Genomic DNA, 288,358 nt, shown 5'->3' with positions numbered 1-288,358 from the left:
CAAAAGTGTTTAACAAGGGGGGCAAGACCCGCTCACCATGCTGCAAGCCTTTGGATTTACCGGCGAGTATTGCGGCATGAGGTGAGAAAGGGAGTCGAGCGAGGTCAATACCTCTTCTTGGCAGGGTCCGGACACTGCGCATATTGAACAATGTGGGGACACATGAAGGAGTCTGTGAGTGCACCAGTTCTTGCTGGCAAACCGTACTTACCTTTTAACACCATGCTGGAGTGTGCAGCGTTTTGTAACATCACTGGAACAACACAGATACTGCGCTGCACACTTGAGGAGTGTTATGGGATTTGTAGTGTGGTTTGCAGGCACGTGACTCGTATGCAAATCGTACTTACCTTTTAACACCATGCTGGAGTGTGCAGCGTTTTGTAACATCACTGGAACAACACAGATACTGCGCTGTACACTTGAGGTGCATTATGGGATTTGTAGTGTGGTTTGCAGGCACGTGACTCGTATGGTATTTAAATCACCTGGGACATTGCACAAGTGATGCTGCACCTTTGATAAAGACAGTTTGTCGAAACGCATCAGGGCCATCACGTCTCTTTCTGTCTACGCTATCAACAATAAATGCTGTTTTTCCGGACCCGGGCTGTGGCATATCTTTCCTTTGTATTGAAAATTAACGGGAAGTGCTGTCTCCCGCAGCCACGGCCGCCCTGCAGGGTTGGGGGCCCCCGACGACAGCGGTTGCTCAAAAGTGTTTAACAAGGGGGGCATGATCTGCTCACCATGCCGCAAGCCTTTGTATTTACCGGCGAGTATTGCGGCACGAGGTGAGAAAGGGAGTCAAGCGAGGTCAGTAACTCTTCTTGGCAGGGTCCGGACACTGCGCATATTGAACAATGTGGGGACACATGAAGGAGTCTGTGGGTGCACCAGCTCTTGCTGGCAAACCGTACTTACCTTTTAACACCATGCTGGAGTGTGCAGCATTTGGTAACATCACTGGAACAACACAGATACTGCGCTGTACACTTGAAGTGCATTATGGGATTTGTAGTGTGGTTTGCAGGCACGTGATTCGTATGGTATTTAAATCACCTGGGACATTGCATAAGTGATGCTGCACCTTTGATAAAAACAGTTTGTCGAAACGCGTCAGGGCCATCACGTTTCTTTCTGTCTGCGCTATCAACAATAAATGCTGTTTTTCCGGACCCGGGCTGTGGCACATCTTTCCTTTGTATTGCAAATTATTGGGAAGTGCTGTCTCCCGCAGCCACGGCCGCCTTGCAGGGTTGGGGGCCCCCGACGACAGCGGTTGCTCAAAAGTGTTTAACAAGGGGGCATGACCCGCTCACCATGCCGCAAGCCTTTGGATTTACCGGCGAGTATTGCAGCACGAGTTGAGAAAGGGAGTCGAGCGAGGTCAATACCTCTTCTTGGCAGGGTCAGGACACTGCGCATATTGAACAATGTGGGGACATATGAAGAAGTCTGTGAGTGCACCAGTTCTTGCTGGCAAACCGTACTTACCTTTTAACACCATGCTGGAGTGTGCAGCGTTTTGTAACATCACTGTAACAACACAGATACTGCGCTGCACACTTGAGGTGCATTATGGGATTTGTAGTGTGGTTTGCAGGCACGTGACTCGTATGGTATTTAAATCACCTGGGATATTGCACAAGTGATGCTGCACCTTTGATAAAGACAGTTTGTCGAAACGCGTCAGGGCCATCACGTCTCTTTCTGTCTGCGCTATCAACAATAAATGCTGTTTTTCCGGACCCGGGCTGTGGCACATCTTTCCTTTGTATTGCAAATTAATGGGAAGTGCTTTCTCCCGCAGCCACAGCCGCCCTGCAGGGTTGGGGGCCCCCGACGACAGCGGTTGCTCAAAAGTGTTTAACAAGGGGGGCATATTTTAGGTTTAACTGTGGGTCCGCGGGTGTTCAGATTGTGTGGGAGGCCTTTAAGTCCTTCCTGAGGGGTATAGTAACCTCACTTACGATTAAGAGAAACAGGGATAAAAGGAAAGCAGAAGCAGACTCTCTTATTAAAATTAAGTTGAAAGAACAACAATTTCAACTCGCTTCCCTAAAGCAACATCCTAACTCCGATGTAATATTAAACGAGTTAAATTCTTTAAAGGCAGAATATCAGGCCCAGCTCGATAAAGCCATTAAGGAGAGATGGGATGCGAGCAGATTACGTATTTTGTTTTACGGGGAGAAGTGTGGTCTTCTCCTGGCTTGGAAGGCCAGAATAGATAGAGCTAAGAATCAAATTGTGAGTTTAATCATACAAGACACAGGGATTTTGACTTACAACAATGGTGATATATTAAAGGAAGTCCAAAAATACATGTCTAGGATGTATGCAGAGCGAGGGGATTTTTCCCCTGAAAAAGCTGAAATGTGGCTTAATCAACTAGTCCTACCACATCTCACAGAAGCAGATAGGGTTTTTTTAAGCTCACCAATCAAAGAGGGAGAAGTATATAACCAACTAAAGAGCATGGCAAAAAGTAAAGCAGCGGGACCTGACGGCCTCCCGGTAGAAGTATATCAAATTAATCCAGAATCAATCGTACCGATCCTTACAATCTTATTTAATAAAATACATCTCTCAGGTGAGGCTGTGCCACAAACATGGTCTGAAGCAACAGTGACTCTAATATTAAAACCCAGTAAGGACCCTCAGACCGTAGAATCTTATCGGCCAATCTCGCTGTTGAATACTGACTATAAAATGTTCGCAGGAGTATTGGCAGCGAGATTGGCTAAGGTTATTAAATCAGTGGTTCACAGCGATCAAAGAGGCTTCATGCCGGGTAGGCAGTTGAACGAGCTTACATTTCAGGCTATTGCTGCCATAGATGTTGCGACTAATGAAAAGTCTCCCCTGACCATTGTGGCCATTGATGCCGCAAAGGCTTTCGACCAAGTTAGTTGGTCCTATCTTTGGGAAACATTAGCCGCATTTGGTATGCCATTGAATTTTATAGCCTCGATTCGATCCCTATACTCCAGTCCCAAAGCTAAAATCTTAGTAAATGGTCTGCTTACCGATTGGGTACACATATTTCGTGGCACCAGACAGGGATGTCCCCTTTCTCCCCTTTTGTTTAATTTATACATTGAGCCTTTTGTTATTAAGTTGAGAGCAGATTCTGCTTTCAAACCTTTTAAGATTGCGAGTTTGGAGCTGAAGTTCGCTCTCTACGCTGACGATCTCTTAATGTTTACTCTAAATCCAGAAGAGGCTGTCCCTAGACTTTTTGCGTGGGCAGAAGACTTTGGGGCAATCTCTGGTTATAAAATAAATAGAGAAAAGACCGAGCTTCTGCAGTGGAACCCGGTTAAGGAGTATCCGGCTGTTAAACCTAAGATGAGATACCTGGGAATCCATTTAGTTCAAGATATAAATCAGACATCCAAAATAAATTTTGATAGAGTTTATAAGGAAATTTGTCATCGCCTACAACGCTGGTCTGGTCTCTCGCTTAACATATTCTGCAGAGTGAACCTCATAAAAATGTTTATTTTACAGAAAATCACCTTTTTATTTAATTCTATCCCGTTAACTTTCAATCCGAAAGACATGGCTAAATTACAGGGGAAAATAGGTTCATTTATATGGAACACCAAGTCTCCGAGAATATCATGGAAAAAATTAACGAAGAAATTAAAAATTGGGGGTCTTGCCCTCCCAGATCTACTCATCTATTGTCATTTGTTCCAACTAAAAAACTTTAGACGAATGGCTGATAAGGCAGATACTACTGTTTTAGGCTCTCTATTTCAGGCATTGTTACATAATCTACCCCAGGGTCAGGAATACTTTCTGTTTAAATTCGGAGATCCCAGGTTTTATAAAAAAGTCAGACTAAAGATCCTAATAGCTGCCCAAAAAAATTGGGTTTTTTTCATGAAAAAGTTGGGAATTCCCTATTATGCTCCTCAGGCCCCGATTTGGGACTCCCCAGGGACTCCCGAGTGTTTAAAGGATCAGCTAGCTCGCCCCTTGAGGTCGGCCGGTATAACACACTGGGGAGATCTTTTAAAGGATACGCAGCTTATGGATTGGGATTCTCTCTGTATATTGACTGGGGGTACACTCACCAGGTTTAAATATTATCAATTATCGGGTTGGTGGGCAGCCCTTGCGCTGTCGTCCTGTTCATCTAATCCAAAGTTTGATTTAGTAAATAGGAAACGGACCTGGAAAAGAGAGTTGGCATTTTGGTATTGGGCCATGATGGGAGAAGAAGAAGTACCGGAGGCCGAACTCTTAAAAATATGGGGTGAGCAGATTGACTTAGATCATAACAATCTTCAGGAGCTGTGGGTGGATTCCTTTACAATGCTACATACTGTGGTTAAGCCAGCTACACTCAAAAGGAATCATCTGTTTACCCTGTATAGAGTATATATCTCACCTAAGAAACTAGTAAGAATTACCAATCTAGAACATCGATGCCCTCGTTGTAGGTTCCCCGCCGCTGATGACATACATATGTTTGTGGATTGTCCATTTCTGGCGCGTTATTGGGCTAGAATAGGCAAATTTATTGCGGCAGTATTAAATATACAATTTACTATCACTCCAAGGATAATTTTGTTTGGGTTAGCTAAGGAATATCGACTTGGTGCCATGGACTCCAAATTTATCTTTTGTGTAATGTTGTTAGCTAGGCGAGAAATATGTAGGGCGTAGACAAATGAGAAGGCACCTACTTTTTCAGACTGTTTGAAACATATCATCTTTACTTGTGAGTCCGATATTGCTTGTGATCCCTCAAGTGATGTAAAGGTATGGGCAGCTTTAATGGCCTGGCGGAACAGATGAAGGTATTCCGATGATTTCACCTGGGCACTGTTGGGGCTCAAACTCTAACATCATCAAGGGGCCTCTCAGTGAGAGAAGGTTGGAGTGGACAGAGCAAACAGTAAAATGCTAGTGGGGTTAGACCCTTCTCTTTCTCCCCCTGGGTCTTAACATCGGAACCGTATCATACTTATTGGGGGTAGAGGGGAAGGGGCTCCCCATCTAGATTGCCCTTCCCATCTGGTGGCATATGAGGAATAAAAAAAAAAAAAAAAAAAAAAACCAAAAAAAAAACAAGGGGGGCATGCCCCTCACCATGCCGCAAGCCTTTGGATTTACCGGCGAGTATTGCGGCACAAGGTGAGAAAGGGAGTCGAGCGAGGTCAATACCTCTTCTTGGCAGGGTCTGGACACTGCACATATTGAACAATGTGGGGACACATGAAGGAGTCCGTGAGTGCATCAGTTCTTGCTGGCAAACCGTACTTACCTTTTAACACCATGCTGGAGTGTGCAGCGTTTTGTAACATCACTGGAACAACACAGATACTGCGCTGCACACTTGAGGTGCATTATGGGATTTGTAGTGTGGTTTGCAGGCAAGTGACTCGTATGGTATTTAAATCACCTGGGAGAGTGCACAAGTGATGCTGCACCTTTGATAATGACAGTTTGTCAAAACGCTTCAGGGCCATCACGTCTCTTTCTGTCTGCGCTATCAACAATAAATGCTGTTTGTCCGGACCCGGGCTGTGGCACATCTTTCCTTTGTATTGTAAATTAACGGGAAGTGCTGTCTCCCGCAGCCGAGGCCGCCCTGCAGGGTTGGGGGCCCCCAAGGACAGCGGTTGCTCAAAAGTGTTTAACAAGGGGGGCATGACCCGCTCACCATGCCGCAAGCCTTTGGATTTACCGGCAAATATTGCGGCCCGAGGTGAGAAAGGGAGTCGAGCGAGGTCAATACCTCTTCTTGGCAGGGTCCGGACACTGCACATATTGAACAAAGTGGGGACACATGAAGGAGTCTGTGAGTGCACCAGTTCTTGCTGGCAAACCGTACTTACCTTTTAACACCATGCTGGAGTGCGCAGCGTTTTGTAACATCACTGGAACAACACAGATACTGCGCTGCACACTTGAGGTGCATTATGGGATTTGTAGTGTGGTTTGCAGGCAGGTGACTCGTATGGTATTTAAATCACCTGGGACATTGCACAAGTGATGCTGCACCTTTGATAAAGACAGTTTGTCGAAACGCGTCAGGGCCATCACGTCTCTTACTGTCTGCGCTATCAACAATAAATGCTGTTTTTCCGGACCCGGGCTGTGGCACATCCTTCTTTTGTATTGCAAATTAACGGGAAGTGCTGTCTCCCGCAGCCACAGCCGCCCTGCAGAGTTGGGGGCCCCCGACGACAGCGGTTGCTCAAAAGTGTTTAACAAGGGGGCATGACCCCCTCACCATGCCGTAAACCTTTGGATTTACCGGCGAGTATTGCGGCACAAGGTGAGAAAGGGAGTCGAGCGAGGTCAATACATCTTCTTGGCAGGATCTGGACACTGCGCATATTGAACAATGTGGGGACACATGAAGGAGTCCGTGAGTGCATCAGTTCTTGCTGGCAAACCGTACTTACCTTATAACACCATGCTGGAGTGTGCAGCGTTTTGCAACATCACTGGAACAACACAGATACTGCGCTGCACACTTGAGATGCATTATGGGATTTGTAGTGTGGTTTGCAGGCACGTGACTCGTATGGTATTTAAATCACCTGGGACATTGCACAAGTGATGCTGCACCTTTGATAAAGACAGTTTGTCGAAACGCGTCAGGGCCATCACGTCTCTTTCTGTCTGCGCTATCAACAATAAATGCTGTTTTTCCGGACCCGGGCTGTGGCACATCTTTCCTTTGTATTGCAAATTAACGGGAAGTGCTGTCTCCCGCAACCACGGCTGCCCTGCAGGGTTGGGGGCCCCCGATGACAGCGGTTGCTCAAAAGTGTTTAACAAGGGGGGGCATGACCCGCTCACCATGCCGCTAGCCTTTGGATTTACCGGCGAGTATTGCGGCACGAGGAGAGAAAGGGAGTCGAGCGAGGTCAATACCACTTCTTGGCAGGGTCCGGACACTGCACATATTGAACAATGTGGGGACACATGAAGGAGTCTGTGAGTGCACCAGTTCTTGCTGGCAAACCGTACTTACCTTTTAACACCATGCGGGAGTGTGCAGCATTTTGTAACATCACTGGAACAACACAGATACGGCGCTGCACACTTGAGGTGCATTATGGGATTTGTAGTGTGGTTTGCAGGCATGTGACTTGTATGGTATTTAAATCACCTGGGACATTGCACAAGTGATGCTGCACCTTTGATAAAGACAGTTTGTCAAAACGCGTCAGTACCATCACATCTCTTTCTCTCTGCGCTATCAACAAAAAATGCTGTTTTTCCAGACCCGGGCTGTGGCACATCTTTCTTTTGTATTGCAAATTAACGGGAAGTGCTGTCTCCCGCAGCCACAGCCGCCCTGCAGGGTTGGGGGCCCCCGACGACAGCGGTTGCTCAAAAGTGTTTAACAAGGGGGGCATGACCCCCTCAGCATGCCGCAAGCCTTTGGATTTACCGGCGAGTATTGATGCACAAGGTGAGAAAGGGAGTCGAGCGAGGTCAATACCTCTTCTTGGCAGGGTCTGGACAATGCGCATATTGAACAATATGGGTACACATTAAGGAGTCCGTGAGTGCATCAGTTCTTGCTGGCAAACCGTACTTACCTTTGAACACCATGCTGGAGTTAGCAGCGTTTTGTAACATCACTGGAACAACACAGATACTGCGCTGCACACTTGAGGTGCATTATGGGATTTGTAGTGTGGTTTGCAGGCACGTGACTCATATGGTATTTAAATCACCTGGGACATTGCACAAGTGATGCTGCACCTTTGATAAAGACAGTTTGTCGAAACGCGTCAGGGCCATCACGTCTCTTTCTGTCTGCGCTATCAACAATAAATGTTGTTTTTCCGGACCCGGGCTGTGGCACATCTTTCCTTTGTATTGCAAATTAACGGGAAGTGCTGTCTCCCGCAGCCACGGCTGCCCTGCAGGGTTGGGGGTCCCCGATGACAGCGGTTGCTCAAAAGTGTTTAACAAGGGGGGGCATGACCCGCTCACCATGCCGCAAGCCTTTGGATTTACCGGCGAGTATTGCGGCACGAGGAGAGAAAGGGAGTCGAGCGACGTCAATACCTCTTCTTGGCAGGGTCCGGACACTGCACATATTGAACAATGTGGGGACACATGAAGGAGTCTGTGAGTGCACCAGTTCTTGCTGGCAAACCGTACTCACCTTTTAACACCATGCGGGAGTGTGCAGCATTTTGTAACATCACTGGAACAACACAGATACGGCGCTGCACACTTGAGGTGCATTATGGGATTTGTAGTGTGGTTTGCAGGCAGGTGACTCGTATGGTATTTAAATAACCTGGGACATTGCACAAGTGATGCTGCACCTTTGATAAAGACAGTTTGTCGAAACGCGTCAGGGCCATCACGTCTCTTACTGTCTGCGCTATCAACAATAAATGCTGTTTTTCCGGACCCGGGCTGTGGCACATCCTTCTTTTGTATTGCAAATTAACGGGAAGTGCTGTCTCCCGCAGCCACGGCCGCCCTGCAGGGTTGGGGGCCCTCGACGACAGCGGTTGCTCAAAAGTGTTTAACAAGGGGGCATGACCCGCTCACCACGCCGCAAGCCTTTGTATTTACCGGCGAGTATTGCGGCACGAGGTGAGAAAGGGAGTCGAGCGAGGTCAATACCTCTTCTTGGCAGGGTCCGGACACTGCACATATTGAACAAAGTGGGGACACATGAAGGAGTCTGTGAGTGCACCAGTTCTTGCTGGCAAACCGTACTTACCTTTTAACACCATGCTGGAGTGTGCAGCGTTTTGTAACATCACTGGAACAACACAGATACTGCGCTGCACACTTGAGGTGCATTATGGTATTTGTAGTGTGGTTTGCAGGCACGTGACTCGTATGGTATTAAAATCACCTGGGACATTGCACAAGTGATGCTGCACCTTTGATAAAGACAGTTTGTCGAAACGCGTCAGGGCCATCACGTCTCTTACTGTCTGCGCTATCAAAAATAAATGCTGTGTTTCCGCACCCGGGCTGTGGCACATCTTTCTTTTGTATTGCAAATTAACGGGAAGTGCTGTCTCCGGCAGCCACAGCCGCCCTGCAGGGTTGGGGGCCCCCGACGACAGCGGTTGCTCAAAAGTGTTTAACAAGGGGGGCATGACCCCCTCAGCATGCCGCAAGCCTTTGGATTTACCGGCGAGTATTGCTGCACAAGGTGAGAAAGGGAGTCGAGCGAGGTCAATACCTCTTCTTGGCAGGGTCTGGACAATGCGCATATTGAACAATATGGGTACACATTAAGGAGTCCGTGAGTGCATCAGTTCTTGCTGGCAAACCGTACTTACCTTTGAACACCATGCTGGAGTTAGCAGCGTTTTGTAACATCACTGGAACAACACAGATACTGCGCTGCACACTTGAGGTGCATTATGGGATTTGTAGTGTGGTTTGCAGGCACGTGACTCATATGGTATTTAAATCACCTGGGACATTGCACAAGTGATGCTGCACCTTTGATAAAGACAGTTTGTCGAAACGCGTCAGGGCCATCACGTCTCTTTCTGTCTGCGCTATCAACAATAAATGTTGTTTTTCCGGACCCGGGCTGTGGCACATCTTTCCTTTGTATTGCAAATTAACGGGAAGTGCTGTCTCCCGCAGCCACGGCTGCCCTGCAGGGTTGGGGGTCCCCGATGACAGCGGTTGCTCAAAAGTGTTTAACAAGGGGGGGCATGACCCGCTCACCATGCCGCAAGCCTTTGGATTTACCGGCGAGTATTGCGGCACGAGGAGAGAAAGGGAGTCGAGCGACGTCAATACCTCTTCTTGGCAGGGTCCGGACACTGCACATATTGAACAATGTGGGGACACATGAAGGAGTCTGTGAGTGCACCAGTTCTTGCTGGCAAACCGTACTCACCTTTTAACACCATGCGGGAGTGTGCAGCATTTTGTAACATCACTGGAACAACACAGATACGGCGCTGCACACTTGAGGTGCATTATGGGATTTGTAGTGTGGTTTGCAGGCACGTGACTCGTATGGTATTTAAATCACCTGGGACATTGCACAAGTGATGCTGCACCTTTGATAAAGACAGTTTGTCAAAACGCGTCAGTACCATCATGTCTCTTTCTGTCTGCGCTATCAACAATAAATGCTGTTTTTCCGGACCCGGGCTGTGGCACATCTTTCTTTTGTATTGCAAATTAACGGGAAGTGCTGTCTCCCGCAGCCACGGCCGCCCTGCAGGGTTGGGGGCCCTCGACGACAGCGGTTGCTCAAAAGTGTTTAACAAGGGGGCATGACCCGCTCACCATGCCGCAAGCCTTTGGATTTACCGGCGAGTATTGCAGCACGAGTTGAGAAAGGGAGTCGAGCGAGGTCAATACCTCTTCTTGGCAGGGTCAGGACACTGCGCATATTGAACAATGTGGGGACATATGAAGGAGTCTGTGAGTGCCCCAGTTCTTGCTGGCAAACCGTACTTACCTTTTAACACCATGCTGGAGTGTGCAGCGTTTTGTAACATCACTGTAACAACACAGATACTGCGCTACACACTTGAGGTGCATTATGGGATTTGTAGTGTGGTTTGCAGGCACGTGACTCGTATGGTATTTAAATCACCTGGGACATTGCACAAGTTTTGCTCACCTTTGATAAAGACAGTTTGTCAAAACGCGTCAGGGCCATCACGTCTCTTTCTGTCTGCCCTATCAACAATAAATGCTGTTTTTCCGGACCCGGGCTGTGGCACATATTTCCTTTGTATTGAAAATTAACGGGAAGTGCTGTCTCCCGCAGCCACGGCCGCCCTGCGGGTTAGGGGCCCCCGACAACAGCGGTTGCTCAAAAGTGATTAACAAGGGGGGCATGATCCGCTCACCATGCCGCAAGCCTTTGTATTTACCGGCGAGCATTGCGGCACGAGGTGAGAAAGGGAGTCGAGCGAGGTCAATACCTATTCTTGGCAGGGTCCGGACACTGCACATATTGAACAAAGTGGGGACACATGAAGGAGTCTGTGAGTGCACCAGTTCTTGCTGGCAAACCGTACTTACCTTTTAACACCATGCTGGAGTGTGCAGCGTTTTGTAACATCACTGGAACAACACAGATACTGCGCTGCACACTTGAGGTGCATTATGGGATTTGAAGTGTGGTTTGCTGGCACGTGACTCGTATGGTATTAAAATCACCTGGGACATTGCACAAGTGATGCTGCACCTTTGATAAAGACAGTTTGTCGAAACGCGTCAGGGCCATCACGTCTCTTACTGTCTGCTCTATCAACAATAAATGCTGTTTTTCCGGACCCGGGCTGTGGCACATCTTTCTTTTGTATTGCAAATTAACGGGAAGTGCTGTCTCCCCCAGCCACAGCCGCCCTGCAGGGTTGGGGGCCCCCGACGACAGCGGTTGCTCAAAAGTGTTTAACAATGGGGGCATGACCCCCTCACCATGCCGCAAGCCTCTGGATTTACCAGCGAGTATTGCGGCACAAGGTGAGAAAGGGAGTCGAGCGAGGTCAATACCTCTTCTTGGCAGGGTCCGGACACTGCACATATTGAACAATGTGGGGACACATGAAGGAGTCTGTGAGTGCACCAGTTCTTGCTGGCAAACCGTAGTTACCTTTTAACACCATGCGGGAATTTGCAGCGTTTTGTAACATCACTGGAACAACACAGATACTGCACTGCACACTAGAGGTGCATTATGGGATTTGTAGTGTGGTTTGCAGGCACGTGACTCTTATGGTATTTAAATCACCTGGGACATTACACAAGTGATGCTGCACGTTTGATAAAGACAGTTTCTCAAAACGCGTCAGGACCATCACGTCTCTTTCTGTCTGCGCTATCAACAATAAATGCTGTCTTTCCGGACCCGGGCTGTGGCACATCTTTCTTTTGTATTGCAAATTAACGGGAAGGGCTGTCTCCCACAGCCACGGCCGCCATGCAGGGTTGGGGGCCCCCGACGACAGCGGTTGCTCAAAAGTGTTTAACAAGGGGGCATGACCCGCTCACCATGCCGCAAGCCTTTGGATTTACCGGCGAGTATTGCAGCACGAGTTGAGAAAGGGAGTCGAGCGAGGTCAATACCTCTTCTTGGCAGGGTCAGGACACTGCGCATATTGAACAATGTGGGGACATATGAAGGAGTCTGTGAGTGCACCAGTTCTTGCTGGCAAACCGTACTTACCTTTTAACACCATGCTGGAGTGTGCAGCGTTTTGTAACATCACTGTAACAACACAGATACTGCGCTGCACACTTGAGGTGCATTATGGGATTTGTAGTGTGGTTTGCAGGCACATGACTCATATGGTATTTAAATCACCTGGGACATTGCACAAGTTTTGCTCACCTTTGATAAAGACAGTTTGTCGAAACGCGTCAGGGCAATCACGTCTCTTTCTGTCTGCCCTATCAACAATAAATGCTGTTTTTCCGGACCCGGGCTGTGGCACATATTTCCTTTGTATTGAAAATTAACGGGAAGTGCTGTCTCCCGCAGCCACGGCCGCCCTGCAGAGTTGGGGGCCCCCGACGACAGCGGTTGCTCAAAAGTGTTTAACAAGGGAGGCATGATCCGCTCACCAAGCCGCAAGCCTTTGTATTTCCCGGCGAGTATTGCGGCACGAGGTGAGAAAGGGAGTCGAGCGAGGTCAATACCTCTTCTTGGCAGGGTCCAGACACTGCGCATATTGAACAATTTGGGGACACATGAAGGAGTCTGTGAGTGCACCAGCTCTTGCTGGCAAACCGTACTTACCTTTTAACACCATGCTGGAGTGTGTAGCATTTTATAACATCACTGGAACAACACAGATACTGCGCTGCAAACTCGAGGTGCATTATGGGATTTGTAGTGTGGTTTGCAGGCACGTGACTCGTATGGTATTTAAATCACCTGGGACATTGCACAAGTGATGCTGCACCTTTGATAAAGACAGTTTGTCGAAACGCGTCAGGGCCATCACGTCTCTTTCTGTCTGCCCTATCAACAATAAATGCTGTTTTTCCGGACCCGGGCTGTGGCACATCTTTCTTTTGTATTGCAAATTAACGGGAAGTGCTGTCTCCCACAGCCACGGCCGCCATGCAGGGTTGGGGGCCCCCGACGACAGCGGTTGCTCAAAAGTGTTTAACAAGGGGGCATGACCCGCTCACCATGCCGCAAGCCTTTGGATTTACCGGCGAGTATTGCAGCACGAGTTGAGAAAGGGAGTCGAGCGAGGTCAATACCTCTTCTTGGCAGGGTCAGGACACTGCGCATATTGAACAATGTGGGGACATATGAAGGAGTCTGTGAGTGCACCAGTTCTTGCTGGCAAACCGTACTTACCTTTTAACACCATGCTGGAGTGTGCAGCGTTTTGTAACATCACTGTAACAACACAGATACTGCGCTGCACACTTGAGGTGCATTATGGGATTTGTAGCGTGGTTTGCAGGCACGTGACTCGTATGGTATTTGAATCACCTGGGACATTGCACAAGTTTTGCTCACCTTTGATAAAGACAGTTTGTCGAAACGCGTCAGGGCCATCACGTCTCTTTCTGTCTGCCCTATTAACAATAAATGCTGTTTTTCCGGACCCGGGCTGTGGCACATATTTCATTTGTATTGAAAATTAACGGGAAGTGCTGTCTCCCGCAGCCACGGCCGCCCTGCAGGGTTGGGGGCCCCCGCTGACAGCGGTTGCTCAAAAGTGTTTAACAAGGGGGGCATGATCCGCTCACCATGCCGCAAGCCTTTGTATTTACCGGCGAGTATTGCGGCACGAGGTGAGAAAGGGAGTCGAGCGAGGTCAATACCTCTTCTTGGCAGGGTCCGGACACTGCACATATTGAACAAAGTGGTGACACATGAAGGAGTCTGTGAGTGCACCAGTTCTTGCTGGCAAACCGTACTTACCTTTTAACACCATGCTGGAGTGTGCAGCGTTTTGTAACATCACTGGAACAACACAGATACTGCGCTGCACACTTGAGGTGCATTATGGGATTTGTAGTGTGGTTTGCAGGCACGTGACTCGTATGGTATTAAAATCACCTGGGACATTGCACAAGTGATGCTGCACCTTTGATAAAGACAGTTTGTCGAAACGCGTCAGGGCCATCACGTCTCTTACTGTCTGCGCTATCAACAATAAATGTTGTTTTTCCGGACCCGGGCTGTGTCACAACTTTCTTTTGTATTGCAAATTAATGGGAAGTGCTGTCTCCCGCAGCCACAGCCGCCCTGCAGGGTTGGGGGCCCCCGACGACAGCGGTTGCTCAAAAGTGTTTAACAAGGGGGGCATGACCCCCTCACCATGCCTCAATCCTTTGGATTTACCGGCGAGTATTGCGGCACAAGGTGAGAAAGGAAGTCGAACGAGGTCAATACCTCTTCTTGGCAGGGTCTGGACACTGCGAATATTGAACAATGTGGAGACACATGAAGGAGTCCGTGAGTGCATCAGTTCTTGCTGGCAAACCGTACTTACCTTTTAACACCATGCGGGAGTGTGCAGCGTTTTGTAACATCACTGGAACAACACAGATACTGCGCTGCACACTTGAGGTGTATTATGGGATTTGTAGTGTGGTTTGCAGGCACGTGACTCGTATGGTATTTAAATCACCTGGGACATTGCACAAGTGATGCTGCACTTTTGATAAAGACAGTTTGTCGAAACGCGTCAGGGCCATCACGTCTCTTTCTGTCTGCGCTATCAACAATAAATGCTGTTTTTCCGGACCCGGGCTGTGGCACATCTTTCCTTTGTATTGCAAAATAACGGGAAGTGCTATCTCCCGCAGCCACGGCCGCCCTGCAGGGTTGGGGGCCCCCGATGACAGCGGTTGCTCAAAAGTGTTAAACAAGGGGGGCATGACCCGCTCACCATGCCGCAAGCCTTTGGATTTACCGGCGAGTATTGCAGCACGAGGTGAGAAAGGGAGTCGAGCGAGGTCAATACCTCTTCTTGGCAGGGTCAGGACACTGCGCATATTGAACAATGTGGGGACATATGAAGGAGTCTGTGAGTGCACCAGTTCTTGCTGGCAAACCGTACTTACCTTTTAACACCATGCTGGGGTGTGCAGCATTTTGTAACATCACTGGAACAACACAGATACTGCGCTGGACACTCGAGGTGCATTATGGGATTTGTAGTGTGGTTTGCAGGCACGTGACTCATATGGTATTTAAATCACCTGGGACATTGCACAAGTGATGCTGCACCTTTGATAAAGACAGTTTGTCGAAACGCGTCAGGGCCATCACGTCTCTTTCTATCTGCGCTATCAAAAATGAATGCTGTTTTTCCAGACCCGGGCTGTGGCACATCTTTCCTTTGTATTGCAAATTAACGGGAAGTGCTGTCTCCCGCAGCCACGGCCGCCTTGCAGGGTTGGGGGCCCCCGACGACAGCGGTTGCTCAAAAGTGTTTAACAAGGAGGCATGACCCGCTCACCATGCCGCAATCCTTTGGATTTACCGGCGAGTATTGCAGCACAAGTTGAGAAAGGGAGTCGAGCAAGGTCAACACCTCTTCTTGGCAGGGTCAGGACACTGCGCATATTGAACAATGTGGGGACATATGAAGAAGTTTGTGAGTGCACCAGTTCTTGCTGGCAAACCGTACTTACCTTTTAACACCATGCTGGAGTGTGCAGCATTTTGTAACATCACTGTAACAACACAGATACTGCGCTGCACACTTGAGGCGCATTATGGGATTTGTAGTGTGGTTTGCAAGCACGTGACTCGTATGGTATTTAAATCACCTGGGACATTGCACAAGTCATGCTGCACCTTTGATAAAGACAGTTTGTCGAAACGCGTCAGGGCCATCACGTCTCTTTCTGTCTGCGCTATCAACAATAAATGCTGTTTTTCCGGACCCGGGCTGTGGCACATCTTTCCTTTGTATTGCAAATTAATGGGAAGTGCTTTCTCCCGCAGCCACGGCCGCCCTGCAGGCTTGGGGGCCCTGACAAAAGCGGATACTCAAAAGTGTTTAACAAGGGGGGCAAGACCCGCTCACCATGCTGCAAGCCTTTGGATTTACCGGCGAGTATTGCGGCACAAGGTGAGAAAGGAAGTCGAACGAGGTCAATACCTCTTCTTGGCAGGGTCTGGACACTGCGAATATTGAACAATGTGGAGACACATGAAGGAGTCCGTGAGTGCATCAGTTCTTGCTGGCAAACCGTACTTACCTTTTAACACCATGCGGGAGTGTGCAGCGTTTTGTAACATCACTGGAACAACACAGATACTGCGCTGCACACTTGAGGTGTATTATGGGATTTGTAGTGTGGTTTGCAGGCACGTGACTCGTATGGTATTTAAATCACCTGGGACATTGCACAAGTGATGCTGCACTTTTGATAAAGACAGTTTGTCGAAACGCGTCAGGGCCATCACGTCTCTTTCTGTCTGCGCTATCAACAATAAATGCTGTTTTTCCGGACCCGGGCTGTGGCACATCTTTCCTTTGTATTGCAAAATAACGGGAAGTGCTATCTCCCGCAGCCACGGCCGCCCTGCAGGGTTGGGGGCCCCCGATGACAGCGGTTGCTCAAAAGTGTTAAACAAGGGGGGCATGACCCGCTCACCATGCCGCAAGCCTTTGGATTTACCGGCGAGTATTGCAGCACGAGGTGAGAAAGGGAGTCGAGCGAGGTCAATACCTCTTCTTGGCAGGGTCAGGACACTGCGCATATTGAACAATGTGGGGACATATGAAGGAGTCTGTGAGTGCACCAGTTCTTGCTGGCAAACCGTACTTACCTTTTAACACCATGCTGGGGTGTGCAGCATTTTGTAACATCACTGGAACAACACAGATACTGCGCTGGACACTCGAGGTGCATTATGGGATTTGTAGTGTGGTTTGCAGGCACGTGACTCATATGGTATTTAAATCACCTGGGACATTGCACAAGTGATGCTGCACCTTTGATAAAGACAGTTTGTCGAAACGCGTCAGGGCCATCACGTCTCTTTCTATCTGCGCTATCAAAAATGAATGCTGTTTTTCCAGACCCGGGCTGTGGCACATCTTTCCTTTGTATTGCAAATTAACGGGAAGTGCTGTCTCCCGCAGCCACGGCCGCCTTGCAGGGTTGGGGGCCCCCGACGACAGCGGTTGCTCAAAAGTGTTTAACAAGGAGGCATGACCCGCTCACCATGCCGCAATCCTTTGGATTTACCGGCGAGTATTGCAGCACAAGTTGAGAAAGGGAGTCGAGCAAGGTCAACACCTCTTCTTGGCAGGGTCAGGACACTGCGCATATTGAACAATGTGGGGACATATGAAGAAGTTTGTGAGTGCACCAGTTCTTGCTGGCAAACCGTACTTACCTTTTAACACCATGCTGGAGTGTGCAGCATTTTGTAACATCACTGTAACAACACAGATACTGCGCTGCACACTTGAGGCGCATTATGGGATTTGTAGTGTGGTTTGCAAGCACGTGACTCGTATGGTATTTAAATCACCTGGGACATTGCACAAGTCATGCTGCACCTTTGATAAAGACAGTTTGTCGAAACGCGTCAGGGCCATCACGTCTCTTTCTGTCTGCGCTATCAACAATAAATGCTGTTTTTCCGGACCCGGGCTGTGGCACATCTTTCCTTTGTATTGCAAATTAATGGGAAGTGCTTTCTCCCGCAGCCACGGCCGCCCTGCAGGCTTGGGGGCCCTGACAAAAGCGGATACTCAAAAGTGTTTAACAAGGGGGGCAAGACCCGCTCACCATGCTGCAAGCCTTTGGATTTACCGGCGAGTATTGCGGCATGAGGTGAGAAAGGGAGTCGAGCGAGGTCAATACCTCTTCTTGGCAGGGTCCGGACACTGCGCATATTGAACAATGTGGGGACACATGAAGGAGTCTGTGAGTGCACCAGTTCTTGCTGGCAAACCGTACTTACCTTTTAACACCATGCTGGAGTGTGCAGCGTTTTGTAACATCACTGGAACAACACAGATACTGCGCTGCACACTTGAGGAGTGTTATGGGATTTGTAGTGTGGTTTGCAGGCACGTGACTCGTATGCAAATCGTACTTACCTTTTAACACCATGCTGGAGTGTGCAGCGTTTTGTAACATCACTGGAACAACACAGATACTGCGCTGTACACTTGAGGTGCATTATGGGATTTGTAGTGTGGTTTGCAGGCACGTGACTCGTATGGTATTTAAATCACCTGGGACATTGCACAAGTGATGCTGCACCTTTGATAAAGACAGTTTGTCGAAACGCATCAGGGCCATCACGTCTCTTTCTGTCTACGCTATCAACAATAAATGCTGTTTTTCCGGACCCGGGCTGTGGCATATCTTTCCTTTGTATTGAAAATTAACGGGAAGTGCTGTCTCCCGCAGCCACGGCCGCCCTGCAGGGTTGGGGGCCCCCGACGACAGCGGTTGCTCAAAAGTGTTTAACAAGGGGGGCATGATCTGCTCACCATGCCGCAAGCCTTTGTATTTACCGGCGAGTATTGCGGCACGAGGTGAGAAAGGGAGTCAAGCGAGGTCAGTAACTCTTCTTGGCAGGGTCCGGACACTGCGCATATTGAACAATGTGGGGACACATGAAGGAGTCTGTGGGTGCACCAGCTCTTGCTGGCAAACCGTACTTACCTTTTAACACCATGCTGGAGTGTGCAGCATTTTGTAACATCACTGGAACAACACAGATACTGCGCTGTACACTTGAAGTGCATTATGGGATTTGTAGTGTGGTTTGCAGGCACGTGATTCGTATGGTATTTAAATCACCTGGGACATTGCACAAGTGATGCTGCACCTTTGATAAAAACAGTTTGTCGAAACGCGTCAGGGCCATCACGTTTCTTTCTGTCTGCGCTATCAACAATAAATGCTGTTTTTCCGGACCCGGGCTGTGGCACATCTTTCCTTTGTATTGCAAATTATTGGGAAGTGCTGTCTCCCGCAGCCACGGCCGCCTTGCAGGGTTGGGGGACCCCGACGACAGCGGTTGCTCAAAAGTGTTTAACAAGGGGGCATGACCCGCTCACCATGCCGCAAGCCTTTGGATTTACCGGCGAGTATTGCAGCACGAGTTGAGAAAGGGAGTCGAGCGAGGTCAATACCTCTTCTTGGCAGGGTCAGGACACTGCGCATATTGAACAATGTGGGGACATATGAAGAAGTCTGTGAGTGCACCAGTTCTTGCTGGCAAACCGTACTTACCTTTTAACACCATGCTGGAGTGTGCAGCGTTTTGTAACATCACTGTAACAACACAGATACTGCGCTGCACACTTGAGGTGCATTATGGGATTTGTAGTGTGGTTTGCAGGCACGTGACTCGTATGGTATTTAAATCACCTGGGACATTGCACAAGTGATGCTGCACCTTTGATAAAGACAGTTTGTCGAAACGCGTCAGGGCCATCACGTCTCTTTCTGTCTGCGCTATCAACAATAAATGCTGTTTTTCCGGACCCGGGCTGTGGCACATCTTTCCTTTGTATTGCAAATTATTGGGAAGTGCTGTCTCCCGCAGCCACGGCCGCCTTGCAGGGTTGGGGGCCCCCGACGACAGCGGTTGCTCAAAAGTGTTTAACAAGGGGGCATGACCCGCTCACCATGCCGCAAGCCTTTGGATTTACCGGCGAGTATTGCAGCACGAGTTGAGAAAGGGAGTCGAGCGAGGTCAATACCTCTTCTTGGCAGGGTCAGGACACTGCGCATATTGAACAATGTGGGGACATATGAAGAAGTCTGTGAGTGCACCAGTTCTTGCTGGCAAACCGTACTTACCTTTTAACACCATGCTGGAGTGTGCAGCGTTTTGTAACATCACTGTAACAACACAGATACTGCGCTGCACACTTGAGGTGCATTATGGGATTTGTAGTGTGGTTTGCAGGCACGTGACTCGTATGGTATTTAAATCACCTGGGACATTGCACAAGTGATGCTGCACCTTTGATAAAGACAGTTTGTCGAAACGCGTCAGGGCCATCACGTCTCTTTCTGTCTGCGCTATCAACAATAAATGCTGTTTTTCCGGACCCGGGCTGTGGCACATCTTTCCTTTGTATTGCAAATTAATGGGAAGTGCTTTCTCCCGCAGCCACAGCCGCCCTGCAGGGTTGGGGGCCCCCGACGACAGCGGTTGCTCAAAAGTGTTTAACAAGGGGGGCATATTTTAGGTTTAACTGTGGGTCCGCGGGTGTTCAGATTGTGTGGGAGGCCTTTAAGTCCTTCCTGAGGGGTATAGTAACCTCACTTACGATTAAGAGAAACAGGGATAAAAGGAAAGCAGAAGCAGACTCTCTTATTAAAATTAAGTTGAAAGAACAACAATTTCAACTCGCTTCCCTAAAGCAACATCCTAACTCCGATGTAATATTAAACGAGTTAAATTCTTTAAAGGCAGAATATCAGGCCCAGCTCGATAAAGCCATTAAGGAGAGATGGGATGCGAGCAGATTACGTATTTTGTTTTACGGGGAGAAGTGTGGTCTTCTCCTGGCTTGGAAGGCCAGAATAGATAGAGCTAAGAATCAAATTGTGAGTTTAATCATACAAGACACAGGGATTTTGACTTACAACAATGGTGATATATTAAAGGAAGTCCAAAAATACATGTCTAGGATGTATGCAGAGCGAGGGGATTTTTCCCCTGAAAAAGCTGAAATGTGGCTTAATCAACTAGTCCTACCACATCTCACAGAAGCAGATAGGGTTTTTTTAAGCTCACCAATCAAAGAGGGAGAAGTATATAACCAACTAAAGAGCATGGCAAAAAGTAAAGCAGCGGGACCTGACGGCCTCCCGGTAGAAGTATATCAAATTAATCCAGAATCAATCGTACCGATCCTTACAATCTTATTTAATAAAATACATCTCTCAGGTGAGGCTGTGCCACAAACATGGTCTGAAGCAACAGTGACTCTAATATTAAAACCCAGTAAGGACCCTCAGACCGTAGAATCTTATCGGCCAATCTCGCTGTTGAATACTGACTATAAAATGTTCGCAGGAGTATTGGCAGCGAGATTGGCTAAGGTTATTAAATCAGTGGTTCACAGCGATCAAAGAGGCTTCATGCCGGGTAGGCAGTTGAACGAGCTTACATTTCAGGCTATTGCTGCCATAGATGTTGCGACTAATGAAAAGTCTCCCCTGACCATTGTGGCCATTGATGCCGCAAAGGCTTTCGACCAAGTTAGTTGGTCCTATCTTTGGGAAACATTAGCCGCATTTGGTATGCCATTGAATTTTATAGCCTCGATTCGATCCCTATACTCCAGTCCCAAAGCTAGAATCTTAGTAAATGGTCTGCTTACCGATTGGGTACACATATTTCGTGGCACCAGACAGGGATGTCCCCTTTCTCCCCTTTTGTTTAATTTATACATTGAGCCTTTTGTTATTAAGTTGAGAGCAGATTCTGCTTTCAAACCTTTTAAGATTGCGAGTTTGGAGCTGAAGTTCGCTCTCTACGCTGACGATCTCTTAATGTTTACTCTAAATCCAGAAGAGGCTGTCCCTAGACTTTTTGCGTGGGCAGAAGACTTTGGGGCAATCTCTGGTTATAAAATAAATAGAGAAAAGACCGAGCTTCTGCAGTGGAACCCGGTTAAGGAGTATCCGGCTGTTAAACCTAAGATGAGATACCTGGGAATCCATTTAGTTCAAGATATAAATCAGACATCCAAAATAAATTTTGATAGAGTTTATAAGGAAATTTGTCATCGCCTACAACGCTGGTCTGGTCTCTCGCTTAACATATTCTGCAGAGTGAACCTCATAAAAATGTTTATTTTACAGAAAATCACCTTTTTATTTAATTCTATCCCGTTAACTTTCAATCCGAAAGACATGGCTAAATTACAGGGGAAAATAGGTTCATTTATATGGAACACCAAGTCTCCGAGAATATCATGGAAAAAATTGACGAAGAAATTAAAAATTGGGGGTCTTGCCCTCCCAGATCTACTCATCTATTGTCATTTGTTCCAACTAAAAAACTTTAGACGAATGGCTGATAAGGCAGATACTACTGTTTTAGGCTCTCTATTTCAGGCATTGTTACATAATCTACCCCAGGGTCAGGAATACTTTCTGTTTAAATTCGGAGATCCCAGGTTTTATAAAAAAGTCAGACTAAAGATCCTAATAGCTGCCCAAAAAAATTGGGTTTTTTTCATGAAAAAGTTGGGAATTCCCTATTATGCTCCTCAGGCCCCGATTTGGGACTCCCCAGGGACTCCCGAGTGTTTAAAGGATCAGCTAGCTCGCCCCTTGAGGTCGGCCGGTATAACACACTGGGGAGATCTTTTAAAGGATACGCAGCTTATGGATTGGGATTCTCTCTGTATATTGACTGGGGGTACACTCACCAGGTTTAAATATTATCAATTATCGGGTTGGTGGGCAGCCCTTGCGCTGTCGTCCTGTTCATCTAATCCAAAGTTTGATTTAGTAAATAGGAAACGGACCTGGAAAAGAGAGTTGGCATTTTGGTATTGGGCCATGATGGGAGAAGAAGAAGTACCGGAGGCCGAACTCTTAAAAATATGGGGTGAGCAGATTGACTTAGATCATAACAATCTTCAGGAGCTGTGGGTGGATTCCTTTACAATGCTACATACTGTGGTTAAGCCAGCTACACTCAAAAGGAATCATCTGTTTACCCTGTATAGAGTATATATCTCACCTAAGAAACTAGTAAGAATTACCAATCTAGAACATCGATGCCCTCGTTGTAGGTTCCCCGCCGCTGATGACATACATATGTTTGTGGATTGTCCATTTCTGGCGCGTTATTGGGCTAGAATAGGCAAATTTATTGCGGCAGTATTAAATATACAATTTACTATCACTCCAAGGATAATTTTGTTTGGGTTAGCTAAGGAATATCGACTTGGTGCCATGGACTCCAAATTTATCTTTTGTGTAATGTTGTTAGCTAGGCGAGAAATATGTAGGGCGTAGACAAATGAGAAGGCACCTACTTTTTCAGACTGTTTGAAACATATCATCTTTACTTGTGAGTCCGATATTGCTTGTGATCCCTCAAGTGATGTAAAGGTATGGGCAGCTTTAATGGCCTGGCGGAACAGATGAAGGTATTCCGATGATTTCACCTGGGCACTGTTGGGGCTCAAACTCTAACATCATCAAGGGGCCTCTCAGTGAGAGAAGGTTGGAGTGGACAGAGCAAACAGTAAAATGCTAGTGGGGTTAGACCCTTCTCTTTCTCCCCCTGGGTCTTAACATCGGAACCGTATCATACTTATTGGGGGTAGAGGGGAAGGGGCTCCCCATCTAGATTGCCCTTCCCATCTGGTGGCATATGAGGAATAAAAAAAAACAACAAAAAAAACCAAAAAAAAACCAAGGGGGGCATGCCCCTCACCATGCCGCAAGCCTTTGGATTTACCGGCGAGTATTGCGGCACAAGGTGAGAAAGGGAGTCGAGCGAGGTCAATACCTCTTCTTGGCAGGGTCTGGACACTGCACATATTGAACAATGTGGGGACACATGAAGGAGTCCGTGAGTGCATCAGTTCTTGCTGGCAAACCGTACTTACCTTTTAACACCATGCTGGAGTGTGCAGCGTTTTGTAACATCACTGGAACAACACAGATACTGCGCTGCACACTTGAGGTGCATTATGGGATTTGTAGTGTGGTTTGCAGGCACGTGACTCGTATGGTATTTAAATCACCTGGGAGAGTGCACAAGTGATGCTGCACCTTTGATAATGACAGTTTGTCAAAACGCTTCAGGGCCATCACGTCTCTTTCTGTCTGCGCTATCAACAATAAATGCTGTTTGTCCGGACCCGGGCTGTGGCACATCTTTCCTTTGTATTGTAAATTAACGGGAAGTGCTGTCTCCCGCAGCCGAGGCCGCCCTGCAGGGTTGGGGGCCCCCAAGGACAGCGGTTGCTCAAAAGTGTTTAACAAGGGGGGCATGACCCGCTCACCATGCCGCAAGCCTTTGGGTTTACCGGCGAGTATTGCGGCACGAAGTGAGAAAGGGAGTCAAGCGAGGTCAATACCTCTTCTTGGCAGGGTCCGGACACTGCGCATATTGAACAATGTGGGGACACATGAAGGAGTCTGTGAGTGCACCAGTTCTAGCTGGCAAACCGCACTTACCTTTTAACACCATGCTGGAGTGTGCAGCGTTTTGTAACGTCACTGGAACAACACAGATACTGCGCTGCACACTTGAGGTGCATTACGGGATTTGTAGTGTGGTTTGCAGGCACGTGACTCGTATGGTATTTAAATCACCTGGGACATTGCACAAGTGATGCTGCACCTTTGATAAAGACAGTTTGTCTAAACGCGTCAGGGCCATCACGTCTCTTTCTGTCTGCGCTATCAACAATAAATGCTGTTTTTCCGGACCCGGGCTGTGGCACATCTTTCCTTTGTATTGCAAATTAACGGGAAGTGCTGTCTCCCGCAGCCACGGCTGCCCTGCAGGTTGGGGGCCCCCGACGACAGCGGTTGCTCAAAAGTGTTTAACAAGGGGGGCATGACCCGCTCACCATGCCGCAAGCCTTTGGATTTACCGGCGAGTATTGCAGCACGAGGTGAGAGAGGGAGTCGAGCGAGGTCAATACTTCTTCTTGGCAGGGTCCAGACACTGCGCATATTGAACAATGTGGTGACATATGAAGGAGTCTGTGAGTGCACCAGTTTTTGCTGGCAAACCGTTTTTACCTTTTAACACCATGCTGGGGTGTGCAGCGTTTTGTAACATCACTGGAACAACACAGATACTGCGCTGCACACTTGAGGTGCATTATGGGATTTGTAGTGTGGTTTGCAGGCACGTGACTCGTATGGTATTTAAATCACCTGGGACATTGCACAAGTGATGCTGCACCTTTGATAAAGACGGTTTGTCGAAATGCGTCAGGGCCATCACGTCTCTTTCTGTGTGCCCTATCAACAATCAATGCTGTTTTTCCGGACCCGGGCTGTGGCACATCTTTCCTTTGTATTGCAAATTAACGGGAAGTGCTGTCTCCCGCAGCCACGGCCGCCCTGCAGGGTTGGGGGCCCCTGACGACAGCGGTTGCTCAAAAGTGTTTAACAAGGGGGCATGACCCGCTCACCATGCTGTAAGCCTTTGGATTTACCGGCGAGTATTGCAGCACGAGGTGAGAAAGGGAATCGAGCGAGGTCAATACCTCTTCTTGGCAGGGTCCGGACACTGCGCATATTGAACAATGTGGGGACATATGAAGGAGTCTGTGAGTGCACCAGTTCTTGCTGGCAAACCGTTCTTACCTTTTAACACCATGCTGGAATGTGTAGCGTTTTGTAACATCACTGGAACAACACAGATACTGCGCTGCACACTTGAGGTGCATTATGGGATTTGTAGTGTGGTTTGCAGGCACGTGACTCGTATGGTATTTAAATCACCTGGGACATTGCACAAGTTTTGCTGCACCTTTGATAAAGACAGTTTGTCGAAACGCGTCAGGGCCATCACGTCTCTTTCTGTCTGCCCTATCAACAATAAATGCTGTTTTTCCAGACCAGGGCTGTGGCACATCTTTCCTTTGTATTGAAAATTAACGGGAAGTGCTGTCTCCCGCAGCCACTGCCGCCCTGCAGGGTTGGGGGCCCCCGAAGACAGCGGTTGCTCAAAAGTGTTTAACAAAGGGTGCATGACCCGCTCACCATGCCGCAAGCCTTTGGATTTAACGGCGAGTATTGCGGCACGAGGTGAGAAAGGGAGTCGAACGAGGTCAATACCTCTTCTTGGCAGGGTCCGGACACTGCGCATATTGAACAATGTTAGGACATATGAAGGAGTATGTGAGTGCACCAGTTCTTGTTGGCAAACCGTTCTTACCTTTTAACACCATGCTGGGGTGTGCAGCGTTTTGTAACATCACTGGAACAACACAGATACTGCGCTGCACACGTGAGGTGCATTATGGGATTTGTAGTGTGGTTTGCAGGCACGTGACTCGTATGGTATTTAAATCACCTGGGACATTGCACAAGTTTTGCTGCACCTTTGATAAAGACAGTTTGTCGAAACGCGTCAGGGCCATCACGTCTCTTTCTGTCTGCCCTATCAACAATAAATGCTGTTTTTCCAGACCAGGGCTGTGGCACATCTTTCCTTTGTATTGCAAATTAACGGGAAGTGCTGTCTCCCGCAGCCACGGCCGCCCTGCAGGGTTGGGGCCTCTGACGACAGCGGTTGCTCAAAAGTGTTTAACAACGGTGACATGACCCGCTCACCAAGCCGCAAGCCTTTGGATTTACCGGCGAGAATTGCGGCACGAGGTGAGAAAGGGAGACGAGCGAGGTCAATACCTCTTCTTGGCAGGGTCCGGACACTGCGCATATTGAACAATGTGGGGACACATGAAGGAGTCTGTGAGTGCACCAGTTCTTGCTGGCAAACCGTACTTACCTTTTAACACCATGCTGGAGTGGGCAGCGTTTTGTAACATCACTGGAACAACACAGATACTGCGCTGCACACTTGAGGTGCATTATGGGATTTGTAGTGTGGTTTGCAGGCACGTGACTCGTATGGTATTTAAATCACCTGGGACATTGCACAAGTGATGCTGCACCTTTGATAAAGACAGTTTGTCGAAATGCGTCAGGGCCATCACGTCTCTTTCTGTGTGCCCTATCAACAATCAATGCTGTTTTTCCGGACCCGGGCTGTGGCACATCTTTCCTTTGTATTGCAAATTAACGGGAAGTGCTGTCTCCCGCAGCCACGGCCGCCCTGCAGGGTTGGGGGCCCCTGACGACAGCGGTTGCTCAAAAGTGTTTAACAAGGGGGCATGTCCCGCTCACCATGCCGCAAGCCTTTGGATTTACCGGCGAGTATTGCAGCACGAGGTGAGAAAGGGAATCGAGCGAGGTCAATACCTCTTCTTGGCAGGGTCCGGACACTGCGCATATTGAACAATGTGGGGACATATGAAGGAGTCTGTGAGTGCACCAGTTCTTGCTGGCAAACCGTTCTTACCTTTTAACACCATGCTGGAGTGTGTAGCGTTTTGTAACATCACTGGAACAACACAGATACTGCGCTGCACACTTGAGGTGCATTATGGGATTTGTAGTGTGGTTTGCAGGCACGTGACTTGTATGGTATTTAAATCACCTGGGACATTGCACAAGTTTTGCTGCACCTTTGATAAAGACAGTTTGTCAAAACGCGTCAGGGCCATCACGTCTCTTTCTGTCTGCCCTATCAACAATAAATGCTGTTTTTCCAGACCAGGGCTGTGGCACATCTTTCCTTTGTATTGAAAATTAACGGGAAGTGCTGTCTCTCGCAGCCACGGCAGCCCTGCAGGGTTGGGTGCCCCCGCCGACAGTGGTTGCTCAAAACTGTTTAACAAGGGGGGCATGATCCGCTCACCATGCCGCAAGGCTTTGTATTTACCAGCGAGTATTGCGGCACAAGGTGAGAAAGGGAGTCGAGCGAGGTTAATACCTCTTCTTCGCAGGGTCTGAACACTGCACATATTGAACAATGTGGGGACATATGAAGGAGTCTGTGAGTGCACCAGTTCTTGCTGGCAAACCGTTCTTACCTTTTAACACCATGCTGGGGTGTGCAGCGTTTTTTAACATCACTGGAACAACACAGATACTGCGCTGCACACTTGAGGTGCATTATGGGATTTGTAGTGTGGTTTGCAGGCACGTGACTCGTATGGTATTTAAATCACCTGGGACATTGCACAAGTGATGCTGCACCTTTGATAAAGACAGTTTGTCTAAACGCGTCAGGGCCATCACGTCTCTTTCTGTCTGCGCTATCAACAATAAATGCTGTTTTTCCAGACCCGGGCTGTGGCACATCTTTCCTTTGTATTGCAAATTAACGGGAAGTGCTGTCTCCCGCAGCCACGGCCGCCCTGCAGGGTTGGGGGCCCCCGACGACAGCGGTTGCTCAAAAGTGTTTAACAAGGGGTGCATGACCCGCTCACCATGCCGCAAGCCTTTGGATTTACCGGCGAGTATTGCGGCACGAGGTGAGAAAGGGAGTCGAGCGAGGTCAATACCTCTTCTTGGCAGGGTCCGGACAATGCGCATATTGAACAATGTTGGGACATATGAAGGAGTATGTGAGTGCACCAGTTCTTGCTGGCAAACCGTTCTTACCTTTTAACACCATGCTGGGGTGTGCAGCGTTTTGTAACATCACTGGAACAACACAGATACTGCGCTGCACACGTGAGGTGCATTATGGGATTTGTAGTGTGGTTTGCAGGCACATGACTCGTATGGTATTTAAATCACCTGGGACATTGCACAAGTGATGCTGCACCTTTGATAAAGACAGTTTGTAGAAACGCGTCAGGGCCATCAGGTTTCTTTCTGTCTGCGCTATCAACAATAAATGCTGTTTTTCCGGACCCGGGCAGTGGCACATCTTTCCTTTGTATTGCAAATGAATGGGAAGTGCTGTCTCCCGCAGCCACGGCCGCCCTGCAGGGTTGGGGGCCCCTGACGACAGCGGTTGCTCAAAAGTGTTTAACAAGGGGGGCATGATCCGCTCACCATGCCGCAAGCCTTTGTATTTACCGGCGAGTATTGCGGCACAAGGTGAGAAAGGGAGTCGAGCGAGGTTAATACCTCTTCTTCGCAGGGTCCGGACACTGCACATATTGAACAATGTTGGGACATATGAAGGAGTCTCTGAGTGCACCAGTTCTTGCTGGCAAACCGTTCTTACCTTTTAACACCATGCTGGGGTGTGCAGCGTTTTGTAACATCACTGGAACAACACAGATACTGCGCTGCACACTTGAGGTGCATTATGGGATTTGTAGTGTGGTTTGCAGGCACGTGACTCGTATGGTATTTAAATCACCTGGGACATTGCACAAGTGATGCTGCACCTTTGATAAAAACAGTTTGTCGAAACGCGTCAGGGCCATCACGTCTCTTTCTGTCTGCGCTATCAACAATAAATGCTGTTTTTCCGGACCCGGGCTGTGGCACATCTTTCCCTTGTATTGCAAATTAACAGGAAGTGCTGTCTCCCACAGCCACGGCCGCCCTGCAGGGTTGGGGCCTCTGACGACAGCGGTTGCTCAAAAGTGTTTAACAAGGGTGGCATGACCTGCTCACCAAGCCGCAAGCCTTTGGATTTACCGGCGAGAATTGCGGCACGAGGTGAGAAAGGGAGGCGAGCGAGGTCAATTCCTCTTCTTGGCAGGGTCCGGACACTGTGCATATTGAACAATGTGGGGACACATGAAGGAGTCTGTGAGTGCACCAGTTCTTGCTGGCAAACCGTACTTACCTTTTAACACCATGCTGGAGTGGGCAGCGTTTTGTAACATCACTGGAACAACACAGATACTGCACTGCACACTTGAGGTGCATTATGGGATTTGTAGTGTGGTTTGCAGGCACGTGACTCGTATGGTATTTAAATCACCTGGGACATTGCACAAGTGATGCTGCACCTTTGATAAAGACAGTTTGTCGAAATGCATCAGGGCCATCACGTCTCTTTCTGTGTGCCCTATCAACAATCAATGCTGTTTTTCCGGACCCGGGCTGTGGCACATCTTTCCTTTGTATTGCAAATTAACGGGAAGTGCTGTCTCCCGCAGCCACGGCCGCCCTGCAGGGTTGGGGGCCCCTGACGACAGCGGTTGCTCAAAAGTGTTTAACAAGGGGGCATGACCCGCTCACCATGCCGCAAGCCTTTGGATTTACCGGCGAGTATTGCAGCACGAGGTGAGAAAGGGAATCGAGCGAGGTCAATACCTCTTCTTGGCAGGGTCCGGACACTGCGCATATTGAACAATGTGGGGACATATGAAGGAGTCTGTGAGTGCACCAGTTCTTGCTGGCAAACCGTTCTTACCTTTTAACACCATGCTGGAGTGTGTAGCGTTTTGTAACATCACTGGAACAACACAGATACTGCGCTGCACACTTGAGGTGCATTATGGGATTTGTAGTGTGGTTTGCAGGCACGTGACTTGTATGGTATTTAAATCACCTGGGACATTGCACAAGTGATGCTGCACCTTTGATAAAGACAGTTTGTCGAAATGCGTCAGGGCCATCACGTCTCTTTCTGTGTGCCCTATCAACAATCAATGCTGTTTTTCCGGACCCGGGCTGTGGCACATCTTTCCTTTGTATTGCAAATTAACGGGAAGTGCTGTCTCCCGCAGCCACGGCCGCCCTGCAGGGTTGGGGGCCCCTGACGACAGCGGTTGCTCAAAAGTGTTTAACAAGGGGGCATGACCCGCTCACCATGCCGCAAGCCTTTGGATTTACCGGCGAGTATTGCAGCACGAGGTGAGAAAGGGAATCGAGCGAGGTCAATACCTCTTCTTGGCAGGGTCCGGACACTGCGCATATTGAACAATGTGGGGACATATGAAGGAGTCTGTGAGTGCACCAGTTCTTGCTGGCAAACCGTTCTTACCTTTTAACACCATGCTGGAGTGTGTAGCGTTTTGTAACATCACTGGAACAACACAGATACTGCGCTGCACACTTGAGGTGCATTATGGGATTTGTAGTGTGGTTTGCAGGCACGTGACTTGTATGGTATTTAAATCACCTGGGACATTGCACAAGTGATGCTGCACCTTTGATAAAGACAGTTTGTCTAAACGCGTCAGGGCCATCACGTCTCTTTCTGTCTGCGCTATCAACAATAAATGCTGTTTTTCCAGACCCGGGCTGTGACACATCTTTCCTTTGTATTGCAAATTAACGGGAAGTGCTGTCTCCCGCAGCCACGGCCGCCCTGCAGGGTTGGGGGCCCCCGACGACAGCGGTTGCTCAAAAGTGTTTAACAAGGGGTGCATGACCCGCTCACCATGCCGCAAGCCTTTGGATATACCGGCGAGTATTGCGGCACGAGGTGAGAAAGGGAGTCGAGCGAGGTCAATACCTCTTCTTGGCAGGGTCCGGACAATGCGCATATTGAACAATGATGGGACATATGAAGGAGTATGTGAGTGCACCAGTTCTTGCTGGCAAACCGTTCTTACCTTTTAACACCATGCTGGGGTGTGCAGCGTTTTGTAACATCACTGGAACAACACAGATACTGCGCTGCACACGTGAGGTGCATTATGGGATTTGTAGTGTGGTTTGCAGGCACATGACTCGTATGGTATTTAAATCACCTGGGACATTGCACAAGTGATGCTGCACCTTTGATAAAGACAGTTTGTCGAAATGCGTCAGGGCCATCACGTCTCTTTCTGTGTGCCCTATCAACAATCAATGCTGTTTTTCCGGACCCGGGCTGTGGCACATCTTTCCTTTGTATTGCAAATTAACGGGAAGTGCTGTCTCCCGCAGCCACGGCCGCCCTGCAGGGTTGGGGGCCCCTGACGACAGCGGTTGCTCAAAAGTGTTTAACAAGGGGGCATGACCCGCTCACCATGCCGCAAGCCTTTAGATTTACCGGCGAGTATTGCAGCACGAGGTGAGAAAGGGAATCGAGCGAGGTCAATACCTCTTCTTGGCAGGGTCCGGACACTGCGCATATTGAACAATGTGGGGACATATGAAGGAGTCTGTGAGTGCACCAGTTATTGCTGGCAAACCGTTCTTACCTTTTAACACCATGCTGGAGTGTGTAGCGTTTTGTAACATCACTGGAACAACACAGATACTGCGCTGCACACTTGAGGTGCATTATGGGATTTGTAGTGTGGTTTGCAGGCACGTGACTTGTATGGTATTTAAATCACCTGGGACATTGCACAAGTTTTGCTGCACCTTTGATAAAGACAGTTTGTCGAAACACGTCAGGGCCATCACGTCTCTTTCTGTCTGCCCTATCAACAATAAATGCTGTTTTTCCAGACCAGGGCTGTGGCACATCTTTCCTTTGTATTGAAAATTAACGGGAAGTGCTGTCTCTCGCAGCCACGGCAGCCCTGCAGGGTTGGGGGCCCCCGCCGACAGTGGTTGCTCAAAAGTGTTTAACAAGGGGGGCATGATCCGCTCACCATGCCGCAAGCCTTTGTATTTACCAGCGAGTATTGCGGCACAAGGTGAGAAAGGGAGTCGAGCGAGGTTAATACCTCTTCTTCGCAGGGTCCGAACACTGCACATATTGAACAATGTGGGGACATATGAAGGAGTCTGTGAGTGCACCAGTTCTTGCTGGCAAACCGTTCTTACCTTTTAACACCATGCTGGGGTGTGCAGCGTTTTTTAACATCACTGGAACAACACAGATACTGCGCTGCACACTTGAGGTGCATTATGGGATTTGTAGTGTGGTTTGCAGGCACGTGACTCGTATGGTATTTAAATCACCTGGGACATTGCACAAGTGATGCTGCACCTTTGATAAAGACAGTTTGTCTAAACGCGTCAGGGCCATCACGTCTCTTTCTGTCTGCGCTATCAACAATAAATGCTGTTTTTCCAGACCCGGGCTGTGGCACATCTTTCCTTTGTATTGCAAATTAACGGGAAGTGCTGTCTCCCGCAGCCACGGCCGCCCTGCAGGGTTGGGGGCCCCCGACGACAGCGGTTGCTCAAAAGTGTTTAACAAGGGGTGCATGACCCGCTCACCATGCCGCAAGCCTTTGGATTTACCGGCGAGTATTGCGGCACGAGGTGAGAAAGGGAGTCGAGCGAGGTGAATACCTCTTCTTGGCAGGGTCCGGACAATGCGCATATTGAACAATGTTGGGACATATGAAGGAGTATGTGAGTGCACCAGTTCTTGCTGGCAAACCGTTCTTACCTTTTAACACCATGCTGGGGTGTGCAGCGTTTTGTAACATCACTGGAACAACACAGATACTGCGCTGCACACGTGAGGTGCATTATGGGATTTGTAGTGTGGTTTGCAGGCACATGACTCGTATGGTATTTAAATCACCTGGGACATTGCACAAGTGATGCTGCACCTTTGATAAAGACAGTTTGTCGAAACGCGTCAGATCCATCAGGTTTCTTTCTGTCTGCGCTATCAACAATAAATGCTGTTTTTCCGGACCCGGGCAGTGGCACATCTTTCCTTTGTATTGCAAATGAATGGGAAGTGCTGTCTCCCGCAGCCACGGCTGCCCTGCAGGGTTGGGGGCCCCTGACGACAGCGGTTGCTCAAAAGTGTTTAACAAAGGGGCATGACCCGCTCACCATGCCGCAAGCCTTTGGATTTACCAGCGAGTATTGCAGCACGAGGTGAGAAAGGGAATCGAGCGAGGTCAATACCTCTTCTTGGCAGGGTTCGGACACAGCGCATATTGAACAATGTGGGGACATATGAAGGAGTCTGTGAGTGCACCAGTTCTTTCTGGCAAACCGTACTTACCTTTTAACACCATGCTGGAGTGTGCAGCATTTTGTAACATCACTGTAACAACACAGATACTGCGCTGCACACTTGAGGTGCATTATGGGATTTGTAGTGTGGTTTGCAGGCACGTGATTCGTATGGTATTTAAATCACCTGGGACATTGCACAAGTGATGCTGCACCTTTGATAAAGACAGTTTGTCGAAACGCGTCAGGGCCATCACGTCTCTTTCTGTCTGCGCTATCAACAATAAATGCTGTTTATCCGGACCCGGGCTGTGGCACATCTTTCCTTTGTATTGCAAATTAATGGGAAGTGCTTTCTCCTGCAGCCACGGCCGCCCTGCAGGCTTGGGGGCCCCCGACGAAAGCGGATACTCAAAAGTGTTTAACAAGGGGGGCATGACCCGCTCACCACGCTGCAAGCCTTTGGATTTACCGGCGAGTATTGCGGCACGAGGTGAGAAAGGGAGTCGAGCGAGGTCAATACCTCTTCTTCGCAGGGTCCGGACACTGCGCATATTGAACAATGTGGGGACACATGAAGAAGTCTGTGATTGCACCAGTTCTTGCTGGCAAACCGTACTTACCTTTTAACACCATGCTGGAGTGTGCAGCATTTTGTAACATCACTGGAACAACACAGATACTGTGCTGTACACTTGAGGTGCATTATGGGATTTGTAGTGTGGTTTGCAGGCACGTGATTCGTATGGTATTTAAATCACCTGGGACATTGCACAAGTGATGCTGCACATTTGATAAAAACAGTTTGTCGAAACGCGTCAGGGCCATCACGTCTCTTTCTGTCTGCGCTATCAACAATAAATGCTGTTTTTCCGGACCCGGGCTGTGGCACATCTTTCCTTTGTATTGCAAATTAACGGGAAGTGCTGTCTCCCGCAGCCACGGCTGCCCTGCAGGGTTGGGGCCTCTGACGACAGCGGTTGCTCAAAAGTGTTTAACAAGGGGTGCATGACCCGCTCACCATGCCGCAAGCCTTTGGATATACCGGCGAGTATTGCGGCACGAGGTGAGAAAGGGAGTCGAGCGAGGTCAATACCTCTTCTTGGCAGGGTCCGGACAATGCGCATATTGAACAATGTTGGGACATATGAAGGAGTATGTGAGTGCACCAGTTCTTGCTGGCAAACCGTTCTTACCTTTTAACACCATGCTGGGGTGTGCAGCGTTTTGTAACATCACTGGAACAACACAGATACTGCGCTGCACACGTGAGGTGCATTATGGGATTTGTAGTGTGGTTTGCAGGCACATGACTCGTATGGTATTTAAATCACCTGGGACATTGCACAAGTGATGCTGCACCTTTGATAAAGACAGTTTGTCGAAATGCGTCAGGGCCATCACGTCTCTTTCTGTGTGCCCTATCAACAATCAATGCTGTTTTTCCGGACCCGGGCTGTGGCACATCTTTCCTTTGTATTGCAAATTAACGGGAAGTGCTGTCTCCCGCAGCCACGGCCGCCCTGCAGGGTTGGGGGCCCCTGACGACAGCGGTTGCTCAAAAGTGTTTAACAAGGGGGCATGACCCGCTCACCATGCCGCAAGCCTTTGGATTTACCGGCGAGTATTGCAGCACGAGGTGAGAAAGGGAATCGAGCGAGGTCAATACCTCTTCTTGGCAGGGTCCGGACACTGCGCATATTGAACAATGTGGGGACATATGAAGGAGTCTGTGAGTGCACCAGTTATTGCTGGCAAACCGTTCTTACCTTTTAACACCATGCTGGAGTGTGTAGCGTTTTGTAACATCACTGGAACAACACAGATACTGCGCTGCACACTTGAGGTGCATTATGGGATTTGTAGTGTGGTTTGCAGGCACGTGACTTGTATGGTATTTAAATCACCTGGGACATTGCACAAGTTTTGCTGCACCTTTGATAAAGACAGTTTGTCGAAACACGTCAGGGCCATCACGTCTCTTTCTGTCTGCCCTATCAACAATAAATGCTGTTTTTCCAGACCAGGGCTGTGGCACATCTTTCCTTTGTATTGAAAATTAACGGGAAGTGCTGTCTCTCGCAGCCACGGCAGCCCTGCAGGGTTGGGGGCCCCCGCCGACAGTGGTTGCTCAAAAGTGTTTAACAAGGGGGGCATGATCCGCTCACCATGCCGCAAGCCTTTGTATTTACCGGCGAGTATTGCGGCACAAGGTGAGACAGGGAGTCGAGCGAATACCTCTTCTTCGCAGGGTCCGGACACTGCACATATTGAACAATGTGGGGACATATGAAGGAGTCTGTGAGTGCACCAGTTCTTGCTGGCAAACCGTTCTTACCTTTTAACACCATGCTGGGGTGTGCAGCGTTTTTTAACATCACTTGAACAACACAGATACTGCGCTGCACACTTGAGGTGCATTATGGGATTTGTAGTGTGGTTTGCAGGCACGTGACTCGTATGGTATTTAAATCACCTGGGACAATGCACAAGTGATGCTGCACCTTTGATAAAGACAGTTTGTCTAAACGCGTCAGGGCCATCACGTCTCTTTCTGTCTGCGCTATCAACAATAAATGCTGTTTTTCCACACACGGGCTGTGGCACATCTTTCCTTTGTATTGCAAATTAACGGGAAGTGCTGTCTCCCGCAGCCACGGCCGCCCTGCAGGGTTGGGGGCCCCGACGACAGCGGTTGCTCAAAAGTGTTTAACAAGGGGTGCATGACCCGCTCACCATGCCGCAAGCCTTTGGATTTACCGGCGAGTATTGCGGCACGAGGTGAGAAAGGGAGTCGAGCGAGGTCAATACCTCTTCTTGGCAGGGTCCGGACAATGCGCATATTGAACAATGTTGGGACATATGAAGGAGTATGTGAGTGCACCAGTTCTTGCTGGCAAACCGTTCTTACCTTTTAACACCATGCTGGGGTGTGCAGCGTTTTGTAACATCACTGGAACAACACAGATACTGCGCTGCACACGTGAGGTGCATTATGGGATTTGTAGTGTGGTTTGCAGGCACATGACTCGTATGGTATTTAAATCACCTGGGACATTGCACAAGTGATGCTGCACCTTTGATAAAGACAGTTTGTCGAAACGCGTCAGGGCCATCACGTCTCTTTCTGTGTGCCCTATCAACAATAAATGCTGTTTTTCCGGACCCGGGCAGTGGCACATCTTTCCTTTGTATTGCAAATGAATGGGAAGTGCTGTCTCCCGCAGCCACGGCCGCCCTGCAGGGTTGGGGGCCCCTGACGACAGCGGTTGCTCAAAAGTGTTTAACAAGGGGGCATGACCCGCTCACCATGCCGCAAGCCTTTGGATTTACCAGCGAGTATTGCAGCACGAGGTGAGAAAGGGAATCGAGCGAGGTCAATACCTCTTCTTGGCAGGGTCCGGACACAGCGCATATTGAACAATGTGGGGACATATGAAGGAGTCTGTGAGTGCACCAGTTCTTGCTGGCAAACCGTACTCACCTTTTAACACCATGCTGGAGTGTGCAGCATTTTGTAACATCACTGTAACAACACAGATACTGCGCTGCACACTTGAGGTGCATTATGGGATTTGTAGTGTGGTTTGCAGGCACGTGATTCGTATGGTATTTAAATCACCTGGAACATTGCACAAGTGATGCTGCACCTTTGATAAAGACAGTTTGTCGAAACGCATCAGGGCCATCACGTCTCTTTCTGTCTGCGCTATCAACAATAAATGCTGTTTATCCGGACCCGGGCTGTGGCACATCTTTCCTTTGTATTGCAAATTAATGGGAAGTGCTTTCTCCTGCAGCCACGGCCGCCCTGCAGGCTAGGGGGCCCCCGACGAAAGCGGATACTCAAAAGTGTTTAACAAGGGGGGCATGACCCGCTCACCATGCTGCAAGCCTTTGGATTTACCGGCGAGTATTGCGGCACGAGGTGAGAAAGGGAGTCGAGCGAGGTCAATACCTCTTCTTCGCAGGGTCCGGACACTGCGCATATTGAACAATGTGGGGACACATGAAGGAGTCTGTGATTGCACCAGTTCTTGCTGGCAAACCGTACTTACCTTTTAACACCATGCTGGAGTGTGCAGCATTTTGTAACATCACTGGAACAACACAGATACTGCGCTGTACACTTGAGGTGCATTATGGGATTTGTAGTGTGGTTTGCAGGCACGTGATTCGTATGGTATTTAAATCACCTGGGACATTGCACAAGTGATGCTGCACATTTGATAAAAACAGTTTGTCGAAACGCGTCAGGGCCATCACGTCTATTTCTGTCTGCGCTATCAACAATAAATGCTGTTTTTCCGGACCCGGGCTGTGGCACATCTTTCCTTTGTATTGCAAATTAACAGGAAGTGCTGTCTCCCGCAGCCACGGCTGCCCTGCAGGGTTGGGGCCTCTGACGACAGCGGTTGCTCAAAAGTGTTTAACAAGGGTGGCATGACCCGCTCACCAAGCCGCAAGCCTTTGGATTTACCGGCGAGAATTGCGGCACAAGGTGAGAAAGGGAGACGAGCGAGGTCAATACCTCTTCTTGGCAGGGACCGGACACTGCGCATATTGAACAATGTGGGGACACATGAAGGAGTCTGTGAGTGCACCAGTTCTTGCTGGCAAACCGTACTTACCTTTTAACACCATGCTGGAGTGTGCAGCGTTTTGTAACTTCACTGTAACAACACAGATACTGCGCTGCACACTTGAGGTGCATTATGGGATTTGTAGTGTGGTTTGCAGGTACGTGACTTGTATGGTATTTAAATCACCTGGGACATTGCACAAGTTTTGCTGCACCTTTGATAAAGACAGTTTGTCAAAACGCGTCAGGGCCATCACGTCTCTTTCTGTCTGCGCAGCCACGGCCGCCTTGCAGGGTTGGGGGCCCCCGACGACAGCGGTTGCTCAAAAGTGTTTAACAAGGGGGGCATGACCCGCTCACCATGCCGCAAGCCTTTGTATTTACCTGCGAGTATTGCGGCACGGGGTGAGAAAGGGAGTCGAGCGAGGTCAATACCTCTTCTTGGCAGGGTCCGGACACTGCGCATATTGAACAATGTGGGGACTCATGAAGGAGTCTGTGAGTGCACCAGCTCTTCCTGGCAAACCATACTTACCTTTTAACACCATGCTGGAGTGTGTAGCATTTTGTAACATCACTGGAACAACACAGATACTGTGCTGCACACTTGAGGTGCATTATGGGATTTGTAGTGTGGTTTGCAGGCACGTGACTTGTATGGTATTTAAATCACCTGGGACATTGCACAAGTTTTGCTGCACCTTTGATAAAGATAGTTTGTCGAAACGCGTCAGGGCCATCACGTCTCTTTCTGTCTGCCCTATCAACAATAAATGCTGTTTTTCCAGACCAGGGCTGTGGCACATCTTTCCTTTGTATTGAAAATTAACGGGAAGTGCTGTCTCTCGCAGCCACGGCAGCCGTGCAGGGTTGGGGGCCCCTGCCGACAGTGGTTGCTCAAAAGTGTTTAACAAGGGGGGCATGATCCGCTCACCATGCCGCAAGCCTTTGTATTTACCGGCGAGTATTGCGGCACAAGGTGAGAAAGGGAGTCGAGCGAGGTTAATACCTCTTCTTCGCAGGGTCCGGACACTGCACATATTGAACAATGTGGGGACATATGAAGGAGTCTGTGAGTGCACCAGTTCTTGCTGGCAAACCGTTCTTACCTTTTAACACCATGCTGGGGTGTGCAGCGTTTTTTAACATCACTGGAACAACACAGATACTGCGCTGCACACTTGAGGTGCATTATGGGATTTGTAGTGTGGTTTGCAGGCATGTGACTCGTATGGTATTTAAATCACCTGGGACATTGCACAAGTGATGCTGCACCTTTGATAAAGACAGTTTGTCTAAACGCGTCAGGGCCATCACGTCTCTTTCTGCCTGCGCTATCAACAATAAATGCTGTTTTTCCAGACCCGGGCTGTGGCACATCTTTCCTTTGTATTGCAAATTAACGGGAAGTGCTGTCTCCCGCAGCCACGGCCGCCCTGCAGGGTTGGGGGCCCCCGACGACAGCGGTTGCTCAAAAGTGTTTAACAAGGGGTGCATGACCCGCTCACCATGCCGCAAGCCTTTGGATTTACCGGCGAGTATTGCGGCACGAGGTGAGAAAGGGAGTCGAGCGAGGTCAATACCTCTTCTTGGCAGGGTCCGGACAATGCGCATATTGAACAATGTTGGGACATATGAAGGAGTATGTGAGTGCACCAGTTCTTGCTGGCAAACCGTTCTTACCTATTAACACCATGCTGGGGTGTGCAGCGTTTTGTAACATCACTGGAACAACACTGATACTGCGCTGCACACGTGAGGTGCATTATGGGATTTGTAGTGTGGTTTGCAGGCACATGACTCGTATGGTATTTAAATCACCTGGGACATTGCACAAGTGATGCTGCACCTTTGATAAAGACAGTTTGTCGAAACGCGCCAGGGCCATCACGTCTCTTTCTGTGTGCCCTATCAACAATAAATGCTGTTTTTCCGGACCCGGGCAGTGGCACATCTTTCCTTTGTATTGCAAATGAATGGGAAGTGCTGTCTCCCGCAGCCACGGCCGCCCTGCAGGGTTGGGGGCCCCTGACGACAGCGGTTGCTCAAAAGTGTTTAACAAGGGGGCATGACCCGCTCACCATGCCGCAAGCCTTTGGATTTACCAGCGAGTATTGCAGCACGAGGTGAGAAAGGGAATCGAGCGAGGTCAATACCTCTTCTTGGCAGGGTCCGGACACAGCGCATATTGAACAATGTGAGGACATATGAAGGAGTCTGTGAGTGCACCAGTTCTTGCTGGCAAACCGTACTTACCTTTTAACACCATGCTGGAGTGTGCAGCATTTTGTAACATCACTGTAACAACACAGATACTGCGCTGCACACTTGAGGTGCATTATGGGATTTGTAGTGTGGTTTGCAGGCACGTGATTCGTATGGTATTTAAATCACCTGGGACATTGCACAAGTGATGCTGCACCTTTGATAAAGACAGTTTGTCGAAACGCGTCAGGGCCATCACGTCTCTTTCTGTCTGCGCTATCAACAATAAATGCTGTTTATCCGGACCCGGGCTGTGGCACATCTTTCCTTTGTATTGCAAATTAATGGGAAGTGCTTTCTCCTGCAGCCACGGCCGCCCTGCAGGCTAGGGGGCCCCCGACGAAAGCGGATACTCAAAAGTGTTTAACAAGGGGGGCATGACCCGCTCACCATGCTGCAAGCCTTTGGATTTACCGGCGAGTATTGCGGCACGAGGTGAGAAAGGGAGTCGAGCGAGGTCAATACCTCTTCTTCGCAGGGTCCGGACACTGCGCACATTGAACAATGTGGGGACACATGAAGGAGTCTGTGAGTGCACCAGTTCTTGCTGGCAAACCGTACTTACCTTTTAACACCATGCTGGAGTGTGCAGCATTTTGTAACATCACTGGAACAACACAGATACTGCGCTGTACACTTGAGGTGCATTATGGGATTTGAAGTGTGGTTTGCAGGCACGTGATTCGTATGGTATTTAAATCACCTGGGACATTGCACAAGTGATGCTGCACATTTGATAAAAACAGTTTGTCGAAACGCGTCAGGGCCATCACGTCTCTTTCTGTCTGCGCTATCAACAATAAATGCTGTTTTTCCGGACCCGGGATGTGGCACATCTTTCCTTTGTATTGCAAATTAACCGGAAGTGCTGTCTCCCGCAGCCACGGCCGCCCTGCAGGGTTGGGGCCTCTGACGACAGCGGTTGCTCAAAAGTGTTTAACAAGGGTGGCATGACCCGCTCACCAAGCCGCAAGCCTTTGGATTTACCGGCGAGAATTGCGGCACGAGATGAGAAAGGGAGACGAGTGAGGTCAATACCTCTTCTTGGCAGGGTCCGGACACTGCGCATATTGAACAATGTGGGGACACATGAAGGAGTCTGTGAGTGCACCAGTTCTTGCTGGCAAACCGTACTTACCTTTTAACACCATGCTGGAGTGTGCAGCGTTTTGTAACATCACTGTAACAACACAGATACTGCGCTGCACACTTGAGGTGCATTATGGGATTTGTAGTGTGGTTTGCAGGCACGTGACTTGTATGGTATTTAAATCACCTGGGACATTGCACAAGTTTTGCTGCACCTTTGATAAAGACAGTTTGTCGAAATGCGTCAGGGCCATCACGTCTCTTTCTGTCTGCCCTATCCACAATAAATGCTGTTTTTCCGGACCCGGGCTGTGGCACATCTTTCCTTTGTATTGAAAATTAACGGGAAGTGCTGTCTCCCGCAGCCACGGCCGCCCTGCAGGGTTGGGGGCCCCCGACGACAGCGGTTGCTCAAAAGTGTTTAACAAGGGGGGCATGACCCGCTCACCATGCCGCAAGCCTTTGTATTTACCGGCGAGTATTGCGGCACGGGGTGAGAAAGGGAGTCGAGCGAGGTCAATACCTCTTCTTGGCAGGGTCCGGACACTGTGCTATTGAACAATGTGGGGACACATGAAGGAGTCTGTGAGTGCACCCGCTCTTGCTAGCAAACCGTACTTACCTTTTAACACCAGGTTGGAGTGTGTAGCGTTTTGTAACATCACTGGAACAACACAGATACTGCGCTGCACACGTGAGGTGCATTATGGGATTTGTAGTGTGGTTTGCAGGCACATGACTCGTATGGTATTTAAATCACCTGGGACATTGCACAAGTGATGCTGCACCTTTGATAAAGACAGTTTGTCGAAACGCGTCAGGGCCATCAGGTTTCTTTCTGTCTGCGCTATCAACAATAAATGCTGTTTTTCCGGACCCGGGCAGTGGCACATCTTTCCTTTGTATTGCAAATGAATGGGAAGTGCTGTCTCCCGCAGCCACGGCTGCCCTGCAGGGTTGGGGGCCCCTGACGACAGCGGTTGCTCAAAAGTGTTTAACAAGGGGGCATGACCCGCTCACCATGCCGCAAGCCTTTGGATTTACCAGCGAGTATTGCAGCACGAGGTGAGAAAGGGAATCGAGCGAGGTCAATACCTCTTCTTGGCAGGGTTCGGACACAGCGCATATTGAACAATGTGGGGACATATGAAGGAGTCTGTGAGTGCACCAGTTCTTTCTGGCAAACCGTACTTACCTTTTAACACCATGCTGGAGTGTGCAGCATTTTTTAACATCACTGTAACAACACAGATACTGCGCTGCACACTTGAGGTGCATTATGGGATTTGTAGTGTGGTTTGCAGGCACGTGATTCGTATGGTATTTAAATCACCTGGGACATTGCACAAGTGATGCTGCACCTTTGATAAAGACAGTTTGTCGAAACGCGTCAGGGCCATCACGTCTCTTTCTGTCTGCGCTATCAACAATAAATGCTGTTTATCCGGACCCCGGCTGTGGCACATCTTTCCTTTGTATTGCAAATTAATGGGAAGTGCTTTCTCCTGCAGCCACGGCCGCCCTGCAGGCTTGGGGGCCCCCGACGAAAGCGGATACTCAAAAGTGTTTAACAAGGGGGGCATGACCCGCTCACCACGCTGCAAGCCTTTGGATTTACCGGCGAGTATTGCGGCACGAGGTGAGAAAGGGAGTCGAGCGAGGTCAATACCTCTTCTTCGCAGGGTCCGGACACTGCGCATATTGAACAATGTGGGGACACATGAAGAAGTCAGTGATTGCACCAGTTCTTGCTGGCAAACCGTACTTACCTTTTAACACCATGCTGGAGTGTGCAGCATTTTGTAACATCACTGGAACAACACAGATACTGTGCTGTACACTTGAGGTGCATTATGGGATTTGTAGTGTGGTTTGCAGGCACGTGAATCGTATGGTATTTAAATCACCTGGGACATTGCACAAGTGATGCTGCACATTTGATAAAAACAGTTTGTCGAAATGCGTCAGGGCCATCACGTCTCTTTCTGTCTGCGCTATCAACAATAAATGCTGTTTTTCCAGACCCGGGCTGTGGCACATCTTTCCTTTGTATTGCAAATTAACGGGAAGTGCTGTCTCCCGCAGCCACGGCTGCCCTGCAGGGTTGGGGCCTCTGACGACAGCGGTTGCTCAAAAGTGTTTAACAAGGGTGGCATGACCCGCTCACCAAACCGCAAGCCTTTGGATTTACCGGCGAGAATTGCGGCACGAGGTGAGAAAGGGAGACGAGCGAGGTCAATACCTCTTCTTGGCAGGGTCCGGACACTGCGCATAGTGAACAATGTTAGGACATATGAAGGAGTATGTGAGTGCACCAGTTCTTGTTGGCAAACCGTTCTTACCTTTTAACACCATTCTGGGGTGTGCAGCGTTTTGTAACATCACTGGAACAACACAGATACTGCGCTGCACACGTGAGGTGCATTATGGGATTTGTAGTGTGGTTTGCAGGCACGTGACTCGTATGGTATTTAAATCACCTGGGACATTGCACAAGTGATGCTGCACCTTTGATAAAAACAGTTTGTCGAAACGCGTCAGGGCCATCACGTCTCTTTCTGTCTGCGCTATCAACAATAAATGCTGTTTTTCCGGACCCGGGCTGTGGCACATCTTTCCCTTGTATTGCAAATTAACGGGAAGTGCTGTCTCCCACAGCCACGGCCGCCCTGCAGGGTTGGGGCCTCTGACGACAGCGGTTGCTCAAAAGTGTTTAACAAGGGGGTGCATAACCCGCTCACCAAGCCGCAAGCCTTTGGATTTACCGGCGAGAATTGCGGCACGAGGTGAGAAAGGGAGACGAGCGAGGTCAATACCTCTTCTTGGCAGGGTCCGGACACTGCGCATATTGAACAATGTGGGGACACATGAAGGAGTCTGTGAGTGCACCAGTTCTTGCTGGCAAACCGTACTTACCTTTTAACACCATGCTGGAGTGTGCAGCGTTTTGTAACATCACTGGAACAACACAGATACTGCGCTGCACACTTGAGGTGCATTATGGGATTTGTAGTGTGGTTTGCAGGCACGTGACTCGTATGGTATTTAAATCACCTGGGACATTGCACAAGTGATGCTGCACCTTTGATAAAGACAGTTTGTCGAAATGCGTCAGGGCCATCACGTCTCTTTCTGTGTGCCCTATCAACAATCAATGCTGTTTTTCCGGACCCGGGCTGTGGCACATCTTTCCTTTGTATTGCAAATTAACGGGAGGTGCTGTCTCCCGCAGCCACGGCCGCCCTGCAGGGTTGGGGGCCCCTGACGACAGCGGTTGCTCAAAAGTGTTTAACAAGGGGGCATGACCCGCTCAGCATGCCGCAAGCCTTTGGATTTACCGGCGAGTATTGCAGCACGAGGTGAGAAAGGGAATCGAGCGAGGTCAATACCTCTTCTTGGCAGGGTCCGGACACTGCGCATATTGAACAATGTGGGGACATATGAAGGACTCTGTGAGTGCACCAGTTCTTGCTGGCAAACCGTTCTTACCTTTTAACACCATGCTGGAGTGTGTAGCGTTTTGTAACATCACTGGAACAACACAGATACTGCGCTGCACACTTGAGGTGCATTATGGGATTTGTAGTGTGGTTTGCAGGCACGTGACTTGTATGGTATTTAAATCACCTGGGACATTGCACAAGTTTTGCTGCACCTTTGATAAAGACAGTTTGTCGAAACGCGTCAGGGCCATCACGTCTCTTTCTGTCTGCCCTATCAACAATAAATGCTGTTTTTCCAGACCAGGGCTGTGGCACATCTTTCCTTTGTATTGAAAATTAACGGGAAGTGCTGTCTCTCGCAGCCACGGCAGCCCTGCAGGGTTGGGGGCCCCCGCCGACAGTGGTTGCTCAAAAGTGTTTAACAAGGGGGGCATGATCCGCTCACCATGCCGCAAGCCTTTGTATTTACCGGCGAGTATTGCGGCACAAGGTGAGACAGGGAGTCGAGCGAGGTTAATACCTCTTCTTCGCAGGGTCCGGACACTGCACATATTGAACAATGTGGGGACATATGAAGGAGTCTGTGAGTGCACCAGTTCTTGCTGGCAAACCGTTCTTACCTTTTAACACCATGCTGGGGTGTGCAGCGTTTTTTAACATCACTTGAACAACACAGATACTGCGCTGCACACTTGAGGTGCATTATGGGATTTGTAGTGTGGTTTGCAGGCACGTGACTCGTATGGTATTTAAATCACCTGGGACAATGCACAAGTGATGCTGCACCTTTGATAAAGACAGTTTGTCTAAACGCGTCAGGGCCATCACGTCTCTTTCTGTCTGCGCTATCAACAATAAATGCTGTTTTTCCACACCCGGGCTGTGGCACATCTTTCCTTTGTATTGCAAATTAACGGGAAGTGCTGTCTCCCGCAGCCACGGCCGCCCTGCAGGGTTGGGGGCCCCCGACGACAGCGGTTGCTCAAAAGTGTTTAACAAGGGGTGCATGACCCGCTCACCATGCCGCAAGCCTTTGGATTTACCGGCGAGTATTGCGGCACGAGGTGAGAAAGGGAGTCGAGCGAGGTCAATACCTCTTCTTGGCAGGGTCCGGACAATGCGCATATTGAACAATGTGGGGACATATGAAGGAGTATGTGAGTGCACCAGTTCTTGCTGGCAAACCGTTCTTACCTTTTAACACCATGCTGGGGTGTGCAGCGTTTTGTAACATCACTGGAACAACACAGATACTGCGCTGCACACGTGAGGTGCATTATGGGATTTTTAGTGTGGTTTGCAGGCACATGACTCGTATGGTATTTAAATCACCTGGGACATTGCACAAGTGATGCTGCACCTTTGATAAAGACAGTTTGTCGAAACGCGTCAGGGCCATCACGTCTCTTTCTGTGTGCCCTATCAACAATAAATGCTGTTTTTCCGGACCCGGGCAGTGGCACATCTTTCCTTTGTATTGCAAATGAATGGGAAGTGCTGTCTCCCGCAGCCACGGCCGCCCTGCAGGGTTGGGGGCCCCTGACGACAGCGGTTGCTCAAAAGTGTTTAACAAGGGGGCATGACCCGCTCACCATGCCGCAAGCCTTTGGATTTACCAGCGAGTATTGCAGCACGAGGTGAGAAAGGGAATCGAGCGAGGTCAATACCTCTTCTTGGCAGGGTCCGGACACAGCGCATATTGAACAATGTGGGGACATATGAAGGAGTCTGTGAGTGCACCAGTTCTTGCTGGCAAACCGTACTCACCTTTTAACACCATGCTGGAGTGTGCAGCATTTTGTAACATCACTGTAACAACACAGATACTGCGCTGCACACTTGAGGTGCATTATGGGATTTGTAGTGTGGTTTGCAGGCACGTGATTCGTATGGTATTTAAATCACCTGGGACATTGCACAAGTGATGCTGCACCTTTGATAAAGACAGTTTGTCGAAACGCATCAGGGCCATCACGTCTCTTTCTGTCTGCGCTATCAACAATAAATGCTGTTTATCCGGACCCGGGCTGTGGCACATCTTTCCTTTGTATTGCAAATTAATGGGAAGTGCTTTCTCCTGCAGCCACGGCCGCCCTGCAGGCTAGGGGGCCCCCGACGAAAGCGGATACTCAAAAGTGTTTAACAAGGGGGGCATGACCCGCTCACCATGCTGCAAGCCTTTGGATTTACCGGCGAGTATTGCGGCACGAGGTGAGAAAGGGAGTTGAGCGAGGTCAATACCTCTTCTTCGCAGGGTCCGGACACTGCGCATATTGAACAATGTGGGGACACATGAAGGAGTCTGTGATTGCACCAGTTCTTGCTGGCAAACCGTACTTACCTTTTAACACCATGCTGGAGTGTGCAGCATTTTGTAACATCACTGGAACAACACAGATACTGCGCTGTACACTTGAGGTGCATTATGGGATTTGTAGTGTGGTTTGCAGGCACGTGATTCGTATGGTATTTAAATCACCTGGGACATTGCACAAGTGATGCTGCACATTTGATAAAAACAGTTTGTTGAAACGCGTCAGGGCCATCACGTCTATTTCTGTCTGCGCTATCAACAATAAATGCTGTTTTTCCGGACCCGGGCTGTGGCACATCTTTCCTTTGTATTGCAAATTAACGGGAAGTGCTGTCTCCCGCAGCCACGGCTGCCCTGCAGGGTTGGGGCCTCTGACGACAGCGCTTGCTCAAAAGTGTTTAACAAGGGTGGCATGACCCGCTCACCAAGCCGCAAGCCTTTGGATTTACCGGCGAGAATTGCGGCACAAGGTGAGAAAGGGAGATGAGCGAGGTCAATACCTCTTCTTGGCAGGGACCGGACACTGCGCATATTGAACAATGTGGGGACACATGAAGGAGTCTGTGAGTGCACCAGTTCTTGCTGGCAAACCGTACTTACCTTTTAACACCATGCTGGAGTGTGCAGCGTTTTGTAACTTCACTGTAACAACACAGATACTGCGCTGCACACTTGAGGTGCATTATGGGATTTGTAGTGTGGTTTGCAGGTACGTGACTTGTATGGTATTTAAATCACCTGGGACATTGCACAAGTTTTGCTGCACCTTTGATAAAGACAGTTTGTCAAAACGCGTCAGGGCCATCACGTCTCTTTCTGTCTGCGCTATCAACAATAAATGCTGTTTTTCCAGACCCGGGCTGTGGCACATCTTTCCTTTGTATTGCAAATTAACGGGAAGTGCTGTCTCCGCAGCCACGGCCGCCTTGCAGGGTTGGGGGCCCCCGACGACAGCGGTTGCTCAAAAGTGTTTAACAAGGGGGGCATGACCCGCTCACCATGCCGCAAGCCTTTGTATTTACCGGTGAGTATTGCGGCACGGGGTGAGAAAGGGAGTCGAGCGAGGTCAATACCTCTTCTTGGCAGGGTCCGGACACTGCGCATATTGAACAATGTGGGGACTCATGAAGGAGTCTGTGAGTGCACCAGCTCTTCCTGGCAAACCGTACTTACCTTTTAACACCATGCTGGAGTGTGTAGCATTTTGTAACATCACTGGAACAACACAGATACTGTGCTGCACACTTGAGGTGCATTATGGGATTTGTAGTGTGGTTTGCAGGCACGTGACTTGTATGGTATTTAAATCACCTGGGACATTGCACAAGTTTTGCTGCACCTTTGATAAAGATAGTTTGTCGAAACGCGTCAGGGCCATCACGTCTCTTTCTGTCTGCCCTATCAACAATAAATGCTGTTTTTCCAGACCAGGGCTGTGGCACATCTTTCCTTTGTATTGAAAATTAACGGGAAGTGCTGTCTCTCGCAGCCACGGCAGCCCTGCAGGGTTGGGGGCCCCTGCCGACAGTGGTTGCTCAAAAGTGTTTAACAAGGGGGGCATGATCCGCTCACCATGCCGCAAGCCTTTGTATTTACCGGCGAGTATTGCGGCACAAGGTGAGAAAGGGAGTCGAGCGAGGTTAATACCTCTTCTTCGCAGGGTCCGGACACTGCACATATTGAACAATGTGGGGACATATGAAGGAGTCTGTGAGTGCACCAGTTCTTGCTGGCAAACCGTTCTTACCTTTTAACACCATGCTGGGGTGTGCAGCGTTTTTTAACATCACTGGAACAACACAGATACTGCGCTGCACACTTGAGGTGCATTATGGGATTTGTAGTGTGGTTTGCAGGCATGTGACTCGTATGGTATTTAAATCACCTGGGACATTGCACAAGTGATGCTGCACCTTTGATAAAGACAGTTTGTCTAAACGCATCAGGGCCATCACGTCTCTTTCTGCCTGCGCTATCAACAATAAATGCTGTTTTTCCAGACCCGGGCTGTGGCACATCTTTCCTTTGTATTGCAAATTAACGGGAAGTGCTGTCTCCCGCAGCCACGGCCGCCCTGCAGGGTTGGGGGCCCCCGACGACAGCGGTTGCTCAAAAGTGTTTAACAAGGGGTGCATGACCCGCTCACCATGCCGCAAGCCTTTGGATTTACCGGCGAGTATTGCGGCACGAGGTGAGAAAGGGAGTCGAGCGAGGTCAATACCTCTTCTTGGCAGGGTCCGGACAATGCGCATATTGAACAATGTTGGGACATATGAAGGAGTATGTGAGTGCACCAGTTCTTGCTGGCAAACCGTTCTTACCTATTAACACCATGCTGGGGTGTGCAGCGTTTTGTAACATCACTGGAACAACACTGATACTGCGCTGCACACGTGAGGTGCATTATGGGATTTGTAGTGTGGTTTGCAGGCACATGACTCGTATGGTATTTAAATCACCTGGGACATTGCACAAGTGATGCTGCACCTTTGATAAAGACAGTTTGTCGAAACGCGCCAGGGCCATCACGTCTCTTTCTGTGTGCCCTATCAACAATAAATGCTGTTTTTCCGGACCCGGGCAGTGGCACATCTTTCCTTTGTATTGCAAATGAATGGGAAGTGCTGTCTCCCGCAGCCACGGCCGCCCTGCAGGGTTGGGGGCCCCTGACGACAGCGGTTGCTCAAAAGTGTTTAACAAGGGGGCATGACCCGCTCACCATGCCGCAAGCCTTTGGATTTACCAGCGAGTATTGCAGCACGAGGTGAGAAAGGGAATCGAGCGAGGTCAATACCTCTTCTTGGCAGGGTCCGGACACAGCGCATATTGAACAATGTGAGGACATATGAAGGAGTCTGTGAGTGCACCAGTTCTTGCTGGCAAACCGTACTTACCTTTTAACACCATGCTGGAGTGTGCAGCATTTTGTAACATCACTGTAACAACACAGATACTGCGCTGCACACTTGAGGTGCATTATGGGATTTGTAGTGTGGTTTGCAGGCACGTGATTCGTATGGTATTTAAATCACCTGGGACATTGCACAAGTGATGCTGCACCTTTGATAAAGACAGTTTGTCGAAACGCGTCAGGGCCATCACGTCTCTTTCTGTCTGCGCTATCAACAATAAATGCTGTTTATCCGGACCCGGGCTGTGGCACATCTTTCCTTTGTATTGCAAATTAATGGGAAGTGCTTTCTCCTGCAGCCACGGCCGCCCTGCAGGCTAGGGGGCCCCCGACGAAAGCGGATACTCAAAAGTGTTTAACAAGGGGGGCATGACCCGCTCACCATGCTGCAAGCCTTTGGATTTACCGGCGAGTATTGCGGCACGAGGTGAGAAAGGGAGTCGAGCGAGGTCAATACCTCTTCTTCGCAGGGTCCGGACACTGCGCACATTGAACAATGTGGGGACACATGAAGGAGTCTGTGAGTGCACCAGTTCTTGCTGGCAAACCGTACTTACCTTTTAACACCATGCTGGAGTGTGCAGCATTTTGTAACATCACTGGAACAACACAGATACTGCGCTGTACACTTGAGGTGCATTATGGGATTTGAAGTGTGGTTTGCAGGCACGTGATTCGTATGGTATTTAAATCACCTGGGACATTGCACAAGTGATGCTGCACATTTGATAAAAACAGTTTGTCGAAACGCGTCAGGGCCATCACGTCTCTTTCTGTCTGCGCTATCAACAATAAATGCTGTTTTTCCGGACCCGGGATGTGGCACATCTTTCCTTTGTATTGCAAATTAACCGGAAGTGCTGTCTCCCGCAGCCACGGCCGCCCTGCAGGGTTGGGGCCTCTGACGACAGCGGTTGCTCAAAAGTGTTTAACAAGGGTGGCATGACCCGCTCACCAAGCCGCAAGCCTTTGGATTTACCGGCGAGAATTGCGGCACGAGATGAGAAAGGGAGACGAGTGAGGTCAATACCTCTTCTTGGCAGGGTCCGGACACTGCGCATATTGAACAATGTGGGGACACATGAAGGAGTCTGTGAGTGCACCAGTTCTTGCTGGCAAACCGTACTTACCTTTTAACACCATGCTGGAGTGTGCAGCATTTTGTAACATCACTGTAACAACACAGATACTGCGCTGCACACTTGAGGTGCATTATGGGATTTGTAGTGTGGTTTGCAGGCACGTGACTTGTATGGTATTTAAATCACCTGGGACATTGCACAAGTTTTGCTGCACCTTTGATAAAGACAGTTTGTCGAAATGCGTCAGGGCCATCACGTCTCTTTCTGTCTGCCCTATCCACAATAAATGCTGTTTTTCCGGACCCGGGCTGTGGCACATCTTTCCTTTGTATTGAAAATTAACGGGAAGTGCTGTCTCCCGCAGCCACGGCCGCCCTGCAGGGTTGGGGGCCCCCGACGACAGCGGTTGCTCAAAAGTGTTTAACAAGGGGGGCATGACCCGCTCACCATGCCGCAAGCCTTTGTATTTACCGGCGAGTATTGCGGCACGGGGTGAGAAAGGGAGTCGAGCGAGGTCAATACCTCTTCTTGGCAGGGTCCGGACACTGTGCTATTGAACAATGTGGGGACACATGAAGGAGTCTGTGAGTGCACCCGCTCTTGCTAGCAAACCGTACTTACCTTTTAACACCAGGTTGGAGTGTGTAGCGTTTTGTAACATCACTGGAACAACACAGATACTGCGCTGCACACTCGAGGTGCATTATGGGATTTGTAGTGTGGTTTGCAGGCACGTGACTCGTATGGTATTTAAGTCACCTGGGACATTGAACAAGTGATGCTGCACCTTTGATAAAGACAGTTTGTCGAAACGCGTCAGGGCCATCACGTCTCTTTCTGTCTGCGCTATCAACAATAAATGCTGTTTATCCGGACCCGGGCTGTGGCACATCTTTCCTTTGTATTGCAAATTAATGGGAAGTGCTTTCTCCCGCAGCCACGGCCGCCCTGCAGGCTTGGGGGCCCCCGACGAAAGCGGATACTCAAAAGTGTTTAACAAGGGGGGCATGACCCGCTCACCATGCTGCAAGCCTTTGGATTCACCGGCGAGTATTGCGGCACGAGATGAGAAAGGGAGTCGAGCGAGGTCAATACCTCTTCTTGGCAGGGTCCGGACACTGCGCATATTGAACAATGTGGGGACAGATGAAGGAGTCTGTGAGTGCACCAGTTCTTGCTGGCAAACCGTACTTACCTTTTAACACCATGCTGGAGTGTGTAGCGTTTTGTAACATCACTGGAACAACACAGATACTGCGCTGCACACTTGAGGTGCATTATGGGATTTGTAGTGTGGTTTGCAGGCACGTGACTCATATGGTATTTAAATCACCTGGGACATTGCACAAGTGATGCTGCACCTTTGATAAAGACAGTTTGTCGAAATGCATCAGGGCCATCACGTCTCTTTCTGTCTGCGCTATCAACAATAAATGCTGTTTTTCCGGTCCCGGGCTGTGGCACATCTTTCCTTTGTATTGAAAATTAGCGGGAAGTGCTGTCTCCCACAGCCACGGCTGCCCTGCAGGGTTGGGGGCCCCCGACGACAGCGGTTGCTCAAAAGTGTTTAACAAGGGGGGCATGACCCGCTCACCATGCCGCAAGCCTTTGGATTTACCGGCGAGTATTGCGGCATGAGGTGAGAAAGGGAGTTGAGCGAGGTCAATACCTCTTCTTCGCAGGGTCCGGACACTGCACATATTGAACAATGTGGGGACACATGAAGTAGTCTGTGAGTGCACCAGTTCTTGCTGGCAAACCGTACTTACCTTTTAACACCATGCTGGAGTGTGCAGCATTTTGTAACATCACTGTAACAACACAGATACTGCGCTGCACACTTGAGGTGCATTATGGGATTTGTAGTGTGGTTTGCAGGCACGTGATTCGTATGGTATTTAAATCACCTGGGACATTGCACAAGTGATGCTGCACCTTTGATAAAGACAGTTTGTCGAAACGCGTCAGGGCCATCACATCTCTTTCTGTCTGCGCTATCAACAATAAATGCTGTTTATCCGGACCCGGGCTGTGGCACATCTTTCCTTTGTATTGCAAATTAATGGGAAGTGCTTTCTCCTCCAGCCACGGCCGCCCTGCAGGCTTGGAGGCCCCCGACGAAAGCGGATACTCAAAAGTGTTTAACAAGGGGGGCATGACCCGCTCACCATGCTGCAAGCCTTTGGATTTACCGGCGAGTATTGCGGCACGAGGTGAGAAAGGGAGTCGAGCGAGGTCAATACCTCTTCTTCGCAGGGTCCGGACACTGCGCATATTGAACAATGTGGGGACACATGAAGGAGTCTGTGATTGCACCAGTTCTTGCTGGCAAACCGTACTTACCTTTTAACACCATGCTGGAGTGTGCATCATTTTGTAACATCACTGGAACAACACAGATACTGCGCTGTACACTTGAGGTGCATTATGGGATTTGTAGTGTGGTTTGCAGGCACGTGATTCGTATGGTATTTAAATCACCTGGGACATTGCACAAGTGATGCTGCCCATTTGATAAAAACAGTTTGTCGAAACGCATCAGGGCCATCACGTCTCTTTCTGCCTGCGCTATCAAAAATAAATGCTGTTTTTCCGGACCCGGGCTGTGGCACATCTTTCCTTTGTATTGCAAATTAACGGGAAGTGCTGTCTCCCGCAGCCACGGCCGCCTTGCAGGGTTGGGGGCCCCCGACGACAGCGGTTGCTCAAAAGTGTTTAACAAGGGGGGCATGACCCGCTCACCATGCCGCAAGCCTTTGTATTTACCGGCGAGTATTGCGGCACGGGGTGAGAAAGGGAGTCGAGCGAGGTCAATACCTCTTCTTGGCAGGGTCCGGACACTGCGCATATTGAACAATGTGGGGACACATGAAGGAGTCTGTGAGTGCACCAGCTCTTCCTGGCAAACCGTACTTACCTTTTAACACCATGCTGGAGTGTGTAGCATTTTGTAACATCACTGGAACAACACAGATACTGCGCTGCACACTCGAGGTGCATTATGGGATTTGTAGTGTGGTTTGCAGGCACGTGACTCGTATGGTATTTAAATCACCTGGGACATTGCACAAGTGATGCTGCACCTTTGATAAAGACAGTTTGTCGAAACGCGTCAGGGCCATCACGTCTCTTTCTGTCTGCGCTATCAACAGAAATGCTGTTTTTCCGGACCCGGGCTGTGGCACATCTTTCCTTTGTATTGCAAATTAACCGGAAGTGCTGTCTCCCGCAGCCACGGCCGCCCTGCAGGGTTGGGGCCTCTGACGACAGCGGTTGCTCAAAAGTGTTTAACAAGGGTGGCATGACCCGCTCACCAAGCCGCAAGCCTTTGGATTTACCGGCGAGAATTGCGGCACGAGATGAGAAAGGGAGACGAGCGAGGTCAATACCTCTTCTTGGCAGGGTCCGGACACTGCGCATATTGAACAATGTGGGGACACATGAAGGAGTCTGTGAGTGCACCAGTTCTTGCTGGCAAACCGTACTTACCTTTTAACACCATGCTGGAGTGTGCAGCGTTTTGTAACATCACTGTAACAACACAGATACTGCGCTGCACACTTGAGGTGCATTATGGGATTTGTAGTGTGGTTTGCAAGCACGTGACTTGTATGGTATTTAAATCACCTGGGACATTGCACAAGTTTTGCTGCACCTTTGATAAAGACAGTTTGTCGAAACGCGTCAGGGCCATCACGTCTCTTTCTGTCTGCCCTATCCACAATAAATGCTGTTTTTCCGGACCCGGGCTGTGGCACATCTTTCCTTTGTATTGAAAATTAACGGGAAGTGATGTCTCCCGCAGCCACGGCCGCCCTGCAGGGTTGGGGGCCCCCGACGACAGCGGTTGCTCAAAAGTGTTTAACAAGGGGGGCATGACCCGCTCACCATGCCACAAGCCTTTGTATTTACCGGCGAGTATTGCGGCACGGGGTGAGAAAGGGAGTCGAGCGAGGTCAATACCTCTTCTTGGCAGGGTCCGGACACTGTGCTATTGAACAATGTGGGGACACATGAAGGAGTCTGTGAGTGCACCTGCTCTTTCTAGCAAACCGTACTTACCTTTTAACACCATGCTGGAGTGTGTAGCGTTTTGTAACATCACTGGAACAACACAGATACTGCGCTGCACACTCGAGGTGCATTATGGGATTTGTAGTGTGGTTTGCAGGCACGTGACTCGTATGGTATTTAAGTCACCTGGGACATTGCACAAGTGATGCTGCACCTTTGATAAAGACAGTTTGTCGAAACGCGTCAGGGCCATCACATCTCTTTCTGTCTGCGCTATCAACAATAAATGCTGTTTATCCGGACCCGGGCTGTGGCACATCTTTCCTTTGTATTGCAAATTAATGGGAAGTGCTTTCTCCTCCAGCCACGGCCGCCCTGCAGGCTTGGAGGCCCCCGACGAAAGCGGATACTCAAAAGTGTTTAACAAGGGGGGCATGACCCGCTCACCATGCTGCAAGCCTTTGGATTTACCGGCGAGTATTGCGGCACGAGGTGAGAAAGGGAGTCGAGCGAGGTCAATACCTCTTCTTCGCAGGGTCCGGACACTGCGCATATTGAACAATGTGGGGACACATGAAGGAGTCTGTGATTGCACCAGTTCTTGCTGGCAAACCGTACTTACCTTTTAACACCATGCTGGAGTGTGCATCATTTTGTAACATCACTGGAACAACACAGATACTGCGCTGTACACTTGAGGTGCATTATGGGATTTGTAGTGTGGTTTGCAGGCACGTGATTCGTATGGTATTTAAATCACCTGGGACATTGCACAAGTGATGCTGCCCATTTGATAAAAACAGTTTGTCGAAACGCATCAGGGCCATCACGTCTCTTTCTGCCTGCGCTATCAAAAATAAATGCTGTTTTTCCGGACCCGGGCTGTGGCACATCTTTCCTTTGTATTGCAAATTAACGGGAAGTGCTGTCTCCCGCAGCCACGGCTGCCCTGCAGGGTTGGGGCCTCTGACGACAGCGGTTGCTCAAAAGTGTTTAACAAGGGTGGCATGACCCGCTCACCAAGCCGCAAGCCTTTGGATTTACCGGCGAGAATTGCGGCACGAGGTGAGAAAGGGAGACGAGCGAGGTCAATACCTCTTCTTGGCAGGGTCCGGACACTGCGCATATTGAACAATGTGGGGACACATGAAGGAGTCTGTGAGTGCACCAGTTCTTGCTGGCAAACCGTACTTACCTTTTAACACCATGCTGGAGTGTGCAGCGTTTTGTAACTTCACTGTAACAACACAGATACTGCGCTGCACACTTGAGGTGCATTATGGGATTTGTAGTGTGGTTTGCAGGTACGTGACTTGTATGGTATTTAAATCACCTGGGACATTGCACAAGTTTTGCTGCACCTTTGATAAAGACAGTGTGTCGAAACGCGTCAGGGCCATCACGTCTCTTTCTGTCTGCGCTATCAACAATAAATGCTGTTTTTCCGGACCCGGGCTGTTGCACATCTTTCCTTTGTATTGCAAATTAACGGGAAGTGCTGTCTCCCGCAGCCACAGCCGCCTTGCAGGGTTGGGGGCCCCCGACGACAGCGGTTGCTCAAAAGTGTTTAACAAGGGGGGCATGACCCGCTCACCATGCCGCAAGCCTTTGTATTTACCGGCGAGTATTGCGGCACGGGGTGAGAAAGGGAGTCGAGCGAGGTCAATACCTCTTCTTGGCAGGGTCCGGACACTGCGCATATTGAACAATGTGGGGACACATGAAGGAGTCTGTGAGTGCACCAGCTCTTCCTGGCAAACCGTACTTACCTTTTAACACCATGCTGGAGTGTGTAGCATTTTGTTACATCACTGGAACAACACAGATACTGCGCTGCACACTCGAGGTGCATTATGGGATTTGTAGTGTGGTTTGCAGGCACGTGACTCGTATGGTATTTAAATCACCTGGGACATTGCACAAGTGATGCTGCACCTTTGATAAAGACAGTTTGTCGAAACGCGTCTTTGCCATCACGTCTCTTTCTGTCTGCGCTATCAACAGAAATGCTGTTTTTCCGGACCCGGGCTGTGGCACATCTTTCCTTTGTATTGCAAATTAACCGGAAGTGCTGTCTCCCGCAGCCACGGCCGCCCTGCAGGGTTGGGGCCTCTGACGACAGCGGTTGCTCAAAAGTGTTTAACAAGGGTGGCATGACCCGCTCACCAAGCCGCAAGCCTTTGGATTTACCGGCGAGAATTGCGGCACGAGATGAGAAAGGGAGACGAGCGAGGTCAATACCTCTTCTTGGCAGGGTCCGGACACTGCGCATATTGAACAATGTGGGGACACATGAAGGAGTCTGTGAGTGCACCAGTTCTTGCTGGCAAACCGTACTTACCTTTTAACACCATGCTGGAGTGTGCAGCGTTTTGTAACATCACTGTAACAACACAGATACTGCGCTGCACACTTGAGGTGCATTATGGGATTTGTAGTGTGGTTTGCAGGCACGTGACTTGTATGGTATTTAAATCACCTGGGACATTGCACAAGTTTTGCTGCACCTTTGATAAAGACAGTTTGTCGAAACGCGTCAGGGCCATCACGTCTCTTTCTGTCTGCCCTATCCACAATAAATGCTGTTTTTCCGGACCCGGGCTGTGGCACATCTTTCCTTTGTATTGAAAATTAACGGGAAGTGCTGTCTCCCGCAGCCACGGCCGCCCTGCAGGGTTGGGGGCCCCCGACGACAGCGGTTGCTCAAAAGTGTTTAACAAGGGGGGCATGACCCGCTCACCATGCCGCAAGCCTTTGTATTTACCGGCGAGTATTGCGGCACGGGGTGAGAAAGGGAGTCGAGCGAGGTCAATACCTCTTCTTGGCAGGGTCCGGACACTGTGCTATTGAACAATGTGGGGACACATGAAGGAGTCTGTGAGTGCACCTGCTCTTTCTAGCAAACCGTACTTACCTTTTAACACCATGCTGGAGTGTGTAGCGTTTTGTAACATCACTGGAACAACACAGATACTGCGCTGCAGACTCGAGGTGCATTATGGGATTTGTAGTGTGGTTTGCAGGCACGTGACTCGTATGGTATTTAAGTCACCTGGGACATTGCACAAGTGATGCTGCACCTTTGATAAAGACAGTTTGTCGAAACGCGTCAGGGCCATCACGTCTCTTTCTGTCTGCGCTATCAACAATAAATGCTGTTTATCCGGACCCGTGCTGTGGCACATCTTTCTTTTGTATTGCAAATTAATGGGAAGTGCTTTCTCCTCCAGCCACGGCCGCCCTGCAGGCTTGGAGGCCCCCGACGAAAGCGGATACTCAAAAGTGTTTAACAAGGGGGGCATGACCCGCTCACCATGCTGCAAGCCTTTGGATTTACCGGCGAGTATTGCGGCACGAGGTGAGAAAGGGAGTCGAGCGAGGTCAATACCTCTTCTTCGCAGGGTCCGGACACTGCGCATATTGAACAATGTGGGGACACATGAAGGAGTCTGTGATTGCACCAGTTCTTGCTGGCAAACCGTACTTACCTTTTAACACCATGCTGGAGTGTGCATCATTTTGTAACATCACTGGAACAACACAGATACTGCGCTGTACACTTGAGGTGCATTATGGGATTTGTAGTGTGGTTTGCAGGCACGTGATTCGTATGGTATTTAAATCACCTGGGACATTGCACAAGTGATGCTGCCCATTTGATAAAAACAGTTTGTCGAAACGCATCAGGGCCATCACGTCTCTTTCTGCCTGCGCTATCAAAAATAAATGCTGTTTTTCCGGACCCGGGCTGTGGCACATCTTTCCTTTGTATTGCAAATTAACGGGAAGTGCTGTCTCCCGCAGCCACGGCTGCCCTGCAGGGTTGGGGCCTCTGACGACAGCGGTTGCTCAAAAGTGTTTAACAAGGGTGGCATGACCCGCTCACCAAGCCGCAAGCCTTTGGATTTACCGGCGAGAATTGCGGCACGAGGTGAGAAAGGGAGACGAGCGAGGTCAATACCTCTTCTTGGCAGGGTCCGGACACTGCGCATATTGAACAATGTGGGGACACATGAAGGAGTCTGTGAGTGCACCAGTTCTTGCTGGCAAACCGTACTTACCTTTTAACACCATGCTGGAGTGTGCAGCGTTTTGTAACTTCACTGTAACAACACAGATACTGCGCTGCACACTTGAGGTGCATTATGGGATTTGTAGTGTGGTTTGCAGGTACGTGACTTGTATGGTATTTAAATCACCTGGGACATTGCACAAGTTTTGCTGCACCTTTGATAAAGACAGTGTGTCGAAACGCGTCAGGGCCATCACGTCTCTTTCTGTCTGCGCTATCAACAATAAATGCTGTTTTTCCGGACCCGGGCTGTTGCACATCTTTCCTTTGTATTGCAAATTAACGGGAAGTGCTGTCTCCCGCAGCCACGGCCGCCTTGCAGGGTTGGGGGCCCCCGACGACAGCGGTTGCTCAAAAGTGTTTAACAAGGGGAACATGACCCGCTCACCATGCCGCAAGCCTTTGTATTTACCGGCGAGTATTGCGGCACGGGGTGAGAAAGGGAGTCGAGCGAGGTCAATACCTCTTCTTGGCAGGGTCCGGACACTGCGCATATTGAACAATGTGGGGACACATGAAGGAGTCTGTGAGTGCACCAGCTCTTCCTGGCAAACCGTACTTACCTTTTAACACCATGCTGGAGTGTGTAGCATTTTGTAACATCACTGGAACAACACAGATACTGCGCTGCACACTCGAGGTGCATTATGGGATTTGTAGTGTGGTTTGCAGGCACGTGACTCGTATGGTATTTAAATCACCTGGGACATTGCACAAGTGATGCTGCACCTTTGATAAAGACAGTTTGTCGAAACGCGTCAGGGCCATCACGTCTCTTTCTGTCTGCGCTATCAACAGAAATGCTGTTTTTCCGGACCCGGGCTGTGGCACATCTTTCCTTTGTATTGCAAATTAACCGGAAGTGCTGTCTCCCGCAGCCACGGCCGCCCTGCAGGGTTGGGGCCTCTGACGACAGCGGTTGCTCAAAAGTGTTTAACAAGGGTGGCATGACCCGCTCACCAAGCCGCAAGCCTTTGGATTTACCGGCGAGAATTGCGGCACGAGATGAGAAAGGGAGACGAGCGAGGTCAATACCTCTTCTTGGCAGGGTCCGGACACTGCGCATATTGAACAATGTGGGGACACATGAAGGAGTCTGTGAGTGCACCAGTTCTTGCTGGCAAACCGTACTTACCTTTTAACACCATGCTGGAGTGTGCAGCGTTTTGTAACATCACTGTAACAACACAGATACTGCGCTGCACACTTGAGGTGCATTATGGGATTTGTAGTGTGGTTTGCAGGCACGTGACTTGTATGGTATTTAAATCACCTGGGACATTGCACAAGTTTTGCTGCACCTTTGATAAAGACAGTTTGTCGAAACGCGTCAGGGCCATCACGTCTCTTTCTGTCTGCCCTATCCACAATAAATGCTGTTTTTCCGGACCCGGGCTGTGGCACATCTTTCCTTTGTATTGAAAATTAACGGGAAGTGCTGTCTCCCGCAGCCACGGCCGCCCTGCAGGGTTGGGGGCCCCCGACGACAGCGGTTGCTCAAAAGTGTTTAACAAGGGGGGCATGACCCGCTCACCATGCCGCAAGCCTTTGTATTTACCGGCGAGTATTGCGGCACGGGGTGAGAAAGGGAGTCGAGCGAGGTCAATACCTCTTCTTGGCAGGGTCCGGACACTGTGCTATTGAACAATGTGGGGACACATGAAGGAGTCTGTGAGTGCACCTGCTCTTTCTAGCAAACCGTACTTACCTTTTAACACCATGCTGGAGTGTGTAGCGTTTTGTAACATCACTGGAACAACACAGATACTGCGCTGCAGACTCGAGGTGCATTATGGGATTTGTAGTGTGGTTTGCAGGCACGTGACTCGTATGGTATTTAAGTCACCTGGGACATTGCACAAGTGATGCTGCACCTTTGATAAAGACAGTTTGTCGAAACGCGTCAGGGCCATCACGTCTCTTTCTGTCTGCGCTATCAACAATAAATGCTGTTTATCCGGACCCGTGCTGTGGCACATCTTTCTTTTGTATTGCAAATTAATGGGAAGTGCTTTCTCCCGCAGCCACGGCCGCCCTGCAGGCTTGGGGGCCCCCGACGAAAGCGGATACTCAAAAGTGTTTAACAAGGGGGGCATGACCCGCTCACCATGCTGCAAGCCTTTGGATTTACCGGCGAGTATTGTGGCACGAGGTGAGAAAGGGAGTCGAGCGAGGTCAATACCTCTTCTTGGCAGGGTCCGGACAGTCCGCATATTGAACAATGTGGGGACAGATGAAGGAGTCTGTGAGTGCACCAGTTCTTGCTGGCAAACCGTACTTACCTTTTAACACCATGCTGGAGTGTGTAGCGTTTTGTAACATCACTGGAACAACACAGATACTGCGCTGCACACTTGAGGTGCATTATGGGATTTGTAGTGTGGTTTGCAGGCACGTGACTCGTATGGTATTTAAATCACCTGGGACATTGCACAAGTGATGCTGCACCTTTGATAAAGACAGTTTGTCGAAAGGCATCAGGGCCATCACGTCTCTTTCTGTCTGCGCTATCAACAATAAATGCTGTTTTTCCGGTCCCGGGCTGTGGCACATCTTTCCTTTGTATTGAAAATTAGCGGGAAGTGCTGTCTCCCGCAGCCACGGCTGCCCTGCAGGGTTGGGGGCCCCCGACGACAGCGGTTGCTCAAAAGTGTTTAACAAGGGGGGCATGACCCGCTCACCATGCCGCAAGCCTTTGGATTTACCGGCGAGTATTGCGGCATGAGGTGAGAAAGGGAGTTGAGCGAGGTCAATACCTCTTCTTCGCAGGGTCCGGACACTGCACATATTGAACAATGTGGGGACACATGAAGTAGTCTGTGAGTGCACCAGTTCTTGCTGGCAAACCGTACTTACCTTTTAACACCATGCTGGAGTGTGCAGCATTTTGTAACATCACTGGAACAACACAGATACTGCGCTGTACACTTGAGGTGCATTATGGGATTTGTAGTGTGGTTTGCAGGCACGTGATTCATATGGTATTTAAATCACCTGGGACATTGCACAAGTGATGCTGCACCTTTGATAAAAACAGTTTGTCGAAACGCGTCAGGGCCATCACGTCTCTTTCTGTCTGTGCTATCAACAATAAATGCTGTTTTTCCGGACCCAGGCTGTGGCACATCTTTCCTTTGTATTGCAAATTAACGGGAAGTGCTGTCTCCCGCAGCCACGGCCGCCCTGCAGGGTTGGGGCCTCTGATGACAGCGGTTGCTCAAAAGTGTTTAACAAGGGTGGCATGACCCGCTCACCAAGCCGCAAGCCTTTGGATTTACCGGCGAGAATTGCGGCACGAGGTGAGAAAGGGAGACGAGCGAGGTCAATACCTCTTCTTGGCAGGGTCCGGACACTGCGCATATTGAACAATGTGGGGACACATGAAGTAGTCTGTGAGTGCACCAGTTCTTGCTGGCAAACCGTACTTACCTTTTAACACCATGCTGGAGTGTGCAGCATTTTGTAACATCACTGGAACAACACAGATACTGCGCTGCACACTTGAGGTGCATTATGGGATTTGTAGTGTGTGTTCTTGCTGGCAAACCGTACATACCTTTTAACACCATGCTGGAGTGTGCAGCATTTTGTAACATCACTGGAACTACACAGATACTGCGCTGCACACTTAAGGTGCATTATGGGATGTAGTGTGGTTTGCAGTCACGTGACTCGTATGGTATTTAAATCACCTGGGACATTGCACAAGTGATGCTGCACCTTTGATAAAGACAGTTTGTCGAAACGCGTCAGGGCCATCACGTCTCTTTCTGTCTACGCTATCAACAATAAATGCTGTTTTTCCGGACCCGGGCTGTGGCACATCTTTCCTTTGTAGTGCAAATTAACGGGAAGTGCTGTCTCCCGCAGCCACGGGTTGGGGGCCCCCGACAACAGCGGTTGCTCAAAAATATATATATATATATAAAGATTGACTAATATATATATAACTTAATATATACATACACACGCCTCTGTGTATATATATATATATATATATATATATATATATATATATATATATATATATATATATATATATATATGTATATAGATAGTTTTAAATATTTTTTTTTTTATATATCTATATATGTATAAATGCTCCAAGACTCACGTAACTCGCAGTGAAAGTCCAGCACTCGGAGGGTCGCTTCATAGATATTTATTGAGCCACACAAGAAAACAGACACGTTTCGGAAATTCCTTCGTCAGTGTTTACAGAAAGCGCGGTGAAGCAGCATTTTTAAATTAACAAGCACGTGATTACGGAAGTGACATTTGTATTCAAAGACTTCTTGAATTCATATGTGAAAGTGGAGGCCATCTTGGCATGGTATATCATATATACAATATATTCAAAATAATAGGGGAATCCATGAAACGCACCTCTCTGAATCCCAACATAAAATTACGAACATGGGAAAATATCAGTATATGAAAATATACATATATGCACAATTGTGAATACTCCACTGTCGCGCTTAGCACATTCGGTATCCTCTAATGTGGAAAGGTTACAGCCGACAGGACACCGTGTATCGGTGTAGTCAAAATATGAGGCAGTGAGAACTCAATAGTGTATTGCCTCCTATCGTGGCTAATCAGTAAACCACTCAAAGTTGGCATCAGTGGGTCATTCATCAGCAGTATAACACCATGTATCGGTACAATTGGATACGACAATCTCAGTGTAAATACTTAATAGTATATTACCTCCTATAGTGGATCTAAAATGTAGAGCACATAATCGGCATCAATAGATCAGTCATAAACAACATCACACCGTGTTTCGGTTGGAATCAAATATGAAAGTTTCACAATATTGCAGAATACATTAACTGTTAACATAGTTGCCATCTTCCCCACCGAAAATCAGTGAGAACAATGACAACTATGAGTGAGAGGGTTTACGAACATGGCTCTCCCCTAGGATGTTAAATCAACCATGATGAAATATACTTTCAACAGAACATGGAACAGAAGAACACAAAGAATATTCGGTTAGATCAGCTTCCTAAATGTACTGTGAGTTCCTCCCCGCAATTCAGTCCTTTAGGTGCCTTAGTCTGTAGATCAATGATATAACGGGATTCTAGTCTACGTAGCTTTAGAACCCTGTCTCCACCTCTTGCGTTCAAAGGGACTTGGTCGACCCCAAAATATTGCAACAGCTCCCTGTTGCTTTGATGTGTAATCGCAAAATGCCTAGCAACAGGATAATTCGCATCCTTATTTGCTATGGCTCGTTGATGTTCAAGAATGCGTAACTTGACACTATTGATGGTACTGCCAATGTTTCTAAGCCCACAAGGACAGACTAAACAATATACAACATGTGATGTAGAGCATGTGATAAATCTTTTGATCACTTTCTGTTGTGTGACACCAGAGATGCTGTATGTAAGGACTCTTTTACTATTGGCACAGGCCCTGCATTTTCCACACGCGAAGAACCCTTTCATCTCTTTCAGAGTGTTGGATGTGATTGGTGACAGATGGCTCTGGACCAATCGGTCCTTCAAGGATCTAGCTTTACGGAAAGTAATCAGGGGTCTAGATGGAATATCTTTGCCTATTACTATATCTGTTTGGAGGATATGCCAGTTCTTTTCAAGCATACTTCTTAGGCTATTCGCATCCTCTGAATATGTGGTAATCATGTGAAAGGTACCTGTGTCGGGGTCTGCTTTATCCCCTGCCTTTGCTTTTGTTTGTTCTATATTTTTAAAAAGCTCTTTGCAGGGAATTCTCTGTACTTTTTTATATGTGGTCTGTAACAGATCCAGATCATAACCTCTCGTACTAAATCTACCTATACAGCCAATAGCTGCTTTCTCAAAGTCTTTGTCACAGGAACAATTGCGTTTTAGGCGGAGGAGTTCCCCATACGGTATGCTGTTGATTAATCACATGTTGTGAATTGCGGGGAGGAACTCACAGTACATTTAGGAAGCTGATCTAACCGAATAATCTTTGTGTTCTTCTGTTCCATGTTCTGTTGAAAGTATATTTCATCATGGTTGATTTAACATCCTAGGGGAGAGCCATGTTCGTAAACCCTCTCACTCATAGTTGTCATTGTTCTCACTGATTTTCGGTGGGGAAGATGGCAACTATGTTAACAGTTAATGTATTATGCAATATTGTGAAACTTTCATATTTGATTCCAACCGATACACGGTGTGATGTTGTTTATGACTGATCTATTGATGCCGATTATGTGCTCTACATTTTAGATCCACTATAGGAGGTAATATACTATTAAGTATTTACACTGAGATGGGGGTGCTAGGTGGCGCACGACCGACATGGCCGCGCGTCTGTGAGGCTCCTGCCCAGCCGAGCAGGAGAACATACATTATCCCGATCCTAAGCCGGAGAAACTTCTGACCAAGGGGTCCATTGCCTGGCGGAGGGGCTTCTGAACCGTACGTACCAAATTTGCCTACTGGGAGGCTCCCGTTCTGGTGGTGGCCGCCGTCGTGGACTGGACAGGCCCTGCGCGCCCTCTATCACGATCGGGAGGCGGGCGGCCGGAGCGGCCTGACCGGGAGAGGCACTGGGGCCGCCCCTGTGACGGCGCCTGGCCCGGGCGACCTGCGGAGGAGAGGAGCTAAATATCCTACCCTGTGGACCCCCGCTGGGGAGTGGACGGGGGAGGCCGTTACCTCCGCTGCGGTGCACTGACCTGGCCTCCGCTGCGGGACGCGGCGCGCTCTGGGGCGCACCTGGCTGACTGTCTCCGAGGTCCCCCCCCCTATACCCGCCTGGAGCACCGCGACGGTGGAGCTGCCTCTTGAGGGGTGCGTGCAGCGCAGCTTCTGCAGTCCAGCCGAGGGCTCGGATGGCGGCGGCCATCTTACTTGATTAGCGGGGAGAGATCGTGGCCCAGGAGCTCTGGGCTGTGGGACCTGCGGCCAGAGTGGAGGCGCTGAGCTTGGAGGTGCACCCCCCCCTTTGGGATCATCTTATGTGCAGGTACTGGCTGCGAGCGCGGGGAGACTGCTACGGACTGGGCTGATTGGAGTGAGGCGGCCCTGGTCCGCCGGCGTGTGGCGGCCTTGCTGCATACCTCCCTGGCGGGGGTGCTGCCTCTCGTGGGGCACGCGCGCAGCCGCTTCCACGATCCTGCTGGGGGCACAGACGGCGGTGGACACCTTATGGGCTGACAGCTGGCTTTGCGGGGAGATTGAAGTGCGGAAGCTCCGGCTGGTGAAGCTCGCGAGCGGAGCAGAGCCACAGAGATTGTGAATACACCCCCCCCCCTGGGATCACTATACTGGCAGGGACCGGATGAGAGCACGGGGTGACTGACACAGACCGGACTGCATGGTGCGAGGAGGCCCTGGTCTGCTACATAAGAGACGTGGATTGTACAGGTGGAGGAGTGAGTGACTGGCCTGCTACAGATTTCCAGGGCACGCCGCTTGAGTGCCACGCGCCTCTATACCCGGATTTTCGACAGCGTAGGTGGTTTGCGAGGCCTGCAGGATGGGACGCAAGGACGCAAAGCAGGGCAAGCTACCCTTTGAACCACGCGGGGTGCCTCGGTCGGCCTCGCAGGAACGGGCTGAGCAGAGTGCCTCGGAACCACAGGAAGAAGACTGGAAGGCCCTTCTGCTGGGCATGAAACACAGCATTGTGTCCATTGGAACCAAGCTGGACACGATGAACGAACGCATGGAGGCAGTGGTGCATAAACTCGATCAGCACGAGGAGCGACTCAAGGAGGCTGAGACCAGAGTCTCTACGCTGGAGGACGGAGCTGCGTCCAGTCGAGGACACATGCTGCAAATGGATAAACTCTTGAAGATAATATCAGACAAAAATGAAGATTTGGAAGCTCGTTCCTGGAGGAACAACGTCCGCATTCTTGGCCTGGCGGAATCCACAAATGTGGGGCGAATGGAGGACTTTGTGGAACGTTTGGTGGTGGAACTATTTGGTAGGGACTCCTTCTCTGCGCACCTAACTGTGGAAAGGGCGCATAGATCCTTGGGGGCCCGGCCTCCTCCGGGAGCCCCGCCGAGGCCGGTCATAGCCCGGTTTTTGAACTACCGGGACAGGGACGCAGTCCTCCGCCTTGCCAGGGAGAAAAAGCAAGTACCATATGAGAATACCATGCTGGCGTTCTACCCGGACTTTACTCAGTCGGTTCAAGAGGCCAGGCGCAAGTTCTCTGCCGTTAGAAAGAAACTTCAGGAACAGGACATCACATACGCTATGCTTTATCCAGCGAAATTACGGATCACGCATAAAGGCTCACAACACTTCTTCCAGAATCCGCAACAGGTGGAGGAATGCCTAAAGCGCAGTCGACGTGTGGCCGCTGAGGACCCGGGAGCGCGGAGGCGCTCTGGGACGGACTCCCCGCTGTCGGAACCGGATTAGAACCTCCCTCGGGCGAGGGGCCCCACAGGACCACTGCGGGACTCTGAACTGGTATAGATGGACATACAGCTGGTGATGTATTAACTTTTCTTGGTTTTTGCCGGTCTCCGGAATGTATTCCTGCTCGGCGCCTCCCTGCCGTCCTGCGACAACTGCCCACGTAGAGGTGGAGCGGTGAGTGGGTGCAAGTAAGGCAGGAGGTGGGTGGTCGTGTGCCCGAGCGATCCCTATGTGGGCTTTCCCCGAACACCTGAAGTTGTGGGGTGGGCATTGTGAAACAGTGCCGTTTGTTGGAGTGGGGGGGGATTCTGTACTCGGCGTGTTGGGGTTGCCGATGTGGGAGTTGTTAAGAAAGGGGTTGGGTGTTCGACACTTAGTTATGGTAGGCGAGGCCACTAAGATAGCTGCAACAACGACAGATTCCTCGAGGTTACACTATGGCGACTGGCAAGAGGGAGGCTAGTGGATTGAGGATAGTGACATGGAATGTACGGGGCCTGAATAACCCTAGGAAAAAGAGGCAGGTACTGGGGTACTTAGATCGCCACCACATTGAGATAGTACTGTTGCAGGGGACCCATCTTGGCCCTGGTGGCACCCCTTTATTTGCCTCACGATGGGCGGCGCATCGTTGCTTTGCAAACTACTCTAGTTATTCCCGCGGGGTGGCTATACTGGTTAAGAGAGGGGTGCCTTTTGTCCCTGGGGGTATAGTGACGGACGATGGTGGCAGGTACTGCATCCTTTGGGGGACGCTATATTCGCATGGAGTGACAATTGCTAACTATTACGGTCCCAATATAGATGATCCCCAACACCTGCTCAGACTCTGGGATAAAGTGCAGGAGATTGACACACCTTACGTTATCTGGGGCGGGGACTTCAACACGATGTTGCAGCCGCGCTTGGACAGGTCCCGAGTTACCCCGTCGCATTTCACACAAACACACAAGATGTTGACTGATATCGTTGGAGACGGGCGATTGCTAGACTCCTGGCGCCACATGCATCCTGAGCAGCAAGAGGGCACACATGTTTCGGCTGTTCACTCCTCTTGGGCCCGATTAGATTATTTGCTTCTGTCGGTCGGGTTGGCACATTGGCTCCGGGAAGCGACACATCTTGCACGCACATACTCCGACCACTCTCCCGTATTGGTGACACTACAGGTCCCCCTACAGCACTCCCCATATAGTAGCTGGCGTCTTAACCCGGGACACTTGCAGGATATTGTCTTTAAAACTGAGCTCGAACAAGATATTCGGGACTTCTTTGAACGCAATGTCAAATCGGTGTCGAGCATGACTGTAGTGTGGGAGGCCTTCAAGGTCACGGTTCGGGGGTGGTGCCTGGCCAAGGGTGGGGGCATTCTTAAGGACCTACGAAGGGATCTCTCTCGGGTGGAGAGTGAGTTGAAGGCGCTGGAACGTGAGGCTGGCGGTGATGGGAGAGGGGGAGGGGTGGGTGCTGCCATGCGTGACAAACTGACGGAATTCGAGGTGCTGGCAGATAGGGAGCTTAAGTTTGGGGGGAAATCATATGTGGCTCAGCGATATGGAGAGGGAGACAGGCCGGGCAAGGCTCTTGCCACTGCAGTGCGGCCCCCCCGGTTCTCTAACTACATTATGGAGATACGGGATGGGCAGGGTCGGATGCACCGAAATCTCCCGGACCTGTTAGACACCTTCCGTGAGTTTTATAGAGGGCTGTACACTTCCCAGCATGGTGATCCGCTTAATTTGCCTGAGTATCTAGACGATACTGCGCTGGCGTGGCTGGGGGAAAATCAGCAAAAATTCCTGAACCTAGAATTAGAGCTAGACGAAATCACGGAGGCAATCATGCAGATGAAATCTGGCAGAGCACCGGGCTTGGATGGGCTGCCTATCGAGTTTTATAAAGCGTACGCACCTATACTAGCCCCCATTCTGAAGGAAGTGTTCTATACGGCATTGGAGGAGGGTGGGTTACCTGAGACCATGCGCGAGGCCCTGATTACCTCCCTGTTAAAGCCCGGGAAGTCTCCCACCTCTTGTGATTCCTACCGGCCCCTGTCGCTCTTAAATTGCGACACTAAAATACTGGCTAAAGTATTGGCAACTAGACTGGGCCTCTTGATGCAACGACTGGTCCTTCCAGATCAAGCGGGATTCGTGCCCAACCGAGCAACGTCGCATAATTTGCGAACATTAGCCGCAGTACTGCAAGATATAGACCCTAATAGCTCGGCGGTGGCTGTCTTCCTGGACGCCACGAAGGCGTTTGATTCCCTGGAATGGGACTACTTGCTGGGAGTGTTGGAACGTATGGGACTCCCATATACCTTCCTTAACTGGATTAAGTTGTTATATGGCAGGCCGACTGCATCGGTTCTTCTAAATGGAGCTAGATCTCCGCCCTTTGCTATTTCTAGAGGTACGCGGCAGGGATGCCCCCTATCTCCCATACTCTTTGCCCTAGCTATTGAGCCCCTAGCGGCTAAGCTCCGACAACGCCACAAAGACAAGGCACTGATATACCCTGCCCGGCAACTGCTCATTTCCCTATATGCGGACGATATGACATTATATGTACACCGACCCCAGCACAACTTAAACCCTATATTGCGCGAGATAACTAAATTTGGAGTTATCTCCGGCATACAAATTAATTGGTCAAAGTCGGCTGTGTTCCCCCTGACTGAAAATACTGCACCATATCCTATGGACTATCCCTTGGTGTGGGAATCGGAGGACTTGAAATATCTGGGCGTCCATATTACTAGACATAAGGATGCGCTAATGCGTCTAAATTATGGAACAGCCATAGACACCATTACTGACGCGGTCTCCAAATGGTTACGACTCCCCCTATCTATGGCGGGGCGGATCTCCCTGATTAAAATGGTGGTGCTTCCGAAACTATTATATCTGTTCGTCAATATCCCCTATCACCCAGGGAGGTTCTTTTTTACTACCTTGAAATCACAGCTTACTCGGCTTATCTGGGGTGGGAAGAAGGCGCGACTGAACATGGCTACGCTTGTGTTGCCGTACCGTCTGGGGGGATTTGGAGTCCCCGACTTTGAATTATATTATTATTGCGCGCAAGCCCATTTTGCCACTTACTGGTTCCACCCGCCACCTTTTATGCCTCACCTGGCGGTCGAGGATGGGTACATGTCCCCAACGCCCCCGTCCGGTTACCTCTTCACGGAGGGGCGAGGGCAGACGCGGGATCCATCAACTGTGGATTGCACCATGCGGGCCTGGCAGCGGATAGCTTGTAAATTGGGGGCTCCCGTGATGTATTCGCCCAAGGTGGTTTTAGCAAGAAACCCCCTGCTCCGAGTGACGGAGGAGGGTATCTGTCAGAAAATGTTGGATACTCTGCGATACATTACTTGGGGAGACCTCTACTTGGAGGGGCAGTTTCGCACAAGAGAACAATTTTTTGGCACACATGAACCGACCGTGCTGGAAATGTTTATGTATACCAGACTTCGGCAAAATGTTCGGGCAGTGACCCCGGAGTTCCCTGCGGAACCGGTCATATTTGCGCCGCTACACGCTTTCTTGCAGGCGTCCCCCCCCGCCATGCTATATCCCTACTGTATGCACACGCGCAGGAGGCGGAGCCGTCCACCCCCAGCCGGGCCCGGAGCGAGTGGGATGCGGAACTGGCTAACCCGCTGACGGACGAGCAATGGGACTTTAGCTGCAGGCAGACAATGGCTATCACAGGCAATAATAGGCTGCGACTTATCCACTTCAAGTTTTTACACCAATTGTACTATACCCCAGCTAAATTGCATAGATTTGGTCTACGTGGGGATGATCGCTGTGTGCGCTGTGGGATGGCAGGAGCGGGTTTTGAACATTTCGCCTGGAGTTGCCCGGCGGTGGCTGAGTTTTGGGCGTTGACATTCACTGGTCTCTCCAATATGCTTGGGGTGCAGATACAGCCATGCCCCCTGCTTGCCTTGTTGGGGCTGATTACCACTGTCAATACTAAATATAAGAAATTCTTGGCGATGGGGCTGCTCTTAGCTAAGAGACAGGTGGCGAGTAGATGGGGTAGGGGCAGAGCCCCTAAGTTCAAGGAGTGGATCGCCTCAATGGTTACATGGCAGGAACAGATGCATAGTTATGCAGATCTTCTCCCTTTAAAGTCGCAACCGAGGGATATATGGGGTCCTTTAACCTCGTACCTGCTGGCACAGGAGGAAGGACGTGAGAGTGAGCATGCAGGCACCACACTGGGGGCGGGAGGTGGGCGGGGGCTTCTGGACAGTGCGCAAGCGGTCTAGACCAGTGACAGGCGGGGGTGACACAGACGCTTGAATATACTCTTCCAGCTGCGAGAGGGTATGGGGCTAGTGAAGCTGGAAATGGCCGTACCAGAATGCTCTAAGGGAAGGTGGGGGAGTAGGTCTGTACCGGGATAGCTGGGACCTCTGGGAACCCTGGGGGGTTGCCTAGGGGCTGGATGATGGAGAGCGGTAACGGACAATACTGCGTACTATACCTGTCTGGACTTATTGAAGAACTTACGTGGCTGTGTCGCCATTGTGTAGGGGTGGCGCCCCATTCATTCCTACTAGAGTATGGGGAGGAGTGCCTGGGAAAGGCGAGGCTACAATCCAGGTTACGTTGTTGTGTTTATCCTGCTGTACCATGCAAAGTGTCAATAAAGGTTTTTGAAAAAAAAAAAAAGCATTTACACTGAGATTGTCGTATCCAATTGTACCGATACACGGTGTTATACTGCTGATGAATGACCCACTGATGCCAACTTTGAGTGGTTTACTGATTAACCACGATAGGAGGCAATACACTATTGAGTTCTCACTGCCTCATATTTTGACTACACCGATACACGGTGTCCTGTCGGCTGTAACCTTTCCACATTAGTGGATACCGAATGTGCTAAGCGCGACAGTGGAGTATTCACAATTGTGCATATATGTATATTTTCATATACTGATATTTTCCCATGTTCGTAATTTTATGTTGGGATTCAGAGAGGGGCGTTTCATGGATTCCCCTATTATTTTGTATATATTGTATATATGATATAGCATGCCAAGATGGCCGCCACTTTCACATATGAATTTAAGTAAATTAATACAAGTGTCACTTCCGTAATCACGTGCTTGTTAATTTAAAAATGCTGCTTCACCGCGCTTTCTGTAAACACTGACGAAGGAATTTCCGAAACGCGTCTGTTTTCTTGTGTGGCTCAATAACTATCTATGAAGCGACCCTTCGAGTGCTGGACTTTCACTGCGAGTTACGTGAGTCTTGGAGCATTTATCTTTACGTGGAGCACTGCCACGACGAGCACCCGCCTCTGAGTGCCTTGGTTTGCGGTTCAACTTTGGAGCTGGATCTATATATGTATATGTATTTTACCTACTGGCGGTCGCCAGTAGGTAGTTATAGTTAGGACCGTGTTTCCATAGGAAATCCGCAACATTCTATTTTGAATAACTTTGGCGCCGGTTGACGAATCCTGGCGAAATGTTCAAAATAGGTGGGGCGCTCCGCTCCGCTCCTTCCCTGAAAGTCTCGGGGGGGTTCGTCAAGCGGGGGCTGAGAAAAAGGGGGGGTCCCAAAACACGTGTTCCCCATGCATTTTTCCATAGGACCTTTAGTCCAAGCTGCAGCCCGAACGGCTGAACAGAATTACTTGAAATTTGGCAAAGAGGTAGTCCTCAGGTCAGGGATGTGCCTTTTGTAGGTCTGGTGTAAATGTGTCCTGTTTTTGCTGAGAAAATAGCATTTAAATCAATATAAATATCTATAGGCGCGCTCCGAGCGCTTACGGTAAGCTTACCGTACGCGCACGGTGCCATGCGCGAGCTCAATTCTGATTGGTGGTTACATGACTGTAAACATTCGAATCGGTCAAAATCAGGAAGTGTCGGCCTCCATTTTGTGTGTCTCACACTGATAAAAAAAAGGAGGAGAACGTCTCTGAGGAAAGCAGAAACAGATTTGTTGACGTGCTTTCTTGATTTGTCAATCTGCAGACAAAATTGGTTGGACCAGTTCCACTTTTGCCTTTGGCATATTTTAGAATATACAAAGGCAGAATGAGGAAAAAGCAACATCAATTGCACAAAGGTGTCCTTAATAAGCATTTCCAGACCTACACCAGTTAAAGTGCCTAGGTCATTTCCACCACAGTGCACAATAATAAGGTTAGGCTGTGGGAGATGTAGAAAGGTTTTCACCAAAGGCATTAATTGGTGCCACTTTAACCCTCTCTGACCAATCCATTTAATGTCTACATTTGGCAAAGCAAGGTCTCTCACCATACCTCTTTTTTCTGCAAATTTGTCACTCCAGAAGACATAGCTGTGACCTACAATCCACACTGTGAACATCTTTCAAGGAGATCTGGATGCACTCTGAAGGTGTCTTTCAGTAGAATGGCAAAATGAAATGAAAGACAGTTTGAAAATGGAGGCATACATATTTTTTTTAAATAAAAAGAACTCATTGGCTGTTTCACACCATTCTACACTAAAAACTAGGCTGTATGTGTACATTTTTAGAAGCATGTTTTGTATTGGTTCAGAAAATTGTGTTCCCACAGAAGAATAGTTTGGATTTGCTGTTAGGTTGGACAGGTGAAGCACTCTTGGTCTTTCGATTTGAAACATTGTGTGGTGAACTTCTGACCTCTCCTCACAGCAGTGTTCCATGAGCTGTTGCTATGGTAGCAGGCAAAAGTCAAGTTGAGGGAAGGGAACATTTGGAAAAGGGTTGAAGTTTTCAACCAATAGAAATGTATGATTTCATTTGAAAAAAAGTGGGAAGCACTGAGATTTGTAATTAAAATGTATAAAAGAGAGGGAAACATTGCCATTAATTGGTTCTGCTCAGAGGAGAGAGGTATACAGCTCTGATATTCTGACTCTGATAGTCTGCTGTTTGAGTGCCACATTTCGTTCTCAACTAACTAATTTTAAAGGTGAGTTATGAGTTTGAGAGGGGATGTATGTGGTGATTTTTGCATGAGTCTGTGAGCACAGAGGAATTGCTGTCAGAGATGTATTTCGTGTCTCTCTGGTTCTTTTAGGAAGTATCCATGCATATGTCTCTTGCAACTGAAAATACACAGTCTGCATAAGCAGACTGTTAGCACACACCCAGCAGTTTATCCTGTAGAATCATGCTTAGTATTCACAAGTGAGTGGTGTTTCAGGTAGCAGTGAGAAACACTAATACATTCAACATCACTAAGGCTGATTTGTTTTGCTGGGGTGTAGTCAGTCACCAAGGTCACACATGTTCATGGTCTCAAAAAGCTGTTTGCACATGTGCTGTTTTCTGTATCTGAAAACTGTAATGAAAATGTATGCGAATGTTAGAGTAATTAACGCTTGGAGGAAAAAACAGTAGTAAGTGTGCTTAGAAATTGGCAAGCAAATTTCATTTTCTGCATAAAATCACAGCATGAGTTTGTGAGCACAGAGGAATTGCTGTCAGAGATGTATTTTGTGTCTCTCTGGTTCTTTTGGGAAGTATTCATGCATATGTCTCTTGCAACTGAAAATACACAGTCTGCATAAGCAGACTGTTAGCACACACCCAGCAGTTTATCCTGTAGAATTATGCTGAGTATTCACAAGTGAGTGGTGTTTCAGGTAGCAGTGCGTAACGCTAATACATTCAACATCACTAAGGCTGATTTGTTTTGCTGGGGTGTAGTCAGTCACCAAGGTCACACATGTTCATGGTCTCAAAAAGCTGTTTGCACATGTGCTGTTTTTTGTATCTGAAAACTGTAATGAAAATGTATGCGAATGTTAGAGTAATTAATGCTTGCAGGAAAAAACAGTAGTAAGTGTGCTTAGAAATTGGCAAGCAAATTTCATTTTCTGCGTAAAATCACAGCATGAGTCTGTGAGCACAGAGGAATTGTTGTCAGAGATGTATTTCGTGTCTCTCTGGTTCTTTTGGGAAGTAAACATGCATATGTGTCTTGCTACTGAAAATACAAAGACTGCATAAGCAGACTGTTAGCACACACCCAGCAGTTTATCCTGTAGAATCATGCTGAGTATTCACAAGTGACTGGTGTTTCAGGTAGCAGTGAGTAACGCTAATACATTCAACATCACTAAGGCTGATTTCTTTTGCTGGAGCGTAGTCAGTCACCAAGGTCACACATGTTCATGGTCTAAAAAAGCTGTTTGCACATGTGCTGTTTTCTGTGTCTGAAAACTGTAATGAAAATGTATGCGACTGTTAGAGTACTTAACACTTGGAGGAAAAACAGTAGTAATTGTGCTTAGAAATTGGCAAGCAAATTTCATTTTCTGCATAAAATCACAGCATGAGTTTGTGAGCACAGAGGAATTGCTGTCAGAGATGAATTTCGTGTCTCTCTGGTTCTTTTGGGAAGTATCCATGCATATGTCTCTTGCAACTGAAAATACACAGTCTGCATAAGCAGACTGTTAGCACACACCCAGCAGTTTATCCTGTAGAATTATGCTGAGTATTCACAAGTGAGTGGTGTTTCAGGTAGCAGTGAGTAACGCTAATACATTCAACATCACTAAGGCTGATTTGTTTTGCTGGGGTGTAGTCAGTCACCAAGGTCACACATGTTCATGGTCTCAAAAAGCTGTTTGCACATGTGCTGTTTTCTGTATCTGAAAACTGTAATGAAAATGTATGCGAATGTTAGAGTAATTAATGCTTGCAGGAAAAAACAGCAGTAAGTGTGCTTAGAAATTGGCAAGCAAATTTCATTTTCTGCGTAAAATCACAGCATGAGTCTGTGAGCACAGAGGAATTGCTGTCAGAGATGTATTTCGTGTCTCTCTGGTTCTTTTGGGAAGTAAACATGCATATGTCTCTTGCAACTGAAAATACACAGTCTGCATAAGCAGACTGTTAGCACACACCCAGCAGTTTATCCTGTAGAATCATGCTTAGTATTCACAAGTGAGTGGTGTTTCAGGTAGCAGTGAGAAACACTAATACATTCAACATCACTAAGGCTGATTTGTTTTGCTGGGGTGTAGTCAGTCACCAAGGTCACACATGTTCATGGTCTCAAAAAGCTGTTTGCACATGTGCTGTTTTCTGTGTCTGAAAACTGTAATGAAAATGTATGCGACTGTTAGAGTACTTAACACTTGGAGGAAAAAACAGTAGTAAGTGTGCTTAGAAATTGGCAAGCAAATTTCATTTTCTGCCTAAAATCACAGAAAACAGTAGTAAGTGTGGTTTGAAATTGGCAAGCAAATTTCATTTTCTGCGTAAAATCACAGCATGAATCTGTGAGCACAGAGGAATTGCTGTCAGAGATGTATTTCGTGTCTCTCTGGTTCTTTTAGGAAGTAACCATGCATATGTCTCTTGCAACTGAAAATACACAGTCTGCATAAGCAGACTGTTAGCACACACCCAGCAGTTTATCCTGTAGAATCATGCTGAGTATTCACAAGTGACTGGTGTTTCAGGTAGCAGTGAGTAACGCTAATACATTCAACATCACTAAGGCTGATTTCTTTTGCTGGAATGTAGTCAGTCACCAAGGTCACACATGTTCATGGTCTGAAAAAGCTGTTTGCACATGTTCTTTTTTCTGTGTCTGAAAACTGTAATGAAAATGTATGCGACTGTTAGAGTAATTAACGCTTGCAGGAACAAACAGTAGTAAGTGTGCTTAGAAATTGGCAAGAAAATTTCATTTTATGCATAAAAACACAGAAAACAGTAGTAAGTGTGCTTTGAAATTGGCAAGCAAATTTCATTTTCTGCGTAACATCACAGCATGAGTCTTTTATGGCCTTCTTGGACCCCCTGACAAAGGCTAATGCATTCAACATCACCAAGGATCATTATCTTTGCAGGAGTGCAGTCAGTCAGCCAGGTTACACATGTACATGCTCTAAAAAAGCAGATTGCACATGTGCTCTTTTCTGCCTCTGTAAACTATAAAGAAAATGTGGCAGACTGTTAGAGTAATTAACAATTGCAAAAAAAAAAAAAAAAAGTGTGCTTTTGAATTGCAAATGAAATATAGTGATCTGCCTAGAATTACACCAAGAGTCTGTGTGCACACAGGAATTGATCTTAGAGATTAAATTCGTGTTGGTTTTCTTGTGTTTTTCACTTGTAGGAAAGGGGTAGATAGTGTAATAAGAAAATAAAAGATCATAACAAATATAGTAATATATTTAAATTACAAAAAGGTATTTTTTTTTAGTTCCTTTCAGGTATTGCTCCAGAGCAGTGAAGGAAATATAAGATGCCTATAAAATCAAGACAGAGAAAACAACAGACAAAAATTGTTTATTTGAAGACAACTGGAGGACCCAAGTTAGTTGAAGATGCTCATGTTGGGAAAAAGAAAAAGTCTTCTGGTAAGCAGACAAAGGAATTCTTTAAAAAAATATTCAAAAAAAGGAAACATTTTAAAAATGCCCCCATTGGAAAAACTGTTTCAAGTAGAAAACAACAGGAGAATAGTGAGAATTTACTAAATGCTAATGTACAAGCAGAAGCTATAAAAATTAACTTGAAAAGAAAATCAGCATTTAAAGAGATCCGTAGGAAAATGTTTCAGAGAAGAGTGATGTCCAATTTGCTAAAGGATGTGAAAAAATATAAGAAAAGAGCTAAATTTATAAAGAGAAAAAAAGATATAGAAGCCATTGTAGCTAAGGCTTTAGGTTTAAAAAGAAAACTATTCATTTTAATTTTGAACAGGATGCGTACATTAGAAAAAATTGTTAATGTAATGAAGTCACAAAGCAAAAAGAAAAGAGTAGTAAAAAGAAATAACTTTTGTAAAGTGTTTTTAGGAGAATGGATGCATAGTTCAAGTACTGAACCATTTTTTAATGAAGAGAGTTATCTTCAAAGTAATAGTTTGCTGCATGCAGTTGACACCAGTGGTCGAGCATATGAAGTTAAGGATGGTTGTGTAATGGAAAAGGAGAAAATGGTTCCAAGAAATGAGGAAGAAGTGATTGCAGATGAGGTTATGGGAAGACGTCCTAAAGCCCCAGTGTATACTTGGAATTGTAGTAGTATTTGTACTTTGCGACAGGAATCTATTGATAAATTACGTGAGTTTTTAAGAGAATATAGTAAAAAGAGTGTTAAACAGAAGATTAAGGTGCTTCAAGGACTAGATCCATGCAGAGTGAGAGAGAATACTGGTTTGCAAGGACACTCTCTGGCTTGTTTATCTAGGAAAGTTTGTCAAAGTGTTTTTCACCATTTTAGGATGCTGGCAGTTCATCATACTGAAATTAGGAAATTTGTGAGAAGATTGTATTTTGCTAAAAGTCCAGCACTAAAGTTAAAGGAGTTGAATAAGACTCTGTTTCATGGATCTGTATCAGAAGTAGAGAAGGTTACTGATGAGATTCAGTTTTGTTACTTTGGTCCAGAACAAGAAAGTGCAGGGAATGACACAGTTATTGAGGAAAATGTGGAAGAGGATGTAGAACCCTCCGTAAATAAGAAATTTGAAGATCAAATTACAAAATTTGCTATCATCTCTAATGAAAGACCAAATATTACTTGTATTTGTTGCCGGAGAAGCCATTACAAAATCCAAACAAGGAATGTTGATCTCTACAAAAAAAGTGAAGAAGAAGATAATTATAAGTGGAAGGATTTTGCTACATATATATTTCTTGAAAATTGTTTTGATTTGGGTGAAGATCAACGTGTTTGTAAATACTGTTACAAGTTGGAAGAAAATAAAATGCCAGCTAGAGCTGTACATAATAAATTAGAATTGGTTGAAGTTCCTGCAGAACTTTCTGATTTAAATACGTATGAGTCTATACTCATTCAATGTGTCCATCCGTTCCTGACCATAGCACGTATGGAGCCAAAAACAGGCAAATTACCTCCTTCAGATTTACAGAGAGGTTTAAAAGGATGAGTTGTCTATTTGCCGTTGGATTTGAAAAAAAATATGGAAACTATTGATACAGATACTTTGGAAACTGAACCATTAGTTATTCTGGTTAATGGTGTACCTACAAAGAATAAGAACATTTGGCAGGAGCTGGTAGATGTACGGAAAGTACAAAAAGCAAATTTATATTTGAAAAGGAATAATAAATGGTATGAATCAATTTATATAGATGAAGATGAAGAAGATTTAGTAGGAGACACAGACACACCAACTGGGCAAATTGAAAAAGTAGAGAAGTCGAAAAAAATTGATCACGGATTACTACATGAAAATAAAGAGTGCACATGCACATCATTTGAACCAATTAGGTTGTATGTGAGTGGACAAGCTGGAACTGGGAAAAGTTTCTTAATTAAAGTCATCAGAAGCTACCTACAGCAAAAAACTGATTCAACTTTATCTTGTGTTGTTACTGCTCCAACTGGGTTAGCAGCATATAATATAAAAGGAATTACTCTCCATCGCTTGCTAATGTTACCAGTGGAGCATGAGAACAAAATAGAATATCACAAGCTAACTGGCGAAGCATGTTTCGAAGTTTCAAGAGTGTTGAAGAAGATGCAAGTTCTCATTATTGATGAGGTAAGCATGGTATCAAACTTAATGCTTGCCTTTGTGCATTTAAGAATGCAGCAAATTCTAAAAAGAGACTATGACGTGCTATTTGGTGGAAAACATGTTATAGTTTTTGGGGATCTACTGCAGCTCACTCCAGTTAAAGGACAACCAGTGTTTAATACTGTGACACATGAGGACACGAGGAAGTCATTAGGAAGCATTGGTAATGCGAATATTTGGTCATTCTTTGAGTACAAAGAACTCACTACCAATATGAGGCAAGCAAATGATGAAGAATATGGAAGAATTCTGAAAGATATCAGAATTGGACTACTCACAGAAGTAGGCAGAAAAGCATTACAGAGTCGGTTGCTACATAATTTATTTCCAAGTGAAGAAATATTTGCAGAGTAATATACAAGAACATTGCAGAAAAAAATACTGTAATCTGCTTAATGTCAACACTACGTGAATGCTCGATATTCAATGAGGAACTTTTGACATTAGAAAAGGAAGAGATTAAGAAAATGGAAGCAGTGGACAAAATCCAACATGAAAGAATTACTATTACATTAACAGGCGAACTGAAAAATAAATTGGATTCTCTAGAGAAGAACATTTCGAAAACAGCTGGATTAGAAAAAAATCTATATCTTTGCATGAACTGTCGAGTATTTCTAAGGAGAAATTTGGATGTTGAAAAAGGTTTAGTGAATGGAGCTATGGGTAAAGTTGTGGGTTTTGTTAACTACCAGAAAAAAGAAGGAATTGAGTTTTTAAAAATTAAATTTGATCAGATTGAAGAGGTAAAAGACATTAGTCGTTGTTCAGTCCGTTTTTTGCTTGTGAAAGACTTATATGTACGTAGGAAGCAGTTTCCATTTTCTCTAGCATATGCTGTAACTATTCACAAGTGTCAAGGATTAACTGTTGATAGTGCATTTGTAAACATTGGATCTACTGTGTTCAAAGAAGGTATGGCATATGTTGCTTTGTCACGAGTAAAAACATTATCTGGTTTATTCATGATAGACTTTGATGACTCAAAAGTTAGTGCTGATGCAAATTGTGTTAAGGAGTACAATAGATTAAGAAGAACCTATGCTCCTCATTTAGGTCAGTATCCTGTGTTGGAGAAACGTGTTGTTTGTCGGAAAAGGAGAATTGAGAATATCTGTAATGAGGATGTACAGAAGAGAAAACAAAAAGAGAGTCATGTGATTGCAAGCAAAAAGAAAAAGGACAATGTGGAAGAGGTTGTTGGTTGCCATTTTGAAAATAGCTCTGGTGTCAACTGCTACGCAAATGTAGTGCTGAATGTTGTATTTTATCTTGAAAGTTTGCAAGAGCAGATAATAGAAAATCATGAAAAAAGATTCTGTTCTGTGCTAAGTCTTCTTTATGAGAAACTGAGTGTTGATAAAGCTAAAATAGAAAGTGCGAATGAAATTAGAAATCTATTAGATGTTTGTTCAGGACGAACACAGTTTTCTCAAAATGTCCAGCAAGATGCACAGGAATTTTTGATGTACATCCTTTTGGTACTTCAAGATGAAGGGGTAGAAATAGAAAATATGTTTGGTCTCTCTTATAAATGTGAACATAGTTGTGAAAACTGTTTCTACACATGCAGCTCTAATGTTGATTCTCAAAGGTTTATCTATTTAACATTGCCAGAGACTAAATAAGTGACTTTTAGTAAATTAGTTAAAGATGCCAATCACAACATGGAATGTTCTAAATGTAAATCAGACATGTTTTCAACGTTATTTTTAAAGAAATATGGACAGTATGTTATTTTAATGATGCAACGTTGTAGAGCTGATGGAACAAAATTGGACACTTTAATAAAGAAATTTACAGGACAGCAATTATCAATTTCTGGCAAAACTTTTGTAACAGTTGCAATAATTTTCCATGATGGGCCTTTTGTAACTTCTGGTCATTACACAGTGTAATGATTCTGAATTGGTTTTCAAGCAACGTTTGCCTTTTGATTTAGCAAATTCCTATTTCATTTTTCTGAGACCAAAATTTTAGAAAGAAATTGCAACATCTGTTGAAAACATTATTACAATTAAATTGGATTACCATCGGAAATGTCTTCAAAAATTATTATAAAAATTACCATTTGGCCTTACGGAAAGGTAATAATTTGCATTGTGGACTTCTTTGACACAAATTATTTTGGTGATTATGCTTATGCAACAGAATTTTCAGACGATATTTACTGAAATTAGTTATTGTTCTTACGTGAGATTTATATTGCAAATGTATCATTTCTATTACGGTATGTTTTAGAGAGAAGAGATTCTGGGCTTTTTTTAAACAATCTTTCTGATTGTTTTTTTTTTTTGCCCGCTGTTAAGTGATGAATGCAATTGCTTTTACGATTTACAGTAAAATGCAATATATTCTGAAAACAGAAAAAAAAGGGCAAAAATATGTTTGTTGAAATATGAAAATATGTGCACCGTATTCTAAAAAGTATTGTTAAATATTAATACCTTTTTCTTTTTTTACAGATTGAGAAAGGAAAAATATAAAAATAAACTTCTTTATAGAAAGTAAAATAAATCACTTATTTTTGTTTAAGTTATTTTCATTGTCAGGTAAGTGTGAAATTTCTGGAATTATCACACCTTTATTTTAATGCTCACTTTTTTTCACTACTCTTCTCTATGCTTCTCTCATTTGTGTAGTAGTACCTCATGGTCCTTGTAGGTTGATTACATTTTTTGTTTTTTTTTAAAAACAAAAATAAAAAATGCGTGCACGGTAAAAAAAAAAAGAAAAAAGTCATTTAAAAAATTTTAAAAAAAGTTAAGAGGTAAGGTTGGCTCTTAAAAGAACCGTTGTGTTCATAAAGGGAAAGAGGAAAGAAAGAATGGGAATACTAACAAGGACCACAGATGTGCTGGTCTATCCTATTGTTTATGAGGGAAACACTGGTCTCCGCATGAACAATAAGGCCATGACATGTTGTGCACCTCATTGCAACCCTCCCAAAACGAGGGTTTATATCCAGAGGACCAGAAAAGGGTGATGCTCCCACCGCAGAGGAAGGGCTCAGCTGAGCTGCCGAAGATGTACTCGGCTGAGCTTCTGCAGGTGTGCTTGGGTGACTTACTGGAGATGTTTCTCCAGTATGTCTAGAATAAGTCCTGGGATGTTTATCCTTAATGTGTCTAACCATAGAGTGATTTCCAAAGGAATACTTCTTCCTAGGATTCCCTCTAGATAAGACACGCTCACAAAGTGAGCAGGTGACTAAAGGAACATTTACCTTTTTCTGCCCCTCTGGATAGGTGAAATATTCCCATACAAAAGAAGTCTTTTGTTTCCTCCTTCTCTCTCTGATGATGCTGCTACCTGGCTCACTCTCAGAAGAGGACTGCTGTTCTGCCATCGTATCACAAAGACAACTCAGCTCCTTCTCCTAAGGGATCACAAGAAGAAATGAGGGAAATGGGTGTGGTGTAGGAGAGTTCTAGAACTGAAAGTAGTTAAAACCAATCAAAAGTGTTGTTTCTTGATCACATGACCCACCGTGCGCGTACGTTACGCTTACGGAGCGCTTAAGGTAAAAGTACGCATGCGCGTATAAAAGACACGCGCACGTGCGCATGTGCATAACAGGCACGCTCCAACACTTCCGCGTAACGTACGCGTGTAACGTATGTGCTTAGGCGTCGCGTACGCAGTACGGACGTCTACGTAACTTGCGTAACCATACGCAAACAGAGTAGAAATATTACGTAGATAAAGCAAAACGTGCGCTTACGGTAAGCTTACCGTACGCGCACGTAAAAAATAAAAATAAAAGAAATTAGAAAAAAAGATTCACTATGTTATACTACTATATCTTACCTGTTTGGTTAAAAAAAAAAGGTGAAAAATTATATATTGCAGAATTTTTAAAATTTTACCATAGTGTTTAAAGAGAATATAAAGTAAAAAAAAGATGTAAAAAACCTTGCAAAAATAAAAAAAATAAAAAAATTTCACACACGTTAAAGATAAGAATTAGCATTTAAAAAAACATACAAATTCACTGAAAAAACCATGGGTTTCACACACGTTATAGTTAGGAATTAGCATTTAAAAAACCTTGCAAATTCAGTGAAAAAACCATAGGTTTCACAGTTAGCTGTACAAATTTTTTTGAAACTGAGTGTATCAAAGTGATTACATGGCTTAGTGAGTAATGTTTTAATATGTAAATATCTGTATCAGTCTCTCACTTTGTGTATAAGTGGCTGCATGGGTTGGTGAGTAGGTACATGGGTGTCTATATAGGTTATTAGTTGGTTTTTTGAGTATCAGTCTGAGTGTCTGCATGGTTCGGTGGGGGGTATTACGTAGTGCATAGGTGCATGAATGTTTGACCCACTGTATGTGTTGAAGACAGCATGTGTGCAGGACTGTATGGGTGGATGAGTGTGTGTATGGGTGTGTTAGTGAGTGAATGACTGTCTCAATAGTGTCTCCTTGAGTAACTACTTATGTTTTAAACTTGTATATGTGACTATTGGTGTATATAAGTGAGTATATGTGATAGTGAGAGATTGGAAGAGTTCCTGTATCAATAAGTATGTGTTTCTATACGTGATTGTTTAAAAGACTAAGTATGTGTAAGTTTCCATAGAAGTAAGTGTGGTGGTGTGTCTATAACTGTATATGAAGGTAAATGGATGTTTGATTCTTTATTAGCATGAGTGACTATGTGTGTGAGTAACTCTATGGATGAGTGGCATTGTGTAACAGGATGTACAGGTGTATGAGTACATATGAGTGAGTACATGTATGAGTGACTGTATAGGACTGTTGGTGAATGAGTAGATGTGTATGTGGATCTAAGAATTACAGAAGAGATTCTTGAAACTGGTATTGGAATTTCCAATATTTTTTTATTTTTTAGTCTCTATTTTTGAATGTGTGTATCAAAGGTTATATTAGGGTGCCACTCTATCACAAGGATGATGTCATCAGTGATGTCATCAGTGATGTCATTTGAGATGTCATCAGTGATGTCATGAGTGATGTCAGTGACCATGTTGTGGTAAATAATTTAATTACCGGGACTTAATTTGATACAGAAACATAATAAAATAGCTCAGTAAATAAGAGGCAGAATCCGTGGTATTAGAGGTTCGGAATGGGCTTTATTCCAATGGTCGATTATAATCGGTTGCTCCAAGTTCCATCACCACGAAGGTTCAGGAAGTGAAGTACATACATTATTGATAATTATTCACTTTTATACAATAGGCATTACAGTGAGGCCAATGCAAGAGGCGTAACAATTGATAGCAAAGATAACATTTCACATGCGTAGCATAAAGAGGCGTAATTGGGTGTAACAAGGAAAACGTCATTGGTTATGATGTCACATATGGGTGGACCTATGAAATAATTTCGCACTGTCAGCAGAAATACTTGGCAGAGATGCGTGCGCAGCAGTATGACGTGTGATTGACGTGCAACTAGGGGGTGAAGGGGACTTGACATTTAGCTCTACATGTGGCGACAGAAGTCTGGAGGGTCAAGTCAACCTAATCCCAAATCATATCTAACATCCTATGTTTAAAGAACTATGTTATCCAGAAGAGAGGTCTCTTAGAGTAGAATCTTATTCTATACTGACTATACTGACTGTTAGTGCGTGTACAAGCGTCTAAGTGTCTACACTAGATGCGAGGGCAGGAATCTTCCATAGTAACAGGGCTATGAATTACTTGCATAAAGACAGAGAAACCGGGCCTTTGCTCGGTAGCTGGAAGAATGTTTACTGAAACTACTAGACAGGAATGCATTGGGCAGGGAACGGAGCAGATAATTTCGAAGGTGAAATACAGTTCTTGGCAGGCAGCAAGCTGATGTCAGGCTTCGTGAGCCGCGCAGGGAATGAGACAAAGTTCATGGTCACAGATGCAGGCTCAGACTGGAGCTTCAGAGGCAGAAAGCAAGAAAAACTTGATGACAGAATCAGGGCCTACTCGTCTGGACTGTAAAATGGCATAAGTGAACCATATAAAGGCGGTGGCCTTTTGTACTTAGGAATGGAATATCCGGCTCATTCATGGCGGATCTGAAAGAGGACATGTTAACGGTGGACGCACATGTATTTGCGTCTTCATAACTGGAACTGGAGGGAACATACATGTACTTGTAACATGCACATAGAACCGTTGGGGTCCAAGATAGGGGACATAACTGACCAGAAAAATCCATATTTCCACATTCCCTCCTTGTCCCCTACTTGCCCGTCAAGAGATATCAATCTTCATTAATCCATTGATCTGTTAATATAGCATCATTTGTTCTTCTTTCTTCTTCCGGGATTTTGAACGAAAATCTTGATGTGGAATACACGATGTGGCACACAGACCACAAATCGCTGGTCCACATTGCAGGCATAGACAGCAACTGAATAGTATGAGAAGGCCAATACCTAGGAAGGATAGAACTCTCCATCCCCAGGCTGATAACACGCTCCAAAACCAACCGGACCAAGTCCAGGTGCCTGGATTCTGGTGTATCTGGCTTACAATCTTATGAAGGCGGGTTATAGCTTTATATACAGATGGCGAATTTTCTGGTATGAAAATGCAACAGCTTGATCCGATGACCCTACAAGCTCCGCCCCTATCGGCCAGGATGACGTCAAGGACAAGACGATTTTGAAGCACAACAATCCGCATAGCAGACTGCTCTTCTGTTAAATTGCCTAAGGCGGAAATAGTTTCGTTCACTACTGCTTCAAGGGTTCTAGTTAATCTACGTATCAGCTTACTATTGGTAACGGTACCTATATAGGGAAAGAGACCTTTATTGAAATCTGTGTATTTTTCCCATGCTGTTTCAGTGTAATCGACAATTGGGAGATCTCTCCTTTCTCTATTGTGTACTAAATGAGTATTTCTGTGATAATCAGGAGGAGCTAGAAAAACAGGTGGCAAAAGGAATCCAATGTAGCAGGTACCATCCCAATCTAGAGGCAAACGTACATAGGCCGTCTGACCACATATGAAATAGGAATGGCGGAAAGCTCTAAATGTAGACTTGCCTTGATCACTAAATTCTACTACAGTGGTGCATCTACTATGGCCCATATGTATGGAACCATTCTTTCTTACACATAATTCACCTTTTACTGGAAATATTGACATAGTGGGCAAAATTGGAGTAGCTTCGGATTCGACATTTAGGATCATAAGATTAAGCGTAAAATTACCTAATCCATATACTTCATTTTCTAGATCAGTTCCTGTTCTCTTGGGAAGTCCCTCCTTGTTAGGGTAGCAGACTTTAAGTAAAACTAAGTTCAAATTTCCCCATACCCAGTTGTCTTGATAAACTGCAGAATTTGAATCTAAGGAATTAATTAAGCTAAACCATGCTCCACAGGAGCCGTTGTGTGTGAATGAGTATGGAAAAAGAGGTAGAATTCCTTTATAATTCTGATAGGGAGGGAGTCGGCCACATATCCAACAATTTGTAGCATTGCTAACCTGATGGGAATGATGTAACATACTAATAAAAGTGTTATTGCGCAGCGCAAATCTATACGATAATTCATGCGGGGATAGGTCACTAAAAGAATGTTCAGCAGTAACGTTATAAACATGTCTAGAAATAGGGTAATATATGTGCAACAATATACTTGCAGTAATTATTAAGAAACTTAGGAAAAACAAAATTAATAACGTCACTGTACAATGACTACGCAGTGATTTACAGTATGCCTGTCGTTTCAACATTTTTCGGGTGCATTCTCTATTCAGGTCCAAGGGATACATGTCAGAGACAATTCAACCGCTTCACCTCGGAGAGGACTTAAACAATCAAATTGCTTGACTGATTGGACCTGAGGTTTAGTTTATAAAGTTCGGAATTACTCTTTTCAACAAAAGGAAGTTTTGAGTCAATGGGTGAAGACACACAAGGTGTGGTATTCACATCCGCTGGTAGTCCATGAAATTTCTTGATATGACTTGAATGAATCCAGCCTTTTCTGCCCTCGATCTTCACGGCTGTCCTTGTGGTGAGCAAGACCAATTTCGGTGACTTCCACCTAGGATCCAGCTGAGTCTTTCGATCAAAGTTCCTCACTAAAACGAAATCCCCCGGAATTACGTCATGGGGTTTCACCTCAGTGTTGTCAGGAAAAGCTGCAGCTACCTGTGAACGACAAGATTGTAGTGCAGACATCAAGGAAGCCAAATAATCTGTCAGCATATTACAGTCAATATCAGTTATTTTGCGTGGTATAGGCGTCCCCCACATATTTGGTGGTCTGCCAAAGATCACCTCATACGGGGATAGCCCTGTTCGAGAGTGTGCTACCATTCTTGTGTAAAAGAGTGCAACTGGTAACGCTACTACCCAGTCGACACCTTTCTCTCTGCATATTTTGGACAATCTAATTTTCAGGGTCTGATTATGTCTTTCTACGAGACCTGCTGCTTCGGGGTGTCGGACACAGTGGAATTTCCACTGATAGCCTAACAAAAGTGAAACGTGTTTCATTAATTCGGATGAGAACGGCTGGCCGTTATCTGAGTGAACAACACGTGGTAAACCGTATCGTGGGAAGAATTCTCGAACTAACTGTTTGGCAGTAGTCGGGGCCGTGTAATCTGAAACCGGGTATGCCTCCGTCCAACGGGAAAGAGCACAGACAACTACGAGAACATATTTGAATCCTCGACATCGTTCCATCTGGATATAATCCATCTGGAGGACTTCAAAAGGGTGATCAGGAGGCTGAAATCCACCCTGTTCTACGGGAACGCTTTTTCCTGGGTTGAACTGACAACAGATCATACAGGTACGAACTTTTTGTTTGGCTGCAGCTCGTAAATGTTTATTGAACCAAATGTGTTGAATGCTGTCTAGCATAGCTTTTTCTCCTAGATGTGCTGGACTATGTACAGTGTTAATTATAACCTGGACCATTGAATCAGGAAGGAACCACACAGACTTTTCCTTCATCAACCATCCTTGATCCGTTTGGATCCCTCCTAATTCAGTCCATTTCTTTATTTCGTCTGGTGTAGCATGTGTCTGTATATCAATTACGTCAAGAGCGGGATCCTTAACCGTCATGCAATGTGCTGGTGTCGGGACTATTGTCTTTGTCATGTCAGATGTCTGAGTTTGAGCAGTCTGTTTAGCTGTTCTGTCAGCTAGGTCATTGCCTTGGGAAATGATATCAGTAACTTTCGTATGAGCTTTACATTTCATAATTGATATTGCAGTGGGTAGATGTATTGCATCTAATAAAGCATGAATGAGGGGTCCGTGCTGAATGTGGGCACCGTGAGAAGTTAAATAACCTCTCTCTCGCCACAGCACGCCGAAGTCATGTACAACTCCGAATGCATAACGTGAATCAGTGTATATGTTGACTTTTTTATTTGTGGCTTGAATACAGGCTTGTGTCAGAGCGACAAGCTCTGCTGCTTGAGCGGACAAGGTATTTATGCAATTTGTTTCAATGATTTCAGTGTCTGTTGTGACTGCGTAAGCGGCCACTAGTTCTCCTGTACCTTTTCTCATACATGAACCGTCTACATACAACGTCAGGTCTGGGTCTGACAATGGGACATCTGTCAAGTCTTGTCTGGGTTTCGTCGTGATTGTAATAACATCAATACAGTCATGAGCTAGTGGGTCTGTTCCATTTACAGGTAAAAGTGTGGCAGGATTCAATGTGTTACAACGTCTGATTTCTATATGTGGCTGAAACAGTGTTAGTTCGTACCCTGTAAGTCTTGCTATAGTCAAATGTTGTGTTTGCGTTCGATTCACAAGAACCTCCACTGCATGTGGTACTTGTACTGTCAATGGATGTCCTAACACTATGGCATCGCTTTGTCTGATTGCTAAAGCTGTCGCTGCCACTGATTTCAGGCACGCAGGCAGAGCCTGAGCTACGGGATCTAATGTACTAGAAAAATAAGCACACGGTTTGTGTGATCCTGCTTGTTCCTGTGTGAGTACTGACAAAGCAGTACCTTCTCGTTCTGTAACAAAGAGTGTAAAATGTTTTCTGTAACATGGTGTTGCTAAAACAGGTGCTTGGCATAGAGCTTTCTTTAAGCTTTCAAAAGCTTGTGTATGTTCCTGAGTCCAAGGGAGAACAGTCGATGTGGCTGCCTCCTGTGTTGTCAACTGAATGAGTGGTTTTGCTAGAAATGCATACTGAGGGATCCACTGCCTACAATATGAAGTGAGGCCTATAAAAGCCCGCACCTCCTTTTGTGTCTTGGGTATTGGCATGTTAGCTATTAACTGAATGCGGTCGGGTGTAAGCTGCCTTCCCTCCTTGGACAGCGAGTGTCCAAGATACACAACTCGCTGGACACAGAATTGCAGCTTAGAAGGGGACACCTTGTGCCCCTTTTCGGCTAGAAATCGTAAAACTGTCAGTGATGCTTTCTCACATTCGGGTTCGCTTCTAGCGGTGATCAGCAGATCATCGACATATTGAAGCAAGGCAGTGCTAACTGGCATGTGGATACTGTCGAGTTCTCATTTCAGTGCTTGGCTATAGATGCTGGGGCTTTCTGTAAATCCTTGAGGTGCGCGTGAGAATTTGAAGCTACGTCCATTTAAACTAAATCCGAACAAATATTGGCTTTCCGGATCTATTGGGACGCTGAAAAAGGCATTTTTGAGATCAATTACAGTAAAGAATGTTGCTTCGGAATCAATAGCTGTCAGTAATGACGAGATATCTGGGACCACAGGGAATTGTGGCACAATGCATTTGTTCAATTCGCGCAAATCAATAACCAATCGATATACTGGCGGGGCCTTCGGATCTGTTCGTTTAAGAATCGGAATTATCGGTGAATTACATACATTGGAGTCTGTTTCTACAACCACTCCTTGGGCAATGAGCTCGTCAATGATTTGTAGTAAAGCCTCTACAGCATCTGGTGGTAACTTGTATTGTCGCATTCGTGGTAGTACCACTCCTGCCTTTAGTGTAACTCGATATGGTGTAATATTCATGCACCCAACATCAGTAGGGCCTTGTGCCCATAGATGTGTAGGTAAAGTCTGTAGTCGGGGATCCATGTCTCTAGACACATAGTGACCTTTAAAATCACGTAAAAACAATCTTACTCCTTCCGGAGAACAACATATTATAGCTCCTAGAGCTTTCAGTGTTTTTATACCTAACAAGTTTTCTGGACAGGATTTAGTGAGCAATAAATCTGTAGTTCGGGTCAAAGGTCCTATCGTAAGTGGAAGAGGCTGTGATACTTCATTAACAATAGGTTTTCCTGAAAAACCAAGGGAAATATTCTGTGAGCCTGAGAGGGGTGCCCCTGGAACTTCACTACGTTTTATAGTTGTTCGACTTGCCCCTGTATCGAGTAAAAATTTTCTGTCTTGACCTAATAATTCACTATGTACATAAGGTCCTTCTTGGTCTACAGGGATCTCGATAAGGGGTAAGTCAACTTCCCTCTCTAGGCTGTTTCATGCATATCGTTGATAATCAGGATAGTCATACTGTGCGGTCTGGTACAGCTGTCGTGTCGTGGTTTGTGTGGCAGCAACAGGCAGCGCAGGTGCAGCTGGCACAAACTGTATAGACTGTTGCGGAGCTGGCATGGACTGTGCATGCTGCAAGGCTCCTTGTTCATTCTGATCCTGTCTAAGTGGCCGTGGTCTTTCTTTTGTAATACCTGTGGCGATATTACGCTTCAGGACTGGACAATCGTGTACATAATGACCTGGTTGTTTACAATAGTTGCATGTCCCTTTTACAGGTCCTGCTGAATCACCGGAATGTGTCGTACCCTTTTTATGTCCTTCAGCTGGAACTGTCTGGGAGACTAGCATTTTCATTTTCGTGTCTTTCATGCGTCTTTGTTCATGATCTTGTTCCTCTCTAATTCTATTGTGATGATACTGTAACATTTGTAACATTTGTGATGGGGTGTTACCTTGCCAGGTACTCTCGAATTTTAATACTCTATTCTTCACTTGGGGCAAGGAATTTTCAACTAAATTTGTCACAAACAGATGTGGGTATGATTCGCTACTTGCTTTTATGCCACTATTTATACCAAAACATTTTTCAAATCGTGCATAGAAATCACTAGTGTCTTCATCTTGCTTTTGTTTACAGGCTGAAATTGCAGCCCAGTCTTCCTTTTTCGTGGTTAATAAACGTGGCAGTACCTGTACTAGTAAACCTGGTAGTGCTTTAGTTTTGTCCCCAAGCCCCGAACCTGGACCTCGGGCCTTTTCTTCATTTTCTAATGCTGTCCAGTCTATCTTTTGGTCTCCCACCTCCCACTCTTTTTCCTTGAGTTTTTCATAAATGCCAGCAGGCATCAATACCTTTAATATGGTCATAATGTCGGGATAGGTATACTCTCCCATGAGCAACATGTCTTTAATTTCTCGGTGGAAACCCGCTGGGTCTTTGTCATGACTGGGTACCACTTTCTTCATTTCTAACAATTCTATTTTCGATATGGGCGTATATACAAATACACGTTTAAACTGATTGTCCTCGCCCTTTATTGGGTGTACTTCTCGTAAAGGATTCTGTCTGTCCATGTAATACATCGGTCTTTCCTTGATGGGCAGTGAGACATGGTCTGGACATACAAAAAGAATGTACTGCTTTCTTGATTCTAGTATTTCTTTAATTAGCTTAGTACCTGAACCTCTCCATCTATTCGTGAGTAATTCAGTCAATATATTAGGTAAGGGACCAGGATCTGAATGTTGGCTTTTATATAGTATAAGAAGTTGTTGAATCATATAAATCCCAGCTAAACGCTGTTCATCTGGGGTGAGATTCAAAAATGTGTGTGCTATTGTATCATCATCATACTTTCCGGGACTGTCAACCCAATGAACGGCTGACCTGGCTAATTCTTGTTCATCCATAGAATCGAGAAAATGATAACCCCTTCGTTCTCGCAGTAATTTGTCAGCGGCTTGGAACGAATGCTCGGGGGACCTTATATTTATTATAGGTGTTTGAAAATTCCTGTTATTTTCTAGACATATCGGACGTATCGGGTCAGTAAGACATCTAGTACTTTTACAAGATCTTCCTCTACCTACATAGGCTATGGTTTCTGACTGTCCCGTGGGCAGTCCTGATCCTTCCTCCTCGCTTTGTTCGAACTGGTCTACCGCTAATCTTTCTTCGTGTAGGCGTTCTATTTCTTTACGGATCTTTCGGCACATGGCTATTATACAGTTTTGCTTATCATGTCTCCCTTCTGATATATTCTGGCTCCATCTGGTAAGAATTTGCATTGCTTCCGGGTCTACCCCCGGTCGGTCTTGATTTCTGATCACACAATTTATGAGGAAACGTAACAGTTCCCCTTGTATCTCCACTTTCTGGTGTTCCATAGCTCTGTTAATACATTCAGAATCTCGCCCTGTTTGGACAAAATGATATATATTATCTAGATGCATAGTCATTCCTGGTAACTTCCCTAAATACACCGCGGCTCGTCTGATACGTAGTGATGCCAGGATCATTTCGTCCTCTTTGCCGGGCACAGGGTCATATCTACAATCTATAAGGAGTTCCTTAAGCGTGCGGGCATTTATGAGTTTGGGGGTGCGTGGATGTGCTGACTCTTGAAAGGTAAGTTTATTTATTCTGGGTGGCGTAGAAAAAATATTGGTAGCACCTCCCGTAGCCCCGTCTGGGGTATCGGGCGTGAAAGGATTCGTTGAACGCGATACAGCAACTATAGGTGTGGACACAGCTATAGAAGTAGCTGTAGGAACAGATGTGGAAACAGATGTGCTTGCCGGAACTTGTGTCAGGATTCGGTGCTGTAGAGATACAGATACAGGATCTTGGTGTTGAACCTCCCCGGCCGACGGTCTGTGTGGGGCGGGGTTAGCATACTCGGGAGCTGCGTCGTCTAAATATGAGGAAAGAAAAACATCTTCTGCGGTTCTAGGATGCCCTTTAGGATGTACTTTTATTGGAAACAATGGGGGTGGCAAATCTTTTGGTATCCCCGCAGTAGCCTTAGGTAATCCTTCGGCCAGAAGGGGATACATACCTTTCATAAGGGCATGTCTTTGTCTGTCTACTTGTTCTGATTTCACTCGTGTACCTTCTTCAATTAATAGATTTTCTCGGACTTCATTTGAATTCTCTTTACTCTTCTCTTCCTGTCTACGTGCTTTTTCTGTACGTCTGTATGATTCTTTACGCCATAATTCAATGGCGTCTTTCTGTGATTGTCTAGCTTTCTTTTTCCATAATTCTTCCTCTACTTTCACGATGCATTCTGCATCCCAGGTCCCAGCTGCGGGCCACCTCTGACTTTCTGGTAATTCCTTAGTGTAGTCTACCCATAAATCAAGAAATAATATAGCGTCTAGGCCATGTTTATGATACATGAAGTACCCTGGAGTGTCCCTAGGAGGAATAGGAACAGCTTCTTCGAGTACCCCTTTTCTAGTTGTGATCTGTCTTAATTTCGAAAAGAGCGGCATATTGAGAACTGATCTGATACTTGATCTTGAACAAACTTAATACAGTAATCACAATAATGAACAGTCATTCATACCACAATATGCAGAACGTACTAAAAACATTTAACATTTAACATTTAACTGAGCAACAATGATGATACGATCTAAGGAAACTTAATTACTGAACATAATACTCGGCATTAACTGAATTATTCTGAATTTATATACTAGATATACTAGATGTACTGCTAAACAGTACAGATACACTGCTGAAACAGTGCAGACCGGATTTGTGTACCCAAACCCGTCTGGACCGGCACAACTTATGTGCACGCCAGAACGCCTCCCCAGTAATGGTACTCACCGGGTAGCTCGGAACGGAAGGCCTCGGAAACTGAACTGAACTTGAACCGGACTGGACTCGACTCGAACACTTCGGAAACTGGACTCGACTCGGGACTTCGGAAACTGGTGGGCCTCTGTATACCTCGGATCTTGCTCTCTCAGCTAGGCTCTGGTCGGGATACTTCGCACTTCTCACCGCCTCGTCTGGGTGTTGATCGCAGCCTCAGTCGCCCCCGCTTGACCGGAGGGAGATACAGGAAATCCTGCTGGTACGCGTTGTTGTCCGTCCAGCTGTGGCAGGAGACCGGGCCTGCAACGCACCGCCGGCGCGTGAGATGAGAAAGTGTCCCTATTCGGGCGCCATTCATGTGGTAAATAATTTAATTACCGGGACTTAATTTGATACAGAAACATAATAAAATAGCTCAGTAAATAAGAGGCAGAATCCGTGGTATTAGAGGTTCGGAATGGGCTTTATTCCAATGGTCGATTATAATCGGTTGCTCCAAGTTCCATCACCACGAAGGTTCAGGAAGTGAAGTACATACATTATTGATAATTATTCACTTTTATACAATAGGCATTACAGTGAGGCCAATGCAAGAGGCATAACAATTGATAGCAAAGATAACATTTCACATGCGTAGCATAAAGAGGCGTAATTGGGTGTAACAAGGAAAACGTCATTGGTTATGATGTCACATATGGGTGGACCTATGAAATAATTTCGCACTGTCAGCAGAAATACTTGGCAGAGATGCGTGCGCAGCAGTATGACGTGTGATTGACGTGCAACTAGGGGGTGAAGGGGACTTGACATTTAGCTCTACATGTGGCGACAGAAGTCTGGAGGGTCAAGTCAACCTAATCCCAAATCATATCTAACATCCTATGTTTAAAGAACTATGTTATCCAGAAGAGAGGTCTCTTAGAGTAGAATCTTATTCTATACTGACTATACTGACTGTTAGTGCGTGTACAAGCGTCTAAGTGTCTACACTAGATGCGAGGGCAGGAATCTTCCATAGTAACAGGGCTATGAATTACTTGCATAAAGACAGAGAAACCGGGCCTTTGCTCGGTAGCTGGAAGAATGTTTACTGAAACTACTAGACAGGAATGCATTGGGCAGGGAACGGAGCAGATAATTTCGAAGGTGAAATACAGTTCTTGGCAGGCAGCAAGCTGATGTCAGGCTTCGTGAGCCGCGCAGGGAATGAGACAAAGTTCATGGTCACAGATGCAGGCTCAGACTGGAGCTTCAGAGGCAGAAAGCAAGAAAAACTTGATGACAGAATCAGGGCCTACTCGTCTGAACTGTAAAATGGCATAAGTGAACCATATAAAGGCGGTGGCCTTTTGTACTTAGGAATGGAATATCCGGCTCATTCATGGCGGATCTGAAAGAGGACATGTTAACGGTGGACGCACATGTATTTGCGTCTTCATAACTGGAACTGGAGGGAACATACATGTACTTGTAACATGCACATAGAACCGTTGGGGTCCAAGATAGGGGACATAACTGACCAGAAAAATCCATATTTCCACAATGTCATGAGTGATGTTATACCGTCATCAGCAGTGGATTGCGGGTGCGCGAGTTATAGTTAGCTTAACTAACTATAACGGGGGAATTTCATTGGTTTTTTACGAGTGAAATGTCCAGCTAACAATAACGTCTGTGAAACCTATGGTTTTTTCACTGAATTTGCAAGGTTTTTTAAATGCTAATACCTAACTATAACGTGTGTGAAACCCATGGTTTTTTCAGTGAATACATATATATATAAATTCACTTAAAAAACCATAGGTTTCACGCATGTTATAGTTAGGTGGATATTTCACTCGTAAAAAACAAATGAAATTCCCCCGTTATAGTTAGTTCAGATAACTATAACTCGCGCGCCCGCAATCCTGCTCATGACGTCACATATTACATCACTCATGACATGGTCAGTGGCATCACTCATGACATCACTGATGACATCATCCTTGTGATAGAGTGGCGGTCGCGCGAGTTATAGTTATCTGAACTAACTATAACGGGGGAATTTCATTGGTTTTTTACGAGTGAAATATCCACCTAACTATAACATGCGTGAAACCTATGGTTTTTTAAGTGAATTTGCAAGGTTTTTTAAATGCTAATTCCTAACTATAACGTGTGTGAAACCTATGGTTTTTTCAGTGAATTTGTACGGTTTTTTAAATGCTAAGTTATGTATGTATTATTATTTTTTTATATATTTATTTTACAATCAATTACGTATTACATTTTTTTTTGGGGGGGGGTTTTCACCGTGCGCGCGATTTAAAAAAAAAAATAATTAAAATGTTTTTTTCTGCCTTCGGGGTCCTTCAGGGACCCCCTAACAAAGGCTAGGGGGTCAGGAACTCTCTAACCTGCCCCCTTTTCATGTTCGCCACCCCACCTTCCTTTTTCACTCTCGCACTGAAAACAAACAAAATGGCGGCTGACACTTCCTGATTTCGACCGATTCGAACGTTGACTAACATGTAACCACCAATCAGAATTACGCTCGCGCACGTTAGGGTGCTCGCACGGTGCGCGCACGGTGCGCGCTTATAGATATTTATATGCTTTTAAATGCTATTTTCTCAGGAACTACTGAACAGATTGACACCAGACCTGCAAAAGGCACTTCCCTGACCTGAGGACTTCCTCTCTGCCAAATTTCAAGTAATTCTGTTCAGCCGTTCGGGCTGTACCTTCGACTAAATGTCCTATGGAAAAATGCATGGGGAAAACGCGTTTTGGGACCCCCCTTTTTTCTCGGCCCCCACTTGACGAATCACCCCGAGACTTTCAGGGTAGGAGCTGAGCGGAGCACCCCATTAGTTTTGAAAATTTCGCGAGGATTCGTCAACCGGCGCCAAAGTTATTCAAAATAGAATTTTCAGATTTCCTATGGAAACACGGTCCTAACTAATATATGCATATATAAACATATAAATATAATCTGCATATCTATATAAATATAAATTCATGCAAACATAAACATATACATATATGCATACATATGCATGGTATGTATATGAAAGTTTGAAAAACTCTAATACAAGCAAAGCTAAAAAGCCACCTAATTACAAACAGAATTGCTTTAACTTAAACGAGGGCGAGACCTATTGCATTTTCAATGCTTGTTTACTTTGATTCCATCAAGAAGGCATTCAGATGTGACACACATTTTCCATAAATTCTGAATGGTAGCACTCCAGTTGCTCATTAGATCACTGTAGTAAAGCTACTGCTCACCAGGGAAGTCTGCTGCTGGTATTGAAAGTGCATGTTTCAGTCTGCATGGCAGAATTTTTTTATGAAATAGAAGAGGATTTGAGAAGTCACTCAAAATGTGCCCTAATTTTTCATTTTTCCTCACTAATCATAATTTCTATGGCAAAATGAACCTCCTCATTGTGTTCCTTTTAAATTAAACTACGCACTCTCTACTACTCACTCGCTACTACTTTCTACTACTCACTCTCTACTACTCACTTTCTACTACTCTCTACTACTCTACTACTCTCTACTGCTACTCTCTACTACTCACTCTCTACTACTCACTCTCTACTACTCTCTACTACTCTCTACCACTCACTCTCTACTACTCTACTACTCACTCTCTACTACTCTCTACTACTCTCTCTCTACTACTCCCTCTCTACTACTCACTCTACTACTCTCTACTACTCACTCTCTACTACTCACTCTCTACTACTCTACTACTCTCTACTACTCTCTACTACTCACTCTCAACTACTCACTCTACTACTCTCTCTACTACTCACTCTCTACTACTCTCTACTACTCACTCTACTACTCTCTACCACTCACTCTCTACTACTCTCTCTCTCTACTACTCACTCTCTACTACTCACTCTACTACTCTCTACTACTCTCTCTGCTACTCACTCTCTACTACTCTCTACTACTCACTCTCTACTACTCACTCTCTACTACTCTCTACTACTCTCTCTACTACTCACTCTCTACTACTCACTCTCTACTACTCTCTACTACTCTCTCTCTACTACACACTCTCTACTACTTGCTCTCTACTACTCACTCTACTACTCACTCTACTACTCACTCTCTACTACTCCCTACTACTCACTCTACTACTCACTCTCTACTACTCTCTACTACTCACTCTCTACTACTCACTCTCTACTACTCCACTACTCTCTACTAATCACTCTCTACTACTCACTCTGTACTACTCTCTACTACTCACTCTCTACTACTCACTCTCTGCTACTCTCTCTCTACTACTCACTCTCTACTACTCACTCTCCACTACTCACTCTCTACTACTCTCTCTCTACTCCTCTCTACTACTCTATACTACTCACTCTCTAGTACTCTCTACTACTCACTCTCTACTACTCTCCCTACTACTCTCTACTACTCACTCTATTACTCATTCTCTACTACTCATTCTCTACTACTCTCTCTCTGCTACTCAGTCTCCACTACTCACTCTCTACCACTCTCTACTACTCACTCTCTACTACTCTCTACTACTCATTCTCTACTACTCTCTACTACTCCCTCTACTACTCACTCTCTACTACTCTCTACTTCTCACTCTCTACTACTCTCTACTACTCACTCTCTACTACTCACTCTACTACTCTCTCCTACTCACTCTCTGCTACTCTCTCTACTACTCTCTACTACTCTCTCTCTACTCTCTATTACTCATCCTCTTCTCTGTACCTTTCTGTACCTCTCTCTACTACTCTCTACCTCTCTACCTCTACCTCTCTACCTCTACGTCTCTACCTCTACACCTCTACCTCTCTACCTCTCTCTACCTCTCTCTACACGCACACATATGCACATATATGCATATGCATTTATATATATGTATGTGTATATATTACCTACTGGCGGTCGCCAGTAGGTAGTTATAGTTAGGACCCTGTTTCCATAGGAAAACCGCAACATTCTATTTTGAATAACTTTGGCGCCGGTCGACGAATCCTCGCGAAATTTTCAAAATAGGTGGGGCGCTACGCTCCGCTCCTACCCTAAAAAAGTCTCGGGGGGATCCGTCAAGCGGGGGCTGAGATAAAAGGGGGGTCCCAAAACGCGTTTTTCCTATGCATTTTTCCATAGGACCTTTAGACACAGCTACAGCCCGAACGGCTGAACAGAATTACTTGAAATTTGGCAGAGAGGTAGTCCTCAGGTCAAGGAAGTGCCTTTTGTAGGTTTGGTGTAAATCTGTTCAGTAGATTCTGAGAAAATAGCCTTTAAACCAATATATATATCTGAGCCAGCTTACGGTGAGCTTACGGTGCGCTTACCGTACGCGTACGGTGGCGTGCGCGAGCGCGATTGGCTGTTAGATCTTAGTAAACATTCGAATCGGTCGAAACCAGGAAGCGGCGGCCGCCATTTTGTGTATTTCACTCAGAAAAAAAAGGGTGATAACTTGAAAAGGGGGCAAGGAAGAGAGTTACAGACCCCCTAACATTTGTAAGGGGGTCAACGAAGGACAGAAAAGTACAAAAAAAACATTTATTGATTTAAAAAAAAAATCGCGGGGTACGCGTACGGTAAGCTCACCGTACGCGTACGGTACAAAAAAAAAAAAAAAAAGGAATTTAATGCAGATTTAAGTGTTTAGATATTAGGGGGCTCTAAAAAGAGCCGTTGTGTTTATGAAGTGATTTTTTATTGGTACCTACAAGTAAGTACCGATGCAGAGTCTAAGGTTCAAGAGGAAGACTCTGTTCCCTTCATCAGTGAAGTGTACACCATCTCCTCTATAAATGTCTTGCATGTCGTAACGCAAGTTGTTGTGGTAAATGGAACCCATACCATAGTCACGGAGGAAAGCAGAAACAGATTTGTTGACGTGCTTTCTTGCTTTGTCAATCTGTGGACAAAAATGATTGGACCAGTTCCATTTTTGCTTTTGGCATATGTTAGAAAACACAAAGGCAGTTTTAGGGAAAAGTGAAAACAGTTGTGCAAAGGTCTCCTTCATAAGCATTTCCAGACCTACCCCAGTCAAAGTGCCTAGGTCATTGCCACCACAGTGCACTATTATGAGGTCAGGGTGTTGGATTTGCATGAAGGATTTCACCAAAGGCATCAATTGGTGCCACTTTAACCCTCTCTGACCAATCCATTTAATGTCTACATTTGGCAAAGCAAGGTCTCTCACCATATCTGTTTTCTCTGCATACTTTTCACTCCAGAAGACATAGCTGTGCCCTACAATCCACACTGTGAACATCTTCAAAGGAGAACTGGATGCACTCAGGAGGTGTAATTCAGTAGAATGGTAAAAAGAAATGAAAGACAGTTTGGAAATGGAGGCATACATATTTTTTTTATAAAAAAAAGAACTGATTGGCTGTTTCATACCATTCTAGAATAAAAACTAGGCTGTATGTGTAAATTTATAGAAGCATGTTTTGTATTGGTACAGAAAAATGCGTTACCAAAGAACAGTACTATGGATTTGCTGTTAGGTTTGAAAAGTCAAGCACTCCTGCTCTTTGGAAATGAAACATTGTATGGCGAACTTCTGACCTAACTCCACACAGCAGTGTTCCATGAGCTGTTGCTATTGTAGCAGGCAGAAGTCAAGTTGGGGGAAGGGTACTAGGCAGAAGTCAAGTTGGGGGAAGGGTACTTTTGGAAAAGGGTTGGTTTTCAACCAATAGAAATGTGTGATTACATTTGAAAAAAAGGGGGAAGCACTGAGATTTGAAATTAACATGTATATGTGTGGAAAAAGAGAGGGAAAGTTTGCCATTATCTGGTTCTGCTGAGAGGAGAGAGGTGTACAGAACAGAGATCCTGGCTCTGATAATCTGCTGTTTGAGTGCCACATTTCTTTCACAACTAACTAATTTTAAAGGTGAGTTTAGAGTTTGAGAGGGGATGTATATGGTAAATTAAGAAATGAATAATAGAATTGGAATTCCTTTTGTTGAAGTTGTGTTTATTATTTTCTGTTTTGGGAGAAATTTAAATGTGAGGAACATGTAAAATAATATGGACTATGTTTTCACGATAAATTAAGGTGTACTGGTAAAAATAAGGAATACTTTAAGGGTTTGAGGTTGCACTCAGTAATGCAAATACATTCAGCATCAGTAAGGCTGGTTGCCCTTGCTGGAGTGTAGTGAGTCACCCAGGTTACACATGTTGTTGATCTCAGAAAGCTGTTTGGTATTGCTCTGGTGATTTTACATTTGCATTAGATGTAAAGGGGGAGGTATTTTTTTGTGCAGAAGCAGACTCTTAGCACACACCCAGCTGCTTATCCTGTGGAATCATGCACAGTATTCACAACCGAGTGGGGTTTGAGGTTTCAGTTAGTAATGCAAATACATTCAGCATCACTAAGGCTGGTTGCCCTTGCTGGAGTGTAGTCAGTCACCCAGGTTACACATGGTGCTGGTCTCAAAAAGCAGTTTGGACATGTGCTGTTTTCAGAATCTGAAATGTGGATTCAAAATGTGTCAGTCTGTAAAAGTGTTTATCACTTGCCAAAAATAAGAGTAGTAAGTGTGCTTTCAAATTGGCAAAGAAATTTCGTTTTGTGACTAATATGAAAACATGACTCTGTGTGAAAATAGGAATTACAGGCAGAGATTTATTGCGTATTGCTCTGGTGATTTTACATTTGCATTAGATGGAAAGGGGGAGGTATTTTTTTGTGCAGAAGCAGACTCTTAGCACACAGCCAGCTGCTTATCCTGTGGAATCATGGATAGTATTCACAACCGAGTGGGGTTTGAGGTTTCAGTCAGTAATGCAAATACATTCAGCATCACTAAGGCTGGTTGCCCTTGCTGGAGTGTAGTCAGTCACCCAGGTTACACATGGTGCTGGTCTGAAAAAGCAGTTTGGACATGTGCTTTTATCAGAATCTGAAAAGTGGATTCATAATGTGTCAGTCTGTAAAAGTGTTTATCACTTGCCAAAAATAAGAGTAGTAAGTGTGCTTTCAAATTGGCAAAGAAATTTCGTTTTGTGACTAATGTGAAAACATGACTCTGTGTGTAAATAGGAATTACAGGCAGAGATTTATTGCGTATTGCTCTGGTGATTTTACATTTGCATTAGATGGAAAGGGGGAGCCATTTTTTTGTGCAGAAGCAGACTCTCAGCACACACCCAGCTGCTTATCCTGTGGAATCATGCACAGTATTCACAACCGAGTGGGGTTTGAGGTTGCAGCCAGTAATGCAAATACATTCAGCATCACTGAGGCTGGTTGCCCTTGCTGGAGTGTAGTAAGTCACCCAGGTTACACATGTTGCTGGTCTGAAAAAGCTGTTTGGACATGTGCTTTTTTAAGAATCTGAAAAGTGGATTCAAAATGTGTCAGACTGTAAAAGTACTTATCACTTGCCAAAAAAAAAGAGTAGTAAGTGTGCTTTCAAATTGGCAAAGAAATTTCGTTTTGTGACTAATATGAAAACATGACTCTGTGTGCAAATAGGAATTACAGGCAGAGATGTATTGCGTATTGCTCTGGTGATTTTACATTTGCATTAGATGTAAAGGGGGAGCCATTTTTTTGTGCAGAAGCAGACTCTTAGCACACACCCAGCTGCTTATCCTGTGGAATCATGCACAGTATTCACAACCGAGTGGGGTTTGAGGTTTCAGTCAGTAATGCAAATACATTCAGCATCACTAAGGCTGGTTGCCCTTGCTGGAGTGTAGTTAGTCACCCAGGTTACACATGGTGCTGGTCTCAAAAAGCTGTTTGGACATGTGCTTTTATCAGAATCTGAAAAGTGGATTCATAATGTGTCAGTCTGTAAAAGTGTTTATCACTTGCCAAAAATAAGAGTAGTAAGTGTGCTTTCAAATTGGCAAAGAAATTTAGTTTTGTGACTAATGTGAAAACATGACTCTGTGTGTAAATAGGAATTACAGGCAGAGATTTATTGCGTATTGCTCTGGTGATTTTACATTTGCATTAGATGGAAAGGGGGAGGTATTTTTTTGTGCAGAAGCAGACTCTTAGCACACAGCCAGCTGCTTATCCTGTGGAATCATGCACAGTATTCACAACCGAGTGGGGTTTGAGGTTTCAGTCAGTAATGCAAATACATTCAGCATCACTAAGGCTGGTTGCCCTTGCTGGAGTGCAGTTAGTCACCCAGGTTACACATGGTGCTGGTCTCAAAAAGCTGTTTGGACATGTGCTTTTATCAGAATCTGAAAAGTGAATTCATAATGTGTCAGTCTGTAAAAGTGTTTATCACTTGCCAAAAATAAGAGTAGTAAGTGTGCTTTCAAATTGGCAAAGAAATTTCGTTTTGTGACTAATGTGAAAACATGACTCTGTGTGTAAATAGGAATTACAGGCAGAGATTTATTGCGTATTGCTCTGGTGATTTTACATTTGCATTAGATGGAAAGGGGGAGGTATTTTTTGTGTGCAGAAGCAGACTCTTAGCACACAGCCAGCTGCTTATCCTGTGGAATCATGCACAGTATTCACAACCGAGTGGGGTTTGAGGTTGCACTTAGTAATGCAAATACATTCAGCATCACTAAGGCTGGTTGCCTTTGCTGGAGTGTAGTCAGTCACCCAGGTTACACATGTTGCTGGTCAGAGAAAGCTGTTTGGTATTGCTCTGGTAATTTTACATTTGCATTAGATGGAAAGGGGGTGTTATTTTTTTATGCAGAAGCAGACTCTTAGCACACACCCAGCTGCTTATCCTGTGGAATCATGCACAGTATTCACAACCGAGTGGGGTTTGAGGTTGCACTTAGTAATGCAAATATATTCAGCATCACTAACGCTGGTTGCCCTTGCTGGAGTGTAGTCAGTCACCCAGGTTACACAAGTTGCTGGTCAGAGAAAGCTGTTTGGTATTGCTCTGGTGATTTTACATTTGCATTAGATGGAAAGGGGGTGTTATTTTTTTATGCAGAAGCAGACTCTTAGCACACAACCAGCTGCTTATCCTGTGGAATCATGCACAGTATTCACAACCGAGTGGGGTTTGAGGTTGCAGTCAGTAATGCAAATACATTCTGCATCACTAAGTCTGGTTGTCCTTGCTGGAGTGTAGTCAGTCACCCAGGTTACACATGTTGCTGGTCTGAAAATGTTGTTTGGACATGTGCTTTTTTAAGAATCTAAAAAGTGGATTCATAATGTGTCAGACTGTAAAAGTACTTATCACTTGCCAAAAAAGTAGTAGAAAGTATGCTTTGCAATTGGCAAAGAAATTTCGTTTTCTGCCTAATTTCAAAGCATGACTCTGTGTGCACACAGGAATTGTTTTTAGATATTTAATTTGTGAAGGTGTAATTGTGATTTTCATTTATAGGAAAGGGGTTTATAGTATTTTAAGATTTGAAAAGATCATAAAAAATGTAGTAATATATTTAAATAAAATAAAGGAATTTTTTTTTAGTTTTTTTCAGGTATGGCTGAAGAGCAGTGAACAAAATTTAAGATGCCTACAAAATCCAGACTAAAGAAAGACCACAAAAAAAACCTATATTTGAAGACAACTGGAGGACCTAAGTTAGTTGGAGATGCTCATGTTGGGAAAAAGAGAAAATCTTCTGGTAAGCAGACAAAAGATTTTTTAAAGAACATCTTCAAAAAAAGGAAAAATGTACAAAATGTCTGTACTGGAAAGAATGTTTTCAATAGAAAAGAACAGGAAAAAATTGAGAATTTAGTTAATGCAAATATACCTTCTGCAACAAAAAAGATTAACTTAAACAGAAAAACAGCGTTTAAAGAGATACGTAGAAAAATGTTTCAGAGAAGAGTTATGTCCAATTTGATAAAGGATGTGAAGAAATATAAGCAAAAGGCAAAATATTACAAGAGAAAAAAAGAAATTGAAGCCATTGCAGCAAAGGCATTAAAATTAAAAAGGAAACTATTCATTTTAATTTTGAATAGGATGCGTACATTAGATAAAATGGTTAATGTACTGAAATCACAAAGCAAAAGGAAAAGAGTAGTGAACAGAACAAACTTTTGTAAAGTGTTTTTAGGAGAATGGATGCATAGTTCAAGTAGTGAACCTTTTTTTAATGAAGAGAGTTATTTTCAAAGTAATAGTTTGCTGCATGCAGTTGACACCAGAGGTCGTGCTTATGAAGTGAAAAATGGTTGCATAATGGAGAAGGAGATAATGGTTCCAAGAGATGAGGTACAAGTGATGGCGGATGAGGCTATGGGGAGACGTCCTAAAGCCCCAGTGTACACTTGGAATTGTAGTAGTATTTGCACTGTGCGTCAGGAATCTATTGATAAATTTCGTGAGTTTCTAAGAGAATATAGTAAAAAAAGTGTAAAACAGAAGATTAAGGTGCTTCAAAGTCTAGATCCATGCAGAGTGAGAGAGAATACTGGTTTGCAGGGTCATTCTCTGGCTTGTCTATCTAGAAAAGTGTGTAATAGTGTTTTCCATCATTTTAGGATGCTGGCTGTTCATCACACTGAAATGAGAACGTTTGTGAGACGGTTGTATTTTGCTAAAAGTCCAGCAATAAAGTTAGATGAATTGAATAGGGCTCTGTTCCGTGGATCGGTATCAGATGTAGAGAAAGTTGTTGATGAAATTCAGTTTTGTTACTTTGGTCCTGAACAAGACAGTGCAGAAAAGGACACAGTAAATGAGGAAGAAGTGGAAGAGAATGTAGAACCCTCTGTAAGTAAAACATTTAATGATCACATAACAAAATTTGCAATAATCTCTAATGAAAGACCAAATATAACTTGTATTTGTTGCCGCAGAACTCATTATAGAAAACAAACTAGGAATGTTGATCTCTACAGAAAGAGTGAAAATGAAGATAATTATAAGTGGAAGGATTTTGCCACATATATATTTCTTGAAAATTGTTTTGAATTGGGTGAAGATCAGCGTATTTGTAAATACTGTTACAACAAGTTAGAGGAAAATAGAATGCCAACCAGAGCTGTACATAATAATTTAGAATTGGATGCTATTCCTGCCGAACTTTATGAATTAAATACATATGAGTCTATACTTATTCAATGTGTTCATCCGTTCCAGACCATAGTACGTATGGAGCCCAAAACTGGTAAATTACCTCCTTCAGATTTACTGAGAGGTTTAAAAGGTAGAGTGGTGTATTTGCCCTTGGATTTGAAAAAAAATATGGAAACTATTGATGCAGATACTTTGGAAACTGAACCATTAGTTATTCTGGTTAATGTTGTTCCTACAAAGAATAAGAAGATTTGGCAGGAGCTGGTAGATGTACGGAAAGTACAAAGAGCAAATTTGTATTTGAAAAGGAATAACAAATGGTATGAATCAATTTATATAGAAGAAGAAGAAGAAGAAGATTTACAAGAAGACACAGAAACACCAACTGGACAAATTGAAAAAGTGGACAAGTCAAAGGAAGAAGAAATTTATGAACATTTTAGCATACATCCTCTACATTCAAAAGAAGTTATGGGAGACAATATTGATCTGTTTCAGATGAGGAAAGCAAAAGGAACTCCCGTGAGTGTATGGGAGGAGAGCTTGGAAGCTCGATGTTTTCCCCAGCTGTTTCCTAAAGGAAAAGGAGGACGATACGATGAACGTCCAGAACAGATTCCAGCTTCTGAGTATCGGACTACAAGACTATATGCAGAAGATCCCAGATTTCGACAAAGTATTCCTTATTTGTTCCATCTTTTATTTGAAAGCGACTTGTCTGCACTATCTTATGCAGTAAATCACATTTTAAAAAGTGGAGTACATTTACAAAATGTGTCTGCTAAGGATTTTATGGAGAAAGTGCAGCACCGAGATGATCATTTGGAAACACAACTGATCAATCTGATGGCTTGTCAGCGTGGGACAAATGAATATTGGTACCGACGCCATGGTGAATTAAAATGCATGTTACGGAATTTAGGAACACCAACATGGTTCCTTACCCTAAGCTGTGCTGAGTACGCTTGGGATGATTTACTGGATTTTCTACGAGAGGCAAATTCAAACATTAAAAACATCGAATACAAGACAGCAGGAGAACTGTGCTCATTGGATCCGGTTAATGTTTTCAGATATTTCAATCATAGATTTGAGGCTATGATGTCCTTCATCTGCAATAAAAAAAATCCACCCCTTGGAGAAGTAGTGGATTTCTTTTGGAGAAAAGAGTACCAGGCAAGAGGTGCTCCTCATATTCATATGCTGTTGTGGATCAAGGATGCCCCAAAGTTTGGAACAGATACTGATGAAGCAGTGTTATCTTACATTGAAGAATATGCAACATGTGCTATACCAAAAAATATAAATGACTACAACCCAGTCATTTTATCCATGTGGAATGCTAACATGGATATACAGTATGTAGCTGACAATTCCATTGCTGTTGCTCGATATGTAACGTCTTACATTACGAAATCAGAAAAAACAGAATTGAAGGAAAAGTGGGAAGAGATTTCTCACGAGAAAACTGTCAGTAAGAAGCTGTACAGTTTCAGTTTGAAGATGTTATCGCATCGAGAAATTGGATCCTACGAATGTTCAGATAGGTTATCTTCTGCAAGTCTCTACTCGAAATCAAGAAGAATAATTTGGGCAAGTTTAGGCCTTGCAGCAATGAGAAATCGGGTACTGAAATCTGTTGGAGAAATTGAATATTTGGCCGAGAATGACCCAGAAAGTACATATATTTTGAAATCAAACATGTTGGACACATATTATCCCAAGAGAAGTCATCATCTGGAGAACATGTGTCTCTATGAAGTGCTGCAGAACTACATTTATTCACGGAAAGCCGCTGAAGACATCAACAATGGAAAATATAAAGTCATTGGTGAGGAAGGATGTTTGGTGAAGCAAACAAAAGGAAGTTTGATAAATCACCGGAAGCTGAGTTGCGACACTACTGACAAAAAGGAATTTTACTACTTGGCTCTTTTACAGCTGTTTAAACCATGGCGTACAGAGGATGAACTACTGGGAGAATTTCAAAGCTATGAAGAATCATTTAATGCTTGCAAAGACAGCATACAATGCAGAACATTCACAACTTATCTGCAAATGTTAAATGAAGATATTGAACAGGAAACTACAATTGCAGCAGAAGTAGCTAGAGACAGTTCTCAAGACAGCCAAAGTTCAGGAACACTCAGTCAAGATCCCCTAGGACAACCAATCGTTGAAAATGAAGCATCAATAGCCATGAATGAAGTGGAAACGGCTATGAATCAAGCTCAAGAAGAATTTATAGACTTACAAAATTTGGAAAGACAACTGAATGAAGAGCAGCAACAAATTTATGAAGAGATCAGAAACAAAATTGATCACGGATCTCTACATGAAAAAAAAGAGTGCTCATGCACATCATTTCATCCAATCAGGATGTATGTAAGCGGACAAGCTGGAACTGGAAAAAGTTTCCTAATAAAAGTCATCAGAAGCTACCTACAGCAAAAAACGGATTCTACTTTGTCTTGTGTGGTTACTGCTCCAACTGGGTTAGCAGCATATAACATAAAAGGAATCACCTTACATCGTTTGCTAATGTTACCAGTGGAGCATGAGAACAAAATACAATACAACAAGCTAACTGGAGAAGCATGCTTGGAAGTTTCAAGAGTATTGAAGAAGATGCAAGTTCTCATTATTGATGAGGTGAGCATGGTATCAAACTTAATGCTTGCCTTTGTGCATTTAAGAATGCAGCAAATTCTAAGGACAGACTATGACGTGTTATTTGGTGGAAAACATGTCATAGTTTTTGGGGATCTTCTACAACTTACTCCAGTTAAAGGACAACCAGTGTTTAATATTGTGACACATGAAGACACAAAGAAGTCATTGGGAAGCATCGGTAATACAAATATTTGGTCCTTCTTTGAGTACAAGGAACTTACTACTAATATGAGGCAAGCAAACGATGAAGAATATGGAAGTATTCTGAAAGATATCAGGATTGGACTACTCACAGAAGTTGGCAAAAAAGTATTACAGAGTCGGCTGCTACATAATTTATTTCCAAAGGAAGAAATAGTTGCAGAGAAGATATACAAGAACATTGCAGAAAAGAAAAGTGTCATCTGCTTAATGCCAACTCTACGTGAATGCTCAATATTCAATGAGGAGCTTTTAAAATTGGAAAAGGAAGATATCAGGAAATTGGAAGCAGTGGACAAAATTGAGGATGGAAGAATTACTATCACATTAACAGGCACACTGAAAAATAAATTGGATTCACTAGAGAAGAACATTTCCAAAACAGCTGGATTAGAAAAAAATCTATATGTTTGCATGAACTGTAGAGTATTTTTAAGGAGAAATTTGGATGTTGAAAAAGGTTTAGTTAATGGAGCTATGGGAAGAGTTGTGGGTTTTATTAATTATCAGAAAAAAGATGGAATTGAATGTTTAAAAATAAAATTTGATCAGATAGAAGAAGGTAAAGATATTTGTCGTTGTTCAGTTCGTTTCATGCTTGTGAAAGACTTATATGTACGTAGGAAGCAGTTTCCATTTTCTCTAGCATATGCTGTAACTATTCACAAGTCTCAAGGATTGACTGTAGATTGTGATTTTGTGAACATTGGTTCAACTGTGTTCAAAGAAGGTATGGCTTATGTAGCTTTGTCACGAGTGAAAACATCATCTGGTTTATTCATGATAGACTTTGATGACTCAAAAGTTAGTGCTGATACAAATTGTGTAAAGGAGTATAATAGATTAAGAAGAACCTATGCTCCTCATTTAGGTCAGTATCCTGTGTTGGAGAAACGTGTAGTTTCTCGTAAAAGGAGAAATGAGAATATCTGTAAGGAAGATGTAGAGAGGAGGAAAAAAAAGAGGAGTGATGTAATTGCAAGCAAAAAGAAAAAGGAAAATGAAGAAGAGGTTGTAGGATGTCATTTTGAAAATAGCTCTGGTGTCAAGTGCTACGCTAATGTAGTGCTGAATGTTGCATTTTATCTGGAAAGTGTGCAAGAGCAGATAATAGTAAATCAGAGAAAAAGATTCTGTTCTGAGTTGAGTCTCCTTTTTCAAAAGCTGAGTAATGATAAAACTCAAATAGAAAGTGCTACTGAAATTAGAAAACTTTTAGATGTATGTTCAGGACGAACACAGTTTTCTCAAAATGTACAGCAAGACGCACAGGAATTCTTGATGTTTTTTCTTCAGGTACTGGAAGAAGAAGGGGTTCCCATTGAAAATATATTTGGTGTCTCTTATAAATGGGAACATAGTTGTGAAAACTGTTACAATACATGTGGCTCTAATGTTGATTCTGAAAGGTTTATTTATTTAACATTGCCAGAAAGTAAAACAGTCACTTTTGCTAAATTAGTTAAAGATGCTAATCATAGCATGGAATGCGGTGAGTGTCAATCTGAATTGTTTTCAACGTTAATTTTAAAGGAATACGGACAGTATGTAATTTTAATGATACAACGATGTAAAGCTGATGGTTCAAAATTGGATACTTTAATAAAGAAGTTTACAGGACAGCAATTATCAATTTCAGGAAAAACTTTTGTAACAGTTGCAATAATTTTCCATGAAGGACCTACTGTTACTTCTGGACATTACACAGTTTATCTAAAATGTAAAAAAGGCTGGACAATGTGTAATGATTCCCAATTGATTTTCAAGCAACGTTTGCCTTTTGATGTAGCAAATTCCTATCTAATCTTCCTGAAACCTAAATTTTAGAGAGACTTGGCAAGATCTGTACAAAACAATTTTACCATTTTATTGGATTACCATTGGAATTTTCAAAAAAAATGATTTTACAAATTATCATTTGGCCTAATGGAAAGGTAACCAATTGTAATGTGGACTTTTTAAATTTTTAATGAAACTTTGGAAAACCAAAAATTTAGACAAAATCGGTAACATCTGCACAATTTAAATTTTGGAATGTTATTGGATTGCCATTGGAAATTTATTCAAAAAAGATTTTTAAAATTACTATTTGGCCATGAGGAAAGGTAAACAATTGTATTGTGGACTTATTTAATTATTAATTAATCTTTCGGAAACCAAAATGTTACAGAGAATCGGTGAGATCTGTACAATTTAAACTTTAGAATTTTATTGGATTAACATTGGAAATTGAATCAAAAAAGAATTTTAAAATTACTATTTGGCCTAAAGGAAATGGAACCAGATGTATTGTGGAGTTATTTGAGATATATTTTTGTGATTATACTTCTGAAAAAAAATTGTCAGACGGTATTTTAAAGAAATAAGTATTGATATTAGATGATATTTTTTAAGAATATTATGCATTTCTATAATGTTATGTTTAAGTAAAAAGAGATTCTGGGCTTTTTTAAAACATTCTTTGAGATTGTTATTTTTTTTTTGCCCGCTGTTAAATGATGAATGCAATTGCTTTCACAATTTATAGTGAAATGCAATATATTCTGAAAACAGCAAAAAAAAGGCAAATTTTTGAAAAATATGTAAATATGTGTACTGTATTATAAAATGTTTTATTAAATATTAATACTTTTTTCTTTTTTTTCAGATTGAGATAGAAAATTTTCGAAAACTTGAACCATTTTTAAAGCAATTAAAATTAAATTTAAATTAATAAATAATTTTTTGAGTGGGTATGGTAAGTCAAAAATTTCATGGTCCCTTTTTTCCACTTCTCCACAATCACATTTTCAGTTTTTCATTGTAGTCTCTCAAGGACCTTGTAATGTGATAATTGATTTTTAGTGTTTTTTAAAAAAAAAAAAAAATTATGCGTACCGTACGCGTACGGTAAAAATAAAATAAAAAAAAGTTTAAAAAAATATATAAAAAGAAGTTGAAAGGTAAGGTTGGCTCTTAAAAGAGCCGTTGTGTTCATGCAGGGACAGAGGAAAGAAAGAATGGGAATATTAGTCGTTACGACAAATGTGCTGATCTATTAAATTGTTCACTAGGGCAACACTGGTCTCCCTATGAGCAATTAGATCATGACAAGTGGCGCACCGAACTAAAACCCTCGCAAACCGATGGTTGATTTCCAGAGGACGAGAAAAAGGAGATGCTCCCCCCACAGATGAAGGGCTCAGCTGACCTGCCGAAGATGGACTCGGCCCTGCAGATGATGGACCAGGCTGAGCTGCTGTGGATGTGCTTGGTTGACTTACTGAAGGGTTACCTTCAGTATGTCGAGCAAATGTCCTACCGTGTACATCTTGAAGGTGTCTCAACATGGTGTGATTCCCGAAGGAATACTTCTTGTTGGGATTCCCTCTTGAAAGTACACGGCCACAAAGCTTACAAGTCACTAAGGGTGCATTTACCTTTTTCTTGCCCTCTGGAAAAGAAAAATACTCCCATATGAAAGAGCTCTTTTGTTTCCTCCTTCTCTGCCTCAAGGTAGTGCTGCTAGCCTCACTCTCAGAAGAGTTCTGCTGTTCTGCCATCGTATCACAAAGACAACTCAGCTCCTTCTCCTAAGGGATCACAAGCAGAAATGAGGGGAATGGGTGTGGTGTAGGACAGTTCTAGAACTGAAAGTAGTTTCCACCAATCAAAAGTTGTGTTTCATGATCACATGACCCACCGTGCGCGTACGTTACGCTTACGGAGCGCTTACGGTAAAAGTACGCATGCGCGTAAAAAAGACACGCGCACCCGCGCATGCACAAAACAGGCACGCCCCTTCACTTCCACGTATCATGCGCATGCAGCGTACGCGTTACGCGCTGCGGGCGCGTGACGTACGTCTACGCAAATTGCGTAAATGAACGCAAACAGCGTAGAAATCTAACGTTATGTACGCAAGACGTGCGCTTACCGTATGCGCACGTTAAAAAAATAATAAAAAAAAAAAAAAAGGGGAAAAAAAACCCACTATGTTATACTAATAAATCTTACCTGTTTAGTTTAAAAAAATGGTAAAAAAAAAAATATATTGTAGAATTTTTAAAATTTAACCATAGTCTTTAAAAAAGGATAGAAAATTAAAATAAAAATATGTTAAAAAAATTAAAAAAAAAAAAAAAAAAGAATTAGCATTTAAAAAACCTTGCAAATTCACTGAAAAAACCATGGGTTTCACACACGTTATAGTTAGGAATTAGCCATTGGAGTGGTGATGTAGGGGTACGCGCCGTACCCACGCCCTCAGAGCGTGGGAACGGCCTGTACCACAATTGGAGTGTTGATGTAGGGGTATACGTTGTACCCACGCCCCCAGAGTGTGGGTACGGCCCGTATCACCATTGGAGTGGTGACGTAGGGGTACGCGCAACGGAAGTGGAGGTGGACGTGTACCCGTCACCACGATAATGGAGGTACGGGCCGTACCCATACTCTGGGGACGTGGTTACGGCACGTATCCCTACATCAAAACTCCAATGGTGGTACGGGCCATACCCACGCTCTGGGGGTGTGGGTACGGCACCTACCCCTACATCTCCACTCCAATGGTGGTACGGGCCGTACCCACGCTCTGAGGGCGTGGGTACGGTACGGCGCGTACCCCTACATCAACACTCCAATGGTGGTACGGGCTGTACCCACGCTCTGAGGGCGTGGGTACGGCGCGTACCCCTACATCACCACTCCAATGGTGGTACGGGCCGTACCCACGCTCTGGGGGCGTGGGTATGGTCCGTACCACCATTGGAGTGGCGATGTAGGGGTACGCGCCGTACCCACGCACCAGGAGCGTGGGTACGGCCCGTATAACCATTGGAGTGGGGTTGTAGGGGTATGTGTGGTACGGACCGTACACACGCCCCCAGATCGTGGGTACGGCTCGTACACACCATGAATGTGGGGGTATGGTCTATCCCACCCGTACCCCTACGGCACTAGTACAGAATGGATACAAGGCGTACACACGCCACGAATGTTGGCCTAGGGCCTGGTGCAGCATATAAGCAGTATATTGGTGTGTGTGTATGCACAGGACAGCAGTGTACTGCACCAAGGGGGCGGGTGGGTGGGTGGGTGGCTGGGTGGCTGCAGATGACTCCCAGCAGTGGACAGAGACATGTGAGGGGTGGGTGCCAATCACTCCCAGCAGTGGACAGAGACATGTGAGGGGTGGGTGCCTATCACTCCCAGCAGTGCCCAGACATATGAGGGGTGGGTGCAGAGGAACACCCCGTAGTGGACAGAGACATGTGAAGGGTGGGTGCCTATCACTCCCAGCAGTGCCCAGACATATGAGGGGTGGGTGCAGAGGAACACCCAGTAGTGGACAGAGACATGTGAGGGGTGGGTGCCAATCACTCCCAGCAGTGGACAGAGACATGGGGGTGGGTGCCCAGGACTCCCAGCAGTGGACAGAGACATGTGAGAGGTGGGTGCCTATCACTCCCAGCAGTGCCCAGACATATGAGGGGTGGGTGCAGAGGAACACCAGTAGTGGACAGAGACATGGGGGTGGGTGCAGAGGATTCCCAGCATAGTCCTGACATATGAGTGATGGGTGCATCATCCTCAGATGACCACACCTCCATGGGTTCACTAACGCATCCCCAATATGTGAAAATGTTGAGAGTGCCATATCAACACATCACTGACAGCACTGTCCCACTCCCATGAGGATGTACGTCTTTCCCCCACGGCATGACACTCCACATGTGGGTGTGAGGACAAATGACACATGCATACCCACCCCTGGCGGATGCAGCACAATACACACACTGAGAACATGTCACAAGACTGCATAGTTATGTGAAAGCCTACTAAACTAAGAGAGCCAAAGGGAATACACACTGTCACGCACATTCCAGGACTGATAGGAATGTACAGGTGCTGGCACAGCCACCAAGTAGTTGTCTCCCATGGAAGGAATAGGGTGGACTTCCCACAGATACAATGACCACAATTGTCAGTCAGGTGACCAAATACCCTGCAGAACAAGTACCAATTGTGTGCTAGGCTGGGAGTACACACATGCATAGTGCGGAAAAGTGACAATTTCCATATGGAGGCATGGCAACATACTCTATACACATGTACAGTGACTACCAAGGATTGCACAGACGATGCAGCCGGAGACATTGCTGAGCAGGCATGGGCCTAGTTGAAGTGATCCGTCTGCCACCAAGGAAATGTAGACACAGGTCAGCACAACAATTGTGCAACTCCCTGCAGGGAAGATGTCAGGTGCCACAGAGGAAGGAACACTCCTTGGGACAATGTCTCCAATCACAAAGAGCATACACGAGCAAAGAATCTTTGCAGAGACCATGTGATGGCACGCAGATACCAGGGTCCACCCCATGAGCACCATACTACAACATTTCCCAGACACCTAACACATGATCACCACCTCAACTCATGGAGCATCAGCACCAACATCAATACCTGAAAAGCAATCGTGTGCAAAGGGAAAACAAAATGCTTTATTCAGCAGAAAAATAAAATGTATGAAAGGACACTATGTACAAAGGCCATAGGCCATAGGCCAGTCCAGATGCGATGTCCTGGGGGGGACACATGTCCATGTATCTCCCCTAGTTAGCTTGCACATTCAAAACCTCTGGTTCATCGAATAGGGTGGGGGCATCATGTGGGGAAGGACCAGGCACCGCAGGGACAGGAGAGGGAAGGGTAGGTGTTGTGGGTACAGGGAAGGACGACTCCACCATAGGGGGTGGGGCAGCGGCAAAATGTGGAGGTTAGTATGGCGCTGGACACATCTGCAAGGTCTGCCAGCGTCTCCCCTGCACCCGAATGAACCACAGGCCCCAAGGAGGGGGGGGCGGAGGGATGGGTTGCAGCGCTACTGGGGGAGGTAGTGGACAGGGGGGGACTCAACTCCCCTACCCATTTGCACGATGGTGAAGCTGTGGGGCTGAGGCCCAGCACAGCCAAGTAGGCCTCCTTCTCAGACAGTGGGGCAAGGGAGCTGAGGGGAGTGACATTGGAGGGACTGGGGAGTGAGGCATGCGGACTCCGACTGTGGCTGCGTGTCTGCCTGTGTGCCCTAGACCCAGTGGGTGTGCCTTCTACCCCCTGAGTGTGCGTTACTGGAGGTGTGCACTTGCCCTTCCCTGTTGGTGTGCTGGCTTTGTCTGGTGTGGTGCCTGCCCGGGAATGTGTGTGTGTGCTTGGGACAGCCATGGGAGTGGGAAGTGTGGATGGTGCAGGGGTAGGTGGGGGGACCAAGCGCTGCAGGAGACCCACTGCTGCCGTCAGTGATGAGTCCATGGACCTCAGCAACATCCGTTGGTCAGACATCGCTGATGACATGCCCTCCATGTACGACACCATCTGGGTCAGCAGTGTGGTGTGGCCATGGAGGACAGTCAGGATCAATGTCTGCCTAACCAGCAACTGCCGCTGAATGTCCACAGACTTGGAAGTGAGGGCAGCAGGGGAGACAGGGGCAGGGGGTGCGGGGCCGGGGACGAAGGAGACACGTGGTGGCCCTACACAGACAGAAGGGACCCGAGCAACTGGGAGGGCGGTGATGGGAATGGAGGGGGCGGTGACAGTTGTAGTGCTGCTGCCAGCTGTTGGAGCAGCCTCCGCCCCCTCAGGGAGTTCAGCCTGGTACTACCCAGGTCCTCCGCCTCACTCCCCTCACCCTCCGTGCCACTTGATGCTGCCGACTCGCCAGGAGTGGTGGCACTGGTGCTGGATCCCTCCTCCACGTCCATGCAGGTGTCTCCCTCGGTGTCCCCCGATGATGCTGTGGGCAAGGTGAAGAGACAGGAAATAATCAGTCACCTGTGTACATCTGACACATGAGTCCAAACATAATAGGTCACAGTGCATATCATGAAATGCATTATGAGTAACATCTAGATGACTCCGCACATATGTAAGCCCTGCACTCCCAGGTTGGTTCACCCACCATGCCACCTTAAATAATGAAAATCAGGACACAACAGCAAATAACTGGAGATCAAATTATACAGAGAAGCTAGTGTCTGTGAACAGTGGAGCACAGCCAGACTGTGAAGGCATGCCACCCCTTGCTCACTGTGAATGAAACAGTATTGGTGCACCCAATGCCAAATTACATACGTCAATGCTGAAGGTGTACCCACACTCATAGACCTGTGAGTACTTTAGAAAATCCAAAGAAATACTTTCTGATTCATTGGGAATCACAAAACTTCACACAATTGACAAGTTTGGAATGTGTGAATGTTCCACTTGTGGAACTGAACATACATGTGCATGAATATCAGAAGTCACACAAGGAGGTGCACACAAAACTACATTTACACAGTCATTGTATGAGCTGCCAGCCTAATGCCAAGAAGCCATTGTTAAGAAGAAATGTGGTATCAGGAAGTACATATACATGGCACCACGGTGGTCCGGATGACTGGACACCGGTAAGTTGGCATCAGCAACAACCAAGGACTAACCCTAATACAAACACACTGTGGGAACAAGGACATGTATAATTCCAGAACAAATTTTGGACAGAACTGTGCCTGTGTGTGAAATGTCCCAGCGTGTTCCCCCAAAGTGTAAAGGTGGTTTCTTGTGCACTTCCTCGGGAGACATCTGTCATGCAGGCACATTATTGCCCTTCACAATAATCAAAGTGAAGCATCTGAACTATTGGGACATGTTGACAAGTGTAGTGAGTGCCAAGGTAAAAGACTTCTTGAATGACAACTTAAAACATGCCACCTGCCACATGGCCATCTGTACCATGATGACACAGTTGGCAACACATCTGACCCACTACCTGTCATGTGGATTGGCACACATGTCCAGACACAGGACAATGCATTAGTCAATGGCCCTGAAATAGTGTTGGAATAAGGAGCACCTGCACTGAGGAGACACCCTGATAGGAACGAAGAATGTCCACCCAGATGTCAGCAGACACAGACCAAACCACATAGCATCGGGAGCACACACCGGTGCCAAGAATGGATGAGCTCGAAACATGTATTGTAACTTTTGACACATGCTGCAAAGCACAAACATGACACCCTGCACAACATGTGTGGGTCACTGCACGTTGAGTGTCAGTCCAGACAATTAGCACACACAGGTCAGACCTGGCAAGGAGACATAAGGTTTTGACATGTATGCCTTTCCTGCACAAACCCCCCATACATGAGACAATGTGATTGAGACAGAGCAAGTAGTTACACCTCTCAATCTGTGTTTACTAAAAGGGGAATCAAGAACTCCTAAATGTACTCAATATCACCTCGTGAGGCAGACCACACATATATCTGTGACAAACAACCATCAACTGATAGTTGTAAATAGACACACAGGCACTGCCCAGTGTGAGTATGCACAAGCCTAATGGGGTCACCCTGTACAGTGGACACATGTAGCACACTTTATGTTAATACAAATTAGGGCAGGGAACAATGCCACAGAGGCCAAACTATGCTGAACACACAGAGACTGGCCACAGTGTGTGATGCCACACATGATTCCTAGGATCAGGTGTCTCATGGGACAGTAGTGGGCACACTGCTCCATGGTCCTGGAATGATCTGACTGTAACTGTAGCAACCATCCCGGCCCTATGCATATCTCCCACTCATGCACATCATGTCTGAGGCCACTACATTGGTCATGCATGCTGCAAGGGTGTGTATTTAAAACATCACACTCCTATGTGGAGCCTCAGGACAGTGCCAACAATTATGGACCCCCAAATGAGTGGACAGGACAGGGCACAGGCAAGGTACCAACACATGTCACAGACCACCCCCACACATGATGCAGAAAGCATTGTGCACCATGATGAACTTTCATCCTAGATGACCATGTGCAATAGTGATTACACACAGACCAGGGAACACATGTCAAGGAGGGGAAGGGAGGAAGAACAGCAGCGGTTGACTAGGGGGAACAGGAGATGCACTGCACATATAAACCCTGGCAGTGTATCCATGCAACTGAGCACTTCCAAAAGCTTGTGACACACAACAGACACACATGTACCTACCCCCTTGCTGCTGCTGCTTCTCCTGTAACCGCCTATCCATCTCAGGGAAGACCACCGCCAGGACACGCTGAATTTGGTGGGTCAGGCGCCGGCGCCCGCCGTGTTTTTGTGCTGGTGAGTCCCCCAGCAGGACCCGGGCGATCCTCCTGGTCCAGCACCGGATGTCCTGCCAGCGTTTCCTCACCTGGGCCAGGCGCCGACTGTGACCCTCCACGGAGATCACGGCCCTGACGGCCCGCTTCCATTCCATATCTTCCCCTTCTCGTAGGCGGTTACCTGTGAGGATGACAAAGTGAGAATAGATCACTACACCTGCTCCATGTCACAGAGACACACATTAGAACATCTTTGATTTGTTGAACAGGGCATAGCATGCTGCAAACTAATAGCACCTTCGTCATAGGGAATTTCACCTCTGTGTAAGCCCCAATGCACTACATGGCATTGAAAGTACACCGGTGGCATGAAGGGTGCAACACACTCCGTGAACATGGCACACACTGTACATCACAAGCAACACAAGGCTGATGGACAGCATCTCCAAGCAGTCACATGCCCCAGGCCACTGACCCAACCTCAGAAGAGTACACAGACACACACAGGCACAGATAAATCACCTGCCAGTGGCAACAGTGGATACAAACCTCACTCTGCACATGTGCCACTTGCCTGGGGGGTGTCACAGGCGTGGGGCTAGCCCAGCTAGTCAGACACACAGCATGGCTTACTACTTACATCAGATGGGTTGAGCAGTTGCCTCCTCCATGCAGCTGTGGTGCAACACTCATCCACATGACAAGGAACATTCACACACATCAATGTCCAGGGGGCGTACACATCATTTGGTCACTCACACCACAGCTCCACTAAACTCACACACATCTGTGGGTACAGTCACCTGTCACACCGGGGGGAACACTTAATCACCTCAGGACTATAGAACAAGAATGGCCAAGAGGATTAGCCATGCAGAATGTGCCACGCACCATGCAATGAATGTCACAGTAAGCACAATGCAAGTGCGGAGTGCACACATGAACCACATCATGCTCTGCATGTCAGACCTAAGCCATTACCCCCCCCCCCCCGGACCCACTCTAAACAACATTGCATGTCTCTCACACTTGGACACAATGCCTGAAGTGCCAGTCACAAAAAGAAGGGGCACAGTCAAAGGGAGCGGAGTCAGCACTCACCTGCTGCCCTGGTCTACCATACAGGCTGGGGAACTGTGGGAGGATGACGTCCAGCAACGCCTCATTCTCCTCCTGGGTGAAAGGCTGGGCTCTCTCCACAGTCCTTGACATGGTGCCAGGGGAAGCCAAACAGCAGCAGTGGTGTCGATGAAAGGTTGTGCAGGCAAGTGCCCTCTCATGGGTTCTGGCTGACTTATATCTGCCTTGCTGGGCTATTTCCTTTACAGGAGTACCGAGTGATTGGTCAGACTCATTAGCATCCTACGTTTCCTCCAATCCCTTTGAACATACACCAGTGACAGCATTAGCATTTTTGCAAATTTGATGTATCATGTCAAGTCAACAACCACTTTGCAACAATGTATAAGCTGGCCAACTGCTTTTTCCAGGCCACATGATGGAAAAATTTGATCTTGAAACTGGGTATCCATGACAACCAGCATGCATTTAGGCCCTAACACTTGTCCCTTATGTGTCCCCATTGTGATTTTCAAATACCCACACCGGTGTACGGGCCGTATCACTATGGCGTACGCCTACGGCAACACTACCATAGGGATACGACCCCTACACACGCGTGTACAGGCCGTATCACTATGGCGTACGCATACGGCAACACTACCATAGGGATACGACCCCTACACACGCGTGTACGGGCCGTATCTCTATGGCGTACGCCTACGGCAACAGTACCATAGGGATACGACCCCTACACACACATGTATGGGTCGTATCAATATGGCGTACGCCTACGGCAACAGTACCATAGGGATACGACCCCTAAACGCATGTGTACGGGCCGTATCACTATGGCGTACGCCTACGGCAATACTACCATAGGGATACGACCCCTACACACGCGTGTACGGGCCATATCTCTATGGCGTACGCCTATGACAGCACTACCATAGGGATACGACCCCTACACACGCGTGTACGGCCGTATCTCTATGGTGTACGCCTACGGCAACACTACCATAGGGATAGGACCAGTGTGTACACGTACGTGTGTACGGTCCGTACACACACGCGTACTCCTGCCCAACCCCCATATAGTGATACGAACATACACACACCCTCAGAGCATGTGTACGGTGCGTTTCACAGCTTACACTGGTGATAGGAGGCACACAGGAAAGGAATTGAGGTGTCAGACTCGCACAGGAATGGACATCAAGTCATTGTCAGTGCAGTCCTTCATGTGTAGGGCCTAGGTGTGTCAGGCAGTAATGTGGCACATGTCTCCTCATGTTTTCACCCAATAGTTGTGTGATGACCTGTGTACACATGTCATGTGTGATGGGGCACTATGTGGCACACCTCCCCTTCACACCTTTTACATGTGTGCATGTAGTACAAACTTGTCAAGCACTGCATCAGTGGCATGGCACAGTCACCAACACCCGCAACTGTCCCCTGATGCCAGGTACACGGATGATGACACCTGACATCTAACTTTCCAGCATGCCACGATGTGACTATGTCATGTGTGTCTCATGTATTCCCATGAGCTTGCTGTTGGTGTTCTGTCAACTGCATCTGCTGTAGCTGCATCCAACATGTGTCTGTGTGTAGATGCCCATGTCACACTATTACGCACACCAGGCCACATGTGGAATCACACGTAACGTGTGTCTGTATGCATCGAACAGGGACTTGCGAGCTGAGGACATATCTGTGTAGTCTCAATGTCTGTGTGATCAGTTTTGACATGTACCCCTTCATGGCAAGGTGTTTGGTCTGTCCTTCTTCAATGACTTGTGACCTGTGCGTCTAGCTTGCCACCAGCTGTCTGTATGAGATAACATCCTTCAAATGCACATATGTGGATGTATGTCACTCCTGTAATGTGTCTGGCTGTTCACTCACACTGGCCCACAGCTACTTTCATGGCATGTCATGTAGACCTTGACAATCCACGTTTGTACCTGGCTCTTGGTAGGAGTATCACCTGGCTGGCATACGTGTGCAGGATGTATTGCACAGACCAGACTCTGTATGTAGCATATGTGTATTAGCTGTTGAACATGTGCTCAGTTCATTGACATTGGTGTAGTAATGTACTCAATCTTCGTTATTCCTTCCAAATTTCTGCAGGGCACCGGCTCTCCCCCGACCAATGCCAGACTTGAGTGCCATGAGGGAACGTGACTGCATATGCCGCTACAGATTCCCCCAACAGTTAATTGAGGACCTGACAAACAGGCTGGCACCACACCTCCAACCGCGACACAGTTATCCGACTGCGCTGACCCCCAAGATGAAGGTGATGTCAGCCCTACATTTCTTTGCCACCGGTACGTTTCAATTCACCATAGCTGATGTGGTTGGCATGTCCCAAACCATGTTCAGCGGTGTCCTGCATGATGTTTTAGAAGCCATGTTGGAGCACCTGGATGAATTCATCCATTTTCCAACTCGTGAGCAGTTGACAGGTATCAAGGGTGAGTTCTATGCCCTGGGAGGGATGCCCCATGTAATTGGGTCCATTGATGGGACACATGTGGCTTTGGTATCACCACAGGCACAGGAGGTAGCCTATCGAAACCGTAAACATTATCACTCCATTAATGCCCTTGTGGTGTGTCTTGCTAACATGCTGATTTCCCATGCCTGTGCATGTTTTCCAGGGTCAGCACACGATGCCTACATCATGAGGCGTAGCAGGGTGCCAGAAATGATGCTGCTGCTGCACAACGAACGAGCATGTCTTGTTGGTGGGTAGACTCTGTTTGTCCAGTATTTAGCGGTATCTTTGTATGTGACGGCATCTCCTGACCCACTTCTTTACATGATGTTTCCATGTAGGGGACTCTGGCTATCCCAAAATGCCATGGCTGGTGACGCCTCTCCGCATCCCGAGAACAGCTGCAGATCACCGTTACAACAACGCCCATGGGTAGACCAGGCGAGTGATTGAGAGGACGTTTGGGCTCCTGAAGAGCCGATTCCGTTGCCTCCACAAGACAGGCGGGTCCCTCCCATATGCACCGGTGAAGGTCTGCAAAATCTTCCTCGTGTGCTGCATGCTGCACAACATGGCAGTGGAGAAAGCTGTGCCACTCATCCTGGATCCCGATGAGCAGGAACATCCACCCGTGGAGGATGACGGCCTTGGTCTCGAGGCAAGTGAGGAGGAGGAGGAGGAGGAGGAGGAGGAGGAGTCAGCTCATACGCAACTTCTTCTCATAATGGTGAGTCCCTGGGTCTGAGTGTGCATGCTTTGAGCCTTGTGTGGCATATGTTGCAATGTGTGTGTCCAGCTGACTGTTTGCTAAGTGACTTTGAGGTGTGTTCTGATGTGTCACTCGAATGCTGATGTCCTTCCACACATTTTAGCTGGCACACTCAATTGACAACTAGCATGGTGTCAACCTTAGTCATGTAGAGTACATGACCATGCATGCGGATGACAATGTTTTTCCTGACTTCTTGTGTGTCTCTCATCCCCAGGTAGTTGCGCATGCTGTCTGCTCGTGGCATCGTTGTGCTCCTGCTATTCCTCATGAGTATTGTAACGTGTGCTGAATCAGCGTTACATGCACGGACATGGTGAAAAGTCTCCTTTGGGTAAGGATTGCAGCAAGGCATTTTGGGTGTGTGTTAGAATACGGGTTCTCTGGTTGGCACAGGTAGGAACTTGTGACAAGCAGGGAACCTTTCCTCTAGTCAGGGTAAGGGGTTACACTACTAAAACAACCCCTTGCTCACCCTCTAGGTAGCTTGGCGCGAGCAGACAAGGCTTATCTCAGAGCGTTATTGGTTAAGCATTTGTGAACACATACAGACCAAGTGACAACACTACAAATGGACACCACACAGGTAGTTATATTAAAAATAAGGAATCTTTATATAGGATTATCACAAGACCATTAAACGATTAAAAATACACAATACGGTTGCTTAGTTGGTAGAAGATTGCTTAGTTTCTCTTAAGTTCTTAAATGCGACACTTTAAGTCAATGTACCTTAGATGCGACACGTAGGGCAACAAAAGTGTCGCAACGATGCAGATGCGTTGAAGTTCTTGGTGCAAAAGAAATAAAGACGGGATCTTCCAGATGTGTTACGCTTCTCCGATGTTGCGAGAAGGCTCGACTCGATGCATCAGCTACAGCGGCGTCACCTTTGGCAAGATGCGACGGCAGCGGCCTTGGCAGCGGCACTCTTCTCCGACGTTGCGAGACGCTTCCGCTCGATGCGATGCTACAGCGGCGACACCCCTTCTGCGAGATGCGACGGCAGCGGCTCCGATGGCGACACGCTTCTCCGTGGATGCGAGGCGCTTTTCTGGATGTGGTGCAATGCGACAACTACGATGGCTGCGATGGCGACACGCTTCCTCCTCGATGCGAGACTCTCCTCTCGATGCGGTGCAATGCGACAGCTACTTGTCTGCGATGGCAACACGCTTCTTCGGCGTTGCGAGACACTTCCGGAATGATGCGAGATGCTCCCGCTTGATGCGATGCTGCAGCGGCGACACTCTCTGCGAGATGCGACAGCAACAGCTCCGACGGCGGCATGCTTCTCTTCCTTGCGTCGCGCTTCCAGCTCCTTGCGACACGCAGTCCCTCAGAAGGCCCAACAACAGCAGCAGGCACTTCCAAAAGACTTTGGGGAGCTGGGGATGAAGTCCACTGGTCCTGGGACTTCGTTCAGGGGGCAAGCTCAGTTCAAGCCCTTGGAGATCTTTAAGCACAAGTTGAAATAAAAGTCTTTGTAGTCTTTTCTCCTCTCCTTCAGCATCAAGGCAACCACTGCAGGCAAATCCCCCAGGTCAGGGACAGTTACTCCTCCTACAGCTTTCCCAGTTCCTTCTCTTCTGGCAGAGGTTCTTCTTGTTTCAGCAGGATCTGATCTAATTTCTTGGGAGCAGGGCTCCTTCTTTTATACAGCAATTCTTTTGCACTTTGTCGGCAGGGGGCCTGGGCCTGGGTCAGTCCGGTTTTGGAGCACTTTGCTGTGGTGACTCTGCTCTTTCCTTTCAGCAGCAGGGCAGAGACATCAGACGCTCCACAGGGGGCGGAGTCAGCATTGTGGTGGCAGAGCACAGGTCTATTCAGAGTCAAGGTGCACTCCTCCCACCCATCCTGGTGTAATCTCTCTACCCACCAAATGGCAGCCAGCCTGTCTCCTGGAATTCCCCAGCCCTGCTTCCCACTGAAACTAGGCAGCACACACACACACAGCAGAGGCGGACTGAAATGGCCAGGTCAGTAAATACTAACTTTCTAAAAGTAGTATTTACAAACACAGGATATTAAAATAAACTTTACTAAAAGAAGTATTTTATTATTCTGAGTTCAGGCATACTAAACTTGACTTTCTACCATGCTCTATGAGTCCACTGGGATTACAGCGTGTAGTAATTCCAGCAGCCCATTCTGGCCTATGGAGAGCAGGTAGCCTTCAATAGTGAAAAACGAAAATGGCTGTAATTCACTATTAGGACATGCCACACAAATCAGGGCATGTCCTACCTTATACCTACAATGCACCCTGCCCTTGGGCCTACCAGAGGGGTGACTAATATGTAGTTAAGTGAAGGTTTGGGGACTGGCAAGTAGGTGCACTTGCGCAATCAGCGCAACAGTACCAGACTGCACGCAGGTTCTGCAGTGGCAGACCTTAGACACATTTTGCTAGGCCGCTTCTGTGGGTGGCACAACCAGTGCTGCAAGCCCATCAGCAGCATTTGTATTTACAAGCCCTGGTACTCCTGGTGCACTTTACTAGGGGCTGATAGTAAACCAAATAAGCCAAACATGGACACCAATCAATGTATACATTTTACAAAAGGGAGCACTTGCACTGTGGCACTGATTAGCAGTGGCACAGTGCCCTGAGCAGCTAACACAAACAAAACACATGAGGCACATCAGCAAAAAAGTGGAAGGGAAACTCACGCCAAGGTGCCAGGTCTAACAGTGTGGTAGTTGGTTGGAATGTGTGGGCACTGCTCCTGTGCAGGTTTTGTTACTATGTATAAATCTCGACTCACCATGGGGCACATGACATGTAGCATGACTCACATGAATTGATAGTCACACTTCGTGACAGTCATCTGTTATGGGATTGTGGATTTTGATGAAGGCATCAATGTGTGTACAACTTCCCTCGGAAACATACGGGAGGCTATGGGTGGACATATTGCGGGACATCCCCATAAGAGGCTCAACGGGGAATTGCAGCCTCTCCGTGTGCAGCAGGGTATGTTTGGCTCAGCCCCTTCACTTGTGTGCCACTCCAATGGATTTACAGCATCTGTGGTGCGAAGGGTGTGTCCAGTGTAGGTCCCACATGTTAATCCAAAAGGCCTGTGAGTCTGTTAATATTGATGCATTTCCATAGGTGTGAGCCTGAGTAATAAAGGTGTTCCTCAGCCTCCAAGGTGCCTCATCTCTGTCAATGCAGGTCTCTTGCCACTGTGCATGCTGCATCTCTGGCATGGTTGTCAAGGATTGTGCATATGAGTCTATGTGTATATTAGCAACCTGCATGCTGTTCTTCATGTTTTTGATTCTCTATTGTGCATGAAGTCCATGGCTGTGTATGTGTTTTGGTATGTTGGTCCCCACAACGGGCCGTCAACACCTTCTGGGGTGTGTTTCCTGTGCGCAGCTCGGCCTTCAGTTTCATGATCCGGTGTCAGTCATCTTTGGTGATTGTGCATCCTTTGTCTCTGGGTGTGCCATTGAAAACCGGTCACTCCTTCCTTGACATACACTTGTTGCAGTAGTCCTTTCTGACATCCTAGTCTTTGTGTGGAAATTGTGGCAGAGTTCCCAGGACATGCCGCCTGCTGCTGCAGCCACTGCAGCAAGGGCACACGAAGTTTCCTGATTTGGCAACACACACACATCAAAGATGCTCCTCCCTTCCTCCCTCAACACATTCATTTGGCTGTCATCAGCTTGTCTGTGCCACAGTTGCGGTCAAGCGGTGCCAAAGGCTGGACTGTCTGCACATGCAACGTGCACATTGCATGACCCTCAGGTCCTTGCATGACCCTCATCACACTACAGTCTGATGTTGCAGCCACCCTCCAAGCAATGTCCATCCACACATCTCCCGCCTGCTCTCAGGCATACACTAAGCGCACACACAACACCTTTGCATGATGAGTGTGCAACTCCGACTGCCTACACAGCGCTGCCACGCCTTTCAGACCCTGTCACACCCACCAGGTCATGTCCCTCCTACTCCCCACCGGCTCTGTACCCCGGCAAGGCCATGGGAGTGGGACTCAAGGCTTCTGCATGTAGTATGCTGTCGTTGTGAGGCACATGGCACAGGTATCATCTCACAGCATGTCAATCTACAATGTGTCCAGGACCCCCCTCTCCACCATCACATGCGCACAAAACCTCATCATCAACTCGTATGCCATTGACAGCCAGGTGCTCCTCACCCTCACCAAGGACGCAGACATTGCCAGTTCCAATAGATTGCATGAGATCCATTGATGAATGGCAGAACAGCAGCCACCTGGGGCTGGACTTGCGCAGGACTGAGGTCAACATCTGAGGATTGTCCCCTTACAGCTGGGTCAACTGCTTGTGTCCCACCCGCAGAAGACCCACACAAGCACCCAGTATCCACGCACACAAGATGGTGTGCATCATGGATTGCTTGCTCACATTTGCCATGGTAATCACCAGCATCTGTACCTCAGACTGCAACACCCTCTGCATTATGCACATGATCCCCAGATAGATCCACTCCAAGAAAAGATGGACCATCCCCCAGGTTCACGACAACATCCGTGTCAAATACTGCCCTGCCCTCTGCGGAGAAGCCACATCCAAACTCCCGGGACACTTGTCCACATCTAGGCTGCATCTGCACACCTCAGCTGCAACATCCCGCGCCCCAGCCACATCACCGTCCATCAGAGATAGCTGCAATGGATCACTGTGTGCTGCAGGATGACCTTCAGACTCCCCACCCACACTCAGGAGGCATGCCACAACCCCGACCCAAAACCAACCTTGTACCACTGTCATCCGAGACCCCGTAGTGCCATCTCCGTGCATCCAACCTTGAACTGGCCACCATTCTTCAGATCCACCGTACTCCAGCATGCAGGACATAGTTCTCCCACCTGGGAACACATACCTAGGACTCCCTCCCCGGGAACCTCCAAATGAGGCATGACCTCTACGCCTTAATGATACTCTTCCAAATAGGTCTGTCCGCGCAGTATTGCAGTGGTCCTAGACCTATATTTAAATTGAATTAATCAAAAAATTATGATTTAACATATTATTGAATAAAGTACACAACAAAAAAAAGACAAAACAAAAAAAAAAGGTGCAAAAAACGACCATGAACTGGATCACCATGTATTTATTTAAAGCAATTTGGTGAAAACCAGACAGTAAATAATACCATTAGCAATTTGAGAAAGGTTGCTCCAGAAGGAGACGTGCAGTGGCACAGAGTGCTCAAGAGTGAAGTGATGAAGAGAGATACTTCAACAGAATATATATAGGAAATTTAATATGTCAAAGCAGAAACAAGGGGGAACGGTTGCAAATCACCGTCCTTGGGTAGTCTGGCCAAGTATATTCACACAAATGGTTATATCAGTTCTCACTAGAAATCAATTCTAGGATGGCACATGAAAATGAATTAAGGGTCCAGGCTAGATTAAATGGGCGTCGACGTTTCGATCCGACTTGTGGCCAAAAGGGCATTTGGTTCCTCGGCCTGGCGGATCTTCATCAGGACTGAACTGGGCAACCTAAAAAAGGGGGGGGCCAGAGGTCAGGTCGTTGCACTGGGGAATTAAAAACTTAAAGTCGTAACACAAAATGTATTAATGACGTAGTAATCTCACCCATCAATTAAGAGTGAGGACTGAAGAATCCGTTCTACCCGTTTATACTAGCAGTTAACTTCTGCTTCTTTGGAGAAGCGCTAAGTATAGTGGGCATATCGTAGCTTCTCGTTGGTTGTGAAACATGGTGATTAGAACCTAGCGTTAAGCTTGGTGGTTTATCTATGCGAAGAGATGTTACATGCAAAGCGCCAGGTTGAATTAAGCTCCCCCCTTTTTCTCTTCAGTTGGCTTGGAATCGCTATCATCTCCTTGATGCCACCGGGGTGTATTCATTGGACACTGAGTGTTAAGGTAATGACCTTACTCACATTAGTGTTTATTACTCAACTCATGTGTTTTGGTTAGCACAATTATTTTAAGTATGATTCTTTCCTTTTAAGATTACGTTGGAGACGCATATCCTCCTTGTTGGATTCATTAAAGGAACCACGGACTTCAGTCCTCACTCTTAATTGATGGGTGAGATTACTACGTCATTAATACATTTTGTGTTACGACTTTAAGTTTTTAATACCCCAGTGCAACGATCTGCCCTCTGTCCCCCCCCCTTTTTTAGGTTGCCCAGTTCAGTCTTGATGAAGATCCGCCAGGCCGAGGAACCAAATGCCCTTTTGGCCACAAGTCGGATCGAAACATCGACGCCCATTTAATCTAGCCTGGACCCTTAATTCCTTTCCATGTGCCATCCTAGAATTGATTTCTAGTGAGAACTGATATAACCATTTGTGTGAATATACTTGTGCCAGACTACCCAAGGACGGTGATTTGCAACCGTTCCCCCTTGTTTCTGCTTTGACATATTAAATTTCCTATATATATTCTGTTGAAGTATCTCTCTTCATCACTTCACTCTTGAGCACTCTGTTCCACTGCACGTCTCCTTCTGGAGCAACCTTTCTCAAATTGCTAATGGTATTATTTACTGTCTGGTTTTCACCAAATTGCTTTAAATAAATACATGGTGACCCAGTTCATGGTCGTTTTTTGCACCTTTTTTTGTGTGTACTTTATTCAATAATATGTTAAATCATAATTTTTTGATTAATTCAATTTAAATATAGGTCTAGGACCACTGTCTTTTGTATCATACATTACCCAGGTCTTTGATTACTTTGGGTTACCCCGTTCTTTGTAATGGTCGCACAGTATTGCAAGCACCCCCTCAGCAGCTTGAGGCCATCACAGGTGAGTATTGTGCTCCATGTCTGCATTGACTAAATTGTGACCCATGTGTGTCCTGTACCAGACTCAGATCCCAGGGTATGGATGGGTGGAGTTAGTTCAACACTCAGGCATAGTTTGACATTTAAACACACATATGTTGTGGACTAATGCCAAATGACAGCAACATCTCATGACAAAATTTATTTTTTAAATTTTGGTGGGGTAAGTCTTTTGGTAGATGTACTAAGGTGCTCTACCGGGTGCATAGAATCCAAAGTTCACAGGGGGAGATGGCATCCTTGTCAGTTGGAGTCATCAGAGTCCAGACCACAGTGTTGGCCATCATTGGTCAGACTGTGACCAGAAAGTCCATGTGGCAGAGAATGTCATTGGGTGAGGTGCTGCTGTTACGCCCGTGGGCCAGGTGCAAGGCCAGGTGACCTGGGAGATGTGGATGGTCCGCTGACTCTCACGGTCTTTTCCGTGGACGAGCCACCTTCCTGGGGGGACCCTCAGATGCAGGCCTTGACGATGTCTGTGATGCTCCGTCGGACGAATCCTCCTCCTCCTCCCTCCCTGTGGCTGGTGGTGGTCTTCGCCTGGTGGCACAGGGAGGGTTGCCCATGTTGTTGGCGATCCGACGGAGTGAACGGCTCATGTCCGTTTGCACTGCCAGGAGCTCAGCCAGTCTTGCCTCCATCCGTCCTTGGTGTTGTTGTTGACTGGCATGTTGCTCGGCCTGCAGGTTCTTCATCTCGTCGAGGGTCCCCTTCATCTCTGTGAGGCTCGACACTACCTAGCTGATGCCCCTGGTGTCACGCCGGTATGTGTCCAGGATGTGGCGTATGTGTGACATACCGGTTCCCTCAGCTGCCTGGTCAGGTTCTTGCCTCCGCCTGCCTCCACTCCCACCACCCCTGCCCACACGAGCCTGGCCTGCTGTTGTGGGCACATCGGGTCTACGGGACCTCTGAGGGATGGCATTATCGGGGTTGTCTGCCTCCTCCGGAGAACCTTGTCCCTCCTGGTCAGACTGGCTGTGTTGTTCAGTACGAGCAGGGCTCGTGGGTGTCTCCTGGGATGTGGCAGGAATGGGGGTGGTGGTTGGCACAGATGTACCTGATGCAGGTGCTGCAGGGACTTGGGCACCAGAGGGGCCAGGTTGGTCGGGGTCATCCACGGAGTGGTGAGAGTCGTCGCTGCCGGTGGGATCATCTTCACACTGAGCCTGGGACTGTGATTGTTCCCCCCATTGTTGGGGGGAGGTCGATGACGTTGCCCTGTGTGTGAGAGAGAGACAATGTTAATGCTGTTTCATGCCACATCCATGTTTCATACATATACAAGTTGTCACAGTTCCTCCAGGTAGTTGGATGTGCCTAGCATTCCTCTCAATGTACACTTGGGGATGGGTATGTTGCGGGGGACAGATTGGTATGTTCTCCTGAGTGTTTGACCAGTATAATTTTGGCTCGGATGCTTATTTGGCGATGGATTGGTCTTGTTGTGCCACATGTGATTGTGAGAGTGGGTAAATCCGTTGCCTGCCCCAGGGGTGTGTGCTTGTGTGAGGGGGGTGTGTGACCGGGCCTGCTGTTGGGTGTAGTGTGATTTGTCATTGGGTCTCCCAGGTGATGTGTCTGTCCCCTCATGGTGCAGGCTGGCATGACAGTGAGTTTGAGTTCCTATGCTAGATATCTGAGCTTGTGGAGTTGGTGTTTGAGTGTACAGTGGTCACAGGAGGGCCTTGTGCTGCATACAGCAGGGCCAAGTGTCAGCTACCTTGTCAGTACTTTGCCCATCCCTGTGCATTGGGCATGGTGCATGGGTATGTACCTAGGCCATATGGGCTGAGGGCATTGGTGTCTGCTTCTGAGTTGCACAATGTGTTGTGTGAGCCCCACCCTCCCAGCATCCCGTATATCCAATCTTGGGTTTGTGGTTGGTGTGGCCTGGGACATGGCATTGCCTTTATTTGTGAATGGGGCATGGAGACGTTAGTGACATGAGCGTGGTTTTTGAGTGTGGTTGTGTGCAGTGAGGGCTTGGGGGAAGTTGCGTGCATTTGGTGTATTTGTGGTGTGGATGCCATTCCCCCCATGTTACGTGAGTTGTTTGTGTACTCACCAGGCTCTGCGGCTCCTTCGACTCCGTGTACTCCCACCGGCGGAAGCATGGCCATCACCTTCTCCTACCAGGGATGGTAATGTACGGGTCTGCGGGGCAGCCCACCTCCAGTGATGTTACTCTGGGCGTATTCCTCATTCATTTTCCTCTTGACTGTCCTGCGCAGATCGTACCACCTGGCTTGGCATTCATGCATGGTCCTTCAGATGGGCGCAACAGCATTCACCTTATCGACGATCCTCTGCCACAGGCTTGTTTTTTGGGCTATGCTGGTCTGTCTGACCAATGTTCCAAACAGCTGTGGCTCGACTCTGATAACTTCGTTGACAAGGAGGTCCAGCTGCGCCCTTGTGAACTTTGGATTCTTGTCTGTGGGCATGGTGTGGGGTGTGGGTGTGGATGGTTGTGGGTGTGTGGGTGTGAAAGTGACGATCTGTGTATGTGAATGTGAAGAGGGGGTGTTTGTGAAAGAGGTTGTGTGAAGGTGTGTAAGTTAAGGTGTAGTTAAGGTGTAAGTAAGGTGCAGTTGTTTGTCTGTGGGGTCTGGCAGCAGTGGGTCTGTTGCAAAGGCTCATGGGTTGTGTGTGTGGGCCCTTTTTAATGGTCCATTTGTGGGTGTGGCTGTGTTTGAATTTGTGGTGGGTGTGTTATAAGAGGTGGTTGTGATTTAGGGCCTCTGTTTGCCTGTTTGGATGTGCCAGATCAGTCATAGAGATGTATTTTGTCATGTAGACGTGTTTTGTGGTGTTGTGCAAGTCGAATTGACCCTCCTTGTGCTGTTTTACAGTGTCCTGGTTCTGTACGAGTATTTTTCGCGTAGGTAAGGTCCGTACATACGCGATGCTGGGTGAGGGTGCTGGGGTACGGTGTTGGGGTACGGTGCGTACAGGTGCGGGGCTGTGCTACGGTGTTGGGGTACGGTGCGTATAGGTATGGGGCTGGGGTACGAGCCTGGGGTGCGGTGCATACAGGTGGGGGGCTGGGCTACGCTGTTGGGGTACGGTGCGTACAGGTGCGGGGCTGTGCTACAGTGTTGGCGTACGGTGCGTACAGGTGCGGGGCTGTACTACGGTGTTGGGGTACAGTGCGTACAGGTACGGGGCTGGGCTACAGTGTTGGGGTGCGGTGCGTACAGGTACGGTGCTGGGAGACGGGCCTGGGGTGCGGCGCGTACAGGTGGGGGGCTGGGGTACAGTTCTGGGGTATGGTGCATACAGGTGCGGGGCTGGGAGACGGGCCTGGGATGCGCAGCGTACAGGTGCGGGGCTGGGGTACGTTTCTGGGGTACGGTGCGGAAGGGGGGTACGGTGCTGACATACGGGGGTACGGTGCTGAGATATGCGGGGTGAGGGGGGCTGTACGACTCGTATCCGGGCACAAGTTTACCCGTGTACATGTGTGCTACAGCGTTCGCTCCGTACGGGGCCTTTTACATGCGGTTGTGTATTCAGACAGGCGGTACGGATCGTACTTGCGCGCTCGGACTTCTCTTTTACGATTTGCACGTAAAAATGTCCGGCTCCCTATCGTACACTTTTCCCGACGCTATTCGGACGTAAAAATTTCCGGCTCCCTCTCGGACCATATTCCCGACGCAATTCGTATGTATTTTTCACGTACGAATCGTACTTCGCAGTTTGTACGGTACTTGTACGATTCACACGTGAAAATATACGGATACGAGTCATACGCAAATTTTTTTTCCCGGATCGGAATCGACACCTTAATGTATTAAACATCTTTCAAATTAAATTGAACTCTAAAATCAGTGCAACAGTAGGAAAACTGTTAGATAGTAAAGGGATACCCAAAAACTATTCACACTCGTAAGTGGATCAATAGGGAAAGTGTTGAATAGCGGAGGTCTACAAATTACTATTCCCACTCAAGTCAGTGCAATAATGGTGAAAGTGTTGTATAGCGGAGGTGTAAAAATTACTATTCCTACTACAGAGAGTGTAACAGTAGGAAAGTTTTTGGACAACGGACGTGTACAAATTAACCCTAATGAGTGCAACTGTAGGGAAATTTTGGAGAGCGAAGGGGTAAAACTTATTGTTCACACTCCAATGAGTGCAAGAGTAGGGAAGTGTCGGATAGCGTATGGGTAAAAATTATTATTGGGTTTGAATAAACTGCTATTGATGAATTTGGCTTACGTCGTGTTCTTGATGAGAGGTTCGGATGGCCCAGCAGGAGCATTAGAAACCTGGGAAATTGCTTTAATACCTTGCATGTTGATTGGAAAGTTTTTGAGTAGAAGAGTGGTGAAAAAAGTGGAGTGAATAACGACGGCAAAGAAAGTGATTAAGTAATGAAGAAAACAGGAAAATATACTGCAAACGCAATTTGCTGTGCCAGTGGTCATGGGCAGAAAGTTGTCCCAAGTGTTGGATTTCAGTTAAAAATTATTATGCCCACTCCATTGAGTGCAACAGTAGGGAAAATGTTGTATCGCGGAGGTGTAAAACTTAGTATTCACACTTCAGATAGTGTACCAGTAGGTAAAGTTTTGAATAGCGGAGGAGTACAATTTATTTTTCCCACTACAGTGAGTGCAACAGTAGTGAAAGTGTTTGAAAGAGGAGGGGTAGAAATAAGTATTCACCCTTCAGTGAGTGCAACAATAGTGAAAGTGTTGGATAGCGGCCGTGTAAAATGTACTATTCTAACTCTGGTTAGTGTAACAGTAGGGAAAGTGTTGTATATTGGACCTGTAAAAATGAGTATTCCCACTGCAATTAATGCGACAGTAGGGAAAGTGTTGGATAGAGAAGGGGTAAAACGTACTGTTCCCACTACAATGAGTGCAACAATAGGGAAATTGTTGGATAGCGGACAGATAAAAATTATTATTCGAAATCCAGGGAGTGCAACAGTAGGGAAAGTGTTGGATTGTGGAGGTATAAAATTTAGTATTCAAACTCCGGTCAGTGCAACAATATGGATAGTGTTAAATAGCAGAGGGGAAAATTTACTATTCACTATCCAGCAAGTGCAACAATATGGAAAGTGTTGGATAGCTAGGGGTAAAAATTAATATTGCCACTCCAATAAGGGGCCGATTCCGATCTCGGTAGGAAGGGCAACGAATCGGGTTCGGCAGTAGCGGATCCGAGTCTGATGCTTCTTTTACAACCCATCCGTACACGGGTCCGGGCAACGAAGTACGATGCGAAGATGCGCAAATTCTCCGAATGACTCGTTCCCCGCTCCAACCCAGTCTGTCCAACTAGGTCGCATGCAAACCGACGCCCGCAATGGAGACAATTCTCGACCAAACGAGTACGATGCTCGAATCAAACAGCTCGACCGAGTTGGAGCATCCGGCTTGCAAAAGCTCTCGGAGTCGGACACCCGCAGCCGTTCGACTCTCATACAGGGGGATACACATGGGTCTCCCCCACACAGGCATGTATGGCGTGGATGGCACCGACGCGTACCCACTGTAGGGGGCGCACTTGTTCGAGACTTACCCATTCAGTCAATGGGAGCGCATGTACGCATCGTACAACTGGCTCCCATTGACTTCTATGGGAGTCCGACAGAAACAAGTCTGACAGCATACGTGCGCATCGTACTCACTCGGTCAGACTGTAGGTGTCCAGCTCGGTCAGAAAACACTCCGGATCCGACTAGGTCGGAGTGCTTTCCAACCCAGACCAGAATCGGCACCTAAGTGTAACAGTAGTGAAAGTGTTGGCTACCGGAGGAATACAATCAACTATTAACACTCCAGGTTGCTCCACAGTAGGGAAAGTGTAAAATACAGAGGACTAAAAATTACTATTCACACTCAAGTGAGCACAAATCTAGGGAAAGTGTTGGATAGTGGAGGTGTAAAAGTTACTAATCGTACTCCAAACAATGCAACAGTCGTGCTACTATTAGATTGCTGAGGGGTAAAAATGTATATTCTCAATACAGTGAGTTATAAAATTAAAAAAAAAAATAATAATTCATCAAGACATTTTGAAAAGAAAAAAAGCTACAGAAATATATAAAAACTTTAAAAATTAAAAAAGAAATATATTTAATATTCCAAATGTAAATAAAACATATTATAATGGCAAATGCAAATGACGCATACGTAGAGATATTATATTAAAGAAAATTAAATCCAAAAGTATATATATTTAATTTGAAAATAATTAATTTAAAAAAAACCTTATTGTATTACCTACATTTAATTTTTATATTTTATACCCAATAACACGACAAGATTCACATGACAGATATACATTTAAAAGCTAACAAATTACTTAAATAAACTATATAATAAATATTGTAAGAATTATCAATCATGAAAGATAATTAAAATAGACAATGTTAACAAACTTTAAACCTATACCAACCACAAACCACATCTAAAATTATACTTTTGCAAAAAAGTATTTACATATTTCAAATAATGTTTCCATTAAAAAAAAAGGATTTAATAAGTAACTAAAAGGAGGTAAAATTAAATGACTCCACACCCTCTACCCTATATAAATGAAAAAGCAACCCAAAAAAAATCACTAATTGTGCTAATTAAATATACATAAATATTTAATATCAACGATCAACAAAATATTATAAAAATAAACATAAATCAATTCACAACCTTAACGCCTATCAACCACACAAGCCACACATAGAGAAAAATTTGAATATTTCTGTATTTTTTGTTCAATTAAATATTATTAATTATGAACTATTAATCTTAAAAAATTAAATACCGGCATTTACAACTTTCAAACCCTGAACCCACAAATGTACTTACACAATGTACTTAATACATTTGCAATCAATTAATTATTGTTATTTCGTAACGAGTTAGGGGCCGATTCCGATCCTGGAAAATTATTCCCCGTACGAATCGTAGCTGGATTTTTTACCGTACGAATCGTACAAGTCCCGTACAAACTGGCAAGTACGATTCGTATGTGAAAAAGTCCATACGAATCGCATTGGGTAAATTCTCCGACACGTCCTCGGGTCGGAAAAGGTGTCCGACACGTCCCCGGACATTTTTACGTACGAATCTGAAAACTGAAGTCCGATCACGCAAGTACGATTCGTACCGTCCATCCGATTGTACAACCATATGGTAAAAAGACCGTCCGGAGCGAACTCCTATAGCAACCATGGCGACGTCCAAACAGGTGCCCGGTACGCACCGAACACCCCTCCCCAGCCCCCTGTAAGTACGCGCCGTCCCCCCAGCCCCCCTGCGATGGACGCGCCGTACCCCCAGCTCCCCCGCGGATGGACATGCCGTACCCCAAGCCCCCCTGTGGATGGACGCGCCATACCCTCAGCCCCCCCGCGGATGGACGCGCCATACCCGAAGCCCCCCCGCGGATGGACACGCCGTACCCCCAGCCCCCCGTGTATGTACGGCACGGACCCCCACCCGTGTATGTACGGCACGTACCCCCACCCGTGTATGTACGGCACGTACCCCCATCCCCGTAGGTATGGTGCAGACCCCCACCCGTGTATGTACGGCACGTACCCCCACCCCCGTAGGTACAGTGCGGACCCCCACCCGTGTATGTATGGCACGTACCTCCACCCCCGTAGGTACGGTGCGGACCCCCACCCGTGTATGTACGGCACGTACCCCCACCCGTGTATGTACGGCACGTACCCCCACCCCCATAGGTACGGTGCGGACCCCCACCCGTGTATGTACGGCACGTACCCCCACCCCCATAGGTACGGTGCGGACCCCCAGCACTACCGCAGTGGAAAGCTGGCTACCTTCAGCATCATAATCGTGCCAGCGGTGCTTTGCCCTGATCCGCCACAATTGAAGCGGTCTAGCTCCGCACGCCAGGAAAGAGGGCGGACTGCAACCGGAGGAAAAGTGGCAGGCTGGAAATCACACCGCTGCGGCCACAACCGCAATGCTAATCGGACTGGCGGTGTTCAGGGCTTCGATGGCGGGCGGATGTCCGCCGGCGGTCCGGCGGTTGCTACTGCCCGCCCGGTGGAGGACATCCGCCCTCCATCCTATTGGACCCCATAGTGAGGTTGCAAACTGATATATCTTTATAGTAGTGTGTGCGGTGTTCAAAACAGGCCGCAGCACAATGTCTCATAGAGAAATGGGAGTTTGTGGAAATACATGAACCGTGTAGCAGGCACCAATGGATGCCAGCCACACGGTGCAGCGATTTAAAGGGGGGCACATGACCAACAACAGTACTCCATCCGAGGGAAGGGATCCCTGCTACAGGCCACAAAAGCAACTTTCTGACAGTCTTTCCATGCCAGAAAGGCCTGAATTGAAAAGATGTAAAAACAATGTGTAGTGAAGGATATACACGAATGAGACGGGAAGCAGTAGGGTTGCTTGAGGGTCCTTTAATGTAGCAGGTAATCAAGAGACCTCATCCTCCAGCATAACAGGTACAACTGACTTCGCATTCAATGAAAACATTCTACATGAAGAACATTCTGAAAAGGAACATACTCAGAATGCATGACATAGATAGCATGGCATAGGCACATTAGCATAATAAAGTCAGAACACTACATCATCTCCCTCTTTTCATTAACCAAACCAAGAGACGAATACAAGTAAAAGAGAAAACAAAAAAAACAAACCATATTGTAGTCAGTCTTGAAAACAAAGAGGAATTTTCTTTCACCTGACCGGTCTCATTTCCTCAGAGAGTGAGGTGGTATTAAGAATCCCAGAGAGATCATCTTCGCTACATTTTGGAGGGCATTTAGCTACTCTATTGAGATTCCACACTCTATGATCCTGTGTTCTGACTGCATTTCCTAGAAGCTTAGTCACTCTAATTGGTTGACTAAACTTGGATTTACCAAACTTTCTTTCAGGAAGTTTTATCCTGACCAAGTCACCCACCTGAACAACAGTTCTTTTTACAGCTTTTCTTGTATCAAATACTTCTTTCCTTTTTATAATTTTTTCCAACTCACGGTTTTTTCAGTCTACAGTTTGTCAATCACACCACCCACTTCCAACCTTTTTGAAGTTACCCAAAGAGGACTTACTTGCGTGCTAGCCACCCTTCCTTTAAATAAAGTAAAAGGAGTGACACCAGTAGAAGAATGCGGAGTAAACCTATACTCAAACACTTTCTTCTTGATAGCTTCTTCCCAGTTGTGATTGGAGACTAAGGCTAATTGCATGGCCTCCTTTAGAACTCTTACAAATCTTTCAACTACCCCATTGCATTCTGGATATAAGGCTGCACATTTATGGGTAATTCCTCTTTCACTCAAAAATTCCTCTACTACTCTGGAGACAAATTGTACCCCATTATCTGTCAACACAGAACTTGGCAACCCCTCACTCGCAAAAAGTTTGTCAAGAAAATTATGACAGACGAGGAATCAACACAAATAACAATCTTAATAGCTGGCCACCTGGAAAACATATCAAGACAAACTAAGACATACTGATCCTGAGATTGACAGGGCCTAGAATATCAATAGCAATATCAACCCAAGGACCAGTTGCTTGCTTTCTAACCACCATAGGTTGAGTTCTGCATTTAAATCTTTATCACTACTGGCACACTGAAGACAGTCACGCACCAATCTTTCCACAAGGGTATACATCGCAGGCCACCAATAGTTCTCCCTAAGTCTCTCTTTAGTTTTTGCAATGCCCATGTGGCTAGCATGTGCATAATTTTTTACGCAAAACCAAAGGAACAACTAGCCTGCTTCCTCTGAAAAGAAGACCATTGGAGACGGACAATTCTTCCTTGATAGACCAAAAGCCTTTGATTTCTTCATCACATAGGCGTTTTTCACACCATCCATCACGTATATAAGAAATGACTCATCACGCATGCCTGCACTCCATTCTTCCTCAGTAATTACACCTTGAGTCACCAGACACACTTGCATATCTTCTCCAGAATCTTCCCCAAGGAAAGAATCATCATCTTCACAGTCAGAGACAGATGCACTACCAAGTCTTGACAAGCAGTCTGCAAGGATGTTACTAGCCCCCGGCAAATAAGAGACAGTGAATTCAAAATCTTGTAAAGCAACTACCCATCTCCTTATTCTATGTGATACACGATCAATACCTTTCTTCTCAAACACTTCCTTTAAGGGTTTGTGGTCAGAAATTACTGAAAATGCTTTACCCCACATACATTTCTTGAGCTTACGAACCGCCCAATGCACGGCCAAAGCTTCCTTCTCAACAACTGAGTAGTTGCATTCTGCACCTCTAAGTGGTCTTGAAATGAACAAAATGGTATTGTCTACCTTTTCTCCGGGTTGTAAAAGCACGACACCCAGTCCCTTACAACTAGCATCAGTCATGATGAAAGACTCTTTCTCGGGATTAAAACTAGAAAGGTTGGGTGCTTTGTTTAGGCAATCTTTAATTAAGTCGAACTCATCACTACATGACTTATCCCAAATAAATTCACTCCCTTTTTTAACAAAGATCTGATTTTTTCAGTTTTTTTGGCAAATCCAGGAACACATTTATTATAAAATTCTGCCATACCCAAAAACTTTGTGAGTTCATCTTTACTTACTGGATAATTGAGATTAGAGATAGCTTCAACTAATGAAGGTTTGGGTTTGATCCCAGAGCCAGAGATCAAATGACCAAGATACTCAATCTCCTTCACGTCAAACTTACACTTGTCTAATCTGAGGGTAAGGCCTGAATCTTGAAATCTAGACAGCACAAGGTTTACTCTCTCATCATGTTCTTGCAATCTGGAACCATGAACAAGAACATTGTCTTGGTAGACTTTGACTCCATCAATGCTATTTAAAATACTCTCCAGAACCCTTTGAAACACTGACGCAGCTGATATTAAGCCAAACGGCATCCTAAGAAATTTATAAGTGCCGAAAGGTGTTATGAAGGTAGTCAATTCTTGGCAAGAGGGATGGAGTCTGACTTGATGATAGGCAGAAGACAAGTCTAGCGTGGAAAAATGTGTGGCACCACCCACTGAGGACAACATTTCCGTTATATTCGGGAGGGGATAACGATCAACCACCACTGCTTTGTTCAGTTCCCTCAAATCAATGCATAACCTGGCCTCCCCGTTGGCTTTCCGAGCCATAACAACCGGAGAAGCCCACTCAGTGGCCTCGACTTCTTTGATGACACCTTTATCTAGCAATTTATTTAATTCTACTTTCATTTTATCTCTGACTAACAGAGGAACATTCCTGACTTTGGCTACAACAGGAACTGAATTATTTTTCAATTTGATTAGGTGTAAGTATTTTTTAAGACATTCAAGTTTTTTATCAAAAACTTTGGAATTTTTTTTAATCCAAGTATTGTGATCAGAGACTGAGGCTATAGTGGGAAGGTCTCTCAAACACACAGAAGGAGTCTCATTTGGATCCAGAAAAATTCCAAGATCACGTTGATGACACCAACTTATCAAGGAATCTCCTTTCATCGAGACATATATCTTGCCTGCTGTGACTCTACCTTTAAAGTCAATTGTCCCCATAAAGTATCCCAAAAGATTTATGATTTGTCCACCATAACCCCTCGGAACAATATCTGGTTTAAATAACTTCACTTTGGCAAATAGATAATTTTCGTAAAACATTTTGGGAACTAAGGTGATTTTCGCCCCAGAATCGAACAACATATTAACGCATTTGTCATTAATTAAAACTTCTTCCATGGGTCCATCCATCACTTGACAACAAATTTGAGATACAATCGGATTATCATCATCTTTTTCATAAAGATTCACTTCTCTTACACTCTTTTGATTCCTATTGGATCTGCAACACTTAGAAAAGTGGCCTTTCTTTTTACAAATCGAGCAAATTGTTTTCCACCCAGGACAGTCTTTGAAATTAGCCACATGCCCTGTATTACCACAACGATAACATTTTACAGAGAAGAACTTAGTATTCGAGTTTGGCCGCATGAATTTTGAAGAAACAGAAGTACCCTGTGGAGACGATTTGGAAGCTTTATCAGACTCTAGAGATTAATCTGTTTTTATTTCTTTGAAATCAACGTCAGTATTCTTATTGTTATCTGCAACTTTACGTATGGCTTCAGAGCAGGCTTTGGAATGTTCATGAAAATTTAAAGTGGTGATGACATCTTCGAGAGAAGGGTTATCTTTTTGCCAAAGCGCATCTTTCGCTTTGTCTATAGAGGAGCCTAACATGAGTTGATCTATGAGTCTTTCATCTAAGCTCCCAACAAACGAGCAAGTGGAAGCGAGTTTGTGCAAAGATGTGACATATTGCTCCACAGACTCTTCATGTCTCTGAACTCTCTTTCCAAAGTGATAACGCTCCAATATCATACTCATTTTAGGTAGGTAATGCAGGTCCATCTTCCTAATGCAAATTTCATATTCATTAAGGGAGTTACTCTCACTATCTGGCAAATCAGGAAGGTGTTCAAATACTTCCTATCCCTCTGAACCTAAACAGTGTAGAAACAGAGCAGACTTCCTTTCCGCACTCAAGGAAGTACCGCAGACCCTAGCATAATTAGCAAATACTTTTTTACATTTTAACCAGGGTATGGAAGGTTCACCTGGAGCAGAAAGGAAGAAAGGAGGAGATGTGACATTTTGCATGGTGGAAATGAGGAAGTGGCGAAGGGTGTCGTAGTTAACTTGGATCAAGACTGAATGTAAGTTAAATATGAGAGGAATTATTCACACAACATTCTCAGTAATCTCAGTAGTAGATATTATAGCAATCCTATAGATTATACGCTTGAGAGTCAAAGCCAAACAAACTTTCTAACAGATATTGACCTGTGGCTTGTTTTTTAAAGTTATCTGCAGGAACCTACTTTAGAAGAAATGGAGCTGTGCAGATCAGCGGTGAGGTCAGGTCAGGTTGGGGCAAACTCAGTAAAAAGGCACTTTCCTCTTTTGTGAAAAAATCAATAGAAAAACGAAAAGTACATCAAAACAAACAGTACCTTCCTCCACCGTTAAATGCTGTCAAGAAAGAGTCTCCCTGAGGCAGTGAGCGTGTGAGCTGAAAGACGCTCACCGTATGAGGCTTTACTTCCTCGCAGGAGCGGAGTGAGCATTTCCGCTCGGTGATATCGTGGTAAACTCAATGAAAAGGCACTTTCCTCTTTCGTAAAAAAAATCAATAAAAAAACGAAAAGTACATAAAAACAAACAGTACCTTCCTCCACTTTTAAACGCTGTCAAGAAAGAGTCTCCCTGAGGCAGTGAGCGTGTGAGCTGAAAGACGCTCACCGTACGTGGCTTTACTTCCTCATAGGAGCAGAGTGAGCAGTTCCGCTTCTCCAGGAAATGACGCAATGACATAGTTGAAGTCAGCGATGTCTACGTTGACGAGGCAACGCTGGGTACAGGCAAAGTCAGGCAACACGGGTTGCTAGGCAACAGCACCCGGTGTATCGATGGGCCTGCCCCGCTAATCCTTTAACGAAACTGACCAACGGGACGCTCTCACCGAGTCTGCGAAAATGAGGCCGAGACTCACTCACTCGAGAGATACCACCCAATCAGCAGTCACCTTCAACCTCAGCAGCGCTGTGGGAGTAACGCCATCAAGGAGTTTCAACAGAGACGGGTGAAGGCAGAAGCTGCAGATCTCTGGAGGTATTTGTGTCAGCAGCCAGACACCGTTCAGAAATAGTTGCTGGCAGGAGTGAAGTAGCGTACAGGATTAGATGAAAACTTGGCAAAGTAGATGGCAGAGTAGATGTTGAGTTGAGGTCTCTTATATGTGGATTTCCAGTCGTCGCCAAAATGTAGTGAAGGATACATACGAATGAGACGGGAAGCAGTAGGGTTGCTTGAGGGTCCTTTAATGTAGCAGGTAATCAAGCGACCTCATCCTCCAGCATAACAGGTACAACTGACTTCGCATTCAATGAATAACATTCTACATGAAGAACTTTCTGAAAAGGAACATACTCAGAATGCATGACATGGAAAGCATGACCTAGGCACATTAGCATAATAAAGTCATAACACTACACAATGTAATCCTGATAATAAAAGCACAGTCCTTTATATATTACACTGCATTTCAAAATGGACGACGGACTCCTTGATCAGGTTGAAAGCCAGCCGAAACAACCATGTGTTTTACACTGAAAGTGCCAACATCTTAAATGGAAAAGTCACACTGTAAACCTGCCATGTCGGTCTGTAAACCTCCAAGTAGCGTCCACAGGCTTAACGTCTGACATTGTAATTATGCCCATAATATGAATTACAGGATGAATATCATGTAATTATATTCAAATTACTCCTCACAATATACATCCGGCAAACACGCAACCCGCACATAAAAAAGAAAATATAAATAAAACAATGATACAATAAACATATATATTATTAAGCTTGATTTTAAATGTCAAGATAAACAGTAATTAATATTGACTTACTATCTAAAAATGCACAAGACTTTAAACCTTATAAACACCAAAATGTGCCAGCATCTTAAAAAATAAATAAAGTATTGAATTAAAACATGAAATCTGCTACTAAATATTATACAGACATTTTTTAATAAATCATTTAATATAATTTCAAATATAGTTTAAAGTCATTGTACAAAAAGATAACATTTACCAAAAAATTGTTAGGAACTATATTAATATTTAGGATATTTTGGTATCATGTATTAATAATTTAAAAATAAAAATAATAAATGAATTAGAGATTTCTCCACACAGATGTAATTTAGGCAGAACTATAATTTTGGAAGACAATATTTTTAATGAAGGATGATTTTTGGATCTCAATATTTAAGTCTGACGATTTCTTAATTTTGATATTGTGTCACTAAACCAATGAAAATACTTATTATAAACTTTGAAAGTTCGTCTTTTCAATAATTAATAATTTTTAAATAGATTACTTGCAATATTTTTCACCATCAGTAAACAAGAGTTCATATACACTAGAGCATTCTACATATACGTACAATGCATTTGAATGAATAAGGAATCCATACTCACCATTTATTATTTTTCTGCATAATAACAGCAAGTCTTGAAAGAGGGTGCACAGTTTAATAAATTAACAAGCTTTGTGGCAATTAGAAAGAGCACAGTAAACATTTATCACATACATGGAATTGTACTTGTAGACCGCCAAAAAAGGTTAGGTTAAAAAACTGAAAAGTCTAAGAATAAAAACATAAATGAGCAACGCAGATGTGAATCAGAAACTTACAATGCCATGGTTAATAGACAATTTTGTGCAAATTTTCCGAAATACAATACTTGAGCAGTTGTTGGACTGTTGTGAGGACCACCAGAAGTTTCAAGTTCTACTGGGAAATTATGGAGAAGGTTAATGACATTGATGGTGCCTTCAAGTTCTTTCAAGTGAAATGGAGGAAGGTGGGAGTGACAAAGTGAAATAGTTATTTGGCGTTTGTTTAACTGAGCGCCATATTAAGAAAGGTCAACCAAGGGAAGTTATGGAAGTTGCTCATTGGGACTGTACTTGATTAGGCTAATCGCTGAGGGGAATGTTCTCTAATTATGGTGTATCCTTAAAAAAAGTAAGACAAGGCTTTAGTGTAAACCACTATGTACGTGGAGTCCCCGGGTCAGCAGTTTAGCTGCTACCCATGTATAACTAAACCAAAGCCATCCCCGACGCACAGCGGGTGTGACACCAGCGTGCCAAAGGGAAGCCTTACAGCGCCCGTCAATGCACAGCTGTTTCCAGGATCCAGGACCCATGCTACTTCCAAACCAGGGGTTAGCAGGGACCAGAAATGTAATTATACAAGCAAATAGCTTATTGCACTAAGATGGGCAAGCCCTTCAAAATGTCCCTCTAAAACCCTCCCAGAGGAGAAGGGACCCCTAGCATGTAGGAAATGCAAATTCCAGCGCATAGAATTGAGACATGAACAATTGTGCTCTCTGATACCGGCCCCTGGTAAGAGACACTGAAACGCGGAGCTTAACAACTTACCTTACCCCCAAACACCTGTATTAGGAAGAGTAGCCAAAACTGCTTTCTGGCAAATGTTAGATCATTGACCAAGCATGCTATCAAAATCAGGGAATTGATTTGTTCAAGGAACAACAAAATAGGTTTACTGAACGAAAGCCTGTGCCAAACCTAGCTCCATCACCACTATTAAGGTGGCAAAATCCGATGGCTAACGTATACAATGACTTGATATGCAGTACAAGATCGTCGTAGGTATAGCCATTGCTCATAAAGACTCTACTAATGTATCCATACTTGAACAGTGTAGTGGGAATGAAATAAAAATCAATTTTTTTAAATCAATTTTCAATCCAACTGCTGTTGGAAAGGTGCACATATATAACGGCCCACAGGACCCCTTCAGGATTTCTAGCCACTACTTATGGACCTAATTGCCCCTCATATTATCTCAACTAAACACTTCTTACTTGTAGGAGACTTCTATATACCTACAGAGATTAAGACCAATGCGGATACCGCAATGGTTTTATCAGACTTAACTGCCTTAGGACTAGAGATGATCTATGTAGAGCCCACACATCTTGCAAGTCATACCTTGGATCTAATTCTGAACAACTCTCATAACATCGGTTGTAAGACCTTCTGCCCTCTTACATGGTCTGATCATTCTCTACTTATTTTTCAAAGCAAAGGTTCTAAGGCCACTCCTGATTCCAGCAAAACCTCATGAAGCCTTCAAAGACAATGGAATAAAATCACACAAGATAACTTCGCAGACACCTACCCGGCCAATGTCAAAGTAACATTAAAAAACACTGAGGAAGGTTATGATAATTACAAGACCATAGTAGAAGCAAAAGTAGATCGATTGGCCACTTTAAAAGCATACTCCAATTTGACATGAAGCATGCATGCAGCATGGTTCTCTACTGATCAAATGATCATAGGAAGGAAAAAAGCCTTTGGAAGAAGATGGAAAGACGCTGGCGTGTTGTCCATGACGCAAATAACAAAAATAGGAACAAGAGCTGTACAGGCCAATATCATAACGTTAAAGAATTTGCGTAAAGCATACATTAGGGTGCCGATTCCGATCCTGTAAAACCCGGGTATGAATCATCGTACGGAGCGTTTCCTCTGTACGACTCCTACCCGGGGAATGCACCTTACAAACCAGCAAGTACGATTCGTACAGAAATACCATTTCCGTACGAATCGGAAAAAACACCGTGCGACTAAAAAATACATACATGTCCGATCCGGGACAGCGCGTACGCGACATTCGCACGGAGTCAGGCAGCGTTTTACGGACCAGCAAGTACAATTCGTACCCACAGCACTTCGCACAGGAATATTTTTACGGGAGCCAAAAAGTGCCGGAAAAACTAAGTACGCCACGATGCACGAGGAAAAGGGGGCCCGGTACGCACCATACCCCCATCCCTACACATCCACACCGTACCCCCATCCCCACCCCCGTATGTACGGTGCGTACCCCAATCCCCACCCCCGTATGTACGGCGTGTACCCCACCCCCGTATGTATGACGCGTACCCCACCCCCGTATGTACGGCGCGTACCCCACCCCCGTATGTACGGCACGTACGTAACCCCCGTATGTACGGCACGTACCCCACCAGCGCTATGTGCTGGGGGTACGGTGCGTACATGCGGGGGTGGGATACGCGCCGTACATACGGGGGTGGGGTACGCACCATACATACGGGGGTGGGGTACGTGCCGTACATACGGGGGTGGGGTATGCACCGTACATATGGGGGTGGGGATGGGGGTATGCACCGTACATACGGGGGTGGGGATGGGGGTACGCTCCATACATACGGGGGTGGGGAAGGGGGTACGCACCATACATATGGGGGTAGGGATGGGGGTACATGTGGGGGTGGGGTGCGAGGCTGGGGGGATCCGTACGACTCGTACCCCTCGCCCAGGTGTACCCGGGGTAGGGGTGGTACACAGTTCGCGCCGTACGGGACGTTTTACATACGAATGTGTATTCGGAAACGCCGGTACGGATCGTACTTTTGCGCTCGGACTTCAATTTTACGAATCGTACGTAAAACTGTCCGGGGACATGTCGTAGACTTTTCCTGAGGTCATTCGTATGTATTTTCCACGTACGATTCGTACTTGGCCGTTTGTACGGGACTTGTACGATTCGTACGTAAAAAAATACAGATACGAGTCGTACGGGAATTTTTTTTAACGAATCGGAATCGGCACCTAAGTCACAACTTTGTCATGCGGGGAATTCCTCTAAATAACTCAATTGCATTCAAAACTTGTTCACAAATCATGAAGCATGTCACAATAGAGTACCCCATGACAAGAACTCACTTTTTCTAGAAAATGTAGATTATTTATTACAAAATAATCTAAAGTGAGGGACCTGTTGATTGATATTTCTATCCACCATCTCTCACTTTCACCTAATGTGAATTCTTAATGAAGGCTTCCCACCCAATTACATCTGATAATGTGGAAACTTTAAAGGAAAAGATAAAGTAAGGTTACCCTCAGTACATTCTTCCAGCTAAAGTATATTCATTACTGAAAAAACAGTTGTCCCCGTCCATCTACGCAATCCTTAATCTCTACTTGAGCAAGGGCCATTTGCAATCCAAATAGAAGGCCGCACAAATAATCTCTATCTTAAAGAAACATAATGCCTCGCAGGATGATCAATGTAATTTGCGCACCATCTCTTGGTTACCGTATTTGTGTAAAGTCTTGGAGAAACACATTAATAAACACCTCACCGAGTACATTGAAGAACCAGTTAGCCGCAACCCTTCCCAGTGTGGGGTTCGGCCTAGGTTTAATAGAGACTGCACTGATTGCCGTTATTGTCAACTTAAGACATTCGCTGGATAGCATCCCAAAATGTCTATATAGGTTGGATTCCTTGTTCCTTTCTTATTATTGTTTAGCTCGAGAAGAAAAAGGATGTTTGTAAATGTGCTGATTTTCTTTGTAATTATTTGTCAGTATCTCCAAACTGCATAAACAAAAAAAAAACAAAAAAAAAAGAAACAAGAGAGAGAGTTGGCACTCGCTCCACACAGCTAGCTAGGAGGCAGTTTAAACGCAATTCACTGGCAGAACAAGAAACACAAAGGACTGCATTTAACAATTATGTAACAAAAGCAAATGAAGTGTACTCAAGTAATAAACAAACGTGATAAACAGTGAAAAAAAAAGAAAAAAAAAAAAAGAGATTCGTTGGACATCGGACAAGCAGCACTACTGGTGCTGCCGGATTTGTCAGTGGCGTTTGACACAATATCCCATTCCATTCTGCTCAAAAGACTGAGGGAGATCGAAATCCACAGTCTAGCCTTTCAGTGGTTATCATGTTTTCTAAGTCACAGCACCCTAACCATCAAGGAAGGCGCCTTTAAATTTCGAAACTTGAAGTTTACCAAAGGAGAACCACAGGGATCCTGTATTAGGCCCATATTGTTTAAAATTTACGTGGCTACTCCGGCAGATAGTCAGGGAACGAGGCTTGCTTCCAATATCATGCCCTGATGCCACCCAGGTTTTAGGGGCTTTAGACAAAAACTCTCCCAACATCCAGTTGACCTTTTCAAAAGGCATGACTGCCTTTGATGCTAGGATGATGAATGCCTTCCTGCAGTTAAATGCAGGGAAAACTAGGATTATGGTATTCTAAGAGACGACCCTATGGTCTCCAGCATTGTGGACCACTTAAATGTATGCCGCAACAGCTCATAAAACAATGATAAAAAAATTGAAGGTAATAATGGACAAAAAAATTAATATGAAGGAGCACGTCCATACCGCCGCAGTCGCATTATTCCATATACTAAGCCTTTTACTGAGGGTTTTTCCTCTTCTCACTCTGAATGTGCGTAAAACACTTCTCCAAGCATTAGTAATTAGCCACCTAGACTATTGCAATGGTCTTCTGATTTAAGCTAACGAGTCCTCCCTTGATAGAGTTCAGGTGGTTCAAAAAACAGCGGCCCGGTTTGTCACCAACTCTCCCGCATCTGTCCCACAAATTCAAGGATTATACTGGTTGCCAATACACAAGCAGATGAAATTTAAATTCTGCTGCATTGTTCACAAAGCACTCAATGGCAGTGGCCCTAGCTACCTAGCAGTTGGGCTTACCCATTAACAGCAATCCAGAAGACTATGTTTGGCTCTATGTCCAAACTTTGGGACCCTCGATTTGAAAAATTCTGCATTGGTTGGAATGTCTTTTATTACCTAGCCCACCTCCTACTGGAAAACAAATCCCAGTCCCATTCTGAAATACCCAGACTATTTACTATTGTGAAAAACCCTAAATTTAGCTCTCAGAAATCTCTTCTCCTTGCACTTCCGTAGGGGGTTTCGGACACTTTATAAGTTAGAAAGTAAAGGTAACTACGGAAGGTATGCCTCCATGGCCCAAAGTTCTTCCTCAAATTTAATACCAACTGTATTGCTTACTAATAAAATTGTGTCAACGAATAGATCTTGCTTGGCAGTAGTTCAAAAAACCATACCTCTTCTTTCATAAGGACATGTTATGGTTGTCTGAAACAAGAAGGTGACTGCAAAACGTGATAGATAGTTGCAATAAATTTTGGCATGACTGGTGTCTTCAAATATACATATCCAAAACCAAATAGATGACTACACAAAAAAGGGCAGGGTGAACAAGTTTATTGAGGGTAGGAATGAAAGCTCTTGAATAGTCCTGAAGTTTGAATAATTGGGACTAAGATTAAACAAGTTATGCTACAGGGAATGACTAATAATTAAAATAAAACTATTTATAAAACAGCTGGCTGTCGCCATACAAAATGTGATAAAAAAATAACATGGTATGCTGCAAGGCAAGTAGTGGAAATCAGAGAACTATGGGCCTTTCAAAACAGTTCTGCACTAAGCAGAAATGAAAAAAATATTAGTTAGAAGACTGGTGGGTATACAAAAGGGCAATCTGTCCTGCTATGGCAACACAGAGAAGAAGTTTGTTAAGAAAAAAGTTAAAGAAGCAAGGAGTCAGGAACTGTAGAAACACACTGATGGATTAATTGGGCGCAAGAAAGACAATGCTAAACATTAGAATACTACAGTTCCTGGGCTTTTTTTAAACCATGGTTGATGTAAAGGCTCTGACATTGTTGGTGTTGGAGGGGTGATACAAAGAGGCGTCAATAGAAATCCATGCATGAACAGACTGCTAGAAAAATGGTCGTAAGCCGCTGCCTAACCCGTCAAGACAGATATCATTAACACATCGTTTCTATCTGCTCGCAGAGGTTTAGCACTTTCAATGCAATTTGCGAAAAAGCATTAACACGATTACCTGAGCTCTGAAAACCTGTACCAATATCAACATACCCCATTTTCCGGACATGAATTTGCACAATAGGGTATCTTATATGTAAGATTTACACATTGCATAGTCTTTGGCCTGTTAATTTAACCATGGAAATTGGCAATTTATAAAATATTTTAGATGGGTTGGATAGTAAACTTTAATGATGGTACCCAATTTAGTAATAAAAAGGTTTCTTGACAGGAACTTATGGGGTGCTTCGCTATGCATTGACTGATGCTAGGGAAACAGACTTAAGTTGATGCCTATCCCTTTAAACCATGTCCCAATTAAAAGTCAATTTAATTTAATTTAATTGTATTTGAAGAGGTTTAGCACTTTAAGTGCAATCAGGATAAATGCATAAACATAATCAAGTCAGTTGGTATGCTTATACCAGTGTTACCATACCCCCCAACCCCTTTTTTTACAAACAAGAATTTCAACAATATGCTTTTCACAATGTAACATAGGCTGATTGGATAGCCTTTCTTGGCGCCTCATATTAACCTGCCAACTATTCCATTATTCTATCAATATAACCTTGTTTATGAATGCTCGCAGAGGTTTCACACTTTTAGTGTAATAAGCATAAACGCATGAACACAATAGCATTATCTCGTAAAACTTGTAGCAGTATCTCCGAACAACCTGCACACCCCTCACTTCTTGGCATGAATTTGAATAATAGGTTTTCCTCGATGTAGTATTTGCACGTAGTATATCTTTTCCAGGCCTGTCACCCTAAACTTGCATACTGGCATTTTATTAAAAAAATATTGAATTAACTTTATAGTACATTTTTATGTGCTTCTAAATTAAAAAATAAAAATGTCTGTTTAGGATTGACATGTATTTTTAGATTTGTAGGTACATGACGTATTGTGTATGTTTCATGCAAGGTATATGTTTAGAATTAATTTTTTAATTAATTTTGGGCTCATTAACGAAACTTTACATAAAGGCACATTATTTTAAAAAAAGGAGGGTTAGTAACATTTTAAATTTGTTTCATAAAGAAGAAATTATATGGTTTGATCATGATGGCCAACAAATACTACAATTTATTTTTAATTTATGTGTTAGGTTATGTATGTCCTTTGCAAAATTCATGGTTTTAATTTACTAAGTATTTGGATACTAAAAAAAATAATAAAGGAAAATGAATCTAGCGAGGCAGATGACTGAACAGTTGGTCTTAACTTAATAACTGTACAGCAAACCACCATAAAGGATAGGGGCTAGTAAACTCCCAATATTAGTGTATGTAAAAAATATGTACAGAAACTCACTTAATAAAAATGTATTACAACAGTTTATGGAACAAAAAGATTGGGAAAAAAAATTGTCTACATCATAATATTTGTCCATGCAAAGCGTAGTAACATTTTTAGGTTTTTCAATCATTATTGAAATAACGTGACAAACACTATAGAGTTGTCAAAATGTAATCAGGCGAAAAAGACTACTTTCTAACTTCAAAAGCAAATGGACAGTCCTGCACATATCTATTCAATGTCAAAACACACATTCCACACCAGAAGCAGAACCAGTTACAAAGTCTACGAAGAACACCTGAACTCCTCACCCACCTACAACAGATGGCAATATAGCGGCAAGCCAACTCTACAAATGGATCACCAAATGTGCCAACACCCTCGCCCCATCCAGAAGACCAAGAGACAACACAAAAAGAAAGCCAAAAATGGATCTAGGGGAATCCAAGCACTCATGCCAAAGACTGGGGAAGAAGAGAGCAAAACACCAGATTGACACCCCGCATACAAAGAAGCTATCACAGCACACCACCAAGGCAACAATTATCAAATAGACAAAGAAAAACTTCATCCCGGACATAATCCTCTCCAACAACCAAAACTCCAAGGAAGTCTTCGTCATCATACAGGAATTCGCAAAACCCAATAGGGAAAAATCCGACATCCATCACTCCCAAAACCGCTGCAACAAAGTCAGCTCCTTCTTTAAACTCAAGCTCAAAATGCTTTAAGACAATCTTGAGAACCAAGACGACAAAGGCGCCTCAAACCCACACCACCAATACGCCATCCACCTGACCCTTCTCACCTGGGGACAGGGGTGTGGAATTTAATTAAATATCTACTTGTCCATGGGGCAGGTTGCTTCATAAATCTACTTGTCCTGTAACAAAATCCACTTGTCCGTTTTGTGCCATGTCATGCGGTGGCAAATTGTGGCAACAATCTCATTATATAAAAGCTTTGAAATAGCCTCTCTGATTATGCCAGGGCTCCTACCACAGTAGGGTTTGAATACTAGCAATTGCCGTATGTTGTCATGTTTCCGCAGATCTACATACTGAGGCTGAAGGTAATGGTAAGCAATAGTTCTAGGGTTTGAATGCCCTTTTTGGGTCTGTGCAAACCTACTAACTTGCATGTTTTAAGGGTTTTCACCAACTCTCCTCTAATCTTTTCCCATTCTGGGAAAGGTTGGAAATTTACTCATGACAATGGCAGACATAAAACTTCTTGCAGGGTTGAGAAAAAAGTGGTTGAGTGAAAGTGAACTTGCTAACACTGAGATTTTCGCATGAGCAAATCAATCAATCAATCAAATAATTTGTAAAGCGCAATAGATACCCCCAAGGGTTTCAAGGTGCTGAGGGTGGAGAGAGGGGGGGTGCTGTTGCTACTGGTCGAACAGCCAGGTCTTGAGTTTTCTCCGGAAGGTTAGAAGGTCTTCGGTTTGTCATAGGATGAGGGGGAGGGTGTTCCAGGTCTTGGCGGCGCGGTGGGAGAAGGATCTGCCTCCGGCTGTGGTTCTACGGATGCGTGGGACGGTAGCCAGGGAGAGGTCTGCGGAGCGTAGTTTCCTGTTGGGTACGTAGAAGGAGAGTCAACTGTTGAGATAGGCTGGGCCGGTCTTGTGGAGTGCCTTGTGTGCGTGGATCAGGAGCTTGAAGGAGATTCTTTTGTCAACAGGGAGCCAGTGCAGGTTCCTCAGGTGGGGGGTGATGTGGTCGCCGCGCGGGACGTCGAGGATCAGGCGTGCAGAGGCATTCTGGATTCTTTGCTGAAAGAATGGCGAAAGTGGTGCAATCAATGAGTAAGTGGTGCAGCAAGATTAATGTTAAAAACATCAGTAATAAATCTTAATCGACATTTTGCGATAATCTACGGGAGAAAATTGGAGTGAGTGAGAGAGGACAGTAAGTGCAGGCGCACGAAAGACAGGGAAGGAAAAAAACGCTAAAACATAACATATTTTCGGCAGGCGCGGCACTTACTCATTTTAGCCGTTCTTTCAGCACACTTATTCAGCTATATCGTTTCACGTCCAGATTAGGATGTCACTTTGGGTCCTCTTCCTTATGATTTTCCTTCCTGTACTTTACCTCCACGTCTATTTTGAGCTGACCCTGTTGCAATTAATTCCATGTCTTTACACTCAGCAGCGTGTTTTTGTAGTACGTTCTTGATTTATCGCCTAGACTCTACCTGTTGCATTTATTTTTTGACCTGTCACATGCGACCAGGCTCGGGCCTTACAATTATGACTTGTCCTTCCTTAATAATTGTGTCGCACCTTTTTCACTTTGCACCACTACAGTTATGCATCATTGCACTTTTCTACACCTATTCTTGTAGGGTTTGCATTTCATTGGGTGCCTTTCGTCGTCCTCACTCTGACCCTTGTTTAGACTTATTGTTTGTATACTTTATTATGTCTCTTGTGTCCTTCCCAGCCCTGAAGAGTCACAGTATGTTTCCCGCTTGACGAAACACATGTCGGCTGGTTTTTTCCTTTATATCTATTGAAGAAACGCATTATAAAATTTCATTTGAAAGACATTTCTGGTGTTGATCTTAACATTGTGTAATAACTACCCATCCAAATGATGGTTTTACACCATTTACTTACATCCTGAAAAACGTGTGCGCAGAACTTGTTTCGAACTGTCGTGGATGTTGGCGATCTTGCGGTGGAAGAAGGTGGCGAGGGAGTCGCACAGGGCTTGTGACGGCGAGATGTCGTTGGTGTTGAAGCTGGGGTTGGAGAGTTTCTTCACGACGTTGAAGAGCTCCTTGCTGTTGTGTGCGTTGTAGTCGAGGCGGTCTTTGAAGGAGGTCCTCTTGGCGGTCCTGATGAGGTGGTGGTGGTTGCGGATGGCGTCTTTGTGGGTTGCGCGGCTGCCTGGCGACTTCTCGCTGTGCCATATGTTCTCCAACTTCAGGCAGGTGCGTTTTGACACTAGGAGTTCCGGGGTGAACCAGTTGGCTCTCTTGCTGGTGTTTCTGAGGGTTTGTTTTTTCAGCGGGGCTAAGGTGTTGGCGTAGTCATCCATCCATCGTCTAAGGGTGCACGCACCATCGTCGGGGTTGGTCGGTGGAGTGCCAGGTTTGTCTGTAGTTGTACTTCGGTGATTTTGCCCCAGCAGCGACGGGGGATCTGTAGGGTGTGGTGATGTGCGACGGGTTCCTGGAAGGTGAAGTGGTTGCGGTGGTGGTCGGTCCAAGTGGGTTCGGAGACGTGGCTGAAGGAGATGTGGGGGCTTGAGGAGAAGATGGCGTCGAGCGTGTGTCCGGCGATGTGGGTTGGCGTCGTGACGAGCTGTTCCAGTCCGAGGTTGGCGAGGTTGTCTATCAGGGTGGAGGAGTTGCTGTCGTTGTTGTTCTCCAGATGGAAGTTCAGGTCTCCGAGGAGGATGTAGCCGGTGGAGGTCAGTGTGTGCGTACTGATGAAGTCGGCGATGGCGTCGCAGAATTGTGGTCGGTGTCCGGACGGTCTGTAGACGAGGGTGCCTCTTAGGGTGGCCTTGGGTCCGTGTGGATCTGGAAGTGCATGTGTTTGGTGGTGCTGAGAGTGTCGTTGGTGTTTGTTGAGACCCTGATGGTCTTCTTGTGGACGATGGCGATTCCTCCTCTGACTCCGTTGGTCCGGTCTCTGCGGGCGATCTTGTATCCGTTGGGGATGGCTATGGCGATGTCTGGGGAGGAGGCTTTGTTCTTCCAGGTCTCGGTCAGGAATGCGACGTCTTGTGATGCAGTGTCAAATAGGTCCCAGAGCTCGATGGCGTGTTTGCGTGCGGAGCGAGTGTTGATCAGGATGCATCGGAGCAGGTTGTGTTCTGTCGTGGCGGGTGTCTCTGCGTCTTCGATGCAGGAGAAGCTGCAGTTCCGGCAGGCGAAGGGACCATGGGTGTGCTTCGGGGTGGCCCTGCAGCAGGTGAGGGTCCGTCCTGGGTTGAGAGTGATGAGGGTGCTGCCGTCATATCGGAGGCGGTCTTCATGGCTGGTGCGGGGACCAGGGGTTCTGGCAATGGGCACGGTCCAGGCGTGGACGGGCGCGCGGCTGCCATTTTAAGGGGAGATGGGAGGGAGGAGCAGCTGGGAGGCGGGGTGCGGGGCCGCAGGAGATGCAGCGGCGGGAACGGGAGCGTCGAGGGGGGGCGAGCAGGCACAACAGGGGGCACAGAAGGAAAAAAGGGGCAGCGGGGCACAGAAGGAACAAGGGCACACAAGAGAACGGGGAACAAAAGGCAAAATGGGCAGCGGGGCACAAAAGAATCTACACCTGCATATTGTTCATGCTACAATGCAGCTCACAAATATTTTCTAGGAGTACTATTTCTTGGCCTACTTCAGTAAAGTCTTGTGAATTCAGGATAGCCATATATCTGCACTTAATACAAAGACATGGAGGCACTTTTGAGACTTTATTTAATAATTGGTCCCATAATTAGGTCGGGTGTTAACTATGACATTTTGTGTTTATTAAATTCTGTCTATTGGCTAGCTTTACTGTGAGTAACAGCATTCTGTTCTTTCACAAGGAGCATATCTACACAGTCATTTTGTTCAGTGTCAGGAACAACTCTGGCAATGTGTGCTTTTAGAGACATAAAAGAATGTTTGCTCTTGCCAATGTTTGTTATAATGGTGAGGGCCCGGCAGCTCCCACACAAATAAGGATTTACAAAAACCATGCCAAAACAAGTCACGCATTGACAAAAACCAAAAAGCTGACCAACAATTTCAAACCTACTGGCTTTACCAATGCTTGTTTATTTTGATATTTCCCATAATGTTATTAAAACTGGTTATATTGATTTTCCATTATGAATATTTTTGGGAAATACTAGAAACCATCAACACATTTTAATAAATGTGCTGCAAAGAAATGGTACCTAAAAGTTTACAGTAGTTCAGTGAAATATTTTGGGATTTTTTTGTGAACATTTTAATTTTGAAAGCAAAGAATCCTCAATCTTGCTTTCAAGCTTCTGCAAATATTTGCATCTAATCAGAGAGCATTCTGGGAGCATTATACATAGCCTCATATTGCTAAACATTAGAAACGTGTGTATCCATTTTCATACTGGAACCACTGTCTGTGCAGTCTGAGCTTATAGCATTTACGTAGAGCGTTCACCCTAATAATAAAGGCTTTGCATTAATGAACCATAAATACAGGTTTGAACAGCATTAATACATGGACACAAATATTACCTTAACTGCAAACAATCCCTTTCCCTGATCCATAATGAGGTAATATAAACTGGCAGCCAAAGGGTTTTTGCTGTAGGGGGTTGGGCCTACTTGTCCCAAAGACAAAATACACATGAAAACTTGTTGCCCTTGACCCCAAACAATATGTCCCAGGCATCGGGCTATAGGAATTCCACATCCCTGTGGGGACTTCTCAACACACTAAAGACAATGAAGAGCCTTCAGTCCAGAGCACCTACTGACCCCGGCCAGACGCACATTTTCCATAGAGCCGACACTGCCATTGAACCCAAACTTTGACAAACCATGAACATGCTCCCTTGAGACCGCCAGATTCCCTGAGAACTGGAAGAACGCATAAGTCACCCCCATACTAAAACAAGCCCACCGCAGAACCAACAAATTTAAAAAAATGATGGCCCATGTTTCTGCTCTCTTTCACCGCAAAAATTCATCGAACATGCCGTCAACACCAAGCTAGCACATTTGATAGGGAAAAAAAACATCCTAGACACCTCTCAATCCAGATTACACAACAACAACAGCAACGAGAACAGTCTCATCACTGACACTAATGACAAAAGCAGGCTCCTCAACCAAAGCCACGCGGCAGACCTCATCCTCCTGGACCTATCAGCAGGCTTCAAAATCATATCGAACCGCTCACTAGTCAACAGGCTCCATGACGCCAGCATATAGGAAAAAGCATTCGACTGTATACGATATTTCCTCTTTGGCAGAACACAGAGAATACAAATCCTGCCCTTCCTCTCATAAACAAAAGATATCAGATGCGGACTACCACAAGAATCCGCCGGTAGCCCGACACTCTTCAACGTCTACATAGCCACCATCACGACCATTGTCAGAAAGAAAAAACTAAAAATGTTCTTGTACAATGACAGCCAGCTCATCCTCACACTCACCAAGTAAGCTGACAACACCAGAAGCAAGTTCAAATAAGGGATGAAAGCCATCGCAACCTGGATGAGCAACAGTTGGCTGAAGCTCAACGCGGAGAATACAGAAGTCATAATACTATGTTGCACTCCCTACGCATGGGACAACACCTGGTGGCCACCGGCCTTTAGAAAATCACCCACCCCAAAAGACCACACACGCAACTTCAGCATCATACTCGGCTCTTCACTCACAATGAATTGCCAGATCAACACCATATACTCAGCATGGTTCAAAAACCTATGCATACTTTGCAAAACATTCAAGTGGATCCAACTGACTCCTGAAAAAACCTAAAACATGCACTCATCCCAAAAAGAATGGACTACGGCAACACTCTCTGAGCAGGTAATCAAGAAAAGACTCCTTCGCTAACTCCAGACTGTCTAGAACGCACAGGCAGACTCATCCTCGATATTTCACAAGACAACCACATTACCCAAAACCCCCATGACATCCACTGGCTCCCCATAGAAATAAGAATAACCTTCAAGGTGCTTACACATGCCTACAAAGCCCTCCATAACAATGGACCACAATAGCTGAATGACTAAACCTCCTTCCACCCCCAACCCCACAGAAACCTCCACTCAACTGACCTCGAACTGGCCACCGTCCCTAGTTTCCACAGGACCAGAGCAAAAAGAAGATCCTTCTCCTACATCGCAGCCAAGACTTGGAATGAACTCCAAATCCACCTAAGCAAAAAATAACACAATTTCAGGAAGGACCTCAAGACCTTGCACTTCGAATAATAACAAAGAAGCTGCTCAGAGCCCCCCCCCCCAAAAAAAACAACACCCTCAACGCCTTGAGACCCTAACGGGGAAGTAGTGTGCTGTACAAAACCCTGCTTGAATGAAAGTTAAAAAATAACTTGTGTATTATTAATATCAATTTCAGCAAGGCATGAGGAGGCGTAAAACAACCTTAGTCGCAGAAAGACATCAATGTAACGAATGAGTATGCATGGCTGTTTTGCATGAACTGTGCAACACCTTTAGCTTATGCAGAGAAACATGTGCTGTACTACGTTTGAAGCATCTTTGATACTCACACACGTCAAGAAAGTTATAAATTAGGGTAAAACATGTTCAGCACCATAAACACCATGTAGTATGCAAAGATGCATGGACTACAAAAACAAATCAGAACTCTGTGTGAACTCTTAAAGAGTAGGAAGCATTTTATAACTGCTAAAAAAATATACAGTACAATAATCAACAGCATTGTTGATATTGAGAAATGAATATTTCCAGTTTTTACATATAACGAGAAAAAATAATTTAGGTAGCACAGTAAAACATAGGTGCTCCTACTTCCTCACGTTCTTTCAAATTAGATGGCCACTGAATTATTTTAAAAATTACATGAAGAAAAGTTGCCATGCTTCAATTGCTGTAACATTAAACCCTTTGATGCGTACGACGGAGGGGTTCCATCATGAGCGTCGGTTGCGCTGAGCGCATGACGGAACCGCTCCGTCATGGCCCCGCCCGCGCACGGAACCTTCAGCACAGCGCGGTAATCCGCGCCGTGCTGAAGGGGTTAACAGTTAACACAGCAACAAATGTTTGTATACCGACAAAGTATAAGCAATTAGCCCTGGCAACAGAAAAGCTAAAACGTTTCATAATGAAAAACAGTTGAGTAATCAAAACACAACACTTTATTTAAGTAGTGTCTAAAAATGAAACATGAAATTGAGTATTAGCAATTCAGGCAACAAAAGAGTAACATTGTGCACATTAAGAAAGTAAAAACGAATAAAAACTCACCTTGCAATTGAAGTAAAAGAAAAATATAATTATTCTTTTTACCGAGTGTGAAAATCTGCGCGAGGGTGTGACTGATGCATCGAGAAGTTTCGAGAGGGGTGGGAGGGTAGCCCGGAAGAAGAGAAATAGATGTTAATACATCTGATTGGTAGCGGTAGCCGTCAAGAATCATTTATGGCTCTTTCACCGTAGCGCTTGACGTCATCGGAAAGTCTGACCAATGACGGTAGTTTGCGGCTGTACTGGGGAGCGCAGAAAAACATGCCAAAGTGTTGTTGCTGCATGCGCGCGTTGAAATCTGCGCTGGGGAGCACATAAAAACATGCCAAAGTTTTGTTGTGCGCAGATACTTAGGGGGAGCGCATACCAAAGGGGAGCGGGGACCGATGGAACACCGGGGATAATGACCTGCAGTAATGTACAAGTTAATACATCAGGAACATTTCGTGCGGTACCTGCTCTACTTTCTATTATGCCTGACTTTGATAACAATTAGTTTTGTTGCTTGCGGGTGCAGTAGCCTTTTCGTGTATTAGTTCAGTTTGTCATGCAAACACAAACAAGAAACAAAGACACAATGGGGCAGATTTATGAGGCCCGTTGCGCCATCGGAACGTCACTTTTTGTGACGTTCCGTGGCGCAGAAGCCTGCGTGATATTTATCAGGCAGCACTGAGCCACTTTTTGTGGCTTAATGCTGCCTCATAAATATCAGTCCCTTTAACACAGTGATCTGTGTTAAAGGGGCGTGCAATGGGTGTTGCTGGGGGCGTTCCCAGCAACATCCATGGCCTTTTGACACTGCCCCAGATTTACGAGAAATCGTAAATCTGAGGCAGCGGCAAAAGTTTACGCCTCCCCAGGGGAGGCGTAAGGGAGACGCAACGGGAAGAAATATCTTTACTTCTCCTCGTTTTTCCTTTTTCTATGTGTGCTGCATTCTGCAGCACCCATACAAAGAGGAAAAGCCTCTTGTGATTATTTTTGTACAGAAAGGTTTCCCTTCCTGTACAAAAATATTCATCTCCGCAACGCAGGCACCCTTGCACCATGGTGCAGAGGTGCCTGCGTTGGCGCAGGCAGCCCATTGTGCGCTGGCGCAGGGGAAAAGGAGAGGAATGCGCCGCATTTTATAGATACGGCGCATCCCTGCCCTTTTCTTTTGCCGTAGGAAAGCGCTGCAGGAAGGCCTGCTGCGCTTCCCTACGGCAAAACCTCATAAATCTGCCCCAATATGTTTGTTTCTGGTATTGAGAACTTACTCTCCACCTTTGCTATGCTATGTTTGTCACTTCAGAACAAGTGGCTCGTTTTAATTTATTTTTCCGTATGCCGCTTTAGGGTACTTCTACATCTACACTGATGTCCCATCACCTCCCTCATACTCTTCGACCGTCCCACACAACCTGTCCTTTCATCATCACACATCCACTAGTTCTCTCCCTTAGCCAGGTTCACTCACTCCCTAATGCCCATCCCTTCTCTGACTCTTCCCTCACTTCCAATTTGCAATTGAACACAGCCATGCCTTATATATAAATATTGTAATTGTTTCGATGTTGAATATTCTATATTTACGATTTATATACTTTATTTGATAACAAGGTATCATAAAAGTAATTACATTTCAATTCAGCATGAATACGACCACAGGAATAAATAGCAACATATAGAAATATACGTTAAAAGTTTCATAAAAATACAGAAATTGTAAGAAAGGGAGATTAAGTAAAACAAAGGGGTAAGAAAATGTAGGCAAGGGGTACATGTCCAGTGATAGAAAATTGTTTCATGTAGATAGTATGGAGAAACAAAATGGCAGTCTAAGCGGTGCTTACTTCAACCAGCTTAGATCGTAATTTCCATGCTTTTCCAAGATATTTGGCTACCCCACAAATTACCAACAAGGATGTAGTGTCCGTTGTTAGGATACGGAGGGCCACTGATGACTGCCTGGTTCCCAGATTACTACAAACTGGGGTTAACCAGCGCTTTCTAGGTGCCCTGTACGCCTTACAGGCAAACAGGAAATGCCCCAGTGACTCGGTAGGATTAGAACATCCCGGCCAAGCTGTGTGATTAGATTTAGAATTTTTCCAATTGTTTGTAAAAACATTAAGAGGTAGCGTGCCAAACCTCATTTTGAGGAACAAAGCTCTGTCCCTTGGTGAAGAGATGAAATCTAAAAATGGCTCCAGCTTCGGAACTGGCTTGCAGGTCATGAATGCATCAGTTAAAGTACCCAACTTTGGATCTGTCAGAGCCATTCCCTCAACGCTTGACCAATATAATTTCTTAATAATATCTTTTTGCGGAGGCTGCTGCAAGAGCCATTCTTCTTTTAGCCCTAGCTTAATTACCATGTCCCTCAAATTTTTCAGCCATGGGATTAGTCGGGAACCATTTAAAGCAATAAGTTCGTCAAGGACGGCTGCATAATTGCTCAGTTCTGGGGTTCTCCTAAGCCGGACCCAAAATAAAACGGGGCGGAGGCCAACAATGTCTTTGATGGAACGACGTCCCAAATCATAAATTAACGGCTTAGTAGGGGTGGAGACTGGAAGACCCACTAATTCTCTCATAAATTTGTGTTCTACAGAGACTAAATCAGCAACTCTTTCCGATCCCCACAATTCAGACCCGTAAGTAGCAGCAGACAATGCCTTGCCCTCATATACTAATAAGGCAGGGCTAATAGGCTTGGTAGAGGATAAACGATGGTCTCTAAGGATTGCTCCTGTCACTCTCTTTAAATTTAAAGTCATTTTGACAATATGGGAATCCCATTTCATTCTAGAGTTTATCCTAACCCCCAGATAGTCAAAGGCATCCACTTCTTCTAATGGGGTGCCATTTAGTGCGACAGTGGTTTTCTTGTGTTTTTTGTAGCTGGATAATACCATCAATTTGGTCTTAGTGGTGTTGATGGTAAGTCCACGATTGTCGCAAAAAGTGCTGAACCTGTCGAGCAGTTTCTGAAGACCCATAGGAGTCTTAGACATGAGGAGTGTGTCGTCTGCAAAGAGGAGGGTAGGTGTTTTTTCCCCCGCCAGGGCAGGGGCATCCGCTGGGTCCTCCCTCAAATGGTCTACCACCCCATTAATAAAGAGGGAGAACAATGTCGGAGCCATCACACATCCCTGGCGAACCCCCCTCTGGACAGTAATACGGTCAGTCAATTGGCCTTCACTCCCCCATCTGATTCTTGCATATGTGCCTTCATGCAATCTTTTGATAAACTCCAAAAGGTATCGTGGTAGCCCCATTCCATGTAGGACCTGCCAAAGTTTGGCCCGGGGAACGAGATCGAATGCAGTTTTAAGGTCGATAAAGGCCAGGTATAAAGATCCCCCGCCAATAAGGACAGTCTTCCAATACGTGGCTAGGAATCTAAACACCTGGTCCATAGTACCCACTTTCTTCCTAAACCCTGCTTGTAAATGTGATAAAACGTTTCCCTCTTCAAGCCAGGTCCACATTCGCGAGTTGAGAACCCTGCCAACCACCTTTTGGATGACATCAATTAAACTTATCGGCCTATAGTTGGCAGGGTCCTCTCTCGCCCCCTTCTTATAAATTGTGACCACCTCGGCACCCTTCCATGAATCAGGGATAGCATGGCCTCTTAGCAGTAAGTTCATCACATTAGTAATAAGTTCTGCCCATATTAGAGGGTCATGGAGGATCAAATCGCCTGGTAGGCCATCAGGGCCTGCCGCCTTCCCGGGAGCTATACTTTTGATGGCGATCTGAACCTCCCCAAATGTAAAAAGGTCTGTTAGATCAGGCTGTAAAAAGGTTGGGTTAGGGTCTGGACTATCAGACGCGAGGTAGTCGGGCTCTACCTCGTTACAATATAATTTTGAAAAGTGCACAGACCACTGCTGTTTGGTTATATTGTTGGGGATTGGTTCAAAGTCTCTTCTGGATAGTTGAGTTATTAAAGTCCAGAAGATTTTAGAGTCTTTTGAAAAGGCTGCGCTTTTTAGTGCTTGCCAATGTTCCTCCTCCCATGCCCGTTTAGCAGCTACTATGGATTTTTTATAAGCTTGCCTAGCCAGCCTGACATCTATCGGATCTTTTTTTCGAAGTGCAAGTGTGATCTCCTGTCTCTGGATTCTACATTCGTTGGTAAACCATGGGTTGCCTCTCTTGGGTGGGAGATTTATACCAGCTTTTGGTCCTTTTATTATAAAATAAGAGCCTATGTCCTCAATAAGAGTTTTATAAGAATTATTAAGGTTAGCATAATTTGTCTCAAGCGACACCGCATTGAGGAGAGCAAATTCTGCAGCCTTAGAGGCCACTAGGAGGTTTATGGAGGTTAGGATGTCCTCGTGACCTGATACTTTGTGCCATTTCAACCTTCTATTGCAGTTTGTAGGGGTTACTACTTTTGAGGCCAAATTCAGATTTAAGGAGTTTGGCCTTGAATTCCATTTAAAAACTGCACAGAGGGGATTATGGTCGCTATCTGGCATCGTTCTACCTTCATATCAACCACGTGCTCCCAGGATTTTGCATCTATGATAATGTAATCGATGCGCGATGGCCCATTTAATCTATTAAAGGTCATAGCCCCATGTAGATCAGAGAGAGTTCTTCCATTTAGGGCACGGAGGTTGAATTCCAGAGTGAGACCGGTCATCTGAAGTGCCCTCGCTGACCATCTCATAGTAGAACTCAAATTTAAAGGGGGGATACAGTTTTTATTATCTTCCTCAGTGAGCCCTAAAAGATCAGCATCTCTTAGTGGTTCGTACGTACAATTCAAGTCACCGCCTAAAATGATATTGGAGAGTGGCGGGATACCTGACAAGACGTTTTCCAGAGTGGAAATGGTGGTAGAGTTTTGAGTGGGAAGGCCTCCTCTAGCGTATACATTGAGAAGGTCAACTCTAGAACCATTCCAGGGCCGTTTGAAAGATAGATGAAGAAGATCTACTGACTTGGCATTATGAACTTTAATGTCCAAATTCAGAGCGACCTTAATCCAAATATGTAGGCCTCCCGAAGGTCGACCCGCACCCTGGTGGACTGCCGGTATATGAAAAGTAGAATAACCAGGCATATAAAGAGGGTCTAAGCTCCAAGTCTCCTGAAACATGCAAATATCATATTGGTTGACAAAGTCAAGCCAGTCCGGGTTAGCCAAATGTTTCTTAAGGCCTGCGATGTTCCACGAAAGTATTTGGATTGTTCCCGAGTTGTCCTTCCCACTATCTGGTATAACATTAGTCAGGGATACGGGGGAGTAGTCTTTGGGTAAGTGTCCCTTCGTTGAGCCACATGGGGGATGCTGGGTGTAATGTCCTAGGGGGCGTCAATCAACATCCTCTAATCCTCTAAGTGGGGAAAAGCAATTAAAAGTAGGTACATTAAAAGGGGATAGCCCTGCCTGTGGCCGAGTTGGAATGTTGGGATAAATAGGATTCCTAATTAATGACTGCGGGTAAAAATAGGTTAGATCGAGGGTTCTAATGGAGCTCTGATGTGGAGCTTGGGACCAATTCACAATATGTCTAGTAGATCTAACATCTCTAAAATTGACAACAATGACGTCGCCTTCAATGTCCTTGGGCCGTGGGCCCACCCAACCAAGCCTACGAACATTCAAAAGTTCGCCATTTATATTAAGGGGTAACGGCCTGTTCTTCCCCAGCCAGTGTAGAACCTTGTTTTTTAGGTCATAATAACCTTCTTTCTTACCTGCCTCTAATGCAGGGACTCCTGTCATAAGTACAACATAAGGAGTTGCCTCTGGTGGGAGGTCTATGTGGTCAAGACTGCCACCGTGTTTTTTGTTTAAAACAGTGCAGGGAAGTGCATTGATTGTTGGAGGGTGGGGGCCTCTAGAGGAGGGGGAGGTAACAGTTGTCTTTCGGGAGGATGATAGGTTAAGTACATTTGATGGGGGTGGGACAATTTTGATATTAGTTGTTTCTGATCTGCTTAGCCTATCATCTGGCGTTGGAGATAGGTTGACAGCAGGGGTACTATTTGATGGTGCCAGAACCTTTGGCAATTGCTCGTTTAATTTGTCGGTATTTTTCTGGATCATCTGCTCTATTAGCCCTAATTGGTTGGACACATTCTTTATCCTTTCTGTTAGTGGAAGAAGAAGTGATTCAAGTAAAAGATCGAATTTACAGTGATCTGACTCCATAACTTCTGACTCCATAACTTGCTCTGCTAACTGCTTAGCTACTGGGATAGAAGTGTTTGCGATATTTCCCAACGCAGTGTGTTTAGCATTACCCAATTGATTCGTTTTGTTTAGTTTTATTCCTCCCTTCTTCCTTTTTTTTTAAGGGGGGGGGGCTACGATGTTGCTTCTCCCTCTCAGCTTTTGCGGGCTGGCAGCATTAGAATTAGATATGGCTCCAAGAACAGATGTGGTCGGTGGTGTGGAGACCCTAGAATGCCTATTAAGGAGGGTAGGAACAGACAAAGTTGGGTGTGAATGAGAAGGTGACGTTAGATTGCCAACACGAGTAATCGAAGAAGATGTGCAGGCAAGGGGGCTGTCCGGTTAACAAGAGATAGGTGGGGCCGGCGGCGGTGAGACAACCAGCTGGATAGGGCCAAGAGAAGATCTTTTAGATTGTAAATGTTCGGCCGATAGACGTCGCTCTACCATAGCTATCTCCTTTTCCAGGACAGAAGCAGCTCTTGTAATAAAATTATCTAACGTGCCTCTGACTGAGCCTCCCAGCGTGGATAATTTACGTGATGGGGTACAGGTAGCCTTAATAGTAGGCGGACAAATGGCCAAAACCGATGATTACAAACGGCAAAATTACACCACCAATATAAATGACATGCGTGGGTTTTATATCATGTGGCCTGCAAACAACAACTACGTTAGATAGTATGTATGTGCCCCTTTAACATGCGCTTGTGGACGAGTAGTACCTCAGAGGATGGAGTAATGGCAAACAGATCTTAGGGAGTGGGCCCAGCCCAGCCTCCTCCTGCCTCTGACGGCCTCAGACGGCCCGCCCTTTGCCCGGGCTTAGCCCCGGGCACTCCCGCGCGCTCCCGCGCTGCGGGGTAGCAAGACCTAAAATAGGATGCGTGGGAGGGCATGGGGGGGCGTGTCTTCCAGGGAGAGCTGCCCAGGTGTAAGCTATTGGGCACGCAGGGGCTCCTGGGCAATGGAGTCCCCTGCTGCTCGCAGCCCTGTCAGCTGACGCACACCCGGCTTTGGTCAGTCCCACTCCACACCGCTTCCGCAAATCCTGATGGGCGCTGCGGGACTCGCGCAGCGGGTCCGGCGAGGTGCTAGCGTCGATGGGGCAAGAAGAGTCCTGGTGCAGTTCCGCGTCGGTTCAAAATCAGAAGGTGACTCTTCCCTCACTTCCAATTTGCAATTGAACACAGCCATGCCTTATATATAAATATTGTAATTGTTTCGATGTTGAATATTCTATATTATAAACGCGACTCTTGACCCTCAATTGAGTTGCCATCACCATATTTTATTATGCAATGCTTATCGCCTCACTTTGATGTTATGTACTGCAAGGATTTGCTACAATAGCTTTATGTAATGTCAAAAAAGACAAGAAAAATGTGTTTAAAAAAAAGATACTTCTACATTAATCTAGTCTGAAGTTCATTTTATCGATTCCTCTATAAATTAACTTCCTCTATGAAGGTAATTTGAGCACAAAAATATGTCAATGCACGATGTGCCTGACTACAGGCATTCTTGACATATACCAGTGCTCTTCGGGATTAGGGTGTGAGGGATGTGGGAAGCAGTAGTGAAATACTTTACAACAGTAATGGGTTACTGTATAATAAGGCTCGGCGGTCCACATTGTAACCAATGGGAAAAAAACTCACCCAAACCATTAACCCCAGTCTCTTGATATCTCTTCATCTTAGGGAGAAAATCAAATACTGTTGAGGGTTTTCAGTGATGCGAATCTACAATTTACCCTTGTGCTGTTTGTCGTGACATGCATCAGCCTAGCCACCGATTATATTTGCTGCCATAATTGCCATAGTAACATTGTATCCGTGTGTCTGTTCCTGCCACCTACTTTCATTGCCTTATTATGGTTACACTCTTTTTTTATTTCCATGAACCAGAGGCATGTATCTATGCATCAATGAATGAGCGAACATCACCAGATCTGGTGAGCTGTTGCACTTCTCCTTCTACAAAAGCAGTTATCATTCTGTACTTTGGTAAAATTCTCATTTATTTTACCCCTCATTTTAAAGTTGCTTTTATAAAGTGTACAAAGTTGTAACTACCTGCAATTTGGCCGCTTGGTTAGGCTTTCATTAATTATTGCCTCAATCACAAAAATAATATTGAAATGCAGGGCACATCTGACCGACTTATTTAAAAATAAAAATGACCACCAACATGCCCACTTAACTGAAAGTGTTTTTATATTTCAGATTTTTAATGTAAGTCCATGATGGCCACATTTAGTTTGCAGCATAGTTTTTTTTCCTTTTTCTTTTTGTGGCATATGCGTGCAATAATAACAAAACAGTAATCATTGCAAAAGCTTGCTAAGGCCACAGTGGCGTAGCTAGAGCTTCTGGCGCCCGGGGCTATCCCTCAGATTGCCGCCCATGGCCAGTAGCAAGGGGCGGGCGGGGCTGGGGAAAAAGGATGGCGAGCAGCGGGGGTGGATTGGCAGGGTTTAAGTTACGACACCACTCTCTACTCCACTGCAGGTGAGAGCAAAGGTCGGAGCTGAGTTTGCTACGTGCTTCCACCCACTATTTTCTTAAGGTGAACACCATTCACCCTGCCAAGAAGTTGGGCCACGCAGAAATATGCTGAACTTGTCTCGGTATCATTTTCAGACTCCTGGACAAGTTACACTAATTATGAGATCCTCCGCTGGCTTCTTGTGAGGCATAAAAGACCCTAGTGATTGTACACCATTCTATCTACTCTTTCTCTCCTCTTTGTATCAGGGATACACTTTAATAATACAGCCCAATATTAACTTTGCACCCCACAAATAAAAATTAGCTGAATGTCCTCAGGAATAAAATAGCTTCCTTTTGGGACAGGGCCTTTTAATTTGCATTGGCTAGAGAATGACCTTTCCTTATTGTGCATAAAAAAAACTTAAGACTTGTACGTAATCTGTATTTTATCATTTTGATCTATAATTCTCTATGATTTTCCTTGTTTTTATTACACTGTTTTTTCCTATTAAGTTGTTCTAAAGTGCCAGGAATCCAAGGTGTACATGCTTGTATTGATAAACCGTAGCAGCATAACATCAAATGTGAACTGAGCTCTCAGAGAGCGGCCGGCTGCTGTTTGCTCTCCCAAATCTCAGCTCCAGTTTTGAACGGAGCACAAAGAGAACTGTGAACAGTTCGCAGCTCACTGAGTGCTCAGTTCACAATTGCAATAAGCGTTTTGAAAGAGCTATGGGCTGTTCTCAGCTGAGGGAATCCTGAGGAGGAGGTCATGAGGGAGAGCCCAAGAAGTGTCACTTGCATGGTACTCCCACCTCAGAAACCTCCAATTCCCATCAAAGGGACAGTACAAAGAAATATACTCTATTTTGAGAGCGATAACATTTAGAAAGGGATTTGGCAAGAAAATAATGTGTATTAATGAGCCCTTGTAAGACTAAGGAGAGATAAAGGGGGGCCCTGAAGCAGGCCTGGCATATAACTAACAATCGGGCGTGCAGTGGCCCACCCGAATGTATCCTTGGCCCACCCGAATAAAAATTCCTGTAACCGGGCCTGTTGGGAAGAAGCACTGTGCGGCAACACGTACGTCACGGGTTCAAATACCAGTAAGGTGGGCAAATCGTTTGAATCTGGGCAGAAGTAACTATCATTCAAGCACCTTGGGACAATTTTCTGTTTGTGCGCGATATGACGACAGAACATTTGCGGTCACCGAAAATGTGACTAAACATGGAGCCGAAAAACAATTTCATCCACACACTTTTGCAAACAATCCCCTCTACCCCAGGATAAAAGAGTATCGCGTGCCACAAGGAGAGGCCCTTGCGTATTCCCGCCATTCTACGCTCCACTCCATCCATTCAGTGCAGAATGGTTTGATTTCTCACAAAAAGTACGCACCGTTATCGCCATTGGCTAAATCTGTGACTTGAGCAACACCACAGGCTATGTTCAAATTATGACTACGACTGCCATGATTCCAAGCACAAGTTCAAGTGATATGGTCAAATGCTATGTGGCCACACTTCCAGCTTGTCTTGCCTTTTTGGCCGCATTCTAGGAATTGTAGTTGCGTTGTAAACATTGAAAGTATGTGCCCAAAATTTTATCTTAATAGCCAAAACTGTTTGGCGGTGTCGCGCATGACAGGCACTAGTTGGTACATATACATTTGAACTCTTATAATTTAAAATTTATAACGCCGTACATAACAAGTGTTATTAGTGCACTAGTCAATAAGGAACTCGATTTATCGACCCAGAAGTAAATATAGTGTGGACCCCGAAGTGATTAATACTAATCACCTGCTGATAATACAGACGAGCAGAGAATTGTAGCGCACTGCAATGATGCATTTTACTCAGATAATGTGCGAAGGGCCTGCATTCATGCAAACATTGATCAGATCAAATGCTCTTTTGGACAAGTTTTGCTGTTTGCTTTTAAGTGAACGGATCAAGGGGGTTGCTTGTGTCAATATTATATCAACTGATGAACCAGGGTAAAAAGGGATAACGAACAAATTCCAAGGTGCAACCTATGTTCATAAACCATTTTATGCGAAGGTTTTTCAGAAATAAAAACAGAACACAAAATAACAAAACAAAAACTGATTATAAAATTATAGGACAGAAGGAAATGAATTTACCTCAAATGTATTTTCAGCTTTCACATTTTTACAGTTGAGAAAATATACTGTTTACATTTCTTGTTACGCAAACACGGCAAATCAGAGAAAATTCAGTATGCCCCACATGCAAAAACCTGTGTGTGCTATGGACTGCGATAACTCCTGTTTGCTCAAACGCTTGAACGCCATTGGCGACGAGGCAGTCACCCGCTCTGCTGTTCACATACAGTGGAAGAGCTGCGCGCTCGACAGACATCAAATGAAAGCACTTCTTACCCAGTAACACTGTGGTTAAGAGAAAGAAAACAGACCTGACATCCGACCCGTGTGAAATGCAGACAGTGTCTGCAGCAGATCTGCATTTCTCAGCACGAGACTCCTCCACTCAGAAGAGAGCGCACGTGGTGGTGTGCGGCGTGCGCGACAGTGTGCATCACCGCTGCAGCGCAGGGCTGGCCAAAAATTATGCCCAGGGCCGTCATTGGTAGCGCTTGACGCTTGCTACAAGATCGACGGCCCTGGGACTCACATAAACAGTACGCCGGCGCCGCACCACCACTAAGTTAGGTGGAGGTGGTGCAGCATTTTGTGTGGTGCGGCATTTGGGTGCAAGCAGGTGTGCTTGTACTTACAGTAACACGTGTGGTGTACTGGCTGCTCAGCGACAGCACCAGTGCCACGCAGCTGCCGCTGGCCACCGCGAAAATAGTGCTACGCCACTGATTTCACTGCGCCACTTCTACGACTTGACTGCATCACAATCCTTCCGCCTGCTTTAAGCAGGCGTAAGGACTGACGCAGGGCCTTTCACATGGGACTCGCCCATGGGCAATGGCACATTGCTAGAGTTGCCTCATGTTTCTGGCACACTCCAGCAATGCATCATTACTGTGCCAACAGATACGTCAGGATTCCTGACGTATCTGTTGACTCCTTGGGACATGGAGCTCCATACAGTAAATACGACGCATCCACGGTGTTGCGAGGAGGGCGCAATGAAAAGTGTTGCATCGCTGTTTTTAACCCGCGATGCCACACTTTTCATAAACGAGGCCCTAAATTATTATCAATGGTTGTTTACAAAATGTACCTAGAAACGCTGCCTTTGTCACAGCTTTTCCCAAAGGAGTGCTGAGGGGGAACACACTATACCACGTCTAATTACATTCATGTGTGTTTACTTTTCAGCAGTTTTATTGGACAGAAGTGCTTTAAAAAGAGCATTTAACACAAATTTACTGAAAGTGGCAGTGTCCCTTGCTCACTGTGCTATAAAATGTGCCATTTCCAATATATTATTACAAACAGTTGTAAATATAGAATAATAACACTTAAAAAAATACTGCAAAATGTGCAACATTCTTTAAAATCTCACCATATTATGTCTTTCATTAAAAGATATTGTGAGGGATTGAAACCCATGCCCATCACCGAGACCCAAGTGTTGTTATTGGGGACCGTGCTCCCCCAAAACACCTCGCTCCGGCTACGGGCAGTTTCTGCACCATCTTCCCCTCTGTCTGCACCATCACCACCTCTGCCTGCACCATCTCACCATTTGCATGCACCATCTCGCCCTCTGCCTGCACCATCTCGCCCTCTGCCTGCACCATATAACTCTCTGTCTACGCCATCTCACCCTCTGCCTGCGCCATCTTACCCCTGTCCGCACCATCTCTCTTTGCCTGCAGCATCTCCCCCTCTGCCTGCACCATATAACTCTCTGACTGCACCATCTCACCCTCTGCCTGCATCATCTCATCGCACCCTCTGCCTGCACCATCTCCCCCTCTGCTTTCACCACCTCCCCTCTGCCTGCACCATCTCACTCTCTGCCTGCACCATCTCTCCCTCTGCCTGCACCATCTCTCCCTCTGCCTGCACATCTCTCCCTCTGCCTGCACCATCTCACTCTCTGCCTGCACCATCTCACTCTCTGCCTCCACCATCTCACCCTCTCACTCTCTGCCTGCACCATCTCACCCTCTGCCTGCACCATCTCACCCTCTGCCTGCACCATCTCTCCCTCTGTCTGCGCCACATCAACCTCTGTCTGCGCCACATCACCCTCTGCCTGCACCATCTCCCCTTTGCTTGCACCATCTCCCCCTCTGCTGGCAGCATCTCCCGCTTGCCTGCGCTACATTACCCTCTGCCTGCATCATCTCACTCTTGGTCTGTACCATCTCTGCCTCTGCTGGCACCATCTCACCCTCTTCCTGCACCACTTCCCCCTTCCCTGCATCATCTCGCTCTCTAAGGGCACCGTGTCCCCCTCTGTCTGCACCAACCCCCCCTCTGCCTGCACCATCTCACCCTCTGCACATCTTCCCCACAGTCTGCACCATTGCCCCCTCTATCTGCACCATCTCTCCCTCTGCCTGCACCATCTCACCCTCTGCACATCTAGCCTCTGCCTGCACCATTTTCCCCTCTGCCTGTCCTGTCTCCCCCTCTGCCTGTGGTGCAGATTGGGGTGTACAAATTCTCCCTACTTCCACGGATAGAGTAAATTCACAGATACACGCACATACACTCATCATAAGCTTGGGCCCATTTCACTAACATACACTCAGATTACTCTTTTAGCACTGAACCTGTGGGAAGAAAACCTTCTAAACACCCTGCATCTACACTTATGGTCGATAAGACCTAATTGACACTGTCTTGAGTCATGATTTAACCAATAATAATCAACAATAATCAAAATAGAGTACTCAATAATTGACAAGAAATAATAACCAACACTGTATTTAAAATTATGATTCTTTATCTAAAATTAGTTCAAATGGAAATCAATTCAAAAACAAAATCATTATTCTCATAATTACCTATTCTAGCTAAATGTCATAAATGGGTCATCAGGACAGGTCTCTTGATAAAAGTCTCTTAGGTCACCGTCCTCACAGCATCGATCCTCACCAACGCAAGTTCGGAAAGAAGTGGCCTCAGAATCCAAAATGCAACGAACAAACCCTCTCTAAGCTAACAATATTTATAATGAATCAAACAATAGAAGGCAACGTAAAATGTTTTCGATATCCGCTGAACCGCTAAGCAAAGCGAGCAGAAAAGGATGTAGCATCGCTACATTTGGAAAATCTCCGCTCGGAAGACGGAACTAAATCTTGAAATGTTTCTTTTCCATATTCATATTTCCTCGGAACCAGCATGGTGATCATAATGTTCATTGAGGCTCCTTTGTCTTCCAAGGACATTTGGATGTCCGCCCAGAGCTGCTGTCCTCACGGAAAACTTTTAACCAGGCGAAGACTGTGGTCAGATGACTCTCGACCATGTTCAGCAAGGCCTTCTTATCAGAGTTCAACTACCCAGACGCAGGCTTTAAACGGTAGCCATTTTTTACTAGGCCAGAACGTATCATCTTAATTAAAAGAGACAAAACAACGTTACCACAGCATAATGATTAAACAGTGTTAACCCCACTAATACCCTTATGTGTATGTAATTATCTAGCCTTTGCAACACAAGAAAAGCATTAATACATGACATTTAAAAAGCGTTTTTGTGCTTTAAAATAAACAGCACTCAGCAACATTTAGTAATAAAACATGCACATTATTAGTAAACGAAACAAATGCTTCCCCACGTGTAGTTTTCTCTTGTTATTCCTTGTTGGTTAATTAAAACATTTACACAAAAAAAATAATTAGTAATTATGAATTAATAATTTTAATTTCGACAATAGACAAACTAGAGCTTTAAAAAACCCAATAGATTTTCAACAGAAAACTCTGCTCCAGCAATCCCCCCTTTGGTGATATTATCACCAAATAAACAACCCAAAAAATAATTAGTAAAATTTAAGTCCCAATTTTTAGGAGAAACTGGAAATGTCTTTTTCTTTTTCACAACACTAGACACCAGACTCCCTTTCATCATCCCTCTTTGTCTCCAAATAAACACTCTCCCTCAATTCTTCTAATTCTATTTCTTGTGGATCTCTTTTTCTTTTATTTCTCCTTTCAATATTTCTTTTAATTAATTTCTTTTTCCCTCCCCTGTTTTTACAACACAAACACACCAATCTTAGTATCAATAAAGCAACAATTATACAAGTCAAAGGAAACAATATCTTACCTATAATAGTACTACCTATTTTTGCAATAAAATTCTTAACAGCAACTATTTTATTAGCTATTTTAGTCCAAATACTCTCAACTTCCAGTGGTACTAATTCTTCATGCAAATCAGTAATATTTTTGATATAGACCTTCAGGTGTTTGCTTTCGTCTGGAATGTAAGTGCAACAATGTTGAACTTTCAATATTCCACAAACCCCACCCTCCTTGGCTAATAGAATATCAAGGGCAAGTCGATTTTGCATAGACATGGCACGTACGGCAATCAATTCCGTATTCACCAAAACAAACCCTCCAGCGGTATTTGTCGATAAGCGATCCACCACTGTTGACAGCTTCCGAATTCCATATGCATTCAAAGAAATTCCCACTGCTGGAATTAAAGCTCCAAAAATGTCACCCACTATTTCTGACCAAGTTTCTCTCTTAAAACGTGTTAGTAAATTAATATGTTCTACATCTTCTATTCTATCTACATGAAAAATCTTTGGCAAGACCAGGCCCACATAACACGTGCCATACCAATGGTCAGGCAACTTGTAATAAGCCTTGTTCCCACAAACATAATACACTCCTGGGAAAACTGGATCCTCTCCTCCTCTAAAACCCCATCCTGTCGCAATGAAGTATGTATCATGACACTCACTAGTCCCAACAAAGTATGTATCATATTGGGATTTCTTTCTTGTAATGCACAGCTTACCCTTCTGTGGTGCATCTAAAGCTAAAGTTGGACTAGCTCCATTTCTCAATTCTTTTCCCATCTCAATGTCCCAAATTGTCTCACTCACTTCGTATTTCCCTGCCTTTTCATGCATGCTCAATCTCCTTTCCTCCACCATGTTTAGGAAAGCTTTCTCCTCTTCTTTCAGACTGCAAGTTAAATTATTCTTAAAAATGTAATCTAATGTTAATTCTTCTTTCTCAATAAAAATCTCACCAAAAATGTTAGCTTCTTTAGCTGGATTCAGCTTTTCATTCATAGGCAATTGCCCAAAAATACTATCTTTGTTAGACATCTTATAATCTATTTTCCCTAGCAAATAAAAAACACTACTTAACACACTACAAGAAATTCCATACGTAGCTGGTAAATGGTGATAAGTAACACCCTCTGAAACGGATACAGGTAATTGCATACAAACGTAGCAATCCCTCACTTCCATTGTCTTCACATATTCATACAACAATTTCGAAAAAACATTACTAGAAAAATCATTAATTGACCTATCTTTATGCATGTAAGTATTACTAATTCTAGTTGGAACTACTTTTTGTGAACTTTTCTCTACATTAGTCTCATTCTCAGTATGTATTTCAAATGTACCTATTGTAACTCTAAATGTAACTAATAAAGCTAAAACACCCCATAGTAGCATTAATAATCCAGTACAGCAACAGCACATTCTACACCATCTTTTCAAGAAGGCACATCTACTTTGATTATTCTCTATGTTAGCCATTTTACTACTTTGACCGTGTCTTTTGACTTAGCCTCTACTACTCCACTACTGTATTACTCTTTATTTCTGGATTACTTCAGACAACTGAATTTCAGACTTTCTCCTTTTCACTTTTCTCCAAGTGATTTCTCCAGTTCACTCAATTTGGATATTCATCACTTTTCACTCCTTCTTCTTCAGCAACATCAAATTGTATCAGATCATCAACAACATCCTGTGCATCCGACTCTTCTCCAATGTCAGTCAGGATAACTTTTAAGATTCCAACAGATTTTTCCTTTTCCTCAACCACTTTTCTCAAGATCCCCTCCGGATTGTCTCGATTCACTGTTTCTTCTTCTTCTCCTCCTTCAGACAGTGCCACATAAGACCATTCCGGTGATCTGTACTTTTGGTTGGGTTTTCTAATTCTCTTTATCTCCTCAGGTTCTCTTGACTCCTTTTGCTCCTTTCTCTTCACTTCGTTTTGACTCGATACCTCATTCACTTGTTCAGCTTTCGATGTATTTGCTCTTATCAGTCTGTATCTCAGCCTCTTTACTCTGTTGTTAGGCCAAAAATCTCCTCTTACAACCTTTTTCGGTCTTGTTTCTGTATTATTTCTTTCTCCAATCCAAGTTCTCTTTCTCAGAACTCGACCTTCTGATTTTTCATTCTCACTTTCATCCGATTCTGTTTCAAATGCCTCTTGTTCTTCAGCAGTTTTCTTTCGCTCCACAGTCTTTTTCACCACTGTTTGAGACTTCCCTACTTCTTTCCCTCCTCGAGTCTCCAACACGCAATCTTCTTGCTGTCTACTTGTCCCTTCACCTAGCTTATCAGGAATATTCCCTACACCTCCTCGGGGGTCTTCCGCAATCTGTCCCTCTCTATCTTCTTCTGACCCTACTTCTTCAGGTATAATCTCAAGTGGTTCTTCAATCTCCTCCTCTTCTGATTCAGGAGTAATTTCTGTGGAACTGCTCTTTTCTCTTCTTTTTCCTCCACTGCTTTTTGGAACTTCAGGCTCTCTTACAGAATCTGATCTCCCTTCTGAGACTCTTGAAGTCTTTTCTGCTTCTTTTCCTGAACTTTGATTTTTTCTCACTGGTTCTGGGTCTTCATCATCACTGGAATCTGATTCTTCAAAATACTCCTTGCCAGTCCCATCCTTTGGGTTTGGAACTCTCAGAGTATGATTTGCATGTACCCAGTTTTAAACACCAGCACACTTCACTGCAGTTGTCGTAGTCAAAATAACTTGTCTTGGTCTTCCCCACCTTGGAACCAAGCAATTTCTTCTTCTGTGTACTTTAATCCTCACCCAGTCCCCTGGACTCAGATCATGAGCTTGCTTCTTCTCAAGTGTGGCAGCTTCTTCTCCAACCTGATGAAACACAGAATGAACTGCGTCAGCCAGGCCTTTACAGTAATCCAAAATCATGTCATCAGTTATTGTCATCAACTTATTGACAGGCACATATGCATGTCGCATTGCACGTCCCATCAAAATCTCGTGCGGACTCAACCCAGTAGTTCTATCTGGAGTAGATCTAATAGTCATTAGCACTAGAGGCAAGACATCAGGCCATTTCATTCCAGTGGCTAAACACATCTTACCAATCCTATTCTTAATTGTGCCATTTATCTGCTCAATCACACCAGAAGCCTCTGGCCTGTATGCACAATGTAGCTTTTGCTGTATGCCCAATGCTTCACAAATCAAACTCATGAGCTCATTATAGAAGTGTCCACCTCTATCAGACTCAATCGTTACTGGAAACCCATACCTAGGAATCAACTCTCTTAACAGTAACTTTGCCACTGTTATTCCATCATTTCTCCTAGTCGGATAGGCCTCCACCCATCTTGAGAACAAACAGACTACCACTAGAACATACCTCAGTCTGTTCACTTGGGGCATTTCAATGAAATCTACCTGCATTCTCGTGAAAGGACCACCTTCTCTACCTATCGTTCCCAGACTCACCACTGTCTTTTTCCCAGTGTTAAATTGCTGGCAAATGAAACATCTCTGACAGATGCTCTCTGCAATTGTCCTGAACTTTGCATTGTACCAAGTCTGTTTAAAAGACCTGATCATCGCATCCCTTCCCAAATGTCCCTGGCCATGATACATCCTTGCCATTGTCGACAACATGGAATTAGGCATGACTGGTCTGCCATCTCTATAGACCCAAACATGGTCTGTTTCTCTTGGGGCACAACCTGCCTTGATCCAGTCTTTCTTTTCTTCCTTTCCTGCCTCATCCTGCAACTGTTTCACTTCATCCCACGTTTCTAGGACATTAGTAAACATCACAGAACAAAAAGACATTTCTCCTTCTCGTTCCCTATTAATCGAGTGATTGTTCTTAGCACAATATTGTGCAATGTCGTTAGCAAATCTGTTGCCAACAGTCACAAAATCATCTCCTTGTCCATGAGCAGCACATTTCACAACTGCTAATTCTTTAGGCAGCTGTATCGCCTCAAGCAATTTCCCAATCACTTCAGCATTCTTTATTGGAGTCCCACTCGACGTCAAGAAACCTCTCTGTAGCCAAAGTTGGCCAAAATCATGCACAACTCCAAATCCATACTGACTATCAGTCATCACAGTCACTCTCAGATCTTTCCCAATCTCACAAGCTTTCGTCAATGCCACCAATTCTGCAACTTGTGCAGATTTCACTCCTTTCAATGGTGATGCTTCCATCACTTCTGAAACCTTGCACACTGCATATGCTGCACTCAGCACACCCTCATCATTCCTCAGACATGATCCATCTACAAACAGCACATGATCACTCTCAAGCAAGGGAAGATCCCTTTTGTCTGGTCTCGGTTTTGTACAGTAATCCAGCACATCCAAACAATTGTGATCATCTTCTGTCTTCATACCCACATTTTCAATATCCGGCAACAATGTTGCTGGATTCACATTCACACATCTCTCCAAAGTCACATTTGATGCTCCCAGAATGACTTTCTCATATTTAGTTAGCCGACTATGTGACATATACTGAGTTCTGCTTCTTGTCAAAAGAATTGCCACATTATGAGGTACGAATACCCTTACAGGATATCCCATTATGATTCCCTCACTCTGTTCCAGACTTCTACATGTTGCAGCCACAGATTTCAGACAACCTGGTAAACCCACAGCTACAGGGTCAAGTGTCGATGAGAAGTACGCAATAGGCCTTCTCAGTAATCCATGCTTCTGGATTAACACTGAAAGTGCACATCCATTTCTCTCACTGCAGTACAATTCAAACTCTTTCTCATAGTCTGGCATACCCAAAGCAGGGGCTTCACACATTCTGCTCTTCAGCTCCTCAAATGCTGCCATTTGTTCTCCATCTAGTTCCAATGGATCTGTCATCTCACTTTTTGTCAGCTTAATCAGTGGCTTTGCTATCAGCGAGAAATTAATTATCCACTGACGACAATAACCCACCATTCCCAGGAACATTCTCACTTCCCTCTGGGTCTTTGGGGCTTTCATTTCTCTGATAATTCTAATCCTGTCATCAGTCACTTTTCTCAGACCTTTTTCAATATTGTGTCCAAGATAATGCACCTCTTTCTTGCAAAATTGCAATTTAGCTGGAGATACCTTTAACCCTCCATCTGCCAGATGATTCAGTAAAGCTATGGTATCCACTTCACAAGCTTCACGTGTTTTTGATGCCACAAGTAAGTCATCAATATATTGCACTAGTACTGAGTTTTCAGGCATGATCAAACTCTCCAATGACTTTTTCAATAACTGATTGAATATCGAAGGACTCTCCGTATACCCCTGTGGGATACGACACCATGCTAAAATACGCTGGCCAAACCTAAATGCAAAAATCGACTGGCTGTCATGATGCAATGGAATTGTAAAGAAAGCATGACACAAATCAATCACTGTGTACCACTCAGCATCATGTGGAATCTGATACAAAATCACTGACGGATTTGGCACAATAGGACAACATGCCACCACAATTTGATTAACTTTTCTCAAATCCTGTACAATCCTGAACTTCCCATTAGGTTTCTTTAGCCCCATTATCGGTGAGTTACACGGGCTACTCAATAATTCTCTCAAAACTCCTTGCTGAATCATTTTCTCAATTATAGGAGTTATTCCTTCAATTATTTCTGGTGTCATTTTGTACTGAGGAATGTTAGGATAAGTAATTCCTTCTTTCACTGCAATTTTCACAGGATCTACGTTATTCATCAATCCCACATCCTCTCCAGTAAAATCCCAAACTGTCCTTTTCACTGTGTCTCTCAGCTCTTGAGACAAATCCTCCGGATCAAACACAGCATATGCACCAATTAACTCACTCTCTCTATTTTCTAGAGTCACTCGGTACAAAACATCCTCATCTGGTGTTTCAAAAGCTATTCCATCCGGTGTACAAAAAATTGTACAGTTCATCTTACAAAGCAGATCCCTACCTAACAGGTTCACTGGACTAGTGTCACAGACAATAAATCTGTGCATGTCTGAAAATTTCCCTATTTGTACTCTTACTGGTTCAGTAAGACGTGTCTTGATTTGTGTATTGGCTACACCAACTACTTGGATTGCTTCATCCGAGAGAGGAAGATTTTTAATATCTGTTGACCTGACAGTTGATCTTGTTGCACCTGTGTCTACTAAAAAAGTAACACCTTCTTCATTTATTTTTCCATCCACAAATGGTCCTGCCTGGTCTATTTCTAGAGTTGCACCAAGTATGCACTCTTCCTCCTCTCTTCGGCACCGTCAATAATCACCTTCAGACTCACTCCCTTCATTCTTTAACAAGTACTGCTGTACCTGGTTAGAACGCCTTGGTTTGTTTACCTGCTCATCATTGTAGAATCCCGAATCCTTATTATACATTTGTGATCCTCTATTCTGCGGCAAGGGCGGTTTTGGCTCTTGACTGCTGTTTCACAACAGAAGATTGTTGCTGCTGTCGATTATTCCCTTCGTTCTGCACCTGTTGATTTAAGGATTTACTCTCATTATTCGCTAATGGTGGATTGGTACATTCAGATCTCCAATGTCCCAGTTGGCCACAGTTGTGACACGGGAACTTTTTCTTGGCTTCCTCAAGATTCCCCTTTCCTTTCCCTGCATATCTAGGTCTATTCCCTGGATTATTTCCTGCATTATTCGCCTATTCCACCAATTGTGCTTCCTGTCTTTCCGCAACTTTCACTTCTGCCCACATTGCTTTCTCTTTCAGCGTTCTCTGTTTTGCTTCAATTTCATCACTGAAGTATTTTGCATGTCTCAAAATCTCATCTATTTTCTTACTTTGCCAGTCGACTGTATGCTCACGAATTCTCTCACTAATCTCAGGTCTCAGGCCATATACAAATCTGTATACAAAATGACTCAAATCCTTGTCACCCAGGTGTTCATCCCCACTGAATTGTTTAAAAGCCAGTATCAGCCTCTCATAAAAAGCATGAACCGATTCTTTTGCTTCCTGATGTGTTCGATCTATTTTAACCCAGTCTGTCTCTTTTGGAGGTACTTTATTTTTCAGGTATACGATCACCTGCTCATGCTTTCTCATTACCTCTGGATCTGGTGCTCCTGTTCTTTGATCTCTTGGATATTCCTCAGTAGGCCAACTTACAACTATTTTACACTCAGCCCACAAGTCTGCTGGAACAATTATATCAAACAGACTATTCAATTCAATCCACAGCACTTTTGACAATTTCACAAACCTGTCTACCTGCCTATATCACTCGACGGGCTTTTCTCTCAGTCGAGGGAAATCATTCGTAAATGATAAAATATCCTGTCTGGTCCATGGAACATGTACATATCCTCCTCCAGGTATTTCTCTCATAGGATAAGCATCCACTGTTTTCTCTTTTTCTCTCACAGGAAATGCTGAATAAGTCCTATCCCCTGATTCTTCTCTTTTCTTGTACCACCTATCCTTCCACTTCTCAACATCACCCCATTTTCGCAATAAAGCGATCATCTCTTTAATCTGTCCTGTTCTACCAGCACCATTCAGATTCTCAATGTCTTTATCTGTGAAATCCATCCTGTAAGACTTCTGCAAAGCTTTCACTTTATCAATGTCAACTCCATGCTCATTCGCTATTGCTCTTAATCTGTCATGTGTATTTTTAGCTCTCCAGGTGATATTTTTACACATAAATAACAATTCACCATCATGATGATTTTTTAGAATTTCTGTAGGAACTGTCCCTGCAACAAGCTCTTCTAATTCTACACGTAACCTAGCCACATCAATTGCCTGTGAATCTTTATCCCTCTTTTGAAGAACTTTCATCCATTCATTCAAATCTTCAGCTGTTATTTCAGTAGATTTTCTCACTGGAACCACTTTCTTCTGCGGTTCTAAAATCGGCATCCCTGAACAACTAGCTTCACCAGCATTCAATCCTGAATTAGACTGTATCTCTAATCCTTCACTACCTGCCTCATGTCTGGATTGTCTCAAATCATCATTTCCTGTCCTTTTTCCCGAATCTCCTGAAGGACCAGCCAAACTTGTCAATCTTTTCCCAACATATGGAATCACCAAACCATTCTCACCTGTCCTCTGCTTATCAAAAACAGGCATAATCGGACCTATGGTTACGGGCACCGTAACAGCGTCTAGATTCTTTGTCAGCTCTTTAATCTTTTCAGTCAACTCCGATGTAGTTCTGGCTAATTCTCTCGTATTTTCGCCACTGCTTCTATTCTCTCTTTCCCTGAAAGGATTACCACTTCTTAGCTCAGGTGTCACATTTTCTGTCTCAATGATACGCAATGTATCTCTTATCGGAGAAACAACTGGTGTACTTTCTTCTGGTTCTGGTCTATATGGAGGTGGTCTTTTGTAAATCATGTCATTCAAGACTTCATCCTCATATTCATTAACTCCATATCTTCTCACTTCTGCCTCAGGAACCCTTTCTGTACCCTTCTCTTCAATTGTTCTCATAGGGTATAATCCCTCTGACATACTAGCATCTCGCCATCTCTTCATTCGATCATGATGAGTTTCACGATCATGTCTCCTCCCAAACATGTACCTATAATTTCCCCCAGACCTCTGTTTTTCTCGCTCATGTACTTCCTCTTCCCATTCCACTAAAGCCTCAAACTGTGTCGGCCTTGGTCTTGGGTCAAGACATAACATCTTTTCCCGCAAATTTTTCAACACGGTCAGATTAAATGAACCATGTTCTGGAAATGCTAGAACACCATCTTCCTTTGTATACCTAACCCAATTCTCCAACCATATACAGGTATGATACCCATATCTCGCAGCCATGAAGGATGCAGGCGTTTTCGATGGAGGTAACAATTCACCCTCTCTCGTTTTAACATCTTTATCCTTGTCGAACCAATTTTTAATCTTTCTGAACAAAGATTTTTTCTTTTTCTCCTCTTGGTAATACATTTTAGCTTTTACCAAACTTTTCGAATCCCTTCCGTAATACAACTCAATAGTACGATGTTTTATCCAATAACAGCGCGACTCACACTAACGCACCAATCCTGGAGCGTCTACGTCACAAGAATACAAAGTGACTCTTTCCAACCCTTGCGCGGCTCACACCAACGCACCAATCTCAGCGCGAGCACTGTTCTGATCTAATATCCAATCAGAGCGCGGTCTGTTTGACGTCAGCAGTCGCTGCAGTCTCTCCTGCTCCTGTCTCCTGTCAGTCGTCTACCCCTCCTTTACAAAACTTCTCAGTAGACTTCGTGTCAGATTCTATAAAATCTATTAGTTACAACATATAAACATCTCCATTGTCTGCTTCGCTAACCAAAGAATAGTAAAGAAAATCTATTTCACAAGAATCCCGTTGACACAGTAGCACATCCCTCTACTCTGCCCTTCTAACATGCATTCATTAACTGTTTCCTCTAGGACTGCTCCAAAGAGTATTACAATTAACTAAATATATGAGCATTCACGCACATTCATACAAGAAAATGTAGTACATACACACAGAATCCTGCTTTTTCCGAGAACAGCGAACAATCTGCTCCACTACAGAATTATAACATACGTTAACCAAGCAGTGTTTTCTCCTGCCCAGTCCTTCAAACAAGCTCAGAGAATACCTATTACTCCTCCCGCAATAAGCTTTAACGGTGAACCTTACGGATCCCTGGGACTTAAGACCAGAGTTTCACAGATAACCTTCGCTACCATACACACTCCTTTTATACCAGAAATATTTTTCTAATAGTAACACACAACGATGTCACTAATTCCGAACACAGACAATGTGACGCGCAACTTCAATTGTCACACGTTTTCCTCCTGCATACATACAGGACCAACAATCCTGTCTTTCCCGAGAGCAGCATATACTTCCCTCTGCCCTACTACGGAACTGCTACCAGCTCCCAAATTCCAGAAGCACTACATAAAACTCAACATGACGACTTCAACATATAGTATTAGTACATATACCAACATCAATCAATAATCAATAAATCAAAAGCCAATGTACAAGCAATCTAATCAGATCAAGACAATCATCAATAACCATCAAATTCTGCTACCAGGAAATTGGTGCAGATTGGGGTGTACAAATTCTCCCTACTTCCATGGATAGAGTAAATTCACAGATACACGCACATACACTCATCATACGCTTGGGCCCATTTCACTAACATACACTCAGATTACTCTTTTAGCACTGAACCTGTGGGAAGAAAACCTTCTAAACACCCTGCATCTACACTTATGGTCGATAAGACCTAATTGACACTGTCTTGAGTCATGATTTAACCAATAATAATCAACAATAATCAAAATAGAGTACTCAATAATTGACAAGAAATAATAACCAACACTGTATTTAAAATTATGATTCTTTATCTAAAATTAGTTCAAATGGAAATCAATTCAAAAACAAAATCATTATTCTCATAATTACCTATTCTAGCTAAATGTCATGAATGGGTCATCAGGACAGGTCTCTTGATAAAAGTCTCTTAGGTCACCGTCCTCACAGCATCGATCCTCACCAACGCAAGTTCGGAAAGAAGTGGCCTCAGAATCCAAAATGCAACGAACAAACCCTCTCTAAGCTAACAATATTTATAATGAATCAAACAATAGAAGGCAACATAAAATGTTTTCTATATCCGCTGAACCGCTAAGCAAAGCGAGCAGAAAAGGATGTAGCATCGCTACATTTGGAAAATCTCCGCTCAGAAAAATCACAAAAATAAAAAGACGGAAGACGGAACTAAATCTTGAAATGTTTCTTTTCCATATTCATATTTCCTCGAAACCAGCATGGTGATCATAATGTTCATTGAGGCTCCTTTGTCTTCCAAGGACATTTGGATGTCCGCCCAGAGCTGCTGTCCTCACGACAAAACTTTTAACCAGGCGAAGACTGTGGTCAGATGACTCTCGACCATGTTCAGCAAGGCCTTCTCATCAGAGTTCAACTACCCAGACGCAGGCTTTAAACGGTAGCCATTTTTTACTAGGCCAGAACGTATCATCTTAATTAAAAGAGACAAAACAACGTTACCACAGCATAATGATTAAACAGTGTTAACCCCACTAATACCCTTATGTGTATGTAATTATCTAGCCTTTGCAACACAAGAAAAGCATTAATACATGACATTTAAAAAGTGTTTTTGTGCTTTAAAATAAACAGCACTCAGCAACATTTATTAATAAAACATGCACATTATTAGTAAACGACACAAATGCTTCCCCACGTGTAGTTTTCTCTTGTTATTCCTTGTTGGTTAATTAAAACATTTACACAAAACAAATAATTAGTAATTATGAATTAATAATTTTAATTTCTTTCGACAATAGACAAACCAGAGCTTTAAAAAACCCAATAGATTTTCAACAGAAAACTCTGCTCCAGCACCTGCACCATCTCACCCCCTGCACATCTCCCCCTCTGCCGGCTGCACCATCTCCCCCTCTGCCTGCATCGCCTCCCCTTGTGTCTGCTTCTCTTGTAACCCTTTTCTTATTACCTTCTATCCACCCCCACCGATGCTTTCTGTCTCCCAGTTCACAGCTCTTCTCAATGTGACTGAAAATAAACTCTCGTGAAATATGCTTTGAATTTGTGCACGCGACACTAAGTGAAAAGTTTAAATAAACAGAGAAGACACACTGACCCTCACCTTCACTCTGCCTTCGAGCACACCGCAGGCACTGGGGAGGACTGGTCAGGCAGGGAGCAGGAAGCGTCTAAAGGGAGGGGTTTTATGGAGAGAAGTGAAAGTTAGGCATGGAGCTTTGCTTGCAGTAGACACCGCGGGGCTGGCCAAAAATTGTTCCCAGGGCCATCATTGGTAGCGCTTTACGCTTGCTACAAGATTGACGGTCCTGGGACCCACATAAACAGTACGCCGGGCCCGGCGCCGCACCACCACTATGTTAGGTGGAGCAGCATTTTGTGTGGTGCGGCATTTGGGTGCAAGCAGGTGCGCTTGCACGTACAGTAACACGTGTGGTGTACTGGCTGCTCAGTGACAGCACCAGAGCCACGCAGCTGCCGCTGGCCGCCCCGAAAATAGTGCCGCCTGGGGCGGACCGCCCCACCGCCCCCCCCCTAGCTACGCCATTGTAAGGCCAGCCTCGTGGTCCGGACTCCTCGGCACGAACACATGATGCAACACCTCCGCGACCTACACTGGCCCCCCGTCGAGAAGAGAATAACCTTCAAACTTCTCACCCACACCTACAAATCCCTTTGGCAATGCTAAACAAAACTTTTGTTTTTCTAACATAAAATCTCAAAATAGAATAATGTCTTGGAGAAAAACAAATGAACTTGACGCATATAGATTTTTCTATGTGAGGGCGATTGATTGACTTCACCGCCATTGACCAGCCTGACTTTCATGACAGTCCCAAGCAGCAAATTGTCACCCTAACTAAGGTGCTATAACCATAACCATGACCTGGCCCGCCAATAGCGGGCAGGCTGTCAGGTCAAAGGTTTAAGCCAGCAGAGCCAGCTGAGAATCCACTGTTTGTGGATCCCACACATACAAATGGGATTGGGGATTGAAAGTTTGGCAGGCATGGCATCTGCCCTTTTCTGGCAGATGTGCTACTTCAGCGGTTGATCACAATTTCTGAACCTATTATTTTGCAACCCCCTTCCAACCATTGTAGCAGTTCCATTTTAATATGGCCGTGCTAATCAGAGAAAGCACCATATTCTATGTTTTGTAATGATGGAAGGCTTACTCAGTTGACAGCGCTATTCAGTTTTGCCTATGGCCTTTCTACGTTAATCAAGGTGCCATTCCCTATCTATGCAGTGGATCACCTGTTCAAACTGGCTCTTTCCCTATTGTGCATTCCTTTTAGAGGAGCCAATGGGAAGGTCTGTTTCAAAGACTAAGGACCCAATTTATTTTTTGGTGGACATGCTAAGGGTTTTAATATGACTACAGAAGTCAATCAGACTGTCGTAGCCATGGTAGTGGTGCAGGCACCACCCCACCGGTGGTCCGAATGCCCCATTACGACTAGGAAGTTTGAACCACATTAGCACCGCCTCAACCGCCAGGGATCAGAGATCCCTGGCAGTGTTGCAGCAGTCTTGACGCCGCAACATGCTTGGCAGGGTCACTGCGGCCATGCAAGGCATATTAGGAGTTTCTTCTCCTCCACGGTTTTCATGGCGGTGACCCCACCATGAAAAGTGGGGTAGAGAAGAAACAAAGGGGCCCCCTACAGCCTCTGCACCTGGAGATGCATGCAGGGGGGTACATGGTGTGACCCCCTGTCTTTTTTCCCCCCTCAGTTCCTGAAGGGCATGGACTTGACAGTCAATGCCTGCAGGATCCTGCAATGGCATTCCCATTGCAGTGCCTGTTACGACTTTCCTATGAGCCTTTAAACAGGCACCACTGTGGGCTAGCCGTCGCAAGATCACCAGACCTGGATTCCAGTCCGATTCCAGAAGGCGGTCTAATTATGGCTTTGGCTGTGCAGGGAGCAGGGCTCTAGCATGGAAGCTGCCCCTGCACCACCAAATTCCTAGTAAGGCCCTAATCTTCATTTGCCTGGTGGAGGTATTAAGGTCGGCTGCCAAATTTAGAAATGACCGCCAAGCAAGGGGACATTTTTAAAACATTTACAGGAACCACTGTCATGGTGGACCTTGTCAATGCTGTTTAAAGTTCGACACAGCTGCTCTGTCAACATAATGTAGCCATCCGTCGACCTTATTTTTCCTATAGAAAGATTTTCTTACAAAAAAAAATAAAATGCCCCCCTCGCTATGGAAGTTATCTCCCATGGTGAGGGAGGCATTAGACAGTTTTCACTGGCCCTTATCGCCAGGTTTTTCTACCACTGATGGGCAGTGAAAAGTGACCTTGTATTTCTGCCCATTTAAAATAGATGGGTGGAAATAGAGGCCCCCGCCCGAGGGGTATAACCCTGGCAGGGAAGGAGTAGTCTATTCCAAGGTCACACCAATGGTTCACCAGCTCCTAAATTTGGCAGGTGGACCATCATCTTGGCGGCAAGGATACTCCCTTACCGATTTAAATCAGCCCCTTTGTCACACTATGGCCTGTATTTGACATGGGGATGAACATTCTAAAAAGCCCAATCTACCTTTGCATTGGTCACTTCTATCTACATTACACCTCCCTCCTGCAACAACCTACTCATTAGAGGGTCCTTCTTCCTCAGCGGACGTTATCCGATAATTGAATTTCAATTGACCTGCTGATTGAGAATTCCCAGTAGGGCTTCTGCAGCAGAAGTGTATTGTCTTTTAGGCAGAACTGTACTTCACACCTTTCTGAGCAGAACTCTGGGCAGTCTAATTACAGGCACTGTACGAGTAGGGTACCTTGAAGAACAGGTTTAGAGGCTTCCAGCTGTGATGCAAAACATAAAAAGGTAACCTGTCCTGAAACGCTTTTATAATAATTATTGTAAAAAAAATCTAAGTTTGACATTTAATTCCTTTTCATCATACAATTAAATTACACAAGCATGCAATTTCTAATTGTTACACAATTTAAGTATTTTAACATGAAGTTGATTTTGGTAATATCACAGCTACATTAACCTCTTCAGCAAGTATCGCTTTTAGTCTTTGTTGCTGTACCAGTGTGCCAGTTAACATACTTTGCATGTTTCACTTCTAAATGTTCTGCAATTGGCATGACAATCTTCAAGACACAGTATACTGTTGAATTCTCTATTAGAGTTTGGTTTAAACATGTCAAAATGGTTTTAATGTGACATACTAGTGCTGCAGCTTGGCCTGAACAGGTGAAGAGCTGCTGGAAAGCTCTACTGACATGTTTTTAAAGTCTTTAAGGTAATGCAAACGAAGTGCACGGCCACACTATATGCCACATAGTATATTTGAACTGTATAACACCTTTGACTTATGTGAAAAATACAATATTCTAATAGATGTTATTCAAATAGTTGCCATGCTTAGGGGTAGTATTGAGATAAATAAAAAGGTGATGGATAGAAATGTATATTTGTAGGACTGGAACCATATTAAATTTCAGGTGCCAGATTTTGTAATCTGCACCCAAATGTTCTCGAACAGGGGAATATTCCAAGGCCATCCTGTTATACACAGCAGTAAATATTTCTCTTCTGACCAAAACTCTTTGTCGGAGATTTGTAAAAATTTTGCACCGTTTTGGGTCACAAAAGTGACGCAAAACGGCACAAAATCTTTTTTCTTAATTTGCTTTCCAGCCCTAAACTTGTTTACGCATTACTTTGTGCCATGGGGGCGTACCAAGGTTGGTACATGGGCATTTCCAAACAACAACCCAAGGTTTCTCACGCTAAATGCAATTTACTAAATAGAGTATATTGGGTATAGCATGAGAAAACTACGTCCTTTTAAAACAGGTACAAGGAAGGAGAAATGTTTTCATTTCTCCTTCCTTTTGCCGACTTTGCATGCGTGCTGTACTGCGGTTCATTGTGGTGTGTGCTGTTGAGAAGTTGAGGAGTATTAGAGTTTTTCATCTAAGGACAACAGTAGGTCTTCTTTGATATTAACTAGGGTGATATTGGTCCTGTTGCTGACTGTAACCAAATGTCTAATAATAAAGGAAGAGATTTGGGGCCTAATTATGAGTTTTACTTGGAAGAGAGGTTCACATGGAACTCATTCTTAAGAGGGTTTTTTTTTAAATTTCACAGGCCTTTCTGAGTAGAATTAATTATTAAAGCAAATATTTAATTGCTGTCTTTTGATATGAATCAACCAATACACTGTATATGTTCACACCCTACCTAACCTTTCTCTTGTTTTGATTTCGGTTTTGGTTTGGTATCACACCTGGGGTCTACTCATTTATTCTCTCTCTTTTTTTGTTGTTAATAACACTCACAAAATTGCTCAATTCAAAGTGTGTCTTGTCTAATAAAACTCGGATCGGCTGAACCTTAGTTACTCATCGTACAAATATTGGCTGTGCTGTTATTTCTCTCACAAAATTAACTTTGAATAACATTGTTTATTAAGTTAACAAATATTCTTTTGCTTTAATGGTTAATTCTACACAGAAAAGTCTGTGAAATAAAAAAACCCTCCTAAGAATGAGTTTCATGCAAACCTCTGTTACAAGGATAACTTGATACCCCTGTTCAAATGGAGATAAGGGTCACTCTTGGTTTTGTTTATTCCTAATTATGAGTTTGGCAGTCCATCGGAGCGTGAAACCTGTGATGAAGGTGTGGCGGTGGCCAGGGACCGTCACACTAGCGGTCCGACCACAGTATTACGACTTCGGCAGTTGGACCGAACTAGGACAGCCGCAACCGTCAAGGATCCAATCGCTAGCGGTGGCACAATATGCTTGGCGGTACCGCTGCAGTACTATCAAGCATATTATGAGTTTCCTCACTGCCAGCAGTCTCATGGCAGTGCTCACGCCATGAAAGTCATGTGTTACCTCACAGCCTGGAGAGACATGTAGGGGGGCACATTATGTGCCCCCCTGTGTACATGCACCCCAGTTCCTGCAAGACATGAACTGCAAAGTACATGCTGTGCAGGAACTTGCTGTGGCACTCCTTTGGCGCTGTAATTCAAAGGCTCTTATTTGAGCCTTCGAACTGCGCCACAGTAGGACTGCCATGCTTCCCTACTGCCAGACCACGAAATGACTTGTAATCTGGTGGGCATGTGGCGGTCAGCTTTGGCGGTGTGGAAGCAGGACAGTGGCATGGCGGCCCGGTACCACACCACCAAAGTCGTAATCAGGCACTTAGTCTAATATGCTCATCTACCAGTCTCTCTATCGTTCTTTCCATGATCTTGTTGGAATGAAATGAGTTGGATTTTGACCATTATTTGATCACTATTCCTGGGTTGACATATGATCTTTGCAGCAGTGTTTCATGGTGCCATATCTCAAGGGGTTTGGTGTGACTCCATGTAGAAAGGGTGATTTGATAATCGTTGTGAAGTATTTTTCAATTGCTGAGAAGAATTGTTTTACACACACAAATCTACAGCTACCACATATGGAAGGATGCTTTAGTCCCTTGGACCAACCTTTATTGTTGATCTTTGATCATTGGTGGCTGTTAGACCTGTCAGCCTTAGGGTGGTCTACCCCAAATTTGTGCCTTCCTCCTCCATTTCTCTGACCTCATTTTTGATGGTCTTAGGACTCTAAGCACTTTGCCACTGCTATTCAGCACTAAAGTGCATGTACTCTCTCCACTAAACATGGTCATCTTGGCTCATACTCAATTGGCGTATTTAATTTACTTATAAGTCCCTAGTGAAGTACACCACATATGCCCAGGGACTGTAATTAAATGGTTCAAATGGGTCCGCAGCACTGATTGGGCCATCCACATAAGTAGCCAAATAAACATGTCTCTGGCCTTCCATTGCAGAGCCTGTGTTTGCAGCCCTAGAACTGCCATTATGACGTGGCAAAATAAACCTTTTGCTAGGCCCATAACCTTCAGTTTTAATACATATAAGTCACCCCAGGGGTAGGCCCTTGACAGCCCTGAGGGCAGGGTGCAATGTATTTAAAAGGCAGGACTTATTACTTTCAAGTTTTACATGTCCTGGTAGTGAAAAACTCTTAAACAAGTTTTTCATCAACTTTGGCGCAGCAGCGCCATCTCAACACCGCCTACACTGCGCCAAACCTATGCATGGCCGGCTGGCCGTATTACGAGTTGTAAAAGCACAACTTGTAATACAGTCATCGGTCCTTTGACCTTTCTCGTGGCCATGCCTTGAAAACAAGCACCCCAATGTGAACTGCCAAAATGTTCCAGCATGGCATGGGCGGTGACGTTCATGCCATGCTGGAACTGGGCAAGAAAGAGACAGGGGGGCACATGCTGTGCCCCCCTGAATGTATCCCTATGGCAGGGGGGACATGGGGGACCTGTAGGGCCCCCTTTTTTCCTCTACCACATGTATTTTCATGGCGGTTCTCCGCCATGAAAAGGCTGGCGATCTAGGAACTCAAAATATGCTGAGCAGGACTGCATGGACTGTGACGTCCATGCTGTGCTGGAAGTGGGTGGAAAACAGACTTGTGCCCCCCTGAATGTATCCCCATGGTGGGGGGATATGGGGGCCCTGTAGAGCCCTCTTCGTTCCTGCACCGCCAGTCTTTTCATGGTGGGGCTTCCCAAATGGGAAGATATAAGTCATAATCATAGTCAGAGGATTTTATTGAGCGCGCATATCACCCGGGGGTTTCAAAGCGCTAGCCAAAACCAGAGAAGGGATGGAAAGATGACGGCAGGAAAAGAAGAACGATCAGAAGAGCCAGGTTTTTAGCCTTTTCCCAAACTGGTTATGATCAATACCCATACGCAGCTGCAGTGGAAGCACATTCTACAAAGTAAGGGCAAGATGTGAAAAGGATCTACCACCATTCCTGGGGACACGAATCATGAGAGGAGTGAGAAGATGTTTGTTTCCTAACCTGAGGGTTCTGTTAGGCAGGTACCAAATTAGTTTTTTGGCAAAATAACTTGGCCCGTTCCCGTCAATGGTTTTATGTACAAGACAGATGATCTTGAAATGTATTTGTTTCTTGATAAGGAGCCAGTGGAGAGCTTTCAAACTTGGTGCCGATGGGGACCGTGATGGTAGATTTAGTACCAGTCTTGCAGCAGTGTTCTGGAGCACTTGAAGTTTGGTAAGAAGCTCTTTGTTGATGGAAGCCATCAGGGCATTTCCGTAATCAAGCCGACTAATGATTAGACCCTGAACAAGCGGCTTTATTGATTCAACTGGGATCAATTGGAAGATCTTACGTAGGCTTCACATTAATCCATAGCAGATGCCTGTTACATGGTTAACATGGTCTTTCATGGACAGTTTGTTATCGATCTTCACTCCAAGGTTATGAACCACGAGTTTAGGGGAAGGACAGTGGCAAAGATTCTGAGGCCACCAGACACTGGACCAGAATTCATGGGCTTCCCGAAGAAGATAATCTCTGTCTTACTGGCATTAAGTTGAAGGTGGTTGGTTCGCATCCAGACGTTAGTATGGGTCATGCAGTTTACAATTCTAAGTTAAGTGTCATTTGTCAGTATCAGTGTCAGAATAACAGGTTCAAGTTTAGTGATCCAGATTCCTATTTTAAAATCCTAACTTATGGTGAAGAAATATGTCATTTTCTTGTCTTACCATTTGGTGCCTGCAGCCTGTCTCTGGTCACCTGGTGGATTAATATTGATTTTCATTTACATTTACATTATTGGTTGGCTCTTTTCACCCAAATTAAGAACAATGAAAATTATTTTCTCTTTTTTGCTCCTCCTAATATGTGTCAACTTTATAGTGGTATTTAAACCTTTCCTAATATTATTTTTTCTGAAGAATGGTAAACCACCAGACAAATGTTACTCACATCGCCCTATATCACTGATATGAACATTTTCTAAAATTTTACAGCTGGCAGGCACTTTTGATGCTAGAGTTGCTCTTAGGTCAGCAGCACAGTTTTATTCTGGGCAGGAATACTACGGCTCATGTTAATACTGCAATGGTAGCTTTTGATGTTGCAGAAAAATCCAGCTGTAAATTGGGCATGATATTGTTGGATGCTGAAAAGGCATTCTACCGCGTCGTATGGGATTGCCTTTGGGCAACACTTTTAGCTTTTGGCTTGGGAGGTCAATACTGTAAATGGGTGTAGGCTCTATATAATAATCCCAGTGCACAGTTGGCTTATGTAGGGTTACTATCTACCTCTTTTTGGATACATTGGGGCACCCGGCAGGGGTGCCAGTTCTCCCCTTTATCATTAACATTATACATTGAGCCATTTTTATACTTGCATTAAAACGTACATATTCAGCCTGTCAGATCAGGAGCAGGCAAATTAAAGATTACTGATTATGCTGATGATGTGTCTGTCTATTCCTCGGATCCTGCAGCTACATTAGATTTTATCAAAGAGAAAGCCAATAAACTTGGGACTTTCTCTGGTTACAAATTGAATGTTACTAAGACACAAGTTCTTCTTAATTTTCAACCTGCTTGATCAGTCCCTGGTGTCTGTTCATCAGCTACATATATAGGAGTTCAGATTTCTCCACAGGTGGAGCAGATAGTGAAGTTAAATTATGAGCCCATGTTGCAATCTGTTAATAAAAATGTAAAAGGCTGGCATAAGTTACCCATTACTATTATACGGAGGTGCAAAATCATTAAAATGAATATACTACCAACATTTTTATATATTTTTCATTTAATTCCTCTAAGCATTCCAAATTCCTTTTTTTAAACTAGAAGGGGCTATTGTTAGTTTTATATGGGTGTATAATAGGCCACGGCGCTTGTTGTGATATGTTAAATTTCCTTTTAACCAGGGAGGGCTACAGCTCCTTGATTTCAAGATGTATTATTGGGGTTCATTTGCTGAACGCCTTTGCAAACTGCTGTTCGTGGGTAATCCAGATTTTGTTTTATTGTTTTGTACTTCGACCAGGTAGTAGAATGATCCTATATGTAGCTAATGATCCCATCTATTTTAAAAGAGTCAAATTGAAGGCTATTAGAGACATAGGGCCTGATTGCATTGTATGTCAGAGTTTTGTCCGACCAACACCGTTTCGGTGGAGGAACCACCAGACTATAGGTCGGCGGTTCTGCACACCAAATTATGATGTACGGTCGGAAACTCCTATTTCTCAATGGGAGCTTTTGGGGTGGGCAGGACCGCCCGCAGCACAAGCTCCCATTAAGAAATCGGAGTTTGTGAACATCTCTACATCGTGTGGCAGGCACCTACGGGGGCCTGCCACATGGTGTAGGGATGTTCAGGGGGCAATAGGTGCCCCCCAAGCCCAGTAGCAGAGGGCCAGGGGGAAGGGGCCCTGCTAAGGTCCCCCAATGTACTTTCCAACAGCCTTTCTATGTCGATGTTTCCGACATGAAAGGGCTGTCGGAAACCGATTTAATAATCCAGATGGCAGAAACGCCGTCCTTAAGGGATTATGAAGCTTTTCCTTCTCCATGAGCCCGTCAGAAAGCGTTGGTCGGTTCCTCCAACTGCTGCCTCCGACCGCACGCATCATAATGCGACAGTTGGACCGCAGCAGTAGATGCGAGAATATGGTGTAGGGTCAGTTGGGATAGTTATGATGACTTAAGTTGATATAGTTTGTTTCTCTTTTTCCTACTATATCTGCATGTAGCATGCTTTCAGATAGGGTTCTTTAGCTTGAATAGTAGTAATGATACTGCTTAGGCGGAGCTGCTTATTTTTTATGTATTTATCCAACTCCTATGAAGGTTTTGTTTGTTGCTTTTCACCCAGGACATTTGAAAGGGCGTTGTCTGTAAAGTGGCATAATCCCTTGCCTAATGTATTTAATATATATGCAATTTGAATTAATTGTATAATGATATTTTTTGACAATAAAAATATTATAAAAAATGTAAAGCACATAATACTAAAAAAGAAAAAAAAGGACTTTGGATGGGTTACAGTTACTAGTCCTACTAAAACATAAGTGAAATCATGGAAAGCGTTAGACTTAGGAAGTATGATATTCCAAATTCAAATCATTTTTAAACAAACATTAAAGAATCTAACAACATAAAATTGTTTAAAAAGATATGAACAGCATATAAATACATTTCAGTGTGAAAATAAGAAATTAATAATACACAACAGTTTAACAAACAAAAAGAAGCAAAATAATTCTAAAATACAAAATCCTGAAGAAATCACCATTTGCACGGAAGCTCAATCTTCGGGACTTAACATGGACTGGTATTGACTCCATTATGCCAATGGCCCATTGGGGAGAAAAGGATATGAACTGGAAGGTTATTTCTATCCTGGGAAGATTGACATCACTTTCCAGGAAGAATGGAAGGTTTTGGAAACAGGAGCGGGGCAATTTCTCCAATACGCCAAATTTGCCAGTACAGCAGGGGCAGCTCCTCCGCTAAGGCAGAGGAGCGTCGCCCCACTGCTCTAAGAGCAGAAAAAAGAAAACGGTAATAGCTTTGTTATTATCGTTTCCTTTTGCTTTGCTGAGGGTCTGGGTTAGGGCGGGTGTGGGGATGGGGCGGAGCCTCGGAGGAGTGGTGAAGGCACACTCTCAAAGTGCGCATGACCGCTTGACCGGCCGTCTTGGACCGGCCAAAGTGTTGTGCATACTTAGCATGTTCCCCACCAGGCTGCATTACATAGCCTGATGGTGAACATACCAAGTCCCCCATTCTCCATCTCAGCTCCGAACCATGGTGCTCAGCGATTGGCTTAGGGGAACCAATCACAATGCTGCATTGCACCGATATGATTGGCTTAGGAGAGCCGGGTCCTTCCTGGTTCCGGACTTCCCAGGAAAAGAAGAAACATGGAGAATCGGCAGCCGCGAAAAGGTAAGTGTTTTTTTTTTTGTTTTTTAAAACCCCCGTGTTAGATCTGGGGGTCTGTAGTTGGCAGGGTAGGTACCACTGTCCAAGTAGGGACCCTTGCTTCTAGTCAGGGAAAGGGGGATACACTGTTAAGATAACCCCTGCTCACCCTCTAGGTAGCTTGGCCTGAGCAGTCTAGGCTATCAAAGGCAATGTGTAAAGTATTTGTACCAACACTCACAGTAACACAGTGAAAACACCACAGATTTACTCCACACCAGTTTTAGAAAAATAATGTATCTTTACTAAAAACTTCACAAGACCAAATACTACAGAAAAACCAACATATAATTCAAAAAGGTTACTTTAAAGATAGTTCAAGAGTTTGCAGAAAGTACTCCAGGATGTAAAAGTCAGTGTCTTGCACAATGCGACTCTCAATGCACAAAATGCCACACGTTCGTGCCCAACAGTACCTGTAGTTGCAATAAGGTTCCCAAAAGCTATAACAAGGAAGATGGCAAAGGCGATGCGATACTTCTGAGATCTTGGGGAGGCTTTGCAGCAGCCCTGCTTCACTCAGCAGAGGTGGATGCGCCGGCTCCGATCTGTAGGGGGAGGATGCGATGACTTTGGCTTTCGTTGCGTAGGTTTCTTAGGGGGAAGCTTCACGCACAGGTTCGATGCGACACTCTTCGATGTGGCACGATGCGCGGCGCAGCGTTGACTTCCGGCGCCGCAACTCTCGATGCGCCACGGAACGGGACTCTGAGTCGACGCATGCAGCGACTGGATACTTTCACGCACCGGCAGTGGTGCGGCCCGCAAACTGGTTCTGCGACGACCCTCGCAGCGTCAGGAATCTTCTCGCACCGGGACGATGCTCGACGCACTCGGCGATGCGGGGACTCCGGGTGCTGCGATGACGCCGCGATGAAATTCTCCTCGCACTCTCGTTCTTGCGACACGCAATCGGATAATGTGTTGGGTACCAGTTACTCTTTTTCACGCTTCTGCTTCCCAGCTCCCAAACACAGCAAAACGACCTCCTGAGGCCCCAAGACTGGGCAAGCACTCCAAGGCAGGTCAGAACTCCTTCAGCAGAGTTCCAGGGGAGCTGGTGGTGAAGTCCCTTTGTTCCTGGGACTTCTTAACAGGGAGCCAGCTCTTCTCAGGCCCTTGGAGATCAGAATCAAAAGAAGGGGACACAGCAAAGTCCTTCCCCTCTCCTTGGCAGCAAAGCAAAACAGCAAGCAGGCAGTCTTCTCCTCTTCAGTCCTTTCCAGCTTTCTCCTTGGCAGAGGTTTCTTCTTAGTTCCAAAGTGATCTAAAGTTTAGGTGTCTGGGGTCCTCTTCTTATACCCCTCCAAGTCTTTGTCTCTCTTTGTTCCAGTGGGGGGATTCCCCTGCTCGAACCGGTTCCTGGGTGTGCTCTGCTCTGGAGCACCTGGTTCCTTTCAGAGTGAGGGGCAGGGTCGATAGACGCTCAGCAGGAGGTGGAGCCTTCTTTGTGCCAGCAGAGGCAGAGTCCTCAGCCTGGCCAGCAGGGGGTGGAGCCAGCATTGTGTTGGCAGGGGCAGCCCTATTCAAACCCAGGGACTACTCCTCCCACCCATCTAAAGCAGATCTCCCTATTCACCCTGCTGCTGACTCATCCAGGCTCCTGGAGCCACCTAGCCCATCACATGACACCAGTCAGCCAACCAGCACACAGGCACACAGGAAGGTTAAACAGGAGAATAGCTACTATCTAAAAAAGTGCTATTCTCACACAGTGAATTTAAAAACCATCTTGCTAAAAAGATGTATAATTAAATTCTGAACACAGAGATACCAAACTTGGATTTTCTATCTTGCCCTTATGGGAAGATAGGCATGTAAACAGCCTTCCCCATTCTATCCTATGGGCAAGATAGCCTCTCAGCAGTGAAAAACGAAAATGGCTGTAATTCACTACCAGGGCATGTTACACACCTCAGTACATGCCCTACCTTTCAGATACACTGCACCCAGCCCAGGGGGGTACAGAGGGCCACCATAGGGATGCCTGACATGTACAGAAAGGGAAGGATAAGGCCTGGTCAGTGGGTGCACTGGCCAGGTCGACATGGCAGTCCTGGACTGCACATAGGCACTGCAAGCAGGCCTAAGACATCATTTTAGGGCTACTCCTGTGGGTGGCACAATCAGTGCTGCAGCCCACTAGTAGCATTTGAATCACCAGCCCTGGCACACCCAGTGCACTTTACTAGGGGCTAACAGGTGAAACAAATATGCCAATCATGGATAACCAATCAATATAACAATTTACCAAGGGAGCACTTGCACTTTGACACTGATCAGCAGTGGCAAAGTGCCCAAAGCATCTAAACCAGCAAAAACGAAATCCAGCATAGCATCAAAAATACGGGAGGTAGAGGCAAAAAGTCAGGGGTAACCACGCCAAAGATGCCAGGTCTAACACGTGTCCCCTCCAGCTGAAAGTGGGGAGAACTACCCACCCTCTTGGGAGTTCTCATCGCTAAGGTGGAAAAACCTGGACAGACCATCAGCGTTGGCGTGTTCTGTACCGGGGCGGTGTTCCACCGTAAAGTCCATCCCCTGTAGGGAAATGGACCACCTCAACAGCTTAGGATTCTCACCCCTCATCTGCATCAACCATCTGAGGGGCCTGTGGTCCGTCTGAACCCGGAAGTGAGTCCCAAACAAGTAGGGTCTCAGCTTCTTCAGCGCCCAGACCACAGCAAAAGCTTCCCTTTCAATCGCACTCCACCTCTGTTCCCTGGGAAGTAGCCTCCTACTAATGAAAGCTACAGGTTGGTCCAAGTCCTCATCATTTAGTTGTGAGAGCACCGCTCCCACTCCATGCTCAGAAGCGTCTGTCTGCACTATGAATTCCTTGGAGAAGTCAGGCGCCTTGAGTACAGGTGCTGTACACATGGCCTCCTTCAGGGCATCAAAAGCTTCTTGGCAGGCACTGGTCCAAATCACTTTCTTCGGTAACTTCTTGGAAGTTAGTTCTGTCAAGGGAGCAACAATGGTGCCATACCCCTTGACAAAACGGCGATAGTACCCGGTGAGTCCTAAGAAGGCTCTCACCGCTGTCTGGGTCTTGGTGGGTTCCCAGGCCCGGATGGTATCTATCTTGGCTTGTAGGGGCGCCACCTGGCCGCTTCCTATTTGGTGTCCCAAATACACCACCGAACCCTGCCCTATCTGGCACTTACTGGCCTTGATAGTGAGGCCTGCACTGTGCAGAGCCTTCAACACTGCGCAGAGGTGTTGCAAGTGTTCTTCCCAAGTGGAGCTGAACACAGCAATGTCATCCAGATATGTGGCGCTGAATTGCTCCAGCCCAGACAGCACCTGGTTGACCAGTCTCTGGAATGTGGCAGGGGCGTTCTTCAACCCAAAGGGCATGACACGGAACTGGAAGTGCCCCTGTGGCGTTGAAAACGCAGACCTCTCCTTGGCCCCATCAGTTAAGGCAATCTGCCAGTACCCAGAAGTTAAATCAAACGTACTGAGGTAGTTGGCAGCTCCCAACCGATCCACGAGCTCATCAGCTCTGGGGATAGGGTGTGCGTCAGTCTTCGTGACAGCATTGAGCCCACGGTAGTCCACACAAAACCTAAGTTCTGGAGTGGCACCGGGCGCAGCAGCTTTCGGTACAAGTACCACTGGGCTAGCCCAGGGGCTGCTGGAGGGCTCAATCACCCCTAGCTCCAACATCTTAGAAACCTCCTTCTTGATGCTGGCCCTGACCTTGTCAGCCACCCGGTAAAACTTCTGTTTCACAGGCATGCTATCTCCCGTGTCCACGTCATGGACACACCAGTTGGTGATACCGGGGGTCAGGGAGAACAGAGATGCAAACTGACCCAGCACATGGCGACAGTCCCTCTGCTGTTCTGGGGTCAGGGTGGGCGAGAGGACCACTCCATCCACTGACCCATCTTGCTCCTTAGCTTCCAGGAGGTCAGGAAGAGGATCGCTATCCTCCTCCATCCCTGCATCTGTAGCAAGTAGCATTGTTATTTCAGACCTCTCAAAATGGGGTTTGAGGCGGTTCACATGTAGGACCCTCATGGGGTTCCTGGGAGACCGCAAGTTGACCAGGTAGGTCACTTCACTCTTGCGCTCCACCACCTCATATGGCCCAGTCCACTTGTCTTGGAGCGCGCAAGGCTCCACTGGCACCATCACCCACACCATCTGCCCAGGTTGAAATTCCACCAGAGTGGTATGCTGGTCATACCACCTCTTCATCTCATCCTGGCTGGCTTCCAGGTTCGCCTGAGCGAGGGCCCGGAAGCGCTGTGTCTGGTTGCGGATGGCCAGCACATAGCTGAACACATCGTGGGGGGTTTTCCCAGGGGATTTCTCCCAACGCTCCTTCACCAGACTGAGAGGTCCTCTAACAGGGTGCTCGTACAAAAGCTCAAAGGGACTGAACCCTAGAGACTTTTGTGGTACCTCCCTGTAGGCAAATAATAGGCATGGCAAAAAGACGTCCCACTTCCATCTCATGGGCTCTGTCAGCCCCATGATCATGCCTTTTAGGGTCCGGTTGAACCTTTCAACCAACCCATTTCCTTGAGGGTGGTAAGGAGTGGTGAACTTATAAGTTACCCCACACTCCTCCCACAGAGACTTCATATACCTGGAGATGAAGTTGGTATCCCGGTCAGATACCACCTCTTTGGGGAAACCCACACGGGAAAAGATCCCCATCAACGCACGGCCCACCACTGGGGCTGTGGTTGTCCTGAGAGGGATAGCCTCCGGGTACCGGGTGGCATGATCCACCAGGATGAACCTGTTGCCTAAGGCTGTCCTGGGGTCCAGTGGCCCCACAATATCTATCCCCATCCGCTCGAAAGGGGTGCTCACTACCGGAAAAGGCTGGAGAGGGCCTTTGCATTTTCCTCCAGCCTTGCCACTTGCCTGGCAAGTCTGGCATGATTTACAAAAGGAAGCGACGTCCGTCTTCATCCCGGGCCAGTAAAAGTGGGTGGCAAGCCTTTGTTGGGTCTTGTCCTGCCCGAGATGTTCTGCAAGAGGCACGTCGTGAGCCAGACCCAGTAGGAAGTCTCTGAACCCTGCGGGTACCACCAGGGTACGTGATCCACTGGGCTCAGCAAACCTAGGCTCACTGTACAAGAAGCCATTCTCCCAGTAGAGAAAGAAGTTCTTCGGATCAGCACCTGCTGCCTGGTCTGTAGCCTGGTGCCGCAGACCTTCAAGAGTAGGGCATGCCTTCTGCGCTTGGCAGAACTCCTCTCTGGAGGGACCACCCTGTTGCTGCCAATGGGTCAGCTCAGGTATGTCTCCCAGCTCAGCTACCTGTTCCCCTGTAGGCTCCAGGACATCCCCCGCAGGTTCTGCTCCTTACTGGACCGTGGGAACAGTGGGGGTGGACACATCACGCCCCTTGCCCTTCCTCTTTCTGGCAGGGACCTGGGCCACTGTTTCAGGCTCCAGGTCTGCTTCACAACCCTGTCTGGCTGCCATGGACCGGGTGGTCACACAGACCCACTAAAGCAAACCCAACATCTCCAAATGAGCCTGGCGTTCCACCTCCTTCCATGGGGAACTCTCCAGGTCATTACCTAGCAGACAGTCTACTGGCATGGATGGACTCACAACAACTCTGAGAGGACCTGAGACCCCCCCCACTCAAAGGGAACATGTGCTACCTTGCAAAGGCGCACAGAGTTGTCAGCTGACACTACAGGGTGAAGTACATCGGGAATGATCAGCTCCTCAGGGACCCACTGACACCTGACCGTGGTCACACTGGCTCCAGTGTCCCTGAGAGCCTCCACCCTCTTCCCATTGATGGTCACCCACTGCCTGTACTTCTTAGTGTTATCAGGGACAGGGGTTTCCTGGACCATCTCTGTGACTCCTAAAGAGACAAGGGACATAAATGCTAATCCCTCCAAATCGCTAGAAATTAAATCCCCACCAAATGCTACACTAGCTATACCCGGTGTTAGAGCACCAGAGGGTGCCTGAGATTTCTTGGGACACACAGGAGACTTGTAACCCAATTCCTGACAGTGATAACACCTAATGGGACCCTTGTTATCCGACCTGCCCTTAGGGGGCCAGGTTGGTTTGGGTTTTGACTTGGGGGGCTGGGACTGGTTACCCTGGGAACTGTTTTGGGGCCCTTGTGAGAACTCCTTTTGGTTACCCTTGTCCCCCCCACTCTTCTGCTGGGGACCCTGCCCACCTTTGGCAATGGTACCCACAATTCCTCTGTGGACCCTGGTACTGGTCCAGCGGTCCGCCTCCTTAGCAAGCTCAATGGGGTCCGTCAGCTTGCTGTCTAAAAGATGCTGGCGCAGCTCTGGAACACATAGACTACTCAAGTGCTCCCAACTAATTAAATGTAACAACCCCTTATAATCAGTTACCTTGCTGCCCTTCATCCAACCTTCCAGTGCCCGCGAGTACAGATTCACACACTCCATCCAAGTCTCAGACTCTTTCGTCTTGGAGTTCCTAAACTGCAGTCTATACTGCTCTGGAGTAAGTCCATACCTGAGACATAGGGCCTCCTTCATATTGGGATAGGTCATGGTACCTGCTAATTCTAAGGGCTCTAAAGCACTCCTCCCAGAAGCCTCAAAATGTTTCCACAGGCCCGCCCCCCAATGCTGTTCAGGCACACCATTCATTCTTAATGCTATTTCATACGATGTAAACCAGGCATAGATATCTTCACTCCTATTGTAATTCTGCACTAAATCCTTGGGGATATATACTTTACCCCCCTGCACTGGCTGTGCGCTGCCACCATTTGAACCGGACTCCACCTGCTTGGCCTTGATGTCCAGTTCTCTCATGCTCACTTCATGAGCCAGAAGCAATTTCTTCTCTTCCAAGGCACAGGCATTCTTGCTCTCCTCCGCCGCCTTGTCCTTCTCTACTTCCAATTGCTTAATTTTCATTTTCATCATTTCCATTTCATGGTTTCTCACCCTTTGATTCTCCTCCAACTCCTCTGGAGTGAGCCCCCTACTGGAATGGGAGCTGCCAGCCCTTGAGACTGTTCTGCCCACGGGCAGATCTTGGGGAACAAAACCATCCTCTTCATTTGCATCACCCTCCTCTTGGGCCTCCCACCAGGCCTTCAAGACTCTTTGTAGCACATCTTTTCTAGATCCGCTTTTCACAGGGCAACCAAGGTCTTTGCAGAATTGCTTGAGCTCCTCAACTCTGTATGAATACAAATCCGCAATGGAAAACTCCAATTCTGCCCTCTCACTTGTTGCCACCTGAGACATGATGCTCTTGAAGAGTTACTCAAAAATAGAATAAAAAATATAGTATGTGGTTGTCTATTGGTCTGCACTCCTATTGATGTACACCAATTACTGTGGGTCAAGTACAAATACAAGTTCAATCCTCACCGCTGACCACCAATGTTATATCTGGGGGTCTCTAGTTGGCAGGGTAGGTACCACTGTCCAAGTAGGGACCCTTGCTTCTAGTCAGGGAAAGGGGGATACACTGTTAAGATAACCCCTGCTCACCCTCTAGGTAGCTTGGCCTGAGCAGTCTAGGCTATCAAAGGCAATGTGTAAAGTATTTGTACCAACACTCACAGTAACACAGTGAAAACACCACATATTTACTCAACACCAGTTTTAGAAAAATAATGTATCTTTACTAAAAACTTCACAAGACCAAATACTACAGAAAAACCAACATATAATTCAAAAAGGTTACTTTAAAGATAGTTCAAGAGTTTGCAGAAAGTACTCCAGGATGTAAAAGTCAGTGTCTTGCACAATGCGACTCTCAATGCACAAAATGCGACACTTTCGTGCCCAACAGTACCTGTAGTTGCGATAAGGTTCCCAAAAGCTATAACAAGGAAGATGGCAAAGGCGATGCGATACTCCTGAGATCTTGGGGAGGCTTTGCAGCAGCCCTGCTTCACGCAGCAGAGGTGGATGCGCCGGCTCCGATCTGTAGGGGGAGGATGCGATGACTTTGGCTTTCGTTGCGTAGGTTTCTTAGGGGGAAGCTTCACGCACAGGTTCGATGCGACACTCTTCGATGTGGCACAATGCGCGGTGCAGCGTTGACTTCCGGCGCCGCAACTCTCGATGCGCCACGGAACGGGACTCTGCGTCGACACACGCAGCGACTGGATACTTTCACGCACCGGCAGTGGTGCGGCCCGCAAACTGGTTCTGCGACGACCCTCGCAGCGTCAGGAATCTTCTCGCACCGGGACGATGCTCGACGCACTCGGCGATGCGGGGACTCCGGGTGCTGCGATGACGCCGCAATGAAATTCTCCTCGCACTATCGTTCTTGCGACACGCAATCGGATGATGCGTTGGGTACAAGTTACTCTTTTTCACGCTTCTGCTTCCCAGCTCCCAAACACAGGAAAACGACCTCCTGATGCCCCAAGACTGGGCAAGCACTCCAAGGCAGGTCAGAACTCCTTCAGCAGAGTTCCAGGGGAGCTGGTGGTGAAGTCTTTTTGTTCCTGGGACTTCTTAACAGGGAGCCAGCTCTTCTCAGGCCCTTGGAGATCAGAATCAAAAGAAGGGGACACAGCAAAGTCCTTCCCCTCTCCTTGGCAGCAAAGCAAAACATCAAGCAGGCAGTCTTCTCCTCTTCAGTCCTTTCCAGCTTTCTCCTTGGCAGAGGTTTCTTCTTAGTTCCAAAGTGATCTAAAGTTTAGGTGTCTGGGGTCCTCTTCTTATACCCCTCCAAGTCTTTGTCTCTCTTTGTTCTAGTGGGGGGATTCCCCTGCTTGAACCGGTTCCTGGGTGTGCTCTGCTCTGGAGCACCTGGTTCCTTTCAGAGTGAGGGGCAGGGTCGTTAGACGCTCAGCAGGAGGTGGAGCCTTCTTTGTGCCAGCAGAGGCAGAGTCCTCAGCCTGGCCAGCAGGGGGTGGAGCCAGCATTGTGTTGGCAGGGGCAGCCCTATTCAAACCCAGGGACTACTCCTCCCACCCATCTAAAGCAGATCTCCCTATTCACCCTGCTGCTGACTCATCCAGGCTCCTGGAGCCACCTAGCCCATCACATGACACTAGTCAGCCAACCAGCACACAGGCACACAGGAAGGTTAAACAGGAGAATAGCTACTTTCTAAAAAGTGCTATTCTCACACAGTGAATTTAAAAACCATCTTGCTAAAAAGATGTATAATTAAATTCTGAACACAGAGATACCAAACTTGGATTTTCTATCTTGCCCTTATGGGAAGATAGGCATGTAAACAGCCTTCCCCATTCTATCCTATGGGCAAGATAGCCTCTCAGCAGTGAAAAACGAAAATGGCTGTAATTCACTACCAGGGCATGTTACACACCTCAGTACATGCCCTACCTTTCAGATACACAGCACCCAGCCCAGGGGGGTACCTAGGGCCATCATAGGGATGCCTGACATGTACAGAAAGGGAAAGATAAGGCCTGGTCAGTGGGTGCACTGGCCAGGTCGACATGGCAGTCCTGGACTGCACATAGGCACTGCAAGCAGGCCTAAGACATCATTTTAGGGCTACTCCTATGGGTGGCACAATCAGTGCTGCAGCCCACTAGTAGCATTTGAATCACCAGCCCTGGCACACCCAGTGCACTTTACTAGGGGCTAACAGGTGAATCAAATATGCCAATCATGGATAACCAATCAATATAACAATTTACCAAGAGAGCACTTGCACTTTGACACTGATCAGCAGTGGCAAAGTGCCCAAAGCATCTAAACCAGCAAAAACGAAATCCAGCATAGCATCAAAAATACAGGAGGTAGAGGCAAAAAGTCAGAGGTAACCACGCCAAAGATGCCAGGTCTAACACCCCGCCCCAACCCCCTCACCCCACCCCACCACCTCCGTTCCCTGCCAGCTGCCACTGCAGTACAGCAGGAAAGTCTGTACATATGTTCTTGATGCACCCCTTAATCCAATGTGCTGATGAATATCCTGCAATTTAGAGATGGGTAGACACCTGGTCACTCAAATGTGTAAAGCTCGGGGATTTGACAGAGTCGGTCTACTGTCAAAGCTAGACAGTATGGAAACAGATCTGGGTGAGCATTTCACTGAAAAGTAATAGATGATGGCTTGTGAGTTGGTGAGAAGGTATTGAGTATTTTTGCTTTAAATGTATCCACTTCAACTTCCTGCAGTGCACCTACCTTACAGCAGTCACTACGAGCAAAATCTATCTGACTAAATCGGCTGACTGCTGAGTGTTGGGTAGATGGGGCTTTGTTTCTCAGTCTGGCATGGTCTTGCTCCAAGGTGTAAGGGTTTTGAGTATATGTTATTGAATGGCTAAAGGAGGTCAGAAGGAATTCAGATAACAATCTTGCCACTATCTTGCCATAACATTGCCTAGTAGACATTATTGTTTGAACAAAGAAGAATAAAATGAAATACAAGTTTCTCCACTCAACTTTGTTACTGGCAATGCAGTGCATAGCAATTGGATGATTGAGCATGCGAAACTTTAATGTTACTTAATTTCTTTGTGTTGCAGGGTCTACTTTGTTTCTGCTATTCTATGTATTCTATGCTTGCTCTTTTCACATTTGTCAACTATTTATTAATGTTACTTTGCTGTTGCTGTTTCATTTTAAATCTATGGTTTATGCTACTTAAACAAGTTTAAGGAACATGAAATATTACATCATCTGACAAAGATGTAAACTTGAAGCAATTTAAATTATCACTCTTTTCCATTCTTCACATTAGAAACTAGGGCTGTGTGAAGTTTTAATGAAGCTCACATAGTCCTGATAATAATTATGAAGCTGTTTAAAAATTGATCCAAACTTCAAATACATTGTAAATCAACTGAAAGCGCACATTTTCTGAAAGCCTACTTGTATGGTCATTTTATTTTTCAATTTAGGTTTCACAGACCCACAACAAATGTACAACAACAATACATTTGAATTTGACATCACTTGATATGGTGGTGGCAATAGTAGAAATGGATAGATATTTTGGTGGTGAAGCTATTGTGTTCCATACATTGAGATAATGGAATCCTACATACTCATTAAGGAAGTACAAAGAACTGTTCTTGATGGAAAAAATATGTCAGAGTAGTTGTCACAGAGACTGTAAGGATATAAAATATGAAAGATTTTTGGAAATGTGTAAGAAGTTGAGGCTGATGGAGGGTAGAAGCAAAAGAGGAAAGAGATCTCACTAAGGCAACCAAGGCAATTAGGAGATATTCATGGGCAACAATAGCTTGGAACAGAAGGACAAGTGAATTGTAGAAAGCCTGATATCTAGAGGATAGTTAACATAACTGGTGTCTGTGGGTTTTGATCCATGTGTGAATCAAGCAGTGATAGTGCTTGATAGGGATTGTGAGGGATGGGACATGATGAATGAGAAACAAGGAGAAAAGTCCTTATATTCAGGAGTTGAAACTTTGCAGAAATGGAGGTAGAAAACGTGAATGCTTTCAAGAGGGTACAGGAGTTAAATAATATTGTATTCAATTTCAATATTTTATTAAAGATTTGGAACTCCTAAGAGGTTCACATAAAAGTACATGCATATTATTACAAGTAATAAAATCATAACAGAACCCAATCAACGGGCCATATTAAAATTATCAGAGACCTGCATTAGCAAGGCTAAAATTCCTTTAAATAACATCAGTCAATATTTTCAGCTATCTCAGTATGCAAAATACTTAGGATGTTCAACAATAAAGCCATTTAGCACACAGCAGAAACAGAGCTCTAGACCTCTACTGTAGAAGTTAACATTTTTTAAAACTTTTTTTATAAGAACCGTATTAGACAATATCAGGTACATTTAAGTTAAAAATAATATACAAAATCTCAGTGCTTGGAGAAGATTTTTCAATGATTTGGGCAGCAGCGCATAGCCATTTCGATGGAAAATAGTATTTAGAATTAGAGTCATAAGGATTGAAGTAACAGAGCATATCCTAGGATGTACAAAGGACGTTTAGTGGCTGCCAGTTCATATACAAAACAGAGTTCAAAATTCAGCTTCAGCTAAAAGATCAATTTAGCATTAGCAGCAAGAAGAAAGGTATAACAGAGCGTATCCTAAAAATGTGCAAAGGGCAGTAAGTAGCAGCCAGTTCATATGCAAAAAGGAGGCCAGAATTCAATTTCAACTGAAAAGTTCAATTTGCAATTAGCAACAAGAAAAAGGAATAACAAAACAAATCCTAACCTGTGCAAAAAAGCTATTTAGTAGCAGCCAGTTCATGTGCAAAATAGATCCAAAATCCCACTTCAATTAAGTTTTGTAGTTAAGAACAAATACATAGTGGGAAACGAACGCAACATGTCCCTATTGTGCAACATAGCAGTAAATAGCAGCCAATCAATGTGAAAAATACAATTTGACTAAGGACGAAATACTAGTAGTTCGTAAGAAGATAACAAACAGGGGGGTTAACCACCCAATTAAAATAATTTGTTAAAGATTTAAAAAATAAACATAAGCTCCTTAAAATAATTAAAAAGTTTTACACACACTGCTTCATTTTTTGGACAAAAGAGATAGTCTCGAGCTGATGCTACATTTTTTACACAGTTTTGTAAAAACATCGACCGAAGCCAACGATGATGACTCTGAGCCAGTGCTGTACAGACAAACAAGACATGGTCCAAGGTCTGAACTCTCAGCTTACACAAATTACAAGTTTTTCCATTTTTTGGATTCTGGGACCAGTTTGCTGTTAAGTCGTTTAGAAGTAAAAGATTCATACGATATAAAGTGAGCAAACGATGAGTTCCGTGTTCTAAATTCCAAAATAAGTATTTTTGTGCAATTCTTGGTGAGTTTGTCCTGGCTATTAGTTTTAATCTCTCTTTAGAATTGCAAAAATTTAGTATCTCTATCAAAGCTATTTTGCCACTTAAGGCCTTTAAGAGAGATTTAAATCCTAATGGTGGGAGTGTGAACACTGATTCTTCATGTATACCAAAGATTTTTAGTGCCAATGAGAAATCACGATAAAAAGAGTAATTACCTGCCTTAACATTGAAGATTTCATAACACATGAGACCTCCTAATAAAACTGTCTCGCAATTTTTTAGCTGATATCCCCAGCATAAAACCCTTGATAAACCTTGGATATAGGAGCTTAACAAGCCAAATTCCAGTCTAATTGCTGCCATTGGAACTAACGTGTTAAAATTACATATTTTACAAAGTATCTGACCTTCAATCCTATCTAAAAAACTCCAGTCCTTAACAGGGATTGATTCAATCGGGTAGAGCAGGGTTGGAGGAATTTTTGCATTAAAAAACATCAGTAGATGTAAACAATGTCTTCTGCCCATAGCACTGTAAAGAATACGCAAACCATTGGCGTGAGATGTAGCTTTACAAGTGCTTTGTTCAATATGAGGTTTGTTTTTCGTACTACCTGTTAAAAGTTTCCCTAAATAAAGGTATGAGTCTACCACCTCCAGCTTTTCAGGACCAATTTGCCACTTAAAGTTACATGATTTTCTACTTTTGTTACTTTCATAATTAATATTTTACTTTTAGAGACATTTATTTTCAAAAAGTGGCCAACTGAATATTTTTGTAGTGATATCAGCTTTCAATTCAACCCAATAGGGGTTAGGTCCATTACTACTATGTCATCTGCATACAAAAGACATACAAAAGGCCGGCCACTTATCTTTGGTGCATCTCTATCAGCTTGAGCAAAGCAATCGGGTAAATCTGCTACATATAAAGAAAATAGCAACGGTGCTAACAAGCAGCCTTGTTTCAAACCATTTTCTGCAGGGATTACTTCTGATAAACCTTGATTTCCACCCATTAGTATCTGGCACTAAGTTTGCGAATGTAGTGCAATAATTAAGGATAGCTGGGGTGAGGGCAGTCCCATTTTTTTTCAATTTTCTCCATAATAGAGGTCAATCTGCCTTATCGAAGGCTGTTGAAAAGCCTATGAAAACCATGTATACATTTGAGTTATGAGAGATTGTGTATTTCTCCTCATTAGTTTCAGCATAGAGATATTATCTAGAGTGGAATGATTTTTTCTAAAACCTGCTTGTTATATGGGGAGGACTTTCTTCTCCGTCACCCATTCCGTAAGGTGGTCGAGGATAATACGTGCAAATATTTTCCCCGTTGCGTCCAATAAGGCTATTTGCCCATAATTACCTGGGTGTGTTCTAGGGCCCTTTTTGTATAGAGGGATTAAAATACTTCCAGACCAAGATGGCGGTGTCTTCCCCTGGGAGTAGCAGAGATTAAACAGTGGAGCTAGATACGTAGCCCACAAAGTGACTCCTTTTTAATTACTGTCATGGGAATTTCATCAGGACCCATTGCGCCTGAGGATCTCATTTTTTTTAATCGCTCTAGCCACTTCATTGATTGAATGTACATAATTGGATACTGAAGTTTTAGACAGAATGGGTGCCGCAGTGGTTAATCTAAAGGAATTAAAATTTGCAGAATATAGTTCTAGCAATTGAAGTTTCCATTCCTCTTCTTTTATGGGTATAGGGAGAGATTTCACTCTAGTGCCACAACAGTCAGCAATTATTTCCTAATACCTTTTGGAATTATTTTTTTAGGCTGCCTCTTTTAGCTGTATCCATGCACCGTCTTCCTTTATTTGTTTTAGGGAGCGTTTTTTCCTCTGTCTTTTCCTCTTTAGTAGGTTTATTAAAGAACTTCGCTTGTATGAAAAGTTCAAGAACTGGGCCCTCACTAATTTATTTCCCTATTCATAGTAAGCAATGGGTTAAAATATGATCTCCGTTTAACAGGAGCTTGCGTTAATTTGTAGGATTTAGCCAGGAGACCTATAGTATGGGAAAAGGCTTCGAGTTAATCTGGTTGGGTAGAATCACACTCGACCATTAATAAGTGCTGCTGATCTCTTCTTAGAGTCGATAAGTACGCTTTTAATTTAGCGGTCGCTTGAGTATTCCAGTGAATTTTACCATTTGTTACATTGAACCCTACTGTGTCGCCTTTGAAGTTCCAAGTAAAATCAAATTTAAAACAGATCTGCATATGGTCACTGAAAACATTTCCTAGGACTTCCATATTTGTAAGTTTACAGAAAAAATCTACAGAAACAATTAAATAATCTATAATAGATCTCCCAGTTGGCACCTTATGAGTGTAATTTGCTGGAATATCTTTTTCTAGCCTCCCATTAGCAATTATGAGATCTAAACTTCTCAAACCTTTGAGTAATGAGACTCCTCTTTTGTCTGTCCTGCTGTTATTCGGAAATTGGGCAATGGGAATATTTAAGGCTTCATTTTTTAGGCTGTTAGAAAATAACCTATACTATGAGCTGAGACTTTAGAGTTCAAATCTCCAACTAATAATAGGGACTAGCAGTCTTCACTTTCCAGGGTAGATGAGATAAAAAGGAATAGATCTTTTAATAGATAAGAATGAGATGCGTCAGGAGGTAAATATGCATTTATGATCAACAAGGAGTCCAAGATAACCTGGCCATCCTTGTGATATAACTTAATTGCCTGAATTAGGTTAGAGGCATGAAAAATGTCTTTATGTGCACAACTAAGGCTTGTGCTTAGCAAAATAGCAATACCTCCTTTAGCGTGTCCTCTATTCACAGAGAGAGCAGGCCGGCTCAGCACAATATAGGTGCCGATTCGGATCCTGGAGAAACCGGGTACAAACCGTCGGTCGGAGTGTTTTCTCCGTCCGACTCATACCCGGGAAAAAAACATTACAAACATGCAATTACGATTCGCACGGAAACACCATTTCCGTACGAACTGTAAAAAACACCGACCGACGAAAATATCCATACAAATGTGATCCGGGAAAGCGCCGAGGTGACGTCGGGACGCATTCAGGCTGCGTATCACAAACCAGGAAGTACGATTCGAACCGACAGCAGTCCGGACGGCAAAATTTTTACGGCACCCAAAAAGTGCCGGAAAAGCTAAGTACGCCCCGATGCGAGCGGAATAGAGGGCCCGGTACGCGCCGCACCCCCCCCCCGCATGTACGCGCCGAACACCCCCAGCCCCTGCATGTACGCGCCGAACACCCCCCCAGCCTCCGCATGTATGCCCCAAACACCCCCCAGCCCCCGCATGTACGTGCCGAACACCCCCCCAGCCCCTGCATCTACGCACCGAACACCCCCCCAGCCCCCGCATGTACGCGCCGAACACCCCCCCAGCCCCCGCATGTACGCGCCGAATACCCCCCCAGCCCCCGCATGTACGCCCCGAACACCCCCCAGCCCCCGCATGTACGCGCCGAACACCCCTGTGTATGTACGGACCGTACACCCAGCCCCCCGATGTATGTATGGACCGTACCCCCACCCATGTATGTACAGACCGTACCCCCACCCGTGTATGTATGGACCGTACCCCCAGCCCCCGTATATGTACGGACCGTACCCCCAGCCCCCGTGTATGTACGGACCGTACCCCCACCCGTGTATGTACGGACCGTACCCCCACCTGTGTATGTACGGACCATACCCCCAGCCCCCCCATGTATGTACGGACCGTACCCCCAGCCCCGTGTATGTACAGACCGTACCCCCACCCGTGTATGTACGGACCGTACCCCCACCTGTGTTTGTACGGACCGTACCCCCAGCCCCCCGTGTATGTACAGACCGTACCCCCAGCGCGTAGCACTGGGGGTATGGTCCGTACATACACGGGTGGGGGTACGGTCCGTACATACACGGGGGGCTGGGGGTACAGTCCGTACATACACGGGTGGGGGTACGGTCCGTACATACATGGGTGGGGGTATGGTCCGTACATACACGGGGGGCTGGGGGTACGGTCCATACATACACGGGGGGCTGGGGGTACGGTCCGTACATACACGGGGGGCTGGGGGTACGGTCCGTACATACACGGGTGGGGGTACGGTCCGTACATACACGGGTGGGGGTACGGTCCGTACATACACGGGTGGGGGTACGGTCCGTACATACACGGGTGGAGGTACGGTCTGTATATACACGGGGGGTTGGGGGTACGGTCTGTACATACACGGGGGTGTTCGGCGCGTACATGCGGGGGCTGGGGGGTGTTCGGGGCGTACATGTGGGGGCTGGGGGGGTGTTCGGCGCGTAAATGCGGGGGCTGGGGGGGTGTTCGGGGCGTACATGCGGGGGCTGGGGGGGTGTTCGGGGCGTACGTACGGGGGCAGGGGGGGTACGGCACGTATGCGGGCACATGCCTCCATGGTTGCTATGGGAGTTCGGTCCGTACGGTGTTTTTTCCATGCAGTTGTAACATCGGACGCCCGGTACGGATCGTACTTGCGCGCTCAGACTTGAGTTTTCACATTTGTACGTAAAATCGTCCGGGGACGTGTCGGAAACGTTTTCCGACCCGAGGATATGTGGGGGAATTTTCCCAATACGATTCGTATGGACTTTTTACCATACGAATCGTACTTGCCAGTTCGTACGGTACTTGTACGATTCGTACGGAAAAAAATCCGGATACGATTCGTACGGGGAAATATTTTCCAGGATCCGAATCGGCACCATAGTCTTTGGTGGACCAGTTCTTTGTGATCCAAGTCTCTTGTAGAATTATATCGACATTCTACTCTTTCAAGAATAAGAGTTTGTTTTTATTAGTGATTAAGCCGGCTACGTTCCCAGATATCACATTAATATCCTTGCTAGGCAGAGTTCCCACATTTTAGGCCTAAGGGTCTATTTGAATTAGGAACGCCTGCAACCCAACTCCATTTCTTATCTTCCTCCTCTGCAGGAAGCACGTGTTGAGTGATTTTCTCTGTATGGAGCGAAACCCTCCTACCTTCTTTTCCGAGAAAAACCTGCAAAATACTCTCTTTCTCTGAGAAAGGTATGCCTCTTGCGGAGGTTTCTAGATCGATGCTAGGCAGCTTATTTAGGACCTCTTTTTTCTAATGGTAACTCCACTTCAGGTATTAAAACATATATGCCACTACAGCGTAGATTATCGCTGTGTGCCATTATCAGGTGGGAGATAGCCTTGGATGTAAATGTTACTCTTGCACCCCTAAGATTGTTAAATTTTTGTACCTCAACCAGAGCGATGTCATTACTTTTGATCATCTGTAGGCCTGGAATTTCAGCAAAGCAACCCAACAAAAGGTCCTATTCATATATAATTCTTGGTAAAAAATAAACTAAAAATCCAGGCTATAGGGGGCAGGATGGGAGTTGTTACCCAGGTTAGAAACCTCAGAAATATTATCATTTGAACTATAAATTACATTATTTCCTAGAGAAGAAGCAAATAGAGAAGCATTAGGGTTCAAAATACTCTGAACAATAGGAGAAACACATATCTAATGTCACTGCATCTTTGGTAGATTTAATTGGTAGACTTGAGATCAGAGAAGAGGAACAAAGACCCGATAGAATGTACTCTATTTGTCCATCTTTTTCTTCAAAACATTTAAATCCAGCTTTGGTGATATATTATGGATAAGGTTAGGGTCAAAACGTAACCGTTTTGTCATATAGGAGAGCATCCATCTTTAAGACCTTCCTCTATAGGCTGCTTTGAGGAATTTCCACCAGTTTTTAGGAAGATAGGGAAAACCTTTCAAATTCTACTTAAATTTGTATTTTCCGTCTTAGATTGCGGGCAGGACGGAGGTACAACCACTGTAGCTAAAGGTTCAGAATTGAAAAGCTGCTGTAGAGTAGAGGAATGTAACTTAGCAAATATATCTGTGTTTTCTTTCATTTTAGTTTTAGTATGTCTACTAAGGAAAGGCTTACCAGCCTGGATGCCAAAGTCTCGCCCTGTAACGAGTGGAAAGGAATCTGAGTAGAATATAGCTTGTCGGAACCTTCCTTCAAAAGAAGGAGGGGAGTGGAAGATCCCTTCCCTGGATTAGACATACTGAGAGGAAGTACGGAAGCTTTGTCTGTCAATAGTTTTTGTTCAGAGGCTATAAACTTTGTCAGGGCCAAACAGAGTCAAAAATAGAGTCAGAACTACTTACTGATTTCTCCATTAGGGCTAGGATGGAAGCCAGCACTCTTTCCAGGCAGAGTAACGATTCCGACATCAGCATTTTTGATTTTTGATCATTAGTTAAAGGAAGAAAGTTTCGGGATAGTTCAGGAGTTATTGAACCCCGTGAATCTAATAAGCTTGTTCCGTTGGGTGTACTTCTAAACAGTTGCAGTTTAACAGGATGATCCTTGGTGGAAAATGAAGTGGCAGGAATAAGAATCCTGGATGATTCTAGATAATGAATGTGAGACATCTTATGAGACTGATCTAAATTAATGTCAGGTAGCATGAAATCTTCCATTAAGTGTTCTCCCGCTTTTTGGACTAGTTGAGAAACTCCTTCAGGATAGAAGACTCCATTTACAAGGGAGTGAATGGTTAAATTTGCCAGCAAAGAGTCAGCCACCTTAGATTCCGAGTGTTGACGATCTGTAGGCCATGATCCCCCAATTTTAGACGGTAGTATGGAGGGTACAACTGGCAATGGATTTCTGGGAATTACTTTAGCCTCTACAAGATATTCATGTTCTTTTTGGGAAGACTCCAGCATCCCTACTGATTTGAAAGTAGTTTCCTTTTTAGGGAAGAAGGAAGAGATGGTATTGAAACTCTTCAAAACATTTATTTGCAGTCAGTTGTTCCTTAGAGGATTGGCTCTAGTATTTTTGCAAGGTCTTGTGAACACCAATCTGCCAGAGCGTAATTTTTTTGCGGTTATATCTTAGTTCTTATATTACAAGCACCTTTGCAAGGCCGGCCGGCACAGCCAGAGAGGTATAGCTCTAATACGCTAGTGCACTGATGCCTGCTTATGCTACACCGAGCACTGAGCGTAGAGTTTCCACTCTCCAACGCACAGCACGCAGTCTCACAGTCTCACAAACTCACAAGCTCGGGCGGAGGATTGAATTACTTGCTGCCAACACAGGGCTCTGGGGCTCAGAAAGGCGCAGGAAGGGGAGCCGCCCTTAACTCCAGTAGTCAGTGCGCTCATCTTCAAGGGTCTTCAATGGTCAGAAGTCACTACCGTTATACGCTACAGGCACCCTCTAACTCCTGCATATCTCCAGTTAATCCTTTCACCAAGGACAGATTGCAATTTGTAGTTTTGGAAATACCAAAGTCTGATGAAATCTTGAGGTTGTGGCAGAATTGTAGTGGGAATAGACACACTCCTAAATCCTTAATTGCTTAATTGCTTGAGTACTTGGCAGCTTAGCAGCTTGATGGCCTGGGTATTTGGGATTTTAGTGGCCTTAAAATGCTTAGAATGCTTAGAGTGTTTAATAAAAAGTTAAAAAACAATAAGGCAAAAACAGGGCAAAATCCAAGGCTAAGCCACAAGGGAGCGGTGTTGGGGAAGGAGGCTTTACGATATTGCCTATGCCCCAAGCCCGTCAACCCCCCTAAACTACTCCACCTAACCGCTCTGCTTCAGGCCAACCTTCAGTCCACCTTCGCCGTCACTCTGCAGATCTACGCAGCTCCGACGTCAGACTGTACTCCTCTGCACTCTGCGCTCCTCGTTACTTCACTTTTGGGGGACTTGAGTGTTTCCTCGCCACGCCGTGCTGCCTCTCGCACCCACTGCACTTCACACACCTTCAGATTCAGTCTCTGAAATGGAAGCCAAAAATCGTCAGCAAGGTGCGGCACCAGGCTGCAGCCAAACCTGGCCTCCAAATTGTCGGATAGCCACTGGACATGGTCTTATTGAAGGTATTGTCTTTTGGAGAAAAATTTCAGAATGAAATAATTTTGAATATCGTACCCAAAGGAGTTACCTCACCCACTGCATACTTTTCACACCTTTGCCCACTGAAGATTTCTAACTTAGGGCTTAGCCACTTTTTCGGCGCTCGGATTCTTCCAGAGTGGCAAGCCTACAGACTGTAGTGGAAGAAGGCCCCATGAGGCTGTATACCTTTTTTGAGGTCCTTCTGAATTGAATTTGCTGCTGTCGAAAATCTCTGAGTGGGAGCGGCCTTAATCTTTGGCCCGGAACAATGCACCACTGAGGAACTGACTTGGCTGGTTTGTCCTGGTCCTGTGGAGGGCATTGAAGCCAAAAACCTTTTAAGTCACAGATTTTGGGAAAAGTTAGGAGGAGGTCACTTTGGCACCATTCTTGGGTCGAGGATCTTGGGGACAGTTCGTGTGGTCAAGACTTGCTCCAGCAGAGGCAAGCAGCAAGGTCTAGGGCAGACTCAGTTCAGATTCAGTTGAGGAGAAAAGCCCTCTTGTAGTGTGTTGTACAACAGCTCATTTGACACCACAACTTTAAGAGTCGGTTCCAATAAATGGGTGAGAACAAAATCTTCACTACATGAAGTTTGCCCCCATACCTGGGTTGCAGAAATTTTTCCCATAGTGGATATCCCATCCTGTAAAAGTCAGTCATTGTGGTCCAATGTGCTCAATGGCAAAAATCTATTTACAGTGGGGATTTGAAAAACTGGCCTACTATTAATATTTTGAGGTCCATTTTTAATAATACCGGGTTGAGATATTCTATCAAGATGACTATATAAAAAAACCAACGAATGCACGGTCACATCATTCTCCCCCGGGGCCAGGGAAGCTGCTCTGAGTAAAACGGACTTAACATGTTGAGGGTATCTAAAGTTTATAATCACGCAATCCCCCGTACACCTTTTCTTCGAATTACCAATCCAGGGGACCCGCCTAGTAGACAATATTTGTTGAGACAAATATATAGGAAAACCACAATTTTTATTCAGCCACGCAACTGTTTTCCGTTTAAGTGAATCGTGGGGCTCATCCCGAGAGTTAGGTACAATGGAGTTTAAAGGAGGAACATTTGAAAGAACTACGACATAAGGTTCGCAGTTTGGTGGAAGATTCACAGAGCGTGTTGAACCCACTGGAATAGTGGGCATCGCAGCACTGGATGATACTTTATTTTTTCCCACAATAGTGCTGTTTGCCTTCTGAAGTAGCTCCCTTGGCTCAGGAATAGATTCTAAGGGTTTTGCTCCCCCAGGTACACACGAATGTACAGAATGGGTAGGTTCTAATGTCTCTATATGGTTTATGCTCTGTACTTTATTAAGATCAGCTAAGAGGCCACCTAACCTAAATACTTCAGCAGTTAAAAAATCGATTTTTTCCACTAGTGGTTTAGCAATTGCATTTAGTTTAGTTTCAAACATCTCGGCAATATGGCCTAAGAAAGCAGAATTCATGTCTATAGCATTAGACTGGGACTCCTTAATAATCTTAGTGCTTCTCTGTTCTAATTCCAACGTTGGCTTAGAACGTACATTCTTACCCTTAATCTGTGTTTTTCTACATTTCCTTCCTGCACGTTTAACAGGAGAGTGTGGTTTAGTAAACTCTTCAAGGTCAGATGAGGGATCCTGATCTAAAACATTTGGAGCCAGTACTGGACTTGTTAGAGTCTCCATAAGTGGGGAATTAATGATAAGGGAATCAGCCATGGCAGTACTACTATTATCGTCTATAGGTGGGAGCAGAGGTTCTGGGGGTATATCTCTACCCAGTGATTTCCTTCTATCATTGTTAATTTTGCTCACCATTTTAACTAAATAGTTATCCATAGTTGACTTGCTTTTTGCCATAGTCTACAGAAGAGATTTAAAATAGCTAACCCTCGAGGAATAAGCTAGGACACCTCATGGATTAACTAACAATAATTGCTATCCTAACACTAAATAATAAAAACCTTCACAAATCACTTCACCCTTCTGCAATGAAGGACAGACAATAATCACAAGTTTTAAAAAATAATTACACGATGAACATACTACAATAATACAAGCCTTCTATAGGCTCTCTGATAACATCACCAGTCCTCATCGATAGTCACACTCCTGGGCGGGCAAAACTTAGGGGGGTGGCCCGACCCGACCTCTTCCGGCCCCCTAACGGCCACACAAAGGTCCGCCCTTTGCCCGGGCTTAGCCCGGCGCCGCCCGCGCGCGTCCCGCGACGGGGAGGTAGCTTCTCCGATTTAAGCGCCTCCGGGCGCGCTGGTGGGCGGAAGCAGGAAGTGCCGCCAAGCACTCTGGGGGCTGTAGTCTCGCGGCCAGCGGTAGTGGTGGCGGCTGGGGAGACCAACAGCGTTACCGTCCCAGGGAATGTCACGTCAGGTGGGTGTTGGTGCAACCGACCTCAGCCTTAGCCTTTGAAAAGTGAAAATGCCCCCGCTTCACCGAGGGAGCCTCTCCGATTTATGCGCCTCCGGGCGCGCTGGTGGGCGGAAGCAGGAAGTGCCGCCAAGCACTCTGGGGGCTGTAGAGACCAACAGCGTTACCGTCCCAGGGAATGTCACGTCAGGTGGGTGTTGGTGCAACCGACCTCAGCCTCAGCCTTTGAAAAGTGAAAATGCCCCCGCTCCACCGAGGGAGCCTCTCTGATTTAAGCGCCTCCGGGCGCGCTGGTGGGCGGAAGCAGGAAGTGCCGCCAAGCACTCTGGGGGCTGTAGTCTCGCGGCCAGCGGTAGTGGTGGCGGCCGGGGAGACCAACAGCGTTACCGTCCCAGGGAATGTCGCGTCAGGTGGGTGTTGGTGCAACCGACCTCAGCCTCAGCCTTTGAAAAGTGAAAATGCCCCTGCTCCACCGAGGGAGCCTCTCCGATTAAAAGCACCTCCGGGCGCGCTGGTGGGCGGAAGCAGGAAGTGCCGCCAAGCACTCTGGGGGCTGTAGTCTCGCGGCCAGCGGTAGTGGTGGCGGCCGGGGAGACCAACAGCGTTCCCGTCCCAGGGAATGTCACGTCAGGTGGGTGTTGGTGCAACCGACCTGAGCCTCAGCCTTTGAAAAGTGAAAATGACCCCGCTCCACTGAGGGAGCCTCTCCGATTTAAGCGCCTCCGGGCGCGCTGGTGGGCGAAAGCAGGAAGTGCCGCCAAGCACTCTGGGGGCTGTAGTCTCGCGGCCAGCGGTAGTGGTGGCGGCCGGGGAGACCAACAGCGTTACCGTCCCAGGGAATGTCACGTCAGGTGGGTGTTGGTGCAACCGACCTCAGCCTCAGCCTTTGAAAAGTGAAAATGAATATTTTGAATATATATCTGTGTGGTGTCCTTTCATTGGTATAAAGGGGGGTTACATATGGTGAAACAGCTTGCTTAACATGCCTAAACGAGTTTAGCCTCAAAGACTGCTTAGCCTACGCTACCACTAGGGCAGCTGGTCCGAAAAGGTTGACTTACGACCACACCATAAGGGTTGCTTGGCATGGTACAAGGTGGTCACTTTAATTAGTGAACATCATATACCAGGCCAACTTCTCACATTGGTGAGCAGCGGTTGGGATTTGAGCTTGCTGTTGTTTTACCTCTGTAATCTCTTTGTTACCAATTTAAAGATCATACAGGTACCTTTAGGTACATATAAAACAAGTTAGTTATATACTTAAGTTCTACTGAACTTAGTTGTTGTAGAGGAAAGGGAGTAGCACACCCTGAATACAACTACTAGATAGGTTTAGTAGGAAAACCCAAGTGTAGGTAGCTGCAACACTTCCACCCACACTTAAGAGCAATGGCTGGGGCAGAGGGGTCCAAGGTACCCAACTCTGTCGAGAGTGACCCCCAGAGGGCACCATCCATCTTTGCTACCCTAAACCAGAACGAGCTCAGGCAGTTGGCTAATTCTAGGGGCCTTAAACAGCCCAAGAACCCTACCTCTGCTGAACTCAGAGAACTCTTGCAAACTGATGAAGAAGACGAGAGTGGTTTGTGCACCCTTTGCGTACAAAAAGCTATAGAAAATGATGCTCATGTACTGTTTTTCTGCCCAGCTTACAAAAAACCAAGAATTCGATGGATTAAACCCCTGTGTATAAATCTGGGGTTTAGGTTATTCAAAGAGGCAGAACGTACATTCAAAGCAAATACTTCACAACTAATAGTCTTTGGTCTAAGTAGATTCCTATTTAATGTATATCTTATAAGGAATAAGAAAGGATATAAACTATAAGACTCTAAGGCTGGTTAGCTAATGTTCTTGGTTGGTTTGACATTATGAATTTTACTCCTTCCCCCTTTGTAAATTGTATTATAATAATTTTTTATATAGTATCTGGCTTTTTAACTAATTTATATGTTTTTAGCATAGCTGTGATAGAATTGAATGTGATTGACCCCCATCATTATTGCCTGGAATTTTTGGATTCTGTATTATGTTTTAACCTATGTATGCTGCTTTTATGACAAAATAAGTCGAAATAAAGCTGAAATTGAATTGAATTGATGAAGATCAGAGAGCTCTCAAGAAAGCCTCCCAGTTAGGCCCCTCAGGGACTGGAACAGGAGGCCCTCCTTCTGAAGATGCTACTGAAGCACCCCTTCCTAACAGTCACCCCTTAGGTGAGAATCAGACTACAGAGGATGAGGATCAGCATAGGGACGAGAATGACAAGGGGGATGAGTCTGATAATAGCAGTGATTCTGATGGGAGAAATAGCCCAGTGCCAGGTATTATACTTGGCCCAGCTAACTTAAGACTATTTGGGAATAACAATGGGTTCCCCCCATCGAGTTTCCCCAGTGGACTTAACCAGGGGTTTGGGAGACAGAGGAATCACTCAGGTGACTCTAATGCCTCTCATGCCTCTAGAGGCTCTCGGGGTCAGTCCAGAAGAAGGAGGACCAACCCTCAGAGGAGGGAGCATGAGGCCAGAATGCAGGAAGCTCAGCTGAGGATCAGGAAACAGGAGCTAGAAGTAGCCCTGATGGAAGAGGAACTGAACAAGGCTAGGCAACATAGAGAGAGTGGGTCTATACCCACTGGTGGCAGCATTGTCCCTAGGGACAAAGATAGGGTCTTTGATAATAGGAACCTGTCCAAGGTTGTGCCCCCCTACAAAAGTGGGGATGATATCCACAAATGGATGACTGCTCTTGAGAGAGCCTGCAAAGTACAGCAGGTTCCTGAGGACCAGTGGGCAGCAATCCTATGGCTCTCCTTTGAAGGTAGAGGCAGAGATAGACTCCTCACTTTTAGAGAGGAGGATGTCAGAAACTACAGAGCCCTGAAGAGTGTCCTGGTTGATGGGTTAGGCTTAACCACTGAGCAGTACAGGTTAATGTTCAGAGATACCCGGAAGGCACAGACTCAGGAATGGTCTGAATATGTTGAATGTGCCACTAAGGCTTTGGAGGGTTGGTTGCTGGGAAGTAAGGTTTCAGATTATACAGGATTGTACAATTTGATGATGAGAGAACAGATTTTAAATAACTGTCAAAACCAGCAACTGCATCAACACTTGGTTGACTTGGATCTGACCTCTCCCCAAGAATTGGGAAAGAAGGCAGACAAATGGGTCAGAACCAGAGTTAAGCAAAAGAACCAGAACCAGGGCCAAGGGGGTGATCAGAAGAAAACAGACCAAAAGGGTAATGACCAGAAATCCAAAGACCAGAAGTCTTCAACAGGGCCCCAAACTAGTACTAATGAGGGTGGGTCCCAACAATCTAAAGGAAAGAAGAAAGAAGGTCCAAAGAAACCCTGGTGCAAATCTTGCAAGAATACAACTCACTGGACTAGTGATTGTAAGAAGGGTGGAGCCCCCAACACTGTTGCCCCTAAGGCACCTGCTCCCAGTAGTACTGTTAGCAGTGTTGGTCCCCAGACAAAGGGTGTAGTGGGAATCACTATGGGAACTGAAGGAGATTCTGACCTAGACAGAACCCTTACACAGGCAGTCTTGATCTGTGATGGGGACATGGATTTGTCCCTGACTGTGAGCCCCAGTAATCTGGGCAAGTACAGACAGACTCCATTGATTAATACAAAAGTGGCTCAAGCCTTTAGGGACACATGTGCCAGTGTCACTATGGTGACACCAGGCTTTGTGGATCCTGGACAGTACATACCAGGTGAGAATTACCTGGTGACCAATGCCAGCAATACCACCACTTCCCATAGTGTGGCTATTGTTAACTTCTCGTGGGGAGGGGTAACTGGCCTCAAAAGGGTTGTGGTTAGTGCAGACCTCCCAGTAGAATGTTTGTTGGGCAATGACCTAGAGAGTTCTCTATGGCCAGAAGTGCAGTACAGGACACATGCAGAGATGTTAGGTATATCACCACATGTCCTTGCTGTGACCAGGTCACAGGCCAAAAAGTGCCTTACTGAACCTCAGGTCTTGGATCCTGGAACAATGGACCAAGCACCTTCCAAGAAGAAGAACAGGAGGGTTAAGGCTGTGCCTTCCCCCCTGCCTCCAAGTGATGATCAGTCTTCCCTTGAGGATGATCTCAAGAACCTTGAAGGAACTGTCCCTGAAGAGCTTGAACCTGACCAGGTTGAGTTTCTGAGGACAGGGGGACCTTCTAGGGCTGACTTGGGGCAGGCTCAGTTATCCTGTCCATCTCTTGAACCCCTCAGACAGCTGGCTGCTGCTGAGGCTGCTGGGAATGCTCAAGGTACCCATAAAGTATATTGGGATGATGGGCTCCTTTATTCAGAGGCTAGAGACCCAAAACCTGGTGCAACCAGGAGGTTGGTTATACCTCTGCAATTTAGGGGCTTCCTTCTTACCTTGGCCCATGATATTCCTCTAGCAGGACACTTAGGCCAGAACAAGACTTGGGACAGGCTTGTCCCTCACTTTCACTGGCCTCACATGAATGAAGATACCAAGGAGTTTTGTCGCTCCTGTGTGACCTGCCAAGCCAGTGGCAAATCAGGTGGCACAACAAAGGCCCCCCTAATACCACTCCCTGTGGTGGGGGTTCCCTTTGAGAGAGTGGGGATTGATATTGTGGGTCCCATGGATCCCCCCACTGCATCTGGGCACAGATTTATACTGGTGGTAGTGGATCATGCCACCAGGTATCCAGAGGCAATTCCCCTTAGGACCACAACAGCTCCTGTTGTGGCCAGGGCCTTACTGGGAGTCTTCTCCAGAGTGGGGTTTCCTAAGGAGGTAGTTTCTGACAGAGGTGCCAACTTCATGTCAGGATACTTGACAGCTATGTGGAAGGAATGTGGTGTCATCTACAAGTTCACCACTCCTGATCACCCACAATGCAATGGGCTTGTTGAGAGATTCAACCAGACCCTAAGGGTATGATCAAAGGATTACCTGAAAAGCTCAGGCGAAGATGGGACATCCTTCTACCCTGCCTTCTGTTTGCTTACAGAGAGGTCCCACAAAAAGGAGTTGGCTACAGCCCCTTTGAATTGTTATGTGGGCACCCTGTAAGAGGAACCCTATGTCTGGTGAGGGATGGATGGGAGTTACCTCTCAAAAAGCCTAAGCAAGACATAGTGGACTATGTACTTGGTCTCCGCTGCAGGATGGCTGAGTACATGGAGAAGGCATCCAAAAACCTTGAGGCAAGCCAGGCCTTACAGAAAGCTTGGCATGACCAAAAGGCTGTCTTGGTTGAGTTTCAGCCAGGACAGAAGGTATGGGTGTTGGAGCCAGTGGCCCCAGAAGCACTCCAAGACAAATGGTCTGGACCCCATACAATCCTGGAAAAGAAGGGAGAGGTTACCTACATCGCCTGGTACCTACCTACTTGGAGGACCTAGGCACTCCCAGGAGTCCCCACAGGGTTCTCCATGTTAACAGGTTAAAAGCATAGTTGACAGGGCAGACATGGGCTTGCTCATGGCTACAGATGAGGGACAGGAGGTGGAGAGTGACCATCTCCCAGACCTGTTGTCTCAGAACCCTGAAGATGGCTCAGTTGAAGGAGTGACCCTGGGAGGCAACCTCACTGAGCATCAGCAAATTGAATGTAGACAAGTTCTACAATCATTTCAGCATATGTTCTCACTGATACCTAGTCAAACTGACTGGTGTACCTATGAGGGGGACACCGGTGACAGTCTTCCTGTGAAGAACAAACTTTACAGGCAACCTGACCCTGTCAGGGACTGTATAAAGACTGAGGTACACAAGATGCTGGAGTTGGGTGTCATTGAGCCCTCAGAGAGCCCCTGGGCTAGCCCAGTGGTTCTGGTCCCCAAACCTCACACCAAAGATGGCAAGAGAGAGATGAGGTTCTGTGTGGATTACAGAGGACTCAATGCTGTCACTAGGACAGACGCACATCCTATTCCAAGGGCAGATGAGCTCATAGATAAACTAGCTTCTGCTAAGTTTTTGAGCACATTTGATTTGACAGCTGGCTATTGGCAAATCAGGTTAGCTGAGGAGTCTAAGGCCAAAACAGCATTTTCAACCCCAGGAGGGCACTACCAATTTGTGGTGATGCCCTTTGGTCTGAAAAATGCACCTGCCACCTTCCAAAGGTTGGTGAATCAAGTCCTTACTGGGTTGGATGTTTTTTGTGCAGCATATCTTGATGACATTGCTGTCTTTAGCTCCACCTGGGAGGATCACCTGATCCACCTGAAGAAGGTACTTGAGGCTCTGCAAAAGGCAGGCCTCACTATCAAGGCTACTAAGTGCCAGAAAGGGCAGAGTAAGGTTGTGTACTTGGGCCATCTTGTAGGTGGAGGCCAAGTTCAACCACTGGAGAGTAAGATACAATCCATCAAAGACTGGTCTCCTCCCACCACCCAGACTCAGGTCCGAGCTTTCTTGGGCTTGACTGGGTACTTCATGAAGTTTGTTAAGAACTATGGGTCCATTGTGACTCCTCTTAATGATCTGACATCCAAGAAGATGCCCAAAAAGGTTCAGTGGACAGTAAGCTGTCAAAAGGCATTTGATGACCTGAAGGAGGCCATGTGCTCTGCACCTATCCTGAAAAGTCCTGACTACTCCAAAGAGTTTATTGTCCAAACAGATGCTTCTGAGTTGGGTGTGGGAGCTGTGCTGTCACAACTTAATGTGGATGGTCAAGACCAACCCATTGCTTTTATTAGCAGAAGGATGACCCCCAGAGAGAAGAATTGGTCAGCTATTGAGAGGGAGGCCTTTGCTGTGGTGTGGGCCCTGAAGAGGCTGAGGCCATACTTGTTTGGCACTCACTTCAAGATTCAGACCGACCATAAGCCCCTCTTGTGGCTAAATCAGATGAAGGGTGAAAACCCCAAACTGCTTAGGTGGTCCATTTCCCTACAGGGGATGGACTTTACAGTGGAGCACCGGCCAGGTACAGACCATGGGAATGCAGATGGTCTCTCCAGGTACTTCCACTTAGGACATGAAGACACGACTGGTCCAGGCTAGTTTAATGTCCCTGCGTTTGGGGGGGGGGGGGGGGTTGTGTAGGAGAGTAGGGTCTGCTATCCTATGGTCACCCCAAATTTTTGCTTTTTGCTTCACTGGTTTTTGACGTATTGAGGCTGTGGGCCTGATAATCAGACCCCCAGCCTGCTGTTCTCTCTCTAAATTGACACTATGCACTTTAGGTGCATGACCCATTGGAACTGGATCACCCTGTGAGCCCCTGTACTAGTGTACCCTAGGTACTCAGGGCATTGGTGTATCTGAGGCCTACCAGGGGCTGAAGCATGTATTGTGCCACCCCTGGCCTGGCCTAGCAATTTGACACAACTGGCTGATCACTCAGCTGGGGTAAGTTGGTGTATCCACCTCTTACTTAGGTGTAGTATGCCTATACCTAACCTTAAAAGGGACACATGTTAACCTATAAGTCACTCCTATGGCAGGCCTTAACAATCCTGAAGGCAGAGTGCTTGGTTTCATGTGAGATGGTGCTCTGGCATGAGCTGAGCTTGTCTGCAGTAGTCGGAACAACTTCCTTCTACCGTTTCCAGATATCGCCATACCATATACTCTTAGGTGCATTATGAACCTCGCGGTTAAATGCTATCTTTGGTTTGGCTTTATCAAAACATGTCGAGTAAGGTGTCATACGAATTGGAATACTAACCCCTCGCCAATTCTGGCGACGTGGTTAGCATTCCACCCTCCTAGGGGGACACGACATGTACAGAACTTGAAACCCGGGTAAAATCAGACATAGCCTCAGCTCCACAAAATGGACGCTGCCACCACAGACACAAGTCTGCCCTCCTGCTGCTGGGAGTCCTTACAGCTTGGGAGACGTGGACAAAGGGTTTCCTGCCAGGGGGGGTGCGAGCACCACCCCAGACAGGATTTTGTGTATTGGTCAGGTAGGGCTTGAAAGGAAACAGACATGCCTGAGGCTCACAAGGAGCCTCGGTGCATATGCCAGTTCAATCCGGTCCTGGGGCACACCAGCCCCAGACCTGGGGCGAGCTGGACAAAGGATTGGGGGTGTAACCATCCCCCTTCCTGGTCCCACCCTTAGGGAGGGACCTAGCAGGTAGTCCGGCCCCTAGAATCCGCTTAAAGGTAGGAGCTGTGTCCAAAGACTTCAGACATCCTGGAATCAACTTGAAACTAAGAAGAAGACGGGAACTTCGACGTTCTGCTGCACAGAAGACTGAAGGAAATCTCCCCTATGGTCAGGGAGTGACCATCTTGCTAACGCAAGCACCATCCAGCGAATTGATGTCTGCTTTGCCGCCGCCTCCCGCCGGAGCCCGATCCCAGAGACTGACAAGGACTGGACCTCCAGACCTCTCACCGCCCGATCCACAATCCCTGAAAAGAAGGAACCCGTGGAGGCACCGAGACCCGTGGAGTCAGCCATCTTGAAAGACACTCGACTAGCTGAAAGAGCAACAACAGAGGCTCCCTCCAAGTTGTGCTTTGGGTCCTGAGAAGCCCAACATCCGAGCAGCATCTGCACCAAAGGTGAGCCCTCCAGCATCTCCACGATCTGCGTGGGGCCCCTCTGCACTTCGCGACTTGACACGCCTAACCGGTTACTGGTCTGTTGACTAGTGGCCATCTTGGTGACCATCTTGAAAAACTACAATGCTGGTCTGATTGCTCCAGAATGGCCCCTGCTTCCCTCCAAAGGAGCAGCCCCTCTGACCTTGCTGGTCAGAGCTAAAAGCTTTCTTCACTTCCTGCGACTCCTGCTTTTGCCAAGGCTTGTTTGCTTCTTCTGAGTCACCGAAACCACCAACAGCGATATCCTGTGTGGGACAGCTCGTGAACCGACTCCTGGACGTCGTTGACCTTCAGGGACCACGTGGCTGCAGAGACAAGCTACACCTCTTCACCTGTTTGCACCGGACATCGCCTGGTACCTACCTGGTGCCACGCCGGTCACTGGCTAGTGACTGTGAACACTGTCCCCTCTGCTTACAGGTCTTCTACACTTCCGATCCATCCTTGGATCCACCGCATCTCTTCTGGACCGACCGCCTGCAGCAGCTTTGTCGTCAGGCTCCATTGAACAGATAGGCGAAACCCGACGCACTTCGAGCCCTATGCACCCGCTTCCTGTGGGTGAGGTAAAGCTGGCACTCCGGTGCACAAGTGTAGAGTAACATCTCTAATGTCTAGGTTTGAAGTCTTGAATTCGTAGTCCAACCAGAAGACCCTTCTAGCAGTAACTTTTGAACAATTACGCACCCATTGAAAACCTATGGGCGCCCGCGTGTAACTTTCCTCACTGCACACGCGACCCGTGGACCTCCTGGTCACTAACTAAAGTTAGCTCCTTGTAGGCCCAGCGATTCTAGAGGCCATAGGCCCTTTCCCTTTCCTGTTCGTGGTACTTATACCACTATTTTAGTATATGGTTTGAGCGGCCACCAGGGCCTATCCATATAAAGTGCAACTTTCGTATATTGTAATACTTTCTTGTTTAACGATTTGTGCTCCTGTGCTCATAAAGAGTCTAGGGGATACTTTGAGTAATAAATACATATATATTTTGAATATATATCTGTGTGGTGTCCTTTCATTGGTATAAAGGGGGGTTACATATGGTGAAACAGCTTGCTTAACATGCCTAAACGAGTTTAGCCTCAAAGACTGCTTAGCCTACGCTACCACTAGGGCAGCTGGTCCGAAAAGGTTGACTTACAACCACACCATAAGGGTTGCTTGGCATGGTACAAGGTGGTCACTTTAATTAGTGAACATTATATACCAGGCCAACTTCTCACATTGACAACGAAATTGAACCAATTAGATTTATTCAGACTAATGTATGGAATAAGACATGCAGTGTGACTATAAGTGTAGGGTGAAACTTCATTGTTTCACTTGAGCTCTCCTTTGGCCAGGCAGTATCTGTGTCTCACTACAGTTTGCGGACATCTGTAGGTGATTCACTGAAAATATTTGGAACGTATGGGTAATTTATGGTGGAACATTATGGTGGAACATAATGGTGGAACATAATGGTGGAAAAGTAGCAGCTATGGAATGTACTTCTATTTTGAAGGAAACAGAAGCAGAGGAGCAGGAGTGACAAGAGTTGCCAAACTACCAACCTCCAATTTGAAGTTCAGAATGCATGGATGTGGCGAGGCTCCGATGCAAGGGCTTGCATTGTTGTCAAGGATCCCGTCAGCGGGGCTTGTGATGTAAAGTCTGACGTCGAGGATGTGGCACGCAGTTGGGGCGATGCGTCTGTTGCTAAGTATATTAAAAAGCATATGTAAGTATGGGAACGTTTTTTTTCATTTGAACATAATGTGTGTACACACATACACATATATATTCACTGAAAAAACAAAAGGTTAAACTAACGTTATAGTTAGGCGAATATATCAGTGATAACATTAATGTTTCGAACAAAAAAAAAAGAAATTCAACAGGTATAGTCAGCAGTGCTAACTATAAATTGCGCCCCCGCCATGCACTGCTTATGACATCAAATGAAATGAAATTTGAATTTGTAATGCACGCTAATACCCGGAGGTGTCTAGGCACGTAGACTGGAGGTCCCACCACATGCCGCTGCAAGCCAAAAGCCGAGGGCCTGCGGACATGGCACCCTCCACACCATGCAGCCCCGCTGCGCAGGCCACCAGGTCTCATGTTTAGTGCTGGGTCTTGATTACTCCATGGCTCAGGACATACCAGTGCACTTGGCATCATCGCAGGCTGCACACCCGCTCAGCTTCTAACTCTGGGATCCCAGAAGCAACGCCACATGGTGGTAGGCCCGCACTGCCTGCTGGCACTGGCCTACACTGCGGTCCAGCAGGACACACAAAACCTGAGCTGTCCGGACCGCCGGGATGGGGCATCATCGCAGGCTGCACACCCGCTCAGCAGCTTAAGGTGCCACTGACTCAGTGCACCCAAAGCTGGCCGCAATGCTCTGGGTGCCACTAACCCTGTGCAATCCCAGTCAGCGCAACGTGGAGGTAGGCCCGTAACGGCTGCAAAGCCTCGGGTGCCACTAACCCTGTGCAACCCCAGTCAGAGCCACGTGGTGGTAGGCCTGTGATGACCGCAAGGCCTCGGTGCCACTAACCCTGTGCAACCCCAGTCTGCGCCAAGTGGTGGTAGGCCCATGACGGGTGCAAGGCCATGGTGTAGTGTAGTTCCTATATCCCTGATAGGCTCTGCACATTGGAATAACAAACACTATAGATTTGACATAGGACTAAGGTCAGTATGTCTCTAGCGAGTATATTAAACTTAATTACTTGTGTGTGCCAGCTAACTCAGAGGTCACTAGAAACTTCTCAAATATACAAGAAGGGATTAGTTTCTGACAACTGCATAAACATGACAAACTTGTTTCCCTTTAGAATCGGAACAGTCTCAGAATCGTGGAAACAATAGATAACAGTTTCACTCAGTCAATCATGCATGCTTCGTTTCTACAGAGTTGCACAGAAATAGAGAGACAGGCGTTTCAATAAAAGGGTTTATTGAACAGTCTTATTTCTCATGCAAGAGATATGAATTGCTACAATTGTAAGACAGACTGCGAAGTACAATATGTACGAGGTTTGCAGTAAGATAAAATAATATTGCAAAAGCATGGTTTGTAGCTATGACATATATTAATCAAAATACATACCTACATAACATAAGCTAAAATGTGATACTCATCTAATGCTTCTAAATTGTTCTACCCCAGTGTACCTAACCTAAGTGCAGTATGAGGTTTAAAGTAGGTGCCATTTCTAAAGTATAGCTAGCTATATTTTAGTTTAGCCAAGAGTTGCAAAAAGTTTCTCTAAGTTCTAGTCAGCTCCATACCTGAGAACGAGAGAAGTTGGAATCTCTTTTCTGGACTCGATAGTCTAACCCCCGCAAGGAATGCCAGAGAGCACTGGAGCTGGATTCTCTGCAAGGAGGATGGCAGCGTCAGGTCAGTGCATCAGGCTGGAACTCGATCTCCTTCCGAACTTGCCGTGGCGAACCGCATAGTCTGGGTTGGATCGAATCCTCCGGGAACCGCAATTTGCCAGGGTAAGTGCTGGTATATTTATACCTTGAAGGTGTCTAGGAATGCCAGTATTGATGTAAAAGTCGGGCAGAGGAACGTCATAAATGAACCCCTAGGGAATAGATGTTCATGCATACTTAATGAGTTCTTGGAGAAATAAATATTCAAGCTGAGGGAAATTCCTAAAGGCTTAAGGGTCTGGTTTTCCAAGAATTCGTTGTGACATGGATGGACGGATGTAGGTGGCCATGCCTGTATTTGGTTTGTATGGACAATGTCTAAATAAGGGCCGGATTTCTATGTCCAAATAAGGGCAATGTGAATTGTACCTATATAAGGGCATAAATCGGGAAACCTATATACGGAATCTAAATCTGCACACAACAACGGGTGCCACTAACCCTGTGCGCAACAGCGCATGGGCCCTTTATGATTGAGAACCGTGGAGCGTCCATCATCCAGTCACCACCGGCAGAGGGGAATGTGATGTCTTCGGCCCCTTATGTTGGCAGAGTCACATGGCCTGTGACGCCTGTGCTGGATGGGTGTGATGTGCATGCAAACCTGCCCTCAGGGAGTGGCTGTGACGTGCAGACAACTAGGCCAGTGACCTGCACACCACCAGAGAGTACGCCTGCGACGGGTAGCACTGAGGGCCCCCCTCGGAATGTAAGCAGAGTGGTCTGGCCTGCCGTATGCCAGACCAGCACAGGGTCTGCAACAATGACTGGTGTGATCTGGGCGTGGTTCAGTCAATGTGCGGACATGGAAGTGACTGATGCGTGTGTCCCTGTTGTAGTGTTCACGGGACCCGGTACACAATAAGCAATGTAGCACCCTCTTACAGGCATCCCACAGGATGAGCATCATTGACGCAAGGGAAATCACTGCCCCTACATTCATACATGAATGTTGAAAGATATGACACAGCAGTGTGTCACTGGATGTTTATTGCACACCCAGTGAAGTTCTGCAGCTGGAGCGGTACAGGGCAATGCCGAGCACGCTACACAATATGGGCCCGTGGAGGGCCAGCCAGAGTCCATCTGGGGATGACAAGTACTGCGGAAGAGGAATGGTACAGTCCACAGTCTGGTCACTGTGTCATTGGTCATCAAACAGGATATGGCAGTCCATGTCGCTGTCCAAGGTGAGTGCATCGGAGTGTATCAGGGGTCAGTGGAAGGTCATGAGGCCATGTGCGGCACCAAGCAGAAACAGGCCAGGTGGCGGAAATGAATGCTAGTGCCTCCTGATCACAAACCCATCCACGTCCTCATCCCCGGATGTGTGCTCTGCCCACCTGTGGGTGTTGCAGTACCGGCTGAAGCAGTGTGTGCCACTGACACATCAGGTGCCGGAGTGGATGCGTCTGCCACACTGTGAGGCAATGGCACACCAGGGAGTGGAGATGTGGATGGTGTGGGGGCAGCAGCATCCACCTGCGCCACGCCTTGTGCCAGCAATGCAATGATGATGATCTGCAGGGCATGGTAAATCCCAGCTACATTTTGCTGATGTACAGCGGTGGCTGCCATCCTTTCCGCCTCCATCTCCACAATGTCCTCCATGAGCCTCTGCATGTGTGCCAGCTCACGGCTGGTATCGCTGGTGCCCCTCTGAGCAGACAGGTGTTCTTCTCTCCACCTCAGGACTCCAGCGATGTCAGCCAGGGCTGGCTGGAGACCATGGAGGGGGCCTAGACACCCATGGATGGTGTCCAGTTTGGTGGCCATGAGGTCGAACCCCACCCACACCTGCTCAGCCGTCTCCCTCTGGGCCTCCAGCACACGGCGTTTGAAGGCCATGTGTTGTTCCTGGGGGTCTTGGGAGACTGCTGGGGCCGTGGGTGCCTCATGCTGGGTGGGTTGGGTGGTGGGTGGGGTCTCCTCGATGCAGCTGGTCAGCCTTGATCCTGGAGGTGAGTCACGGAAGATGTCAATGATGTCCAGGAGGGCTTGTGCGTCAATGCTGGGGTTTTCCTCCTCGTCATCAGTGAAGAGTGACTGTGACGGCTCTGCAGGGGGTGTTGACGGTGGCCCTGCAATGTGAAGGGGAGATGGTGTACTGCAATGTGTCCACATGTATATAGCCGCATGGTACATGTTGACATTCAGACAGCATGGCATTGTACATTGTGACAGTCTATAGAGATGGGCGATGGCCCAGGGTCATTGAGGGTGTGCACTGTGCTCTGCTTGATTGTGCATGTGTGCCATCATGGCCATCTCCACCTGTCCCCCAGTACCTGGTGGTCACTCACCCTGTTGCGGTTGTGTTGTGTCCTGTCGAGCAGTGTCTGGTCCCCCGACTCCGGCCACAGTATCCACACTGATGACTGTTGACACCAGCTCCTCCATGTCATCCAGCACAAGCTGTGGTGCTGGGCCCCCACCTTCAGTCTGCATTGCTGCCTTCTGGTTGGCTGCGAGTTTCTCCTTGGTCTTCCGCTTGATGTCATTCCATCGCATCTTGACCTCATCCATTGTCCTCTTGTGCTCTCTGATGGCATTCACCTTGTCCACGATGTCCCGCCATATTTCAGTTTTGGTGCCCAATGACACGTTGGATGTGACAAACAGTTGTTGAGGGTGTTCCATCACCTCTGTGACTATGATCCTGTTCGCATGCGGACTGAAATTTGTCTTCTTCTTCTTCTTGTCCTTGCCCTTCCTTGTCCCCGAGGTCCCGGGCTGGTCGTCCGGGGTGCTTGTGGGGTGGCGCTCGGCCTCTGCACCTGCTCTGGCTGCCTCCATGGTGCTTGGGTGTTGGTCAGTTTGTGTTTGGGTATTTTTTCTACTTTTATGGTAATTTTTCCCGCCTGCCAGGTGTGTGTTGCAGGCCTGGCGCTGCTTATCGCTGATTTCCTTATCGCACTTTGGCCCATCGCAGGTTTTTTCTGTTGTGGTTTGTGTTTTTTTCTCCATTGAGGTTGTATCGCGGACATTGTCCACAGTTTAGGCTATCACATGGTACCGCCTTGCTGTGAATTCCACGTTAACATGGGGTTATTTTCCCGCGATGGGCTGCGATGTTGAGAGATGCGTTAAGCTACTCTTGCGGTAGTTATCACATGTTCTTGTGAATATACCCCAGAGTTTTTAAAAGTTTACGAAATACCAAGAAATTGTTTTCTGCCTTAAGTGCCAGTGGGAGTAGGTTCCACAATCTGGCTGTGCCTGCAATAACACTACTCCCCCCCATGTAGCCATTTTGGCCCTGGGGATTATCAGATATGCGGATGTCACAGAGCAGAGCTGCCTCTCTCAGATGTACCAGTTGAGCTTGTTTGCAAAGTAATCGGGCCAAGACCATGTAGTGCTTTAAAGGCGAGGCAGAGGGCCTTGAATTCGATCCTACTTATAACTGGTAGCCAATGTAATATTGGGAGGGCATTAGCCACTGAATGATGTTTCGGGATATCAAGAAGTAAGCGAGCTGCTGCATTTCGGAGGACCTGCATTTTGTTGAGGAGACATGATTGTATGTTGAGGAACAGCCCACTGCAATTGTCTATTCTAGGCTGGATAAGAGCTGTTACTACCGCCTTCTGGAGTTCTAGTGGGATGAAAGGAAGAATTTCCTGATAGTTTTGATCATGTAGAAACATGAAAAGGTGATTGCGTTGATTTGCCCCTCGAAGGACAGCTTGGTGTCAAAGTAGACTCCTAGGTTTTTTACCCTAGAGATAGGAGTTGGGACTTCTCCCATTTCCTCTGGCCCCCAGTTTGGTTGCCAAAAAGAGGTATCGCTCCCAAATAGAAGTACCTCAGTTTATCCTGTGTTTAGTTTCAGGCAGTTTTGGGACATCCAATGCCCAACTTCATGCAAGCATTCATGAAATCTCAGTGCAGTGTCCGTTGAGTCCCCTAAAAAGGACACCACGATTTGCGTGTCGTCGGCATATTACACTGTCTTAAAGCTGAAGGACTTTATTAGAGAGCAGAGGGGGGTAACATAAAGATTGAAAAATGTATGGCTCAGGGAGGAGCTTTGTGGCACCCAGCAGGGAAAGTTGAACCAGGACGGTCTGTGTCTGCCAAGCTCCACTCGTTGCTCTCTGTCATGGACGACTTCAGAAGAGCTAGAGCCCTACCCCTGATCCCTACAGAAAAGAGTCAGCTTATTAGAAGATCATGATCAACCATGTTGAATGCTGCCGAGACGTCCAGAAGGATCAGGGTAGTCTTCCGACCTTTGTCCAGGACCTCTCTTATTTCCTCCGACACATTGATCAGGGCCAACTCAGTGCTGTGTTGACTTCTAATGCCATATTGAGTGCTGCCTAGAATTTTGTTGTCGTCAATAAACTGGGTGAGTTCTATATTCATGTCCTTCTCTATGATCTTAGCAGGGGGAGGTAGTCGTGGGATAGGTCTGTAATTGTTTGGATCAGCATTATCCAGGTTTGATTTTTTTCAGCAGCGGGAGAATAGGTGCCTTCTTCCAAGGAATCGGAAAGTAACCATCTGAGAACATACAGTTGAAGATATCTGTAAGGTAGTTAGATGTAACCTCCGGGGCCATGTGGAGGATTTTGGGGAGGCAATGGTCCCAGGGGGAACCTGATCTCGTCTGACTGAGAATCATCATGACCTGTGTTTCCGAGATGGTGTTCAAGGTATGAAAGCAAAGGATAGTAGCTGCTGGGATGCCTTCACTGCTTGAGACCTCAATCGTAGTGGAAGAGGGTCCCTTAGGTCACCCTCCCACCACCTGAAAGATGGAGAGAAAGGAGTCAGAGATTAGTTTGATTTTAGCTTGGAAGGAGTCCGCTAGCAGATTACAAAAATCTTGATCTACCCCTGTATTTTTCTGAACGGGAAGTTTACTAAGTTTCTGAACCGTGGAAAAAGTTCCTTGGTGGAATTAAGGGATAAGCTCATTTTAGCGAAGTAGTAGCATTTGTTTATTGTTAAGATGGTTGGTTTATATTCCGCAATGGATTTTTTATAGATGATCTTGTTGATGGGCTCATAATGCAAGTGCCATTTCCTTTCCAGCCTTTGACAGGCTTGTTTCTGTTGTCTCACGCTATCGTCAAACCATGGCTCGGAGGGGAAGTCAGTTTATTGGTTGTCGTTTTTAGGGGTGCTATGATGTCAAGACTGTCGGTATCCCAGTTGTGGTAAGTATTTGTGGCCTCCTCCAGGTCCACTGGGAGACCCTGTTTTGAGCGTTGTAGGTGACTCATCAAAGCTTCTGGGGTGACTTTGTGCTAAGGGCGTTTCACTAGTTTGGGCAGGAGCGGGGGCCCCAACTCGGTTGCCGCTCCTGGGCAAATACTGAACATCAGAGCTGAGTGGTCAGACCATGTTAATGGGATGAATGTGGAGAATTTAAGATACGGATTGTTGGAGAAAATGCCATCCAAAGCATGACTAGCCTAATGGGTAGGGCTGTTCACGAGTTGTAGAAGGCCCACACTTCTCATAAGGTCAGTGAGAGCAACCGCGTCTTTTGATGCTACATTTGCAAAGTGAAGGTGGAAGTCCCCTAAGATGGTGAAATCTGGAAAAAGGACTTTAATGTCCAACAGCTGACTGCTGTTGTGTAGAAAGGTTGCACTAGGATCTGGGGGTCAGTAAAGTAGCACTCCGTTAAAGGAATACCGGCTGGTCAGAGTAATCTTAAAGACTAGTGCTTCGCAGTTAGGGACGGCTTGGATGGGCTTAAAGGAGACTTTCAGATGCTCCTGGGAGATAATTGTTAGCCCTTTGCTCTTTTTAGGAGGACTGTCTAGTCTGGAGATGGCAAAGACTGGAGGTGTGGCCATGATGAGGTCTGTGTCAGATCCGATGTCAGCCCAGGTTTCTGTGACAAACACCAGGTTCAGATCCTGAGATTCTATAAATTTAGCGAAGGCCAATGCATTTTTTAACAGTGACCTTGCATTGACAAGTGCTGCGTTAAATCGCCTTGCTCCATTTCCAGAAGGGGTACTATCTAGGATTGTAGGTTTTGGGTCAGGCAGGATACAGGTTTTTATGGGGGGTGTATCCTTAATTTTATGGTTGGTCAGAGTGAGTTGACAATGAGGACAAGTCCTCAAAGTCAGAGGGTGCAGAGGTTTTAACGTGGGGTTGGGGCAATGAGTGCCAACACCTCGAATCTGGGTTATCTCATCTCGTGAATATTGCAGGAGTTTAAAAGTAAAATTGGCAGAGTGGCTGGCGCTGAGTGCAGTCCGAGCGTGGATTGGCACAGACGACTTGCCTTTGGCACACATTCTGCTGCCTGTCAGCAGTGCCATTGTGCTTAAATACTGAGAGGAGCCCAACCACTAGACCGTCACCCTGTGGTGCAGCGGAAGTGGTCAACCTCTCTTCACCTCTCTCCACAACAATCGGGAAGAATTCTGCAGTGAAACAAAGAGCGGGGGAAAGGAAACCTCCAAGTAGTTTAAAAGGTGTGCCCCAATAAAATAAATCAAAGAGGTGAGTTAAAAACAATTTCAGCAACATGCAGTTTGTTATTACCGCTTTAGTAGTCACACCAGCTGCGTCTTGCTAGCGTGGCAGTCTGCAGGCATCAGCGGTGCCATGGTGCTTAAATACTGAGTTGAGCCCAACCACTAGACCGTCACCCTGTGGTTCACCGGAAGTGGTCAACCTCTCTTCCCCTCCCAATGTTCTTTCCACAACAATCAGAAAGAATCCCACGGTGGACCAAAGAGTGGGGGAAAGGAAACCTCCAAGAAGTTTAAAAGGTGTGCCCCAAAAAAATCAATCAGAGAGGTGAGTTAAAATTAATTTTAGCAACATGCAGTTTGTTATTACCGCTTTCGTAGTCACACCAGCTATGTCTTACTAGTGTGGCAGTCCGCTGTGTGTCTGCAGTGCCATTGTGTTTAAATACAGAGAGGAGCCCAACCACTAGACTGTCACCCTGTGGTGCACCGGAAGTGTTCAACCTCTCTTCCCCTTCTGACGCTCTCTCCACAACAATCAGTAAGAATCCCGCAGAGGACCAAATAGCGGGGAAAAGGAAACCTCAAAGAAGTTTGAAATGTGTGCCCCAATAAAATCAGTCAGAGAGGTGAGTTAAAATTAATTTCAGCAACATGCAGTTTGTTATTACCTCTTTTGTAGTCACATCAGCTATGTCTTGCAAGCGTGGCAGTCCACATCACATATGACATCACACCTGAAATGTTCTATGACATCAATGATGACATCTCAAATGACATCATTAATGGCATCATCCAATGAGTGTGTTAGTTTGTTTTATAGTTTACATAGCGCCGTGTAACTGCTATATTGTTTTCTACCTAATTTTGGGCTTCTAATGCATCATAGGTGTGCAGAGGTATTAGACATGTTATAAATGTTTGTATTGAATACTAACTCTGTCTGCAGGTGGCAGTTGATCTGTGTTCAATATGTTCCACACACGCTTTTAATTACTGCTGAAAAAGTTTCCAGCAGGGCAAAGATTCTACGTACTACATATTAGTGCTTTATAACCAGTCTGGCAATCCTCAGACCGCCAGACTCGACGGGACGCTGTGGTGGCAGTCTTCTGACCGCCCCATTAGGACAAGGGCAGTCAGAGATCACTGGTGGTGGTGCGGTGGTATTGAGGTTGCAATATGCTTGGTAGGGCCACTTCATCCCCGCCAAGCATATTATGAGTTTCCTGACCACCATGAAAAGTGTGGTGCTGGGGAATCAAAGAGGGCCCTACAGGCCCCTCTTGTGCCTCATGCCAAGTGGATGCATCAAGGGGGGCACAACATGCGCCCCACTGTGTGCATGCACACCAGTGCATGCATGGCATGGACTGCAGCAGTTCCCATTTCCCATTGCGATGCCTATTTCACAGACACCACCCTGGGAACACCAAAGAACCACCAGCCAGGCAGGAGAAAACTCATGATCTGGCGGGCAGTTTGTACATGGGTTTGGCGGTGCGGGCAGGATGGTTCCACTCCCGCACCTTCAAACTCTTAATAAGGCCTAAGTATTGTAAGCAGCATTAAGATATTGGACATAAACCCTCAGCATTAGAATTTCTTTTTAATATAGAAGACTGTGTACCAGGTACTAACCTATGTACAGGCGCTTGCTTTGCTTCAGAGATGGGCTACCTGCAAAGTTTTTATCACAGTATACAGGCTGCAGGTAGTATGATCTTTATCACCTTCAGACCTTGGTTATTCTAAGTGAGCGGTCGCTCTTTGGACAAGTTTGCAGAGAGTGTACACTGCTCTTAATACTCTGTGATGCATCTCTCATGAGAGTTTTGTTGTCTGCAAACAGTGTGGTACAGAGTAAATTCTCTCCATTGTAAACAGTGTTAGCAGTCCCCAATTTTCTACTCATATTCATTTAATTTATCAATAAAGGTTCAGTGACTGTCAGGGGTTTCATGCAGGTAAAGACTGTCTGTTGCAGGGCATTAGTTATGTAACTTCCCTGAACAGTTGTATACAGATTGAACACTGTGTGCACTATAGGTTACACTTTTTACTGAGGTTCATGCTCAACATGAACTCGGCTACCCATGAAGTGTATGGTAAAGGGTCATTGTTGCAAATTAAATATGCTTGCTTTACCTATGGGGGTTGTATATATGATAGCAGTAAAGATGCTTCATATTTTTCTGAGCTATTTTGCACTTACTTTCATAGCTCTAATGGAAACCCATGTATAGAGCAAAGTGTACAAAATAATCTTGGCTGATGTAATCAGTGAATGTAAGCAGTGACCCCCTGGGGCCTATTCAGGCTCAGGGAGGGGGGCTGGATGGCACCCCCCCATAAACATTAAGGCCAGCCCTGAAGGTGGGTTCTTGGGGCTTCTCAAGGCACAGGGGTGGGGCCATGTGGTAAACACAGCCCCGGGGGTAGGCTCCCCAGGGCTTATAATGAATAAATGCAGCCTAGCCGCCATTTCTTTTCCAATTTTCTCTTTCAGCCCAGCCCTGGAGGGCTCACTCCGAGTCCCCCCATGGGACCTAGGGTCTTAGGATATCTCTACCCTGCCCCCATATATCATTTCTGTTTCAGAACTTCAGGGCAGGGGACTAAGTCCTTGGGTCCTTTAATGGCTGCCAGCAACATTTTTCTCATGCTGCTGGTAGCCAATCAGCACATTCACAGGAGTCTGACTCCCACAAAAGTGAGATAGCCAAAGGAACTAAAGCTCCCTGGGCCAACCTGTGAGAGTCTTGGAGGCTCTTGTGAGCCCAACTACCAAAATATGCAATTATTTTTTACCCTTAATTTTTCAGAATCGAATGAACAGATTCACACCAAATCACAAAAAGCAAATGCTGCGTACCAAGATCTAGTTGTGTTTCTGCTTAGCAGTTTTTGCTGTAGCCTTATCTGAAGAAGTTTATGAAAAATGCATGGGTGTTTTGTGTTTTCAGACCCCTTTTTTTTCTCACTCCCTGCTAGTTTTGCTGATGTGACTCATCCAGCTTTATTTACTCATATCTTAGAGCAACAATGGGTGGAACATTTGAAAGGGTTTTACAACTTTGGGCTTAGCGAAGGCGAGGAGGAGCAGGGTGGCTTAGTTGAGGGAAGAACAATGTTGTTTTCACCCTAGATGAAGTTTACCAGGGTATTCAAGAGGTATGTTATGTTATGTTATAACATTTTCTAAAGCGCGACAGCTGCTCCAGCGAAGAAGCGTCCCGGGAATGAAAGCAATGAGAAACAAACGGGTCGAGGCAAAAAAAAAAAGAAATACAGGTCCTACGACAACAGAGGTGTGTTTTAATTGCCTTCCGGAAACCTAGGTAGTTGTTCCAGCCATTGATCTGTGCAGGTAGCGAGTTCCAGAGTTTTGCCGCAATCGTACGGAAAGAGCGTCCCCCTGCGTGTACCCTCCTTATCTGGGAAACCACTACCAGGTTTTGCCCCAAGGAACGGAGTTGGCGTGTAGGTACATATGGCAGCAACAGGTTGGCCAAGATTCCTGGGGTGGAATATTTCAAGATCTTGAACGTCAAGCAGAGAACCTAATCCCCCTGGCCACAGGCAACCAGTGGCGTCGGCGAATGGCATTCGTCACAGGACAGGCTCTACGGAGACCAAGGACGGTTCTGGCAGCCGCATTTTAGACCCTCTGTAGTCTCAAGATTTCTGCCTTGTTTGACCCTAGATACAGCGAACTGGCATAATCCAGTCTCGACAGAATCGAGGCCTGGATGATGACTTGCCGTGTTGATGCGTAAAAAAAAAAACAATAAAGGTCTGAGCCCCGCAGTAGCCCAAAACATGTCCCTGCCACCTTTTTAGTTTGGACTTGGAAGCTGAGGGCCGAGTCCACCCACACCCCCAAATTCTTCACCACCTTCATGGGGGGGGGGGGGCGTCACCGAGGGTGATCAAGCAATAAGGGCCCAGGACCTGATGGTATACCCCCTGATTTGTTTATGGACAACATTGAGGACTGGGGGCCAGTTTTGAACTGGTACTTAAATCAATCAATCAATCAGGGGCTTTTAAAGCACGGTACTCACCTGTGAAGGTCTCAAGGCACTGGCGGGGTGAAGCTCCGGATCAGCCAAAAACCCAGGCCTTGAGGCTCTTCCTGAAGGTGTGCATGGTAGGGGAGCATCTGATGTTGACTGGGAGCTTGTTCCAGGCCTTGACCATGACGTAGGATAAGGCTCTTCCACCTGCTCTGGTTCTGTGGATAGGGTCTCTGCTAGGGCGAGGTTGGCAGAGCAGAGGTTTCTTTTGGGTAGGTTGAATGAAACTCTTTCATTGAGGTATTTGTTTCCAATATTGTGAAGGGATTTGTACGCGTGGGTGAGTAGCTTGAAAGTAACTCTCTTCTCGACAGGGAGCCAGTGGAGGTCTCACAGATGCTGGGTCATGTGCTCACGTCGTGGGGTTCCGAGGGCGAGTCTGGCTGCGGTGTTCTGGACGGTATGTAGTTTGTGTAGGAGAGATTTATTGATTCCGGCGTAGTGGTCATTCCTGTAGTCCAGTCTGCTGGTTATGAGTGCAAGGGTGATGATCTTTCTGACTTCGGGGGTATCCACTTGAAGGTCTTGCAGAGGATGCAGAGGGAGTTGAAGCAGGTGGAGGTGACAGCATAGATCTGGCAAGTCATGGTGAGGGAGGAGTCTAGAATGATGCCGAGGTTCAAGGTGTTGTCCGTCAGGGTGGGTGTGTGTCCGAGGGTGGAGGGCCACCAGGTGTTGTCCCAGGCTGTGGGGGAGGATCTGAAGATGAGGACCTCTGTCTTCTCTGAGTTGAGCTTTAGGCTGTGACATCTTTCATTCCTTCCTGTTAGCTGAGTCTGGTGTCTTTGGGGTTCTTCATGAGGGAGAGGACGAGCAGGGTGTCATTGGCATAGGTTACTATACTGAGCCCCTGCTGTCTGGCGATGGCAGTGAGGGGGCCATGTAGATGTTGAAGAGCTGGGGGGGCTGAGTGAAGATCCCTGGGGTACTCCGCAGTTGATCTCTGGGGGTTTGGAGAGGAAGGGTGGGAGTCTGATCCTTTGGGTTCTGCCGGCGAAAAAGGAGCAAATCCAGTCGAGGGTGGTTCCCCATATGCTGGCATCGTGGAGTCTGGCTGCAAGAGTGCGGTGGGAGACGATGTCGAAGGCTGCAGAGTAGTCTAGCAGGATGAGGTCCGCAGTGTGGCCCTGGTTGAGTAGCACACAGATGTTGTCTGTGGCGCAAGGAGGGTGGTCTCGGTGTCATGGGTACTGCGGAACCCAAACTGGGAGGAGTGGAGGATGGCGTTCTCTTTGATGAACGTGGTCAGCTGGGCGTTGACAAATATTTCAGTGACTTTGGCTGTGAAGGGAAGGAGAGAGATGGGTTGTTAGTTTTTCAGGTCTGTCGGGTCAGCAGAGGGTTTCTTGAGGAGGGACTTAACCTCTGCCTGCTTTCAATCGGCTGGGAAAATGCCAGATTGGAAGGAGGTGTTGAAGGTGCAGTGTGGTTCTGGTACTATAGTTGCGGCGGTTCTGGGGAAAATGTGTGTGGGGCAGTGGTCCATGGGGGCTCCTGAGTGGGTGCTCTTCATGGTTGTGGTGGTATCTTTGGTGGTGACAGGTGTCCAGGTGTAGATGGTGGGCTGGCTGTCATTGCTGGGGTGGGTGGTGTATGGAGTCTGTTTGCTGAAGTTGTCGTAGAAGGCCTTGATTTTGGGGGGTGTGGCCAAGTCGGCTACCATGACGAACTTGCTGAGATAGAGCTCCGCTGCCAGGGCATGCTTCCTGATTGATAGGTGTGCCTGCAGGCCAGAGTATCGGCTCTACAGCCACCCGAACACCTCGGGAACTCAGCACGGGGACAGCCAAGGAAAGTTCGAAAAAAGGGCTTAAGACACCAACGGCCCTGAGCACAAAATGGCGACCGTCAGGCTCCGGGACAGAAACACGCTTTGCGAGCTGACTCTCTGGTCACGGATACAATGAAATTTGTCCTCGGCGTCGAAAACCAACCCCCCGCAGAGGTGAGGAGGAAGCAGAGTGGGCACACTAATCAGCACAATTGCGGCTGGGCAGCCAAGTCTGCCAAAGCACTGACACCCCTCCCCCGCATCAGATACTGGTGAACACGGGGCGGAAGCAGGATTAACTTCACAGGGCTTACAGGGGCTCGCAGAGGCACCCCCAGGCATGCAGGAACTATCGATGGTGCAAAAGCCAAGGCTAAGAAGAAGTTGAAAACTTGGCGTCCAGGCATGCCTGGAGTCAAAATGGCAGCCGGGACTCTGGGACATGAATCCAAGGAAGACAAATGCCCTCAACTGTTCCACACCAGAGCCCAACACCCACTTGACCAGAGGGGACATAGTGAGCTGACGAGGCCATCCCACATTGAAACACGATATCTCCGCTGCAGCTGTGTAGATGGAGAGAAACAGCGTATAGTAATCAGCCCCCCAGTGTTTGGCCACTGCAGCCCGTCAAAACTATAACCTCTCCCCTCCCCCTCCACATTAGATACTGGTGGATGCGGGAGTGGGCCCAGAAACGCACATCTTGAAAGCACAGGCACCCCCAGGCATGCAGGAACTATCGATGGTTCAAAAGCCAAGGCTAAGCAGAAGTTGAAAACTTGGCGTCCAGGCATGCCTGGAGTCAAAATGGCAGCCGGGACTCTAGGACATGAATCCCAAGGAAGATAAATGCCCTCAACTGTTCCACACCAGAGCCCAACACCCACTTGACCAGAGGGAACATAGTGAGCTGACGTGGCCATCCCACATTGAAACACGATATCTACGCTGCAGCTGTGTAGATGGAGAGAAACAGCGTATAGTAATCAGCCCCCCAGTGTTTGGCCACTGCAGCCCGTCAAAACTATAACCTCTCTCCTCCCCCTCCACATTAGATACTGGTGGATGCGGGAGTGGGCCCAGAAACGCACATTTTGAAAAGGTCGGCAGTGCAAACAGCCCACGCCAACTTGCCTGGACTTAACTTGGCAACCAGAGCGCCAAGCCAGGAGCCCTGAGGTTGCTGAATACCCCCAGCGGGCAATGAGGAGTGCCCAGGTGGAAGCGCCAGATTCATACCAGGCCTTAAAGCGCGACAGGCTATGAGAATGCCCTGATCCCATCGCCCCCTTCGCCCGCACACCGGAACCACAAGTGCAAGAGCACAAGGGGTTGTAAGGAGCGGGGGAGCACTGGAGAGAGAGAGAGAGAGAGAGAGGCAACAGGCGCCCTAGTGGCAGCACACAGGACACATCAAGACCCTGTTGGAGAACAGGCAATTCAGCAAAAAAGAAACTCAGGAGGTGACATGGGAGGTCCCATGAAGACGCACACGGCAGGTGGCTGCAGCGCCCTTACCCCCATTATAGAGTGGAAGCTGGGCACCGGTGCACCAGGCATTGAATCGGCGGCCACCAAAGGTCACAACAGATTCCTGCCTAGAAGATTGCCCCCGGAAACAATGTGTAAGGCCTCAGAGTCTGAGACAAGAAAGAGGGTCCACAGCAGAGTGAGCTGAGCAGGGCAGGAACCATGTGAGAACCACTAAAAGTGTGCCATCCAGTGAAGTCTGGTTACACAGCACCCTCCCCCGTGACAAAATGACTCGACTCCTCAGTAAGGTCCAACAACCATCAACATGGGCAGACAGCGTGCTGCCAAGGGTCCGACGCTGCCGGGGACTACCCGTGATGCCGCTACGGGCACAAGACCCCTCCTAAAAGACACCATGCCCCCACAAGAACTGACCCTCTCTGAAAAGATGGACAAAGTACTGGCGGCCATCGAACATTCGAGGGTGTCAATGGAAGAGAGAATTGGTACCCTCACCACAGATATCTTCTTGCTTTGAGACGACGATCGCAAACTCACGGACACAGTGTCAGAGGGCGAGAAAGTAATTACCTCTATGCAATCCTCAGTTAAAATCCATCAAGATTATACCAACCCTACTAGGGAGCATGACCACCATGGAGCAAAGAATGGATGACCTCAAACGTCGCTCGAGGCGATGCAATATTCGAGTCTGCAGCCAGTGTGAAGGACTTGGTCCATGCTTCCATATATTCAACGGGGTCCGTGCCTTCACCTCCCTCCGGAAGGAGTTGAAGGCACAGACCTCATTGAATATATGGAAGCATGGACCAAGTCCTTTACACCGGCTGCAGATCAGACCGCTTTCTTCTCCATCATAAGGGCGCACAGAGTACCAGCATGAAGACCCCCAGCAGAAGCCCCGGCGTGTCCGATGCTGGTGAAATTTCTGCATTTCAAAGACTGGGACGCAGTACTTAGAGCAGCCAGGCAGCCCGGCCCCATCTAAGTTGAGAACAAACAAATAATGCTCTTCCCAGCCTAAGCCCGAGCGGTGCAGCACCAAAGAGCCACATTCCTCGCTGTCAAACGCCATCTGCGAATGGAACGAATACAATATTCTCTACTGTTTCCGGCCTGACTGTAAATTATGTATGAGGGGTCCACCATATTTTTCACGGATGCAGAAGAAGCCCGCGACTGGGTGGATCAGCATTGTCAAAAGAATGCCAGCGGAAATGAAATGATTGACAGAAGTCCAAAGATGCAGCGCGGCTTCAGACGCCGCCCGAAACAACAGAGCAGAAGGGTCACCTCTGGCATGATAGCCCAGTCCACAGGATCTCCAGATCTAGAACAAATCATGACAGAGCAACGGAAAGCCTGGCAGGCTGCCGCGGAGCTTCGACCGTCCTTGCCTACCACAAACTTGGACAGGGCTCTGCATATCTTCTCTTGGAGAGGAAGAGGGCAGTGACGGAATGGTATTCCGAATGGACTCTATAACCCCGCCATTGGTAACTCCGCAGACTGCAGACACATTGATATGATTAATATCATTAGCCACACATGCAGGCTAACCCAGTAAGTCACAGTACAATGAAAATCAAGGGACATGGCAAGCTGAACAGCTCAACCAGTGATATCTAACCTATCCCTAGACCACCAGGCACGAAATTATCCTACCATGCCTTTGAGCAATAGAATGAGTTTGGACATATCACCGTTTGCGATAGGTCCCCAGTATTGGGATAGTTCGCCATCGTTCTCCCTTAGAAAGTTACTCTTCACTACACAGTATATGCACACGAGCAAAGCTGAGGCTCTACAGGCACAATTAGAACAGAAAACCAGACTCAGCTAGGGATGTGGTATTCAGCACGGCATGATACCCAGTAATCCCACCCCCACTTGACCCCCTATACCGCAACGTGGCACATAAGGGAAATGTCACCATCCTCACCTTAAATGTACGAGGACTGCATAAGGCGTGCAAACGCTATGCAGTGTATGTATATATAAAGAGGCAGAATGCGCAGATCGCACAGCTGCAAGAAACACACATAATAATGAAAGAATTAAACATGTTACACAAGCGCTGGTGCGGGGTCCTTTGTGCCGCAACATATTTAGCCTATGCGCTGGGGACCCTGCATGGGTACGCCCAGGGATTCAATCCAGAACAGTAGACACGGAAGGTAGATATGCACTCTTCCGGACAGCCAGCCCGTGGTACTGGGAAGTATTTATGCACCGAACACAGATCAGGGGAAAATTTGGGATGCGCTCTCCCGCCCACTAAGTACGTAGACCCAAGCCCCATGGATATTAGGAGGGGATTTTAACTGTGTGCAAGAACTCTATCTAGGCAGATCCTATCCACCGCATCCAGCCTCCCCAATAGTAACATAGGTCGTGCGTTTCGCCACATGGGCAAAATATTGGGCCCGGTCCGCTGCATGACATTCCAAACATCTGGATCTCTGACTCTACTCATTTCACTCCATCCCACACAATCTCAGGATGCTCTTAGATTGTTTCCTCTGCTCCCCTTCTATCCTACCCAAAATACAGGAGGCCAAATACCTGGGTAGGGTCCTGTCCGATCACGACGCCCACACAATCACACTGGCGTGGCACACACGTAGGCCCCCGGTACCCACATGGTGAATGCCTAAAGAATGTTTAGAAGACCCAGTATTTAGGCAAATACAAACAACACATATAAGGGACAATATCAAAGAGAATTAACATACAGCGTCCACTCGAGCAGCGGAGTGGAACGCATTCAAGGTAGGGATCAGAGGCACATGCATACAACATATTTCTGGGGTACGCAAAACCCTGGAGTGAAGTATAATGGAAAAAGAGCGCGTACTTGCCACAGCAACGCAAGCAGCCGATAAGGGGGAAGCCATATTGACCCATGTAGCAGACGCCAAAACAGCGTATGAGGAGGCACTAGCAGACCTCCGTAGATATAATTTTAGGGCACACACAACGAAGATGCACAAGGAAGGCAGCAGAGCAGGTGTGCTGCTGGCCTGGCTGGTGAAACAAAACACCACCCTACCCTCGATCACTGAAATTCGTAATGTAGCCGGCGCCTTAGTACACTCGCAAGGATCCATCCTAGACGTTTTTCAGCAACACTACACACAATTATATGTGGCCCCCGCCGCAGTTGACTCAGAATCATTACACTGCTTCCTAAATACACTCACTCTGCCCAGTATAACACAGGCTAAATGGCACAAGCTCAACAAGAAAATCCAGGCATTGGATGTCAAGCAAGCTATACAGGCTCTGGCTACCTGCAAGGTGCCCGGCCTAGACTGCTTCCCGTTGGTAAAAGTATACCAGTCAGCCCTAGAGGAGGGAGCACTACCACAATCTATGAGTGAATCTGTGATAGTTTCCTTTCCTAAATCAGACAGGGACACCCACCTAGTGGGATTATACCGGCCTAAAGCCCTGCTGCCAGCAGACTATAACATCTCTGGGAAATACGGGTGGAAAGATACTCCACGCTCCTCCCAGCCCTGATACATCCTGATCAGTGCGGGTTCATTCCAAATAGAAACACCTCCTACAACATCAGAAGCCTTTTTCATATCCAGTACTAGGCGCACAATCACTTCCTGCATGCGGCGTTCCTGGTTTTGGACATTGAGAAGGCTTTTGATACCCTCAGCTGGCCATACCTCCTTTGGGTCATACAGCAGATGGGGGTGGGACCTCGCCTGCTTGCATACTTTAAGTTCATATACACTAATCCGTCTTCTAGAGAAAAGCTAGGGCCATACCTATCGTCCTCGTTAGCAATTCTTAGGAGTACTAGGCAGGGTTGCCCGCTCTCCCCCCTACTCTTTGCAATGGCGATGGAGCCACTTGCAATTCGCCTTCGCACAGAGGGAGAACAATGGGGCATACCTATTGCGGAGGCGATCCACGTGGTGTCACTATACGCAGATGATGTGCTCGTTTACTTCTGTGATATCACATCAGATCTCACCCCTATACTAGACACCCTACGAGACTTTGAAGCAGTGGTGGGGCTAAGGTTCAACTGGACTAAGTCTACAATATACCCACTCTCAGGAGACCTTCCTCCCCAGCACCTACTAACGGGTGAACAACACATATCATGGAGTGCCCAAGCAGTTTGCTATCTAGGAGTGTGACTATACCACGCGCCCCAAGATATGTATGAGGGAACTCATCAGAGGGCTCTAGCAGGGGTTCAAGCATCTGTGAATATCTGGAAGGAACTCCCACTGGCCCCAATAGGGAAAATTGTGGTAGCCAAGATGATACTGGTACCACGACAACTATATTTCTTTACCAATATTCCAGTGGACCCTCCCCACTCCTTCTTCCATGAGCTAGATGCCCTCTTTGTTACATTAATATGGGGAACGGGGTGCAGACGAATGGCCCTTGCCAAACTACAGCTGGCCATGGATCAGGGAAGAGTATTTGCACCTTCCTTTGAGGCATACTTTCTAGCAGCCCAGTTGCAATGGGTGTCACGGTGGACATCAGGTGGAGCATTGACAGAAATACACACAATGGCAGGGCAGATTACAATCCCAACCATACACCGAATGCTGATGCCAAGCGATGAGCCTATTCAAGACTGCCCTCTCCAGGTGGCAGTAGCGCGCACATGCTTGAAACGCATACACGCAATGAGCCGCACCACCCCATGTACTCCCCTATACAACCACTGGTAGGCTTCCCCAGAGGCAGAGCACACTACACAGAACGTGCATTATACATATAGACTGATCACGCAATCACAGAAACAGGCGCTCTGTTTGCACATTGACAATTGCAGACATTTGCTGAACTCGCTGCCGATACCGGTCTCCCAAACAGGCAATTTCTCACACATAATCAGCTTCTGATAGATTGCCGCTGCATGTGGCATGCAATAGACACGAAGCCGCCCACACATCCAGTATTACATGCAATCTTGCAGATGGGTCCGGGACGAGACTTAGGGGCCGATTCCAATCCTGGGAAAAGGCTGTACGAATCGTTGTACGGATCGTTTTCTCCGTACGACTCGTACCCGGTAAACTGTCCGTACAACCTAGGAAGTACGATTCGTACAGAAAGCCTATTTCCGTACGTTTCGTACAAAAGACGTCCGGACGCATTCAAGCAGCGGTTTCCGGCCCAGCAAGTACGATTCGTCCCTACGTCACTCCGTACGGCTCTTTTTTTATGGGAGCCAAACACAGCCGGAAAAGCAGAGTCCGACGCGAACCGCTATGCAACAGAGCCCCGATACGCGACGTACACGCCATGAACCCCATCGTACGTGTCATCCCGGTCCTCCTAGCCTATGACCTGGTGCACCGGACTCGACGCACACACTGCAGAAGGTGAGAACAACACCCAGGGGCCGGGGGGGGTGAAGGGCAGGAATCATACCCCATACCCAAAGCAAAACCTATACTATGGAGCCCATACATTACCACCAGGGTCTGGTCACTTGGGGGGCGTGGCCAGCAACCCCTGCGTACCGCAACAACGGAAGTGGACATGTACGGTGCGTTGCACACGTACCCCTACGGCACCAGAAGAACAGTGATACGGACCGTACACACGCAATGAATGCGTGGGTACGGTGCGTTCCACACGTACCCCTACGGCACCAGTAGAACAGTCATACGGACCGTACACATGCAATGAATGCATGGGTACGGTGCATTCCACACGTACCCCTACGGCACCAGTAGAACAGTCATACGGACCGTACACACGCAATGAATGCGTGGTTACGGTGCGTTCCACACGTACCCCTACGGCACCAGTAGAACAGTCATACGGACCGTACACACGCAATGAATGCATGGTTACAGTGCGTTCCACACGTACCCCTACGGCACCAGTAGAACAGTCATACGGACCGTAGACACGCAATGAATGCGTGGATACGGTGCGTTCCACACGTACCCCTATGGCACCAGTAGAACAGTCATACGGACCGTACACACGCAATGAATGCGTGGTTACGGTGCGTTCCACACATACCCCTACGGCACCAGTAGAACAGTCATACGGACCGTACACACGCAATGAATGCGTGGTTACAGTGCGTTCCACACGTACCCCTACGGCACCAGTAGAACAGTCATACGGACCGTAGACACGCAATGAATGCGTGGATACGGTGCGTTCCACACGTACCCCTATGGCACCAGTAGAACAGTCATACGGACCGTACACACGCAATGAATGCGTGGGTACGGTGCGTTCCACACGTACCCCTACGACACCAGTAGAACAGTCATACGGACCGTACACATGCAATGAATGCGTGGGTACGGTGCGTTTCACACTTACCCCTACGGCACCAGTACATTTGGGATACAAGGCATACACACGCCAGGAATGTGGGCTTACGGACTGGCCCTGTATGTTACCTTCATATTGGTGTGTGTGTAGGTCCAGGCCAGCAGTGTACTGCTCCAAGGGGGTGGGTGGGTGGGTGGATGGGTGCAGAGGATTCCCAGCAGTGGCCACACATATAGGGGTGGGTGCAGGTTAATACCAGCAGTGGACAGAGACATGGGGGTGGGTGTAGAGGACTCCAAGCAGTGGACAGAGACATGGGGGTGGGTGCAGATGAATACCAGCAGTGTCCAGACATATGGGGGTGGGTGCACAGGACTCCCAGCAGTGGCCTGCAAAATGAGGGGTGTGTGCAGATGAATACCAGCAGTGTCAAGACATATGGGGGTGGGTGCACAGGACTCCCAGCAGTGGCCTGCAATATGAGGGGTGTGTGCAGATGAAAGCCAGCAGTGTCCAGACATATGGGGGTGGGTGCAGAGGACTCCCAGCAGTGGACAGAGACATGGGGGTGGGCGCAGAGGACTCCCAGCAGTGGACAGAGACATGGGGGTGGGTGCAGATGAATACCAGCAGTGTCCAGACATATGGGGGTGGGTGCACAGGACTCCCAGCAGTGGACAGAGACATGGGGGTGGGTGCAGATGACTCCCAGCAGTGGACAGAGACATGGGGTGGGTGCAGAGGACTCCAAGCAGTGGACAGAGACATGGGGTGGGTGCAGATGAATACCAGCAGTGTCCAGACATATGGGGGTGGGTGCACAGGACTCCCAGCAGTGGCCTGCAATATGAGGGGTGTGTGCAGATGAATACCAGCAGTGTCCAGACATATGGGGTGGGTGCACAGCACTCCCAGCAGTGGCCTGCAATATGAGGGGTGTGTGCAGATGAATACCAGCAGTGTCCAGACATATGGGGTGGGTGCACAGCACTCCCAGCAGTGGCCTGCAATATGAGGGGTGTGTGCAGATGAATACCAGCAGTGTCCAGACATATGGGGGTGGGTGCAGAGGACTCCCAGCAGTGGACAGAGACATGGGGGTGGGCGCAGAGGACTCCCAACAGTGGACAGAGACATGGGGGTGGGTGCAGATGAATACCAGTCGTGTCCAGACATATGGGGATGGGTGCACAGGACTCCCAGCAGTGGACAGAGACATGGGGGTGGGTGCAGACGACTCCCAGCAGTGGACAGAGACATGGGGGTGGGTGCAGAGGACTCCCAGCAGTGGACAGAGACATGGGGTGGGTGCAGAGGACTCCCAGCAGTGGCATGCAATATGAGGTGTGTGTGCAGATGAATACCAGCAGTGTCCAGACATATGGGGGTGGGTGCACAGGACTCCCAGCAGTGGCCTGCAATATGAGGGGTGTGTGCAGATGAATACCAGCAGTGTCCAGACATATGGGGGTGGGTGCAGAGGACTCCCAGCAGTGGACAGAGACATGGGGGTGGGTGCAGAGGACTCCCAGCAGTGGACAGAGACATGGGGGTGGGTGCAGATGAATACCAGCAGTGTCCAGACATATGGGGGTGGGTGCACAGGACTCCCAGCAGTGGACACATACATGGGGGTGGGTGCAGAGGACTCCCAGCAGTGGCCTGCAATATGAGGTGTGTGTGCAGATGAATACTAGCAGTGTCCAGACATATGGGGATGGGTGCACAGGACTCCCAGCAGTGGTCTGCAATATGAGGGGTGTGTGCAGATGAATACCAGCAGTGTCCAGACATATGGGGGTGGGTGCAGAGGACTCCCAGCAGTGGACAGAGACATGGGGGTGGGCGCAGAGGACTCCCAGCAGTGGACAGAGACATGGGGGTGGGTGCAGATGAATACCAGTCGTGTCCAGACATATGGGGGTGGGTGCACAGGACTCCCAGCAGTGGACAGAGACATGGGGTGGGTGCAGACAACTCCCAGCAGTGGACAGAGACATGGGGGTGGGTGCAGAGGACACCCAGCAGTGGACAGAGACATGGGGGTGGGTGCAGAGGACTCCCAGCAGTGGACAGAGACATGGGGGTGGGTGCAGAGGACTCCCAGCAGTGGCATGCAATATGAGGTGTGTGTGCAGATGAATACCAGCAGTGTCCAGACATATGGGGTGGGTGCACAGGACTCCCAGCAGTGGCCTGCAATATGAGGGGTGTGTGCAGATGAATTCCAGCAGTGTCCAGACATATGGGGGTGGGTGCAGAGGACTCCCAGCAGTGGACAGAGACATGGGGGTGGGTGCAGAGGACTCCCAGCAGTGGACAGAGACATGGGGGTGGGTGCAGATGAATACCAGCAGTGTCCAGACATATGGGGGTGGGTGCACAGGACTCCCAGCAGTGGACAGAGACATGGGGGTGGGTGCAGAGGACTCCCAGCAGTGGCCTGCAATATGAGGTGTGTGTGCAGATGAATACCAGCAGTGTCCAGACATATAGGGATGGGTGCAGATGACTCCCAGCAGTGGACAGAGATATGGGGGGGTGTACATCATTATCAGATGACCACACCTACATGGTGGTATGGACGCATCCCTAACTTTGGACTACGATGATAGTGCTATAACAACACATCACTGACAGCAGTGTCCCACTCCCAGGTGGATGGATGCATTTCACACACTGCATGACACACCAAATGCATACCCACCCATGGCGGATGCAGCACAATACACACCCTGATATCATGCCACAAGACTGTATAGTCATGTAACTGCCTACAAAACTAAGATAGCCAAAGGGAACACACACTGTCACGCACATCCCAGGACTGATAGGAATGTCCAGGTGCTGGTCCAGCCACCAAGATGTTGTCTCTCATGGAAGGAATAGGGTGGAGTTCCCCTAGATACAATGCCCACAATTGTCAGTCAGGTGCCCAAATACCCTGCATAACAAGTACCATTTGTGTGGTAGGCCGTGATTACACACATGCATAGTGCTGAAAAGGGGGAATTTGTCCATGAAGGCATTTCGACATACTCAAAACACAAGTACAGTGACTAGTAAGGATGGCACAGACAATTCAGCAGGAGACATTGGTGAGCAGGCATGACCATTGTTGAAGGGATCCGTCACCAACAAAGGAAATGTTGACACAGGTCAGCACAACAATTGTGCAACTGCTTGCAGGGAAGGTGTCAGGTGCCACAGAGGAAAGAACACTCCTTGGGACAATGTCTCTAAACAAAATTAACACACACTACCAATGATTCTTTGCAGAGACATTGTGATGGCACACAGATACCATGGTCCACCTTATGACCATCATACAAAAACATTTCTCAGAACCCTAACACATTACCAGAACAGTGTTGAAAGTAAAAATAAAGGCTTTATTCAGCACTAAAAAAAACCAACGAAAAATAGACTATGTACAGAGGCCAATGGCCAGTCCATATTTCAAGTCCAAGGGGGGACGTAGGGGACCGCGTCTACCCCTAGCTTGCCTGCACAAAGGAACCTCAAGGTTTTTCGACCGGGGGGCATCATCTGTGGCAGTACCAGGCACCGCAGGGACAGGAGGGGGAAGAGTAGGTGTTGCGGGTGCAGGGCAGGATGTCTCCACCACAGGGGGTGGGGCAGCGCCGAAGGTGGAGGTGAGCTCAGCACTGCACACTGCTGCCAGTGCCTCCATCCGAACCCCTGCACCTGAGGATTCCCCAGGGTCAACAGAGGGTGTGGTGGGTGAGGGATGGGGTGCAGCACTCTTCGGGGAGGGGGTCGACCTGGTGGGGGACTCAACTCCTGTGCCCGGGGAATTCCTCACCCACTTGTGGGGTGGTCGCTCAGTGGAGGCGAGGTCCAGCTCACCCATAAAGATATTCTTTGGTGAGAGTTTGGCAGGGGAGCCAAGGGGAGTGGTTTTGGAGGAACAGGGTTGTGGGGACTGCGGACTGCGACTGTGGCTGCGTGTATGTCGTCTGTCCCCAGACCCTGTGTGTGTGCCTACATCCCCCTGAGTGTGCATGCCAGGAGGTGTGCGCTTTGCCTTACTTGGGGGTGTGCTGGCTGTGTCTGGTGGGATGCGTGCCCGTGACTGTCTGTGTGTGCGTTGGACAGGCATGGGAGAGGGAAGTGTGGATGGGTCTGGGGTAGGGGGAGGGACGGTGCGCTGCAGGAGACTAACTGCTGCCGTCAGAGAAGAGTCCATGGACCGCAGAATCCTGCGTTGGTCAGACATCGTCATGCCCTCCATGAACGACACCATCTGTGTGAGCAGTTTAGTGTGTCCATGGAGGACATTCATCACCGATGCCTGCCCAACCTGCAACTGCCGCAGTATGTCCACAGACTCTTCACTGAATGCAGCAGGGGTGACAGGGGCAGGGGGTGCGGTGCCTGGGCCGAAGGGACACATGGTGGGCCTCTGCACGACATAAGGGGCGGGAGCAACTGGGAGGGCGGAGATTGTAACGGAGGAGGCAGGGACAGATGTGGGGATGCTGCCAGGTGGTGTTGCAGCCTCCACCTCCCCCAGGAGGGCAGCGTCGGACCCGTCGGCATCGTAGCTGGTATCGTGTCCAGACAGGTCCTCTGACTGACTCCCCTCACCCTCCGTGCCACTGGCTCCTCCTGACTCTACAGCACTGGTGGCACTGTCGCTGGGTCCCTCCTCCAGGTCCGTGCAGGTGTCTCTCTCCGTTGCGGATGATGATGCTATGGGCAAGGAGAAGAAACCGAAATGCATCAGTCACCTGTATACATCTGACACATGAGCACAAAAACAATTGGTCACAGTGCATATCAGTCAATGCATCATGAGTAACAGCTAGATTACTCCGCACATATGTAAGCCCTGTACTGCCCAGTTGGTAGACCTACTATGCCACTTGGACACAAGGAAAAAAAGAACACACCAGGCCACTACTTGAATGAGAAATACACTGGGAAGCTAGTGTCTGTGAACCGGTGAGCACAGCAATACAATGAAGTCATGCCACCTCTTGTTTACCCTGAAAGAAACAGTACTGATGCACCCAACGTAAACTGACACACCTCAATACTCAAGGTGTCACCACACTCAGAGAGCTGTAAGTCCTTTGGAACACAAAACGAAAAAATGTTGGTACCTTGGGACTCACAATACTTTACACAATCGACATGTTTGGAATGTGCCAATTCGCCATTTTGTGAAAAGAACACTCATGTGCCTGCATGAAATATGTCTCACAAGGCAGTGCACACAAAACTATATTTACACTGTCATTGAAGAAGCTGGCACCTTTTCTAAGAAGCCACTGTTAGAAATGAATGGTGTTGCAGAAAGTACATATACATGGGCCCACGAAGGTCTGGATGTCTTGAGACTTGTTAGTTTGTATCACCAACAACAAAGGAGTCTCACAAAATCAAGACCACTGTGGGAACATGTATATGGAGAATCTGCAACACCATTTAATTCTAACAGTTGCTTCTTTGCAAAGGTGCCAGCGTGTTCTATGAAAGTGGAAATGTCGTTTGGTGTGCACTTTCTTGGGAGACATCTTTCATGCAGGCACATCAGTGTTCTCAACACAAATCATCAAATTACCACATTTAAAACATGAAGAACTGTTGACAAGTGCTGTGAGTGCCAAGGTACAATTTTTTTAGAATTACAACTTGAATTATGTCAGTTATCACATGGCCATCCGTCACCTGATTACACAGTTGGCTACACATATGACCTACTGCCTGACATCTGGAGTGGCACTAATGTCCACACCCAGGACAATGCATAAGCTACTGTGCCTGCTATTGGGTTGTTAAAAAGCATAGCTGTACTGTGGAGACACCCTCATGGCATGCCAGAATGTCCACACAGATGTCTGCACACAAAGTCCAAACTGCGTTGCATCTGAACCACACACAGGTACCAAAAATGTATGAGCAGGAATCATGTTTTTGAAAAAATGACACAGGCTGCAAAGCACGAACATTAAGCACTGGCCAGCATCACAGGGGCACTGCACGGTGATTCTGTGTACAGCCAATTCTCACACACAGGTCAGAACTGGCAAGGAAAAATCAGGGGTGCCCATGTAGGCCTCTCCCGCACAACCACCCATACCTGAGTCAATGTGATTGATACAGATCAATAAGTGACACCTCTTATTCAGAGTAACAAAAACTGTGCAGCAAAAATTGCTAGATTTACACAACATCACCTCCTGGGGCTGGCAACACATATTTGTGACAAACAACCAGCAACAGATTTTTGTGAATAGCCACACAGGCACTGCCCAGTGTGAGTATGCACAAGCAAAATGGTGTATCCCTGTCCAGTGGAAAAATGTAGCACACATTCGAAAAATACAAACTAGGCCAGGGAACAATGCCACAGAGTCAGACCTATGCTGAACCCACAGAGAATGTGCACAGTGTTGGATGACACACATGATTAGGAGGCCAGGGTGTCTCATGGGACTGTAGTGGTCACACTGCTTCGTGTTCCTGGAATGAGCTGACTGTACCATGAGCAACCGTCATGGCACTATGCATATCTCACACTCATGCACATCATGTCTGAGGTCACAACATTGGTCATGCATGCTGCAAGGGTGTTCATTTGAAACCTCACACTCCTATGTTGAGAATCATCATCAGTGCCAACAAATATGGACCCCCAACATAGTGAACAGGTCATGGCACAGCCAAGGTACCAACACAAGTCACAGACCACCCTCCTACATGATGCAGAAAGCAATGTGCACTTAGATTTACTGGAACCTTAGATGACCATGTGCAAATGTGATTACACACAGACCAGGGGGCACATGTCAAGGAGGGGAAGGGATGAAAAATAGCACCAGGTGACATTGGGGAACAGAAGATGCACTGCACATATAAACTCTGGGAGTGTATCCAGGCTACAGAGCACTTCCAAAAGCTGGTGACACATAACACAACAAACAGCCATGTACCTACCCCCTCGTTGCTGCAGTCTCTCCTGTAACTGCCTATCGAGGTCAGAGAATACCACCGCCAGGACACGGCTCATGTGGGGGGTCAGGCGTCGGCGCCCGCCGTGGGGGCGAGGAGGGTCGATCCCCAGCTGGACCCGGGTGATCCACCGGGTCCAGCACCGGATGTCCTGTCACCTTTTGCGGACCTGGGGCAGGCTCCGACTATGCTCCCCTGCAGATCTCACGGCCCTGACGATGTCCCTCCAGATCTCCCCCTTCTCGTAGGCAGTTACCTGTCAGGATGAAAAAGTGACACAACATCAATACACCTGCTCCATGTCCCAGAGACACACATTTGAACATCTTTAAAATGTTGAACAGGGCATAGGATGCTGACAGGAATTGCATCATTCACAATAAGAAATTGGCCTGTGTGCTAGCCCCAATGCACTTCATGGCATTGAAAGTCAACAGGTGGCATGAGGGGTGCGACACACTCACTGATCATGGCACACACTGTGCAGCACTTGCAACAGCAGGCTGATGGCCGGCACGTGTCAAGCAGTCACATGTCCCACTCCACTGACGCACCCTCAGCAGACTAGACAGACACACCCAGGCACAGATCACTCGCCTGTCAGTCACAACAGTGGATACAACCCTCACTCTGCACATGTGCCACTTGCCAGTGGGGTTTCACAGGTGTCATGCCAGCTCTGCAAGTCAGACACACAGCACGGCTTACTTGTCACATCAGATGGATAGATCTGTTGCCTCCTCCATGCAGCAGTGGTGCAACACTTCACATATACACTCACCCACATGACACAGAACATTCACACACATCAATGTCCATGAGGTCATACACATCATTTGGACACTCTCACCACAGGTCCACTCAACTCATACACATCTCTGGGTACAGTCACCTGTCACACCGGGGGGACCACTGAATCAAATCAGGACAATAGGAACAAAAGCCACCAAGGATTTGCCAGGCTGAATGTGTCATGCACTATGCAGTGAATGTCACAGTAAGCACAATGCAAGTGAGGAGTGCACACAGGAACTACCTCATGCTCTGCATGAGAGACATAAGCATGTCCCTCCCCTGGGACCCACTCTAAACAACATTGCATGTCTGTCACACCTGGACACAATGCCAGAAGTGACAGTCACGCAACAGGTGCATAGGGAAAGGTAGTGGAGTCAGCACTCACCTGCTCCCCTGGTCTCCCATACAGCTTGGGGTACTGTGGGAGGAGGACATCCAGCAATGCCCCATTCTCCTCCAGGGTGAATGGCTGGGCCCTCTCCACAGTATGTGACATGGTCCAGAGGAAGCAGAAACAGCAGCAGTGTGGTCGACTGGAAAGTTGTGCAGGAAAGCGCCCTCTCATGGGTTCTGGCTGCCTTATATCTGTCTTGCTGAGGGGCATTCATTTTGAGGAGTACATAGTGATTGGTCAGACACATTTGCATCGTACGTTTACTCCAATCCCTTTAAACATACACCTATGACACGCATTCGCATCGTTCAAATTTTGAGCATCATGTCAAGTTAACAACCACTTTGCAACATTGTATTTTGTGGCCAACTGACTGTTCCAGGACACCTGATGGACACATTTCAACTGAAAACTCAGTATCCATGACAACCAGCATGCATTTAGGGCCTAATACTTGTCCCTTATGTGTCCCCTATGTAATTTTGAAATCCACACACAGGTACGGTGCGTTTCACACGTACCCCTACGGCACAAGTACAATGGTGAAACGAAGCGTACACACGCGATTATTGCGGGTGTACGGTGCGTTTCACACGTACCCCTACGGCACAAGTACAATGGTGAAACGAAGCGTACACACGCGATGATTGCAGGTGTACGGTGCGTTTCACACGTACCCCTACGGCACAAGTACAATGGTGAAACGAAGCGTACACACGCGATGATTATGGGTGTACGGTGCGTTTCACACACTTACAATGGTAATACAGGCATACACATGCCAGGAATGGAGGGCTACGAGTCGCACAAGGATGTCCATCAAGTACTTGTCATTGCATACTTTCATGTGCAGGCCCTAGGTGTGTCAGCCAGTGATATTGCACATGTCATCTCATCTAGTTGCACAATTGATGTGTGATGACCTGTGTACACATGTCATGTGTGATGGGGCACTATGTGGCACACATCACCTTGACACTTGCCACATGTTTGTCTGTAGTCCAACTGTGTCATGCACAGCAGCAGTGGGATGGCACAGTCATCACCACCCGCACCTGTCTCCTGATGCCAGGGACAGGGACACTCTCTCAACTGACATGTACCGATCAGCATGCCCCTATGTGACTATGTCAGGTGTGTGTCATGTGTTCCCATGAGCTTGCTGTTAGTGTTCCGTCAACTGCATCTGCTGTTGGTGCATCCAACATGGGTCTGTGTGGAGATGGGCATGGCACACATCTACGCACACCATGCCACATGTGGAGTCCCATGGCTGTAGGGTCTGTGTGCATCGGACATCATATTTTCCGAGGCATACATGGCTGCATCGTCGCAATGGCTGTGTTTAATTGTTTTCACGTGTACCCCTTCATCGCAATGTGTGTCATATGTAGATTTGACATTCCATGTGACCTGTGCATGTGCCTTGCAGTCAACTGTCTGGATGAGATGACATCCTTCCAATGCAGCTATGTGGATGTGTGTCACTCCGGTGATATCTCTGGCTGTTCACTCAGACTTGCCCCCAGCTCATTTCAGGGCCTGTCATGTAGACTTGACAATCAACAGGTGTATCTGGCTTTTCGTAGGAGTGCCAGCAAGGTGGCATATGTGTCCTGGATGAATTGCACACACCAGACTCCATAGTTACCTGATGTGTAGTACCAGTTTAGCATGTGCTATGTTAATTGACATTGATGTTGGCAGACTCTCAATCTTCATGATTCCTAACAATGTCTTGCAGGGCACCGCCTGTCCCAAGAACAATGCCAGACTTGGCTGCCATGAGGGAACGTGCCTGCATCCGACGTTACAGATTCACTCAACAGTTGATTGAGGACTTGACCGACAGGCTGGCACCACACCTCCAACCGCAACACAGGTATCCTACTGCGCTGACCCCAAAGATGAAGGTGATGGCAGCCCTACATTTTGTTGCCACAGGTACGTTTCAATTGACCATAGCTGACAGATGTCAAGGGTGATTTCTATGCCCTGGGAGGGATGCCCCATGTCATTGGGTCCATTGATGGGACACATGTGGCTTTGGTACCACCACAGGAGCAAGCCTATCGCAACCGTAAACATTACCACTCAATAAATGCCCTTGTGGTGTGTCTTGCTAACATGCTGATTTCCCATGTCTGTGCACGTTTTCCAGGATCAGCACACGATGCCTAAATCATGAGGCATAGCAGGGTGCCACAAATGATGCTGCGGCTGCACAACGAACGAGCATGTCTTGTTGGTGGGTATACTTTGTTTGTCCTGTGTGTTGCGGTATCTTTGGCTCTTACGGCATCTCCTGACCCACTTATGTACATGATGTTTCCATGTAGGGGACTCTGGATATCCCAACATGCCATGGCTAATGACACCTCTCCACAACCCAAGAACAGCTGCAGATCACAGGTACAACAATGCACACGGGCAGACCAGGCGAGTGATTGAGAGGACGTTTGGCCTCCTGAAGAGCCGATGCCGGTGCCTTGACAAGACAGGCGGGTCCCTCCCATATACACCGGAAAATGTGTGCAAAATCTTCATTGTGTGCTGAATGCTGCACAACATGGCGGTTGAGAAGGCAGTGCCACTCATCCTTGATCCTGATGAGGAGCAACACCCACCCGTGGAGGATCCCGGGCTTCGTCACGAGGCAAGTGATGAGGAGGAGGAGGATGATATCCGGAGTCAGCTCATACGCAACTTCTTCTCATAGTGGTGAGTCACTGGGTATGAGTGTGCAAGCTTGTAGCATTGAGTGGCATGTGTTGCAATGTGTGTGTCCATCTGACTGAATGCAAAGTGACTTTGATGTGTGTACTGATGTGTCACTCGAGTGATGATGTCATGCCACACAGTTTTGCGGAGAGACTTTCTTTGAAATTTGCATGTGTCCAACATTGTTCATGTTTCGTAACTGACCATATGTGGGGCGAGATTTGTTTTAGGTGACTTCTTGTGTGTCTGTCATTCCCAGGTTTTTGCGCCTGTTGTCTGCTCGTGTCATCGTTGTCCTCCTGCTATTCCTCATGAGGATTGCAACGTGTGCTGAATCAGCGTTCCATGCATGGACATGTGGAAATGTCAGTCTGGGTAAGGATTGCAGCAAGGCTTTTTGGTGGTGGTATGGGTTAGGAATGTGTGGGGACTGCTTCTGTGCATGTTGTGGTACCATGCATACATGTCTTCTCACCATGGACGATATACCATGTAGCATCACTCCCATGACATGATAGTCACCCTTCTTGACAGTCATCTGTAGTGGAGTGTGGAGTCTGATGAAGACATCAATGTGCGTAAATCTTGCCTCTGAAACATTGCTGATGCTACGGGTGGACATAGTGTGGGACATCACAACAACTGGCTCTATGGTGATTTGCAGCATCTCCGTGTTCAGCAGGATGTGTTTGGCTTATCCCCTTGATTTGTGTGCCAGTTGATTGGGATTTACAACATCCGTGTTGTGAAGGGGGGGTCCAGCGTATGTCCCACATGTTCTGACAACTGACCTGTGAGTCTGTTCGTATGGATGCATTTCCCTTTGTGTGATTTTGTGCAATAAATGTGTTCTGCACAATCCAAAGTGCCTCATCTCTGTCACTGCAGATCTCTTGCCAGTTTGCATGCGTCATCTATGGCATAATTGTCAAAGATTGAGCATATGAGTGTATGTGTACTTCGGCAACATGCATGCATTTCTTCATGGCTAATAATCTCTATTGTGCATGAAGTACCTGGTTGTGTATGTATTTGTGCAGGTTGCTCCCCACAACGGAAAGTCAACGCCTGCTGATGGTGTGTCTCCTGTGCGCAGCTCCGCATTTTGTTGCCTGATCCTGTGGCCGTCATTTTTGTTGATTCTTCATACATGTTCTCGGAGTGACCCATGAGTAACCTGACACTCCTTCCTTTACATACACCTGTTGCACTGTGCCTTTCTGACCTCCTTGTCTTTGTGTGCTACTTTTTGCCTAGTTTCTCACCCCTTCCGCCTGTTGCTGCCTCACCTGCGGCACCGAGTGCCCTGATTCGGCAACCCACACGCCTACAAAATGCTCCTCCCTTCCCACTCCACCCATTCTAAATGCTGCCAGCGGCTTGTCTGTGCCACTGTTGCACCAACGCCGTGCCAAAGGCAGGACCATCTGCGCTTGCAACGTGGACAGTGCACGACCCTCTGGTCCTTGCATGACCCACGTCACACAACAGGCTCATGCTGCAGCCACCCTCCAAGCAATGTCCTCCAGACAATCAACCGCCTGCTATCAGGCAACCCCTAAGCGCGCACACGACACCTTTGCATGCTGAGTGTGCAACTCCAACTGCCTACACAGCGCTGCCCCGCCTACCAGACCATGTCAGAACAACCAGGTCATGTGCCTCCTACTCCACACCCGCTCCGTCCACAAGCACGCCATTGGACTCTGTTACCTCCTCAACACAAAGGCCCCACACATTACCTTCATGACAGTAACCTGGTCAAAAGCATCCTCAGCACACAACTTCTTCATTGCCATCTCAGACGGATACAAGATCACCCGCAGGGACGGCAACAACAATCCCGGAGGAAGAATTGCAATTTATTCCCAAGTACACCCTCAGAGTCACAAATCCGGTTTTGCTCCAACCACCTGGCAACCCTCAGAGTAACACTCATCTACAGATCTCCAGGCCTACATCCACAATTCCGCAAAGCCATCAACACGTACATCTGCACGCACGCCCTCACCTCCACAGGCTACATGTGGCTGGAGGCCAGTAACTTCTTGCTGGAGGAGAACCACACCACCATCCACCATTGGTCCATCAACATTTGCATCCACGTCTCCGACAAGTAACACACTGCCCCACACCCCGCTACCGATCCCCCAAAGATGCTTGATGTAAGTCACCACAGAGAAGCTGTGTGGGACACTCGAACCAACACCACCGCCACACCCTGCAACCTCACACATTGGATCAGCTACTGATCCAACAATCTTGCCACATTGACGGACTTTCCTGTGAAGCACAACAGTTAAGCCACCTGGGACAAGGCAGACCTACTGGACTCATACAGATCGAGCCGGACTCTTGTGCAAACCTTGCAACACAAAGTACCTTAATTTACCTTACAGCCCTGGAAAACGCCACACACAGCCATCACCATATCATCAGCAAGGAAAAGTGGAGATCCTTCAGATAGGGCTGAGGCACCAAAACACATGACATCAAGGAGCTCATCAGCATTGTGAGTGAACTGACAGCAAATCTGCATCCAAAAGACACCCCACCCTTGCAAGGCAGATCACATCCCTTGCAACTTTCTACCACTGCAAGCTCATGGCCATACACGACAGCCTTGGCACACAGAGGCAGACAGCACTATTATCCGCGTGAAAATCCCCCCTCAGGTTCTAAATTCCCGTCAGCAACAAATACACCACCTGGCTCATGTGCACCATCCACTCTGGCTCTCCATCAGGCCCCTTCCCACACAACATCTCAACCACATCATTCCCCATCCTTGAAGCCCACGTCCAGGGCGTCCTGAATGTCTCATTTGAGTTTGCCATATTCCATGGGAGCTGGAGGCATGCAGAGACCCAGGCCCTTCTTCAACAATGGATGGCTGTACCGCAGGGTCTCCTGGAACATCACTCTGCTTCCCTACCCAGAAAATATCATCAGGAAGACACTCAATGAGCGACTGACAAACTTCCTCCACGCAAACAGCTCCAGGCAACCGGCACCAGAGTAATCACACCACTGCAACCGTCATCATTGCCACCACCAACGACAACTTAGCCCTACTCAACAATGGTGAGACCACCCTTCTTGACCTCTCAACGGCATTCTACACCATGTGCTACCACACTGTCAGCTCACACATCTTCAACACTGGTATACAGAGGAGGGCGCAGGATTAAATCACCAAGTAGCTCACCATCAAGGCCCAGGGAGTCGGCCTCCACACTGCAGCATGTAGTACACTGGGGTCATGTGGCCCATGCCCCGGGGCTAATCTCTCAGCGTGATGATCTTCAATGTCTCCATGACCCCCCTCTCTACCATCACATGCGCACACAACCTTATCATCATCTCGTATGCCATTGACACCCAGCTGCTCCGAAACCTCACCAAAGACCCAGCCATTGCCAGATCCAACCTTCAAGAAGGCATGAGATCCGTTGACGAATGGCTGACCATCAGCCACCTGAGGCTGGACTTGGACAGGACTGAGGTTATCATCTGAGGATTGTCCCCTTACGGCTGGGTCAACTCCTTGTGTCCCACCGGCCTGGGCACCGCACCAGCACCCAGTGGCCGCGCACGCAAGCTGGTGTTCATCATGGACTCATCGCTCACAATTACCATGCAACTCAACACCATCTGTACCTCATGCTGCAACACCCTCCGCATGCTGCAAATGATCCACAGATAGATCCACTCCAAGGCAAGACAGACCGTCCCCAAGGTCCACGACACCAGCCGGGTCAACTACAGCAATGCCCTCTACGGAGGAACAACAGCAAAACTGCAGGAGAAGTTATCCACATCCAGGGTGCATCCGCACACCTCATCTTCAACATCCCCCGCCCCAGCCACATCACCGTCCACCTGAGATAGCTAGAATGGCTCACTGTTTGCTGCAGGATCACCTTCAGACTCTTGAACCACACTCAGGAGGCAGTCCACAATCCCAGACCCAAAACCGACCTTGTACGTCTGTCATCCAACACCCCGTTGGCCCAACTCCGTGCAGCCCACCTTGCCCTGGCCACCATTCATCACATCCACAGAACAACTGCATGCAGGAGATAGTTCTCCCACCTCGCAAAACAGACCTGGGACTCCCTCCCCGGGCACCTCTACATGACACATGACTTCTACACCTTTATGATACTCTGACAAATTGGTCTGTCTGAGCAGTATTGCAAGCCCCCCCTCAGCAGCTTGAGGCCATCACGGGTGAGGATTGGGCTCCATGTCTGTATTTGGTGATACATTGTGACCCATGTGTATCCTCGACCGGACTCAGATCCAAGTGTATGGATGGATGGAGTTAGCTCCACACTCAGGCATACTTTGACATGTCCCCACACGTATGTTGTGGACTCAATGACTGCAACATAAAATTACAATTACATTTTTTTTATTATAGATCTGGGGCGTGATTTGTGCACAGAAAAAGGTGCAATACAGGGACCATAGAATCCAAAGTTCACAGGGGGATATGGGGTCCTTGGCATTTGAAGTCATCAGAGTCCAGGCCACAGTGTTTGGCATCATTGGTCAGACTGTGACCAGCAAGTCCATGTGGCAGATGATGTCAGTCAATGAGGTGCTGCTGACGCACATGGAGGCCAGGTGCCACACCAGGTGACCTGGGAGATGTGGATGGTCCGCTGCCTCTCACGGTCTTTTCCGTGGACGGCCCACCTTCCTCCGGGGACCCTCAGATGCAGGCCTTGACGATGCTTGGGACACTCCGTCGGACGAATCCTCCTCCTCCTCCCTCCCTGTGGCTGGTGGTGGTCTACACCTGGTGGCACAGGGAGGGTTGCCCATGTTGTCGGTGATCCAACGGAGTGAATGGCTTATGTTCCTTTGCACCGCCAGGAGCTCAGCCAGTCTTGCCTCCATCCGTCCATGGTGTTCTTGTTGACTGGCGTGTTGCTCAGCCAGCTGGTTCTTCATCTCTGTGAGGGTCACCACTACCTGGCTGAACTCCCTGGTGTCACGCCGGTATGCGTCCATGATGTTGTCTATGTGTGACATACCGGTCCCTTCAGCTGGCTGGTCAGGTTCTCGCCTCTGCCTGCCTCCACTCCCACCACCCCTGCCCACATGAGCCTGGGCTGCCGTTGTGGACACATCGGGTCTACGGGACCCCTGAGGGATGGCAGTGGCAGTGTCTGCCTCCTCCTGGGTGCCCAGCGCACCTTGTCCCTCGTGGTCAGACTGGCTCAGGTGTTCACTGCGGACAGGGCTCCTCGGTGTCTCCTGGGATGTGGCAGGAATGGGGGTGGTGGTTGGCACAGATGTTCCTGAACCAGGTGCTGCAGGGGCTTGGACACCAGAGGGTACAGGTCGGTCGGGGTCCTCCGCGGAGTGTTGAGAGGCGTCGCTGCCGGTGGGATCAGGTTCCTCCCGAGCCTGGGACTGTGATTGTTCACCCCCATTGTTGAGGGGAGAATCATCACGTTGCCCTGTGTGCGAGAGACAGACAGTGTTAATGCTGTTTCATGCAACATCCATGTTTCATACACATTCAAGTTGGCAATGTTCCTCCAGGTAGTTGTATGTGCCTAGCATTCTCCTCAATGTTCACTTATGGATGGGTATGTTGCGGGGGACAGATTGATATGTTCTCCTGAGTCTTTGAAATGTAGATTTTTGGCTTGGATGCTTCTTCGGCTGTGTATTGGTCTTGTTGTGTTACATGTCCATTGTGACAGTGGGTAAATCCATTGCCTGTCCCAGGGGTGTCTGCTTGTGTAAGGGGTGTGTGTGGCAGGGCCTGCTGGTGGGTGTAGTGTGATTTGGCACTGGGGCTCCCAGGTGATGTAGCTGTCCCCCCATGAAGCATGCTGCCATGACAGTGAGTGTGAGTTCCTGTCCTAGATATCTGACCTTGTTGTCTTGGTGTTTGTGTTTGCACTGGTCACAGGAGGGCCTTGTGCTGCCTACACCCGGGCCAAGTGTCAGCTATCTTGTCAGTACATTCCCAATCCCTGTGCATTGCGCATGGTGCACGGGTATGTACCTGGGCCATATGGGATGAGGGCAATTGTGTCTGATTTGGAGTTCAACAATTCATATAGTGACACCCACCCTCCGAGCATACGGGACATCCATTCTTGGGTTGGTGCTTTGTGTAGCATGGGACATAGCATGGCCTTGCTTTCTCAATGGGGCATACACATATTATTGGCATTAGAGTTGTTTTTGACTGTGGTTCTGGCCGGTGAGGGCTTGGGGGTAGTTGCGTGCATTTTGTGTAGTTGGGGTGTGGATGCCATTACCCCCATGTTACGTAAGTTGTTTGTGTACTCACCAGGCTCTGGAAGTCCTTGAAGTCCATGTACTCCCACCGGCGGAAGCAGGGCCATCACCTTCTCCTCCCAGGGATGGAAATGTACTGGTCTGCGGGGCCCACCCCCTCCAGTGATGTTTCTCTGGGCGTAGTCGTCATTCATTTTTCGCTTGACCGCCCTCCGCAGATCGTACCACCTGGCTTGGCATTCAGTCCTGGTCCTTCTGATGGGTGCAGCAGCATTCACCCTATCGACGATCCTCTGCCATAGGCGTGATTTTTCGGCTATGCTGGTCTGTCTGACCAAGGTTCCAAACAGCTGTGGCTCGACTCTGACGACTTCATTGACAAGGATCTCCAGCTCCTCCCTTGTGAACTTTGGATTCTTGTCTGTGGGCATGGTGTGGGGTGAGGGTGTGGATGGTTGTGGGTGTGTGGGTGTGAATGTGAAGTTGTGGGTCTGAATGTGAAGAGGGGGTATGTGTGAAGGAGGTTGTGTGAAGGTGTATATGTTAAGGTGGATGGGTGCAGCTGTTGGTGTGTGCTCTCTAGCTGCAGTGAGTCTCATGGTTTGTATGTGTGGGCCCTTTGTATTGGTCCATTTGTGGGTGGGCCTCAGTTTGAATTTTTTGGTAGGTGTGTTATAAGGGGTGGTTGTGAGTTTGCCCCTCTGTTTGCCTGTTTGGATGTGGCCAGGTCAGTCATTTCCATGTTTTGAGCACTGTAGACATGTTTAGTGGTGTTGTGCGAGTCGAATAGACCCTTCTTGTGCTGTTTTACATTGCCTATGTACGGTGCGGACATACGCGATGTTGTTGTGAGGTGCGTACATACGCGATGTTGGGGTATGCACCGTACATACACAATGATGTTGTTGTGAGGTGCGTACATACGTGATGATGTTGTTGTGGGGTGCGTACATACGCGATGTTGGGGTACGCACCTTACATACGCGATGATGTTGTTGTGAGGTGCGTACATACGAGATGATGTTGTTGTGGGGTGCATACATACGCGATGTTGGGGTACGCACCGTACATACGCGATGATGTTGTTGTGAGGTGCGTACATATGAGATGATGTTGTTGTGGGGTGCATACATACGCGATGTTGGGGTACGCACCATACATACGCGATGATGTTGTTGTGAGGTGCGTTCATATGTGATGATGTTGTTGTGGGGTGCGTACATACGCGATGTTGGGGTACGCACCTTACATACGCGATGATGTTGTTGTGAGGTGCGTACATATGTGATGATGTTGTTGTGGGGTGCGTACATACGCGATGTTGGGGTACGCACCTTACATACGCGATTATGTTGTTGTGAGGTGAGTACATACGTGATGATGTTGTTGTGGGGTGCATACATATGCGATGTTAGGGTACGCACCCTACATACGCGATGATGTTGTTGTGGGGTGCGTACATTCGCGACGTTGTGGTACGCACCATACATACGCGATGATGTTGTTGTGGGGTGCGTACATTCGCGATGTTGGGGTACGCACCGTACATACGAGATGATGTTGTTGTGGGATGCGTACATACGCGATGTTGGGGTACGCACCGTACATACGCGATGATGTTGTTGTGACGTGCGTACATACGCGATGTTGGGGTACGCACCGTATATACGCGATGATGTTGTGATGTTGGGGTACGCACCGTACATACGCGGTGATGTTGTTGTAAAGTGTGTACATATGCGATGTTGTTGTGAGGTGCGTACATATATCTATGGGGGTCCTGTATGACTCGCACCCCGGGAACTACTTTTTCCGGGATACGAGTCATACAACGTTTGCTTTGTAGCGGGTAAAGTCATTCCCCGTGTATGGGACGTTTTCCATATGAATCCTAAATCGGAAAGCCGGTCCGGATCGTACTTGTACGGTCGAACTGTATTTTTAGGCTTCGTACGGAAAAGTGTCCGGGTCCGTCTCGTACAACTTTTCCTGATCGAATTCGTATGGATCGGACTGATCCTTATGTATTTTTCCCGTACGAATCGTACTTCACGGGTGGGACGGGACTTGTACGATTCGTACGGGAAAAAATACGGATGCGAGTCGTACGGAAAAAAAAAATGCAGGATACGAATCGGCCCCTTAGTGACATGGCTGTACAAAGCGGTGAGTGCCCTGGGCGCGACCTCTCTCACCTCTCTCCGAGAAAAATCGGAGGAAGAATTCCAAAGGTCCCTCCATGATAAGGAATGGGAAAGGGCCCTGGAGTTCCCAAAAAAGGTGTCCCGAAACTACTGGTTCAAAAACATACAATACCACATATTACACCACGTATATCCAACTCCCGAACGTCTCCAACGCTATTTTCCCAACACGTGCTTTACCTGCCCTATGTGCCCGGAACCTGGCGTGTCCTTCATCCATATGTGTTGAGAATGCCCGGCACTACACTCATACTGGACCACGATTCATGCCACCCTGATAGAGATCGCAGGGCTTACAGGTCTTAACACGTGGGAGGCCTGTGCGTTAGGCATAACCAGGCGCCGTAAGCAACAGGAAGTGGAGATGCGCTTGCCTCCCTAGCGATCCTACTTGCAAAAAGATGCATAGTCATAAATTGGAGAGCCCCAAAAGGTCCACAAATTGAGGCCTGGAAGGGAGCAGTAAGCAAGTGAGGAGCCTCAGAAGAGGAATTGCTTAGATCTGCAGAAATACGAGGTACTCGCAAGCACCACATCTCCATGCAATGAGCAGCATTACTCCACGCCTCTAAACAGCATGCAGCAGCTGCACCTCCTGTGCAAGCCACCTCGCCCCCGATGGATAGAGCACTCCGTATGAGTACACAGCAGGCACCCCCTAAAAATTGATATCTAGACAGTCGGGCCTGTGACCTGGGTATGAAAAGCAACTAGCATACCCCATATAGTCACGCGTGCCCCACACCCTGCACCTCACAAACCAGAACCTGATGCCGACTGATTGACCTACTAGCCTTCACTGAAACAAATCACATTCCATGCAGTGAATCCCAGTTCTAGTTACTCATGTTGACAAACTATGTTCCCTATTGAATCCAGGTACAACACAGATGGTGGTCTAATGCACCGGCGTAGCAGAGAAACACATGAGGTACAGTACGTCATGCAGGAAATGACTTAAGGTTGAACAGTTTACAGTTGCACACCATTCCCAAAAATAAAGCAGTTTGTAGAGTCCTAAACTATGTCTATACCTGCTGTTACAATACCTGAGAAATGCATGATGTGTAGTAAATGTACTGTGCACCTTCCGATATTCTATCAATATGTATGTATCCTGCATATTGTTAAAATGCCGATAAAAAGAATTTACAAAAAAAAAAAGAAGGCCTTGATTTTCAGGTGCAAGTAGGAGCCAAGCTTGTTGCAATGGTCCTAGGATGGCGTGACATCTGTCGCTGGGGGTTTTGGTGAACTGCTGGATGACGTTGAAGAGTTCCTTTTATTGGCTGGTGTTGGTGAGGCGTTTTGTTCTCGATGAAGGTCCATTTGGTGCCTCTGATGAGTTGATGGTATTCTGTCATGGCATTCTTGTAGGTGTTCTGGTCCTCAGTGGTTTTTCTGTTTCTCCAGTGTTTTTCAAGACGTCTGCAGGAGTGTCTGGCTTTTTGGAGGTCAGTGGTGGACCAGGCGGCGTTCCATGGGCATTGTCTTTGGGGGTGATGTAGGGGAACAAGCTTGTCTGCGCAGCTGGTGATCCATCCGTGTAGTTCTTTGGCTGCGGAGTTGGTGTCAGTCATGGCGGAGGGGGGGTCATAAATGAGGGTGGAGTTGAGGTGCTTGTTAGACCTGGCATCTTTGGCGTGGTTACCCCTGACTTTTTGCCTCTACCTCCTGTATTTTTGATGCTATGCTGGATTTCGTTTTTGCTGGTTTAGATGCTTTGGGCACTTTGCCACTGCTGATCAGTGTCAAAGTGCAAGTGCTCCCTTGGTAAATTGTTGTATTGATTGGTTATCCATGATTGGTATATTTGTTTCACCTGTTAGCCCCTAGTAAAGTGCACTGTGTGTGCCAGGGCTGGTGATTCAAATGCTACTAGTGGGCTGCAGCACTGATTGTGCCACCCACAGGAGTAGCGCTAAAAATGATGTCTTAGGCCTGCTTGCAGTGCCTATGTGCAGTCCAGGACTGCCATGTCGACCTGGCCAGTGCACCCACTGACCAGGCCTTATCCTTCCCTTTCTGTACATGTCAGGCATCCCTATGGTGGCCCTAGGTACCCCCCTGGGCTGGGTGCAGTGTATCTGAAAGGTAGGGCATGTACTGAGGTGTGTAACATGCCCTGGTAGTGAATTACAGCCATTTTCGTTTTTCACTGCTGAGAGGCTATCTTGCCCATAGGATAGAATGGGGAAGGCTGTTTACATGCCTATCTTCCCATAAGGGCAAGATAGAAAATCCAAGTTTGGTATCTCTGTGTTCAGAATTTAATTATACATCTTTTTAGCAAGATGGTTTTAAAATTCACTGTGTGAGAATAGCACTTTTTAGAAAGTAGCTATTCTCCTGTTTAACCTTCCTGTGTGCCTGTGTGCTGGTTGGCTGACTGGTGTCATGTGATGGGCTAGGTGGCTCCAGGAGCCTGGATGAGTCAGCAGCAGGGTGAATAGGGAGATCTGCTTTAGATGGGTGGGAGGAGTAGTCCCTGGGTTTGAATAGGGCTTCCCCTGACAAACACAAAGCCGGCTCCACCCCCTGCTGGCCAGGCTGAGGACTCTGCCTCTGCTGGCACAAAGAAGGCTCCACCTCTTGCTGAGCGTCTAACGACCCTGCCCCTCACTCTGAAAGGAACCAGGTGCTCCAGAGCAGAGCACACCCAGGAACCGGTTTGAGTAGGGGAATCCCCCCACTGGAACACAGAGAGACAAAGACTTGGAGGGGTATAAGAAGAGGACCCCAGACACCTAAAACTTTAGATCACTTTGGAACTAAGAAGAAACCTCTGCCAAGGAGAAAGCTGAAAAGAACTGAAGAGAAGACTGCCTGCTTGCTGTTTTGCTTTGCTGCCAAGGAGAGGGGAAGGACTTTGCTGTGTCCCCTTCTTTTGATTCTGATCTCCAAGGGCCTGAGAAGAGCTGGCTCCCTGTTAAGAAGTCCCAGGAACAAAAGGACTTCACCACCAGCTCCCCTGGAACTCTGCTGAAGGAGTTCTGACCTGCCTTGGAGTGCTTACCCAGTCTTGGGGCCTCAGGAGGTCGTTTTGCTGTGCTTTGGGAGCTGGGAAGTAGAAGCGTGAAAAAGAGTAACTGGTACCCAACGCATCATCTGATTGCGTGTCGCAAGAACGAGAGTGCGAGGAGAATTTCATCGCGGCGTCATCGCAGCACCCAGAGTCCCCGCATCGCCGAGTGCGTCGAGCATCGTCCCGGTGCGAGAAGATTCCTGACGCTGCGAGGGTCGTCGCAGAACCAGTTTGCGGGCCGCACCACTGCCGGTGCGTGAAAGTATCCAGTCGCTGCGTGCGTCGACGCAGAGTCCCGTTCCGTGGCGCATCGAGAGCTGCGGCGCTGGAAGTCAACGCTGCGCCGCGCATCGTGCCACGTCAAAGAGTGTCGCATCGAACCTGTGCGTGAAGCTTCCCCCTAAGAAACCTACGCAACGAAAGCCAAAGTCATCGCATCCTCCCCCTACAGATCGGAGCCGGCGCATCCACCTCTGCTGCGTGAAGCAGGGCTGCTGCAAAGCCTCCCCAGGATCTCAGGAGTATCGCATCGCCTTTGCCATCTTCCTTGTTATAGCTTTTGGGAACCTTATCGCAACTACAGGTACTGTTGGGCACGAGAGTGTCGCATTTTGTGCATTGAGAGTCGCATTGTGCAAGACACTGACTTTTACATCCTGGAGTACTTTCTGCAAACTCTTGAACTATCTTTAAAGTAATCTTTTTAATTGTATGTTGGTTTTTCTGACGTATTTGGTCTTGTGAAGATTTTAGGAAAGATACCTTATTTTTCTAAAACTGGTGTGGAGTAAATCTGTGGTGTTTTCACTGTGTTACTGTGAGTGTTGGTACAAATACTTTACACATTGCCTTTTGACAGCCTAGACTGCTCAGGCCAAGCTACCTAGAGGGTGAGCAGGGGTTATCTTAACAGTGTATCCCCCTTTCCCTGACTAGAAGCAAGGGTCCCTATTTGGACAGTGGTACCTACCCTGCCAACTAGAGACCCCCAGATCTAACATTGGTGGTCAGCGGTGAGGATTGAACTTGTATTTGTACTTGACCCACAGTAATTGGTGTACATCACTAGGAGTGCAGACCAATAGACAACCACATACTATATTTTTTGATTCTATTTTTGAGTAACTCTTCAAGAGCAACAAGTGAGAAGGCAGAAGTGGAGTTTTCCATTGCGGATTTGTATTCGTACGGAGTGGTAGCACTCAAGCAATTCTGCAAAGACCGTGGTTGCCCCTTTAAAAGCGGAGCTAGAAAGGATGAGCTCCAAAAAGTCCTGAAGGCCTGGTGGAAGGCCCAAGAGGAGGATGATGCAGATGAAGAGGATGGTTTTGTTCCCCAAGATCTGCCCATGGGCAGAGCAGTCTCAAGGGCTGGCAGCTCCCATTCCAGTAGGGGCTCACTCCAGAGGAGTTGTAGGAGAATCAAAGGGTGAGAGACCATGAATTGGAAATAATGAAAATGAAAATGAAGCAATCAGACAAGGCGGCGGAGGAGAGCAGGAATGCCCGTGCCTTGGAGGAGAAGAAATTGCTTCTGGCTCATGAAGTGAGCATGAGAGAACTGGACATCAAGGCCAAGCAGGTGGAGTCCGGTTCAAATGGTGGCAGCCCACAGCCAGTGCAGGGGGGTAAAGTATATATCCCCAAAGATTTAGCGCAGAATTATAACAGGAGTGAGGATATCTATGCCTGGTTCACATCGTATGAAATTGCATTGAGGATGAATGGTGTGCCTGAACAGCATTGGGGGGCGGGCCTGTGGAAACATTTTGAGGCTTCTGGGAGGAGTGCTCTAGAGCCCTTAGAATTAGCAGGTACCATGACCTATCCCAATATGAAGGAGGCCCTATGTCTCAGGTATGGACTTACTCCAGAGCAGTATAGACTGCAGTTTAGGAATTCCAGGAAGAAAGAGTCTGAGACTTGGATGGAGTGTGTGAATCTGTACTCGCGGGCACTGGAAGGTTGGATGAAGGGCAGCAAGGTAACTGATTATAAGGGGTTGTTACATTTAATTAGTTGAGAGCACTTGAGTAGTCTATGTGTTCCAGAGCTGCGCCAGCATCTTTTAGATAGCAAGTTGACGGACCCCATTGAGCTTGCTAAGGAGGCGGACCGCTGGACCAGTACCAGGGTCCACAGAGGAATTGTGGGTACCATTGCCAAAGGTGGGCAGGGTCCCCAGCAGAAGAGTGGGGGGGACAAGGGTAACCAAAAGGAGTTCTCACAAGGGCCCCAAAATAGTTCCCAGGGTAACCAGTCCCAGCCCCCCAAGTCAAAACCCAAACCAACCTGGCCCCCTAAGGGCAGGTCGGATAACAAGGGTCCCATTAGGTGTTATCACTGTCAGGAATTGGGTCACAAGTCTCCTGTGTGTCCCAAGAAATCTCAGGCACCCTCTGGTGTTCCAGCCCCGGGTATAGCTAGTGTAGCTTTTGGTGGGGATTTAATTTCTAGTGATTTGGAGGGTTTAGCAGTTATGTCCCTTGTCTCTTTAGGAGACACAGAGATGGTCCAGGAAACCCCTGTCCCTGATAACACTAAGAAGTACAGGCAGTGGGTGACCATCAATGGGAGGAGGGTGGAGGCTCTCAGGGACACTGGAGCCAGTGTGACTACGGTCAGGTGTCAGTGGGTCCCTGAGGAGCTGATCATTCCAGACGTACTTCACCCAGTAGTGTCAGCTGACAACTCTGTGCGCCTTTGCAAGGTTGCACATGTTCCCTTTGAGTGGGGGGGGGGTCTCAGGTCCTCTCAGAGTTGTTGTGAGTCCATCCATGCCAGTAGACTGTCTGCTAGGTAATGACCTGGAGAGTTCCCCATGGAGGGAAGTGGAACGCCAGGCTCATTTGGAGATGTTGGGTTTGCCTGAGTGGGTCTGTGTGACCACCCGGTCCATGGCAGCCAGACAGGGTTGTGAAGCAGACCTGGAGCCTGAAACAGTGGCCCAGGTACCTGCCAGGAAGAGGAAGGGCAAGGGGCGTGGTGCGTCCACCCCCACTGTTCCCACGGTCCAGGAAGGAGCAGAACCTACGGGGGATGCCCTGGAGCCTACAGGGGAACAGGTAGCTGAGCTGGGAGACATACCTGAGCTGACCCATTGGCAGCAAGAGGGTGGTCCCTCCAGAGAGGAGTTCTGCCATGCGCAGAAGACTTGCCTTACTTTTGAAGGTCTGCGGCACCAGGCTGCAGACCAGGCAGCAGGTGCTGATCCGAAGAACTTTTTTCTCTACTGGGAGAATGACTTGTTGTACAGTGAGCCTAGGTTTGCTGAGCCCAGTGGATCACGTACCCTGGTGGTACCCGCAGAGTTCAGAGACTTCCTACTGGGTCTGGCTCACGACGTGCCGCTTGCAGGACATCTCGGGCAGGACAAGACCCGACAAAGGCTTGCCACCCACTTTTACTGGCCCGGGATGAAGACGGACGTCGCTTCCTTTTGTAAATCATGCCAGACTTGCCAGGCAAGTGGTAAGGCTGGAGGGAAATGCAAAGGCCCTCTCCAGCCTTTTCCGGTAGTGAGCACCCCTTTCGAGCGGGTGGGAATAGGACTGCCTTAGGCAACAGGTTCATCCTGGTCCTGGTGGATCATGCCACCCGGTACCCGGAGGCTATCCCTCTCAGGACAACCACAGCCCCGGTGGTGGGCCGTGTGTTGATGGGGATCTTTTCCCGTGTGGGGTTCCCCAAAGAGGTGGTATCTGACCGGGATACCAACTTCATCTCCAGGTATATGAAGTCACTGTGGGAGGAGTGTGGGGTAACTTATAAGTTCACCACTCCTTACCACCCTGAAGGAAATGGGTTGGTTGAAAGGTTCAACCGGACCCTGAAGGGCATGATCATGGGGCTGACGGAGCCCATGAGACGGAAGTGGGACGTCTTTTTGCCATGCCTATTATTTGCCTACAGAGAGGTACCACAAAAGTCTCTGGGGTTCAGTCCCTTTGAGCTTTTGTACGGGCACCCTGTTAGAGGACCTCTCAGTCTGGTGAAGGAGGGTTGGGAGAAATCCCCTGGGAAAACCCCCCAGGATGTGTTCAGCTATGTGCTGGACATCCGCATCCAGACACAGCGCTTCCGGGCCCTCGCTCAGGCGAACCTGGAAGCCAGCCAGGATGAGATGAAGAGGTGGTATGACCAGCATACCACTCTGATGGAATTTCAACCTGGGCAGATGGTGTGGGTGATGGCGCCAGTGGAGCCTTGCGCGCTCCAAGACAAGTGGACTGGGCCATATGAGGTGGTGGAGCGCAAGAGTGAGGTGACCTACCTGGTCAACTTGCGATCTCCCAGGAACCCCATGAGGGTCCTACACGTGAACCGCCTCAAACCCCATTTTGAGAGGTCTGAAATAACAATGCTACTTGCTACAGATGCAGGGATGGAGGAGGATAGCGATCCTCTTCCTGACCTCCTGGAAGCTAAGGAGCAAGATGGGTCAGTGGATGGAGTGGTCCTCTCGCCCACCCTGACCCCAGAACAGCAGAGGGACTGTCGCCATGTACTGGGTCAGTTTGCATCTCTGTTCTCCCTGACCCCCGGTATCACCAACTGGTGTGTCCATGACGTGGACACGGGAGATAGCATGCCTGTGAAACAGAAGTTTTACCGGGTGGCTGACAAGGTCAGGGCCAGCATCAAGAAGGAGGTTTCTAAGATGTTGGAGCTAGGGGTGATTGAGCCCTCCAGCAGCCCCTGGGCTAGCCCAGTGGTACTTGTACAGAAAGCTGCTGCGCCCGGTGCCACTCCAGAACTTAGGTTTTGTGTGGACTACCGTGGGCTCAATGCTGTCACGAAGACTGACGCACACCCTATCCCCAGAGCTGATGAGCTCGTGGATCGGTTGGGAGCTGCCAACTACCTCAGTACGTTTGATTTAACTTCTGGGTACTGGCAGATTGCCTTAACTGATGGGGCCAAGGAGAGGTCTGCGTTTTCAATGCCAGAGGGGCACTTCCAGTTCCGTGTCATGCCCTTTGGGTTGAAGAACGCCCCTGCCACATTCCAGAGACTGGTCAACCAGGTACTGTCCGGGCTGGAGCAATTCAGCGCCGCATATCTGGATGACATTGCTGTGTTCAGCTCCACTTGGGAAGATCACTTGCAACACCTCTGCGCAGCGTTGAAGGCTCTGCATAGTGCAGGCCTCACTATCAAGGCCAGTAAGTGCCAGATAGGGCAGGGTTCTGTGGTGTATTTGGGACACCAGGTAGGAAGCGGCCAGGTGGCGCCCCTACAAGCCAAGATAGATACCATCCGGGCTTGGAAACCCCCCAAAACCCAGACAGCGGCGAGAGCCTTCTTAGGACTCACCGGGTACTATCGCCGTTTTGTCAATGGGTATGGCACCATTGTTGCTCCCTTGACAGAACTAACTTCCAAGAAGTTACCGAAGAAAGTGATTTGGATCAGTGCCTGCCAAGAAGCTTTTGATGCCCTGAAGGAGGCCATGTGTACAGCACCTGTACTCAAGGCGCCTGACTTCTCCAAGGAATTCATAGTGCAGACAGACGCTTCTGAGCATGGAGTGGGAGCGGTGCTCTCACAACTAAATGATGAGGACTTGGACCAACCTGTAGCTTTCATTAGTAGGAGGCTACTTCCCAGGGAACAGAGGTGGAGTGGGATTGAAAGGGAAGCTTTTGCTGTGGTCTGGGCACTGAAGAAGCTGAGACCCTACTTGTTTGGGACTCACTTCCGGGTTCAGACGGACCACAGGCCCCTCAGATGGTTGATGCAGATGAGGGGCGAGAATCCTAAGCTGTTGAGGTGGTCCATTTCCCTACAGGGACTGGACTTTACGGTGGAACACCGCCCCGGTACAGAACACGCCAACGCTGATGGTCTGTCCAGGTTTTTCCGCCTTAGCGATGAGAACTCCCAAGAGGGTGGGTAGTTCTCCCCACTTTCAGCTGGAGGGGACACGTGTTAGACCTGGCATCTTTGGCGTGGTTACCCCAGACTTTTTGCCTCTACCACCTGTATTTTTGATGCTATGCTGGATTTCGTTTTTGCTGGTTTAGATGCTTTGGGCACTTTGCCACTGCTGATCAGTGTCAAAGTGCAAGTGCTCCCTTGGTAAATTGTTGTATTGATTGGTTATCCATGATTGGTATATTTGTTTCACCTGTTAGCCCCTAGTAAAGTGCGCTGCGTGTGCCAGGGCTGGTGATTCAAATGCTACTAGTGGGCTGCAGCACTGATTGTGCCACCCACAGAGTAGCGCTAAAAATGATGTCTTAGGCCTGCTTGCAGTGCCTATGTGCAGTCCAGGACTGCCATGTCGACCTGGCCAGTGCACCCACTGACCAGGCCTTATCCTTCCCTTTCTGTACATGTCAGGCATCCCTATGGTGGCCCTAGGTACCCCCCTGGGCTGGGTGCAGTGTATGTGAAAGGTAGGGCATGTACTGAGGTGTGTAACATGCCCTGGTAGTGAATTACAGCCATTTTCGTTTTTCACTGCTGAGAGGCTATCTTGCCCATAGGATAGAATGGGGAAGGCTGTTTACATGCCTATCTTCCCATAAGGGCAAGATAGAAAATCCAAGTTTGGTATCTCTGTGTTCAGAATTTAATTATACATCTTTTTAGCAAGATGGTTTTTAATTTCACTGTGTGAGAATAGCACTATTTAGAAAATAGCTATTCTCCTGTTTAGCCTTCCTGTGTGCCTGTGTGCTGGTTGGCTGACTGGTGTCATGTGATGGGCTAGGTGGCTCCAGGAGCCTGGATGAGTCAGCAGCAGGGTGAATAGGGAGATCTGCTTTAGATGGGTGGGAGGAGTAGTCCCTGGGTTTGAATAGGGCTGCCCCTGACAAACACAAAGCTGGCTCCACCCCCTGCTGGCCAGGCTGAGGACTCTGCCTCTGCTGGCACAAAGAAGGCTCCACCTCCTGCTGAGCGTCTAACGACCCTGCCCCTCACTCTGAAAGGAACCAGGTGCTCCAGAGCAGAGCACACCCAGGAACTGGTTTGAGCAGGGGAATCCCCCCACTGGAACAAAGAGAGACAAAGACTTGGAGGGGTATAAGAAGAGGACCCCAGACACCTAAAACTTTAGATCACTTTGGAACTAAGAAGAAACCTCTGCCAAGGAGAAAGCTGAAAAGAACTGAAGAGGAGAAGACTGCCTGCTTGCTGTTTTGCTTTGCTGCCAAGGAGAGGGGAAGGACTTTGCTGTGTCCCCTTCTTTTGATTCTGATCTCCAAGGGCCTGAGAAGAGCTGGCTCCCTGTTAAGAAGTCCCAGGAACAAAAGGACTTCACCACCAGCTCCCCTGGAACTCTGCTGAAGGAGTTCTGACCTGCCTTGGAGTGCTTACCCAGTCTTGGGGCCTCAGGAGGTCGTTTTGCTGTGCTTTGGGAGCTGGGAAGCAGAAGCGTGAAAAAGAGTAACTGGTACCCAACGCATCATCCGATTGCGTGTCGCAAGAACGAGAGTGCCCGCATCGCCGAGTGCGTCGAGCATCGTCCCGGTGCGAGAAGATTCCTGACGCTGCGAGGGTCGTCGCAGAACCAGTTTGCGGGCCGCACCACTGCCGGTGCGTGAAAGTATCCAGTTGCTGCGTGCGTCGACGCAGAGTCCCGTTCCGTGGCGCATCGAGAGCTGTGGCGCCGGAAGTCAACGCTGCGCCGCGCATCGTGCCACGTCGAAGAGTGTCGCATCGAACCTGTGCGTAAAGCTTCCCCCTAAGAAACCTACGCAACGAAAGCCAAAGTCATCGCATCCTCCCCCTACAGATCGGAGCCGGCGCATCCACCTCTGCTGCGTGAAGCAGGGCTGCTGCAAAGCCTCCCCAGGATCTCAGGAGTATCGCATCGCCTTTGCCATCTTCCTTGTTATAGCTTTGGGAGCCTTTTCGCAACTACAGGTACTGTTGGGCACGAGAGTGTCGCATTTTGTGCATTGAGAGTCGCATTGTGCAAGACACTGACTTTTACATCCTGGAGTACTTTCTGCAAACTCTTGAACTATCTTTAAAGTAATCTTTTTAATTGTATGTTGGTTTTTCTGAAGTATTTGGTCTTGTGAAGTTTTTAGTAAAGATACCTTATTTTTCTAAAACTGGTGTGGAGTAAATCTGTGGTGTTTTCACTGTGTTACTGTGAGTGTTGGTCCAAATACTTTACACATTGCCTTTTGATAGCCTAGACTGCTCAGGCCAAGCTACCTAGAGGGTGAGCAGGGGTTATCTTAACAGTGTATCCCCCTTTCCCTGACTAGAAGCAAGGGTCCCTATTTGGACAGTGGTACATACCCTGCCAACTAGAGACCCCCAGATCTAACAGTGCTCCTCTGTGACCTTGCTCCAGTTCCTTCATGGCGGGCACAGGGCAGGCTTGTGTTTGGTGGTAGTGTTGAAGGAGAAGTGTACACATTGGTGGTCTGTGCAGAGGGGCTGTGAGGTGTGGCTGAAGTGGACATTGGTCCCTCCTGCGAAGATGGGGTCGAGGATGTGTCCAGCTTTGAGGGTGAAGGTGGTGACATGCTGCTTCAATCCGAGTTTGGCGAGGTTGTCCAGAATGGCTGTAGAGTCAGGGTCACTGCTGTTGTCGAGGTGGAAGTTCAGGTCTCCGATGAGTATGTAGTCCATGGAGGCGATGGCATGCGGTGCGATGAGGTTGGCAATGGTGGTGGGAAAAGGAGGTGCGAGGCCCTGGGGCTCTGTAAGCGAGGGTGCCGTGAAGTGTGGTTCTGGGGCTGGTCTGGATCTGGAAGTGGAGGTGTTCGGTGTTGGAGAGGGAGTTGCTCGTGTTGCAGGTGGAGAGTCGGAGGGAGCTCTTATGTGCAATGGCGAGTCCCCGTCCTGGGCGTTGGGGGTGGTCGTTCTTCTGGATCTTGTATCGGGAATGGCAGTGGCGATGTCAGGGTTGAAGGCGGCATATGTCCAATTTTCCGTGGAAAAGGCGACATCTGGTGAGATGGTTTCGAGGAGGTCCCAGATCTCTACTGAGTGCCTGTGCAGGGAGTGTATGTTAAGGAGGATGCACTTCAGGGCTTCAGTGGTGCAGGTGTCCTGTGTGGGTGCGGGGGTCAAGGGGGTGCTGTGGATGGTGAAGGAATGTCTGCAGGAGAACTGGCCTTGGGTCGTGTTCGGTGTCGACCTATGGCAGTTGTAGTTCCTTCCGGGGTTGAATGCGAGGAGGGCAGTGGAGTCGTAGCAGTGGGAGTTCGGATATCCAGGGTTCCTGGTTGCCATAATTGTCCTAGATTTAAGAAGGGGGGACAAGGACAACCCCCAGTGTTACTGTCTGATATTGCAGACTGATGCAGCAGTAAAGGTCGGTGGGAGATTACTTCTAAACAGGTTGATGTTGTGGGTAGAGACGAAAAATATATTTTCTGAGGTTCAATTTGGCTTTAGCCCGGGCAAATCAACCACAGATCAGTGTTTCAATTTATATTCAATCATAAATAAGTATACCGTTGCCCAGTCGGGTTCACTTAATTTGGCCTTCATGGACCTCACGTCTGCCTTTGACAGGGTCAATCGCTAGAAGTTGTGTGGCCGGCTTCCTGCAATGGGTTGACCCGGATATTTTGCTCCATTTATTAAGGCTGTAAGCTAACACCTCTACCTCAATGCGATATTCCCGGGGGGTGAACTGTACCCAGCATTTTAGCACCACAGGGGAGTTCATCAGGGGAGTTCATCAGGGGTGTATTCTAGACCCCTTTTTTGTTCACCCTTTATATTAAATGGCTGGAACAATCTCTTCTTTCAGCTTTCTAGAGTGGATTAAGTATTCTGCTGTTCCTTAATAACCTGTTATGGTTTTTATAACGTTGTATCTACATCTCCTCAGTTTTAATAAATGTTTGTTCTGTGATTTTATGCTCTTTACGGTTGTACTTACAATCAAATAAAGATTATGACTCAATATTCAGGTATCAGCTGTGATATCATGGTATTACATTTGTAATCATTATAATAGGTATATACATATTTTTTAAATAATATCATAATGTAGTTTTAGCAGTGGAATGTAAGGGATACAGGGTTAATGGGTGGGGGAGTGTATTGATACTCAGGTACTCATGGCTTGGCAGTTCGGGCTGGACGGTTCCCATGAGGCACAGGGTCAGACTGATTTGCATATGGCCATGTCTGAACTGGGGTGGCAGAGTGAGCTAAAGAATGATGATGGATTAAACCCAGATCAGTTGACTGGGGGGGAGTGCTTGCAATATTCAACACTCCGTCCATCATCCACCTTTGGTTTTGCGAAGTGTATGAATACTCAGGTATCAACTGTGATACCTGAGTCATACATTTGTGATCCTTATAATAATATCTAAAAAAACTAAAAAATATTGCAAATTCATTTAAAATTGTAAAAATACTTTTATAGGAGCAGGATGCAAGGGATAAGAGGAAATCGGTGGGAAGTGTATTCATGCTCAGGCAATAATATTAATACTGGTCATTGGGTCAGAGGTGTAAGGGCTGTGGACATTGAGTATCAAGAGCCTATTATGGCCGGCCCTTGTACTGACCCTTATTCTATCCCTGTGTACCAAGCGCCTGTAGCTCTCAACACCTGCCATTCTATTTCTGCCCCGGAATTATGCCAGGGGCTTGACCCATCCATCAGTGGCTTTCTAGCAGACCCGCAACTCACCATCTCTGAAACTGTTGGCCATTCCTTGCCTGGTGTCTCCTTATGTTCTTGGAATATTGCTGGCCTAAATTCTAAGCTAGCTATTGCAGATTGGGTCACATTTCTTAACACAATGGACATTTGTATATTCCAGGAGACTTGGCTCTTAGAGCCACGCTTTTGTGTGGGTTACCTAAATTTCCATATCCCGGCAATTAAGGGGTCCCACGGGCGTCCATCGGGGGGCCTAACTATCTGGCTAAGAAGCGAATTGTGTCTGAATACTAAGCTCCTCCACACGGGAAATCGAGACATTCAACTGTTGAGGCTAGATCTTGGATTATTGGGTAAAATTGATATATACAATGTGTATGTAAGAGGCTGTAGGGGTGTTAAATCCTTGGTCATTGACGATCTCTTACGTCTCTTTGATCTCTACTCAGCCGATACCTTCATTGTTATAGCAGGTGACTTCAACGTAACGTTCGAACCTCTTCTTGAAAATAAGTGGGATTTACAGGACAACAAAGAGTTATGTTGGGGTATCCCTCCCCTGGAGTTGTCCCCTTTATCAAGGTGGCCAGAAGTTGTCATTCAGATTAATTCCCTTTGCATGGAGAGGGGCTTGAGGGCCCTGAATGGTAGGTTGCCTAGTGACCGAGAGGGCGCCTGCACATTTAATAATGGGTTGAGCAGGAGTCGAATTGATTATATTTTGACTGACATTAAATTATGGCACTCCCTCGTTGACATGAAGATAGTGTCCCTTCCTGAGAGTGATCATAACCCTCTCTGTTATTCTCATAGATGGTGGAAGGTAGATAATGCTCCCGTAGAGGATGGGGAGTTGTGCCCTCCTGAGGTGGTGTCATCTAATGATATACGCCGTCTGAGATGGTCTGGTCTTATGGGGAACCCTGCCACCTTATCAAGAATCATAGATGAGGTGGACGGTTCCATCATTGCTAAAGAGTCAGTTTTTGCCTCTGATGGGAATCTGAGGGATGTAACATCCGCTCACGATAGCGTATTTGCCAGCCTGAAGTCTCATTTCCTCATCAAAGCTAAAACAGGACCAAGAGGTGTTAACCATCAAGCCTCCTGGTATAATAAGGAATGTAGGGAGGCTAGGCTACTACTTGGAAAAGCCTTGAAGGGTGGGGATGTTTTCCTGGTTCGCCACAGACGAGTCATCTACAAGAGTTGTGTCGCTAGGGCTAAACGCCATTGGGACGGGAAAAAATGGGAGAGCCTCCTTGAAGCAAGCCTACAGAATAACAGTAAATTATTCTGGAGTATTGTAAAGTGGGGATCTGGTGGTCAGCCTGAGTGTCCCCAAAATAATGTCTCACAAGAGAAGTGGGTTGAGTATTTTAAACCGCAGTATGCCTCTCCACAGATCCTTCTGCAAGTCAGGGGCC

This window comes from Triturus cristatus, chromosome 1_1, assembly GCF_964204655.1.
Source record: "Triturus cristatus chromosome 1_1, aTriCri1.1, whole genome shotgun sequence".
NCBI lineage: Eukaryota > Metazoa > Chordata > Amphibia > Caudata > Salamandridae > Triturus > Triturus cristatus.
This window is presented reverse-complemented; position numbering follows the sequence as displayed.